The sequence below is a fragment of the Nilaparvata lugens genome, chromosome 11 (genome assembly GCF_014356525.2).
Source record: "Nilaparvata lugens isolate BPH chromosome 11, ASM1435652v1, whole genome shotgun sequence".
Lineage (NCBI taxonomy): Eukaryota > Metazoa > Arthropoda > Insecta > Hemiptera > Delphacidae > Nilaparvata > Nilaparvata lugens.
Genome location: NC_052514.1, coordinates 31,572,175 through 31,797,915, shown reverse-complemented (window position 1 = coordinate 31,797,915; position 225,741 = coordinate 31,572,175). Strand labels below are relative to the sequence as shown.

The following is a 225,741-nucleotide window of genomic DNA, read 5'->3' as shown; positions in this document are numbered from 1 at the left end:
TCACGGATTCTTTCTCCAGTTATGCCAAAAACTATTGTATATTTTAATGATTATTTTTATTTGTAAAAATATTTCTTGTATTTAGCAAGAAATTAATTAATTATTCATTTATTGGGATGATTTAAAATAACAGAGTAGGATTTAATTGAAGTTTAGCATTTAGGGCCTATTCATAAGAAAATTCTTATCCAAGCCTGTCTTAGATGCCTTGAAACCAATAAGAGTAACCAATCAGAAAAATTCTAGTAGTTTGTTCATAGAGAATCAAAAGTAGTTGGTTCTCCAAGCGGGTTATGGCTATAAACCATTATTTTAATGGTTATTTTTATTTGTAAAAATATTTCTTGTATTTGGCAATAAATTAATTCATTATTCATTTATTGAAATGATTGAAAATAACAGAGTAGGATTTAATTGAAGTTTAGCATTTAGGGCCTATTCATAAGAAAATTCTTTTCTAAGCCTGTCTTGGATGCCTTGAAACCAATAAGAGTAACCAATCAGAACAATTCTAATAGTTTGTTCAAAGAGAATCAAAAGTAGTTGGTTCTCCAAGCGAGTTATGGTTATAAACTAGCAACTAGATTCATTTGGATTGGTACCAATTTTATTGGTTGTTGATGAAAAACATCAAAGAGTACTTGACTAAGTTAGTTCCTGAAAATACAAGATCATAAATACGGTCCTTGCTCATTGTTTAAGTCATGATATTTAGTGATATAAGAAAAGACGAATTTCGAATTGTATCAAAAATGCTATTTTTATAAGGTCGAAGAAAGCTTAAAGTGAGAATAATACAAGCTTTTCTGGTGCCTTATCTTGTAATTCTATTAGGGGGATGAAATTACGTAAGTTTGATCAAGAGCATGTCAACTGGAGGTCAACTTAACACGATAAACCAGTATTTGTGTACATTAACCCCATAAGCTGAACAACCAACATTTCTTCGGTAACGATTATTCAAAAGAAGATAATAGAGGAGAACATTTCAGTTGAAATCGAAGAAGCATTATAATAAATTAATTGAGAATAGGTAGGCTGTTCTATACAGAGAGTAGGTGTACTCTCTGCAAGCCAGAAGAGAAATCTACTCCTATTCCGCTGACAAATTTGTTCAAAATTCACAAGAATAAATACGAGCTAGAAAAAAGTTTCAGTTGAAATCCGCTATAGAAGTTGAATAGTGAACGAGTTGTTTGATAAACTATGAAAATGATAAAAACACTTCACTTATATGGTCTACTTTCGTATAAATTAATAAAAACAATATAAAAACTTGTAGAAAAATTCAAAATACTTGTAGGTAGTTGAAATTTTAACTTGAAAATTACCTAAGGTCGAAACTAGTCGTTAAAATATTTTAAAGTTTTTAAGTTTTTCCTTTTATTGTCACTGCCGCCTGCCTCAACGATAAAAATGTACTATTACTTGTGTAAAACAATTTTTCCCTTTCCTTATTATTTCATTCCTTTCTAATAAATTTTCATATTTCCCTTTTTTTATTAATTCTGTATCAAAATCTGATGTATATTTCTTATTTTATTTTTTCATTTTGCATTAGTTTTCTTTCACTTTTTACTTAAAATCTTTGAAGTGTAATATTTATTTTGTCTAAGTTTTATTTATCTTTTGTAACTCATTTTTTTCCTGTAACTGGGCACCCGCCGAAAAACCTTTGGGTTTGGCAGGACCCTCAACTGTTTGTATTGTGAATAAAAATTTTTGATTTTTTTTATTAATAAAGGGTACTACAAGTTTTTATATTGTTTGTATTAATTTATGAAAATGATGTAGAGATTTCAATCGGAAGTCAAAATCAATCATCATAGAAAGAAAGAGGCATTTCTGGACCAAATTGTCTTGAAGTTTGATTATTTGCAGTTGAGTACCCTCATGCTTACACGACTCAAGTTGAGTGCATTAATCAAACAAGAATTACATAAAGTTTCAAAATTTCTGATCTTAAAAGTTGAGTGCAATATATTGAACTCATTGATCAAAGGAGATTGATGACAATTTCTCATAGAACTTCTCCCAGAGCCCTAAGGCTCCCAAAGGCTTCAATTCCTTATTGCCAAGGGCTCAACGGACCCTATCGCAAGGGAAGTGACGTACAAGTGAAGGTGAATTGAGATGAATCAATAGTTAATTATGAGCGCCATACACCAGAGAATACTATGGAGCCGCCGACCTTATAATAGACAGTGGGAGCTCGATCTCAATTATTATTCAGCAGGGCATGTTGTCAATGAATTTCCTAATAGTTGGATCTCCCACTCATCTATGAATATCTCCTTGGTCGTTGTAGTTCATTTAATTGAATTTTAATAATTAATTAATACTTAAATTCCACAAATAATAATGATTCTCATCACTCTTCATAGTTCACACTAGATATGATTTTTGAAATTTGGATTGCTTTTCGAACATTGTAATTTGAAGAAATGACGATGAATTATCATTGGTTCATCATAAAGTGGAGTCTCAATTAACCGACCTTTGGTTATACATCCCTCCTTTTTGTCCAACCTTAGATTCAGATGCATTTCGTTACCTAAGCAAAAGGATAATATACATTTTGAACGATACCGTACAGTGTACACGATACTGGGGAAAATAATGCCGTGAGTTCTGACTGTTCAATGTATTAGATTAAAACATTATAAAATAACAATACATGTTTAGTATTCAGAAGCAATGCAATGAGAAACTTCAATCTACAAAATAATGTTCAACGTTTTTTGTATTATTTTCAATTGTTTTCCAACTTTTATACAGCCGGTTTAGGTAGGATAATAGAGATGGAGAAGTTCAAGAGATTGAATTGTAGTATTGAGAAGTGCAACATATTTCTGAAGCAACTGTACATTTTCGAAGGTTTGTCTTAATAGCTATCCTAACAATCCAATAATTTTATATAGTCCATATTATCATTATGTTGGCAGAATGTTCATTGGGGTATCGAATGTAAATTGTAAACTGAATGATCAAATTAATAGGTGTGGTGATGTGGAAAATATTTAAAAGTACATAAAGGTGGATATTCGGTTCTAGTGTGTTCATTCCTATTTATGTTGCCTCAATAGGAAGCTATCAGTTTACTGGACAACTTAAAAAATATTCATAAGATATTATATATATTATGACAGTTTACTCACATCGATAACACATTCATCGTCTAGTCACACAGTAACAGACTTAAATGCATTATTCGATTGCAGACAAAAGCATTCTTCGATTATTATAATATGTCATATTTACTTGGAGACTGAAATATCTTCTATTGTAAGAGGACGATAACAAGTCTAGTGCATTATTCAAATAGATAATTTCAGTACCTATAGCAACAATTGGCCTACTTCATTTTCAAAAGCCATTAGATGTAGGTACAGTATCTACTCTCATTTTTTCGAATTACTCAATATCATCGTTCAATGCACTATAATTTTGGTTCATCGGAAGATCATTATTCAATTCTTACCTTAATGTACTTTTGTAATAAATGCCAGAGATATTACAGTTACTCAATCTATTATTATCTTATTATAAGTCTCAAACTAGTAAACCATTTTCTACTGTTGACAATAATCTAAGAAATCTTTATTTCTCACTAGAAGTTTCAGATTTGAAACTCTCACACGCAAAAACAATGAACAAAGAGATTGGAATATTTTCAATCTGATTCAAATTACTCTTATTCTCACCCACGTTCCAGTATTTAAGTGTTAACATTTCCATACTACCTTATCAAAGAATTCTTCAGAAAAACCTAAGTACAAATGAACAAAAATTTCAACAATAGAACTAATGAATTGATCATTCATGTAGCTAATTAATAATATACCAGAAGAATGATACCAGTAGAAATAACAGCTCAACATCAACAGATTCTTCATTAATTTCCTTGATTAGAATCTTAATATTAATATTTATTATATGAAGAAGATTAAGATTTAAACGAAAAACAGTGTTTGAAACCAACCAGCCTCAGTCAATTGAATGAAAAATAAATTTACCCCCTAGAGAGCACTCCTTAATGATCCATTAGCCTACCAATGGATTGATCATTAATGTAGCAAAGAAGATATCTATTGAAACCAAAAAATGATGATATCTAATTAGAAATATCTTCTCATCCACATTTATTCAGTAATAAAGTCTCCAACGACATTTACATCCCATTTCATATTGATTATTCTGAGGTATTTAAACAAGAAATTGGTCATTCAGTTGCAATGTTGCAAAGACGATGTTAAAGAAAACCAAAAGAACTTATCTTATGAGACCGATCATCTCATCAACATTTATTCAGTAATCGAGTCTCCAACTATATTCAAGTCCCATTTCACCTCAATTGCCGTTAGAAAAATAGAATTCATAGACAATGAAATGCCAATCAACCATTTTATTGGTCATCAGAGATCCCAGACTCTCTGACCCGTCTATAGGAGATACCAAAAGGTAGGACCCTCCTTATAAAGTGTATGTGTTCTAGTCTTCATTAGAGATCAATTCATCAAAAATGTTGATACCCTACTCTTGGAACAAAAGTCAATTTTATGTTGTCTTGATTTGTCTACTGATGGTATTTGATCATTGGGAGAAAATTGTTGAGGATGTATAGTGTGAGAGATTCGAGAGAAATGATGAAATAGTGTATGTGACACACTTACGTTTTGGGACTCATCTGTAGCAATGACAATAGCAGCATTGTTCGCTCATTTGGGACTGCTACAAATAAATCTACTAACAATCACGATAAATCAACAACTCCCGACGAGTTTCCCGGACTACACTCACTAAAATTTCCATAAAAATCGCCACCAAAATTCACACGAACTTGTTTCCTAGAACGAGACTCTACCGAGGAAAAATCACTATCTACCAATTTCCCACGAATCGGCCACATTCGGGAAAGTTCGGTGGCTGCTACGCTAGCGCTGCGCGGAGGAACGGTGAACTAATTATTGATTGGCGAACGGGGCGTTAGTCGGGAGCACCTTGACGTAGGCGGCTATGATGTCACCGCTTTTCCGACACCTCACTGATCGATAGGATTATATCGATACTTTATTGGAAAGGGAAGGTTCAAATGACGACAAGCAGTCCTTATTTGCCCACAATCAAATTGATGAGCGGCTGTTAAAAATAGCATCTAGGACGCTTTTTTCAACTAACAGCACACAAAAAGCTAGCAACTGATTCTGCGTCACAGACAAAACCTCGCCAATAATTTAGGAGTCTGGAGGCAGACAAACTACTTGTTGAGCGTGACTCACCCAGAGCATACCCAATTTACACGACATGAATGAAAATTCACAAACGTGTGTAAAATGAATAATTTATGGAATGATTCATAAAATAAATTTGCATCGCTGAGGATAGAGGGAGACTGTAGATACAATACTAAACTGAATCTCTGAAACCGTATTCAATTAACCAAACATGAATGAAAATGATAAACGTGTGTAAGTGAATTGACTTGTAATTGAATTGTGTAAGAATCGACCCATAAAATAAATTTTCATCGCTTAAAGAAGATAAGAGTATAGGTACAGCTTCATAGTACCGTATCCCTCTAGCAAGAATGGATTAGATTTACAAAACGTGTTTGAAATGAACAACTACAAGACTTAATCTATTTCAAACTATGTATAACCTTATTCAAATTTGGGAGGAGGATAGCACAAGGTTACCTTATTTTTTTCTCTCCCTATCATTTTGATGATGTACTTATTGTATGAATCAATGAATAAATAAAATATATATTTATGAGTATTCATTGATAAACATCGAATCATACAAAGCAGATCATAGAAATAATTACGAATTATAGAATCATATCAAATCATCGAATCATATGAATCATTGTAAGCAGAGGTTGTGAAAACAGTTCTGAGTTGAATCGATGTTGAAATTTCGATTAGAATCATGGAGCAAAATCTTGAACCAGAAAAATGAGATGGATGATGTCTGATGAAAAAATAAAAATAGTGATACAATGGAAAGGAAAGATGATACATACAAAGAATAAATAAGATAGATTAGTTCAAAAATAATACCATAGTAATAATAATAATAATAATAATAATAATAATATCGAGTGACCTGGCTGGCTCAGGTCTGGTGTCTGAGTTTTCAGGTCGCACTGATCAATTTCAGGGCCTCTGACATGACCTAACGACCATAGTAGGCCTACCTTTTTTAAATTTCAACTTTTTTAAACTTTTTAATATAAACGTTGTTTTTTTAAATATTGAACTATGGTATTATTTTTCAACTAACAAATCAAGTAGGCCTGAAGAAATACGTACGTTATTAGAAAATATCAGATGGAATATGAGCTATATTTAAGCTGAGAATGAATTCAAAATGACTCTTGGACCTGGTCGTGAATGATGGAGAGCCATATCTATTTCCAGGTTTATATTGAGAGCCAGATTAATTGGTCTAGAGTGAAGGAGATTGGCTCAGCTGTAGTTTCTCCTTTAATGAGTTCGATTCCCGATTGGTCTGACAATTGTATCGTTATTTATCTCATCGTCCACTTCACAAGCACAAATTATACGTCCTGTTCGTGGCACGTGTAAAGGAATAATGTGGGACCAATTACATAATAAAATGGTTATTGATTTATATGATTCTTCATTAAAACTTTTCAGGAGACAATTATAGAAGATGGATCACATTCTGTGAGGAAAGTAATCTTGCGTAAGATTAAAATTATTGTATGCCTATATTACAGGAAATGAGCCAGAACTTTCCATGAATGATTTGATTCTCAGGATTGTGTGGACCTACTAGCCCAGTCTTTGAAGACAAAAACCAGGCTTTTGCGTAACAAATTAGGGGAAAGCTGAATTTTTGCAGTGTGTTAGTATACATAGTACCACAGATCTAGCAGGATTTTTCCTTTCACTTGCATTGGATAAAATTAAGAATGAATAGTTTTGAAATTAGTTAGGTAAGTTTAAAGGAGACGAAGATTTCAATAAATGTATTCTTTCTCCAGAGTTTAAGCCACTAACTCAAGATTAATGCAAGAAAAAACCAAGTAATTGGTATAGGATTGTGAGGAATTTTATCCTCTATAAGCCATTTCAACTCTTAAATTTGTCTTCATCCACTCCGTTTGATTGAAAAATGGCTTGAACTCAGAAGAAAGGATACATTTCTTGAAATCCTCGGCTTCTTTAAACTTATATCCATCCAATTTCAAAACTATAAATTCTTAATTTTATCTAATTCACGTGAAAGGAAAAATCCAGATTCACAATTTGAAAACTATAAATTCTTAATTTCATCTAATTCACGTGAAAGGAAAAATCCAGATTCACAATTTGAGACCAAATTCAATTCTCTATCATCAAGGGCTTTCGAGGTGAATCACTACCTCCGTAAACAAAGCCATAGTGCATTCTGGTGACGTCAGTACAGGTAGGGCTACTACACCAATACAAATTTGTTGATTTCAGCTGATCTATATCAGCTAGTGTTTTTATAGTGTAGGAGCCCTACCTGTGCTGACGTTTCCATCAACCGCCTGTCTTGCACTATGGCTTTGTTTACGGAGGTAGTGGGTGAATAGCATTGAGAACAGAAAAAAACACATATTATTTTATAATAACAGTTTTCCCGAATCACCTTTTGGTAGTATTTCTCAAATGAGCATCTAGCGCGGAAAAAACGTGAATTGTGCAGATTAACTTTATTGATTGATTCATACAATAAGTACAACATAAAAATGATAGGGAGAGAAAAAATAAGTTAATCTTGTGCTTTTACTTTCCCAAATTCAGATAAGGTTAAGGTTATTTATTGTTAACTGGACAATAAACCCTATTATATTAAGCGAGCAATTTCTGTATTTATATATCTGGTTATTTATGTTTAACGGATCTCGAAAACGGCTCTAACGATTTTCACGAAATTTGGAGCATAGTAGGTTTATGATATAAAGATTCGATTGCACTAGGTCTCATCCTTGGGAAAACTTGCTAAACGACATTAGAAGGATAATACATCCTTGGCTGAAACAGCTGTGGATAGTAAAAAAGTGAGCGAGTGAGTATGTGAAAAATCGAAATATCGCATCCCCGAAATTCATAAGATGACGTATAGCCAGCTGTGAAATATAAACACGATCATTTTAGAGAATTATGTTCTGTTTATTAATAAATAAAAATAACGAGAGAAGCTCGGTGCCCCGATATTTAAGATTATAGAACATCAAAAAAGTTTGACTAATGATAAATCATTTTGAAGCTCTTAAAACGCGCTATAACTTTTCTTTTATACTCAACATATACTGTATCTCGAAATCGGAAGCGTAAACTTTTATTGGACAATACATGAACGAATTGAAAGGTAAAAGTTTCCTAATTTTCTGGCTTTGTATGGGAATAGCTTCCTGAACAATAGGAAGTACCTAAATGAAATAGGAATGAATCAAAGTCAGATTGACTATGTTTATTTGGAGCCGAGATATACTTTTTTCAAGAAACCATCGCAGTTTCAAACTTCGGTGTGGTCCTGGAATGGGGGGGGGGGGGTTAAGGAAAGGAGGTATGCAAGCGGTGTAACGATGGGGATTCTCCTGTTCCAGCTAACACACTGCAATAATTCAGCTTTCCCCTAATTTGTAAATATCTTTATTGACTGGGCTATTTCATTTACTACCTATTTCATTAGTTCAAATAATTTATTCAGAGCGGTAGTAGCCTCAAATGTTTGTCGACTGATTAATTAGCTCCAGTATAATTACAGTTATAGCAAATCTCTTTGAATTTACATTGATTTTCTCCATTATGATAAATTAGATTTAAAATATTTGCTAATTAGTAGATCTTATCATGATTTTCTATTGCAGATGTCAACATAATAATGCCTCAGGGCATCATTATAATATCATACTCAATTGAGAAATCCAATTATAGTATTTGAATCATTACATTATATTACATTAATTTATTACATTCATTAATCACATCATCAAATTAATGATTGGGAGAGAATCAACAGGATAAACCCAAAACTGTACCTCTCCCTAATTTTGATAAAAATAGTCCAAATGAGGTTATGAAAACACTTTTGCATAATTATCATGAGAAGAATGCATTAGATTTCTATCACATCAAAATAGGCCTACATGAAATCAAATCAGATTATAAGTAATCAGCGTCTTGAATGATGCTGAACATACAATAAGATATCATTTTATCTAGTATAGTGAGGAACCAAGGAACATTACAATGATTCACCTGAAATCCTACATTTTTTCCTACTAAAGCTTATACCTCACCGCCATACAGACTATAGTGAGGTCCACGTTATGACAGTATTTGATCAACTTTGGTTTTGCTATCCTTGACTATCATTCGACAAAGCCGGTAGCACTATCCATTTCTAGGTCCAAAACGATGCCAATTATGTTTTCAACAGTGTAGAAATATAATTAATTAATTCAGAGAATCGACATCGCCATTTTTCTATCTTTATCCACTGCCATTATAACGTGGACCTCACTATAGTGGCTGTGTAGAGCCATTGAAAGAATAAGATCCTTACCAAGCTATCTAGCGGTCAAGTCACAAACTATTTGAACATGGAAAAGCGAAGGAATATTATAGAGTACAGCTAATGCAAAATTACCATTTTTAGCATGAATATTTTTTTAGTTCTTAATTTTCAATTTCATATAAATAAAATAGAATTTTTTAAGAATGCAAAATTTTAGATAAATATTAGATGGATTTCAAGAAATTGTCTCCTTTTGGAGAAGTTGTTGAAGGGCCTGAATGACCCTTGAAATTTAGTGTTATGTAGATAAGTATTTTGGAGTGCCCTCAGAGAAACTTTTAATATCTATGTAAATATTATTTGAAATTTTGTTTAGATCTTCAGTATCAATAAAAGATCCAAGTATCCACAAACAACGGGAAACATACAAACTTTATTTATTTCTGATATCCTCCCAATCAGCTGATTCTTGCACATTTGAGACATCGCACAAATGAACTCTATACAAATACATTCCTCCAATCAGCAATCACCGAATACCCATCTCAGCTCTCAGGCATTGATCATGGTTGTTGGATATTATCAGTGATTCATTGTCTTTGATAACGACATCAGTTGCGTTTATTGAAACCATTAATTACTTTTTACGATGATTGATAATTCATTGCATGTGCAAATACTCATTAACCTTGAAAAAAACATCAAGTCGATCATTCCACCGATATGAAACAGCAGCGTCACTAACTTTGAGGTTATGTTGTAAACCACAAACAAATTTCTTGCTTGAGTATCAACAATAACTATTAATGTAATTTGGATTACAGTTTATGTTATAAATTCACACAAAAACTCATAGATCAGGTAGGGCTTACATTTATTTTTTACAGCTTTTTTATAAGGTATTTGAATAATAAGATTATTTAAGGTAGGGTACGATACATTCAATACTTATTGACATTTTCAATTTTAGAATGTATACGGTACAAATGCGGTACAAACCTATAATATTGAAGGTATGTAAATTACTGCAACCTACTCAATAATTTTTGTAATTTATAAACATGATTTAGAGCTTCAATCAATTGAATATGGCTAATTCAAAACTAACCTATATAATTTTACCGGCTATGCTATATGTTTTTTTCTGCAATTGATCCCTAAATAAACCATTGGCTTGTAGGAATGATTAAAAAAAGAAAACTAACCTTTAGTTTCAAGTTGTTTTTTTAAAATCTAAAAGAAAATGTTCAAGTCTTGGAAGCTGGCTTCAAATATTGTTAGGTACCGTATTGTTCCAACGGGCTTATACCAAGAGCTCGTCACTTATTATATCTGAGCAATTATATAAGAAACAAATTAACCAATAAAATAATTCAAGATTTCTTAATTGATTGGTAGACTCAGTTGTTAGTAGATCATATTATTCAATCACAACATTGAAACAAAGCTGAAAGCTTTTATTGAAGCTGAGTTTTAGTGTTTATAAGTTTGTGTTTTTTAAATGGTTCCAAATTTTCTTAAATAACTCAATATTATTCGTTGCAAGTGGTAATTGAGTGGAATATTTCTAATCAATTTATTAATTCAAGTCATCTTAATTCAAAATTTATAGTTTTCATGTTTATTTTGGACTAAAAATTGTACACGTGAAGTTCTAACCTTATCTTAAACTTTGTCACCTATACATTTGGAAGAAAAATAGCACAAGGACTATCTTATTATTTTATCTTCCAATGTTATTACATTAGTGTCATTTGCATTGTAAGTAAATAAATAAATAGACAAAAACAACTTATAATAATATTTTTGCCACAGTACTCCCAAAGGACATAACTTGTTTAATACATAATAAACTAATAAGAATGAAATTTTTCGAAAACTGATAAATAAAATACCGCAAAATCAATGCATTCTGAAGACTTGTACACAATTCGAGTCTACATTATTCAAACAATAAACATATATCTGAAGTGAATCGATTACGACTCAATATGATGAATACTAATGTCGTTCATAAACCTAGCCTAGCCTTTCAGTGATTGGTATCCAGTAGACAATAGAATGTAATCTCTCATTTTCTGCACATCTAAATTTGTATAGTGTATTATTTGAGTTAAAACCTATTATTAGTTAATTACAGATACTCATTGTAGAAAATTATATGATATTATAGATTGCTTTTTATAATGTATTTATTCACCATCAAGGCTAAATTTGACATTATGTGTTCATTGTATTTAATGGCAATAGACTTCTATTGTAACTTATGTTAACTTCGAGTTAAAACCTTTACGTTAATTACAAATACGTACTGTAGAAAATTATAATTTTAGATTGCTTTTTATAATGTATTTATTCACCAGCAAAACTAAATATGACGTGTTCATTGTATTTTTGATGACAATAGACTTCTATTAATTTTCAATAATCTATTATTTTTACAGGTTTAAAAGATGCGTTTCAGTGTTCCGAGGCTAATCTGCCTCTCATATAGACTGGTATCGGCTATCTGTCTCATCACAACGGTCGTCCTCATGTGGACAGTACTCAAATACAGCACCAAGCAGAATTTTACCCAAACTTGTCATCACTCTGAACAGTTCCAAGAGGGTCTGCATAATTTAGCTAATAGGTAAGCACAATAATACTGTAATATGAAATTATCGCTGCATTTCGAATCAAGATGAAAAACAAGCAATATCCAGGCATGACCCTACCAAAATAAGTGAGCTGGTATATCTAAGTTTTATAACTATTATAGATTTTAACTCGAACTATGAATGAATAAATGAATTTATTTCCTCCTCAAATTACAAATTACAAAAGTAGAAATTAAATAATATCTTGGAAATTATACTGATCACGTATCCAGTTGTATGATCAGATAATAGAAGTATAATTAACAAGGTAAAAACATTATCAACTTAAATAATAAAAATAAACTAGTTTGAAAAAAAAATAAAAAGCTGTGAGTCTAGTCTAGGTAATTAAGATTGCTAAAACATTACGGTACTGAAACTACTGCCTGTAGCGCATGAGAAAAACAAGACAAAAAAGAATAAATATGTAGGTAATTAAAGGATATACTACGCTCTACATTCCTTGCTTTCAAAGCCAGATACGGTGGCTTTAAACAACAATTAGTCAAGACTCGACACATTGTTTTTCTATTGAGAAAAGATCATTAATGATGAATGTTTTAATTTTCGTCCCACTTGTAGAACTGAAATTATAGGTGAATTACTCCCAGCTATTCATTTAAATTACAAAATACTTTAATAAGATTCATCCTACAAAAGGAAAAGCATAAGATTACGGTATCAATATCTTTAGAAATTGAAAATTTTCCACCTTATTTGATTAGAAATAATAATGGTTATCGACAATGATAATAATTCCAATTTGTTTATCATTATGAAACCTATTATAAATCAGATGAAGCATTCATGTCAGCTCAGTCACCCACTCAGATACAGTATTGATCTCTTGCTATTTGAAATCATAATTACCATGAAATGAATTATTTCCAAAATAAATATTTGAACATAAACAGTTTTCATGCAAGTAGATTGTCTAATGACGTTCTGGAAACACTCACCAAATGAATAAGCATTGGAAATCCGTATTGGTTGTACAGGTTATAACTTTATAATAGCTTGATGGTGTTGCTTTCGTTTAAGAAGATTGATGTAGCCTATGGTTGACTGCCAAGGCAATTTCAAATAGCACTTCCCATGTCGTTTGAGCGCTTGCCAGACAATATCAACTGCGCCACGCATTTGTCAATCATCTTAAGAAGTAATAGTTGTCGTTGTCACTGTAAAAACATGCACATCAGATCATTTTTTATCTCACCAAAATAATGACACTTCACAATAGTATAATATAAGGAATGAAACACTATGAAAGAGGAAGGAATATAGTTGAGAAAACTATAAACAATGTCATTATTTGAATCCCTACCTTAAAAAATAATTTTAATCTATTGTGAATTTTAAAATTTTTGTGTCTTTTCAGAGAAGAGGAAAAAGATTAAATTTGCCTAGAATGTCAAAATCTTCTATAATTTTCATAATAAAAAGCAGGGTTATTAAATAAATCAAATAAGATGTTAAAGTGTTAAGCATAACAATACCTTGGACAATTTCAATAAATCATATAAGATGTTAATGTGTTAAGCATAACAATGAATCTCAAATGATACTATGGACAATCTCATGAACTAAATATAGGAAGAGATGATGATTTGGCTAGAGCCTGTTTTCTCTTTCCAATATTGTAATGTTTTTGATCTAATAAATGAATACCGGTAATAATATCCATAAATTATTTTATGTAAATATTGATTGATTGAGTACTTTATGTATACAATATATACTGGCTTATACACTTTTTACAATAGCTTACAATACAGCAAAATTATAGATGAATTTACAAAATTAAGAAAACAATTATTGAGCTGTATATGATATGAAATAAAGCAATTTGTAGTAACTGTAGATAAAATAGATAATATTGTTATGCATCCACATAAATTGTCGGAACTTTGGACATATCAATGTCCATTCTTCGGAAAGAATATTCGAAGTATCCTTCCTACTAACTCTCTACCAAAATATGGGAGGTATATCAGGTTACCTTATTTTTTCTCTCCCTATCATTTTGATGATGTACTTATTGTATGAATCAATAAATAATAAAAAAAGAATATGTATAACTTATAAAATTTTTCCTGTTTTTGAAGCTCTTCCAGTTCAGAAGAACATATTTTCAAACCTCGAATATTTAAACATAAAATTTTTCCTGTTTTTGAAGCTCTTCCAGTTCAGAAGAACATATTTTCAAACCTCGAATATTTAAACTGTAATTTTCTTTATTTTTCAGAGTTCATCTTGTTCTAACTTCACTAGGACTCTCCAACTTCCTTTGCTATGGCTCCCTTTGGGGCCAGCTTAGACTTTCCAGGTCATTGCCCTGGGAGCCTGATGTAGAGCTATGTGTACTCAATGAGGAAGTGTCATTGAGAGACGAGGTAAGTTATGGATATTTTAAACTACAATGATTATTGTAATACCTTATGATATGATTGTAAATATTCAATTCCTAAGCGACGACTGTAACGATTCTAGCCGCGCTGTATTAACTGACTGACGACATATGAATATGGTCGACATAACTCTATATAGACTTTAAAAATACACAGTAATAGATTGCAGCCGTTGATACAACGCGGTTAGAGTTATATTCATGTTAGAGAATATTCATGTAATCCATAACACTGTTATATTTCGTAAATAGAATAGAATTTATTGTTTCTCATAAACAACAGTACACTATTACAAGAAAAAACAAAACAAAGATATTAAGTTATTATCCAAATTTAAAAAAGGCTATGGCTCAAAAATATAACAATGTGAGAATACAAAGAAATATTTCTCATTTCAACATTGCCATATGCAGTCATAATAATAATATAACCAATAGTCATTAGCCATAATATGTCATATTTTATGAATAAACTAATTTGAATTTAGAGTCGTTGCTCACGACTTAATTAAAAATAATCATATTTAAATAATAATAATATTTAATTTAAATAATTAATTTCAACTAATTTAAAATTATTGACTCACACAGTAAGGAAATATATCCAACTTATCATTATTACAACGGGAATGAACGTTGAATAATGAAATATTGGAACAATTCCTACTTCCTAAACGTTTGCGGTAATCCACGTAATACATTCTTATAAAATTCTCCACTTTGCATGAGCACTGATGATTTTTAAGTAAACGCACAAGTTCTACATGAACCATGGAATGGTTCCATGGAACCATTATATTATACTCATCACAACAGGAAGTCGTGACCGGCAGAAAGGATACAAAAAGAATTACTGGAAATTACTGAAACAACACTAATGATGTTGAGCATTGAATAGTCTCTAAAATTTACTGCCTTGCAATATAAGCAAAAACCTCAAGCAAAACTGCCTTACAATTCATTAAGCAAAAGGGCATTCCTTTGTTTGGTAGCTCTACCACTCTATATCATGTATATTTTATTCTTTTCATCATCATTTATTAAACTGTGTTTTTCTTTGCAGGTTTTCCTATCTCGTACATTCAAGAAGCACTCAATGCAGCTTGATTACGATTCGACTGAAGGAAAATACTCAATCACTGACCAGTCTCTTCCTGGTGCTACTGTACATCTTGTAGTATTCGAGCATGATCCCATGGTAGGTTGATTTATGGTCTTGTTTATAAATTTAGGATTATATATAACTAAAGGATTCAAAATCGAGGATTCATAAGCATAAAACTATGAAATAGAAATATTCTCTCTTCTTTATTTCAATGAAACTATGTAACTTTATGTCATAAAAAACTATACTAACTTTATTTCATAAAACTATGAAATAGAAATATTCTCTCTTCTTTATTTCAATGCTTTGTACATAAATAATTATATTATGTGAACAGAAATCGGTGACTTACCGGAAATATTCAAGATGAAACCATTATTTCAAGGAGGTTGACGTGTCTGTCTGCTATCCATTCGATCCTTGATTTAAATATCAGCTGATACTGTAAAGTCATCGTTCTGCTTTATCATGAAAGTGTGAGTTAGCTTCATCATGTTGGATCTGAAATTTCTGAAAAAAGATGGCTTTGAATGTCACTGATGCGAATGAATTGTGAAAACTGTGAAAAGCTCTCTTAGCTTATAAATGAATCCAAAATCGTAAATGTCTGGATCAGGGTTTTGTTCTGTAAAATAGATGATATAAAATACATTTGATCAATTTTGAATTTACTTCATCTACTTGAATTACTGATATAACTATTAATAATAGGCAATGCTCCAACTTAATCTGCTGACTCCCTATTATTGGTTAAACATTACCAACATTTTTGTTTTATTCCATTATTAGTTTTGAAATTTCATTCTTACTATTCATTTCATCTTAACCGATATAGTTGATTGTTAATTCAGTTGTTGTTTAACATTGATTCTTAAAGTATTGACAAATGAATCGTATCACAACTGATTTTTAGTATGAAAGTCTAGAGACTGGATTTATTTATTTTTCATTATAATGGAAATGACACTAATGTAATAACATTGGTAGATAAAATAATAAGGTACAGTAGTCCTTGTGCTATTTTTCTTCCAAATTTATAGGTGACAAAGTACAAGATAAGGTTAGAATTTCACGAGTACAATTTTTTATAAAATTTTAGTCGAAAATAAACATGAAAACTATAAATTTTGAATTAAGATGACTTGAATTAATAAATTGATTGGAAATATTCCACTCAATTACCACTTGTAACGAATAATATTGAGTTAAGAAAATTTGGAACCATTGAAGAAACACAAACTTGTAAACACTAAAGCTCAGCTCATAACACAACAGTAACAATGAAAAGTGAAAATATAATTTCTATAAGTTCTACTGGTATTATTAAATTTATACTCATTGAGTGAGAATAGTCTTAAGAACTTGAATTTTTTCCCTGTCACTGTTATCTCTCAAGTATTTCAAATTACATAACTATAGTTTTATTCTAAAACCATAAGTTCTACTGGTATTATTAAATTTATACTCATTGAGTGAGAATAGTCTTAAGAACTTGAATTTATTTTCCCTGTCACTGTTGTCTCTCAAGTATTTCAAATTACATAACTATAGTTTTATTCTAAAACCGACACCTTATCATATGTACAAGCCTTCTTATACTTATTGTTGATTCTTATTCTCCAAGTTTTGATCATGTTCTTGATATTTTCAGGTGAATATGCTGAGAAGGGTGGGCTGGAAACGACGAGTGCTACCTCCAGACTGTGAGTCCCTGCCATCCCTTAATTGCTTTCCCCCAAGACTCGTGAAGCCGCCCCTGCCAGTGAGAGAATTCGGGGGATTCGTGATGCCTGTGCCGAGAGAGGGCATCGAAATCCAGAAGTACCACTACCCTGACAACTGGTGGAAAGAAATATTGCCAAAAAACTGTTAATTTTCAACAACCTTCTCAATTCTCCCGACAACTCGTGGAAGGAAATATTGCCAAAGAACTGTTAATTTTCGACAACCTTCTTAATACTCCTGACAACTCCTGGAAGGAGAAATTTTCAATACTCCTGGACAAATCCTCCCGACAAATCGTGGAAGGAAATATTGCCAAAGAACTGTTAATTTTCGACAACCTTCTTAATACTCCTGACAACTCCTGGAAGGAGAAATTTTCAATACTCCTGACAACATTTCTAGTGAAAGGAAATAATGTTATTACCAACAATCTGTTAATAATTGGAATAACTTTTTCAATACCTCCTGACAACTTTCAGAGTGTGAAATATTGCCAAAGAACTGTTGATTTCTGTCAATTTTATCAATATTCAAAAACTCATCCATCCACTCGATTGAGGTGTTTTGTCACAAATTATTAACGTTTCAATTCTTCAACTGAAGAAACGTGTTAATATTCCACCATGGAAATATATTAGTTTCATAAATTGAATGTGCTTTGATTTTGCACTTCTATTATTTGTTTTATGTTTTAACAATTTTACCAAAGAATATCCTTCCAATCTAACATAGTGTATTGATGATTTAGTTTATTTTTGTTTTAGTTTAGGAATTTGTTTAATGTGGCCAATTTTTTTGTCCCTGTTATCTCAATATGGAGTAAGTTTGAAAGATATGTTTGAAAACCGCAGTAAGCTTACGAAACCTGCTAAGAATTATATTCTCATTTTGTCTTGTCTCAACTTGCTATCAGGTACAACATTTTCCTTGAAATGTTCAATTTTCAAAACTGCAACATAATAACAAAATTTGCGGTGATTTTTGCTACATCGGATTTTGAAAATTATGAGCTTACACATAATCAGCTACTTGGAAGTTTCAAGAACCACCGATTCAATCAAATTTAATTTGATTACTTTATTTGAGATTACTTTTGGTTCCTTGCACAATTTGAATGACTTTATCATCTTGAAAAAAATTATAATACCTGTATTGTAAATACTATTCTTATTGATAATGATCTGTGATTTGTAGGTAGGTTAGTACTTGTATTATATTTTGTAGTGCGTTCTCAAAAAACGTTTCTTTGTTTGTCTAATTACTCTTAGCATTAAAAGGACGATATAAGGGTTTACGATTATTGATACATGGCAGGATAAGAAAATTGACAACTGGTACATGAATTTAACTAACTACCTATAATATTTTCAAATTTTAAGATAATTATTTCCAATTTCAATCGGTCTGCCACTGTCCTTATGAAATTCAATTAGAGCAGCTCATTTATTTGTATAGTTGGAATTTATAAGATGTGAATAACTATTTTTGGCATAAAATTTAATTGAATTTGCTAGTATTACATCAGATAGCATTCCACACATAAAATAATTCTCCAGCAAGTTTTTCAAATAAGGCACTGCATATTTATATTTAATCCAAAAGTATTGATTCTATCTAGTCATTACATTGCTTCCAAGTTATTTTCGCAATTAATAATTTTTGTTATGTTTGATTTTGTGCTAAATAAATTTATATTCCTAGTTGAACAATTCTATATTTTAGAATAAAATATTCATCACTTTCCTATTCTTTCAGTTGATCACAGACATCGTTTTCACTTCCATCCTAAATTATTTCCAGTAATATCCAATATATTTTTTATCAGACTATTTGTTTTCTAGCCACCCATTAATTTAGTCAAGAAATATTAATTAATTTCTTATACATTTTTAACATTATGTGCTCAAATTAATAATTATCAATATTACAGCGATGCTCAAATTATATTAATGTGTAGTATTTAGTACGAGTTTCAGAAATTTCTCATTGGGTTTAAATACTGAGTCTACAATTCACAATATATCATTTTGTTTTGTTGAATTTTGTACAGAAAGCAAAAAATACAAGCTAAAATCAAGTGATGATAAAATAATCATCTCCAGGAATAATAAGAAACAATATTTCTCATTGTTACTGCGATCATAATTACCATTTATACTCAAGTTCACTAATAAATTTCTTTTTCTAAAAACAGCTATCATTTTCATATATTTTTTATTGGAGTTTAAATGGATTCTACTGTGGTCTGCTTATCTATATACATGATCTCATTGAGATTTAAAATGAATACTATTATATTCTTAAACTTGGCACTAAGTAAGATAATAATGACAATATTTAATATTATAATATGAGAGTTAATTTCAATTCATGTAAATAAATATAAATGTTTAGAATCCACTATTATACCGTATTTCAATAACCTTCTCAGTAAAATTTTATTTTTCAATATTTATTGATTATTACTGGAGTACCTATATATAGTATAGGTAATCTTAACATCCGAATTATAGTTACTTGAAAATCTAATTTTTTTATTTAAAAATTGCTTAATTGTTGTGATTCATGTTTCCATTACATTATTACCTTTATCATGTTTTTATTTTGAGTTGCGTTTGATATAGTATCTACACTTTCAAAAACTTACTATATATATATATATATATATATATATATATATATAATATATATATATATATATATATATATTATATATATATATAATATATATATATATATATATGAATTCAGGGCTAACCACTTATTTTTATTTATAAACTAGAATTATAGTACCCTTTTTCGAAATTAATAAAAAATAATAGATTAAGAATTAATTTCAAAATTTATTTTTTAAAATCTGTGTGGATAACTGAAATTAGTGGTTATGAATTGTATTTTTAATCTATTATTTTTTATTAATTTCAAAAAGAAGGTACTATAATATTCTCGTTCATGAATAAATATGTATATTCAAATGTTACTGTATTGTTTGAATATTAATCATTTTCGATTTGAATATCAACATTATTTTCAATTTTCACAATTTCTCTTGCTATATTATTTCTTATTTCTTCATTAGTTTCAAATTTTGGTACGGCTGTCCTAAACAACACAAGAGAATCTTTGTGGCATTCTAGAAGTTTTGATCATGAATCATACAATACACTGTTTTCCATTTTTCCCATTTCTATAATATGCAGTATTGTTCGTAATAAAGATAGCTAGATAAATTCAGAAGGTAAGTATGTATACACATCCCTTTACTTTTGAAACTACCGCTATCCGTTACTCTCTTCTGATGCAGTAGCAGATATTGGAGGCTTTTTCCATCAAGCATTTCATAGAGCTCTCCAATAGGTGCTTTTAAAAGTAACTGTTCCTCTCTCTAGACACGAAGTAAAATACTATACTTTCCTCATTTTGTGTTAACAGTGATCATATTTCGATTCATGTAGAATATTGTTACAATTGTTAATATAGTACCTAGTTTCTAAGTAGTATATCTGAAAATTGAATGATCTCATCTAGCTATTAAAATAATCTTTAAACTTCTAAGAAATTAGTTTTTTACTGTGTCCTTCAATGATGTCTTGTCACTAGTCACTGTAAAACCATATACGGTAGCCTAATACAGTTATTTTTCTTTAAAATTACAATCACTTATTTTTTTCTAGTAGCCTACGGTAAATATTAAGTATAACTTCATACATGAGTGCAACATTACTACTATACACTTAACATACTTTTCCAATTCTTTGACTCCTACTTATCTCCAGGTTCGGTAAGAGTAGTAAACATTATTTAATAACTCAGGTTTGAGGAAAGTTGTCTCTCAATTTCAAGAACTTTTTCTATTATTTTGAGAGCAGCTCACTAATATACAGTCCCAGTTCACATGATCTCAGAGTTACATTATTTCGCAAGTTAGGTACCTAAGTTACACTTCTTAGGTACAGTAAGATAAGATGTTTATAGACTTATAAACCCGTCAAGTTGTCACTTTCAAAGTGGAGTAACAGTTTGGCTCAACTCACACTAACGCGACTCAGGTCGAGACTAGACTCAGATCGACTCACTCGACTCTAGTGGAGAGCATGTGTTTTCAAATGGTGCATCGCGGAGACTAGAATCGACTGGTCTTAGTGTCACCATTTGGAAACACATGCCTCTTCTCGACCTGAGTCGCGTAAATGTGAGTTGACCCTTACTATAATACTCTGCTCTATCCCTACAATTTCCCAAAATACCCGTTACATTTTCCAGGTACGGTAACCGTTACCACAGGTTGTTGTCACAGTTACCTTCGGTTCCCGAATTTTGGGAGTATGAGTTGAGCTACAGGAGATGGTGAAAGTGGTCCGTAGGAGGGGGTAACGGAAAATCGATTACTCTCCCCCTCCCCGCCCCACCTTCACGGAAACCCGGTGGTGGGGGAAATGCATACATATATACATGGCGATATAGGGTGGAGTGAGAACAGTGAGTAGTGAGCCTCGAACGCGACGTGAAATCAGTCCATGCATTCATAGCTAATTCAAATCGAAACGCTGAAGGCAAACTAGGAAGGACTCCTTACAATGTAACAGCGTACCACACTGCACTTCCGGGTTTAACATCTGTGTACTTATCAGTGAGCCCTTATCAATTTTGTGATCAAATTCCCAAATTTCCACACACACTAGGTTCAGGTAGTCTTCTAACCAATAACAACATGCACTACATGTTCAATATGTTAATTAATCTGTTTCATCCAATCAGTTTCAAATATTGTTGATAAGTCATCTACATAAAACTAATCAACTCTTCACCGGCTTCAATAGTGTACAACAAACACCCTCAACAGGTAAAGTATATCTATATAAACAAATTACCTATGTGTGCATTGGAATGATTGTAATTAGAAGTCGATAGAGAGGTCATTGCTCGTTGGCACCTATCGTTTACACAAGGATTATCGTGATTTACACAAGAAATTTCGAGTGTTTTGGAGATGAATCAATTATAAGTTATGAGTTTCGAGATGATTTGAATGTGACTTAATAAAATTCAATTAGTAGTAACATGTTAAACGATGAAAGTTCTTAGATGATGATGATATTTTTGTTGATGATTCAATCAAGGTAGTTACCACATGCTTGGAAATTGAAGTTTTGAGATTATGATTTAATAATTATTTGTGTGTGATCTGATGATGAATCAATTAGTTGTAACACTCTTTTAGTAACGAACATTTTGAGAATGATAATGATGGTTTGTTGATGATAAGTAGTAACATGCTTGAGAATAAAAGTTTCGATATACATTAATGATGGTGGTGATGATTTGATAAAATTATTTTCATGTGGTTTTCTATTATTATGATTAAATACGAAGTGAAATACTTACGATAGAAGTTCTGAGATTATGATAATTTATGAGCGATTCGATAATAGATCATTAATAACATTATTTTTTAGTAGTATTTCTGATTATGAAATTTTCATTCATGAATTAACGAGGGCTGCAGTAAAACTATAAAGAAACGAAATAGTGTTGTTCATAGGATGAAAATGATAATAATATTCGTATGTTTTTTTATTGGTGGGAAGTTCCTGAAGCTCCACCTCGCCTGAACATATAATTTAAGCCATCAATGGGCCTTAAGACTATCATACTTCAGCCGGGACCGTCAATATAACGTGCCCATCCGATAACACGGGAGTGACCTGTTCAAAGACGTTTGTCTATGAGCGGGGTTCGAACCTGGGAAAATGAAAATCCTATACTATTAAACGAGCAACTTCTGTTTATATGTTTGGATGTTTAGATGTTTTTATGTTTGTATTTCACCGGATCTCGAAAACGGCTCTAACGATTCTCACGAAATTCAGAACATAGTAGGTTTATAATATGAAGATTCGATGGCACTAGGTCTCATCCCTGGAAAAACTCGCAAAAGGACATTGAAAGGATAATTATTATTTCGTCGTCTGTTGGTGATGGAAGTGAGTGAGCGAGTTCATGAGTGTGGGACTGTGTCAAAATTATGACTCAGCTGTTGAACTTTTGTAATCATTCAATCAGGTACTTAGTGCCGGTTGCAAAAAAGCCGGGTTATTTTCAATCCTGATTAATTCCAGTAGATCCATCTTTTTGAAATGGTCTTCTCTGATTTGGTTCACGTGAAGTTAATCAGGATTAAAATTTAACCGGCTTTTGTGCAACTGGGCCTTTGTGAGGGAAATTTTTGCATTCCTCTGGGAATTAATCTCAATTTAATGTGATTAGATAGAACATTTCTGTATGAATGTTATTATAATTTCTTCTTTCGTACAGTAATAAATTGTTTATGCTTTTGTACTCCAGAGCGAAGCTCGGTCCCCGATATTGATAATGAATGGAGAAAGTAAGAAATTATCTTTTGTAGAAGCAAATTTTCACATTTAAGATTGAGGAATATTTTAAAGAAATGTGGAAAGATGTTTAAAATAAGTTAGTTCAAATGGTGTGGCAAACAAATCAAAAATGATGAAAATGGAGTACCTAGGTACTTTACAATGAATGCCATTCAATTGTAGCCTTTTATGGGAATTTTTTATTCTCAATGTAGAATGGATGATCAGTGCAACAGAGTGGCTATATAAAGATATGGTTTTCTGAATTAATATGTTTTTATAATGAATTTCATCCATTTCAAAGAAAAAAAAACTACATAAGATATTTTAAAGTCTCCAATACAACAAGTTTTTTGACGATGGATTGAATGATACAAACTGAGACAATGGAAAAAAGATGACATTGACATTCATTCTTTATTGATTCATATACTAAGTACATCATCAAAATGATAGGGAGAGAAAAATAAGGCGAAAAACAATAATAATATCGAGTGACCTGGCTGGCTCAAGTCTGGTGTCAGAGTTTTCAGGTCGCAACTGATCAATTTAAGGGCCTCTGACATGCCCCAACAACAGCTTTTCAGTTCTTTGTTACAGTTAGTTAATAATACTGTAAATAATAATTCAACTTAACCATAGATGACTGAACAAGTAGTAGTTGTCAATGTTATATTAGAAAGCATCTTCAAAGTCTATAATGTAATATACAAACTAATCATAATAAAGAATCCAGGTTTTTGCTACACAACAAACGAACCAGACCTCCTGTATATATAAGAGGTCCTGAAACGAGAAACCAAAATCCATAACTAGATTATTGTTGTACAAGAAAAGGCGATCTAGATCAGGAATGAATAAGAATAGTAAAGAAAGCAAGAATCAAGGGAAGAGTCATTGTGAGTGCTTTCTGCGTCATTTGTCAAGAGGCAGAGAACTGAATCTTTCATTGGACATGGAAGCAAAAAGTGAATCATCTTGCGGAGAGAGAAATATTGGAAGATACCTTTCTTCATATCCAACAATAGTGGGAAAAGTTTGACTTGACATTATCATTATTCTGAAGAGATCAGGGGTATTCAAGGTTGTCCTATGATAAAACTTATTACTACAAACATTATTATTATTCTTTAGAGATCAGTGGTATTCAAGATTGATCTTGGGCGCTTCTAGATTCAGTTCGATGAAAAAAATTCATAAATTTAGTAGTGAAAGTAAGAGAAGAATTTTCTAAATTATAATCACAGTTCTTTGAGAAACATGTTGGGATAATAACTCACAGGAAGTTATTAGACTCCATGTTTGTGACTCGTAAAATGAAGATACCATACTTGACTTTTGAATGTAATTTTTGGGTAAGAGAGATTGTTGAAGTAGACATGAGTAGGATCAGAAAGTCATCATGAACATTCAATTTGGAACATTAGTGATTCTCGACCATCTCAAAAGTTATTTCACGTTAGAGCCGTGATATTATTGAGGTGCATCCTGAAAAATTTCGACTACCATCCCAACTATGTCACACTAAAAAATTCTCAAAGTATTTAATTTTTCAATAATTATAAAATATCTATTTGGAGCATGATGCTTCAATAAATGGAGTTTTCCAAGTATAGATAAATATTTTATTGTGAATTAATGTTTGAAAAATACCCTGCCTTTGAATATGAAAATATGACTATGAAAATAATGAGTTATAAATATATATTATTATATTGACTGTGGTCACGAAATATCTTCAATTAATAATGATTTTCATTTTCAGTGAACTAAGAGAGAGAGAGAGAGAGAGAGAGAGAGAGAGAGAGAGAGAGAGAGAGAGAGAGAGACGGACAATGACGACTTCCAGAGCTTCTAGTTTGAGAAAGACACATTTTTAGGGATATGACACCGTTGCTGTTAGTCACCAAAGAAATTGTTTCATCACATCATTCTTAGAATCAGAAAATATGGAGGATTGGACGTGAACTGGTAAGTTTTAATAAGAATGATAATTTATGAAAAGTCTAAGCATGTTATGAAAGAACAAATGTAATAAAATAACACCATAGTACCCTTTTTGAGATCTTTTTAATATGAGATAATAAATGAAAAACAACTACGAGCTTTGATGCTCGTAGCTTTGATGCTTACACAATTTTTAAATTTTGATGTTAGCATCGAAACTAGCATAGTTGTTTTCTATTTAAATTTATTTTTGACCGAGCGAAGTGAGGTCTAAGATTCAAGTCGACGGTTTGGCATATCTCTTGTTTGAATGTTTAAATGTTTATATGTTGCGCATTTACGGCGAAACGCGGTAATAGATTTTCATGAAATTTGACAGGTATGTTCCTTTTTTAATTGAGCGTCGACGTATATAAAAGGTTTTTGGAAATTTTGCATTTCAAGGATAATATAAAAGGAAAAAGGAGCCTCCTTCATACGCCAATATTAGAGTAAAAATCAGGCAATAGAATTATTCATCATAAATCAGCTGACAGGTGATTACACAGATGTGTGGAGAAGCCAGTCTATTGCTGTATTTCCATCAGGTCTATAGTTTCAATCAGGTACTTGTGGATGAGAATACTGCGTGAGGTCTACTGTTCACAGAGCTACTAGTCAATAGTTCAAAACGGATTATCAACTTGCAGTTCGTCATGGATAGTGAAATAGATGGTAATATGGTGTTATTTTGCAAATAAGAAATTAAAAAGCCCTGAATATAAGCGTTTACAGGAAATAAAATATATTATAAATAGACACCATAATTCCATCTTAGGAATTGTAGCATCAAATAATTCACCACACTGGAATAAACTTCTATTTTGCTGCTGAAAGTCAGGATGAGCTTAGCCTACCACCTGGCTTCTCCAATGATAATTCAAATATTAAATAATTATACCAAATATTACACAATGTTTCATATTTTATTATTTAAAGATCACAAATTATACTGTAATACTGAGCCCAAGCCTACTACATATGCATGGTACTTTTCGTTACAACACATATTAGAAATGAATGCTTGGAGACCATTACACTGAATGACTCTTTCATTCTGACCAGAGCTGTATCAAACAAATATTATCAACTACTAAATGCGTGGGGACAGAATTGAGCTTTTAGAAACGGCAATGCTATTATAGTGCACTGTTATGATACAATTGAGATCGATTTCATATACGGTAATCTTATTTCATTATAGAGATGAGTACTATATTGAACCAATTGAAGAATAAAATAGCAATGTCCAATACGAGTCCTAGTGTAAACGTTATATGATTATAGGCCATATTTGCACTAATCTACGTTTAACGTTAATCTACGATTACATTTAGGTCGCATTTATTATAACTGTGTTTCATTCGGGGTTTGAGCTAACAGGTAATCTATCTCTGTTTAATCCGAGATGGTGCAAACGGGCCAAAGTGCTCTTGATAAGGACCGATATGAGATTAATATTGATGTTATGGAGTTCAACTGGATTACCGTGAAATACAATTCTAAATTATTGTGACTGGTGATTTCAATAACAATATCAAAATTATATTGAAATGATCCATTACAATAACATAATTGTAATTTCTTGTATTTGGTAATAAATTCATTATTCGTTATTCATAATTTATACCAAAAACATAGATTTTTTAAAAGTATAACATTGAGATGATTGTTTTCATCACTGCTATTGAGTTCCTAACGGCTCTAGTGACACACGCCATGATACTATCAATTTATAACAATGAAAAATTATCTAATAATTTATAATTCATGTATAATAAGATATAATATATAATTTCATATTGAATTTGCATTTTTCAATTACTAGGCTATTTGAAATATAATTTTTACTACGTGGAAGTAGTAGCGACTCTGACACCAGACCTGAGCCAGCCAGGTCACTCAATTATTATTTTTTTACTACTTGGAAGCAGCATTTCTAAAAGATAAGACTCTTCTAATATAATCAAAATTTCAGTATTTAAGAGATTGAACTAAAAGGTAAACTAACTTGTAAAAGTTACTAACCCACTAACTATTACAGTTAAATTCATAATTATTAATTCAATTCATAAGTAAATAACATAAATCGAATTGAATTCTCGTTATTCAAGAAATTGAACAAAAAAGATTCAACATGTATTTATACCCACATTTAAAAAAGAAAAATATAAAAAGTTGAGGTTACGGGAGAATTGAATGAATTAAGATCTCTTCAGAAAAAAATATTCTTTATCCAAATATCATTCGGACTTCAAGCAGTTGAGAAAATTGCATTAGATATTCATTCACCAAGCTCCAGGTATCCAAAACTGCTGAACCTTGGTGAACGATGCCAGGGTTATATTCATATGATTCACATTTATTTGGTTGTGTTGCGTGAGATGTTGCAGTGCTATTGTGAGGTGAATAGATGTCATTACATTCACAGATAGGGATCATCACATTCGTTCACATGCTAAAAACGCCAAGCGAATGCTGCTTTTTATACGTATTACATATTGAAGACTCAACAGAGAATAATCTCAGACATCGAATTCAACAGTTGAAATGATAAAGATCTTTTGAATTTACATTCAGCTGCGAACAACTCCAATTTTCACTTAAAAACATCATTCTTGATCATTCAAAATACTAGTAGTTCTGTGAACAGTAGACCTCGCGCAATTAAAAACTACAGCCTCCATCAGAGTATTATGTCCTGTCCTGACGTGTCGGCGAGATATCGGTGTGTAAACAACTAATGGCTGTTTCAAATGTTGTATCGACAATAATTATTGATATTAATTATAATTATTATCATTAGAATGCTGATAATTTGATGTGAACAACTAATGGCTGTTTCAAATGTTGTATCGACAATAATTATTAATATTAATTATAATTATTATCATTAGAATGCTGATAATTTGTTGTAAACAACTATGCTACTATCATTAAAAGCTTACCGAGTTGAAAGCAGAGAAAAGTCGGGAGAAAAAAAGCTACTTTGAGTAAGGTAATCAATATTGCATGCCTCATCGCTTGCCATTAATAGTCCACACGACAGTTGATTTTTCACCAAATTACATTGGGATATTAATTGCATGCAATTAATAATCCACTCGACGGCTGATTTATGATGAATAATTCTATAGTCTGATTTTTATGGTAATATTGGCGTTCGAGAGAGACTACTTTTCCTTTTGTATTTATATCCTTGAAATGCAAAATTTCAAAAAACCTTCTGTATACGTCGACGCACAATTTCAAGAGGAACATACCTGTTAAATTTCATGGGAATCTATTGCCGCGTTTCGCCGTAAATGCGGAACATAAAAACATATAAACATGAAGAGAAATGCCAAACCGTCGACTTGAATCTTAGACCTCACTTCGCTCGAACTGAAATAATATGTTGCTCACAAGAACCAAACGCCAAACTTTCGATTGGCTGATGAAAGCTGATATGATGATGATTGTGATGATAATGATGTTCATGATAACGAAAGATGAATGGGCATACAGAGCCGATAGGTACCAAGTCTAAACCACTGAGAAGTGTATTTTATAGCATAGTTGATGGAGCTGGTATAATTGATATTTGTGGATGAATTGAATCGATTATTATCAGATTGATTGATATATATCCTATTGGAAGTAATTTTAGAAGATTTTTTAATAAATCTCCGACTGCTAAGCGACTGCTTCATTTAAAACTTTGCTTCCTTGCTCTTATCATACAAGCTTAACTTGACAACATTTGAAGTAGCAATATATTTGAACTTGACAACATTTCAACAGTTATTAATAAGTAGCAATATATTGTGTAGTTATCAATTCGAATTTCCATGAGCTTGCTACTATAGTTTATTATAGTTCAAGAGTATTATACTACACAAGCCGGCAGGCTCGCTTCGCTCGTCTTATCCGTCTAGCCAGGGGGCTCCTCCACTGGACCCACGGCTGAATCATTCAGAGATGAGAACAGAAAACTCGCTCCGCTTGCCTGCATTCTTCATCATCTGAGCACGCTTCCATGAAAAAACATTTTTTAGGACCGATTCAATCACACGTTGACTGAGACCAAGTAGGCAAACGATGAGAAACGTCGATTTCGATCGTATCTTTGGAAAAATTTTTAAGCACTTCATATAATTTCTAGAACCCAGCTGAAAATATGTACCGAATTTGAATATTTCCTGTTTCTCAGTAAAACCGTCTATCTTTGGCGTAATTTAGAAGTCCTCTTGAGACAACATTTCTAGACCCTTGCTGAACTTCTGTACCAAATTTGAACATTTTTTGCTAATTTGTTCTTGAAAAAGCTGGGAAAAAGCAGAGAAACTAAGATTTTGGGCGTATCATTGGAACATTTTTCAAATCCTTTCTTAGTGCGCCTCTAGAAGGCCAACTGACAACATACATGCCAAATTTGAACGTATTTGGTTCAGTAGATTTTTAGTTCTGTTGATTATGAATGAATGAATGAGTGAGTGAGTGAATCAGTGTCATTTCGCTTTAAAATAATAAAGAATATAGATTCAGACAAACCACCAATAAGGATTGTTTTAATCAATGTCCGAAGAACCTCAACCCAGGGATTGATGAGAGTCCGTGTAACCTCAGAGCATTGCCTCTATGAGTTCACCAAACCACTTAAGAAGGAGAGCTGCAATTTGTATTGGAGGTAACGGTGGGAGGCGGAGGACAAGAAGACAAAGATAAAGCCATCGCAATGAATAACGTAAAAGTGAGACAGAAAAGGGCCTCTGATAACAAATGTATCTGTGTCATTACTTCCCTACCTAATTAAAGTGACGCCTTGATTTATGTGTAATTCACATGAGCTTTTCAATGGCTAGGAGGTTTACTAGGAGATCTCATTTTCTACTAGAACCTCTGACGAGGTGGCTTTACTTCAAATTTATTGTTAATAAACTATTGATCAAAACATATCTTATTGGAGAAATTGTTTTTTAAGTAGTGATTTCTTAGTTTAAACTTACAGCTGATTGCGTTTGTATGTTCGATAATAACAACCAAAACTTTACAAGTTAGTGAACTTCAGGTTTTGATTGATTGATTGAGTACTTTATTTATGTAGATTACAATATATACTGGCTTATACACTTATATACAATAGCTTACAATACAGCAAAATTATAGATGAATTCACATAATATAGACTAAGAAAATAATTATTGAACTGTATATGATATGAAAAAGCAATTTGTAATATAATAACTATAGATAATTATATTGTTATGCATCTACATAAATTGGCGGAGCTTTGGACATATCAATGTCCATTCTTCAGAAAGAATATTGAAAATATCCTCCCCACTAACTCTCTACCAAAAGACAGGTTCGGACACATATAACGTTAAATTTTATGGGAATATTTATTATTCATATTAAAGAAGAAATAGACTAATAATAAGCAAAGAATATTACAAGTCTTGAAATATTTTATACTCATTTGACTTTAAAATATTTGAATTCAAGTTGGAGTTTTCGTTTCGATTAGCTATTGAATGGAGGCTGGGTACTTCATTCATTTCCTAACATAAACTATTAATATAGGGGCACCGAGCTTTGCTCGTCATTTTTATTTATTGATAAACAGAACACAATTCTTTAAAATGATCGTGTTTATATTTTACAGCTGGCTATACGTCAGTTTATGAATTTCGGGGATGAGATATTTTGATTTTTCACAGACGCACTCGCCCACTCACTCTTTTACTATCCACAGACGACGAAAGTCTCAGCTGTTTTTCCAAGGATGAATTATCCTTTTAATGTCGTTCAGCGAGTTTTCTCAGGGATGAGACCTAGTGCATTCGAATTTTTATATCATAAACATGAATTGGAAGTATGTTCCAAATTTCGTGAAAATCATTAGAGCCTTTTTCAAGATCCGTTGGACATAAATAACCAAATATAAATATAAAAATATATACAGAAATTGCTCGCTTGATATAATAGGATAGTCTGTTTAATTGGAATTCGGAGAATCAAGACGCAAATTCTAAACTAAAATTATTTACTCACGTGAAGTTCATCATGAATATGGCCGCTTCTAACAAGTATTGCACATACTCTTCCTGCCAGTTTGAATTGTTCTCCTCCATCCTCTTTCAAGTTGGTCTGGAAAGAAATTTTGCAAATTTCACTTATTAGGAGGCTGAAAACTCATAGTCAAATTCATAACAATACATTTTTTCATATCAGTGTTGCTTCTATAATCTATAATAGGCCTATGATAAGGAAAAATAATTATTGGATCATACACTTACGGGATAGGAAAAGAATTATTGGCTTGTACACTTACGGGATAGGAAATTCACGTATGACGCATCATCACGTCAAGTTACTCAACTGATTAACTTGATATTTTGCAAATTGATTCTATATTCACCGAGGATGGTTAAAGGCCTATTTTAAATTCTTCAAGATTTCAGTAGGTCAAGTTTTCAATCAGACACTTGCGAAGCACGGGTTACCTGCTAGTCTATAACAATTTAAAATGGGAAACAAAAAACTATGACATCATGGCTTCTGCCACAACAGGCATAGATAGTGGCAATATAAATGAAAATAGAAATCTAAGTACCCTTTTGAATTATTTTGACACTACATGTTTCGGCTACTGACGCCATTTCCAAGTTGACTTGAAGGGTACTCAGATTTATACAATTGTATAGCAATTTGTATTTTCATTTATACTAGTAGTTCTGTGAACAGTAGACCTCACACAGTATTCTCATCCACAAGTACCTGATTGAAACTATAGACCTTATGGAAATACAGCTATAGACTGGCTTCTCCACACATCTGTGTAATCACTTGTCAGCTGATTTATGATGAATAATTCTATAGTCTGATTTTTACTCTAAAGGCCATTCCACACAGCACGTGGCGTGCGTGGCTGGACGCACGCTAGCTACTTTTCAAAACATCGCTTCCCAGCTAATCAAATGAAGCAATTCACATAGCAGCCACGGCCACGCGGCAACGCTTGCTATACTAGCCACGCGTGGCTACCGTTCGCTCTCTGAGCGATCTTTTCAAACGTGTCCGGCCACGTTTTGGTCCGAGCATGCGCAGAACGTATACTAGACGTATACTATCGTATAGAACGTATACTATCATTGTCAGCCTCAAGGTCGCGCATTAAATGATGGAATTCGCCATAAGTCTTCCTTTTTTTATTGATTGGATGTACCCACTGGTCCCGTGCTGTCACCGAATACAATAAGACCAGCTCATTATCATTACTACTGCTGCTGCTGGAGTCATCAAACCAAGGTGAGCCACAAGAAAATCCAGATTCACACCACGGGGCCGTCGGAGTTGACATCTTCCTGCATACTGACGGGAAACGTGGCCGGTATAGCATCGCAACAGTCGTGGCGGTGTGAATTGGCATGTGGCTAGCGTGGCCGGCGTGGCGTGCGTCCAGCCACGCACGCCACGTGCTGTGTGGAATGGCCTTAATATTGGCGTATGAAGGAGGCTCCTTTTTCCTTTTATATTATTATCCTTGAAATGCAAAATTTTCAAAAACCTTGTATATACGTCGACGCGCAATTAAAAAAGGAACATACCTGTCAAATTTCATGAAAATCTATTACACATTTAACCATGATCTATACATTTAAACATGAAGAGAAATGCCAAACCGTCGACTTGAATCTTAGACCTCACTTCGCTCGGTCAATTGAAAGTAGCCCTAAAGAAAAAAGACAAGAGTGGCAATAGACATCTTTTGATACCCAAAGATTCATAGATTTTTCCAATTTTGGATATCTATTGATTCTTCTTCATATCTACCTTTTTTCCTTTCTGACAAATCTCAGCTTTGAACGTTCCAAAACGAACCCCAAGGGAAGTTTCACACCCATAAGTTGATCAATAGGCCGGCTATTTCCATAGCAAGCAATGTTACAGTCCTTTCCTCGAGTCATGACTAGACCCACTAAATTATTAGTTGATTTGCTGGCAATTTCTTACAATTTGTATCTGTATCTGCATTTGAGTTCTGGTTTGGATGTTTGCCTGCAGTATACTACATACTTTATTATTCACAAATACGTCTCTATCCAATTCCCTGAGGTACCATCAAATCTGTATGCACTGTTATAAACTTTCCGATCCAGCGTGTCTTATTGGAATCTTCTGTTTTATAGTCCTCCTTCTTTTCCTCCCCATACTTTGACTTATTAGTTTCTTTTCTTCTTCCTCTACTAGTTTATTTGGTTTTCTTGTTTTCCTCCTCTCTCATTCATCGCGTTAGTTTTTCTTTCTCTTCTACTAGGTATTTCCACCTTCAGTACTTGGTTAAGTTCTTGGAAAACTTACTTTCTCCACAAAAGGTATATTTGTTTCATGTTTGGTATTTTCTTCTCCTTGATTTTTCTTCTTCATCTCCAGGTACTTTTCTTCCTCATGACTATTCTTCTACTTTACTCACTTCTGCTAATCTATACTATCAAATCAAATCTTTATTTGTCCCAAAAAACATAATTACAATGACAAAAATAGTTATAAAAGAAAAAAGTAAAATACAATATAAAATGAATCTATAATAAACTAGTAGTTCTGTGAACAGTAGACATCACGCAGTATTCTCATCCACAAGTATCTGATTGAAACTATAGACCTTATGGAAATACAGCAATAGACTGACTTCTCCACACATCTGTGTAATCACTTGTCAGCTGATTTATGATGAATAATTCTATAGTCTGATTTTTACTCTAATATTGGCGTATGAAGGAGGCTCCTTTTTCCTTTTATATTATCCTTGAAATTCAAAATTTCCAAAAACCTTGTATATACGTCGACGCGCAATTAAAAAGGAACATACCTGTCAAATTTCATGAAAATCTATTACCGCGTTTCGCCGTAAATGTGCAACATATAAACATTTAAACATTAAGAGCAATGCAAAACCGTCGACTTGAATCTTAGACCTCACTTCGTTCGGTCAATAAAAGGAAAGAACTGGCTTATACACATACGGGATAAGAAATTATGTTTGACGCATTATCACGTCTGAACTACTAGACTGATTAACTTGAAATTTAGCAAATAGAATCTTGATAAACCGAGGATGGTTATAGGCCTATTTCCTCTTCAAGATTCCACTCGGTCAAGTTTTCAGTTTGTCAAGTTCTTAAATAGACCCTTACGGAGCACGGGTTACCTGCTAGTCCTGGATAATTTTATCTCCTACTCCTTCATCTTGATCTCATACTTATGATTATACCTAAGCAATTTATCTAATTCTCTTTACAATTTATTTTTCTATTTTTTCTTAATATACTAGATCGTCCAAGAATAAGATCAGCAGTTCATTTAAGCATATTTATCATATTTTAGGACGATCCAGTCGAGGGTCCAGACTAAACGTCTTGCTAAACGGATATGGCGCGCGAAGCGAGCCTGACGGCTAATAATATAATATTCCCAGGAATAGCTCTGATTGAAGTAGCAGTGCCCAATCAATTTTTCCGCGATAAATGCATTTCAATCTTCAACTTGGTGCCAACCTTACAAAGTCAACTCAACTTAATTCCAACCTGACAAAATTATTAATTTAGTTACCAGTTAACAACTGTTTCGAAGAGGTATTCTCTCTAGTCTAGATTATAGTTCTATATTAACATATGTTATGGACATTTTTCAATTATAATTAAGAGAATAAGAATATACATGCTAAAAGACGAACTTTAAACCCTTAAAAACCACCCTTAGAGTTAAAATATTGCCAAAAGATTTCTTAGTGCGCCTCTAAAGGGCCAAATGAACATACCTACCAAATTTGAACGTTTTTGGTCCGGTAGATTTTTAGTTCTGCGAGTGAGTGAGTCAGTCAGTGAGTGAGTGCCATTTCGCTTTTATATATATTTATGCTATTTTCCATCTTCTCCATTCTCCACCACCTCCACAAATTAATACCAATTCTCTGAATACCTTTTCTCGTTCCTCGTTTTTTACAATTACGTTTTTCTTTTCATTCATCCACTGTTTTATATTTCCACGACCAACAATTTCTGTCCCCTGTTCCATCTTCAACTTGTCCCCTATTCAACTCATGTTTTTACAATCACGTTTATCTTTTCATCTATCCATAGCCTTATATTTCAACGATCAACCATCTTTCCATTCTTCTTTTTCTTCTTCTCCTTCTTCTCTTCTTCTTCTTCTTCTTCTTCTCTTCTTCTTCTTCTTCTTCTTCTCTTCTTCTTCTTCTTCTTCTCTTCTTCTTCTTCTTCTTCTCCTCCTCCTCCTCTTGTATCCTTCTCGTCCCGTATCCTCCTTGCCTGTCTCTTCTTCCCTTCAACCATCTTTCCATTCTTCTTTTTCTTCTTCTTCTTCTCTTCTTCTTCTTCTTCTCTTCTTCTTCTTCTCTTCTTCTTCTTCTTCTTCTCCTTCTCACTTTCTTCTCCTACTCCTCCTCCTCCTCTTGTATCCTTCTCGTCCCGTATCCTCCTTGCCTGTCTCTTCTTCCCTTCAACCATCTTTCCATTCTTCTTTTTCTTCTTCTTCTTCTCTTCTTCTTCTTCTCTTCTTCTTCTTCTTCTTCTCTTCTTCTTCTTCTTCTTCTTCTCTTCTTCTTCTTCTCTTCTTCTTCTTCTCTTCTTCTTCTTCTTCTTCTTCTCTTCTTCTTCTTCTTCTTCTTCTTCTTCTTCTTCTTCTCTTCTTCTTCTTCTCTTCTTCTTCTTCTTCTTCTCCTCCTCCTTCTCCACCTTCTAAATTATCTTCTCTATTCCTTTTCCATTCTCATCTCTTCCTCCTTCTATCTTCTTCATCTTCATCCCTTCCTTCTCCTTCCTGATATCGTTTTCTCTTCCTCCTTCTCCTCCTGTCGTCGTCGTCTTCTTCTTCTTCTTCTTCTTCTTCTTCTCTTCTTCTTCTTCTCTTCTTCTTCTTCTCTTCTTCTTCTTCTTCTTCTTCTCTTCTTCTTCTTCTTCTTCTTCTTCTTCTTCTTCTTCTTCTCCTCCTCCTCCTCCTCCTGTATCCTTCTCGTCCCGTATCCTCCTTGCCTGTCTCTTCTTCCCTTCAACCATCTTTCCATTCTTCTTTTTCTTCTTCTCCTTCTCACTTTCTTCTCCTACTCCTCCTTCTCTTCTTTTCATCATTCTTCCGCATCCCCTTCGAATTCCTCTTTCTCAATATCCTTGTTTGGACTCCAACTCGAGCCTCCCCAACTGCCAACACAGCTGAGATATAGCGCTCATTCAGTGTTGTTTTGCGCTCGCCAGGATTTTGTTTACGATTGCCAATATTCTGTTTCCAGCTCTGCTCTCCGTTTCCAGAATAAACTATCTTTTCGCATGCCACTTCCCAATCAGGACAGCCACCCTTAACCACCCCCCCCTCGCAGCACACCCCACCCACCAATCATCTAACCAGGGTGTACCGTCTAATCTAAAGACAGAATTTTCTTTCCTATATTGTAAAGCCTTCAATCATTCGTCGCCATAGTTCAAACTTTCCTTGATTCTAGATATTGTTCCGGAATATTTGAATTGGGGAAATTTATATTGTTTCATTCAGGAGCGAATAAAATCTAATCTGAGACAAAATATATTTCCTCTCTTGGACACAGGACGGAAAAGAGGATACAGGAACAAGAAGAAGAAGAAGAAGAGATAGACAAGGAGGATACAGGACGAAAAGGAGGATATAGGAGAAGGAGAAGAAGAAGAAAAATACAGGAGAAGAATAAAAAGAGAGAAGAAGAAAAGACAGTAGAAGAAGAAGAAGAAGAAGAAGAAGAAGAAGAAGAAGAAGAAGAAAAGACAGTAGAAGAAGAAGAAGAAGAAGAAGAAGAAGAAGAAGAAGAAGAAGACGAAGAAGAAGAAGAAGAGAGAAGAAGAAGAAGAAGAAGAAGAAGAAGAAGAAGAAGAAGAAGAAGAAGAAGAAGAAGAAGAAGAAGAAGAAGAAGAGAAGAAGAAGAAGAAGAAGAAGAAGAAGAAGAAGACGAAGAAGAAGAAGAAGAAGAGATAGACAAGGAGGATACAGGATGAAAAGGAGAATATAGGAGAAGGAGAAGAAGAAGAAAAATACAGGAGAAGAAGAAAAGACAGTAGAAGAAGAAGATGAAGAAGAAGAAGAAGAAGAAGAAGATAGGAGGAGGAAGAAAAGACAGTAGAAGAAGAAGAAGGCCTTCTGAGCCTTCTATCATTATTATTTGTCATGATAGTTGAAGCTCTCATTGATTCCAGATGATTCTAGAATTTGTTTGAAGGGAAATTTATGTAATCCTTCTGCTGCAGACTTTAATGGTTTGTTTTCATAGTTCCTTGAAACTTCCGTTGATTCTTGATTGTTCAAGAATTTGAGACGGAGGAAAATTGATATTGCTTTATACCGAACGGTGAGCCACCAATTTTCTTTCCTCTTCCATCTTCAATTTACAGCCTTCAATAATTTGTTGTCATAGTTGAAACTTTTTTTGATTCTTAACTAGTATGTTGATTCTGCATATTTTTCCGTGCTGAACGGTGCACGATCTACAGTGATCTCAAGACAAGTTGGGCTTTTCAGTTACAAAAGTTATACGGTATTAATAAAAAAAAAATACAGTGATGATAAAAATAGAAATTATGAGAAATGGAAAAATACTAATGGTAAGCCAACAAAAAAAATATATATATAGGGCCCAGCTGCACAAAACCCTAATACATTATTACCGAATATATTTTTTCCTACAGTTAGCTTGAAAAGTGACGATTCCTGCACTGATTACAGAACGCAAAGATTCACTTTTCCGCTCTAGTGCGGGAATAGTATATTTCGCACCTAGAGCAGAAAATGGGATTTTTCCGGCTCGAAATCGGTTAGAAAAGATTGAGAGCCGGAAAAACATTTTTGCCCGTGGTGCGAACGCTATTTTTCGCCACACACAAAAATAAATAATATATACAGGGTGTCCCAGATAAGGTGTAAAACCCGGCTACCATAGATTCTACATGCAATTTGCAACAAAAAATGTTCCGTAAAATTTTCTCCTATCGACCTTCGTTTTCGAGATATATCGATTTTTCGATATTTTTCAAGTAGGCGTACTTCCAGTCATTAAATCGTCAATATCTCAAGAACCATTGGTCTCAAGTGGATTTTAAGGAAATTTCACATTGATTTGAGGTATAAAACATGCCAAAGTCGATTATTGAGTAGTATTTTTCAGCGGTCAAAGTTGAAAAAGAGTGATTTTTGAAGTTTTTTTGAAAACTTCAAACACATTTTTCTCGATTTTTTTTCCAGGGTACGAAATAATTGTCATAGCGCAAAAACTTTCTTTTTTGATTATCTTTCGAATGAGACCAAATACAGGTGTCTAGCTCAAATCCTCGAATCAGAATTTCAGTTTAAACTCGATTTTTTAATTAAAAACGAGACTTATCTTGTTTGAGTGTGAATAATTGTCTACAATTTGATAGCTTTGTGTCGAGTGATTGAGGGCGTAAAAATACTTTTTCTATAGGAAATTTGGCTGAGAAATTCAATGAAACTGGTTAGAAGTTCGTATCTGCAATTGTTATTGAGATACAAGTTGGAAAAAGTTCAAAGTCGAGCTAAAATCTAAACTTTTCAAACAGTTTTTTCTTGATTTTTTTCACGGTAACAATATTTTTCCAATAATGAAAAAACTTTGCCATTTTATAAACTATCGAATGAGTATAAATTTTCCAGGAAAATTTCAAAACTAGAGTAATGCTGATTTTGAAGCGAGAATAAGATTTTGTGAGTGGATCCTTGCTGAACGTACTACGGAAATTTTATGGTCGGATGAAAGCTCATTCACAAGAAGTGGTGCTGTGAATTTTCATAATATGCATACGTGGTCAGTTGAAAATCTGCATACACCACGACCACATCGTTTCCAGAAACAATTCTCAGTGAATGTTTGGGCTGGTATTGTTGGCGAGTATGTCATTGGACCTCATTTTTTCCAAGAAGGATAAATTCAGAAATTTTCCATAACTTTCTTATGAATGAGCTTCACGAGCTGCTCGAAGACGTGCCTCTTGATTTGAGGCAGAATATGTGGCTGCAACTGGATGGTTGCCCGTCCCATTTCGGAAGAAATGTACAGGGGTGGTTGGATAATAATTTCCCTGGGCGGTGGATTGGCAGAGGTGGACCAGTGAGTTGGCCACCGCGATCACCTGACCTCACACCTATGGATTACTAGAAATTTAGAAATAATAGAAATTTATTACTTTTGGGGAGTAATAAAGAACAAAGTCTATTGTGAACCTGTGAATAGTAGAGAGGAGTTGATACAAAGAATCCAATTAGCATTCGATGACGTCAGAACGAGGCCCAACGAAGTCAGAAGGGCAAGTGGGAGTATCTTGCAACGTAGTAGAAGGTGCAGAGGGAATAATGGAGGATATTTTGAATTTCGTTGAATACAGTATATCAATTTTATTTAATCAATGGACAATGATTATTCATATGGACTATATCCACAATACTTCCAATTGATGTTAATGATTCATGATAATTTTATAATAAAAATTTTAAAAAAATAACAAATTTATTTTTAACCTTCTAATATTCAATGTAGGCCTATGTAGGCTGGGACAGATAATGAGAGTTATTGAGAGCACAAAACAGGTAGGCCTATCATTAGGCCACAGAGAATACTACATGACATGATAATTATTATATTCAGGTATTTATAATGGAAAATAAATGGATTTAATTTTATGCATTATAGTGGATAGAAAATATTCATTAGAGGATGAACTTTGTCACAGACTTAACACATGTTTTACCTGGGAATCACCAAGAAAGCTGTTTCTGAGGTGCTCTTCTTGAAAATTTTCATTTTTTAACACTCTAGTTTTGAAATTTTCATGGAAAATTTATACTCATTCGATAGTTTATGAAATGCCAAAGTTTTATCATTGTTGGAAAAATATTGCTACCGTTAAAAAAAAAATCAAGGAAAAACTGTTTGAAAAGTTTAGATTTTAACTCGACTTGGAACTTTTTTCAACTTGTATCTCAATAACAATTGCAGATGCGAACTTCTAACCAGTCTCATTGAATTTCTCAGCCAAATTTCCTATAGAAAAAGTATTTTTACGCCCTCAATCACTCGACACAAAGCTATCAAATTGTAGACAATTATTCACACTCAAACAAGATAAGTCTCGTTTTTAATTAAAAAATTGAATTTAAACTGAAATTCTGATTCGAGGATTTGAGCTAGACACCTGCATTTGGTATCATTCGAAAGATAATCAAAAAAGGAAATTTTGCGCTATAAAAATTATTTCGTACCTTGGAAAAAAAATGTGTCTGAAGATTTCAAAAAAACTTCAAAAATCACTCTTTTTCAACTTTCACCGCTAAAAAATACTACTCAATAATCGACTTTGGCATGTTTTATACCTCAAATCAATGTGAAATTTTGTCCTCTTTTCAACGATGTCCTTAAAATTCACTTAAGACCAATGGTTCTTGAGATATTGACGAATTAATGACTGGAAGTACGCCTACTTGAAAAATATCGAAAAATCGATATATCTCGAAAACGAAGGTTGATAGGAGAAAATTTTACTGAACATTTTTTGTTGCAAATTGCATGTGAAATCTATGATAGCCGGGGTTTACACCTTATCTGGGACACCCTGTATATATACAGGGTGATTCATAATTATGGTAAAATATTTTAATACGTGATAGTAGAGGTAAAAATAAGAAAAAAAGTTCATATAAACATATATCAATAAACGCTTCATTAGCGAGTTATACAGGGTGAAAGATTTCGCCCGGAATTCAGTTCCTCTGGTGAAATACACCGATGCTGAATTGTTTGGGGACTAGTTTTTTAAAAACTTATGCTGGATTCATATGGAAAAATATCTGAAAAATAGAATAAAACTAGTCTGGAAGCTGTAGTGTGAGTAGATTTTGAGAAAAAATTCGATATATGCAAAAAATACAAGTAGAAAAACACAGACTTCTACGTTTGATGCCCAATAACTTTCTTTAGTAACCAGTGAACAAATAATTTTTCGCAATAAAAATTGTAGAGAATTTAATTCTGAAAAGAATTATGTAAGCTGTGTAAACTAAATTTAAATAAAAGTTGAATAAAATGTATTCTTATGTAGTACATTACACCACAAAAATTTGCTGTTTTATGAGGAGAGAACTCATAGGTTGTAGCTGATTGCAAATAAAACATGGATTTCAATAATAGCTGATCCAAAACAGCTGATTTATTATTTTTTAAATAAGAAAATATTTAAAATAAAATATTAGCTGAAAATTATTTTCAGAAACAGGTAATCTTAGACATTATTCATACTCCGAATAAGCTGACATGCATTTAATGTATGGAATGGGACACTACTGTAATAGTACTGAAGCAAGACGTTTGTATCAAGAGAACTTTCCCAACCGAGTATGTCCAAGTTCAAGGTTTTTTGCCACTATTCATCAACGTCTGTCTGAAACAGATTCTTTGATATCCAAAGAGCACATTTATGCAGGCAGACCCCGATCTACTATGACTGTTGAGTTAGAAGAACAAGTTCTTAATGAAATTTATGAACATCCAGAGAAGAGCACAAGAGAATTGTCAGTGCAGTTTAATGTCCATCAATCTATTATTTGGAGGAAACTAAAATAGCAACAATTACATCCATACCACCTCCAGAAAGTTCATACTCTATTGCCACGAGACTGTATTCCCTGTGCTGGCATTTGCCGATGGTTTTTAGTAAAACTTGTTTACCCAAACTTTTTAACAACCGTTTTATTTACCGACGAGGCACACTCTCCAAGAACAGCTATCGTTAACGTCAACAACCAACATATTTGGGCAGCTGAGAATCCTCATTCCATCAATCCTAATCTTCCACAACATCAGTTTTCAGTAAACATTTGGGCAGGAATCATAGGAGATCATCTACTTCTGTTCGAGCTTCCTCCCAGGCTTAATGGCATAATCTACTAGTCTTCTGGTATAAGTTTAATGTCATTTAGATATGCTACTTTCATATAAAAAAAACTTTTCATAAAAAAACCGAATATTCTATTTGCAATCAGCTACAACTTATGAGTTATTAGTTCTCTCCTCATAAAACAGCAAATTTTTGTGGTGTAATGTACTACATAAGAATACATTTTATTCAACTTTTATTTTGAATTTAGTTTACACAGCTCACATAATTCTTTTTAGAATTAAATTCTATACAATTTTTATTGCAAAAAATTATTTGTTTACTGGTCATTAAAGAAAGTTATTGGGCATCAAACGTAGAAGTCTGTGTTTTTCTACTTAGATTTTTTGCATATTTCAACTTTTTTCTCAAAAACTACTCACACTACAGCTTCCAGACTAGTTTTATTCTATTTTTCAGATATTTTTCCATATGAATCCAGCATAAGTTTTTAAAAAACTAGTCCCCAAACAATTCAGCATCGGTGTATTTCACCAGAGGAACTGAATTCCGGGCGAAATCTTTCACCCTGTATAGCTCGCTAATGAAGCGTTTATAGATATATGTTTATATGAACTTTTTTTTCTTATTTTTACCTCTACTATCACGTATTAAAATATTTTACCATAATTATGAATCACCCTGTATATGAGAATAGTTGTTTACTAAGCATTTCCGAAAGCAGAAGTGGAAGGTGATAGCTCTAGCAAATCTGAGGTAATCTGAATATCAGGAAATTGTCCAAGTATTTTTATTTTTTATTCTTATTTGTCTAAATAACACAAAAGATTATGTTCAATTATGTGGGAGGTTGAGTTTATACTTTTTATTCTTTCAAATGACAATAAGATGATATTATTATTATAAATGTTTCAATTGTTGAATAATGAACACAAATAATGAAAAGTTTTTTGATCAGCTGTTTTTTGATCACCTTTCTTAGTTCCATGTTAGCGGCTGGAAAGGGTACTCTTTCCGGCCTAGGCCGGAAAGAAACCTGTTCTGATGTCAGACGAGAGTCATCTGCAAACAATATTTTTCAGATCTACATAGGGACTGGAAAACAGCTGCTTTTTGTGCAGTGTGGCGAAAACATTTTTTCTGCACTCCAGATTTGCAACATGGCAACACAAAATAGTTGGTGGGTTATATGGAGGATTAGAGCACGAAAACAAAAATTAAGTTGGTTACAATGACTGTGGTTAAATTTAGATAAGAATCATTTCAATGGCTACCCTACATTTTATGATAAAATCTCAATCTAGAAATCCAAGACAAGAATAATGTTCATCTAAATAATAATTAAATAATCATCATTTACGAATTCTCATCATTTAATAATAGATAATAGTTCTTTTCTATTGATAATTATTATTTCAACTGCAAAAATGAGAAAATTTGCAATTAAACATTATAAAATTCGAAGTTTGAGGTTAAATGATTACCGTTCGATATTCATATAAATAAAAATAATAAAAAACATAACAATACTACAATAAATATTCTCTGTTGTCTATGTTATTTTTATAAATATTTTTCAGTTTACTTTGAGCATTTTTCTCGGTAATTTGAGCAAAAGTCTAAATTTCTGAATCGTGTTTCAGTAATATTTTTAGCTGGATGAAACAAACTTAGGTACGAATCTTCCCGCTAGGTCGCGCGCTTGTCGGTTCAGCCATCTTGTTGTGTTCAGCCATCTTGCAGCTCGGTTAAGCCAAGAAGCTGTTGGCGTGTATTTTGAATGTGAATTTTTTGTTCCATCTGTATTTTTTCTGATTCTTGAATGAATAAAAATTAGAACTTTGGCTGAGAATTTTCAACTTCAATTGGATTATTAATTTTAAAATGAATTAAGGTTGTTATTAATAACAGCATCACACAAACACACACACAAACAATTGATGGATTTCAGCCATCATTTTACCCATAATCACCCACTTTTCATATTTAATGGTAACTGTAGGATAAATTTAATGTGAAATACGTGCGCAAAGTTTCTCTGCTGCACTCAAGAAGCCATTCTGCCCTCGCCTACGGCTCGGGCGTAAACGTTTCTTTTGGTGCAGCAAACTGTCACTTTGCACACTAGTTGCACAAATAACTATTTCAAATCAAATCAAAATTTTTATTCACAATTCAAACAATTAAGGGTCCTGCCAAACCCGAAGGTTTTTCGGCGGGTGCCTAGTTACGAAAAACAAGTTACAAAAGTTAAATTAAAAGTTAAGTTAAGTTGAAGTGTTCAAGTTTAAGCAGACTTTTGATCATCTGTACAAAATACTGGCCATATTTTAAAAAGCCGTCCTAATAATATGAGAATGATACTTTAGAAACAGAGTTGCAGATGTTACGTGATTGTCTATGACCATAAGGTAAAGAATTTGATTAGATAAATAGTAAAGTAAAAAGATTATTTCTGTCATCTCTGCTATGACCAAGTGCATTTCCTATGCCACTTATGAAACATGCCTGCATACCTGCATAGAAGTAAAACAAACGCTTCATAAAGGCTCAAATGATCTTAACTGATGATTGTATGGCTTCCAAGTGATTTATACATCTACGGCTTCCCTTTTAATAACGTTTATCGGAATCGATTATAGCTCCTTTAAGAGTTTGACAAGAGCTTAAAGCCACTCACAATAAGCTTATTAATGCACTAAGCTTTTGAATGTGGTAATAATTCGGAGACTGATATCAGTCTGAAGGCAATGTAACTTAGAAGTTGAAAGTAACTGACTCATCGGTAAGCGTGATATATTGCTCAAATTATATGAGTGATTTGGTTTTCAATGTGCTCTCGGTACTTTCTTTGTAAGGGTGACTGCTTGAGGCTAGCTCCACTAACTGACACTTTGATAAATAAAAAAACCATTTGCCCGTGGTTCGGAATCCACCTAAAACTATGGGTCCATTCATTTATCAATTATTTCTTTGAAAACTAAAACTTCAATCAGCCGCCATTTTGGATACAAGTATCATAGAAAATTTTTGTTGATGTCAGCTTTCTTGTTTTAGAAATACCTTGAAAATGATGTACTACACAATGCGTATTAACATTCAAAATATTTGAGCTACAACCCCTCATTTCCTTAAAAACTAAAACTTCAATCAGACGTAATTTTGGATACAAGTATCATGGAGCATTTTAATTGATGTCATCTTTCTTGTTTTAAAAAGGCCTTTAAAATGATGTGCCACACAATGTGTGTTTACATTTTAAATATTCGAGTAAGGGGGTGACCTTATGAGGGGTTGGAATTCAGTTGTACGTCAAAAAATAACGTATTCGACCAATAACCTTTCCTGAATGTTACAGTATTACATCCACAATAGTCTCCAATTTATTGAAGGGTTCCCATACATATGACTCACTCTGTATATATGTAGTTGCCCTATAAAGAAAATGTCAACAATCATATTCTATAACGCACAATATACTTACAACGCACAATGAACAACAATGCTCTAACAATTGAGAATTCATAAATTGTTAATTCGCTAGGAGGTTTGGTATATTATCGTAGAGACCCACCCTATCTCCCATCATAGGGCTAGAGAAAAAGATGAATGGATCTTCTTATACAATCATTCATCTTAAAAATCATGTCAACGATGTTTCACGCACTACAACACAATAAAGAGTTCATAAATAGTTGATTAACTAGGAAGTGTGATAGATATAGGGCTGGAAAGGAAGATTGAATTTCCTATAACTCCTATACTATCATTCATCTCAAAAATCATGTCAACATGTCTCACGCACTTCAGCACAATAGAGAATCCATTAAATCACTGTAAGTTGTAAAAGATTTGGGGGATGTAATAGGTGTTTTGACCATAGAGAATTGATAAGAAGTGCAGTGATCAGTAGCTGTGAAGGCCTATCATGAAAATGTGATGAGGGGTTCATGATAATGTCCCGCCATTGCCTTACAAATGGGAAGCAAGGGACGAAACTTGTCACGTGAATTGAAAATGACATGGCGAGTGACATTGCGTGTCAAACAGCGAAAATAAGTCACTTCTCTTCTCCTTCTGCTCTTCATCTTCCTCCTCCTCCCCATCTTCCTTCTCCTCCACCACTTCTTCCTTCTCCACCTCCTTCTTCTCCTTCCTCCTCCTCGGCTGCAATCAGCTACTGTCACCGTTAATAGAGAGGGTGTCTCTCGTCAGTAGCTTATTTCGCTGCTAAATGAATATTTCCGTTCGAGCAATTTTTCTCGACTCTTTTTCTATTTTCTTCTTGGCTTTCCTCATTGAAACGAACGCTCAAAACATTCCGTCAGACACTATTTCCACGACACTGCCGATAATGGCTTGTGGAAACTGTTTTTACAGCTTCTAGGTGATGGAAATTTTAATAACTTGCATGAAACTTTCAACTTCTTGTTCAGTTGACTGGCTAGTCTAAGCGAGCATGAAATTGAATTTCATCGTCACTGCAAACAGGAGTGGATTCCCAGTTATTTCTGATCCTTGGTTGAATTTTATTTCAATTCATGAATTTTGTGAAATCTATTCAAATCCGAAGCTACTCTTTCATGCAAACTGATAAATTATTTTTAAACTCCTTATAAATAATCACATTTTTTTTGAAAAGATTTGAGGTTTCACATTGTCTCTTCTTTGAAAATTCATTGTGTCTTTAAATGATCTCCCAATTCTTCAATGCATAATTTCTATGACCTTTTGTGAAGAATGAAAACTTGAATAAGCGAAAGCTCACGATTGATTATACGAAAATCTAAACTCAATTCAAGACTGAATTATGTATATATTTTGTTAAAATTTGTAGAGTAAATATTGATGTTGTGAAACTTTTCCATAATTGAAGAGACTTGAGAAATTGTCAAAGTGGATTTTTTGAAAATTTCTCAAGTCTCTTATATTATATAGTTTGTATTGACTAAATTCTTTCGAGAGTTCTATTGCTGACTCTAAAGTAGCGTTTGCACAGAAGAAGCTTAAACTCTGGAATGCATAATATATATTGGTTTAATCACAAAATTAATCAAATTATCATAGCAAACGAAACTTAAGATGAAAACCAGTCCCTAGTAGCCTTCCAATCCCCTACAAATCATTTATTGTATATTTTTGATCTATTGTATTGTTTATGAAGGACTGATAATTAAACTCAGCACTACAAACAATAAAAATAATTGATCAAGAGAAAACATCCTCAAATTGGATAAGACTCCAATAAAAAAGTCCACTCTGGTTAGAAGGATTCACCGACATAATTATATAGCAGAGACTTTTATAGCCAAAAATGATCAGAATAAGATGTTTTACGTTAACTCGTAAATTCCCAACGACTTTTGCTACTCTCATCTCATAAAGTACAAAATATCGTGGCTTACTTCCAAGATAAGGATCTGTTCTATCTGACATAGTGTCGTAAAAAGGGCGTATTCTGGAGATTAATTGGAACCGGAGAAATTACCTGGAAATAATATCTTGATCCATTAGATAGGGAGAGGCATTAATTTTCGATGACATAATAAATCTGGAACTCAATCGATTTCATGGGAGGTCATTTTTTAGGGGGAATCAATTCATTTATCTATTATAGCTTATCTGAGATCTAGCCTTATTGAGAAATGTTTTTAATTCGAGTTGTTCTTGTGTAGCCTATTGAAAACGAATGACTAGGTGAAAGATATTAATTTGGTGAATAGAGAATAAATGACACATTTTATTCGTTTTCAAATAATACAAACAAGAGAAAAACATTTCAAATGCAATATAAAATTTACTACAGATATAGAAAAAACATTTTTTGGGGGAAACTGAACTTCTCAACTATGAGAAACCCAGGTACTAGAGTGTACAGGTTTACACATCGAATAACATTTCCAAAAATTCATTCAAATATTGACGAATGTTATGATATCCGAGCTATACAATTTATCAGGTAAAAAGAATTTGCAATGCAATTCATGTAATTTCAAATTATCAATCCAAAGATAATCTTGAAAACAAATTAGTTGAAATCAGTACTCCACAACTCCATTGCGAACTGTATAAAATGCAAATTTGCAGATAAGTGAGAAGTATGAATCAGCTACAAAATAAATAAGTTCTCTAGTATTTATTCATTATCACAATAAGTAGGATATAAATCATTAAATTGATAGAGAGAGGAAAGAAATTGACCTTATGATATTCCTCTCCCGAATTTAGTCCGAATGATTGAGTCTTGTAGTACATCATTTCACAAAATTTTCAGTCAAAAAAATATTTTCATTAAAACGGTTGAAATCAACACTTTACAACTCCCTTGGAAACCGTCAAAATTCATTCTTGGAAACCGTCAAAATTCATTCAAATTCGTCAATAAGTGAGAATTATGAGAAGGCTATAAAATAAATAATTGGAAGCACAGAATACAGCATAGAAGTTAGAAGTATAGGAGTTTTCTATGGTAGAAGTTTGATTTTGAAACTTCTTTACTGTCCCAAAAGTTTACAAACATGAAAAATTCACAAAATAATTATATTATCCTTCAGAAACAATAAAGCCCAAAGGTATATTGCCTGTAAGAGGTGGCTTTGAAGTATAATTGGGCAATGAGTAGCTAACAATGGATTCCAAACAATAGAGTATTGTTTGTATGTTCATCGGAGAGATTTGCTGCAGAAATGGTGAGCGATTGCGAAGTTAGTTGATTGTTGTTTGAAGTAAGAGTGGAGTGAAGTTGGTTGACTGTTGGCAGGAGGTAATCGATCATGATTTGTTGGTCGACGTCGACCTGTGAGCTGTGTGTGATGTACTTGGCGAAAACTTTACAAAGCAACTTGTAGTCTAGTGGAGAGAGTAACTGGAGATGCTTGCAATCATTGGTCGGGGAGGAGAGGAAGAAGAAGTACAAGGAAAGTGAGATGGAAGAGACGGAGGAAAGCAGGAAGGAGAAGGAATAGGAGAAGATGAAGGAGATATGATAGAGAGAGAAGGAAGAATTGCTCCATGCTTGCAATGATTGTTCGGGGAGGAGAGAGAGAAAAAAGAAGTGGAAGGAAGGTGATGTGGAGGAGAAGGAGAATAGCAGGAAGGAGAAGAAAGAAAAGGAGATGGAGAAGATAGACAGGAGGGAGAAGGTGAAAGAGATGAGATAGGAAAAGAAGTGAATGTGCAGGTAGAGGAGGAAAAGGAGGATGGGGAAAAGGAGAAGGAGGAAGAGCAGGAGGAGAAGGAGAACATCAGGGAGGAGAAGGGAGAGAAGATGGAGGAGATAGACAGGAAAGAGAAGGTGAAAAAGATGAAATAGATAAAGAACTGAATGTGGAGGTGGAGGAGGAGGGGTAGGAGAAGAAAAAGGAGAATAGCAGGAAGGGGAAGGAAGAGATGAAGACGGAGGAGGTAGGCAGGAGGGAGAAGGTGAAAAAGATGAAATAGGAAAAGAACTGAATGTGGAGGTGGAGGAGGAGGAGAATAGGAGGAAGGACGAGGAAGAGGAGAAGATGGAGGAGATAAACGTGAGGGAGAAAGTGGAAGAGATGAGATAGGAAAATAACTGAATGTGGAGGAGGAGGAGAAGGAGCAGGAGAAGAAGGAGCAGGAGAAAGAAGGAGGAGATAGACAGGAGAAGAAGGTGAAAGAGATGAGGTAGAGAAAGAACTGAATGTGGAGGTGGAGAAGGAGAAGGAGAGGAAGAAGAAGAAGAAAGAAGAAGAAGAAAAAAAGAAGAAAAGTGGTTGAAAAGAAGAAGAAAGAGGCAAGGATGATAAAAGTTGAGCTAACAGTATGAGTTGAAGAAAAGGATGTGAATGAAATGACACAAAATTGAGCAAAATTGGGCAAATTGAGCCGGAAGAGGAATAATGTGAAGAGAAATAATGGAGAAATTGAGAAATAACGACATAAGAAATGAACAAGAATGAAGTAGAAATGTAAGAATCATAGAGAATTTGGAAGAGATGCAGGTAAGGACAAGAATCTTAAGAGGTGAATCGCTCGCGATGAGAACAAAGAGAATTAGAATGAAGAAGGATTTTTGGAAACGAAAACAACAAAAGGAAGAATGGGGAATAGATGAAGAGGAGGATAGAAGAAGACGAATTGAAAGAAGAAAACCACCAACTAACTCCAACTTTTGTTTCTTGTTGGAAAACTGTACGTTGCCATCTTCCTATCAAGGCTGACATTTGCTATCTCTTCCATACAGCGTGGCGCACTAACTTATTTTTCAATTTCTATTTATGAAATTTTCGCTTGACGTCAGGTTGACATTGGGATGAGTTTTTATCAACTATGACACCGCCATTCTTTTCGTTTTCGATTAAAGCTTTTATTTCTCATGTGGGAACCTGTCCGGAAATTGGATTAGCAGCATCTCTTGCGAGCTTCATTTAATATCTGATCCAACTTCGAGCTGGTCTGACGCAAAAAGGGAGACTTTGAATGAGTTTTGTGCAACACAGAAATAAGTTTGACAGAAGTTTATCACGGATGAAGCTAGTATGAATCATTCTACCAAATGTATAAATGTATGTTATTCATCCAGTGATACATCACCAAAGCAGCGTTTACACCAAAGTTATTAAGAACATGTTAATAATTTAATCGTTATAGATTATATTACATTGAACGGAACTTGACAAACACATTTATGTTCATCATGGGTATGATAAGTTATGTTCAATCTAATAGAATCTATAAGGATTAAGTTATTAACATTTTGTTAATTGAAAAGTTATTAACATAGATTAAGTTATAACATTTTATTAATAACTTTAGTGTAAACGCAGCTTGAGATAAACTAGTTTAATGTCTCAACTTATTATTTTTGTTTTAATTCTAATGATCTAGTTCTCAAAAATTCGTTGTCAGATTATTCGTGCTCCACAAGGGTCAGCACAAATAGATTGAATTTAGACAAACTGAAGACTTGACGTACTGAAATCATGAAGAACTGAAAATAGGCCTATCTATAACCATCCTCGGTGAATTGAGAAATTTCTATATGCGAAATTTCAAGTTGATCACTTGAGTGGTTCAGACGTGATGATGAGTCCGTCATTCGTATATTTCCTGTCCCGTACATGTATAAGCCGATTCTTTCCTTTATTATATAATAGATAATTGAATGTGGGTACCGCTGAACCCATGGCCTACATTTTTAGGATGAATATTGGATATATGTTGAATAAATTATTTACCTTGGAAAGAGAACAAACCAGAATCGATGCGTACATAGAAATGACAACTTGCGATGAAAAATTGATGCTTCTGAAGACATTCACAATAATATTGGATTGTTGTAGTCTCTAACTGAATAGAAGACGGAATTGGAAAGATGGATTTCTAAAAAATACTGCTTCATTCGTTTTAGTAATTTCTGTCACATAATGGAGTAATGAAGATATATAATATGACGAGTGAATATGCATTCACTTCATAAGAGTGAGAAATTCTTCAATGTAGTTTTCCATCATGAACTGATTACTATTAAATCACTTTTATGTTATTAAATAGAACGACTAGCAGTCAAATTTCTTCAATAAATGAATTTATCCACTTACTGTGACAACGAGATCTTTCGAGTATGTAATTATAATCTATTTCAGAATGAATATTATTCTTATAAGTTCTATATTCTATATCCTACAGCATACTGTACTCTGAAAAATATCTTGGTAGCTATTTCCATGAATTTAATAAGTATGATGTATATGATATCCACCTCAGACCGGTGTAAAACGCATAAGGTATCACGAATTCATTTCGTAATTTATTTCAAATGATGAAATAAGAACTAAGAGAAAGTAGGTATCTCTCAAACTATTAACTACAATTGCAAATGCAGTTCAATGATAACGGAAGATTCATTTTAGAATATCAGTAGTCCTTATTAAAAGTAGTCCTTATAATGAATGCATCCCATTCAGCCAATGCTGCAGTTCAAGTGAAGCTTACTGTAGGAGAAAGCCGGCTATAATTCAATGAGAATGGAATAATATTTATAATTTAAAAGCTAATTTTGGAGAGTGCTCCCGGAAAAGACAGCTCCACAAGAAAATATGACTGAAAAAACTAACAATCCATCAACAATATGATTTTTCTGAGAGGACAGACTTCGTCCTTATTACGGATTCATGTGGAAAAGTTAGCATAAAAAACCCCTTCCGGAAACTTTAAGGAAATTTCAATGGATTAAGGACTAAAAGCAGAGGAAATTTAGGTCTCTTTCCTTGCCAGTTCCTAGAGGCTTATATCTTTTGTTTCGTTGCCAGCTTTTACCGATTTAAAAATTCATATCTACCATGTTTGCTCAGTAAACCAAGTGATATAAACCCTTCATTTTTAGAGCCTTGCTATCTGAAAATCGATTCCACCTCTGAAGTACGGCCATTATACCTTGTAAGATGTGTGCTATATCATACATGCAGCTCAATATATTCAAGAGAAAAGCTAAGAAAGTAAGAAATTTATGAGACAAGTTCATCTTCCAAGTGTGATCAGAGTTTGAAAACTACTACCGGTAGGTAAATCATAGTCATCATGGAAAAGCTACGGTACTTTGACGAATTTGAGTAGGTAATTTTATCCTCAAATGAAATCGAGTGACTATAGTTGATAGTGTTGACTATAGAAAGATATAGAAATCAGTTCTTAATTGTTTCTTAATACGTTGGCTAAAAGTCTACTAAATATACACTAGTAGTTCTGTGAACAGTAGACCTCACGCAGTATTCTCATCCACAAGTACCTGATTGGAGCCATATAGACCTTATGGGGATACAGCAATAGACTGGCTTCTCCACAAATCTGTGTAATCACTTGTTAGCTGATTTATGATGAATAATTCTATAGTCTGATTTTAAATCCAATATTTGCGTATGAAGGAGGCTTCTTTTTCCTTTTATATTATCCTTGAAATGCAAAATTTCCAAAAACCTTGTATATACGTCGACGCGCAATTAAAAAATGAACAAATTTCCTGTCAAATTTCATGAAAATATATTACCGCGTTTAGCCGAAAATGCGCAACATATAAACATTTAAACATTAAGAGAAATGCCAAACCGTCGACTTGAATCTTAGACCTCACATCGCTCGGTCAATCATTCAATACTAGTAGTTCTGTGAACAGTAGACCTCGCGCAGTTATAACGACGTCCCAAACCATAAGCACATCCACACTGATACACTAACTATTTATTTGATCAGATCATGCTTACACAAGATTTAATTATCATATAATGCTTTCCGGAATTTAGCGCGAGAAAACCAGAAGACATCTAGGCGCCCAGACGAGCTGTTATAAGTTCTTTGCAACCTATTTAATAGTGCATAAAAATTGCATTCAATGAGGCATGCAATTCATAGTCTACACAGCTGCTAATTTTTTACCAAGTTACATTGAGATATTGAATCGCAATGCGTCATGGCACGCAATTTATAGTCAACTCGACAGCTGATTTATGATGAATAATTCTATAGTCTGATTTTCACTCTAATATTGACGTATGAAGGAGGCTCCTTTTTCCTTTTATATTATCCTTGAAATGCAAAATTTCCAAAAACCTTGTATATACGTCGACGCGCAATTTAAAAAGGAACATACCTGTAAAATTTCATGAAAATCTATTACTGCGTTTCGCCGTAAATGCGCAACATATAAACATATAAACATCTAAACATTAAGAGATATGCCAAACCATCGACTTGAATCTTAGACCTCACTTCGCTCGGTCAACTAGAAGGTAGCCCGTGCTCCACAAGGTCTAATTAAAAACTTGACAAACTGAAAACTTGAGGTAATGAAATCTTGAAGAATTCAAAGTAGGCCTATAACCTTCCTCCGTAAATTAAGAATCTATATGCAAAATTTCAAGTTAATTAGTTTAGTAGTACAGACGATTCTCGTGAGACTCCTATCCCGTACGTGTACCGTCAATACCTACTATTACTTAGATGTAGTAGTACGTATTGGTACCGTTGTATAAGCCAATTCTTTCCTTCATTATAATTATAGATTACAATTGGTACTGAAGTCCAATACATTCAATCTACTTACTACATTACAATTACATTCTTACTACTTCATATATACATGATTTATAGGTTCACTAGGGAAAATTACCAACTCATATTCTTCGCCTGGAAGAATCTATCAGTCAATATTTCCTATTTTCTTCTTTCATTTTACCATATCGATCTGTAGCATTACCTAACATAAAATAATATGATGAATGGTATAATTACAATACTTGTCAATCCAAAAATATTTTCATCGTTCATCGATTCTTGAAACAGAACTGTTCAGCTTTTATGAAACAAGGGAGACTACACTGTCAAAATATGAATGACCATGTTTTAGAGGCAGCGATAATGACATGTCTGTGTACAATGCTCTTCAAAACTGGAGAGAGCCCTATGTAGTCGAATGAACAGCGCTCCTGTCATATCTTTTGTGAACCAAGAAAACTTGTAGGATGGCTGTCAAATGAATTGACACTATTCAAAAACAAACCCTCTGAATTATATCCAACAATAACAAAATACTGAATAAAATTTAAGGTAAGTAGCATAACCTTTAGACTGTGTATTCCAAATTAAGGTTTGAAGCAGTTTTGGGCAAATGCCTGTTGTTTTTACCTGAATTGTATTTTGCATATGAATACATAAATAAATAAATAAATTTATATTCACATTGGAATATGTTCAACGCTCCTTAGTACCTACATCAGGAACAATGTTTTGCGTAGAGATCTACGCATTCCATTAACTCAATTAAATTTCTATTCACTAGGAATATGGAATATGGTCTATCTTAATGGAATGCGTAGATCTCTATGCAAGTTGTTTTTTATGATGTACTAAGGAGCGTTGACCATATTCCATATTCCTATGTGAATGGAAATTTAATTGAGTATTTTGTTATTGTTGGATATAATTCAGAGGTTTTTTTTTTGTGGCCAGTGAGATGAATCAATTTGAATTGATAAAAATAATAAAAAAACTTGTTTATAAATTTGAATATAACCAATGGTCGAAACTAGTCATTAAAATATTTTAAAGTTTTTAATAAAAGGGTATTACAAGTTTTTATATTGTTTTTATTAATTTGAATAAAGCGGCCCATATAAGTGAAGTGATTTTAAGTCGATTTGCCATGCGGCAAGCGGCAAATAAAAGAATTTTTTTCATGAGTCAAGACTCCATCATCATGTCAACCCTGAGGCAATCCAACTACTACAGAATGAACGAAGATCTTACCAGGAGGCCGAAGAGAAAGAAGCCTTTTGAACTAGTTTGAAATCAATTTGTGATAGTGTACGCAGACTATATAATTTTTAATGCTCTCATAATCTCAGAACTACTTGGGTCATCAATGGATGGACTGAAGTTTTATAGTTTTTCATTGTGTAAGATTTATACCGAAATGAAAATTAATGGTTAGTCTCTGAGACTAGTTTTAATGACAATCAACATGAAAATTCTATTCATATAGAAATCAGATTCAATTACCGGATTTAAGAATAGATGAGAAGATTGATCAATTTCTAATGAACGTTCAATATTTATTTCTACATTGATAGATTCAATATAATATTCTCAACTATGAATGATTGGGAAAGGAGGCTTAAAGCCCAAGACTGTTCCTTTCCCAAATTAAGATAGAAATTGTCCAAAAATAGGTTATGTTTACACTTCATCATTTTTGACCAATATAAGTAATTTATTGTGATATTTCAATTTAATTCAATATTGAGTATGGATAACCAAACAAGTTCAAATATATAAAACGATGATTTACTTGATTTGATGGGCACAAAGTTACTGAGTTTGAAAGAAGACAAAACTCCAAATAAGTTGTTCAGTTCACACACTAGAAGTATACACAAATAGTTCAAAACAAGGTGCAAATAATTAGTTTAAAACTTTGAACAGAGAGATTAGAAAAGAAGTTGAACAAGGGATATTAGAAGAAAGTTGAAACAAACTTTAACGATGAAGAGTGGAGTAGTAGTCGAATAGTTTTCAAGTACTTATCGTTGAAGGTGTGGAGTCGCAAATTTAGATTTTAGCAACGAATTTAACCATCAAATCGATACTTCACCCTAAACTTAAGGAATTGGAGGGCTTTTTCCCTTGTCCCCTCGCCCCCAGCGCTCCTCGCCCCATCCCCTCCTGGACTTCCTCAGTTCCCCACCCATTTAACTGGCGCATATCACTGCATATTTAGGAACCAACTATATTTATAGAACATTCTGGAATACTATAGAGCCAGTCTCTGAATGTTTTGTAAGGGAAGGGCTATTGTTTTTAGTACCTTTCCACTTGAAAATCATAACACAAACCATCCACAATGATAATAACAACAACAACAATACAACAGACACTCATTACTAACAAGATAATCATAATATATTCTATTTACTCTTAAATTCTATATGAAAAATTATAGAAGATCTGTAACCAGTCTCAAAGTGTTCTGGAAGGTAAAAGTTTTCAGTAGCCTACTTTTCAAATTTTTCCACATTCTTCATATGTCTAAACACTAAATAACAATAATTAAATAAAACTATATAAATCTCAGTACCCTTTTAAATTATTTTTCACAACATGTTTCGGAATGTCACAACATTCGGTCATACTGGTTGAAATGAATCTGGTCATTTAAACTTTTTTTTTGACAATTTCTTAGTCTTTTTCATTCAATATGAATAATTACCACAATATCAACTTCTCAACTACACAAAAAGTAAACTTGTTTCATTTGACAATTGAAAGATTTTTTAGTATTCACACCACAATGGGATAATTGTCTTCAATGAATGATTTTAACTTCATTGTTAGTTTAGAGATTTATATATTTTTATTTATATTAAAAGTAGCCCTAAAGAAAAAAGACAACAATAATTAATTATGACACATTTTTTAATGAGATAAGTTTATCTTATTTTTATACAAAAACATTGTGGAAGACTAGATATCATCAAAATAATTACAACTTTGTTTGAACATAAAATATAAATGTAAATATAAATATACCTAACATATCAGGTTATTCTGAAACTAACAATGAAGTTAAATTCATTCATTGAAGACAATTATTATCCCATTGTGATGTGAATACTAAAACTAAGAATCTTCCAATTGTCAAATGAAGCAGGTTTAATAGAGCTAACAATGGTGTATCAACTGAAACTAGTAAGGCCTACTCATTATTTCCATAGATTAGTAGTGATTGAGAAAGTTTTCAAAATCCTTAAAATCTTGTATTTGATCATGATCATTATAATCAATTATAATGAGATTCAAGGCTTTATTATTATAAATATATTGTAAAATATATAAAATGTATATTGTAATATAAATATATATTTATTATTATTGAATATATTTCGAATTATTCTATTATTAATAGATGAAAATTGCTCGAGAATCAACAGTGGTTACATAACAGAATCAATTTCTGTATTCGGTTAATGTATTGAGAGTTTGATTAAACCTACGTCAATATAATCTTCATCAATGTAATTAAACTTGATCAATCCTTGTATCTCAAACCATAAATCCAATCAGAAGCTCATTCCTTCATCCGATATTTCCCTTTTCCAATCTAAATTATCCCCTCAAACAGGGATATATCCTTTCCTCTTTCCCCTAGTTGGCAAATTGAGCAGCGCATGCTAACAAAACTTATCCATAATCCAACTCACAGCCACGTGGCATCCAGTTGGTTTTCTTTGGAGAAAGTGAGTTAGAATCACCGAGGGAATCCAGGGATTTGGGTCAGTAATGTTGGGCGTATCCTAGACAACTTCAACGCACTTCCATGACTTAGAAAGAGACTTCCACGACTAGAAAAGGACTTCCATCATCACATAGTGGGATTTACGTTGAATGGGGAGCATTGATGTGATTCCCATCATAGAATTCTGACAGTTTAGAGTGAATCTCTATAGCGTAACTACCCTCACTCACACCTTTTATTACAACAGAATCGTGTCTACAGTCATAACTATCAAATGGCCCAGCGTGTTCAGCCATACGAGGAGTTCACCAAGGTTCTCCACTTGATACCGTACGTCAAGTTTGGTTGAAATAGTTGACTGGTAATACACATACTTGAGCAGATTCTCCGCTTGAGGTATGCGTTGAGCTGGATTTGAGGCATGCGATTGATCCCACAAACATCCCAGACATTACGCATGTCTTCAACGATTTGGACATTCTATAACTGTTCATAGTACACCGGTAACATTCTGATTGAATATATATATATATAGGAACATGAATAGGATTCCAATAGATATTACATTTTATATTAGGCTACAATATATACAGTCATACTCGTACATGGGTAACTTCACTTCCAAGTTCTGGTCGAAGCATTCCATGAATAGATTTGGAGCATGTGATTAATGTCCATATTATTTATCTATTTTCTACTTTGAAAAATCTAGTTTGGCGCACTCACACCTTGCCGTTATGAAAATTGATCACCTGACGCTAGTGTTCCCGCGCATCTCAAGTCTACTATTCAAAAGATTTGAGTCAGCTGGTGACAGGGCGATAACGCTGGAGACACACGAGGTCTGCTATCTCTTCATAGTGAATCTTTTAATAGAATCAACAGTTGCCAACAGTATGCTATTGGATAATCAAATTTTCTCGAATTTCGAGCTTATTTTTAATTTTAGGTGATAATGTTACTGAACATTAATTGTAGAGATTCTCATGCTTAATCTTTTCCACTCGAAAGCCTGATAATTGATAATCTAAAATCAAACTTTGCATAGATGGGGCGGTGCTCCTAAAATTTTTACAGATATGGGACTTGTGGCAGTTGATGGCAGCTTATCGATGACTATTGTAGGTATAACTTTAATCAAAATCGTTGGAGCCGTTTTCGAGAAAATCGCAAAAAAACCATGTTTTTGACAACATTTTTGCCATTTTAGCAGCCATCTTGAATCACATTTGATCGAAATTGTTCGTGTCGGATACTTATATCGTAAGGACCTTAAGTTCCAAATTTCAAGTCATTCCTTTAATTGGGAGATGAGATATCGTGTACACAGACGCACATACACTCATATATATATATATATATATATATATATATATATATATATATATATATATATATTATTAATTATTAAGATACTATTAATTTCTACTTTTGTCATTGAGGAGGAAATAAATTCATTTATTCATATATACACACACACATACAGACCAATACCCAAAAACCACTTTTTTGGACTCAGGGGACCTTGAAACGTATAGAAATTCAGAAATTGGGGTACCTTAATTTTTTTCGGAAAGCAATACTTTCCTTACCTATGGTAATAGGGCAAGGAAAGTAAAAATGTGAACTTGACATGATCATGTGTAACTTTAATGAAACATTTATAGTCAAATTCACTTCAAATATTCAGAATTCCTTGAAAATAGCATTATAGCTCCCCATTCGACAAATGCTGACAGTTTAAAGTGAATCTCACTATAATGATGATGTCATAGTTTGGAACGCAATAAGATAAATGACATGTCATGATAATAAATGATAGCATAGAATATCACAACTCATCTAACTATTCAATATTCAGTGATAGTGTTACATATTCAACTAACTAATTACCTGCCCAGTGATAAATTAACCTATAGTCAACATAAACAAAAAGACATTCAAGAAGAATAGGGGAATTTTTGTTATTCTCCTCACTTTAACCTATTCAGTTCTGTAACTCCCTTTTGAGTAAAACGTTTTTTAAAAAATAACTCACCTTAACAGTATTCTTATATTAAGAATGTATTATATTAGTATAATCAGTGCTCAATTTTTCATTTTTGCATATACGATAATCAGCAAGCTATAATATTGAAATCAAAATGAAGGTTTTTATTTGTCTTCTCATAATCTCTCCAATCTCTCCAGTTAGTTATCATATTACAAATTGCTTTTTCATATCATATACAGTTCAATAATTATTTTCTTAGTCTATATTATGTAAATTCATCTATAATTTTGCTGTATTGTAAGCTATTGTATATAAGTGTATAAGCCAGTATATATTGTAATCTACATAAATAAACTAGGTACTCAATCAATCAATCAATCAATCAATTTACAGGAGAGCATTTTAATTTACTTCAAAAGTCAGATTTAAGATTATTTTTTTATAGAGCATGCACTTCGACTTGCAAAAATAAAAGATTTGTACTGTAAATGACAGTTCAAGTTTACACTTTGTAAATTTTAGTAAATTTTGCTAAAATTCAATGCAATAAGAGTTGATACACTCATTCCGAAAACACGCCATTCTATTAAAATTCCAATAAGACTTCTGAAATTTGGAGTAATAAATATTCTGATCGGTAAATATTGTGATTACTGCGCAAATAATGTTACCAGTTTTAATTATCTCAAATGCCTATTATATTCAAAATAGCGTATTATATATTTATGACTAAAATTATGCGGTAATAAAGGATTTGTGATAATCACGAAATCAAGTAGGGTCAATATATACGTTGAATTAGTGGATAGACCACTGTCAAACTTCAAAAATAAATCTACGTTTGTAGATTTATTGTTCCTTACAAACACACAAAAAGAGTAGCCTGAATAGACGAAAACACCAACCAAAAACAATGTTCATATTACAAAAAATCTATCATCATTACAAACACAAGAACAAAAACATCGACAAAACAGAACAAAATTCTTATTACACACAGCAGCAGTAAACTAGTGTTAGTTTAGTACCTACCAAAAAAACACATAACACCAGGATTTCATCTACAGCAACGTATTGTTGAACAGGATAAGATAGCTTACAACATTACAAAGGGTATGTACAAGGTGGTATGGGTCATAATGAAACCCCGATGCTGTGGTTTGTAAACCTGGCTTTCTTGGAGTTATTGACCAGTTGGAGAGGGTCCAAAGGGACCGACCGAATCCTTGTTCCTGCCCCAAAAGACATATTATGCTACAAGAGCAGCAACGTCTTTGTCTTTGTTCCCTTATTAATCACCAGCATGCTGAGATTTCTTCATTCACTAATAAATTTGGAACTAAATGATCCATAGTGTTATGATCGCAATGTTGACATTCCCAATAATATTTCTAATCTAGTTTCAATGAGAAATTATGATATTAATTCAATATTTAATCACCATGCTAGAATTTCGTCAAAACCCCATCAATAAAATTGAGGTTTAAGGTGTCATTGGATTTCATTCAGGTTCACATCCATACTGCAAGATGACAACACATTGACAGAGAATTGAGAATAAAACTAGAGTCCAATAAAAAGTGATTGTCTTCGTATTGATTGATAAACCTTCTGTAAACCTCCTCTCTTGTGAGTGACTCCATCTGAAGTCCATCTACCTTTCTTATTTCCTCCTCATGTTAGCCAAATGCATGCATAACGTCATTATGCTACTTATATTTGAAGGCATTAAAAAACACATCATTGCAAATTAACATTAGTTCACAACCGTATATGATATAGGTAGCCCTGTTAATAATTATCATGTACTCATCACAATTTCCACGCATATTTGAATTAAGACACTATAATCATCATAAAAAAATTGAAATTTTCATTGCAACAATAGTTTTCAAAAACTATAATTATTTAACTATATAGCAGTTTTTTTGAACAACTATAATTATTTTACTATATAGCAGTTTTTTTTAAATCTAGTTTACAATATAAGTTTACTTGAAAATCAAATTTCACTATTTTACATCTCATCGAATTTCATTTCAATAATAACAGTTTTCAGCAATAATTATAATTATTTTACTATCTAGAAATATTTTATTTTATTTTGCAGTTTGTCTTCACCTAGTTTACATGATCATTTTGCTTGAAAATCAAAGTTTACTATTCCAGATCTCCTTAAACTCATCATCCTAATTTCTTCACTTCATCCACAAAAACGAAAACAAGATATAGGGAGAATAGAGCCCTGCTCTTCGTCTAAACAGGCCACATAGCTCTGAATTGAAATGGAAAGCTCAAGTCGAAGAAAGCAGGAGAAGAAGAAACAGAAGGGGAGAAAGAAGAAGTTTAATCGTAGACCTCACGCGAGCTCGAGCTGGCCTAACCCAAACGTCTGTCGATATTATTAAAATCAAGTCCTCGAATGCCATGAAAAAACGGTCAGGATGGATGACGATATTCAAAACGTCAGGGTGGATCTAGGACTGGGTTTTCCCTCTCACTCTGCTGCCGGGGTTCGAGTCATATATTCATACGGCTCTCCCCTGTGTCTCTCAATAATTCCGATGTGATCGTTAATACAAGCCACGTGTTTGGTTTGGGTTCACTGATACTCATCAGCGAATAACTGGTTCCAGGTTGAAATCATTGATGTCCACAGTACATCCAGGGATCCAAATTATTATCATGATAATTTTAACAATAAGGTGATCTTTACCGACACTCAATTATATGATAAAAACACGAAAATATAGTCGAATTTTACGAATTTCATTACTGTATGAATAAAATGTCAACACATTGTGTTGTCAGGACTCATATTTTTCACTAAATATCAGAACCGACCTAAAACTGTAGGTTCATTGATTTATTTATCTATCATAATCTTCAAATCGCTTCCATTTTAACATGAAAACAATAAAATTGAGTTTTAGTAAACTGACGAATGAGTGTACTCTAAAGAGTATTAGACCTAATCATGAATTTTCTGAACAGTTTATTTAAATCAAATATAAAATTGGATCCTACTAAACAGACCAACAAGAGGATACAGACTCCTCCATACTCCTAGATTCTTACTGCACAATTTTTATACAATATGTGTAAGGTACTGTTATGTGTAATCTAGCATTTGAAACTGAAATTTTCAATTCGTGTTACAAAAATAGAATGAAATAGAGAATACATCATACTATTGAGGCACAACACAGAGTATCGTTGAATGAATTAACTTTATTAAATAAATTAGAAAGGATGGCCCAACACAAACCACATACTAAATAAATCACAGAAGACCCAAGTTACACGTAAATTAATCACGAATGTTCAATATTCTCTCCATTGTTTTCACATACAACATTTAGCAGCTTTGACATTCATTCCAAACTGTTTGTAAGGTGTCTTCTGTCACAGAAACTACAGTACCTAGCTGATGCTACTGATTACACAGTTGCATCAGTAGCTGATGCTACATCTATCATAGAAATTACAATAGCTGATACCATGTGCATTGCAATGCCAAGAGATGAGGGAGGAACATGGAAACGGCGGAGGAACATAAAACCACCAGATTATGTTTATGTTCCTCCTTAACCAAGTGATATTGGAAAACAGGAGATCAGTTGCTGTTGACTCAGGGACAAAGGAAAGTTTGTAATGATTTTCCGAGTTTTAATAACTTCTAGAAAATTGAGGCCCGGTTGCACAAGAGGTGGTTAAATTTTACCCGTGATTGGTTCTCGTGGAATTAATCACGGATAAAATTTATCCGGCTTTTGTGCAACCGGCACTCAGTTATTTAGGAGTAATTATGTACATGATTTGTTATCATTAAGCCTTTCATTCTAATAAATAAAATCTATCCAAACCTATTTAAGATCTACTAATTCATTCAGTACACTCTGTACTATGCTATGGAACACAGCAGAGAAATAAAAAACGGAATGATAAAGGGAAAATGCAAGTGGATCGGTAGGATAGCAAACAATGCAAGTGAAAAGCTAAGAATACCGTTTTCCAAATCTGGGTGAAGACCATCGTTTTGAGTTGGAAATTCGGCGCTTGAACAGTATTAATGACAGACACCCTGACACGCAAGGGTCCGCCTGAACAGACTAGGCGGCAAAGGGTGTAGGGCTCAGGGTGTAGGTGTTGCATGATTATAAATCAACCAAATTAAAACACTGATATTATCAATCCAATTAAACTGCAGGGCTTATCTTGCCTGCTTCTCTTTCATGCAGAGCTCATTTTTCACAAACAGAATACAGATGACAAGAAATTAATAATGAGCCATTATTATCGAATTATTTGATTGATAAATTAAAAAAACTGGAGAGAAAACAAACCTACTATTATCTATTCTTGTTCTATTATTGAAGTACATTCATCATCATCATCAGTGTTCTGCCCTAGGGCAGGTACATACATGATTCCTCCTTCTCCATTCCCCCTGGCCTGTACGATTCTCTCCAGTATGAAGTATTTTCCCTCCTCCCTGACATCATCCACCATCTTCACTCTCCTCCGCCCCGCCCCACCACCCTCCCTCCCTCCACAGCCCCTTCCATTGCCGTCACTAGGAGGCGGTCATGCCTCACCATGCCTTGAAGTACATTGGTGGGTTATGATTTTGTAGTTTAAGTATTAAACGAACTATAATAGTATAATTGTAGTTCACGTTATTTCCATATAGATGTACCATCAATGATTTCCATCCCTCTCATTCATTCATCTATAATTATATAGATACCATCAATAAGATATCACACCCAGTAGAGCTATCTATTTTGTAAATCATAGGGTTATCTATAGTAATGTATAGCGTAAAATATTGATTTGAGAATATATGGATTCATCAGATGTAAAATCGCTTCCCAGTGGTTCGGAACCCACCTGAAACTGTAGATCCATTAATCTCTCACTATCATCCGCCTCATCACCCACGCACAAGCCTAGAGCTCATGTGGGCATCATCCGCAACACAAAAAAAGGAAACAGGGTGGGTTACATTTTAAAAATGAAGATGACCATAATGAAAACTAATAGAATTTCGCTGGAAGGGGGAAACCCGAACTAAGTGGCTTAGAATGATTACAGCAGAGGACATGGAGGAACTAATAATATAGGGCCTAAATAGAAAGGAAAGATTTGGGAGAGAAATCCAGAAACTAAGATTCAAAAAAAAGAAGAAACAAAGCAACATTCAAAAGAACAGAAACTAACAAAAAAATGTTATGTTCAAAACTGACAAGAGAAATAGGTCTGCTGACCACATGGAGGACTATTACTTGGAATTAAATCGAAAAACAGACAAATAAGTGATCAAGTTGTCCTTTCTCAATTTTAAAAAATGTGTTTTCAGAATAAATATTATTTTTATTAAAAACTTGCATCTATACCATGAATTCGACGAATTAGTCGATGAATTCGACTGTTACAAATTGGAAATACTACCATCCAACCCTCCAAGCTCTCCTTGATACTTTCTAAATTTGAAAAAGTTTTGTTTTGAGGAAAATATTATACATTTTCATCAAAAACTAGCATCTATAAATACCATTCTATCATCCAACCAAACAATTTATCATGTATATGTGTAACAGACCACAGAATTCAACCTCTTTGAACCCATGCACTGTAAACTGAGACAACATGAACGACAAACAACTCCTTTGACCCATAGTCTACTGGCTACACTTTACCTGAGCAGAGCAGTAATTGTGGACAGAAATGTCTGCTTCAGTTGCTTCTGTTCATACAAGATTCACTTCAAACTCTCAGCATTATTTGAATGGGACTCGTTGGTGTCATGAATAAGGAATACTGACAGTTGAGATTGAATCTTACCATATAGAAGACGCAAGCAAAGCAGTTGCCTTTGAACGACAATTTTATTGTATCTTGCAACCATTTTGTCAGTACAGAGTCAGTCAGGCGGAATCAATTTTGGCCCATCTGCAAATTGTTGTAAGAGAATTAATGACAAACTCTATCTTTCTTTGGAAATAGTTTGTAATTGAAATTAAATTGACAAGTATTATTGAACTGGAGTGATAGTGACAGAGTTGGTTAAAGGAAGACAAAGACGTACGTTTATTGGTTTGAATGGTACCATTCATAGCAGGAAGCCTACAATAGTTACCATTGTTTCATCCAGGATACATTCAGTATTTCCAATTTGTAACAGTCAAATTCATCTACAAAATTAACTGTTAATTTATTAATCCATGTATTAATAATCATTGTTTTGCTGCATTTGATTCATACACATATGTTATAGTTGAATAATAGAATATTTTTAATAAGAAATGAAATAAAAATTAATCTGTACTTGTTTATAGTTTCTAAAAATGCATAATAAATATAAGAGGGTACTGGATGATTCCTATACATACGTTCGAGTGAGTTAAAGACTAGAATAGTTCAAAAAAGAAATTAAATAAAGATCATGCAGTAAACTTTTATATTTTCAAAAAAAGAATTAATAAAAAATGAAAGGGTACTGGATGATTTTTAATCTATTTAAATTCAGTAGTAAATAACCCTATAAAGAAAAAGTAAATGATTCTAATAAGGTATCGGATGTTAATATATATTACTAGCCGTCAGGCTCGCTTCGCTCGCCATATCCGTCTAGCCAGGGGGCTCCGCCCCCTGGACCCCCGACTGGATCGTCCAAGAATGAAATCAGCAGGCTCGCTTCGCTCACCTGCATTTTTCATTTGAGCATTTTTATCATATGTTAGGACAATCCAGTCGGGGGTCCAGACTAAACGGATATGGCGGGCGAATCGAGCCTGACTGCTAGTAATATAATATTCCCAGGATTGAAGTAGCAGTGCCCAATCAATTTTTCCGCGATAAATGCATTTAAATCTTCAACTTGGTGCCAACCTAACGAAGACAACTCAACTTAATGCCAACCTGACAAAATTATTAATTTAGTTGCCAGTTAACAACTGTTTCGAAGAGGTACTCTATCTAGATTATAGTTCTATAGTAACATATGATATGGAAATTTCAATTATAATTGAGAGATTGGGAGAAGAAGAATATACATGCTAAAAGACGAACTTTAAACCCTTAAAAACAACCCTTAGAGTTAAAATATTGCCAAAAGATTTCTTAGTGCGCCTCTAAAGGGCCAACTGAACATACCTACCAAATTTGAACGTTTTTGGTCCGGTAGATTTCTAGTTATGCGAGTGAGTGAGTGAGTGAGTGAGTGAATCAGTCAGTCAGTCAGTGAGTGAGTGCCATTTCGCTTTTATATATATATAGATTCGGGATTCAAGATTCAAAAGAAAAGCAGTACGTTCAAAAAAAAAAAAAATACTTTCAATTGATTGGATGATTGATACCTAAATCAATACCTCAGTTGCCTATGCCTCTAGTCTTCTCCCAATCATATTCAAATTCAAATTCAAATTTATTTATTTCCTCAAAAAAGTACATTCACAGAAACAGAAATATTACATAGGTCTATGAAGAAATATCTCCCTGCAAAGGTAAAAACCTGAGCGCAGGAAGGAGTCTATATAAATTCTGATCACAACAAAGCAGCAAGAAGGCGAACTATTCTAAGCAAAAACAATGCATAGACTATTTTGATTATTTTTCTTATGTGAAATATATTTCAACATTTATATATTCCTTATATTATATATATATATATATATATATATATTGTAAAGCTCTTCCTGGGGGAGTCACTCTCACCTCCGAGGATAGGACAATACACATATGGTGATGTAATGCTGTATTTAAAAGCCTCACGTATGTATGGTGAATCTTGTACTGAGTCAATGGTGTAGCGGCTATAAAATTTTGTAATTGCGTGCGTGGACGCTGAATGTACACCAGACTGATTGATTCACTACAAGATTCAATACAATTGTCGGAATCGCGGGAGGCCTAAACGCTCGCTCACCCTTGATTCTTCTAATGACAAATTGTATAGTGATGAAATTTTTATAAGCAGTGTAGCGATCGCTAAACACTGAAGACGGATACCTTAAAATTATTACCTGTGAAGAATGAGCATACAAAATCATACAGGTCGAGCAAAAATCCCGATGTAGATAATTTACGGGACTGCGTCTCTAATAAGTTCTGAAGGATTAAAAATACGGTATTTGGACCAATATCGTTCAGAATATACTTCGAGAACAGAGTCTTGTCGGGTTTTAAGCTCTATTGTAGGAATTTATATGATCTATGGCTGCCACTGCTGTACAATTGATGTGTTCGCTCCTAAGTCGAGGTAGGTAACAGATAAAAGCTGATATATGAGCAGGTAAGGACAAAGAATAAATATCTCGATCTGACCCCACTCGCTACATCCACTTAGACCTGTTCCAATATCCAGCTTAATTCAATTATTCTAATGATCGTATTCGATCGGTTCTTGATGATATAGAACGTATCAGACACAATAATTGACAGGCTTAAGAAATAATCGAACTCAGAAAGCGAATTAACAAAACTGAAATATATTATAATAAAATATGTAATCATACAGTGCAGGTTCGGAATTTGATTTACAGGTTGATAATAATTTAGCATTAACAGAATAGTTAAAAATTTTCTTGTGCTTGCATGATACCATGCGTGATTCAACAGAATTTTACAATTGATAAAATTGAACAGTTTTGAAAAAATAATGAAAAAATGAATTTATAAAATATTTTTTAAAATGCTCGGGGTCGTGGTTCAGGCAGCGGAGGATAGCTAATCAACTACAAGTTCTTATAAATTCAATATGAATAAATTCTAGGCTCTTAAATGCTAAAGCGCTTGTCGGCGTGGCCAATAGTTTAACGAAGAAAAAATTTATGTTTCTGCACTGAAATATTTTTCGAAGCGTAGATTGGGGCCCCTTTTAAAACTTATAACTCACGTGAATTTCCTTGGCGGTCGTGGTTTTCTTCTTTAGATCAAAAATCGTTTGATCGGCGGCAATCCAGGCTTCAATTTCAGCACGTGGGGAATTTTAGTTTAATACTTCCTTCACCAAATTAATTAAGGGATAATTTACTTTAAGCTTTTAAATTTATCGATTGATGAAAACAGAAATTTACAAATAACAAATAGATTGGCCTAAAATATCGGCTCACAAATAGAACATTTAAAATCGAACAAGAAATTTTCACAAATAGGTCTTGGTAACTATAAAAAGAGATCTGCACGGTGAGGATTTCAAAAGGGAAGTGATGTCCTTTCTCTAAGCTTCTTGGCTAGACCTTGCTTCTCAGAACCTCGATGTAATAATTTGCATAAAAATTTGCCATTGGTAGGACGCTTGTGACGTAGATGTGACGTCAATGGCAGGCAGTAGAATATAATTCTCTAATTACAATAATAATTCAATTTACGTAATTCTTAAAACTGCTTAATCTTATAGACATAGTTCCTCTCATACGATGTACATATGCTAGCGTAAATGATAAGGCAGGGTTGTTGTCTGATAATAGATTAACATGTGTTGCTTTCAAATGATCACCTTCTTGGTGCTATTTCTATGCACTATGATTGGCTTAGGCCTGCCAAAGAGATTTAATTACCATGTGGTTCAGTTGAATTAAATCGTTAATGAATTAATATTCTTGTACAATTTTTATTAGGTTTGAGACTGTTATAATTTATTTCTGTCGTTTTATCAATAATATAATTTCATGCTATGACCTAGTTAGTTACAATAAGACCTGACATATAATATAATTTCTTAAATAATAAATAATTTCAACGATAATACATACATTTTATTTTTTTTTTTATTTGAAATTCTTGGTCCTTTATTAATAGTTTTATAATTTTTAGAGATGGTATTATATCTTACGTGAAGCCAGCATGACATTTGACAATACTTTGAATCAGTCAGCTGCGTTCGAACTGTTTTAAAAACATCTGATCGATAGTAAATAAAGTGTAACCTCAAAATCAGTGAGCGATTCATAAACAATTTGTGCTTTATTTGCAAAATAATTATAATTTTATTGAATAATTTTCCTAGAAAATATTCGGTACAGAACGGTACTCTTATCTGATATACAGTTATTGATAAGTAGGTTTTATCGCTCGGTCGCTAACTATTCCTTTAGCAAGTTCTTTCATTTTAAAAGGTAATCACAATTTTCTCTCTTTTCATGAGATCCATTTGAAAGATTCATCACAATATATATATATTATATATATATATATATATATATATATATATATATATATATATATATATATATTACTTATATTTTTCTACATTATTAAGTATTCCTACAAATAGAATAAGACATAGTTATGAGAACCTTCAGACAGGCAGAAATACACAAACTACAAAATGAAATATTGAGTTTTGAAAATTAAGTAAGTTCAATACAGAAACACAACGGAAATCCTCCACAACTCTTAAAAAATCGGTAGACAAGAAATAGGTACCTGACAAACTCAGATCACCATACAATAAGATCATTTGTTTTTATCCAATTATCCACTTCCTTAGAGTTATGTTTCTTACAGCTTATTTTAATAATTCTACTAGGCACAACATTTATTAATCTATTAACTCTGTAATTGAATTGATATCGACAAACATTCAGGTCAACTCTGTTTTGGACCACTGTCAAATTTCTTAGGTTGTACGGGGTTTCACGGATATCATGTTGAATTTTATTTTAATCCGCATACTGAATTAGACTTTTAATATATAGCTGTCTTAGAGTCAGAACATCAAATTCTCTAAATAACTCTGAGCTTGGGTAGAGTCTGGGTTTACCCAACGCTGCTCTCATAATATGCTTTTGCACCACAAACAACCTACCTATGTGACAACCCGCCGCACCACCCCACGCCAGTAAACCATACTGCAAGATGGATTGAACGTAAGCAGTGTATAAAGCAACTTTGAAATACTTTTATCATTAATCAAACTAATTCTGTGAAATCTATATATTAAATATTTTAGCTTTTTACATTTATCATCAATTTGACAGTTCCATCTAAGATGTGAATCAATAATAATCCCAAGGTACTTGGCAGAGTCTGTTTTATCCAGTACTGCACACTGGCAAGGGGTTGATGCAGGCAGACTGCAGGAAGGGGAATGCAACTTCAAGGTCAGATTTATAGGCTGAGTCCTAGCATTTGGTGAAAAAGTTATATATGTACTCTTTTTATGATTGAGTGTGAGTGTATTTTCATTCAACCAAGACTCAACGATGCTCAATCCCTCCGCTGCAAGAGCATATACATCCTCCCATGATGTACCTGTAATGTTACCGTGGTATCATCGGCAAACGAGATAAGCGTTCTTTTATCAGTACTCAAATTTAGTAGGTCATTTATATAAATGAGGAATAGTATCGGAGAAAGCACCGTACCCTGTGGTACACCATATCCTGATAAATTTGTTTGATCTGTCTTGTCACCAATAGTTATTATTTGTGTTCTATCCTTTAAATAATTTTCAAACAATTTTAGAGCTATACCCCTAATCCTAGGTTTTCCAACTTTGTTAACAGTTTTTTGTGAGGTATTGTATCGAAGGCTTTCGCCAGATCCAAAAAAACTGTAAGAGTCTTCCTACTACTTGTAAAATTCTCAGTAACAATGTTTAAGAGATGTGATATGGCATCTTGTGTACTCTTCCCAGCCTGAAACCCATATGATTTTTATTTATAATGTTATGGTTATCTAGATAGTTTATAAGTCTTATTTTTATTACCTTCTCCATAACCTTTGTTAAACTGCAAAGTAAGCTTATTGGTCTGTAGTTTGATGGATCATTTACATTCCCCGCCTTATATAGTGGAACAACCCTTGCAACTTTAAACTCCTGAGGAAAGTGTCCATGTTTGAAACACTCGTTTATAATAAAAGCTAAAGGTTTTGCTATATAATTGGATATATTTCTTAAACATTTATTGCTGATTTTGTCAATACCCGGTGAAGAATTATCTTTTAGAGTCCTTACTGTGTTTATTATTTCATGTTCATTCGTTGGATAAAAGAAAAAGGAGTTAGGAGAATTTATATGGGTTTCAGGAAAATTTACTTGGTTGATATTTCTAGGGATAGAATTTAATTGCAATCTCTCAGCATAGGTCTTACCCACTTCAGAAAAATGCTTGTTGAGTATGGTGGGCTCAATTTTAATATTAGTGTTCCTAGTTTTTTTGTCAAGTAATTCATTAATACAACTCCATAATTTTTTACAGTTTGTTTTATTTTGTGCTATTTTATTTTTGAAATAATCCTGTTTAGCTTTCTTTATTAGATTCCTCAGTATGTTTCTATATCTAGTGTATTTGTTCCTTAGTTCAAGGTTTAGGGGTTGTTTTGCCATATTTTTATACATTTTGTCTCGTCTTCTTATGCAGTTGATCAAATTCACGCTCATCCAATTCTTTAATGGCTGTAGTTTATGCCGCAGATTAACTTTAGTTTTAGCAGTATTTATATGTTCATTTAGTCTATTAATAAAAATTTCTGTTAGATTTTCCAAGTCACACCCCTTCATTATACAATCCCAAGATTCTTTTTTTAGAACATCAATTATTAGCTGTGGATAATTTATTTTTTCAGTGAATTTCACTTGCTCTTTAGGTTCGAGTGTGAGGTCCAAGAACCCCACAACAAGGCCTATTCCGAAGTGGTCCGTGATGCTTGTTTTAAAAATAACACCTAGAATCTCTTCAGATTTAGGTTTCCTACTCTTATAGAAAATATGATCAAGACAGGATACTGAATTACCTTGAATTCTAGTTGATTTATTGATATAAGATTGGAAACCGTTTAAATGCAGTAAGCTACAGTATTCATTTACAAGATTTGTATTTAGATTTTTATTAATATTTATGTCGCCGACCAAAATAATGTTATCTCTATCTTTCAATTATTCTAAGCACTGGCCTAGGTCTTCAATAAACTCATCAACCCGTAATGATGGGGATCTGTAAACTGCAATAATATATTGTATTGTGATTATGATTTTTGATTGTAAATAAATAAATTGAAAATTCAACCATCACTTTGACTGGTGAATTTGTCTACATTCAATGCCCTGAACGATATTTTTCAAATTAGAATTTCATGCACAGCTCAAAACAAGATTAAAACAAATTATATTTTTAACAACAGAACCAATAAGCACATATTTTTTTACAACAAGCATTGCTATTCTTTCAAATCAATCTGTAGAATTTCACAAATACATCCACTAATATAGATGGTCTACACTCTACAGTGTTTCATTAGTATATTTTAGTGCTTTAGATTTGGAAAACTGAAGACGGAAAGGAGTTGTGTACACCATCTCACAGAGGTGCATGACCTTTTTGATCAAAGAGTGTCATTGCAAAAGACATTTTAATAATCACAAACATTCACTTCAAGTGATGCCAACCTTACAGCCAACAGCAAGCAACGACTTAATGAACTACCCTACTTTCTCTCGCCCTCTCTCACTTACACTTTCACTCCTTCTAACTTACTGCCTTTCCACACTTTCTCTCTCATTAACACTCTTTCTAACTTACTCCTTTTTTCGCTCTTTATCTCTCACTAACAATTTTACTCTTTCTTACTTATTTCCTTTCTCACACTCTTACTTATTTCCTTTCTCATACTCTCACTCATTCTTTCTCACTAACAATTCCACTTTGTCCAACTCACTCCCTTCCTCACTCTCTCTCATTCCCTCTCACTCTTTCTAACTTACTACCTTTCTCGCTCTTCATCTCTCTCTAACAATTTCACTCTTTCTTTCTCTTCCTTTACCATACTCTCACTCATTCTTTCTCACTAACAATTCCACTATATCTAACTTACTCCCTTCCTCACTCTTTCTAACTTACTTTCTTTCTCGATCTTTCTCTCTCTCTAACAATTTCACTCTTTCTTTCTTCTTCCTTTACCATACTCTCACTCATTCTTTCTCACTAACAATTCCACTCTATCCAACTTACTCCCTTTCTCGCTCTCTCTCTCTCTCACTAACAATTCCACTCTATCCAACTTACTCCCCTTCTCATTCTTTCTTTCTCTCTCACTAACAATTTCACTCTTTCTTACTTCCTTTATCATACTCTCACTCTTTCTTTCTCACTAATAATTCCACTCTATCCAACTTACTCCCTCTCTCACTCTTTCTCTCTCACTAACAATTCCACTCTATCCAACTTACTCCCGTTCTCACTCTTTCTTTCTTATTTCCTTTATCATACTCTCACTCTTTCTTTCTCACTAACAATTCCACTCTATCCAACTTACTCCCTTCTCGCTCTCTCTCTCTCTCACTAACAATTCCACTCTATCCAACTTACTCCCCTTCTCATTCTTTCTTTCTCTCTCACTAACAATTTCACTCTTTCTTACTTCCTTTATCATACTCTCACTCTTTCTTTCTCACTAATAATTCCACTCTATCCAACTTACTCCCTCTCTCACTCTTTCTCTCTCACTAACAATTCCACTCTATCCAACTTACTCCCGTTCTCACTCTTTCTTTCTTATTTCCTTTATCATACTCTCACTCTTTCTTTCTCACTAACAATTCCACTCTATCCAACTTACTCCCTTTCTCGCTCTATCTCTCTCACTAACAATTCCACTCTATCCAACTTACTCCCTTTCTCACACTCTAGCTCTTTCTCTTCTTCTCACACTCTTTTTTACTTACCCCCTTTTAACACTCTCGCTCTTTCTCTTTCACTTACACTCTATCCAACTTACTCCCTTCCTCACACACACTCTCTCTTTCCCTCTCACACTATTTCTAACTTATTCCCTTTTTCACACCCTTGCTGATTCTCTCCCTTTCATTTACACTCTTTCCAACTTACTCCCTTTCTCACTATGTTCCACCAACTTGGCTCCAACTATCCTCCTCTCTTTCTATCGTTTCTATCTTAAACCCGTCTTTCTCTCCGAGCAAAACTCAAATTTATGCATGGATAAACACAAACGCAATATACACTGATGACAACCGACTCTGCTATGTGGTAGTGATAGTTGTAATAAGCGAATAGGGCTGCTTCAATTGGTGGAGACACCCTTACGCGGAATTCCAAATCCATGTTATAAGATGGGATGTGAGCAGAAGGCTGACTGCTGCAATTGACGCAAGCAATTCACTCACTTCCATTAACACATGTCACTGAACTCGATGCTAGATTATCAACATCGTCGTCAACATCATTATCTACAACAGTTGGATTGTTATCTTCATTATCATGATAAACACAACACTACAATCGATATAGCAAACATCATTCACATCACATACAGTATGCAAACTGCAATGGACTTTATTGACATTTTTGAATGGTACCATCAAGTTTTTGGAGTTGTACAAGGGCCGTAAGCCTATGCACCATCTCGATTTAAACACAGATTAAAATACAGATACCATGGATACAATGTGTACAAAAGCCGGTTAAATTTCAAACGTGATTAATCCCACGAGAACCAATCAGAGAAGCTGTCTTGCCAAAAAGACTATCTCTGATTGGTTCTCATGAAATTAATCACGGTTAGAATTTAACCGGCTTTTGTGCAACCGGGCCTATGAATGCCAAATCTAAACCTGGAATGTAACCCTGGTCAGATGTTGGTTTAAAGCAGGCAGAAACACATTAAAATACAAATACCATGAATAAGATACAATGAATGTCATATCTCCATGTAAACCTAGATCACCGTTTAATATGAAATCTGAAAATCTAGATTAGTACCGTGTATGACCACAAGAGACTGCACAACTATTATAGGAGGACCAATACATAGTGATATTCGGCCAGATGAACATCTATTGATAAGATATTTTTAAGATAATTATATTTAGCAGTATAATTGTGTAACAAAGAAATGTTAGGTATATTATATTGTATTGTTTCGTTTTTTTTTTAAAGAAATATGAATTTATTCATTTTTTTATGAGCATAAGTAGTTGGAAAATGTGGCTAATGACTTTTGGTTTTATTATTATTATGACTGCATATGGCGATGCTTAAATGAGAAATATTTCTTTGTATTCTTACATTGTTATATTTTTGAGCCATATCATTTTATAAATATGGATAATAACTTAAAAAAAAATTCGTTGACGAAGCTGCTACAATAATGCATTACTTCTATAAAATCGACATTCGATCATATCGGTCATTAAAGGACAAATTCAATTAAAATGAGTGAGGAACATAATAATAATAATATAATAATAATAATAATAATAATAATATAATAATAATAATAATAATAATAATAATATAATAATAATAATAATAATAATATAATAATAATAATAATAATAATAATAATAATAACTGACATTAACCAGGTGACACATTGGATCTATTGTGGGGCATTGACTGTGCTACAGGAGCTGAGAATTAAACTGGTACCAAGGGTTAAGAAAAGTAGCTCTTCTGAACAACAGTGCAAGTCAAAGTGGAAAATACGACTTGAAAAGAAGATAAGTGACTTGAGAAAACGTATTGGGATAGTCACAAGCTATTTGCAAAACCCTAGTAGAGCTTCAAACAAACAGAAGACTCAAATAGATGGAATCATTGTGCAGTATGTTGGATTTATTCAGAAAAGCAAGTTGCATGAGACACTGAAGTTGCATATGGACCTGTGGAAACAGAAGCTGGCAGCGTTAGCAAACCGATGTCGCAGGTACACACAAGCTGAGGATAGAAGGCACCAAGCAGCCTCATTCGCAAATAATGAGAGTAAATTCTAAAAGAGACTGAATGGAGGTGTTGGAAAAGTAAAGCATCCAAGTGCAGAGGCATTGGAAGACTTCTGGAAGTCTGTTTGGGAAAGGCCAGCTGTGCATGAGGAAGATGCGTACTGGATGAGGCAGGTGGAGAATGAAGCGAGGGAGATACCTGTCATGGCAGAATGTATAATCAGGCCAGAAGATGTTGCTTTGGCAGCAAAGAAAGCACACAACTGGAAGGCACCTGGACCTGATGGAATTCAAAACTATTGGCTCAAAAATTTTTCAAGCCTCCATCCTGTTGTTGCAAAGTGCTTCGATGACCTTCTAAATTCCGAGTCAGAGATTCCAGCAGGATTTGCATCAGGCTTGACCTATATGGTACCTAAGAAAGACGGTGAACTCGGTCCCAAAGATTACAGGCCCATCACCTGCTTTGAATAGTGTATACAAGCTTTTGACCTCCATTATCACCATAAAAATTGAGAAGCATATTACAGATAACTGTATAATTTCCCCAGAACAACTTGGGTGCAAGAAGGGAGCAAAAGGATGTAAGGAGTTGTTAGTTGTTGACTCCTTCATTGCTGGTCAGGCGAGTGCTAAGCAGAGGAATCTATCCATTGCCTGGATAGATTATGCAAAAGCCTTTGACTCCGTCCCACACAGTTGGCTGGTGCATGTTCTCCAACTTTATAAAGTCAGTTCAGGTATTGTCAACTTTTTGAAGCTAGCCATGACTGAGTGGAGTGTCAGGCTGTGTATTGGGGATGGAGTGGATCAATTTCAAACAGGTGCTATCAAGGTTGTCAGAGGAATTTACCAGGGTGACAGTCTGAGCCCTCTCTGGTTCTGCCTGGCCTTAAATCCTCTTAGTTTGTTGCTAAGAAATTCCCCATATGGATATAAGCTCAATGTTTCAAGAGAGTTTACAGTATCACACAGTTTCTATATGGATGACCTGAAACTTTATGCCAAGTCACCAGAGCAGCTTGAGAATTTGCTTCAGCTAGTCACTACTTTCAGCCTGTGATGATATTGAATCATCATATGACTAGTGTTTTCTTCTTATGTTTCTGTTATCAGATGTTGAACTATTTATTCTAATTTTGAATCTGTTATGAATTCATTACTGATCAATAAAGCCTAGAATGCAGAGGTTTTTCATTACAATTTATTGATCAGTAATGCAAAATCATCAAATCAATTCATCTTATCAAATACGAGTCAATCAATTTCTATTCTCTATTTCACAATTCTATTCAACAACAAATGTATAATCTTCAAATCTTTTCTGGAAACGAAAACTGAAAATTCGCGTTACGATGGACAAATTTTTGAAACCAGACAAGTTTGATGGTGATCCGAGTTCTCCAACAGCTCTACAAGAATGGAACTTCTGGCTAAAGACTTTTGAGAATTTCATCGCATCTTTTGACGAAGAAGACATCGATGATGAAAGTAAGTTGCGGTTGCTTACCAACTTTCTATCTCATTCTGTTTATCAAACAATTGCCGACAAAAATTCATATACTTCGGCTATTGACGCACTAAAATCTGCATATGTAAAACCAATAAATGAAATATTCGCTAGACATAAATTGGCAACTAGAAAACAGTCTTCAGATGAGACATTTGACCAATATAACCAAGCTTTACAACAACTGAATAAGAATTGTGGGTTTGCAGATGTTGATTCTGAAACTCATAGGAAAACATACATTCGTGATTCATTTATCCGGGGCCTCAGCTCTCATCAGATAAGACTGAGACTTTTGGAGTTTGACAAGCTAACTCTTGATGAAGCTATTGAAAAAGCATGTGCCTTGGAATCTGCCAGAAATCAATCAGCTTCTTACTCTTCTGAAATAACTCTTAATGCCACTTCAAATAATTCTTCAGAAAATTCATGTTAAGAAACAAATTTGTCAGCTGTAAAAACTGGAAGCTCAAGTTTTCAAAAATGTTATTTTTGTGGTCGTCAGCGACATAAAACACGTCAGCAGTGCCCTGCACTAAATGACTCATGCGAAAAATGCCAGAAAATAGGTCATTGGAAAAATGTCTGCAAATCTACTAAAACTTCTTCATCTTCGGCGGTTATTGCAGCCTCTACTGTTCTTAAAAATGCTACAGTACAAGCTCAGGTAAACAACATTCCTACTTCTCCTTTAATAGATACAGGAAGCTCTGAGACATTTATTTCACACTGTTTTGCTAAAAAATGTGGACTTGAAATGTACCCTACAACTGGTGCAGTGTCCATGGCTTCAACATCACTAAGAAAGAACATTTCCTTTTATTGTGTAGCTCATTTAGAATTTTCAGGTCAACATTACCCCAAAACAAAATTCAGTGTATTGCCTGATTTGTGTGCTAATGTTATTGTAGGACATGACTTACTTAATCAACACTCTGAACTTAGAGTTTCATTTGGAGGAACTAAATCCCCATTGACTATCAATTATCTGGCTCCAGCAAAGATAGAACCTCCACCACTTTTTGTGTTTTTAACTAAAGACATTAAACCTATAATTACTAAATCCCGAAAGCATTCTCTTGAAGACACTAGTTTCATGGAGAAAGAAATTGAGAAACTGCTAGCTGATGGAATTATTGAAGAAAGCAGGTCTCCCTGGAGAGCTCAAGCATTTGTAGTGAAGAACGAAAATCACAAAAAGCGAATGGTAATAGACTATTCTCAAACTATTAACCGATACACACATCTTGACGCATATCCCCTCCCTAGTCTTGAAGATATTGTTTCTAAGGTCTCAAGAAACTCTGTATTCACCACTATTGACTTGAAAAGCGCTTACCACCAGGTACCCCTACGAGAAAAAGATCGACCTTTCACTGCATTTGAGGCATGTGGCCGTTTGTATCAATTTCGAAGGCTTGCTTTTGGTCTGACAGATGGTGTACGGTACCCACTTTTCAGCGAGTCATTGATAATGTTATTAATAATGAAAAAATTGAAAAAACGTATGCATACCTGGATGATGTGACAATATGTGCTAAGAATCAGAAGGAACATGATTTGAATCTCAAAAAATTCTTAGATGCAGTACAAAAATATAATTTTACAATCAATACAGAAAAAAGCAAATATTCACTTACTTCAATAAGCTTGCTTGGCTATAAAATTGAAAATGGGACAATTTCTCCTGACCCTGAACGTCTGAAACCATTGCTCAATCTTCCACCCCCGGATAATAGAAAGGCTCTTGAGCGAACAATTGGAATGTTTGCACACTATTCCAAATGGTTATCCAATTATTCAGATAAAGCTAAACGGCTTCTTATAGCAAAGACCTTTCCTTTGACTTCTGAAGCTATAGCTGACTTCAATCAACTCAAAACTGAGATTTCTAAGGCAGTAGTTAGTACAATTGACGACTTTGAACCTTTTGTGGTTGAAACAGATGCATCTGATTTTTCAATTTCAGCTGTCCTATCACAGTGTGGACGTGATAGTAGCATTCTTCTCTCAGAAGCTGAATGATAGTGGGCGTAAACATTCATCCATTGGAAAAGAGGCTTTTGCTATTGTGTGTGCTCTTAAAAAGTGGAGACATTTCTTACTTGGGAGATTCTTCAAAATTATCACTGACCAGCGCTCTGTATCATTCATGTTTGATATGACTCATCAAAATAAAATAAAAAATGAAAAAATACAACGATGGCGATTGGAGATGTCATGCTACAATTACGAAATAATTTACAGACCAGGAAAGGACAACCAAGTAGCAGATGCACTCTCCAGAGTGTGTAATGCAACTCAAACCGATAAATTACACTCCCTACACTGTGACTTGTGTCACCCTGGAGTGACCAGAATGATTCATTGGGTAAGAACTCATAATTTTCCCTATTCAGTTGAGGATGTCAGAAAAATGACTTCTTCATGTCAAACATGTAATGCCATAAAACCTCAATTTTTCAAGAAATTGAAATCTACTCTCATAAAGGCGACACATCCATTTGAAAGATTAAGCGTGGACTTCAAGGGTCCTCTTCCATCAAAAACTGAAAACAAATATTTGTTGACAATAATATTGATGAGTACTCTAGGTTTCCGTTTGCATACCCTTGTCCGAATATGAATTCATCAACTGTAATTCAGTGCCTTGTGAACTTGTTTACCACATTTGGTTTACCTTCTTATGTACATACTGACAATGGAACCTCTTTCAAATCCAGAGAGCTGCAGGAATTCCTTCATAATCGAGGAGTAGCCACTTCCATGTCATCACCTTATAACGCACCAGGAAATGGCCAAATCGAACGAGAAAATGGTACAATTTGGCGCACAGTGTCTCTTACATTGAAGCATAGAAATTTGGATGTATCTGATTGGGAATCTGTGCTCCCAGATTCTCTACATTCTATTCGATCCCTATTGTGCACGGCTACTAATGAGACGCCACATGATAGGATGTTCCGACACTATAGACAATCATCTAATGGTATAGCACTTCCAACCTGGCTTGCCCCTTCAAACAAAGTCCTAATGAAAGTACCTATACGAAGAAGTAAATTCGATCCATTAGTCGAGGAGGTGGATATTCTTCAAATCAACCCACAATATGCCAAGGTAATGCATCACCCAAGATCATCGATGAGTCGTCTATATATGCCAAGGAAGCTGGGTGGCAGGGGCTTGTCCAGGGTTTCAGATCTGTGTGCAAAACAAGAGAAAAGACTAAGAGAGTATTTCATTTCTGCTAACACAAATCTCCTCAGGGAAGTGTGCCGACTGGATGAAAATTATACTGCACTTAACCTGAGGAATCCTAATGGTCGAGAGCCCTTGACAGTGCATGATTACAAGGCAGAATGGCAACAGAGGGAACTGCATGGGCGCTACTGTAAGCATCTGAACTCTGATCATAATAATCATAATAATCATGACCTTTCAAGCAGGTGGCTGACAGATGGAAGTCTTTTCCCAGAAACAGAAGGCTTTATAATTGCTATGCAGGATCAGGTTGTCGCTACCAATGCCTATAGAAGACATATTATCAGAGGTCTGAGCATAAGTGATAAATGCAGGCTTTGTAACGCTGCAGTGGAAAGTATTCAGCACATAGTTTCAGGCTGCTCAATATTGGCACCTAAAGAGTATTTGAGGCGACATAATAATGTTGCAAAAATAGTGCACCTGAAATTGCAGCAGGAATTTGACTTCTTTGAAGAAATGCCCCCATACTATTCTTACTCTCCTCCTGCATTTATTGAGAGAAACCAGATTAAGATCTATTGGGATGTTCAAATGATCACTGACAGGCAAGTCATTCATAACAAGCCTGACATCCTAATGTTGAACATGAATCAAAAAGAAGCCTTGATAATGATGTAGCCATACCAGCAGATGAAAATTGTCAAAGAACAAGAGGTGAGAAATTGAGGAAGTATCAAGAGCTAGCATTTGAGCTCAAATATATGTATGGGCTCAATAATGTTAGAATAATCCCAATCGTAATATCTGTGAATGGTCTGGTTCTTAATTCAACAGTGGAGAGCTGTAAGGCTATTGATGTCTCAGAAACTCTGGTAGGGAAAATGCAGAAGTCTGTTCTGCTTGATACAGCTCGCATAGTACGCCAAACGCTCCAACATATTTGGTAAAATACTCCATCAATAATAGAAAATAATGCCAAGAGGTTGCATAAATTTTGCCCCTCTTCGCATAAGCTATCCGCAACTGCGTGAAAAAGAGAATAATAATAATAATAATACTGAGTGTGAAGCCCACATAAGCTCTTAGGCTTGTGCGAGGGTAATGAGTGAGAGGGATGATGATGATGAGAGATGACGACTACTTTTTAGGTAGTCGGGACCGACGGCTTATAGTTTCCTCCGAAAGACGGAAACATAATAACTAGAGGAACGGTTTAGTTTTGAATTCTTGAATATTCTTGAAATAGATTCGGCTCTACAGTTTCACGAGCTAAAAACGATTAGAGCTAAAAATTCTTCCAGAAGAGAGATATGCAGATGAGATACAGAATAAAAATATTACAAAATATACCGTTCTACGTCAGAACGATTCTGATTTAGAAATTCCTATTTGGGGAAGGTATCATTTTCAAATAAACTCGAGTTTATATAAGCTTCACTGACTAAATAAATATAATAGTTTAAAACTTTTATTATGTTGTATAAAGATATGGAACAAGCTATTTTTGAGTCCATGACTTGATAGATATTTAAGGCTTCCACGTCATCATCAGCCCATACTTAACAGACTGCTGACTTTTAGGATGCCATGACCTTTCTACAACCGCTAGAAGTAGAACAAATGTTTCACACCTCATCCTAGGCTGGCATTTCCAATTCTAGGTCTTTTCACAAGATTTCCTTCAGAATCAATGATTCTTCATGATACCTTCAACTTATCAAATTCTATATTACAATTAGAGGTTTTTATTCAATTTTATAACGTTGATTAAGAAATGGAATATTAGAGTTCAGGTGCATTCTAGTTTTTTGTTGGAGTACATTTTTCTATACATGTTCTTCTCGGCTTCATACTTTGTTCCTACAATGTAAAATAAATGAAAAGTCTCAATTATTCTTCACCCCTATTGCATGATGTTTTACATATTTTTATAACTGGTCCAACGCCCAAAATATTTTTAAAAACTTGAAAACGTTGGAAAGATTATGCTTTCTTTCATAGTAACAGCACGCTAACTTTTTGTCAAAACTTGAAAAGAATTTCCTACAATAAAACTACCTACCTATTTAACAACGTGTTTAGAATATTTAAAATATTCTATAATAGTTAATAATATAACTTACCGTAATGTATTGCCTTCATCTGACGTTAACGTTGTTGAAAAAATCTAATTAATCAATTAATTTATTACACAGCTACAAATCATAATAGACAATAATATGATTGGGAGAGGACAATGTTGATGGTTGAAAAACTAGATGAAAAAAAAATTACTCCATTCAATCGCCATTAATTAGAAAATGTTTGAGTAATTTCACAAATTCAATGCAAGAAAAACACAAATCACTTCAGGAGATAACTCTGATTGAAGATCAGACATGGGAGAAGATCTATAAAAATCTTGGATTTTTAATCTCTATCGAAAGTTTGTTTCTATTCAATCGGGATGAATATAAATAATATAGACTATTTTAAAAGACAGACTAAGAATGCTCTCGATCTAATCGAGATGGCAGAAAAACTAGCTAAAAAAAAATATTAGCTCTTGGAGTTTCTACGTTTGATAGGATTTGAATTCTAAGCTATTCAATAACTTGGAATGGAATCAAATATTTCTTTTATATAGCAGTTTTGTATCTTGCATAAACACTTGATGAGTCATTCTCCCTTTAGATCGAGTAAACTAACCCACCAAACTCAGAAAAAGGTCAAGGATTTACAACAATTTTGAGCCGTTTCAAGTCAAGCACTTGTCATGCATACAATAAATTTCCAAACACGTTGCATTACATCCAGTTTATCGCATGCCTAGTACAAGTAAGAAAATATTTGTGTTTTGAGAGGTAATATAGCTGTAGTGGAACTCCTTCATTAAGGCTCGCCATTAATCACTAGAAACGACGTTCCTTATTTGAATTTCTACCAGGCCTTCTTCTACTCAACTAAAATATTGACGAATTGCAGAGCACTACACAAATAAACAATTCACCTGACTACAAAGGAGGTCGTATCAAGAACTTTACTTGTTTAGACAGTATTTTAAGTTCTTGACATCTTGTAACTCAATGTTAGTTTCCATCATCGTTTGTGTTTGTATGAACATACCATAATAATGGACCTCTTTCTTGTATAGGGCTACTTGTAATATAAATATAAAGAAAATAAAAATCTCAGTACCCTTTTTATGAAATATTTTATCACAACATGTTTCGGTCATTTATGCTGAGATTTTTATTTTCTTTATATTCATAATAATGGATCATTTACAGCACTTCATAGATTGTTTTCCAATGGAGTAGTGGGAAATTTTCCACAATAAAATAATATTTCTATTTCCAATATAATAAATATCTATTGAAGCTAATTTAATTCTATAATAAAATTTCAGTTTCAGACTCCCATCTTCCTAAATATTCCAGAATAATCGAAGCAAATTGCAACAATTTAAAAACCAAAGTAGGCTAAACATGTAACATGAGTAGGTAACTAATGTCGTATGCTATAGTGAGGTCCACGTTATAATGGCAGTTAATATAGTGACTATAATTCATCCAGAAGACTTTCTGCCATAGATAGATGACTACTACTGTTTGTATGAAAAATGTCAAGTGAATCTTGTCATTAAAATTATTATATTGATTGAAATCGGTTTGACTTGAGGTCTCTGAACAACTATTAACGTTTTTTATGACAATCAATAGCTTGAAAATTGACTGACCATAAGACAATAATTATTATTGAACGAAAATCCAAATCAAATTCTGTAAATCACCCCGAAGACTTCTGCTGCTGCAAATATTGACAACAGGGAATTTCTATATGAATATTGAATTTCCATTTAGCTGTTTACACTGTTGTCAATATTTGCAGTAGCAGAAGTCTTCGAGGTGATTTACAGCATTTAATTTGGATTTTCGTTCAATAATAATATTTTTAATTCATTAGAATTTGAATAATTGCAATATCTCAGTAATTTAGGATCATAAGAATCTAATCCAAGTAAATCCAAGCCAAAACTTGACTAGTCAGCTTGACTACAATAATAATCCAATATCGAGTACACATTGAGCCAAATCTCATTTTCCACTTAAGATTTCCAGTGGAGGCTACAAGAGATTTCCACTCCATATTTCCCCCTCAGGAAAACTACACGTGTGGGTCGAGAGAAAATTGCAGATAATATGGGTTAATACTGGACAGTATCCAAATAGACCTTTAGTGATATTCACTCACTTCAGTCAGCTTTAGTTATAAATAACATCAAGACTTCCCATTCATCCAACGCTGACAGTTTTCACGTGAAACACACTGTAGCACGGAATAGACGAAGCTTCACTTGGACTACCAAGGGGTTGAAAACTACTTAGGCTCACTTCCAAACGATAGGCATGCACATGAGGAGCTTTGCAGACTGCTTTTATTATCACTATGAAACTAGATTTCAACGTTCAACGGTTGAGTATGATCATTTCCCACTGTTTAACAATGATAATTTCAGAAAAAAGGGCGGACCACTCTTGAATGAGGTCAACTGTAATGATTTTATCACTCACTCAGCTTCTAGGCCTACACTCGAGTTAGCACTAGATATGAAGATAAAACTTGATGAGATACATTAATGTTTTCCCTTGCAGACTGTACAAATCTCGATGATCTGAGCAAAAATGAGACACAAAACCATGAAAATGAGACATAAAAGCGTTCCCACCTCTTCACCTTATAATACATGATACTAGAAACGCGTAATCGGTAAGATTATCCAACTTAAATAGTCATTCGATGATCATATCAGATATGATACTGAGCTTAAACAATGATAGTAGAACATTCAAAATGACAATAAAACTTTATCTATCCTTGAAGATCCTAATCAGCAGTTTTGCAGCAATACCACGTTCAGCAACTTGATGAGATGATCACATAGGACTGGTCATGGATGCTCAGTGCCACTCATTTTCGAATATAGTAATCTATTTTGATATGATGCTTATTACATTGTAGAATCATATTGCTGTACAAGAGGTTATAGAATGAGTCTCGGATGTTTAGAGAATCACCATTCTTGAAGTCAATGACAATACAGTCCTTCGAAACGGCTGTTAGAGAAAGGATGTAAGGTTGGAGAATGTATCTGGGCACATACCCTATAGGTCTTGTCACCGACACAATTTTACAAATTATTTTTATTAATTTGTGATGAAGAATACTCAATTTTATAAAATAATTTTCGTCTCAAGAAGGGTAGTCTATGGTTATTTATAGAAAAGATCAACATTATGACCAATTAACACAAATAATTATTGAATTACTATAGACTAGCAGGTAACCCATGCTCCGCAAGGGTCGATTTTAAATCTTGACGAACTGAATACCTGACGTAATAAAATCTTGAAGAATTGAAAATGGGCCTATAACTATCCTCGGTTAATTAAGAATCTATATATGCAAAAACTGTAAGTGCTAGGTTGATTTAGAGACATAGTACCGTAATAAGTTCATTTATTTTCAATTCTGATGTGTCATATATTGTAAAGTGTGGAGGAGGCGAAATGGGTTTTTTACCTGTTGTCTCCATGAATAAATAAATAAATATTGTAATAAAGAAAATAAAAGTACTTCTATGGTTTTATTGATTTACATTCTTCACACTTTACAATTACTCACACTTTAATATAGGAAGCCTATATCATACTTTCTCATCCAATTGAATGTTTCTTATGAATCTTAAGCGGCCCATAGACGAACAACTTGGTTGGCAACATAGTTGCCAACTTGCTGTGTTGGAGTGGATGTTCTACGTCTGAGGGGAGGTTGGTGGTTGTAGCAACCGGTTGGTCCAACGGTTGGTGTGAGATCAAATAGTTTTGATTTTCTGTGGGCGGAGCTTCATGTTGGCAACCATGTTGGAGCATGTGTGGGGAAGTTGACAACACAGTTCACAACCTCAGTACCTATTTGAATAGTGTCATAGTACTCATGGGCGTACTTTAATATGATTGAAAGCATTTTTAGGATTCATTTCACAATAAACGAAAACTAGGTTTGAAAGGCAGTTGGGTTATTTTAAAATGGTTCTGTAGTATAATTCTTTAATGGTTTAGAATCTACTGTTGCTCAAATCCAGGTTATTTCATGAAATCAGGCCTTTTCACTTATCACAGTAATAGTAGACCAGGGAGCAGAATCTCAAAACACAATGCAATTTGTTTGTATGCTGAGTAACAATTATTATTAAGTCTTGACTAAAATAAAATGAGAACTTGCTTTTTATTGAGCTTATACAATTTATTCGAGGAATTTTTTATTTGAAGTACCTATTTCTTCAACTTCTTAAGTGAAGGCGGTTAATCATTCTTGTTCTATTAAATGTTGTTCTCCTATAAAAACATTAAAATTTTGTGTAAACAGTAAATCTGTACTGTAACACTTTTTCATAAGCCATTTCTTAAGCCTGTTATTGTTATAAAGCATAGACCTGTTAAAAAAATGGAATATATATGCCAATATGCCCCAAAATTAAATGTTAGATTATACATAAGACTTCTTTATTCATAACCAGGTCATATTATATAAAAGCCTTATTTATTCACAACCAGGTTCGTCACATAGTTAGTATAGTTCAATAAAAGATAATAGATCGCTCATTTTCAGTAAATGTCAAGTGTAAACGCTACAGCAGCAGAGCTGATTGGGAAATGAAGTTGGCAAAAGCAGGTTGACCGTCTGTGGGAAACAGTGGGCAACCAAGTTGTTCGTCTATGGGCCGCTTTAAAGAGTGTCCTAGCTGACATTCCAGTTGGGAAACCAAGCACATCATACTGTAAAAAATCACTTACCGAACACTTCGAATAAGCTTATAAATATATTACACACAATTTAATATACAAAGCCTGAGTCATACTTTACATAACCTCTAGACTGTGTATTCCAAATTAAGGTTTAGAGCAGTTTTGGGCGAATTCCTGTTGTTTTTATCTGGATTGTATTTGTATATGAATAAATAGATCAGTTAATTGAGTTTATCTTATGAATGTTGCAGAATGCCCTAGCTGACATCCCAGTCAGAGATGTTTGGGAAGCCAAGCAGAGCAGCCAGGTAGAAGCGAGACAGGGACAGAGACAGACCACAGCATCCGTAAGGGCAGACTACTTTAATCGGGCGGCGATCGTAACTATGGTGATGGAGAGTTCTTCCTGTACAAGCAACCAAGATAAGAAGCATTGTTGTTGTAGTAGTACAAGGCTGTATGTGATAGCCTGCGTTGAAATGGACAATCAGACGGCTCTGCTCTATTTGAACTCTTCTCTTGGCGAAATCTATCTGTTTATTGGCGACAACGACACGATATTGGCCGACAATGCGACCAGCAACTACACGACAGACGGCGAGGACGACGTCAATGTTATCAATGGCGAGGGTAGTTCGTGTGGCGAGTGGGAACCGGCTCAACACAACCTCTACCAGTTGTCCAATATCTGCTTTGCGGCCGCCTTCATTCTCCCGCGCAGTTTCAAACCAAGTGTACTGTTGGTTCGGTGAGTCAAATTCTTTTCAAATTTAATGATTTGTAAATAATCATATTAGACTAAAGGCTGATTTACACGGTGCCAGTGGCTGGCATGCCAGTTTGGATATTGACTGGAAGGTCACTGGCAAGCGGCGACTGGCATGCCAGCTTTAAGCGGTGCCCTGTTTACACGTTGCCAGCTACTATGGAACAAGTCAGATGTGTTGGTGTAGTTCCAAAGCGAGCGTGGTTCATGTAAAAGTAGTGCAGATCTTGGTTTTTTAAACATATGGCAGAAACGCCACACAGAGTTGCCGTTCAAAAGTGTGTGCGTGGAATATTTATGGTTTTGTGTGAAGAATTTTTGGAAATATGTACCCACGAGTTACAGCGGAAAGAACGAGATACGAGAGTAGATGGACAACAAGACTTTGGGGGCATCAGAGATAATTATAGGAGAGCTTCATGCTAATGACCCGCAAGAATATAAAGCTGTGATGAGGCTGACATGAAGCTGGCGCGCCAGTAAAGCAAGAATATTATTTGTTGCTTGCGCGTGCTTGGCTTGCTGGCTTCTCCAGTTACTGGCGTGAGCCGTTTACACAGTGCCAGTCGTTGGCATCCAGAGACTGGCTACCTCAACTGGCAAGCCGACTGGCACCGTGTAGATCAGCCTTTAGAACTGTAATAATTATACTCGACTTGATATTAGATTTGAACTGTTGGTTAGGGGAATGCTTCTTCATTCAATAGTCCGCATGCCTACTTGGTAAATATACCTATACTACCTACCTAAACTTGATAAATATACCTATACTACCTACCTAAACTACCTATACTGTACTGTGCAGCACTTGTGCGAAATGCCACTTAATCCATACTAGCGACTGTTGTTAAGTTTTCATATGTCCGATACGACTGTCAGACGAACTGTCTTCCCAGTAAGCAGAATTTCAAGTTTTAAGTTAGGTTAGGTAAGAGCACACAAACTGTACAGTGGTTTTTCGTCTGCAGACCTAAGTCGAAGCCACAGTCACAATCGTTCAGATTTTCGACTGTACAGACGTATCAGACATGTAAACCGTTACTTTAGTGGCCAGCCTTAGGGATTTTAAGCCTGATGAACTAGTTAGAAGGGTGAACTTTTTCCAGCAATTCATATTGGATAGAATCATATCGATAAAAAAGAAACATCAATAATGATATTTTTATAAACGATTTAGAAGAACATACTGAGCAAAGTACGCTTTGAATGCCTAACAGCTTATAGTCTGTAAGAACTGAGGGAAATCCTGATAATTATAATCACCCCGACACATTCCATTATAAGTTAGTGGGATATCATAATTAGGATTATTAATTTTTTAACACTTCTTGAATTTGATGTAGTTGTATTATATGAATCTGTATTTGTAAATAAAGCAAATCATTGGCATTCAGAAAAAATATGATTATACACGCTTTTCACAGGTTTTGAAGTCCACTGTAGGACTGAAACTTCTAAATTTTTCTGTGATAAGTCTGTAGACTTGAATATGATAGTTAGTCTGTTAGGAGAAATAACTGAACATATCTCAATAATTTTTAAGAAAAAGAGTTCCTATGCATAAGCAATAGTAGAAACTTAAATATAGTCGAGAAAGTGTATAGAATAGGTACGATACCTTGTATATTGGTGAAAATCGCATTGTTCTCTTAAAATTTTCATTTTCAGCTGACGTTGTCAAAATCCTCTAATCGTCTGAGAAAATTGATGGCTAAGTAGTCCCAAATTATTATCCTTGTTAAATTGTTATCCTGGTTGGAGCCACGTCCTTTCTTTTTTTTCTAGAAAATTGAAAAATTTTGATTAAATTAAAGATGAAAATCAACAAAAAAACGACAGAAGATACATGGAATGACAATCAAGAAGATACTATATTAACAATAAGAACCAATTTAATGGGTTCCTTAAATTTGATCCACCTGGAATTCAGTTCAAACATGCAAGTGTCTACCGTCTTCTTCTATGCAACCTACTTCAAACTGCAGAAAAAACGTAGTTGGAATAGAAAAATAGAAATAGAAATAGAAATTTCTTTATTGACATAAGACATTTAACAAAATGTATGGAATGCTTCTTCAGTACCTTGACTTTTTCAATTTTTGAGATGATTGAAATGATTTTTTGAAAAACAAAACAACCCTGCATATGAGCCCATATAGGACTGCTAACATCCTTGCATCTTTAGCACACAGAGGATTATTTCAGATGATAGTATTGCAACTAATAATTAGGGTTAAAGAAACGAGACGGGGCCGCCAAAAACAATGGATAGACAAGTAGAAGTTCTTGTGACCCTTCAGTGGTCGCCTATTGTTATTGAATTTCGACATTTTCGTGGTCTATTGTTAAGGTTTCCACTATGAGGAATATTTTGGTGGACCAATCTGGTTACTTGAAGGCAATTTCAGCTGTAAACCAGTGGAAGCATATAGTGATTGGATAAACACACACATTACAATCGATGATGAGTACAAAATTAGTCTAACGTACTTAGTGTGTAAATTTGGGCGTACATTTGTTTGACGTCCTAATAAATTCTACGAGATTGAATGGAACTTGACAAACACGACATGGTACAAATCATTAGTTTGTCAATTTGTGTTCAATCTAATAGAATTTAAAAGGACGCCAAAAATCGTACATTCAATAAGTATCGAATTGTATGTAACTCAAGTTGGTCTGTATACAGCTTATTGTGAGCAAGTTGAGTTTCATCAAATTAATCATTGGGAATAATACAATTACAAGTATAAGATCACTGACTTAGATTCAATAATAATTGTAGAAAATACAAGTACAGATGTAAGGTGCAAAGTAGTAGATAAGTTGGTGCTACCAGTTAGAGAAATGCCTTCAACCACACGGGGCCACTAATGAGGGTAATGAAGCAGAATCAGAGGACAATAAAGTATGCTAGATAGTTAGAGGATGAACCTTGTTGGAACAATAGCCCAGTGTACAGGTAGCGCGGTTCCGTCTTGTTTCTTTTGCCCAATAATGATTGTGTTTTTGATTTGTGCAGGGCATGGCATTGCTGAGTGCGGGCTTCTTAGTATTGGTGATATGGCTTCACCACTTGAAAAGTACTGTTTTTAAACAAACTGTGAATAAAATATTGTTGCATGAGTCAAGTTTGATACTTTGATTTTCAACTATTATATATTTTCCCAGGGCACTTCTGAGTTAAAAATAGAAAAATCAAATTTCTACATAAATACGAGTAAAAAAGTTGATACAATAATTGACAAAATACTGTTGTATGAGTGAAATTTGATACTTATTGCAACTAAATCTTGACTTTATTATTGCTCAGAGCACTGCTGAGCGTGGGCTTCCTAGTCTCGGCGATGTGGGCAGGCGTACACATCTGTAGCCCGGACATGTTCGCGTGGAACGTGCTGCTATCTGTAGCCAACCTGGTGCACTTGGTCATCCTCACCTGCCGCTTCCTACCACCAGCGCTCTCTGTCGAGCTAACAGAGCTCTACATCCGGCTGTTCAAGCCGCTCAAGGTCACCAAGAAGCACTTCAAGGAGCTGACAAGGGAGGCCAGTCTCTGCCACCTGGCCAAGGGTGAGAGCTACGCCGTGGAGGACGCTACGCCCGCCGACGAACGTCTTTCAATACTGTTAAGGGGAAAGTAAGTCAGCTATGGACTACAGTTCAGACTAGGAGAATCTAAGGGAGAGACTAAGGTTGATACCTAGTCCACATGTTGGGCCAATAAGCTGGCCCAGCCTGGGCCAACCTCGTAACGCCGAGGTGATGCCTAGTCCACATCTAGGCTAACGCTGGCAAACCAACCATCCACACACTCGTCATTGGCCTTCATTGGACCAACACGTAGATGCGGCATGAGATTTGTGCATCTAGGAACTAGCTAGTGTAACTTCATTCTCTGGTTCAGAATATCAAAGTACAACTCTTTTTGGCTGAAAAAACTGTATTTCAAGCCCGATGGCATAGCAGAGGTTGAGGCAACCTCATTCCTGAGGGAGGAAAAGTACTATAATTCCAGGATGCGCACATTATTTCTCCACCTATATTTATAACTATATATTATTTGACTTACCTGAAAATTCCTTCATCATGATTCTTTGTTTCATATAGCAACCAACACAACCTTTAACTAGGGTTCACATCAACAATGGTTGGTGCAAATACATATGATATACCACCCGTGTTATGAAATGGGTTTACTTTCAGTTCCTAATGAGTAAAGATACTACTTAATTTCCTAGATAGAAAATTTAGTGTCTAAGTAGTATTCCGTTTCAAAGAGCAATGGTTACCATTACATACTTCAAATTAGATTTCAGTAAGGACTCACCTGATACAAAAGATCTAACCATTTCCTCATAATCTTCATCAGACATTAGTTCAGCTCATACTGGTTTCACTCATTTGGTTGATCTGCAAAAACAAATCAAATTCATATTGTTATAATTTTTCAATTACTAATTGCTTGTGGATTTATACAGTGTATAACTCTAATTTGTGATGAAATATCTATTTTTGTTTCAATCAAGTAATATTATTTCAACTGTTTCAGATTACGAGTGACTTGTGATAATATGCATTTGCATTACATTAACTGCCACCAGTTCATAGACTCTCCTGAATGGGAGGCTAGTCATGAGACTAGTGACGAACTCTTCCAGGTTAGTAAACTAAAATAGAAAAACATGAAAATAAATGAGAAATTGCATTTTTTCCATGCTAATTACTATGAAATAATTCAGGCTGAAATCCAAATTGAATGCTGTCAACCACCCCAAAGACTTCTGCTACTGCAGATATTTAAATGGGTGCACAGCTAGAAGGAAATTCTGACAGCTACTATCCAAAAATTATTGGTCAGCTCGTGAATCGAGCCTACTTCCTCCTAATTGCCAGTTAGGCATGTTTCAACCAAACACACATAAACTGGCAATCTCTGGATAGCAGCGCTCATTTTGTACTAAGCCAAAGCAACCAGTCAGTCTACACATGGAAATAAATGAGAAATTGCATTTGTTCAAATGGTAACGAATATGACACAATTAATAAAGATTATCGTGTAAGCCAATATTCAACAGATATAAATTTGACTGAGGATGGAAAGATTGATGATTAATAAACAAAATCCAAAAACAAATTATAACATATCAACCTGGTGTGTGGCATTTCAATCTGCTCAGACTAGCAATTTGAAAATAAATACTAGAGCAATATTAACAATTAAACAATTTTAGCAGGGTGATCTAATCATATTATATCCAACCAAGTATTGAGAACATTATTTACACCATTATCTTTGTTCATAAACATAAACGTAAGCCACTGTATTTAACAGATAAAAATTCAACTGAGGATGGATATATTAATTTCTGTTCACTGTATTAAATTCGTTGTCGATCGATGAAATTCTTTCACAAGCAATATGAGATTACTTATACTTTATACAGTGTTCTGAAGCAAAATGCCCCTAAGTCAAAGCGTGATTACTCAAATCAAAAAAGAAAAAAAAATCTAATCAACATAGATCCGAAAGTCACAAGTTATACATAGTGAAAGATTTCGTCTGAATTTCAGTTCCCCTGCTGAAACGCCCTATGGGTATTTGTTGGCTGTTAATTAGGATGTACTATTTATCGTACTTTATGTAAAATGCACCCTGTGGGTTGGGGGAGCTTTGAGTCGATCATATTAGGCCTACTCAAGAATGTGTTTAAAACTAGAATTCACCCTCAGTATCCATGCTTTTCGTAGGAGGCGACTAAAATGGACCTCAAGGCAACTCCAGAAGTTGCCTTGCCTTCAAACCCACGGGATCTCCCCCATCAGGGCAGTTTCGGAGGGGCAAAAAGAAAAACCCAAGAGACCAGAAATGGGCGAAACTCCAGGCACGAATGTGGGTCAAGAGGCTGAGTCGAGGGTGGCCGAGCGCCGGGCGCCCTAGAGGCAGTTTGGCGTCCCCTCTCTCAGCGGAAGGACCTACAAAAAGACCAGGAGTGGAACTCACGTAGGTCACGAGTTGTGGGTGGAGAGACCAAACCTCACCACTGATCAAAGAAGGGCGGCCATTTAGGCAAAAACTTCTTGGGAGAGGTGAGGCCTTTGACCCAAAGAGAAAAAATCCAAGAGACCAGAAATGAGTGAAACTCTAGGCACACATGTGGGTCAAGAGGCTGAGTCAAGGGTGGCCGGGCGCCCTAGAGGCAACTTGGCCGCCCCTTTCTCAGCTGAAGGACCTACAAAGAAGGCCAGGAGTGGAACTCATGTAGGTATCGAGGACTAATCAGTCTGAAGAGACTGCCAAGCATATCACACTGGATTGCGACAAGGATTGCAACCAGGTGATGAATGGAATGTTATTATAGGGAAAAACTCGTGGTTCTTGTAAAGGACATAGGTATTGGTTTGCCTAACTAACATACTACTTGGGAACACAATAAGCTTCGGTTGATATGTGAAGTTCTTTGAACCTTTGGATTCTTGAATCCGTCCCTTCAAAAACAATTAACAATTATGTAAAATGTACTGGAAAATTAAATAAACATTTTTCAGACCTGTAGCTACAGTAATTTTTAAGATATGTGACGAAATAAGCGAAACTTGGTCCCGAAAAACAAGTTCCTTGAAGGTTTGAAGCAGTTTTACTATGTTAAATACAAATATTGTACTATGTACAATAAACACAAAATATTTTTTTACTGAATGTGTAGAAAATTTAATTTCAAAGAGAAATAAGTCTATAAAAGACAAACGGAAGCTTCAAAAAAATAATCCTTAATTACAGTACACACAAAACGCATGAAAAGAGAGCTTAAAAGAATTTTCATGCGTTTTGTGTGTAATTGAGGATTATTTTTTGAAGGTTGCGTTTGTCTATTGTAGACTTATTTTACATCTCTCTCGTCAAAATTAAATTTTCTGCAAATTCTATAAAAAATATTTTGTTCTTATTGTACATCGTTCTTATTGTACATTTAATATAGTAAATCTGCTCCAAACCTTAAAGGAATTTGTTTTCCGGGACCAAGTTTCGCTTATTTCGTCACAAATTACTGTAGATACAGATCTGGAAACGGCTTTATTTAATTTTTCAGTTCATTTTACATAAATTACGCTGAATAGTACATCTTAACAGCCAACCCGTGGGGCTTCGTTTCAGCAGGGGAACAGAAATTCAAATTCAAATTTATTCACACTCATAAATACATATACAGAAACCAAATAGAGTCTAGCTTGACAAATACAACAATAATCCATCTAAAATTTAATAATAGATTGCAAGTAATAGTATATAATATAATAATATATAATATAATATTAATGTGAACAATAACTGCTCACAAAGTGCTTCATGAAGCACTTGTCCGTGAGCAGGAGTTGAGGTTTAATCGGATATAGGAGGAGAAAAAAACCTACACACACACACACACAAACACACACACATTCAATCACCATCATCAAGTAATTTTATTGATTGATTGTAGCATTTCCTCTCTTTAAATATACTTATATTATGAAATGTAGTTAAACTGCGAAAAAAAATGGGAGGAAGAATCACCAGTATAATTTTTTTCAACATAATTCATGACAAGAGAGGGGAAAAAATGAAAAATAAAAGATGAGACATAACAGCGATAAATAAAACAATGTTTGCAGATCAAAGCTCAAAGCAAAGGTTAAACTTTAAAGGATACATAAGTAACTACAGTAAAAAGACCATACTACACTGAAATTCATATTCAATAATGGATTAGATATTAGCACTATGTGTTTCTCAGCTTACTACTTTGAATAAGTCTTCTACTTCTAATGGTGAATGAAGCCATAGCCAACTCTTCGTTTGTTTTAGGAATTTCTTGAGATTCTGTAGCTTTCTAATCTCATCTGGGAGAATATTGAAGAATTTAGGTCCAAGGAATAAAAAGCATCTCTGGAAGGTAGTGCTGTTTGGTTTGGGGAGTCTGATTAGCATCCTTGTAGTTTGTCTAGTTATCTGCTGATTTTGTTCAAGATTCCCCATTTGATTCCTATCCCCACTCATTTTATAAAACAAAGATAAAACTTTCAGTACATACATGTATCTGAAAGGTAGAATTCCAAAAAACCTGAATATTGGGAAAGTATGCGTTCGTCTATTAGCTCCAACATTATTCTAACAATTGATTTTTGTAGGACTATAAGATTTTTAAAATGAGACATGAAGGTAGATGCATAACATGAGATTCCGTATTCCAGCCTACTATTGAAGAAAGAGAAATACATTACACGAAGAATATTTACAGGGAAGAATTGACGCAGTTGATAGAAAGTCCTAACCAAGTATAAGAGGTACCCTTTTACTTTATTCACATGCAAATCCCAATTTAGACTTTGATCCAATATTAGCCCAAGATATTTAATAGAGTCAGATTGTTGAATTACCTCACAGTCACAACTCACAGATCTGCAACCGACCTGATGATACCTGACAGGATCAGTGAAACTAAATGGTGATGATAATGAAAAGTTTATATAGGAAGTCTTGCTCGCATTTAGTGCTAGTTTGTTACAGTTGAACCAGCATCGCAAATCAAACAAATCCAGCTGCATCATTTCATGCAGTTCTTCTTCATTTTTAGCAGAATACGCTAGGGCTGTGTCATCGGCAAAAGATGTAATTGATCCAAAAAATGTGTGGGAAAACAAATCATTTATGTAGACTAAAAACAATATAGGGCCCAAAACGGATCCTTGTGGAACGCCGTATTTAACTGTTGTCAGCTCACTATCACAACCCGAAATAGACACATACTGCTTTCTATCCATCAAGTATGATTTTAACCACATGTTGGTAACACCACGGACACCAGCAGCATGAAGCTTATTCAACAAGGTGCTGTGTTCAACTGTGTCGAAAGCCTTTCGGATGTCCAAGAATAGACCAGATGTTCTATTTTTATGTGGTGTGTTGATGCTGTGATAAATATCTGACATGAACTTATATAATGCCTGTTCTGTGTTCAAGCCCTCCTGAAATCCAAATTGGTTTCTATTAAAATAGTTCACTTTATTGAAAAAGCTCATTAATCTTTTCTTAAAAAGTTTCTCTAGAATTTTTGAGAACACTGAAAGCAGTGAGATGGGTCTATAATTTGAAATTTCTCTACTCGATCCACTCTTAAAAATAGGTATTACCTTAGCTGTTTTTAGATTTGATGGGAAATGGCCATTCAAAAAGCTGGCATTAAAAATGTGACAAAGAACAGGAACAATAGCATAAGCTATAGATTTTATTAAACTGGAGGAAATATTATCAGGACCTGGAGATTTTCCATTTTTCAATTTATTATTTCAGTTAGTAGTTCTTGATAGCTAATAGGATTTAAGAAAAAAGAATTTTGGATAAAATCACTTTTAAATTTTCTATCATGATTTTCTCTCATGGATTCATCTGGGTCATGTATTGAAGAAACTATTTCATCAGATATATTTATGAAGTATTCATTGAATTTGTTAGCCAGAACGTTTCCATCTGTTATTAGATTATCTCCACAATGCAGATGGATCGACTTTCGTTTGGAAACTGATTTACTGCAATGATTATTTATAATTTCCCATTGTTTTTTTACAGGAAAGGTATTCAAGTTGGAATAAAATTTAATCTTTTGATTTTTTATTAATTTATTTATGTTATTTTTGCAGCCAAGTACTTAGCTTTCAATCTCTCATTTTGGGGAGATTTTCTATGCGCTTTATAGAGTTTATCTCTATGCTTAATTGCTAGGCAGAGCCCATCTGTCATCCACGGTTTTAGACGCTTAACATTTTTGACAAGCCTCTGGCTTGAACGAGTGCACTGCTTTATATACGCCAGCAGTCCATCCATGAACACAGAAAACTTATCATCAACACTGTCGCAAGCATATAAGTCACACCAATTATGCTCCATCAACAAGTCCGTCAATTTTTTGACGTCGATGATATCTTTAACTATGGGAGTAGCATGACCGGTCCGGTCTCCAGACACAGACAATGAAGCCGATATAGCTCTATGATCAGTAATCAGCGATTCAATGACTGAACTCTGAATTATTTTCCTGTTAAACTTGGATTTATAAAAGATGTGATCAATGCAGCTTGAGCTAAGGTTTGTTACACGAGTATCTAGATCTATCAGTGATTGGTAGCCATTGAAATGCATGATTTCCATGTAATCAAAAGCCCCAGCACTACTCAAGTCATTTATATTAATGTTAATGTCTCCAAGAATCATTGAGTCACCTTCACATCCTAGATTCTCCAGAAAATGGCTCAAACTATTCAGGAAAACATCTAATCCAACAGAGTGCCATCTGTACAAACTCAATAATCTAAATTTGAAGTTGGATTTTTTCAGAGTGAGTAAAATAGAATCGGCTCCATCAATCCGTGATTCATCTCGCGAACAAACAAAACCTCTGCTAGACGAAACAAATATCATGATACCTGATGCTCTACTTATATCACTGCCAGTGGAGTAATTATCATATCCATCAATAATATATTTAATTATATAATTATATAATTATATAATTATTTATATAATTCAAACGAAATCTTCCACCCTGTATAACTTGGTAATCAAGCATTTTCGGGCCTATGTTAATTCGAACCTTTTTCTTCTTTTGATGTGAGGAATCACGCCCTGACTTATGCGCACCTTTTTTCAGAACACCCTATATATATTTGTAGTAACTACCTATACTGTACTGTGCACTTGTGCGAAATGACACTTCATTGAATAGCCCATACTTGGGCTGGCCACTAATGTAAATTTTTCATATGTCCGATTTTTACTTACTTATTACTTACTAATACCATAGAGAAACAATAGCATAGATATCCCATGGTATAGGGCGTTTATGTCGCAACTTTTACTGTTATCTCAAGCCGATTACTGTTGATTATTGTCGATTTTTACTGTTTTGTTGGGGTGAGAGTGTATGAACGGCACAATATGAGAGACTACCAGCGTCACACAGCTTCACGGGGAAGAATTACATGGACTATTGGCTTGAGATAACAGTAAAAGTTGCGACATAAACGCCCTATACCATGGGATATCTATTTTATGCTATTGTTTCTCTATGCTAATACTTTAAAATAATATGAGATTATAGGCTATTTGTAAAAAGTGTTGTATTTTGCAGGTGACAATAACAGCCGAGGAAGACTGCATGTATTTGTGTTGGCCTAAGCTCAGGTTGGACAGGGTGCTCAGACATCGGCCTATGCTTCAAACTGTTCTTTCAAATTTGATAGGTCAGGCAGTAAGCTATAGCCTACTATATTGTTATAGCCTAACTAGTTTTATACTGTATAATTATTCTGAGGGAGAGGAACTCTGGATATGCGAAAAATATAAATAAAATAAAACAAAAACACTTCATTAACATGGGCTCCTTTTTAATTAATAAAACAATATGAAAAATCTTAAAGCACCCTTTTATATTTTAGATTTTTATATTGTTTTATTAAAATAAAACAAATATTCTTCTTTCATTTATATTTAAAGAAGCCATAAGAAAAAAAAATAAAATGCGAAATATATCATACTATCCAAAATACAATAAGTTTATTAATCTAGATTGTAATAGATGATATTGATTCAAACAAGATTGAGAGAAATTTTTCTAAGAAATTTGCATGATAGCTTCATGAACCTACCTCATCTGAGTAGTCCAACCAATTCACCACGTAGAAGGTATCTTCTTCAGAGTCTCTTTTTCAGAGAGAGTTCACTTTTCTTTCTCAGAGAAATTATGTGTTTTTCAAACTGAAACACACTTTGTTTCTTCCCTTCCTCTTTTCTGTTCTCCATATATTTCATAGAATTCTTGTGGTAATCTTGGACAAACAATGTTCTCCTCCTCTTTCCATGCACTTTTTCCTGCAATACAGTGGTTAGATCAGAAGATCAGTATGTTTAATTGATTCATGTATTCAACCAGGCTACCTTCATTTAAATCACAGTAATAAAAGGATTTTCCTTTAAAAATTTTGAAATTTTCAATCGAAAATTTGTCATCTAAATTGAATTACTTAAAGTTTGTTTTGATATAACTTTTTAATTGAATACCTTGACTTGACTTACTTTTAGAACCTATTTCAGACTGTGACCATTTTATTATGTATTATATTTTTTTGGACTCAATAGTGAAATTCAGGTTTGAAAGTTGGTACTATATCTAATTAAAATTAGTTAGATAGTTTTTCTCTCAGTAGACAAAGCTAGTTATTGTCTCTCAGTATCATTGTCAGTAGACAAAGCAAATACGAGTAGCTCTATCCATTTCCAACTATTTTGCCAAACCGATGAAGTACCAAAATATTTTATCTTAATTATGAGATATTTGATAAGATGAATTGTAGCGTATGCTCTCTATCATGTTCCAAAGCTGATTCACAAGTAATTAATTTATTTATCTAGCCTTGACAAATACTTTATAGATTGTTCATATGTTCAATTTTTTCATAAGAACCAATGGTATTCTCTTTCTTTCCAACAGATCAGAACTTAATTGGAAACCAAGACTTACATCTATTAAGCTAATATTCAGCTATTGAGAGCTGTAAAGGTATTGGCTAGAAAAATCCTTTAGGGTCACTTTCTCCAAAAAAGTTAAACTCAAATTCTAGTTTAAACGATCAGGTGACTCACTTGAAGCAAATTATAATAATTGCGACCGTACCTTGATCAAACTAGTTCAATACTTGAACTAACTTTGGAGGAAGCCACCCTAGTGTGAGATCTACTATCAATTTAAGTTGAAATTGATTAACTAACCTTTGGCCAATGCTAGATTTCAATCAAAGCTCTTCACACAATGATATAGCAAATCTCTACACGATTGGCCATTGATTAATAAAGCCGTGAATGTGCGTGTTTTAATACTATATTGTATTGTGTGAACTTGGATGATAAAGCATTATTTTCTAGTTATTCTATTTCTTCTAGTCTAGTAATTCTTTACTGTAAGCTATTTGGGTTTAGTATTTAAGGGGATTATTGATTTTCCATTTGAGTATTTTGATAGCACTTCTTAAAAGTTTAATTTCAAAAAATACAAGCCACTTTTACTTTTAGGGCTACTTATATAAGTAGCCCTAAAAGTAAAAGTGGCTTGTTTTGTTTTTTTAATTAACTTTTAAGAAGTGCTATCAAAATACTCAAATGGATAATCAATAATCCCCTTGAAAACTAAACCCAAATAGCCTACAGTAGAGAATTACTAGACTACAATAGAAATTAATGCTTTATCATCCTAGTTCACACAATACAATATAATATTAAAACACGCACATTCACGGCTTCATTAAACAATGGCCAGTCGTGTAGAGATTTGCTATATCATTGTGTGAAGAGCTTTGATTGAAATCTAGCATTGGCCAATGGTTAGTTAATCAATTTCAACTTAAATTGATAGTAGATCTCACACTAGGGTGGCTTCCTCCAAAGTTAGTTCAAGTATTGAACTAGTTTGATCAAGGTACGGTCGCAATTATTATAATTTGCTTCAAGTGAGTCACCTGATCGTTTAAACTAGAATTTGAGTTTAACTTTTTTGGAGAAAGTGACCCTAAAGGATTTTTCTAGCCAATACCTTTACAGCTCTCAATAGCTGAATATTAGCTTAATAGATGTAAGTCTTGGTTTCCAATTAAGTTCTGATCTGTTGGAAAGAAAGAGAATACCATTGGTTCTTATGAAAAAATTGAACATATGAACAATCTATAAAGTATTTGTCAAGGCTAGATAAATAAATTAATTACTTGTGAATCAGCTTTGGAACATGATAGAGAGCATAGGCTACAATTCATCTTATCAAATATCTCATAATTAAGATAAAATATTTTGGTACTTCATCGGTTTGGCAAAATAGTTGGAAATGGAAAGAGCTAATCGTATTTGCTTTGTCTACTGACAATGATACTGATAGACAATAACTAGCTCTGTCTACTAAGAGAAAAACTATCAAACTAATTTTAATTAGATACAGTACCAACTTTCAAACCTGAATTTCACTATTGAGTCCAAAAAATATAATACATAATAAAATAGTGACAGTCTGAAATAGCTTCTAAAAGAAAGGCAAGTCAAGGTATTTAATTAAAAAGTTATATTAAAACAAACTTCAAGTAATTCTATTTAGATGACAAATTTTTGATTGAAAATTTTAAAATTTTTCAAGGGAAATCCTTTTATTACTGTGATTTAAATGAAGGTAGCCTGGTTGAATAAATGAATCAATTAAAACCCTTAAACGCCCGAGTTTTTTTCAATTTTTTTTATCACTTTTTCCTATGTTAGACGATAAAACTACTCTTGAAAACAACCTGAAAATTAAAAAAAAAAAAATGTTCACTTATTTCATAAAATATTTGAAAAAATGTCATGTTGCCATATGGTAACACGGGGCGAATACCATATCAAATGATAAAAATTAGTAATAATTCATTATGCTCTTTATTTCGATCAATGTACATCAAAATATGTTTGTAAATGATATTATATGTTTATTGATATGTATAAATATGTGAAAAGTTCAATTTTTTCATATGAATACTGTAGAAGAAATGTCATTTTTTTGTGTGATATTCCATAAAACATGGAATGCAAAGTCCTACATTGCACTTCTGACATCCAGTACGAACACTTCCAGTGCAATTGGGTCCCGCACATCTTCTTCTTTTATTACCCTCATTCTGGATGATGAAATGATCCAGTCTATCATACCGAAGATCCTCGAATGCAGGTGCTGCTTGTGGACGCATGCTTCTTCTTCCACCAACTTGAGGTTGAATTCCAAATGTTTTCAAATAAAACACTGCCACATTTCTTTTGAATTTCAGCTGAGACATTTTTTGCGGATGGGACATATTATGGAGATGCCAAGCATTCTGATAGCATACATCAAAACACCAGGAAAATATTGACCACCACCATTTCTTGCTGCGGACACTGACCCTGTAGCGATTGATATTTTCATCCATGAGATCAGTGCCACCCATAAACTTATTATACTCACTTATTAGATATGGGCGCTTGACTAAAACAGTTTTCTTTTCTCTTTTCGAATACCTGTTCACATTGACAATAGGATTGATTCCATGTATAGTAGATGCAACAGTTACTGGTGCATTATCCTGCCAACGAGCAATGAGTATATTATCATTACTAACACTATATTCATAAAATCCTCTCTCCTTTGATTTGATGTCTTTCATGGAAATTATGCTGCAATTTTTGGGTACACGGTTCATTCGAATTGTACCAGCTCCTTGATAATGATTTTCTCTCAAATGAACCAATAGGTCAACACCAGTAAATAAATTATCAAAGTATAAATGGTAAGGAAGGTCTTTTTTAGGGCCCAACTCATTTAGCATCCTCACCATCGGCGCAGCAGCTTTTCCAAAGTCCTTATCATATGAGTCATCATCTGAATGAACAGACTTGCCTTGATAAACTTCAAAGTCCACTAGATAGCCATTAAAAGTATTCAAGCACCACACTTTGTATCCAAACCGTATCGGTTTTCCTCTAATAAATTGTTTGCAGGAATTCCGGCCAAAATATGCTATCATAGATTCATCATAAGCTAGTTGTTGCACAGGAACAAAATTGTCTCTAAAGACTCTATGCAGCTTTTCAATGAAGGGTCTCAGCTTCCATAGTTTGTCAGATGGGTTGATGTTATTGTTATCTGCAAAATGGAGGAGATTCAATATTTGAATTTGAATAAATCGGTTTCGTCTCATAGAATTGTAAATAAGCTGGTTCCTTGTATCCTCTGCTGACTCCCAATAATATCTCACACCTGGTAAGGAGTTGTAACCCGAAATTGTGAGTATCCCCAGAAAACACTTTTGTTCATCAATGGTGATATTTGGGTCTGCAATATTCTTGAATGCAGCATATTTTTTTATTTCCTCAAACATAATATGAAAAAGTTCTGCATCAAAAAAAAGTTCAAAAATCTCTACAGGAGAAAAATCAGAGTATTTTGAGAAATCACTTTCCGGAAAAGTTTGATCAAAAGGAACAGAGAAAACAGAGTTTTTAGTCCACACCCGAGATGGAAGAGAATTAGGTTATCTTCTACTATGTGTTTTTTTTTGTTTACTAGTAGATGATGATGGTGAGTCATCCTTGGCAGGATCAGAAGTCATGCGAGATGAGTCCACATCATATCCATCCCTCTCATCATTTGTGAATACAATCTCAGCATTAGCTGCCAGCTGTCTGCTGCTAAGATTGTCGATAAGCCCGCCTTCATCCTCATTTGCAGAGTCCTCATCTGATAATCCAGCAGCATCTGGTGGCTCAATGAAGATGCTGCTGACTGCGTCTCCTTGATATTCATCTGACTCCAGCTCATCGATGATTTCTGCCAGTGTCAGTGGCCTGAAACATAACCAGAAAAACAAAGATCACTTTTCATGGTATTAGTAACCCATTTATAAAATAAAAAGAAATTCGACAATTTTCTATTTGGAATTCATTCATTGAGGTACTCAGCTATGATAGGAAATGCCCACTTATTACCCATATATGGGATATATTTTGTAAGAACCATTTCATAAAATGTCCATAATAATATACAACTTGAATCACAAAGCATATATTTTGATTACATAATCCAAAATGTGTGATACAAATAATATTGTAACAGTTGTAAGTGATTTTGCTTTGTTATTGAATTGATATGGTAAACGCCCCGTGTTACCATATGGTAACATCCAAATATAAATGCTTATAATATTGATAGAATTGGAGCAATCAAGCCAGGATTTTTTTTCTACCTTCTTTGATCCTTTATTTGCAATAATCAATCACATAAGAACAATAATATTGATTACAATGAAGGATATAAATGAACTTACCTGTGCATGTCAGACATAACCTCAATGAAGATTTTCAAACGTCCATAGGTCAACACTGAACAAAGAAAATGGCCGCCTAGTGACTGGAACTCGTTTCTACAATCTCCCCCTTCCATTACGAATGATCACAGTGTTACCACAGCAATTCTACAAAATTAGAAAAATATCCCAATGTGTGCATGTTGCCTGTTACCATATGGTAACACAGGGCGTTTAAGGGTTTTAACATGATATAGGTTATAAATATTCATAAATAAAATAATTCAAGGAATTGCTATCCTTGTCTATCATTCAACATGCGGATAGTGCTATCTCTTTCTCGCTTTGCTCTGTTGCCAGATCGTCTTTTAACAATGTAGAATTAATAATTAATTAACAAAATATTTCATCTTAATTATGAAAATTCATCATGAAATTATTGAAAAATATAAATTATTGCATAATAAAATATAATTGATTATTTTAAACAAGAATGAACAGTTAATATTACATCAATAAACCTTTATCAGCTACCCTCCATAGAAGGCATTGGCAAGACATAGGATCGGCAACGTTGCTCTCCTAACTTTCTCCACTGCCATTATAACGTGGACCTCACTATAGTCATTCTTTTTAATAACAAAAAAGTGACTCAATATTCACTTCGTTCGTGATGGAAAACAACATTGAAGAATAATGTATTATTATTGATTTGGCAGGTAAAGACATCACGCAAAAGCTGTACTCACTGAACGAGCAGCTGGGCACATCATTCTTCACGAGTGACCTGAACAAGGCGGCCAGCTCGGATCACTGGAGACATGTGATGGAGCGCAGTCTCAGTGTGGACGCCGTAGACACGGGGACGAGGGGCCACGTCAGATCTGTGTCCTGGAAGAACGCCGACAAGGATCGCAGGAACTCACTCGGCTTTTCTGAAAGTAAGGGGATCTGTTGAAATTCACATCTCAAAAGACACTCAAACATATGATAAACATACAAAAGAGCCTATAATAATTCAGGAGTATGTAGTTATTTACGGTATTAATCAACCTTGACATCCATGAAGGTGACATCATACGGAGACGAGAAGTCAGGTCAGATTCGTGTCCTGGAGTCCTGGAAGAACACCGACAAGGATCTCAGGAGCTTGCTAGAATTCTCTTTAAGTAAGGGGGCTTCTTGAAATTTGAGTTTATTGGCACCCAAATACATATTAATAATATAAAATTTACACTATGAACAGAAATATAGTGGAATCCCTCCATATTAAGGTGAAGTAGAAGCGATATTGTCAATTCCACATAATTTGGTTAAGCCAAACTAAAGTTTCAAGCACTTACTCAGGCATCATCATCATTGGTCTTTTCGGTTGGACTTTCTTCTAGTCTAAAGCTGGGTTTACACCAAAGTTATTAACAAAATGTTAATAACATAATCATTATAGATTCTATTAGATTGAACGGAACTTCACAAACACATTTGTTCATCATGTGTATGATAAGTTATGTTCAATCTAATAGAATCTATAAGGATGATGTTATTAACTTTGGTGGAAAGCTTAAGTTTATTCAACTTTTGAAACTTGTTTCATGTAAACCCAGATTTACTCTTCAGTGATGATAGATGCCTTGAATGCATTGAAACATTAGTTTGGCTCGAATAAACCATGTGGAAGTGACAATATCGCTTTTATTTTATAATAATAATAATTATCATACAAAAGGTCCATAACAATTTAGTTACATAGGGTTTTAATTTACTTTTATGAAAGGGACATCATAGCATCAGGAATAAAGTGTACCAAGAAGAATGATTGGGTTTTAAATGGTTTGAATCAGCTTCAGACATTGTTCGCAGCTCTTCAAAGTGCCATTCCTTTATGTTACTCAAGACTTTTACTTAGATTCTACAATTTAATTAATTAAATTAACAACGAATTAACTCTAATTTTTTAGTATATATATATATATATATATATATATATATATATATTACGTTTTTGTGCCTGTTGTGGGTCCAGTAAAATTTCAAACTCTTATGTAGTTCCCCGGGACCCCCCATTTTAAATTTGATCAGATAGTCACAAAATAAAACTATTATGTTATACCTGAAGAACTTGACTTGCTGAATGGTTATATTCCACTCAATTATGATATATTCATCCATAATTAATCTAGATCCTTGTGAAGTTATTCACCTCATGATGGTCCTTTCTAACCTCCAAAGTGCTTATATAATTCTGCTATATAAAATCTACTCCTATGTTGGGTCTTGAGTGATTTGGCGCCAACATTGGAGTTGCATCCAAATTTTACTCCTCAAGAAGGTCCTTCAATATTATAATTGCTGCGTGAAATGTGCTCCTATGTTTGGTCCGCTGAGCTATGTTGCCAATTCTCATATATAGTAAATAAATTCCACTCCTCATGAAGGTCCATCAAACGTTGCCATACTTCGTCTTTGTAATAATGATTCGAGATTTGTTTGAATCAACCAGCAACCGGCTCCATGAACTTGTATTGCACATAACTCAAAACATTCTGTAGAGCATTGTCAATAGACTAAGATTTTCATGTTGTCAGAATATGTAAAGGAAAAAAATTGTACAAGCACCGTTTTTTTATGCATTTAAAGTTGATTAATAAAGTTGATTTATTTATTTATTTGAGGTTGCATAATAAGTCAAGCATGCTCAATAAATGTAGAAATCTAGGAGATTACCCTGAAAACCCCAATGAGCTGTATCAGTTGAAGGGAATTACCGAATTAAGAGCCATTTGCACAGTCAAAGCTTAAACTGAATTTAATCAGCTGGTGGCTTAAACTCAAAATGTAACACATTATAACAAACAAGACTTGATATGGATTTAATCCAGTTTAAGATGGAATTTTCGTTTAAACTGTCACTGTGCAAATGGCCCTTCTATCAATTATTGGAAATTAAAAAAAATGTTTTTGACTTTCTCATCAGAAATTAACCACACTAATCTTAAGGTATGAACATCTGAATAAAATTGGGGAATGGCCATGAAATTCAAACTTATTTGCTGGAATAATATCAAGGTTTCGATTGTTAAAACTGAATGAAGACTTTTGGGCAGCATGCCAGGTCTTTGAATGAATTTTAATCACAATACCATCTTTACCGAACACTGCCTATTGTTATATTGATTTTAGAATTATTTCGTGTATCAATAAATTCAGTTTATTGCAGTGACATACACAAGAAAGTACAATAATGAAGGACTACTGGAATCATTAAAACATCGAATGCTACAAACTGTTACTACATTTACATTATAATGAGCAATGTTCTCCAACATCTTCCAAGTATGACAATTATTCCTTATAGAATATTAGTGAGTCTAACTTCAATCTCTAGAATATTATCAAATTATCTGATATTAATTGATTTGTATACGAAGTATTCATCCATAGAAGTGTAGGTTCATTCCTTAACACAAGGTGGGTCTTTTGTTTAAATCTCTACAATTCGTGTTGGTCTGTTCAATGGTAAGAATATACTCAAGTATGTAATTATATAATGTATATATTTATTAATTATATATGTAATGTATGTATTTATGTAATAGAAATCTTAATTACTGCATCACTGTATATTATATAAATTGTACCTGATTGGATAAAGATATGAAGAAACATTTGAAAAATATGATTCCAAGCTCAGAAATGCTAAAAATGCATTCATTTTTATATATATGTTAGGATTTTACGGTGAATCACCGCCTTCCTTCTTTTAGTCGGATTTTCCATGTTTGTCGGTCATTCCACTCCCCATCTGTGAGATTTCTAGCCTCCATGGCGTCGTCCACCTCGTCTCGCCAAGATCGCCTTGGCCTCCCTCGCTTCCGTCTACCCAATGGGCTCCAGTCCGTCACAATTCCGATCCACTTACTTGCACTAGCCCTTCTCACGTGCCCATACCATACCAGTCTCTTGTCCTCAATGAACTTCATTATATCCGATTGAACTTTCATTCTGTTCCTAATCTCTTCATTCCTTACTCTATCCAACCTGGTGACCCCGCAACACCTTCTCCAATACTCCATTTCCACAGCCAGAATCTTACCCCTATTTCGCTTGTTCGTCACCCATACTTCTGCACCATATGTCATTATGCTTCTGACTATTGTATGGAATATCATCTGTTTGGTCTTTCTGTGGATACTCTTACTCCAGATTATGGGATGCAGTTGTCTTATACAACTTCTAGTTTGCCCTAGCCTTCTCTTTATTTCTTCATCTGTACCCCCCGTTTTGCGTAATAGTATAACCCAAGTATTTAAATTTATCTGTGCCTTTAATTTCAACGTCATCGTCTACTTTGAGATTCTGCGTGACTTCACTATTTGTTTGCAAGTACTCCGTCTTGTCTAGGTTTATTTCGAGCCCCGCCTCCTTGTATTCTTCCTTCAGCCTACGCATCATGTAACTGCATTCATTTTTCCATAGAATAAAATGAGAACTCAAAGTTCAGCTGAATGTCTGGTAGGGAATACGGATATTTACTCTATTTTTATTCTTAACCAGCATCACATTTGAAAATGCTTATAACTTTGTTAAATTTGGACAGATTGATTTAAAATTTAGAAGAATCTCAAATATATGAAAAAAACGTTCACGACTTTTTGTAGAATTTTCCCATGACTCCTTCACCTTCCTAAGCCGAAAAAACATAATTATTATGAGAGTTGTGACGCTAGGCAAAATTTTCAAAAGTCGCGCTTCGTTCAGCTGTCGCCCGCCAAGGAACTGAATTGGATAACTTTTCCGCGTAACAACGCTACAACGCTATTAGGTAGTTGAACTTGAACCGGCAAGTTCAAACGATATGCATTCATTTTATCTCTCTATAAAAGTGGAAGCTGTAGATAACACCAAGTTACTTGGAATACAAGGTACTGGCCACGTGCATCTCGATCTTTTAATGATCAGAGTCGGATGATCAGTGTGACATCATTGGTACTCTAAATATCTATTCTTCCTATATTTCCAATGTTAAATTTAGCAGCTTTGTAAGTCTTTTTCTCAAAAAGTAAATAACTTTCAAGTCCCATCGACATCTCCTACGACTCATACAATATTTATCTTTAATTTTTTTTAGAAATTCAATACTTTTGGACGACTGGATCTTTCAGAATGATTGATTTTGTAAGAGCCTACATCGAATACCTGTTGCTCTCTTATTGAAAATTAACATGCTTTTCCTGGCTCTTTTGTAATTCAATTACTCAATGCTAATGAATTCGATAAATCGATCATTGAATAAGGTATTAAGAACATGAAACATTGATTGTACTATTATTTCTTTCACAATCCTTTATCTTGTCTGTGTACTGTATATCATATGTAGAATCAATAGAACTTCTTGCCTAATCCCTTAGGAGGAACTCTTTTTTCAGGAAAATTATGGCTTTCACATACTTGATGAGGAAATAGTTTTCTGGTTGAATCTTTCTAATTGAAAACTATAACAAAAAATATAAGGGCGAATATTATATTAAAGCATGGATTGCGCGTGAGGAATTCTCAATAATTGTATTGAATACTTGATCTCGTATTCTGAAACACATATTTCTAATTTAATTATTTGTAAGAGGAATTCTCAATTGGTACTTATTGTAGAACTCTCATTCTTTATTTATTTGTGAAAGGGAAAATCAACTCTTCATGATTCAATAATAATGAATTTAATGAAAATGAATCATACATTGAAAAGTATGCGTATGAATATGAATTCATACTATAAGTATCCTACAATATATTCCTTCTAATAAACTTGATAATTCTATAAGGCAAGTGATCGGTTGAATTCCTGTTTGAAAGAATAGAAAGGATGACAATCTCTTTAATCAACTCGGAGGGCATTTCAATTCTAGAAATTGAACTCTCATAAACTTAAAACAGGATAATGTGCGTGGTAAATTCCAATTATTTTCAATCTCCACATTATTTTCCTATACCGGAAAGATAATATAGTTGGGCATATTTTAAGATATTTTTTCAAATAGCAAATTATTCAGTTTATAATGCATTTATGAATGTGAGTGTTATACTATCACCCCATACTTTCTTTTGTTCCATATATTGGGGCTTTCTACCACATAGAGTGTGAGTGATGTATATGTGATAAAAATTATGTTACTAGATTGTGCCTTGGTCACTGAGTGTAAATAATTTTGAAACCAATAAAGTTCTTTATCGAAAATAAAATTGGAATTTAATTGTTGATCAATCCAATTGATTGGTAATAACAAACGAAATCATCAAATATCATAATATAATATCATAAGGGAGGAAAGTGGTGCGCTTATCATCTTCATCCGTTGATCATCCACATTCTCCTTTCAAATCACTGATGGAATGCCCTGCACTAACAACCTTTATTCTCTGCAACCGCTCTTGATTTTACTTTTATCTAATTAATATTAGCTTTTCCTTTATATGTCTTCTGCATTGAGATTGGTATTAGAATCAATTTTGAAAGGATAGATATTGGTTGAGTTTGCAGAAGAATATCACAATGAACAAAGGAAACAGCTCGAATGTGTACAACGTAATAAATAACGAGAAAGCTCGAAATAACTATAAAGTATTCAAGCCAAGCCTAATTATTATGCTGATAAAAACAGTGATTGAAGAAGTATAGGTCTATATTATCACTCAAAGTATTACTAGGAGAAATAGGCTACATTCAGTACCTTTTTTCAACTTTATAATTGTTGGGGTATTAAAACTTTGAATAGAAAACCTCCAGTAGAAAACCTTTGAAGCCATTCATCTTTTCAAATGTTGACAAATAAAATCTATTCATTCATTCTACGAGTATCCCTTCTCGTAGTAACAAATGAGAGTTCTCTATCTCCAAACCGGTATGCCCTTACATTATCGAGAATTCTGGAAGATCTAGGAGTTCAAAGGTGATGAATTTCTAAAAAAAATTGAAGATAAATATTGTATAAATCGTAGGAGATGTCGATGGGACTTGAAAGTTATATACTTTTTAGAAAAAGACTTACAAAGCTGCTCAAGAAAAAAGATAAATATTGTATGTGACCGTAACACACAACTATCACCTGGTTAAAGTATGTGTATATCATTTTTTTCCTGAATTAAGAGTGCACTCCTAAAGGATTAAAGATGTTGAACCGGCAAGATGTTCTACTGATTCTATGTAATATACAGACAAGATATGAAGGATGTTGAGAGAAATAATATTATACTCTAATTAATGTTTCCACGTTTTTAATTCCTTATTCAATGATCGCTTTATCAAATTGATCAGCATTGAGTAATTGAATTACAAAAGAGCCAGGGAAAGCATGTTAATTTTCAATAAGAGAGCAACAGTTATTCGATGAGCAGGCTCTTACAAAATCGATCATTCTGAAAGATCCAGCCGTCCAAAAGTATTGAATTTCTAAAAAAATTAAGATAAATTCTTGTATTAATCGTAGGGGATGTCGATGGTACTGGAAAGTTATGTACTTTTTGAGAAAAAGACTTACAAAGTTGCTCAATTTAACATTGAAAAGATAGGAAGAATATACTTTTAGAGCACCAATGACGTTACACCGACCAGCTGGTTTGGATTTGTCAACGCGCATCTTTTCGTGGCCAGTACCTTGTATTCTGTATACCTTGTATTTTGTATACCAGTACCTTGTAGGTACATTGGATAACACCTACTTTTTTCCCAACTTTTCTTTTTCTTCTGCTTCTCCTTCTTTGTCATCTTGTTCTTCTTTTTCTCCAAATTAGAGAATTCTTAATATTTGTCCTTTCATATTGAGTGATAGCTCATTTTACTCAGCTCTTCAAGGCGGTTTCAATGCATATTTCGGTTGCCTGACAAAACCTCACTAGTACCTCTAACCTCACCAGATAGGCTATGTATATTTTAATGAATTGCACTGTTGACTTATTTATTACACTGTTGAAGTATTTTTGGAGCAATCCCATTCCAAAAAGTTGAGTTTATAATCATTTCATTAAAATACACATGTCTGGTGAGGTTGGTCGTGGCGAAGGCATGCGTTAGGGTTAGGTAAGGTTCAATCAGGTAACCGATATGCATTGAACCCACCTTGAAGAGCTGAGTAAAATGAACAAATAATTAAATGAATGTTTATTTCCCCCCAAAAAAAACTACAAGATCAATTACGCAACATATTAGATAAATTACAATAAATTACATACAAAACCTAGTTAGTTACAAAAAAATTTTATAATGTGTCCTCTATTCTACTTGTTTAGTTTTTTCTGTGTGGAAATTGACCTACTCCACTATGGCATACCATGTTCTAGAGTAAAATGAGCTATCACTCGAATTGATAAGATAAATGATATTGAAAATTATTATAAAATAAATGAAATAATAAACAAGAATAAATTGTAGAAATAAAAAAAATACTGAATTCAAAAACCATTTTTAATTTCAAATTATTATGGGGGTTATTCATCCACTCATCCATGTGTAATAAGTTAATTTATTATAGGTAATAAATTTAATTAATGCAGAAAGTATTTGTTCAATTCTCTCATTACTCACAAAGATGTAGGAAACTAGAATACAAACAAAAAATAAATATGAAATCCACTTTCAAAAATGAGCAAGCCTTTTTTTGTTCACATTCTTGAAAGAATAAGAATAAGAATCTATATTATCATAGACATTGTTAACAATGCATTGATAAATGTCAAAAATAGGTACTAGATATTACATAATACAATTAATATATACAAATAATATTAGCCTACAAATATTTGGTCCAGTCAATTACATGAAATTCTTGGATGTTATATAACTTTCAGCTTTCAGTACAGTTTTCAATTTCCTTTTGAAGAATGTAAGAGGCAGTGCCTTAATTTCTAGTGGTAATGAATTGTACAGTTTAACAGATGTGTACAGAAGATTTTTTTGTGAAGTTGTGAACCTGAACTATTGAACTCTGATATTATTCCTATTTCTGGTTTCATATCCATGACAGTCACTATTTAATTTAAAAAAATCCAGATTACTTAACTAACACTAAATAATACATACAAAGAATAGACAGTTAATATTCCCAATTTTGTGAAAAAAGGTTTACAGTGGGTCCTCATATCAACATTACAAATCAATCTAATTGCTTTCTTTTGGAGTATAAATATTTTTGAGACATGAGTACTAGAGCCCCATAATAGTATACCATAGGACAGTAAACTTTGTATTTGAGAGAAATACACATTTAATAATATATTAATATCTACAGTTAACTTTAACCTTCTCAGCAAGTACAGTACCTTTGCTATTTTTTCACTAATTAATTCTGCATATGTGGTTGCCAATTAAGTTTGGGATCAAGAACAATACCTAGAAATTTTAAAGGTTCAGTCCCTACTTCATTGTTTGAATTTCTATTATAGGTGAACATAATAATTACTAGCACAACAATCATTAAGGAGTAGAGAGCTATCAACTAGACAATTTTGTACACCTGCTTCGGATTTACAACTAACTTTGAGACCAAAATCATCAGCAAAGAGAAATCCTGCTTTATCAGTGCCTTCTATATTACAATTATGTTGTTAATATATATATATTAGGGAGTATTGATCCAAGTATGGGCCCCATAATGAACCTTTCTGCCCTTAGAGAATTGACAATCTTTGTAAACAAACTGGTTGCGGTCCTTTAAATAGATTGATTTTGAATTGCAGCCATAATAAGAAAATTTTTCAAAAAGTATGTTATGCTTAACAGTATCGAAAGCTTTAGACAATATGTCATATGACCTAAAACTAACAGATAGACCCTTCTCCAAATCATCAACAACACTATTAATTTACTAAACTTGTTACTGCATTGCTAGTATTTCTACATGGCCTGAAACCAAATTGTTTTTTAGTAAAAATACCAAAGTTTTCAAAATTATTTGAGATCTGGTCTTGCATTATGGCCTCAAATACTTTGGATATCACAGGTACAATTGTTATTGGCCTGAAATAAGGCCTGATTATATTGGCCTGAAATATTGGCCTGAAGTTTTTCTTATCACCTTTTTTATGTAGCCTACAGGTATTACCTTAACGTTTTTCAATACACTTGGATAAATGCCCTTGTATACTAAACAATAATTTATAAGGTAACTCAAAACTTCACTTATATAAGGGGCAGATATTTTTAAGACCTTAGAATTAATACCATATATATCTAAAAAAACTTGAATTACTAAGACTACTTATTTTCTGGTACACATAATCTGCAGTAACAGGTTGGAAAAAAATGGTACATTGGGCCTATTGCACTTATTGATGTAGTGAGAGCTGAGATGTTCACTAACTGGCACATTTTCACTAATTTCCTCAACTTTTTCAATGAAAAAGTTGTTAAATGAATCAGCGTTGTTATCATCATGTGAATCAATAGCTTCATTGTTGACATTTGTAAGAATTTTAACTACCTTCCATGCAGCTTGAGTTTTATTTTTTGAGTGCTCTATTTTGTTGTTGAAATAATTTATTTTTGCATTCTTAATAGCAATTCTATACTCTTTCTTACAGCTTTTATATTTATCTCTGAACTGATTAGTCTTAAAAAATTTCAGTAAGCTATAATATTCATCACAACTATGTTTGAGCTTTATTAATCAGCAGTATACCATCCATCATCCAGCTTAGGCTTACTAACTTTGAAACCTCTAAGAGGATAAGCAGCATTAACAGCTGACATATACAAATCAAAAAACTTCTTAAACTTATCATTCGCATCATTAGGCTAAGCAAATACACCACACTCCAGTGTATGATACTAATTAATTAACCTAACAAATAAATAAGTGTTCTGATCATTAATTAACTAACCTATCTAGCTTTTTGTTTACACTAGAAAAACTTTGAGAGTCATTTTTCACATTTATTAAATATTTAAATAGTAGGGCATGATGATCTGACAGTAGATGTGTATTGATAACTCGGGTCACATGTCTGCTATCATGAATATCACAGTCACAACATTATCAATACAGTGACCTTCATTCAGTGTGCCTGGTCTAGTGATTTCATTTTTGTAGAAATATGGATACCAAAACATTCAAACAAATTGCAAAGATCTCTATTAAAATTATCATTTACATTAAAGTTGACATTGAAATCAGCACATAATATTAAATTATAGTTACATTTATAATGGCACATAATATATCATTAAGACAGGATAGAGAGTTGTTAAAAAAACTAACATCATTATTATAGGGTCTGTACAATGACAAAACAATTATTTTTCATTTGGAAGTTTAATTGCAACAGCTTCACAAATCATTTCTATAGAAAGTTCCTTTACTATGCTTAATTCTTCTAATTTCAATCCATTAATTAAAAAAATTGCTTCTCCACTATGTGTGGAATTTTTCCTTCCATAGAAGGACCCAAGTTCATAGTCAGGTATTGTGAGACAGCTACAGTCATCGTTTGTTAACCAGTGTTCAGCAACAGTAATTATCCTAGCATTAGGCTATAGTTTTATAACATAATAAGAGGGAAATATATTCTTATTTGTTTGATATACCCTGGACATTCAAAGATATGGTGTTTAGAAAAGTTTCATTAGCTGTTTATTCATCTTAGTCCTAGGCCCAGGATTGGTATTGTTTGCATATCACTATCACATAACCTAGCTACATTTGGACTGTTGTATAAATTAGAATTGGAACCGTTTTGGGCGTATAAGCCTGTGGTACTTTTCTGTAAGTTGAGTAATTCTCATTGATTGAATAAATAAATAAATATCCATTCCTATCTTTAGACCTATTAAAAGAGTTATTTATGAAAAATTGCATGGCTGAAGAGGAATGATTTTAGGACTAACTTGACTTTTATGATCTAAATATTTATTTATACAATTGAGAATTTCATTGCCAATGAGCTTCTTACCAATTCTATCCAGGTATATATTCATTGTATATATCCTAATAGAATAAGATTCTTGTGCAGAATTAGTTGAGCTTGTAAGTAGTGATAGAAATGAAGGAATTACATTTACGATTTTATTTTTTGTTACATTTATTTATTTCCAATCACTCAATTATATACACTCTGTGAGTAGTGATGCGGTTTACTTTTAATTTCTACTTTTGATGTGTTTTATTCTTGATTTCGTTTCAAAATGTTAATAACCTTAAAGCATTACTAAATCTCATAAGGAAATAATTGTAAAAGAAGCAAGCTAAATAGTACAAGTAATTATAATAATTCAAGTACAAGTTATAATTCTATAACTGACTTACCTTTCAAAGTTGAATTCGAAAATTTATCACTGCTTGAATAATCTTTTTGGACATTTTGACACAATCACAACAACACAAAACACAATATCACTTTCACTCTGCACTGTCTGCAGACAACAGACAGCTGACAGACAAGGACTAGACAAGCATATTCCATTCACAACAGAAACGGCGCCAACTTCAATACATAACCTCAAATCAAGTTCAGTCTGAATAAATGGCGCGAACGCACAGACCCACGGGAGTGAACTATAATACTCCATTACGCAAACGCCATCACATGATAGGTCTGTGGAGCTACTAAAGATGCTTGGACCATCTTACGCGAACGTACCAACATGAGTTGTAAAGATTTATGCAAAAGACCAACTTTGTGTTAAGGAATGAACCTATATATATATATATATATATATATATATATAATATATATATATATATATATATGCATATATGCATATGCACTCATAGGCCAAGGTTAATAGTTATTTGTGCAACTAGTGCGCAAAGTGACAGTTTGCTGCATCGAAAGAAACGTTTACGCACGAGCCGTAGGCGAAAGCGGAATGGTTTCTTGAGTGCAGCAGAGGAACTTTGCGCACGTACTTCACATTACATTTTTCCTACAGTTACCATTGAATATGAGAAGTGGTTGATTATAGGTAAAATGATGGCTGAAATCCATCAAATGTTTGTCTGTATAATTTTGTTATTAATAACAACTTTAATTTATTTTGAAATCTTGATAATCCAATTGAAAATTAATAATCGATAAACTAATTTATTCAAATCAAAAATTAAATTAATCCAATTAATTTGAATAATTTTGAGTAAATCTTAATTTCTAAATAATTTTTCAACCAATCAATTTATTTTCAACCATTTTTATTTATTTGAAAATCAGAGAAAATATAGATAGAACAAATTCGCATTCAAAATACATGACAATAATGTCAACAATGTCAACAGCTGATTGGGATGGCTGCAAGATAATATGCAAAGTATTAAGAGTACGCAAAGTAATACTTTGCGCACTAGAGCGGAAAAGTGATTCTTTGCGTTTTGTTATCAGTGCAGGAATGGTCACTTTTCAAGGTAACTGTACGAAAAAATAATTTTACACTAAATATGTTAAAAACTAATGGACTCAAGTAAGTTCTGGAGCCACTGATATGCCTCTTCTGCAGCAGCATGAACTTCTGTCAGCCCTCCATGATAGGAGTGTTATTTTTTAGTTTCTTAGGGTGTGATAACATTGAATGTGTATATGTGCAAGTTCACGTCAAATCATGCATGAGCCGAAATCAAAATCTGGAAAGTGCCATTGAAACACTTTGTCACTTGCAGGCAGCTGCTCACACTGAAAGCAACTAGCAAGTGCACACTTTCAGTGTGAGTCTTCCTATATTGTTCTTTCCGGATTTTGTTTCTCATCTGCATGCTTGGTCATGCATTTAACCAATCGTGCACCTGCTCATATATACATCCACTGTGATCACACCCTAAGAAACTGAAAAATAAGATTTCATTAATCTATTTATTTAATCAAGCAAATACAATATCCAGAAACGAGAACCAGGTTAGGATTGCCTAAATTTTCTTAGCTATGTCTAATGATTCTGCTCAAATAGTCAAAATGTTACTTCATTCTTCAATTCTTCGTTGACTATGAAAACCTGTGTCAGTGGGGTATCAGGATACCTCCCCTTAGGCGGGATCCTACTTTTAAGTATCAGAGCCAGTGACCGGTACAGTGGAAATATAAGTCTCATAAGTTCTAATGGAACAACTCACACTCAGCCCGGCTGAGCGAGTATGGATAGTCCCATTTGAACTCACGGTAATAATATTCTCACTACATCGAACTGCACGTAGGCCTACACTAATACTGATATGTGGGAATAGGCATTTAGACTCTGGGATGACAGTAGATCTTCCTTGAAAATAAAGACTCATCCTTCAGTTCTGCCAGTGAGTAGATGATCAGTTCCTTCACCATGTGTTTACTTTCTGGTCTCAGCATCTTTCACGTACTTTAGGAGTTGATTGAATAGTTTAAGCGATTCAATGTGAAAGCTCTTCTAAGTCTGTCATTCTGCTTAGTAGTATATGAATAACTGAAATCAATATACTAGAATTAACTTACTTAGTTATTTGAAAACTGGCTACTTTTTTGGGACACCTATATGATAATGCAGAGGTTTGTGGTTTTGTTACAAAATTAATTCACTTACACATTCATAGACAGAATAAATATGTAATAATATAGATGGTAAGATCATTGGTTTTGGGCAATAAGTAGCTAAGTTCAATGTACCTACAATACAGGTATTCTAGGCACCTTGGGCTAGGCTAATTGAATTGATGTTCAGTAAAGCCTAGTCAGATTTTACAAATTCACTTCTCTATATCCATATAAAAAATATAACTGTTGCAATCTACCAACAGTTAATGAAAACAACTGAAAATAAAAAGCCAAAAGTAAAAATAATAGCCAAGGTTGTTATCACCTTTGATTTTCCCCACAAAATAACACAACTTGAACCATGTGTCCCTGAAGACTGCGAGTATGGGTTGCAGGAATGCACTAAGAATTTCTGGACTAAGGATTCCGTCATAGTTTTGATTAAATGACGATAACATTCAGTGGTATCTGAAAAGAGAGCATAATAAAGAATGTATTTGGTTTGGATTTGATTACAGCAATTATCACTATAGCCTATACTGCATTTTGTCTAAATTATAGTATACTATTTCCTGAAAGTAGGGAAGCAAAGTATCAATCATTTTGATTCAGCCCAGTATTCACACTCAATCCTAGATGATGTACTAGTGAGTACAATAGGCGAGTAGGTATTACGGTAGCTATTCAGAGCACTAACTCAATTAATAAGTACGATCCAAAGGAACTATAATATTTATTCCAAATTCAATTCTGAAACATAATTGTTCTGTTATTTCTCATCCAATTATTTTTTTTCCATTTTGTACTTATGTAAATAAATAGAATTGTTCAGTTAAGGACTTGCGGCCTGCAAATTAATGTATTAGAAGACATACTATCAAATTATAACACATAACATAATAATACAGTAGGCTACCAATATGGTACAATGAATATTGAAGCCTGATAGTATAAAAAGCAGAAGGTATTAAAGGTATTTGTTACCGTCAACCGGGGTGACTTTGTCCCACCTCGCGGAAAAATATTCAAATCAGTTTATCTCCGATTTCTGTAATCCGAAATCGATGTTGAACACTGATAGCCGTAGCCCTGATCATTATCGAGGTTCTACAATCGATATATTGGTTGAATTAACGACATAAAACCAAACTGCTTGCTTCATCTTGTGATTTCATTGTCAGAAAACTTCGTGTTAAAAAACGTATTTCTAAAAAACTTATGATATTGGTGAGTACATATTATTTTGGCCTTTTTATTACTGTATATGTTAATTGGTATTTGTATAATATCCATAGTTGAACTGGGTAGGGTTATGTTACTAGTTAAACACAACGAGGTCACTTTTAGGTTAAACTTGATATTATGCAAATACAATTCAAAATATGATAAATATCAAAAACTCTACCTAATAAAACAAAATAATTACCTTGCTTGAGTTTAATATTCATTTTTAGCTGATTCTACAGCTGAAGCCAATATGCCTCGACGCTAAAAAAAATCTTTAGGCAGCAGAAACTGAAATATAAAAAAGTTGTGATTTTTTGAAGTGGATTTCATTTGTTTTCAATGTCATTATTCATTATTGACTGTTGGTTTACCTTAGCCTAACTCTTGAAAAAGAACTTTTTCAAAGTGAGACAGGCAAAGTCACCCCAACCCCTGGTTGACATTGCCTCTTAATTTCAAAGAATATAATATCTTTGTTGAAGTGGAGAAAAATATCAACATTTGTAATGAAAAATACTCATTAAACATTGCAGAATACAATAAAAAATATTGCAAGAGATTTGTTGCAACTCAAGTATTGATTGCAAGCGGTTTAAAATCTCAGCTCCCCGAAATTGGGACAGTCACCCCAGTTAACCGGTAACAGAATAATACAGTACCGATTCGGTAAAATGAATATTGCAGGCTGATTGGTCTAGAGATATCATCTATGAATATTGATAGATTACACCCGAAGAAAAATAGTCATTCCTGAATTTGAAGGAAGGTGTTTCATCTTGAAAGAAGACTTGAAGAAGTACAACTATATCGCGTTTATTGATATGACCGTTGAAATATAATTTTTAAAGTTTTAAAACCAAGTAGAAAGTAAGGAACCTAATATTGAAACTTTTCTGAACTCATCTTTCAATTTACTATAAATAATTTAATGCACAAATTATGATTTATTCAATGGACAACACTAGCAAATTAAAGATACCTATAGCTTTAACTCTTTAATTCACGAAGAAAATTAAAATACGGTAGGCTATAGTCCTAGTGTTGTAACCTGCAACCAAGAGTTGTAGGCTACGTTAAACTAGGTACGCTTTGCAATATTTATATTTCATACCTACCTCATTAATGTATGCAGCACTTAAATTTGAAGAAATCGCAGATAAATATAATAAAATAGCACTAAATTTTAGAAAATATTTATTTTTATCTTTATCAAAAGCACTCCGGCGTCTTACATGTTCAGCCTGTTGATTCTTGCAGCAGAAGCAGAACTTCAGCTGTACCAACCTAAACAATGCTGATAAAAAGCAGCAGCTGATCAACAAAAATTGGCAAGGCAGTAGTACCAACACAGTATTCTTGTAGCGGGAGTTTCAAATGTGCGGACATCATTGATTGGTTTCATCACAGATTCAAGATATCACAGATTCTTGTTTATACTATTGAATAAATCAATGATTGCTATTTTGTCAAGTACCGTCTCTATCAAAGGTATTTTATTTGTTTTCGTATGTTTGGAATTATGTGTTGATTTTAATTTTAAATGCAAATCAAATTATTTTCCCTATTTCATCTCATACAACTGAGGTCTGTACATGGGTGTAATAACAGTGGGCTGGTTTGAATCAGTTGCATCTATTTTCTCTATTTCTTCTCTTACAACTGAAGTCTGCAACGCAACTGCAACCGCAGGCAAAAATTAGCTGCATCGTTTACGCCTCCTTACTCAAATACTTTGTAGAGTTTGCAAAACAGTTTTGCTCACAACTTGTTTGCAACTGAAGCAGTTGCAAAGCAGTCATTCTATATGTTCGCTGGGCCTTAGAATATAAAACAATTTGATATGCTGAGATGTACATTGAACCTGGACATTATATGCGCTAGAATACTAATCATCATAAAAACAAATTATTTGCTGGAAATAAACTGATGAAATTCTCATTGATTCTTGGAAATTTGTGAATGGACTTTTAAAAATCTCCTCTGCATTTTCTTTAAAAATCTCTGTAAAAATTATAAATTGTAATTCAGGAGAAATAATAGCAAAGTTAAATTTCCCTTGGAGCGGACAATAATAGAGAGAAAAGACAGTAAAGGTTGAATCTGCATATGAAATATCTGTAATCTATTTCCTTTTCAGTTTTATTCCGAAATAATCATAAAATTGAATACGTAGCAGCATTGGTCCTAAGGTTGCAATTCCCAAGCAAAACAATCTATAGAACTCTAGTCCTACAGCTGCTTTGTGTTAATGGTTGTAGCAGACATATTATATATACACTACAATATAAGACAGCAATATTCAATAGCGTGGCTGGTAAGAGTCATTGCTTCGTGATTGGACCTTAAAAGCAAGACTTTCTTTCTCCAACTTAATTTCTCTCACCTCAAAATTGTAATTTGCATGTAGGGGAAGTTCAGGGGCCATAGAAATTCTCAAGGTCTCTCTCTCTCTCTATTCATACCATTGTTGGATATTTAGTACTTGATTCATTTGTGACCGATAACAACTGAACTGTTTTTTTTTCAAGAAACATAATACTGGTCTATGAATCAAAATTTGGGGATGGAACAGTTTTGGGATGTGTCTGTTGGTCCTTCCCCAATCATTTTAATGAAATGTTTTGTGTATAATTGAATATTTGTTATATACAATACCGTTGGATATTAAGTACTCAATGTTTTGTTGAAACAATAAACTTTTGCATTTGTTTGAACAGATGAATCCCCAGTCCACGGTGGTCAACAGTGCTGGATCCCAGTGGTGGCCAACCACTTCCCAGCCACGTCACCGTTCGCCGCAGCCCAGCCCCCCCACCACACCATCCATGCACCACCACCACCCCCCTGTCTGCCCGGACCGGCGACCTCAGCGGCCCAAATGGCCACTGCTCAGCAGCCGCCAGTCGCTCTCATTCCAGTCATTGTGCCTGTGATAGCTCCATCCTCCTCCAATCCCATCAGCCCCTCCTACCACCGGTCAACAGCCATCAATCCCATCACCCCCTCCTACCAGTCACCAGCCATCAATCCCATCAGTCCTTCCTACCGGGCGCCAGCCATCAATCCCATCAGCCCCTCGTTCCGACAGCCTGCACGAGTGCGTACTCGCGAGGTCAAGTTTGACGAGAGCCGTGTCTGACATCAGCTGTCTGTGCGGAGGAAGCGCGGAGCTTCCTTCCGCGATCGCGATCACCGCGAGACAGCTGTCAACGATCAGGAAACGATACCGCTATTTCAGTACCCGCCTGTATAATAGACTGTTGACAAACTTTGTAGACAAATGTGTTATGTTGACATTCCACTCACAATCCTTTAGGATTCCTAATGTGTACCTTTTTATTGTCTGATATTGTTTTGTCTTACCTGCATGTTATGACAAAATCTATTATGTTGACACTCCATTCACAATATTGCTTAGAATTCCTGATGTGTACCCAATGTGTACCTTTTCATTGTCTGATATTGTTTTGATTGTCGTACCTGTGTGTTATGGCGATATGATATGTTGACATTCCACCCACAATTGCTTAGGATTCCTAATGTGTAGACTAACATTTGAATGTCTGATATTGTTTTTCCTACCTGCATTGCGAATTGATTCCTTGATAATAATATAATACCAATATACCATATTATTGTGTAACAACCATTAGTTTAAATTTTTCTGAAATTCAATTGTTCTAATCCATATGCATGAAATGCATATTGTCAAGGAATTGTATGACTATTTCAATTATCATTACACTTGAATCTTACAATATATGGATCGATTTTTGCTAGTTTCATGAAAGTGCTTCCTTTTGTTATAAAAGTGGGACTTATTATATTTAGTTAAACCTGATTATTAGCCTAGAATTAGTATTTTTTGTATGCTCAATTAAAGAACATTATAAAATCAATATCATTGCAATGAAAAAGGCCTATTATAATAAGTAACATTAACATTTTATATTTGCAACATGGTTCGCTATTTTGTCTAGTTTTAATTCAAATTAATAGTTCCATCAATTAGATTATTTTGATAAAATTTTATTGTATACCTAAGAAAGTTCCTTTGACTTGTTTGATCGTAATCAAAGAGCTTCTAAAGACTTTTTTCAATTAAAATCACGTTCTTAACAGTGTATGCAAAGATGTTAACTGATAATGTTTATTATGAGTGGAATGTCAAATGAAGATAACTAAAGTGATAATTTTTATACAACGATGAAGTTTTGAAAAGACTTGAAACGAAATCATCAGTTTATGTGACTTCCAACATGAAAGATGAAGATAAAAATAGAAAATGACAAACAAAAACAAAAATGTGATTATTATGACTTTTCTAAAACGAAAACTAGCATTAATGACAAATGCATATTGTAATATATGGTAAAGAAACATTGTTCTTCGCATTTAGTAGTGATTGTACTAAACTCACACCCATATTTGGCTACCGTACTGTAAATCAATTAATGTGACTGTAAATCACGGTTTTTTCACCGCTATTGTAATAACCAATTTATTGTCAAAGAATGCCTTCACATACCTTAAAAAATGACGAAATATAATACAAATAATATTTATAAGATATACAAATATTAGTACCTGGAAACGTTAAAGAGTGTAAAGAGTTTTTGAAATTTTACATTGCTTACAATTATTAAAAGTACTGTGGAGGAATATTATGATTGTATAATTTGTCTTATCTTTTTGATTTCTAGATAAAATGTTATTATTATCATTATTTGCTGTAATACGATTATAATATTATTTCAGAGTTCACCCCAGCTTAGCTTATCAATTAATTGGAAATAAATGGGATAATAAAAAGAAGCTTTAAGAGAGGATTGTTTAATTTCATTTTTAAATACCACTAAGTTCATTTTCTCATTTGTTACCTTCAAGTTAGGCTTATCTAAACCCTTGACTTCAGAGTAACTGTACATTATTGAAAAAAATTTACACTATAAAACCCTTTTATAAGAAGCTCTTTTCATTTTGACTTTTAAAATAGACTTGGAAGTATGTGATCAGACATTTGCCTGTAGTTTGATGAAGTTAGACAAGTAAATCAAATTTTTAGAGATCAAATCTCTGAATAAAATTATCATAGAATAAAATATCAGGTTAGAATTTGAATGATAAGCAATGAAGGATTATTTGGTAATGAGATAAGTATTGTAAGTAATGCTCAATACGTTTTTGATAAAATCCACAATTAACTAAATATCATTTAGAACATTTCAATTCTAGTCAAAATGTCTTCAACAAAATAATTTGTCCAATGTGTGTCGGTTAAGTTTTTTAGAACTTCAATAGAATATAAATGTGTTGATATCTCGATGTAGTCAGTTATCTAAGTGTTGAACAGCTATGTTCTTGTAGTGTTGTGTAAATTGTTTAAACATAAATATTATAATTGTACTGTTGATATTGTTGTTGTTATAATAGCTTCCCTGGATGTTTTTTATTTTTAATGTTATGAATATCAAGATGTTATAATACCCTGGATAACTGTGTAGCTCTCAAATAAATGTGTCTTAATGTGTTTCTAATAATTGAATGTGTACTGTATTTGTTGTGAATATATAATATAGTTTGAGATACGTGTAGTTTGACCTATCAGATACAAGGATACATTCCTATCTTCACTTTGAAAAGATTTCAACAATTCTTAAGTATTGTTCTATCAATGTTTATCTGGATACTTTTGTAATGAAAAAACTTTTGTCTGATACTTTTGTTATGTAGGAATAGGTACTCGATTTCATAGTGGATACAGGTTTATCATTTTTCATTACTTTCCAGTATTTTAATTATTGGTGATTGGTTGTTTTTACATAATTTATTATTATTGTATTTACCAGTCTACTGATATGTCTTAAAACCAATCCCATCATTCTTTATCCATAAATAAAAAGAATACAATACATTTAAACGTTGAATATCACTCAATTTATTCAAATTCACATACAGAGGTAGAAGCTCTGTCAATAATAATTTATCATGAAATAAATTCTTAAAGTTGTCGTTAATTTAATACCTACTGTACCGTAGGTACTCAATTATGTTGGCTTCTCAAGATTTTAAGAACGTACTCGTATAACAGAATTACCAATTGGGATAATTTTTTATTTATCTGAATTTTCAATATTTGAGTTGAAAAGATAATTCACAAACAACTTTACAAAAAAATCTCTAATATTACATCTCTAAAATCAACAGGACTTTAAACTAGAAAATTAAATGTGAGAGTCTCAATGGTGCCTTTTTTGTGTGTAATCCAAACCTATATAATCAGAATAATCATGCATTGAAAACTTCCATTAAATCTTCCAATCTTGTTTAATCTTTGATATTGTACTCTATTATCAACTCTCCTTACATTTTCAATTTGAATTTGAATTTAAATCTTCAGAATTTTATTTGTGTTTTAGAGAATGAAGGGTGCTTGAAACTAAACTGGCTATTCGCCTCTAATTACATTTTCCTGATTCTTGTTCTATCATCAAATCAAATAAATTGAAATTACAAATAATTCACACTTTTGAAGAATGAAATAAAAACTTACAAAGTACGTCAGATGGTATTAAATAAATTCATCATTACCGTATATAATTTTTAACATTGTGGTATTGCCATTGTTTTACACTATAAGTGAATACTTTAACAGTTCCGTAATATACATTTTAAAATTGTTTCATGATATTATTGATTGTTGAAGCTGTTGTTGACTGTTAATATTTAAGAAAGATTACAGAAAATCTCTATCATATAAATATCTGTGGCCTGAAATTGATAAATATTGTGAATATTGTTGTAAAGATGATCGTTTCATGGTATGTAAAGTTCGCTAATAATTGTAATTTTTATGGTTTTGTAAACTGATCATTTGAATGTACTGTATCATAACAAGGTTTGAACATGAAGCTTGATTACTATTTTGAGTTTTTATTGTATTTTTCCATTTTTCAATTGTATTCTTGTAGTTTCAAGCTCCACCATTGATCAGGAGCAGTGGAATTAAATTTTTGAAGATATTCATTCATGAGGAAAATGAATGAATATTACAATATATGATTCAAGGATCATTTGATATTGTGAAGAATTTCCAGTATAGTTCTAGTTTTATTGAAATAGGAAGATATGACAGAGAGGCATGAAGAGTTGCTGCCAACCAGCCCAACAGCTGTTAACAAAAGAGATTGATTGATTGAGTGAGTGGGGTGAGTGCTTTATTTATGCAGATTACAATATATAAACTGGCTTTTACACTTATATAATAGCTAACAATACACTTTTAGATGAATATACATAATACTAGCCGTCAGGCTCGCTTCGCTCGCCATATCCGTCTAGCCAGGGGGCTCCGCCCCCTGGACCCCTGACTGGATCGTCCAAGAATGAGATCAGCAGGCTCGCTTCGCTCGCCTGCATTTTTCATTTGGGCATTCCATCATATTTATCATTTTTATATTTTTATCACAATCCAGTCGGGGGTCCAGACTAAACGGCTGGCTAAACGGATATGGCGAGCGAAGCGAGCCTGACTGCTAGTAATATAATATTCCCAGGATTGAAGTAGCAGTGCCCAATCAATTTTTCCGCGATAAATGCATTTAAATCTTCAACTTGGTGCCAACCTAACAAAGTCAACTCAACTTAATGCCAACTTGACAAAATTATTAATTTAGTTGCCAGTTAACAACTGTTTTGAAGAGGTACTCTCTCTAGATTATAGTTCTATAGTAACATATGACATGGAAATTTCAATTATAATTAAGAGATTGGGAGAAGAAGAATATACATGCTAAAAGACGAACTTTAAACCCTTAAAAACAACCCTTAGAGTTAAAGTATTGCCAAAAGATTTCTTAGTGCGCCTCTAAAGGGCCAACTGAACATACCTACCAAATTTGAACGTTTTTGGTCCGGTAGATTTTTAGTTCTGCGAGTGAGTGAGTGAGTGAGTGAGTGAGTGAGTGAGTCAGTCAGTCAGTCAGTCAGTGAGTGAGTGCCATTTCGCTTTTATATATATAGATAGATGAACTGAAATAATAATTATTGTACTGTTCATAATAGGAAAAAAACAAGTTAAAAACTCCTTCAAGATAATATTGTTTTGTATCTACATAAATTGGCGGAGCTTTGAACAATCATATCAATGTCCATTTTTTAGGAAGAATATTCAAAAATCCTCCTCAGTAACCCTCTACCAAAACGTTAATTTGATTTATTCAACTGAGGATTTATTCAAAAATGAAAAATGTTGCCGAATTTCAAATACATATGAAAACTTAAGAACAAAACTAAATTATAAAACTAAATAAATTGGAAGGTCATCTGCGTAAGCATGGAAACTGGAAAGTTTGATGATGAAAGAGATTGATTGATTGATTGATTGATTGAGTACTTTATTTATGTAGATTACAATATTTATTTATGTAGAAATATGTAGAAATATGGCGAAAGAGAGGAGAGAAGACATTGAACTATCCCGAAAATGAAAAATGTTGACGAATTTCAAATACCTACATATAAAAACTTAAGAATAAAACTAAATAAATTTGAAGGTCATCTGCATAAGCATGGAAACTGGAAAGTTTGATAATGGAAGAGAAAGAGAGGGGAAGAAGATATTGAACTATCCCGACATGTGTAGGCTACTGGGTTTATAATAAGTACTGAATTCCTCTGTTTCCAAAGACTGTGAAACTCTAGAATATAGGGGGAAAATTGCTAATTAAAGACACCTTGTTTACTGGATCCATGAAAAACAAAATAACCCCAAACTTTGGATTAGGCTGTCATTCACAATTATATCTATATTATATAAACTGACAAGAAATTTTCAAGTTGACGCATAAGTGTTAACGAAGATTTTCTTTCACAATGAGAGATATGATGTTCTCTTCAGACAAAAAATGAGGAGAAAGTAAACAATATTGATGATTTAATGTTTTTGATACGGTCCTCAATTTCACAGAGGACATACTATGTCAATCACTCTTTATAATAATGAATGTGTCATGGAGGAGACACTTATTTCAATATTATTGACAAAATATTCCTATGTTCACATATTGGACGAAGCGATAGCCATTCATTGACTTCAATTATGGAAATTGGATGGATGGTCAAAAAATAATAAAAGTATACATTTACCAGTTTTTATTCATTTAGGTGAAGAGTTTCTTTACCACAAATTTATCATTCTTTCATGATTGGGAAAATGAAATATCTCAAAAATGCGTGCCATTTCAATTCTCTTTCTATCAGTGTTTAAGAGTGAAAATTGAAAATCGTTTATCAAATGATAATTTGAAATCGGGGAATGTGAAATAAGTGTTTCGATAGCATTAATTTATTCTTTGAGATCCATTCAACTAACAACAATAATTTAATTCAATTGAGCCACAGTTAATCAGATAATAGTAATTATAACAACTGTAAATAATGATACATTCAAAACTTTCATCTCACTTTTCACTGAAAAAATGTCAAATCGTTTAAACCTCAAACAATAAACCGAGAAATATCGAATTTTGTTACCGGTAATTGGGAATATATAGGCTATAAACTATTAAAAGTAACTCTGATCACCTAGAGATATACCGTATTCCATTCTGAGGGATAAACAATTTATATGTGATACGAAATGGCAATGATGTATGATCTCAAGTGAAAACAAGAACGTGTCGTTTGAAAGACGTTGAGAAACATAATATAAGGGAAAGAGTTTGTCAAATTGATTAAAAATGTCCAAAAATTTTATTTGGAGTTACATGCCAATATTAATTTTATCCAAGTGCATTTGTATCATTTGCATAGATCTCGACAATCTAATTTTGGATCGAAAATGTATAGGTTTAGCTTGTATAGTTTGGTGTTCGGCTAGCATAAAACTATCATCTATGATGCTTGATACAGCATTTATACCACCATACACATTTCACGAATTTGTTACAGCTTCATTGCAACTAGCTTGCTTGACTCAATGCTCCATTCTTGTCCTTCATATATTCGAGTTCAGAAATTTTATCCGCATAATTGAGGAGATCAACGTCCTCAACCAGCTTTGTCAAAAAATAGGAATAGATTTGCCACACAAGAGAAACCGATTAATTTTTACTCTACAAATGACCTTGATTATCACAGGCAATTCGTTACCAACTGCTTGGCAAGCTTATGCAGCATTCGATATGTATTTGAAACAATGGTCTCTGATTATGATTCATTTATTCTCATTTTTACATTCAACTGCTATTACAATGACTACCTTGCATCTGATTAATTTTTTGAATGCCTTAAATCAGGTGATGAAACTTCTAAATAAATTTTTGGATGATCTGCCCAAAAGGGTTTCAGGAAAAATTGTAAAATCTAGGAGTCTTGACAGTGTGGACTCTGGAATAATTTTGGTGAATTCTTGTGACAATGAACCTTCAAGTTTGTTAGTAGAGTTTACGACACTGAAAAGAGCTTTCAATACAATCTTTGATGCTTATCGGCACATAAATGCCTTCTATGCAGATCATATTTTCATAGGGTGTTTTTTCATACTTTTTCTCTTAATTCATATAATTGTGGAAGGAACCATTGCTCTGGAAACGAATGCTTTCTCTGAAGGAGTCACTAACATTTTTTTACAAGGATTCTTCACACTAGTGGTGAACACAATGTTCATTATTTTTGTCATCTTTGAAGTGAGGAGTTACGAAAATGAGGTAAGGAAGCTTAAATAAGGTGAGGATTTATTATATAATATTCCAATATTATCAATAGTGATTCAATTTATTTTTATAGCTACTCATCATCAATGAAATATGAAATAAAATATAAACTCTAAATTGAAAACACCTTTGAAGTGGAAACAGCTCTTCACTTTTTAACAGTGACATCTTAGTTTTCTCTGTTTGAAGATGACCAAAAACAGGTCGAAACGTTGTCACTGTTGAATAGTAAGTTGTGTTTCCACATCAAAAGTGGTTTCAAAGTCAAATCAATAGTGGGAAAGAATAATGGAGTTAAAACACAGTAAATAAAATGATACAATTTTTATACCGAAATCGGGACTATTATGATGAGTTGAATTTGATCACGACCTCCTATACACGAGTACTATATAGGAAGTTATGATTTTTTTCATTGTATATAACTGTTACTAGTACTAGGACTAACGATCAGTTTTTTTCTATCCTGAATTAATACTATATTAATTTTTCCACTTTCACTAAGCACTCCTGGAGGTGTATACCAGATCTGTTGGCTTCTTCCTTTTCAATCTCCTCGTCAATGTTGAGTTGTCCAAAAGCTGGACTGCCTCAAAATTTTGGTGGTCATGTAGAGCCTCTTATAGGTCCTTGCTGTTTCTACAATCATCTCCTTGACTGTCTCCACCTGAAGGTCTTTATGAAGGTCGGCGTTCCTGATGAAATATGGAGCATTGACATCATTTCGCAGAAAAAAAGTTCTGATTTGATTCTAAAATTGGTGCAGCCCAAACTCAGGGATTGTGGAAAATAATAATATTTATTGTCAGTCACTTTGTAACAATCACTTGCAAACTTTCCTGTTTTGTGGAATTGATAGCAAATGTTGGTTGGCTTAGTTCATGAAAGAAGCTAGAAGAGAATTAATATTTATATCAAATCAAAGAATAAATTCACATTAGAATATTTGAATGTATTAATCTTGAATAGTTCAGTAATCAATATTCTAGTTATTCAATTATAATAATTCAGACTAACTTAGGATTTATCAATATAATTCAATTATTCAATGAATTTTTAAATTTTGAATACTATTGATAAGCATAAAGCTTGATACCTTTGACATTTCAACCCGTTCAAAAAATAATATAAAAAATACTGACACACAAAGAAATAAGATATTTATGGACATAATATATTACATCTAATTCAATAATTCAATGAATTTTCAAATTTTGAATATTATTGATAAGCATAAAGCGAGATTCAAATCAAATCAAATCAAAATCGTTTATTTATCCTTAATATCTTCTTCTCCTTCTTTGGCTGTGCCTTATCCCATTTAAATGGGATAATTAATTAATCCTTAATAATCATAATAACAAAAGATAAAACTTAGAAATTAGAATCAAATTAGAATAATAGTAGCCTACACAGTATTAATAAACTAAATAATACAATAAAATTATTTAAAAATAATATAAAAAAATATTGATTCATTTGACATTTATCCAGTTCAAAAAATAATATAAAAAATACTGACACACAAATAATAAATAAAATATTTATGGACATAATTTATTACTCCAGCTCATAATTTTTCCATTATAGGTAATTGAAAAACTTCAATTTATTAAATAGTCCTGAAAAACAAAAACCCAAAAAATAATAATAGCCACTAGAACAAGCAAGATTTGAGGTACCGTACCGTATTTTTTATTGTAATAAAAAATATTATTTGTTGTTCTCTTTGTTGGTACAATATACAATAAATAATAATTTTTTTTCTCCTCCAAGATTTCCATTGTTACTGAATAAAGAGATCAGATATATTTATTTAAACCATAGATAAATTGGATTAACCATAATTAAACCATAAAAAAATATGGATAAATAGATCTGTGGTTTGACATCTAGTTTTTCTATTAACTACCACAATATCACCTTCTCAACTCTCAACTACTCGAGAAATTTCCATTCTTCATAAAATATAAGAAGACTAAGTTACATAATATTATGACTTGTTGTATCCCCATTTCCATTCTAACTTCAAAGAATGAATTCATTTTCACAATAAATTGAATATTTGTGCTTCAAACTATTTATTTTAATCGTGCAATACACGGCATATTTGACTGGAAATAGTTATTATAAATAATTTATTTAATAATTCAGAATTACAAAACTTTCAGAAGAGTACTACAGGCTTACGAACAAACTAATCCATTCTAATTTATAATGTATTATCATTTTATTTTTTTGCGGACTGTATATAGCCTATTTCTCCATTCAACATTCTGTATTTTCCAATTCATCGCTTTGTTCGACAGTATTGACACTTCATGACACTTATCAAACAGTCACTTGACGTGTACATGAGCATGAACCAAAATGCTCTTCAGCAAAAATAATTTATTCATTAAAAACTTCAAAGTTCTCAAAAACTTTTTGTGTCGTCATGTGACAAAACCTGGTGATAAAGTGGGCGAAACATCATTGTGTCAATGACAGAACAAATAATTCGATTGATGTATGACTTGGATTGGAATGAAATGGAAGGGTTTTAGTTATTTCTGGAACAACTCGAATAGGATGTCACGAATCTTAAAAAAAAACCTTTAGAACTCTCATTGATCTAGTCATGTTTCATCTTTAAATAGCCTATTATTCTCAATCAAAATTAATTTCAAAACATTATAATATTCATTATACAGTATTGTTTTAAATTAATGAAACATATTCCCAAGTGATGAGTACGGTAACACACCACCAGCGAAATTCTTCTCAGATTAGTTATAAATATTTAATCTTAATTGAATATAGCCTATTCCTCCACACATAAGTAATGCTCAATCCGTCAATGGAATGAATGATAGGGAATCATAACCAATTAATTGAACTACATCATCAATCTTATAATTATCCAGTTTGAATTTTCGAGATTTAATTAATAATATAACTTGGATTCATAACTAAAAGGAGTTATAACCAAGTTTTTAAGTGTATAAAAATATTAATAAATAAAAGCAGATTTTATTGGAATAATATAATGGCAAATAATTTCATTCAAAGCTTCGTGCCAATATTAATTGGATCCAAAATTGTAGGTATACTTTGCATTGATACTGAAAAGCTGGTCCTTGATAGAAAAGTGGCAGCATTTGCTTTCACATTTTGGTTTATAGCTGGTATGTCATTATTGGCATTGGTCTACAATACAGCTACATCTGTTTCCTTTACATTCCGTGATTGCATACTTATATTTTTCTTAATATCTTTCGTCTTACAAACTGTAATAATCATTCGTCATCTTTATGAAATCAAAAGTTTCATTCAAATAATTGAAGAAATAAGAATAATCGATGTCCTCTGTCAGAAAATTGGTATCAGTGTGCGACATAACAGAAGTAGAAATATCCATTGTTTTCAAATGATAACCCTAATCATATTTAACCTATCCAACTATGCGTTACGATCTTATAAACATGCAGATATCTACTTGATTGACTGGCAAACAACAATGTACTATTTTTTCGCATTTGTACATGCAATGGCAGTTACTGTGATTTCTTTTCAACTGGTCAACTTTCTAAGTGCTATAAACCAGAGGATCAAAATTTTAAACAATTTCTTGGATTCACTTTGCAGTGGCCATGACATCAGAAAAATTGAGGAAGCCATTATCAAGAGGAAAATTATTTTCGTAAAATCTTACAATAACAATTTGCTACTGGAATTTTCAAATATGAAAAAAGCTTACAACACTGTCCTCGATGCATACAAACATATAACTCAATTCTACTCAGGTCATATTTTAATGGGCAGCTTCCATATTCTCTGTTTATCACTGCATATCAGCGTAGAAAGTATAGCTATTTTGAATGAGAATAGTGTAGACGCATTTTCATACGCATACAGATTCACAAATGAGATTGCCATTTTATTGGAAAATACACTGCTATTAATTTTTACAATAAATAGTGTGGAAAACTACAACTTTGAGGTGAGTAATTGGAAAAAAATCTAAGATTATATGTAAAGAATATACAGAACAGAAAATTACTGGTTGATCTTATTATATTCACTCTCTTCGAATTGATTTTACAATTCACTTTCAAAAAACGTCTCTACATTACCAGTGGAAATTCAATCACTTACAACACAGAAATGCCTAATAGCTTAATAATCCATAAAGTTGATGAATAAAAATAGTATACTGTACTACTGTTAATAATATACTGTACTACAATGAGCTCATCAGTAACGTAACTGAAATATTGGAAATTGATGTAGCCTATATTCTATATTATAATTTATATTCTTCAGATTGACAGGCTCAAGTCGCTTTCTTCTCTACAAATGGGTGAAATTAATAATCCTTGATGTGTTGATATGTGCGAGCCCGCATTCAATTACCAGTATCTTCTTTACATCATGCTAAATTTCCTTACTCCTCATTCTTCTTACTAGCTCCTTCTTCTACTACATCTACCTGTATAGAAAAATGATAATTCAAATACACATATAACAATTCCTGTCTGACCCATAACACATTGTAACCGACTTCTAATCGCGAACAAAGTCCAGTAACTTACTGTACTTTTGATGAGTAGTAGCCTACCTTGTTCATTTTGTAAACTTTTATTTCTATATTTTTCTGAATATTTTGAGTGAATAAATTTAAATATTTTATGATTCATATTATTTTGGGATTCAGGCTATGGTAAATGAAAAATAAATCTATATAAAAAGTTGTTGACAATTCAAATTTGTGTTTTCATAAATCTATATACTGTGCAGAGATTTTTTTCTATCCACACTCGTAGTTGGTTCAATTTTTAATGATCAAGGAAGTTAACGCTCCGTTATAATACCGTACTATGCTATTATTATGATGCTTTTTGAATCAATATTTGCATTGTTTTATTACACGATGACTGTAATCTTGAATTAAATGCTGATGATTTCACTTATTATAATCATGTTCAATACAGTGGCGGCGCTAAGGATTTGAGGTCCCCCCCCCCGCGAGAATTTTTGTGGGGCCCCCATATACAGTATTTTTTTAAACCTTTTACACATTTCTACCAATCGTACACCTATACGAAAACCAACATTTGGAGTATGGTTTTTTATTAAAAAAGTGTAGTCTAGTTTACGGCATCACGTTACTGTAAAAGTCCCTAGTTTGTATGCTATGTTTTGTTTGTTTGCATTTTCTTATCTTCTCTCGGCCGTTGGATGACTCATTTCACCGGAAACAATAACAATAGGAAAGGAGCCAACTACTGACAATTTGTATTTTATTAACTATTTTTAGATGGAGACTGATCCATTCATATAATATAATAGTGATAGTAGCTATGTAAATAGATAGAATATTTAGAACTTATTTAATAATTTTACTTTTGCTACACTCTATGGTTCTTGATTTACATGAAAAAATTTATATTAAAACTCTTCATTATTTTTCCTCACTCGTAAAGGGCTCCTTCGCCCCCCCCCGCGGGGGCCGCCACTGATTCAATAATTATATTCTATTGGAGGGATGATGTATATTTTCATTTTTGGTAACATATGGAGTTGTATATTTATTGTTGATAATTGTATAAGTTTGTTCTTTCTCAAGTTGCATTGTAATAATTGGAACACATTCAGGAACATAAAAAGTTATCCAATGTCTGTTCTATTACTCAATTATTCTAATGCTTTGGATTCTATATAAATGATAGACCGGTATTCATCACACTCCATTTTCTGTTAAATTCCATAAAACACTCGTGTATATCTCAAGTACGTAAGGTATTCAGTGAACATGTCACAGCTTATTCTGTACTCATGCTCTAACTCTTAGTAGAAAGCAATAAACTTGTCAAACAAATTAATTTCTGGAGCTGTATAAAGTATGTAGTTTATTATGATGTCATCAATAGGTGATACACAACAAATATAGAATAGACAAATAGGATATCACTTGAAAATAAACAGTTTAGGTTGACGAATTCTCATCACTTGATGTCTTCTTTGAAGAGTATATTCAACAGTCGTCCATTATCCATTAGAAAATTAACATTGGAACAAGATAATAAACCGTATTATTATCATGATGTCAAGGATAGAGCTGTTGACGAAGAGTTTTAGAGAAAATTATTAGAATTCTATGGAACCTTATAAAGTTTTGTAAACCCCGTCTATATCTACCTATGTATCAATAACTACAGTAGGCTAATTGAGAAGTAGGCCTACAGATGGACCTATTTGTTTATTTTGAATCCCATTCAAAGTGATAAAAAAATGTCTTATGAAGAATATGTCCTCTTTCCACATTATAGCACAAAATTAGGATCACCAATAGCCTTGATTAAAACGTGTTAATGATTCAATTGAAGTGTGGGAAAAGCCAATAACTTGGATAATTAGATAATAGGGCTCGAGAATTGATGAGTGTGTAATGAGAGGAGAAATCTGTAATATTCAAAAATTTGAGAAAGCTACGAAAAATTTTGAGAAGTGATTTAATCACTTTTGGTAAAGTCGAAAATGACCAAAGATTTTATTTGGAGCTTCATGCCAATTTTGATAGCATCCAATCTAATTTGCATTAGTTGCATTGATTTCAAGAACTTGATACGGGATAACAGAATTGCAATCTTCCATTCGATTGTATGGATTTTTGGTTGTATCTTTATGCTTCTTATAATGTTTGACACATTCATGACTGGGCCTTATAATTTCAAAGTATGCATTCGATCACTTCTACAGTTTGCAGCACTATACCAATTTGCTTCTATCCTCTACAATTTGAATCAATTCAAAAATTTTATTAGAATAATTGAAGAATTGAAAATGATTGATGTTCTATGCTATAAACTTGGGATTGTTGTGAAATACACCCGGAATAAAATTATTAATTGTTTGCAAGTAGCTATGTTAACCACATATGTTTTATTTGCTCTTGGAACTTGTATTCACAGAGATTTCAGTTTCCACCTTGATAAATATTCTTATATATTCTTCGATGTTTACTCAATTCTTCATACATCAGCAATAACTATGACATCATTACAGTTGATTAACTTTTTGGGGGCTCTTTGTCAAAGGCTAAATTTATTGAATGTGGTTTTAGGCAAACTTGGCAAAAAACAAGCATTTGAACAAGTTGAGTTTCCAGAAAAAGTTACTATCTTCAAACGAGAAGGGATCATGGCCAGAGCATGTGCTAAAAACGTTTACAATAATATTTCTTCAGATTTCACTTCTCTGAAGAGAGCATACAATACAATATTTGAAGCTTACAAGCATATAAACTCTTTTTACGCTCATCATGTTTTAACAATGCTCTTCCTGGTACTTTGTTTCTCATTGCACATGGTGAATAATTCTCTTGACAATGAAAGATCCGACTTCTTCATAATTTTCATTATCATACTGAATATTGTATTAATGACATTTGCCATACATTGTGTAACAAAATATAAGTTTGAGGTAAGACCTTCTCCTGTATTTTAGAAATAGAAAGTAACTTTCATATTAATTCATTCATGCATTAAAAATACGAATAGCACATCATTCTATACAAATGAGAATATTCACATGAATCAAGCGCTTATCAATGAGATAGATTTGAAATTAGTTCTACTCTATTGTAATTAGCTCTGTATTGAAAACCTACATAACTATTCCAGTTCTACAAATATGAATAGATCAACCAAAGGCTAATCAATAGAAATGGAATTTTTATTTTTATGAAAATCATGATTTACTGTATCGATTATTAACATAGATATTAAATATCTATGAACATATATCTATTAATAAGAATGAACCGTATAATATAGTTAACATATTTTGTGTTCTACAGATAATAATATGACACTGACCAGGTTTTTTCAACAGGTGAGATCAACAGAGGTTTTACTCTTGAAAGCAGCTAGCAAAGAAGAACTGAGTCCAATTACAGACAAAGTATGTATTATAATATGAATGGAATGTATGATTCAGTTGATAAGTAACTAGTTGTAAATTTGAAAATTATAATACCATAATATTGAAAAACGGTAGCCTTCCATAGATTTGAAAAAGGGTAGAACTTTTATTCCATTTTTATAAGTGGAGTAACCATATAAAGAAAGTTCGGTACCGTGAAACATTTTCATAACATTCACAAGCATATCATATTTATTAATTTTTAATAGGGTTCCTATCATTGCTGCTTGTATATTCTGGAATAAATACAAACATGAATAACTGTAACCTTAATAATGAATTTTCATGTTCTCATCACTTCTATTAATATTGCCATTTAAGACCTTACGTAACGTTTTCGCTTAAGAATATGTGTATATTTTGATGGTAGCCTATTATTCCAGTAAAATTCAATTTATTTTAATGCTCTATCACCGGAAAAAATGAACAATAGCAACACTGCACATAAAAATATTCACAAGCCTATAATATTTCCACTTCACTAGATATTTTAATAGAAATAAATGGAAAGACCATAATATTTGATCACTTTTAATACATTTAAACATTTAAAAAATATAAAAAAATTAACAATTGTGACATTAATTTTACTCTGTTAAAGCTAAAGCGGATGAGGATGGAATTGGCTCACTTGGATACTCATTTTGATGTCTTGAGACTTTTCAATCTCAATGCAAATATACTCATAAAGGTATGGTAAAGCCTATCATGTTTCGGCTATCACAACAATAAATGGAATTGAAAACAATTTACAATTATTCTCTCATGCGTGGCGTATAATTTAGATGGCATGCATTAAGATAGATATTATTTAATGTAGAGGTACAGCATCTTGAAATTATTCTATTGGGCCTAGAAATAGACTATTGAATTGAAATTACACTTGAGGATTGATGTTTATAGGATTATTCAATTCATAGAAGTTATGAAGAAAATCATACCAAAAACTCGAAATTGACAATTTTGAGGTTTTATCATGTCAGCAACTTTACGGTATACGATTTACCACAATGAACAGTTTAACAATTTAGCAGCACTCTATGTCAAACTTTGAATCAAGAAATATATGGCTAAACGAGAATACAAAAGTTTTGACTGATTGAAAACTCAAGAAACTTTATTATTTATTTGTTCATGAAACGACGAGTAATTTCTTTTAAAAAATAGCGACAAAATACACTATACACTGTACACTGTACACTGAGAAATAATGAAATAGATCAACTCTATTCTCAACTTGCTGTCATATTTGTAAAATAAATAAATATCATTCAAATAGGCAATAATCTCGAACCTGAATATTGATGAACAAAAAAAAGAGAATTTTTCAATATTTTATTGATTTTGCTTTACAATATTGTTGATGCCTTTCAAGTCTAGAAAAATTGAAGGATGATTTTGTGATTGAGACAGTGTTGTTAATAAATTGAGAAATGCTTGAGATAGTGTTGATTTAAATTTAATATTGTTGATATTTCTTCAAGAAATGATTGTGTTAGTTTCTGTTTCAATCATTTATAATTTATTATACATAGAATCATTCTTATTAATCTTCAAACCAAATGGATTTGAGTTCCTTACTCTTCTACAAATGGGGAAAAAATTGGAAGTTACATTTGTTCAAATGCTAATTAATAAATAGTTATTATTAAACGAAATCTTAATTAAATCTTCTATTTACGTTATTTACTAGTTTCTTAGTATTATTTATCTATAGTTTAGTATCGTTATTTAATATATTCATTGTTCTATAAAAACTCTTGTTCTCTTTTCAACAGTTATTCAATTTTGGAATTCTCATTTTGATCACTGGTTTGGATATACGGAAAGTTTTGAAAAGTCTTTCTCCAACAGCATCTTCAAATTCTACCACAGTGTAATGGTGTAATATTTAAGAGCTTTGAATAGCCTGCTTTTATTGTATTAATCATTGATAATTATTACTAAAAGAAAAAATCTAAGTTTTATATTGATAGTAATTTCTTAATCAATTATTGATTATTTGAATATGGAAAGAAATAGTTACTATAAAAAATTTATCAATTCATGTTAGAAATCAATGTGCTTAAATACGGTACTTGGTACCTGATTCAAAAATATGGTAAGGCTATAAGCTAATAAAATTGAAACACAATGGATTGAATAGACCTACATTATTGTGATGTCTATGGAAATGATCTATCATGTTAAATTTACAATGCTGCACTAATTCTATAAACCATAAGGTTTAATTTTCTTTTTTAATTCACTCACATAATCTCAGTAATATATGACAGATTATACATTGAAATTGAAGTAGAATGAGGATGTATTCTTGGAAAAATGTTCTCTTCCAACAAACGTTCAAATGAGTTTAAATTGAAAAGAAGGATTGATTTTTTTCTATAGAAACTATGCTATTATAACTACTAGTAGGTAGCAGGAAGCTTGCTATTTAGTGCTGTTGTGGTTTTAATATTTATTCATTCTTTCTTATGAATAAACCAGTTTCTCCCGATTCTCCTGTTTTCTAATGCAATCTGCTCATTTTGTCTGCACCTTGACCTCATGCATTACAGATTTTAATCGCACTAAAAGCTTTGTATCCTACATGCTAGACAAGTAGCTTATGGAATAAATGAGATTCAGCAAGATTAATTGTTTTTCATTATTTTTAGCTCAGTTCAGGTAAGCTATTTCTGGATCTTCTCTCTCATTCCGGAACAAAAGTATAATAGAATTATTATTGGAGAAAAAACCATTGGTTCTAGGAACAGTCACCAATCGAATGAAATAAAATTGTATGAAACTATACTATTGGTTCAAAATTTTTACTTGAAATTTATCTACTGGGGCTGAGTTGGATTCTTGTATAATACTTTGAAATGTATCTCTTACAAATTTATAAGGAAAGAGCCAAGCTATTGGAGATTCACAAGCATGAGAGCTTCTCCGCCACTGAGAATTTTATTCCTCGGGTTAATTTTAGTTTACCTGAGAATAGTTTTAGTTTTTTAGCTTAAAGGTTTTTCAACTATAACCAGAGACAGTAGCTCACATAATTTCAATATTTATTTGCCTTGAATCTTTATATTCAAAAAATGTGACGTGCTCGTCCAAGGTAGAACTTAAAACTTGCATGTTTCTTTATGTAGGAGCTCACATATAGAGAAACAGAGAAATAATTTGGACTTGATGAATATAGAGAAATAGAGAAATAATTTGGACTTAATGGATTTTGGAACTGTAATATATGGACATAACGAGTTTAGGAATGGTGTATTATGTCTATGGTTTTTATGTTGGAATATTAAAGACTGAAGACAAATAAAATATTGAAAATAATATTTTCATATTATTTGAAATAATTGTATACATATATTTCCACATTTTTATTTGTCTTCAATCTTTCATATTCCAACATGAAAACCATAGACATAATAAACCATTCCTAAACTCGTTATGTCCATATATTACAGTTCCAAAATCCATCAAGTCCAAATTATTTCTCTATTTCTATTCAGCAAGTTCAAATTATTATGGCGTCGGGGTTGGGGATCCCATCGCCCAGTCGCTTCATGGTGGCTGCAGATACCCGCTGGTCCTCCTGGTAGGGGGTTGGGCGCAAGGCCAACAACCTTGCCCCGGAAGGTGGTGTAAAGCAGGGTGATGGGCTCTCAGCAGTACTGTTCGACATTGCTCTCCAGAAAGCTATTGAAAGGGTGGATCAGAGAGGTACCATATTCAACAAGATGCATCAAGTATGTGCATATGCGGATGACGTGGTAATAATGGCTAGAAGTGTGGCATGCTTGAAAGAAGTTTATAAAATCCTGGAAATTGAAGCACGAAAAGTCGGACTGGTTGTAAATGAGAACAAGAGTAAATATCTGTGTGTGTCAGCAATCAAGTCCAGAGTACCAAGAAATATCTACGTGAATAACAAAAAGTTTGCAGGTGTAGAGAACTTCAAGTATCTAGGATGCCCAATAAATGCCACAGGTAATAATGCTTTTATAAAAGAAAGGATTCAAGCAGCTAATAGGGCCTACTATGCCAATGTTAGATTATTAAAAGTAAGTGGTCGGCAGGAGCACAAGATAACAATATATAGAACATTGGTGCGTCCAGTGGCAACATATGCGGCAGAAACTTGGGTGATGAATATGGCTGACGAAAATGCATTAAAAATCTTTGAAAGATCCATACTAAGAAGAATTTACGGTCCCGTTCAGATTAATGAGCAGCAATGGCGAATAAGAAAAAATGAGGAAATAGAAGCATTAATAAAAGGAGAAAATATAGTACGCTTCATTAAAGCCCAAAGAATAAGGTGGTTGGGGCATGTGATGAGGATGAGTGAGGCTAGAATGCCGAAAATAGTTTTTAATAGCAAGTTGCACAGCAGAAGAAAGAAAGGTAGGCCAAGGAACAGGTGGGTGGACCAAGTGATGGATGACCTGAGAAAGATGGGAGTAAGAGGATGGAAGGAAAGAGCCATGAACAGGGAAGAATGGAGGTGTGTTGTGAAGGAGGCCAGAGCTCACCTAGGGCTGTAGCGCCGGATAAAGAAAGAAAGAAGTTCAAATTATTTCTCTATTTCTCTATATTTTATCAAGTCCAAATTAAAAAAAAAAATAATGCCACTTGATTTTCTATTATGTTATGGTGTGGAAAAATAATATGAATTTTCACAATTTTAAGCAACTTTTTTGAACTGACTATCTTTTTCAGGGAATGATTGATGATTATTCATTTTTTTTTGTTCTTGAAAAACTTGAATTTTTGGACATGGTGACTTTTAGGACTGTAAGATTTTTTCTTATTTCTGAAAATTAAAAAACAGTGGAGAATATGAGTTTTGCATCTATGGGTGTCATTTATCTACACTGATGAATTATTCTCAGAAAGAAAGAAATATGTCGAGGTGTAGCCATGCCTAGAGGGAGGATACTAGACTACTGTAATAATGAACAAGGTTAATATGATTTATGTGATTATAAGTTATTATCAAGGTTATTATTATGTGATAATACAGTTATGATTTTAGAGTAAATTATTCACTCGTTTTCACATTTTAAACTTGAAAAACGATTTTTTTAAACTTGAAAATCGATTTTTTTCTTATTCCTGGAAATTTGAAAAAAGTGGAGAATATGAATTTTGCATCTATGGGCCTCATTTATTTACACTGATGAATTGTTCTCAGAAAGAAATAAAAATGTAGAGGTGTAGCCATGCCTAGAGGGAGGATGCTACTGTAATAATGAACAAGATAGATAAACCGTTATGATTTTACATTTTTATAATAGGTTATTCACACTGATGAATGATTGTTTCTAGAAAGAATAAAAATGTCGAGGGGCAGCCATGCCTGGATGGGGGGGGGTTAAGTACACAGACTTGGGTTCCCCTCGCAAAAGATAACATGATAGACTGGTGGGCGCGTTTCTTATGAGAGTGGGTGGGGGGGGGGGAGATGGCACAAGGAATTATGTGGAGTGGAATGAGTCTTATGCACTGATAAGCCGAACGGACGACATGAAAGGGTTGCCACTGAGTTATTTCAGAAAAGCGGCCCGTCGCATGTCCCGTGTCTTTTCGAGGGGCATTTTCATCCCCCATTGTCATTCCGACTCACCTTGTGCGTTCTGCCTCCTCATCACCGCCATTACCACTACTAGTTTCAAGTTCAAACGTCAACGGAACGAAACTGTTTTTGAGATTCAACTGTTTTTGATAACGCAGTGGAGTCATTAACGTGTTAATCTAAAACTTCAGAAACATTACAGTTATTTTTCTTACAATAAAATCACGATATTATTATTATTATCACTACATATAATATTCATTTCTATAAATCAAATCAAAATCAAACAAAATCTTTATTTTGCCAAAATACAAAAATACAAAATACAAAATCACATGAAATACTTCAAATCATTAATACAATAATAACTGAAATAATCAGTAGATACATAGTAATCAGAATGAATAATACATTTTGATTGAATAAATAGAATTGGCACAGCTAGCAAAGCGAACTTGTGCGCTAGCTGTGAGTTCATTTTCGATATATATATTTTTTAAACTTTCTTACAAAATAATAAATCTACAAACAATAAGATTAGTAAAAAGAAAATAAAAATATAAAGGCAAAAACAAAAATAAGATATCCCATCCGGCTACAAACCAAAACAACAAAATGAACTATCAATATTCTGACGAACAATCATTGCTCAATACCACGTGATATTATCAATGCCATAACTGATTGACAACAGTATCGTAGGCTACATCTATGAGAATAATTGTTCCATATCTTTACATTATAAATTATTAGAATTTGGGAAGTGTTGAATAAATATTTTTCTCAGCCCATTCAGATATTTTTTTTGAGAAGATTTTTAGTTAATTTACTATTGATGAAATATATCGGAATTTTGTTAGAAAATATGTTACAAAAATAAAAAAACTGATGTCTACATAATTCCAGTCTTACTAAATCTATATTAAACATATTTGAAACTGATGGGCGCGTCGGGTAGGGTGTATTTCTGGTTTCCAAATCACTCACATTTTTATTCAGATGCACAATAATCTTCATTACATAAATTTGTCTGAGGGTGGGTACATCTAATTCTTCAAAAAGGGTCCGACTTGGGTATCTTCTTGGTCTACCCAACGCTGCCCTTGGAAGATGTTTTTGCAATGTGAACACTTTATTAAAATGACAGTCAAATGCACCGCCCCATGCTTCAATTGCATACTGAAATAAAGAATGGGCATATGCAAAGTAAATTGTTCTTATTATATTAAGGTCTTTGAGTTGATTAATTCTGTAAAAATTGTAAATTAGAAATTTAAGTTTAGAGGACAGATAATTAATATGAGACTCCCACTTCAAATGTCTGTCCAACATTATTCCCAAATATTTTACCTTCTCAATCTGTTGACACAAACAATTATCAATATCATTTGATATACAGTCGGTGTGCTTCTTCAATTGTAATGCATCATCCGGTTGATCTTCTGTTGTTGGGGAAAAAGTGATATATTTTGTTTTAGTCAAGTTGACAGTTAAAACATGATCATTCATCCAATTTTCAATAATTCTTAAACCCTGATCAGCACTCTGATACACTTCCATCCAGGATTTACCCCAAAATACTAGCGCTAATAAATAGATTTATTAATAATACATTTGATCGAATAGGCACAAATCGTCGTAATCATGATTAGAAAAGGACCAACAGGCTCAGCCCAAAACTGTTCCTTTTTCGAATTTTGATAGGAGTTGGTTCAAAAGTAAGTTAAGTCAAGTTCCTTCACTTTATCAATTCGAGTCAAATTTTAAGTCCAAAAAACAACCCCCAATTTAGAACTTACGTGGATTAAAAGTTTTTATTGTTCAATCTAATGCTATACCGTGGTCGGCAGGAGCACCAAGATAACAATATATAAAACATTGGTGCGTCCAGTGGCAACATATGCGGCAGAAACTTGGGTGATGAATATGGCTGACGAAAATGCGTTAAAAATCTTTGAAAGATCCATACTAAGAAGAATTTACGGTCCCGTTCAGGTTAATGAGCAGCAATGGCGAATAAGAAAAAATGAGGAAATGAAAGCATTAATAAAAGGAGAAAATATAGTACGTTTCATTAAAGCCCAAAGAATAAGGTGGTTGGGGCATGTGATGAGGATGAGTGAGGCTAGAATGCCGAAAATAGTCTTTAATAGCAAGTTGCACAGCAGAAGAAAGAAAGGTAGGCCAAGGAACAGGTGGGTGGACCAAGTGATGGATGACCTGAGAAAGATGGGGGTAAGAGGATGGAAGGAAAGAGCCATGAACAGGGAAGAATGGAGGTGTGTTGTGAAGGAGGCCAGAGCTCACCTAGGGCTGTAGCGCCGGATAAAGAAAGAAAGAATGCTATACCGTAGTTATTTGTTGATTATTGTACTTTACAAAAACATCTTATCGATGGTATTGTTGCTGAACAAGGCTATTTTTCGGGTTGAAATATAGTGATATTCAGAATTGTGATCTGATAAATTATAGAGTTTCTCTCATTTTGAGTTAGTTACGTTCTGTTATTCATATCATTGAGTGTTAAAATAAAAAAAACTGTAGTTAGAACAAATAGTTGAATCACAAGTTGATTTTTGAAATAAAAAATAATTTTACCAAAATATTATTCATTGTAGTACTAATCAAATCAATTTTATTCTCTTATTCCTAATAGAATAAGATTCACCATTGATCATTCTTTTGGGAAACTGTTCCTTCTCTAATCACTATTAGTTCTACTGGTATTGTGGGACTTATTAAATTCAACTACTTTGATATAATTCACATACTTTCACCCGATTGTCAAGAGGAAGATGCTGGGTTTGATCCCCGCTCAGTGCTATATTTTTTATAGAAGTGTCCATGAATTTTCATCCAGCTATTTTCTCCCGTCTTGTCAGTACTTGAAGTTGTAGAGTCTTCAAAATATTTGGTAGTCCCTCCTCATATTTTTGAAGATTAATTCAGTTGTCCATGCTGGATACATTTGATTCAGTTTTTTGACTACTCTTTTTGTAGAAGACATGGTTATAGCGTCTACTGTGTAACAATGTGTTTTGATACATCCTTGAAAGATTGAAATAATAATTTTATGGTCTCAGTGAACAAAAGATAAAATCTATATTTCCAGTCGCACCGTTATCAGGTCGACAACTGTAGATAATGACTATCTGTATAAACTAGATAAAGTTTGTATCAAGTACAGCAGTTCTTAAAAATATTATAAAACTACGCCAAAACTTTAATGGCTTATTTATATTGTATGAGAGAATACCTAAAATATTGAGATTAGGTTCATTGGTAACATCGCATATCGGCTACATCAATAACGGCCAAGTGAGATACGTATAATTCTACTGGCAATACTGACCCATTTTGTCAGATGGTAACGAGTCAGTCCGGAACTGATATGGTTTCATATTGGAAACCCTTATATTTTTCTATCTCTTCAGCATCTATAACCATTGGAGTGGTCAGTTTCAAGGTAAGATTTAACCAGTGCTTAATTTGTAAATTTTGAGGTGCCGGAACTCTGGCTGGCCCGACTACAGGGGGTTTGGAATACCCCCCAGGGGAAGGGGGTCCGTGGGACTATCCCCGGAAAAATTCTCTAAATTTAGCCTTAAAACCCAGTTTCAAACGTGAAACAAATACAGATTTGATCAAAAAAATCAAATGGTAAAGGATAATACTTTAAATTGCCAGAACTTTGAAGGGAGAGGAATGAGAATGAAAACTAGCTTAAAAGTTGAACTGTAATATTTTTAAATTGTCTACAATACTATTACAAAACTTGTTGTTGACAAAACTGTTAAAATTCAAGACAGAAAATGGAAGTAGTAGAATTAGGCCTAGTTTGTTTTTGGAAGTGACAGTTTTAAGAAAATATTTTCCACAGCACAATACTTCTTCATTGTAAGTTTGCTCACTTCGACTTTTTGAATTTGTATCGAGAGCAGAGTGGTGTCCTCTTGCTAGCCAAGACCTGACGTGACGTTCAGATTTCTATCTTGCCACAGGAGGTCCCAGGAGGCGGATTCGCAGAAGATCACAGACCGTGTTTATGTAAAGATGTAAAGGGAAGATCGAAGGGGCGTCATAATCAAGTTCATTGCTGAGAAGCCTCGTTCACACTCAGAACTAGACACTGCAATACTGTTTATCACAGAAAGTAGCTTTCTGAACATGGGAGGTTCCTCAAGAATGGACGGTTTCTCCCCGGACGGTCATATTTACTCATTCACATGCGTGTGGACGCGAGTTTTGATATTTTTAGTTGCAACTATGTTACGTTCCGGTACGTTCCGGTCGCCCTGGGAGGTACCGGAACGCCGTTCCGGTGCGTTCCGGCACAAAATAAGCTCTGGATTTAACTGACACTGCCGCAGCAGATTGCAGCATATTGGAGAGGAAATTTGTATAGACTCCATAGTGAGCGGGTAAGAACATTGTGGTACTATTATTTCATCAAGGGCAAATATATTAATTTCAACTGCTATCTACTAAAGCTAGCTGGGCAGGTACAAGTCAAAATACGACTTTACAATAGTTTACAACTGATTGGCTGCAATGACAAAACGTTGCCACCAAAAAACTCGTCAACTAGTTCGTTAATTTAACGTCATTGTCCATCATCAACATACTCTTCCGATAGGCATTCTTATTTTTGTTGTGATAAGGGAGTCGTCCGCCCCCTTTGCGTGACACTCAACTCTTTGTCATCGGATTTGAGGGGAACACGAACCCCGGACCCGAAAGATGACGAGCCACCGCGTATCACATCACGTCACGCGTTTAGCAGCAATAATTCACTCGATTGAGTTATCACCGAGCTTCAACAGTTTCTTTTGACCCCCCTCCTTTGTTCCCCCCGTTTCCATGCACCCCTGTCACGTGTTCCCCCATTAAGAGGGGCGTGGAATTACCTTTATAATCGGATCCATTATTTTGGCCCCGCTCTGCCATGAATTATTCCAAGTCACATAATATTTCAGCCGAATATGAGCGAGGCTGCACTAAGAAATATCATTTGTACTCCCCTACCTACTAAAACAAGCTATTGTATACCTCTGCGATTTCACTCATATTGTTGCTGCTCCTCACCCTTTCACGATCATTATAAAACCTTTTTTCCAACCAGAATTTGAACAGTTTTTCAAAGTTTAGTAGGGGAAGCGTTTTGTGCTAAAAGTATTCAGGGTTGGATTTGTAAATATTCAATGAATAATTTTATTGCCTCATGATAAATATTATTATCATGATAAGGGAAGTAGTGTGAGTGTGCCACACCACATTTTTCTTTGGAGCTATTACATTCTGCATTCTCTGTCTCTGTACTGAAAATTGCAATTACATCAGCATTCAAAAACCTAGCAGCATTTTATCCATATAATACCTGTAAGTTCTCTATTCATTCTCAATGGCTATATTATTTAAATACAACTATAGATTTATAATATTTTGTCTTGAATTAATTGAATTCTTCAATTGAGAAATAGTTTTTGGATGAGATTGATTATTATCAATCATCAATTTATCCATTTGAATGAACTGAACTTAGATTCATACTATTATTACTCTAAGAGGATGAGTCAGATATGTTCAACTCTTATTAATTTTGAGGATAATCTACTTGGAATAGAACCATTTTTTGAATAAATAACTACCGTATACTATAGTTTTGATACAATATGAATTCTATTCAGAGATATTGATTATCTATGATTGATGATGAGTAATTCAGTAACATTAGTTGGACAGATTTGCATCCTATTGGACATTCGAGTAGACTCTAGTTTTCAGTCTGATGCTTGAAAAATTCAATCATTTGTCTTCACTTATCAAACTTTGAATGGTGGATCATATTCAGATCGTGGATCCTGATTGGTGGGCCACTCAGCTACTCTTATCTCTACCCAAAATGGATATATAAAAGTTCCGTATTCTCCTTACTTTAACTACTATATTCCTTGTAGAGTAGACTACGGAAGTTTATAGCTATTCATATTCAGAAGAAAACAGTAAATGGAAATGGGCTTTCCAGCGTTTCATAGACGAATATAATATTCTTATAGAGATAAGCATTAATCTTCTAAACTTATTTTATTATTATTAGTTCAACTAATAGCAAAATTTATTCAGAGATCAAAAACTTCTGTTGTGAGCTTAATTCTAACTGTAGAATTATAAGTTAAAACATCTCAACGTTATGAATAAAGTAAGGATCATGACTTTAAGAATGTGTAGGTTTCATCAACTTCAAGCTTTAAGAATGTAGAAGCAAATCAACGAACTGACAGGGTGGTATTTTCCAGTATTCTAACACTTGGAAGTTGAAAACAATACAAAACAAATGTACAGGAAAATAAATCATGAGGGTAATCCAATGTTTATAGACCTGATCACAATTTTGAGTGAATGATTTGAACGATAAAAGTGATTTTGAGGGAAGATACTTATGATGGCTATACGTTTGGGGAAAACTATAGTTTTTTTAAAATAAAACTAATATTTTTTTTGACCAATGGAAAAACTATGATAGTTTTCTACAGGGACTACTGTATATTCTCAATGGAACCAATAATAGTTTCCTCTAAGTTATTTTCTTCATAACTACAGGCATACTCTCATAAATTCACTTAGTATGTTCACTTCTTTCACTCAAAATAATAGTGGAGTCCTGTAAGTGGAGGTAATTTTCGGTTGGATTACAAATAAAGTGGTATTACTGTACTCGTACATAATCAAGGAAGATTGAAGTTCATTTCTCATTTACTATGTTGATTTCAGTCATTATTCTGGAATTAACTGAAACCAAGAAAGAATTCAACCCTTCACCAGGAATTCAAAAAACAAATTCTCTCTACTCTTTTTAGATATCTCTCTACATTTTTTTAAAAGTAAAGCTCTATTAATTCCCCATCAACAGTCACCACACGTGAACTTAATTCAAGCATAACATCTTCCCCGCACAATTAACAGCCTACAACACACTTGCCCAATTTGAATTCACCCTTTCTTCAATTTGGTCTCCGTAAAGTGTCCGGCCCTGAAAACGGCTTCAGGGCTAATAAGAAAGGGGAAATTTCGAGTAAAAACTCCTCAGACCAACCCATTTCCCCCAGGCGAGGTGATAATCAGACAAGCGCCCTTACACAATCCCTCCCTCTTAATTTTCGAATCCTCTTCTGAAAATTATGTCTGTCTTCCTCTCATTCTCTCTCACTCCCTCTCTCTCTCTCTCTGCCCCCCTCCTATCGCTCTCACACACACTTCCTCTTCCAATCTTTCTCTTTCTCTCCGACTCAAAGTTTGAGACACGGAGGGTGATAACGACTAAGAAAATACGGGGGTTGAACTCTCATAATGAGTGTATTTAATAAGCAGGAATGAGTTTGGCTAAAGTTGCTTTCCATTGATGGCCCGAAGGGAGTATTAGGAACAATGGCAACTGCATGTTATAAGCGCCGTCTATAGTTGGCTGATACCCTGATGAACAATGCAGTTAACTTCTTATGAGCTTCGGGCTAAGAGATAATTCAAGATGGCGGATGCTTACTAAAGATTGGTGTGTGCAGTGTATAGTTGGCTTGAAATGAACTTCTGTGCGTGGGAGATTTGTCCTTTGTACTTGAGGGTTGTTAGAATGGGGTGTGCTTCCAATTGTAATTTGAAAGTGCTCAGTCAAGTACAAATTATACACGATGAATTTCACAAGTGAACAGTAATTTAATGTCAGGTACACATTCGAGTACAAAAGATATACAAGGAAGATATGATTGAAAAATTATTATACAGGTAGATTACAATAAAAAATATATTTTGATAATAATACAAATTTCAAAAATAGCTTTTAGTTTTCAGATTTTTCAATAACTGATAAGCTGTGACAACTCGAAGCTATTTCATTTATAATTGCAATATCGTTCAGTCCAACTAAACACGCAGGCGCGGATCCAGGACTCTGTTTGGGGGGGGGGGAGATTGGAACGGTCGTCCGACGAACCCCCTTCCCGTTTGATCTTCCCACCCTAATATTGTTAAATTTTTAATCGAATGCAGTACCTATTTTTGAGTTTTATTTCTCAATTTGAATTAGTTTTTGGATTTGTTCATTCAAATGTCAGTGATGATACTTATTTCTGTACCCTCAACATTTTTTTGAACACCACATATGGAAAAGTGGGAGCATGATCGCTCCCCCCCTGGATCCGCGCCTGCTATTCAGAGAGTATACTTTTTGGTACAAAAAATAATATGTTCATGTATTGTGTGATTTAGTACTCGGATTTGTTTCTGAAAAAATTTTGATTAAGTCAAGAGAAGAAATTGTTTTAGTATTGCGATAAGAACATACAATTAACATACTGTAGTTGGATTTGGTACCTGTATTCTGTATCTGAGTTTTTATTTTAAATTGGAATACTGAGATGAATTTGAATGGTTCACCTCAAGTTTCCCTTGAAACACATTATTCTTGTAAGTAGTAAAAAATGCGAAGAGTTCAAGCTCTTTCGTATTGTTTCACTCTTTATTTTAGATACCTTCACAATACAGCAATCATATTAGGCCTATTGCTACGACGAGGAATTTCTAAAATCAACGAACACGAGTAGAGACAAGATACAACGAAATTTAGAAAAATGACAATAATGTCGGCGGAAGAAAGAAAGAAAAATGATGGCCTCCAGCATTACATGATGTCACGTAGGACTCTTCCTCTCCCACTCTTATCATATCTATCCTTTTCTCTCAGCCTATAGGCTAACCAGTCACCCACCCCATCACCATACGTCTGCTCACATCTTAACTGGAGCTACAAATCTTGAATACAAAATATTAAATAATGACTTTCTACTTCCTATCTACTATTTCTTTTCCCTCTTTTAACTCTCTCTCTTTTCCCCTCCATCTCTTCTTCCTTCACCAGCCACTCTATTATCACAATTCTTCAATCTCCACTTTTTTTTCAGAAATAGTTCTCATTTTCTCCTTCTTCAATATACATTCCTCTTTTTACTTCTTCATCATTTCTTCCTACCATTCTCGTCTCCTCTCCCACTACCTCTCTTTCACCTCTTTTTCTCCAAATTTCAGCACCTAGTTCTCCTCCAATTTGCTCCTTCTATATTTTTCCTATTTCCATCTTGATTCTTGGTATATTGTTCTTTCAATTCCTTTTATGTCATCTTCGTCTCATCGAGCTTTCTCGCCATTTCCCCTTTATCTATTATTCTATTTTTCATTATTTACGCATTTATTCTCACACTTTTCATTTTTTTCTGTTCCTTCTTGTTCTCCACATCTTCTTGATTTCATTTAATTATTCAATCTTCATCCTCATGGAATTATTCCTTTCCAAGTCTCAATCTATACCGTATATCACTCACTTTTTCTTCCCCCTACTCCTTTTTACTACTCTCACTCATCTCCTTTTTTTCTCCATCCAACAATCATCAAATTCTTTATCATCCTTGATTCAAACAGAAGAATAAATACATAAAAAAGCAATTACAATATTGTGCCATCATTCTTGATTTTGCATGCATCCTATCTATGTTCTCTGTTTCTCTGCTTCCATCAATTCTATCCAATTGCTCTTAAAATAGTATTTTTTCCTTATCTTTGGTTTTATCAATTGGGCAATTATTTTTCATTCTCCTCTTGCACAATTTGTGGTATTCTTGGTGTGATAGACGTCTCTTGTTTGTTGGACAAATTTTTCTGACAAACGCTATGAAACAAGAACCAAAAGAAGAATGTAACGAAGAGAAAGAGAGGAGAAAGAGAGAGGAAGAATAGAAACGGAAAAACAGTCCTTCCTTCCAGGGTTCAGCCAACAAATAAGTGACCATTAGGATTCTTCTGATGAAATGAATATTGTAAGGAGATCTGGTCCTTTTTTAAATTAGACAATGACAGTCAGGTGTCGGATGAGAAATGGGTGATGGTCGAGCTTGAATATCGATTTCTCATGTGGAAGATTTTGGGTGTCTCGTAGTAGTAGGCTACGTGAAAGGTACTCCAAATCACTTAGGAATTCGGAAGACTTCATTTTCAAATCACTTAGAAGTCTGGGTGCAGTGAACTCAATACACTTATCCCACTCATTTTGAATAACTATTATCGATCATGCTTTTTCAATTCTGTCATAATCTCAAGTTAATTAGATTGAAACAGTTCACAGTAGAAGTTATACGTAATTCTAATCATACCTGAAAAATTCTGAAGCGAGTGATAATCATAAATATTACAACATCATATGTTGACATATCAACGTCATGGGGACTCATTATTTACGAGATAGATAATTATGAGAATATTAAAACATTAAAAGCCTGAGAGCATAAAATACACTTCCATCAATGTATTTGTTATTAATTCGATTGATACGTGTCAACAAAATGTCCAAGTATTCTCAGAAGTGAATATTGAATTTGAAAATTATTAAGCTGTATTAACACCAAAGTTCTTCTTCTTCTTGTAGTTCCTAACCGTTTCGTATGTTGGCAACCAGCATGGCAAGCCTAATTTTGTCCACAGCCATGCGGAAGAGTTCAGCTGATGTTTTTCCCGTCCATTTTCTAAGGTTATGCAGCCAAGATATTCTTCTCCTTCCAGGACCTCTTTTTCCATCGATTTTTCCTTGGATGATTGTCTGTAGTAAAAAGTACCTGGAGTCGTTCCTCATGATGTGGCCCAGATATTGCAGTTTCCGGATCTTGATAATGTTCATAGTTTCCCTTTGTTTATTCATTCTTCTAAGTACCTCTTCATTAGTGACATGTTCAGTCCATGATATCCTTAGCATTCTTCGATAACACCAAAGTTATTAACAAAATATTAATAACTTAGTCCTTATAGATTCTATTAGACTGAACATAACTTATCATACGCGTTAACATGTGTTTGTCAAGTTCCGTTCAATGTAATAGGATTATGCTATGAGGATTAAGTTATTAACATTTTCCTAATAGCTTTGGTGTAAACCCAGCTTCAGATCAAAAGTTTTTAAGAAACAATAATGGAATAGATTAGGCAAGATGGTGTTTATAAGTTCATAGTGGACAGAGGCTCCTCAATACATTTTTGATGTTGAAGTTGAATTTGTCTTGAAATCGACACATTACTTGACATTGTAATTAGGCATTGTACTTGGGAACATGTTATACAGAGGATAATTGGTGATGTCCATCCCATATTTTCAAAGAAAATTTTCTTATATATTGTGTGACAAGTACAGCTGCTCAATTTGTTTTACATTATGTATGAAACACAATCAGACATTTCCTCTTATTATCTCCTACACGTTAATGAGGAGGAAGCAAGTTAGTTTCTCTACCCGTATTCTTGATTGAAAAATGACAATCTACATCACCTGGTCCTTGCATGATGTGATAGAACTTGTGCTGTCAAAAGTCCACATGAAAAAATCTGAAGAACAAAAGTTGAAAAGTTGTAAATGTCGAGAATGGATGCATGAGAGACATTAGATGCAATGCTTTTGGATAATGTATGGATCCCAATTGTATCTTTCCTCTTTATTTAACGGCATCTTCCCTCTACGGTAGAAATGTCTAATCTAATCTGATTTCACATACTGTCCTTCCTAAAGAGATTTGAACTGATCAATTTTTCCTATGATCAAATTAAAAGTTATGGATAAACTTCCCATCACTGAAATCGATTTTAGGTAGCCTTATCAGCCAATCACAGAGCTCTATAACAACGACGCTCCGCCAATCAGAGCCAAAGGTAGCCATTATGTTACCTGAATGTCGTCCATTTTGTTCTCTATAGGGATCGTCAATATTCTGATAGATGAATTCATAGAGATTGTCGAAGATTCTCACTGTCAAGCAATTTGATCGTATTCTCATATATGAATCAGAATGGTATTGATCTAATCAACTCTTATTCTTTAAATTTATTCTCAAAACAAATATTACAGTGAACGTTCATAACATTTTCATCATCAAGTTTGTTTCTAATCTGAATGGAAGAATGCCATTTTCTGGCAAATTTTGGAAACTTTTTGGAACCTTTCTCTTCTCTTCTCTCTTCTTTGAATTCCATTGAGCTGTATCTAAGGGCCGGTTTCCGAGCTCGGGTTAAGTTCTAGACTTACAGCTAGAGTCAGAAAACTGGCTTTCCGAAACGGGGCGTAGTCGCAGTTTTTGTGATAAACTTTATTTTCTCATTTCCATAATTGGAAACGCTTTTTTCTTGTCGAAATGAAGCTTTCCTAAATAATTGAAAATAGCTGAAACTTTACACTATTTTCTCTTCATTTTATTTTGTGTTCAATTTTCTACTTTCTCGACAATTAAATTGAACGTGGACTGCGACTACGCAGAAAGTCAATTTTCTGACTCCAGCTGTTTAAAGTCTAGAACCATAGAGAAACAATAGCGTAAGTAGATATCCCATGGTATAGGGCGTTTATGTCGCAACTTTTACTGTTATCTCAAGCTGATAGTCCATGTAGTTCTTTCCTGTGAAGCTTTATGACACTGATATAGTATCTCATATTGTGCCGTTCTTACACTCTTACCCGGTCAAAACAGTAAAAATCGACAATAATCGACAGTAATCGGCTTGAGATAACAGCAAAAGTTGCGACATAAACGCCCTATACCATGGGATATCTACTTACGTTATTGTTTCTCTAAATAGCTAAATCCCGAGCTCGGAAACCGGCCTTTAATCAATGTATTTGCCCTACTTGTATATCAACTTTTCCTCATAGAATATATTAAGCTGAACTACTCTAGTCTTATCACTCTTCATTTATAAAGTCCAATTTTCTAATTTTGGAACACCAAACCCACATTCTAATCTCATTGTTGATAGCCACCACTTTAGGTAGGTTACCAGCTACCAGTTTGCAGGACATTCCACGATTGTACAAAAATTATTTCACCAGTCGACAAGGTAGACGACAGACAGAATCTGTAGCGATCGTCCAAAATAAATACGGATGGGAGCCATGTCTTAAACTACAAATGTGCCTTGGTGCAAGAGAAGACAAATAATGGAAAGAAAGAACCCCCCTGTGTTAGTGAGGAGTAGGGGAGGGGGGTTCAGGAAAGGTACAATAAGTATGGTTAGGGGGAGGGGAGGAGAGTTTTGTCCCGGATTTATTGAGACGTGTCCGGAAAGTTTATTTAGAAGCAAACAAGGACCAGGATGCTGCTTCACTATACTAGCCAGCCATATGGCAGAGATACGAGATAAAGGCACCGGTGCTTGCTTGCTCTAAAGAACTACGTATTTTTTGTTTTATTTGGGAGTAGAAATAAAGAAAGCACAGCACCCTAACTGAATATCCACACAGTATAAAAGAATGATGGTGGAATAATAATGAGAATCATTCGTCAGGATGGTCATAGTCAGCAAGAGTAACAATATTAGAGTAATTATTATAGAGTAGTTATTAGAGTAACAATAATTGTGTCCCACACAATTTTTGGACAAAAGATGAACGCGAACAAGTTATTATATAATTAAAACAGTATTATACATTATTATGAGAGATCGAAGAATAACAAGGGTTTCATTTAAAGAGTTTCAAGTTGAGTCGCTCTATTGTTATTGTATGCTCGACAAATGATATGATGACCAGCTGTCGGGATTCATTATTGAATAAGAGAAAGAGAACATGAATTACAGGTTTCCAGTTTTTCATATAACCTTCTCCGTCTACTTCTATTAGTTATTAGTTATTAGGAGGAGGATGCTTGAGTTACTATTCATCTCAAGTTTATAAACACTTCAAAGACTTCGTATAGAATTAATATATATGGTTTAGTTTATAATACAGGTTTGTGTTAAAATTGGTGTCGTGTGAACAGAGGTTTGAGCAAACTTGGCTCAAAGCCAGATTTGCGTAAACCTGGCTTTTGAGCCAAGTTTGCGCAAATATCGTTGTCGTGTAGACCCGGCATAGTCGACGGAGTAACCAATAACTTAAGTAGACGGAGTAACTAATAATTAAGTAACTTATAATTGAGTAACTAATAGAAGTTGACGGAGGAGGTTATATGGAAAACTGGAAACCTTTCTCCTCCATTACAATAATAACGAGTAATAATACCAACCATATTCCAATTATATTGAAAAAGAAAAATAGAACATCAATTAAAAATGAAGGAGGAAGGTGGGAATAGAGAAAGAAGATGATGAATTAGAATAGAAGATGAGTTGGAAGGAAACTACAGATATGAGTCTAGTAAGTCTTATGAGTCATAAATATGAGTCATATTTAAAACGTAAATAAATAAATAAATAAATATGAGTCATCTTAAAACGTTTTAATGTTTGATTTGTAGTAAAAACTACAGATATGAGTCTAGTAAGTCTTATGAGTCATATTTAAAACGTAAATAAATAAATAAATGGATGAATATGAGTCATCTTTAAAACGTTTTAATGTTTGATTTGTAGTAAAAACTACAGATACGAGTCCAGCAAATACAGAATAGGATAGAAGAGATCGAATAAACTTACAACATACCAGTAGATTTGTGTAGATTATGAACTCTATAGAAAGAGGTTATTTAAACGGTTGAAAAAATCTAGAAGCCTTTCTACCTCATGGAATGATAACAACGAGAAATGATACCAACCATTTTTCAATAATGATACCTACTATTATTATTATTGATGATCGTAATAACAATACCTATCCCTTTTTGAGGTGTGTTTACACATAAACTTCAGGAATAACATTTGAAGGAATAATACACACAATAATTAATGTTAGAATACGATATCATAGTGTAAAATTAACTGAGGAAGGATGGTAACAGTCCTATGCACGCGTAAAATCGTTCCGTTTACTAACGGTAATGTTTGATTTGTAGTAAAAGCAGGAATTACCTTTAGTGAGCTACCGTAATTACATGTAATAATGCATTTGCACATGCAATAGGATAGAAAAAATGCATTAGCAGGAGTACATGTCTATGAATATGCACTGTATTACGAGGAATATATATGTAGGCGAGGTATTATATGTATGTAACAAACATATCGTGACAGGCCTGCATATTACATATATTACATATTCCTCTCCTCCATTCGAGCGATAATGGCATCAGTGTTTATACAGTGCATTCCTGATACACATTAGTTCAATTTTACATGCTAGCCTGAGTATATCGAATCTATCCAAGATGGCTGACTGATATTGCCGCAATGCTTTATGGCCGTTATTGCAAATAGCATTGTCGAATGATATGAATTACACTGGAAGAAAGAACCTGGCAATTACATGGATATTGTAGAGATCTAGATTGTGGCGGAACATGGCACAAGGTATAGCAGCCAACTTCCAGCTATTTGCCGAGTAAATGTTTTCTGATTTACATATAATTATGATTGTTGGAGAAACAATATCTTGTTCTAGTTTATTTTAGATTAGATAGTCTGATTAGTTATGAAATGATCAATTTTATTTATTATTTTGTGGGAAGCCAGAGTAGGGATCTACACAAAAGTGAGCTTCTAAGTACCTACTATCGGAGACAAACGGATATCCTTTCCAAGTATTCTTTTCTTTATGTACTATCATAGAGTAGAGATACCTAGACTATTTGTCTCCAGTTCTATATCATGAAATCTGACGTGAAAAATGCAAAGTCCAGAACAAGGACATAGAACATCAACAAAACATATAATGACATTAGTGAAAATTATTTTTTGTGATACCGGTACTGGCTGATTACGAAAATACTTTGATAATTGGAAATACATATTGATATTCATTTAAATTACTCAACATTATTGGAAAAAGCATAAAATTGTTTCAAAAAATACTGCTATACGCTTTACATAGCTTACACACTTCAAATTTACTGCAAGTTCTTCTGTAATCACCTGTTATACTCTTCTCTGTATAAGGAAATAATCTATAATTACGTGTATAGCATTATATAGTGGAAATGTTAAGATTATAAAGACGTGTATACCATAATATAGTGGAAATGTTAAGATTTTCCTTTGTTTAATTCCCTTATATGTATGTTTTTTCTTATTCTGTTGATTTTTCAAAATATTTTATTTTGAGTTGGATATCCTATCTTAACGTAGCTAATGCTAGACCCGCCAAAGTATTCCAAATTCGGTTCTCATGACCATATTTGGAATACTTGGGTGTGCTTAGCCTCAGCCAATGGCAGTGGAGCTCAACCTTCATTGGTCAACAGCTAATTGCCAATCTTGGGGCTTTATCTTCATCATTTTTCTGCTGCTCAATGTAAAAGCTGAATGTAAAAACTAGAGATTGATACTGGTGTAACAACCAAAACTAGTTGAAACAACCGAATCTCAAATTGTTTGGACCAGTTGTTTTGACAATATAAAGTCGTTTCCATTCGGAAGGCTTCATCTACACTATATGAATGAAGAAGGTGATTGAAGCAAGGTGCTCAATGAATGAAGGTGTAACAACCGAATCTCACATTATTTGAATCAGTTGTCGTTTTCATTAGAATGTCATGAAATATGTACCTATTTATAAAAGTGATGATGTCACTGAGAATATTTAAAAGTATCTTGTTGTTTGAGAGAAAATGAGAATTGTAAAATTCTTCTCTTGCTGCTTTCACTTTTTCTTCTTTTATTTCTCCTTAAATGAAAAAAAAACCTAGTAAACATCTTCCACGTTTCCAAAGTCCATGTGGACTGCCAAAGTAACTTCACTTCCCCAGCCCCTTTTCCGTTGTACTCGGTACTTTGACAACAACTTGAAGCCGAGGGAATCTGAAAAAATTATTATCCTCTTACAGAGAAAGTACTTGCGATAAGCCAGTAAATAGATTAAATATTTACTGCGTCGCCTCTTTAGAGGGTGGCCTTCGAAATGGAGGATGTCGATTCAATAGGCCCTCCCTCTCCTACCATAGAAAGGGATGGGATAGGGAGAAATTATGCATCTGTCGCTATTTTCCTTGAGGGAAAACAGGGTGAGTTACACACAGGGTGTTCGCTCACTCTTGAAGGGGAATGCCGAATTCCCTAAAGGGACGGAGGATCCATCCCTAGATATAGCAGCGGCTTATTCGAAGAATGATTGGGGGGATCTTTGCGTTCAGAAAGACCCCGGGCAAGAAAGCTCTACCAAGTCATCCAGCAACTTCAAGGCTTGTATCTTCCATGTCGTGTTGTATAAATCAAACGGAAATGTACTTCTGTAAGTGATAAGCGGGATTGTTTGGATTGCTCGGCTTTTTGAGATGGAAAAATAATAACTTGGGGTTCAAGTTCAATTATGGAACGTCAATATGCATTCGATTACATTATCGTTAAACATAAACAAATCTGTACAGTATCATCCCAAATGTGGGGATTCTAAATTGGATACAGCATTATGTTTTTAAAAATTATACTGTATTATAAAATAGTCGCTGAATTAATAATGTGATCGATTACATATCGTTAAACATAAACAAATCTATATAGATTATAAATTTGATACAATATGATGTTTATAAAAAGTACATTCTGGAATAGTTGATAAGTGGGAATCCTCGATGCATTTGAAGGGATGCTGCTTCCACTCAGTAAGGCCAGCTACACACACATCGATTTTTGTTCGTACGATATTTTACCGACCTTATAATAATTAGATTAAACAGATGATGTTATTCAAGTTCCGTTAAATCTGATAGAATTCATAAAGACGGCAAAAATCCTGAGAACAAAAATCGATGTAGAAGATGCTGTAACTGGGAAAGTACTTAACACATAAGTGGAGAATTCATCTTCAGCTCACCATTGAAAAATCTGGTGTGGCGCACTCACACAACTTTCCTTGCCGTTATGAAAATTGATCACCTGACGCTAGTGTAAACGCGAATCTCAAATTGTTTGGACCAGTTGTTTTGACAATATAAAGTCGTTTCCATTCGGAAGGCTTCATCTACACTATATGAATGAAGAAGGTGATTGAAGCAAGGTGCTCAATGAATGAAGGTGTAACAACCGAATCTCACATTATTTGAATCAGTTGTCGTTTTCATTAGAATGTCATGAAATATGTACCTATTTATAAAAGTGATGATGTCACTGAGAATATTTAAAAGTATCTTGTTGTTTGAGAGAAAATGAGAATTGTAAAATTCTTCTCTTGCTGCTTTCACTTTTTCTTCTTTTATTTCTCCTTAAATGAAAAAAAAAACTAGTAAACATCTTCCACGTTTCCAAAGTCCATGTGGACTGCCAAAGTAACTTCACTTCCCCAGCCCCTTTTCCGTTGTACTCGGTACTTTGACAACAACTTGAAGCCGAGGGAATCTGAAAAAATTATTATCCTCTTACAGAGAAAGTACTTGCGATAAGCCAGTAAATAGATTAAATATTTACTGCGTCGCCTCTTTAGAGGGTGGCCTTCGAAATGGAGAATGTCGATTCAATAGGCCCTCCCTCTCCTACCATAGAAAGGGATGGGATAGGGAGAAATTATGCATCTGTCGCTATTTTCCTTGAGGGAAAACAGGGTGAGTTACACACAGGGTGTTCGCTCACTCTTGAAGGGGAATGCCGAATTCCCTAAAGGGACGGAGGATCCATCCCTAGATATAGCAGCGGCTTATTCGAAGAATGATTGGGGGGATCTTTGCGTTCAGAAAGACCTCGGGCAAGAAAGCTCTACCAAGTCATCCAGCAACTTCAAGGCTTGTATCTTCCATGTCGTGTTGTATAAATCAAACGGAAATGTACTTCTGTAAGTGATAAGCGTGATTGTTTGGATTGGTCGGCTTTTTGAGATGGAAAAATAATAAGTTGGGGTTCAAGTTCAATATTATGGAACGTCAATATGCATTCGATTACATTATCGTTAAACATAAACAAATCTGTACAGTATCATCCCAAATTTAATGTGGGGATTCTAAATTGGATACAGCATCATGCTTTTTAGAAATTATACTGTATTATAAAATAGTTGCTGGATTAATAATGTGGTCGATTACATATCGTTAAACATAAACAACTCTATATAAATTCTAAATTTGATACAATATGATGTTTATAAAAAGTACATTCTGGAATAGTTGATAAATAAAAATTGGGTTGGGAATCCTCAATGCATTTGAAGGGATACTGCTTCCCCTCAATAAGGCCAGCTACACACACATCGATTTTTGTTCGTACGATATTTTGCCGACCTTATAAATTAGAATAAACAGATGATGTTTAAGTTCCGTTCAATCTGATAGAATTCATAAAGACAGCAAAAAATCGTAAGAACAAAAATCGATATAGAAGATGCTGTAACTGGGAAAATACTTCCCAGTATTTTAGTCCAGTATTTTAGTCGCCTCTTTAGAGGGTGACCTTCGAAATGGAGAATGTCGATTCAATAGGCCCTCCCTCTCCTACCATAGAAAGGGATGGGAAGACTTAAGTGGAAAATTCATCTCCAGTTCACCATTTAAGAAGATTTGATCAAAAAACAGAAAAGTGGTTGACTACAGCTTTTCTTAGAGGAATTTGAAGACAGTAGTATTTGACGCACCTCCTAAATTTTATTTTCGAACTTATAAATTTGATACTCGAGTATACGAATAGACATCATATTATACAGTAGGAATTCTCTGTAGCTCTCTAAATTTACTTTTAAATTCTCACTTTTCTGTCTATCTATCTAATAAATAAATAACAATAATATATTTATTCTCCGAGTGAGTGTATGACGACATCAGTATGAGATCGATAATTAGAGCTTTTAATACTATATTTTCAAATGAATAGATATGGTAGGGTACTTTTGTGTAATATAAGACTACCATAATATAAAAGTTGAATACATTCTTTATTCTTTTCATTTTATTTATTCATCGACAATAGAATACAATCCAGGTGTAAACAACAGACATTCGCCCAAAACTTCTTTCAACCTTTATTTTTTCAAATCAAAATAAACATTTTGACGTATAATTGAAGGAATATAGTAGTCATAAAGTCATTCTAGCGTACGGCTCTTTATTCAACAAAAAGCATGCTCCTGAATACATAGATACAGTTTATGGATTATTCAAGCATGAATTCAGTGACTGTAGGAGAACGAAAGATCCAACATAAATTCAAATCAACATGAACTTATCTTACAATGCGTAATAATTTGAAGAAGCTCTTCTATTCTCGGATGAGGACGAATTGATTTTGTAAAATATGATATTTTTAAGTAACATCACGGCATTGAAATGTATAGATTGACAATGAAGAAAAGATCCAACTTAAGATTATAATCAACGTTCTTAGAGTTATAAAACTGAAATTACGACAAGAGGACACAAATTTGAATAAGAATGGACTATTACGTGCAGCGAGGAGGCGATTAACAGTCAAAATATGATACTATATACCTGTTTGACTCGTTATTCGTATATTCAACTCATATACATGTGTTCGTAGCTACATATATACCGTCTATACTGATAATATGTAATCCTTAATTTATCTTTTTTCTAGTCACTTGGCTGAACGATTTAATTCGATTAGACAACTATCAAACATTCAAGACCAAAGTATACGAGAGTAATGTAGAGTATTTAACGATCTATTATCTATTCTTCTTTGGAGTGTCAACTCAACACTGGAGCATCATGAACGAAGTAAATTTTTATAAGAGATATATGATGACCATTATAAAACCTGTGGCATCTAACGATGTATTGTACTAAAATGCATGCGGAAAGCCACACCTACTTCAGTAAATGAGATGGTGTCAGTGACACAGAACTTGAGGTAAGCTAGGGTAAGATGAGACATTAACTTTAACTGGTTGAGAAAATTTACAGAAGAAAAATTCGAATGATTACAGCCGAGTAATAGAAAATGAATGAAATACTAGTTTTGATTGTTACGCCATTATCAATCCTTTACTAGGATTGAACTTTATCAAAATTTCTTTAAAAACTAAATCTTCAATCTGCCGCCATTTTGGATAAAATTATCATAGAACATTTCTTATGATGTCATATTTCTCGTTTTGAAAATGCCTTAAAAATGATGTATCACACAATGGGTGTTTAAATTCAAAATATTTGAGTTATAACCTCTCATTTCCTTAAAAACTAAAACTTCAATCAGCCGCCATTTTGGATACAAGTATCATGGAACATATTCATCGATGCCATCTGTCTTGTTTTAAAGATATCCTTATGAGGGGTTGAAATAAATTCAGTTGTACGTCAAAAGGTAGAGTATTTGACCAATAACTTATCCTGAGAGTTACAGTATTATATCTACAGCAGTCTCCAACTTACTAAGGTGTTCCCATACATATGACACACTCTGTATATTCCTTTTTTGGCTACAATTAAAATATTAAAATAATAAACCTTGCAAAATAGATTCCCTGACCTTTGTTTCGGTGAAAACCGAATCAAAATTACCCTGATACAGTGTTTGTCATAAGTCTTACAAAAATACACTCTTACAAAATAGCCTATCTTATAAAAGTATTTCAAGATATTCTGTATAAGGATTGTTGGTTTGGAAAGATGTGAAAGTTCAGAGGTCAGGTCGATTACAGCAGTTGAATGAGATGTGAAAAGCATTGTGTGCTAACATGGGTTGCTGCGGATCCCAGGAGTCATCTAACTCCTTATAAACAGAAATGGATCTAGATCTTCGTTTAGTGAAAAGCACATCTTACACATTTCGTCAGTTATGTTCTCTTATCTCCTACCGAGTGAAACAACAAAGAATTTCCATTACTCCATAGTATTTTCATGTTCCATGAATATGCCTTTTACTGAAAAGAGCTTGATTACAAAAGCTCTGTGATATTATTTGCTCAATATTATTGCTATCTGCTTGATATTGTATAGATTCTATTTCGATTCTAGTTACTTTTTCGCAATCGTTTTGAACATAGCCTTGTTTTGGAGGTGATGTTACTTATTCAACTCAGTAAAATCCAAAAACGAAAATGTTTACGTCTTTTATCTTTCCATCTTGTGATTCAAATAATTAAGTAATAAGCATTGACTGATGTTATAGCTGATGACTGATCTATAAATTATGAATCAAGAGAAATGAGTAATATTATTGAATAATGAGTAATGAGTTCAATAAATTACATACAATTTCCCTCCGAAATCAATCATCAATATCATTAATTGCTTATGAACTAACTCTCTGGAGAGCTTCTCATTAAAACTCTCTGAAAATGCTTTTTTAGTAGATTTTGAACTGATCTAAACTTGCACTGTGAAATTCTGTACCTCGGAGTGAGTATTAAACCGCTGATTTTACAGGAGAGCCCAAAAAGTATTACACTCCCAGCCGGGGTTAAAAGAACGTAAGTCGAATCAGCATAACACTCACTCTTGTGAATTATTGGACTCAAGTTGTTTCACTGCTTACTGGACTTTTCGCTCTTTCAGCTCTGGCTATCTTCAAAACAATTGACTACAGAGGACTTATCTCGAATCTATGGAGTTCGAAAAACTGAACAAGGCCTACTAAAAACATCATTTTGTCAAAAAATGGACTCAAGCTCCTGTAGCTCTGAGGTACAGAATTTAGGTTTCATCTCTAATATTTTCTATCCTTTTTCTTGACAATTGATTTGAAACTCTGTAATCATTCATATTTATGATAGTATAAAGTTTCAATTTTCGCTAGATGAGAATAGTGATTCTGGATATATTTCTGCTAATCAATGATGAATAATATAGAAGTACGTCAGTATTTCTCAAATCCGGTGAACTGAATGAAGATAACTGGCTGTTATCTAGATATTGTATATTTCTTGCTGTTAGAGAAGAGAATCCTTACATTGTATTAAAGAAAGACTGCAAGAATGAAAATCTGAGGTCAATTTTGATCAGCATCTCTGAAATTTTCAAGTGAGCTAATTTCAACAGAGCGGTAAAGATCAGAATTAGAATCATTGTTGACTCCGTCCTATAACAGTAATTTCAGCTTTTCTTTTGTAACAAAAAAAAATACTGAGAACGAACAGAATTGGAGGTAGAAGAAAGCGCTGATCAAAACTCGACTATTCCATGCTTCCAGTATCAAATAATAAAAGTTGCGCTGAGATTTCTTCCATTGTTCTCGTATAATTTTCAATTTGTTTCACATTTTTTTCCATTCGCCGTGATTGGATAAATGTAAATTTGGAAGTTCCTTTAGTAATTGGTACAGATCTTCAACTTTTCGCTCTAATTTTCAGATTAGAACATTCAGTTCTTAGCCCAATCCAAGCAAAATGTTTATTCATTATTTTCCGAGTCTGAGATATCTTTCCCATCTAACCTCCGTAATGCTTATTAGACCGAGAAAATGGAAAATCCAGATAAGCTCTTCCTTCTTTGTTTGCCGTCAGTTCAAAGTTCCAAACCAAGTCAGGAAGGAGATTATATATCTATCTATTTTTGTCCCTTGATAGTTCAATATTAATAATCACAACTCAAAACTCATAGACCCACATGAAATTATTGCAAAATCATTCCTGTTTTCAAAATTATCATTGCAATATATCGTCCTACTTCTATGAACCGTGCCATACTGTCTGTTGAAAACGAGTGGGGTCTAACTCTCGCTCTCTCTTTTTAGTGAAAATACATGAAAAACTTCATGCAGAGAACAGGAACTTGCAGAAAGATGTAAATATGAAAGAATACCATCAATTTTGCATGAAAGAAATTGGAACAATAGTTTTCTCGATTACGAATAAATGTCGTCAATAAATTAAATCCATAACAGAATACTACCGCATAACTTATATGGATTTTATCGGTTTGTTCATGTTATATTTTCCCCTTCATAATTCATATAGTTTCCAATGTTGTCCCCTGTGAACCAGTATAAGTTTTGGAAAGGTTACCTGCCTTTCTAATCTTTGAGATGAGGAATCTTTGAGATGTATTGATGATTAGAAAGGCAAATTTATTGCTCGTAACCAATACATTTGCATGTATGTATTACTTCCTCTGTTTATCAATCATTTTTCGTTTTTGAAACAATAACAATACTGATATTACACAACAGCAGAGCTGCTTCCGAGGAAATAATTCACCCCCTACTTTCCAGCCACAAACTATATTCCATCAACAAGAAATGATCTATCAATAGCTGCTATAGATACTTGTAGTTCTGTGAACAGTAGACCTCGCGCTCAGTAAGTTACATTGACCTGTTCTTATGTTTTCTCAAAAATTTGTAAATAATTTACCAATTTAAAATGTCTAGAAATAATCCTAAAAAGGACGTGTCGTCCTGGAATGTAAGTGTGAGCACTGTTATCAGGTCTGGCTGCAACTGTCTACAATGTTGATGGAAAGATACATTTTCAATATGTTCTACGTTTTTTAACGGGTAGTATTATAGTCAACTGTCTACTAACGTTGATAGAAAGATACATTTTCAAGATGTTCGATGTTTTTAAACGGGTAGTATTATAGTCAACTGTTTTCTAACGTTGATGGAAAGATACATACATTTTCAAGATGTTCGATGTTTTTGAACGGGTAGTATTATAGTCCACTAGACAGCTGATTTATGATGAATAATTCTAAAGTCTGATTTTTACTTTCCTTGCCCTATTACCATAGGTAAGGAAAGTATTGCTTTCCGAAAAAAATTAAGGTAACCCAATTTCTAAATTTCTATACGTTTCAAGGTCCCCTGAGTCCAAAAAAGTGGTTTTTAGGTATTGGTCTGTATGTATGTATGTGTGTGTGTGTGTGTGTGTGTGTGTGGTGTGTGTGTGTGTGTGTGTGTGTGTGTGTGTGTGTGTGTGTGTGTGTGTGTGTGTGTGTGTGTGCGTGCGTGTGTGTGTGTGTGTGTGTTGTGTGTGTGTGTGTGTGGTGTGTGTGTGTGTGTGTGTGTGTGTGTGTGTGTGTGTGTGTGTGTGTGTGTGTGTGTGTGGTGTGTGTGTGTGTGGTGTGGTGTGTGTGTGTGTGTGTGTGTGTGTGTGTGTGTGGTGTGTGTGTGTGTGTGTGTGTGTGTGTGTGTGTGTGGTGGTGTGTGTGTGTGTGTGTGTGTGTGTGTGTGTTGTGTGTGTGTGTGTGTGGTGTGTGGTGTGTGTGTGTGTGTGTGTGTGTGTGTGTGTGTGTGTGTGTGTGTGTGAGTGTATGTGCGTCTGTGTACACGATATCTCATCTCCCAATTCCGTTGACTTGAAATTTGGAACGTAGGGTCCTTACAATATAAGGATCCGACACGAACAATTTCGATCAAATGCGATTCAAGATGGCGGCTAAAATGGCGAAAATGTTATCAAAAACAGGGGTTTTAGCGATTTTCTCGAAAACGGCTCCAACGATTCCGATTAAAGTTATATCTGAAATAGTCATCGATAATCTCCATCAACTGCCACAAGTCCCATATCTGTAAAAATTTCAGGAGCTCCGCCCCATCTATGCAAAGTTTGATTTTAGATTCTCAATTATCGGGCTTCAGATACAATTTAAACGAAAAATTTCGAGTGGAAAAGATTGAGCATGAGAATCTCTGCAATTAATGTTCAGTAACATTTTCACCTAAAATTCAAAATAAGCTCGAAATTCGAGAAAATGTGATTATCCAATTGCAAACTGTTGATTCTATGAAATGATTTACTATGAAGAGAAATAGCAGACCTTGTGTGTCTCCAGCGTTATTCCCCTGTCACCAGCTGACTCAAATCTTTGAACAGTAGACTTGAGATGCGCGGGAACACTAGCGTCAGGTGATCAATTTTCATAACGGCAACTCGGCAAGGAAAGTTGTGTGAGTGCGCCACACTAGATTTTTACGGTAATATTGGCGTTCAAAGGAGACTCCTTTTCCTATTGTATTAAAAAACCGTATGTATACGTCGACGCGAAATTCAAAAAGGAACATACCTGTCAAATTTCATGAAAATCTATTGCTGCGTTTCGCTGTGAATGCGGGACATAAATATAAACATATAAACATAAAGAGAAAAGCAAAACCGTCGACTTGAATCTTAGACCTCACTTCGCTCCGTCAATTATGTGATTTAGAGTGAAATCATAATCATCTCTTCATTGGGACAAGACTGCGGAAATTGGCTGTGCATACTTTCTATATGGTAGATGGACAGGGACAAAGAATGATGTGACTTGAAAAAGGGGAGAATCATAATGTTATTCCCTGTTCATGAAAGATGCCTTCATGTGGCAGATAATCCCACTATCACCCCACTACATACACTCATTATGATAAGATAACATGAGAATTTAAGCGAAATTTTTATTTTTTTATTTTTTTTTCTATAGCTCTACATCCCATTGTGGGCTTTGGCCTCCTCCACAACATTCCCCCAAACGTTTCTATCCATTATAAATCCTCTCCATCCTCTATAACCCATCCTTATCAAATCATCCCTTATCTCATCTTCCCATCGTGAAGCGAAATTTTTATACTACAAAAAATAGACAAGAAAAAAGTTCGATATTCACTAAATTTTCTCATCAAATATGTAAATTTGTGTGTGAACTGGAAGAGGGGGCTCTTGTAGCTTCAACTTCGCCCAAAACACATGTAAAAAGTGTGAAAATAAACCCACTTTTCTATCTATCTTCATCATAGTTGACGTGTTAAGCTTGCAAACTTAACGACTCAAGTAGTTTCAATATTCAGAGTTACAAAGATATTCACTTCAATATTCACACATTTACTTATAGTCTAGTCGCGATAAAGTCATGTTAATAATTCAAACTATAGTGTAGCAGACGAGCGAAGATCCCAAAGCAGGTCCCGTAGTAAGGCACTTTATCTTCTCTGAGATTTCTTCCTGTTTCCACCCCTTGTCCCAGGGGTGCTGTATGATTACTTCTTGCACACCCCCTAGAAGTCACCCTCAACATCTTACAAGTCCTGACCCAAGATTGAGGTGAGGATGAAGCTAGTATACCTGTATACACGTGTTTACATCATCAGACAACCTGACTATATATATGCATCATCCACCGCCTAATCTTACATCACCCTCTCACAATCTCGCTGATGAGAAATTGATTTATAATAAATAAATTATATGACCCTTCACCTCCTTCACGCCTCAAGAGAGTATCTTATCATCTTCTGTACAGTTCCCTGGTTAATGTTATGAGCTTTTATCAGCAAGTGAGCGAATATGAGCAGATCTTTCATGGAAAAGTAATGTATGGTGAGACTGAATATTCAATATTTAGGAAAAAATACTAGGTCAATAGAAGAACCAATGTGAAAGGAAAAGCTACAGATAAGTTTTCATTTGTTTCATTCATAGATAAATTTGATCACAATTTGATGAACTCAAAATTCCAGTTGATACATTTTTTTGAACTTAAAATTGTGTGTAAATCAAATCATGAACTGTACATAACCAGATGGAAATTACTGAGATATTCCAATTATTCAAATGCAAATGAATTAATTATTACTATTAAACGAAAATCCTTCGTTTCCATCTAGCTGTTTACCCTGTTGTCAATATTTGTAGTAGCAGAAGTCTTCGGGGTGAATTACAGCATTTAATTTGGATTTTCGCTTAATAATAATAATCTGTGCATAACCTTTGGATTGTTTATTTTCAACTAGCAGGTAACCCGTGCTCCCAAAGGGTCTATTTTTAAACTTCACAAACTGAACACTTGGCGTAATGAAATCTTGGAAAATTGAAAATAGGAAAATTGAAAATTAAATATTCGATAACCATCATCAGTTTATTAAGAAAAATTATTTCTATGAAGAGTAGAATCATGAATATTACCAATTACTGTTTGATAGCAATTTACAATAAAATATATGGTAGCATTAACAAAGGTCCAAGAGAATTAGATTATAGATCATACTAGCAGGAACCCGTGCTCCGCAATGATCCATTTTAAAACTTTACAAACTGAAAACTTGACGTAAGGAAATATTGGAAAATTGAAAATAGGCATATAACCATCGTCTGTTAATGAGGAATCTTAATGCATAATTTCAAGTTAATCAGTCCAGTAGTTCAGACGTGATGATGTATCAAACATAATTTTCCTATCCCGTACGTGTATAAGCCAGTTCTTTCCTTTATTATATTAATTCTTTATTTATTCATACAAGTACATCATAAAAATAATAGGAAGAGAAAAAAATAAGGTAACCTTGTGCCATTCCTCTCCAAAATTTACATAAGGTTACACATTATTATTATTATTATTATAGAATAAATTAAGGCTGAAATCAGTTTTGGGCGAATGCCTGTTGTTCACACCTTTAATGTATCTATTGTCTATGAATAATTAAGTTAATATTCACATTTTTCAGGTAATTTTGATATCAGTTTGATAATAATCACAGCAAGCTCGATTCAACGTGTATTGAAATCAAATTGAACACACCTTCAAATCTCCACCTCATTAATTCTGCGTTTGTAAATTATTACTTAAAGTGTGACGACTACAGATGGCGTGAAACCAAACCTTCAAATTAGTGCCAAAAGATTCTCAAAGATATCATTAATTGGACCACCAGAGCATACAGAAACTCTGACACTCAATTCTTTTTATCCTTCACCACTTTAAAACATACAATGATATACGAGACGTATGATATATAAATGTAACCTACTCTCATATTATTTTTATATGGATGAGAGAACGATGTGCATGTGAGATCAACCCAAATCATCCATGTGTAAGATATGTGAAAGACTTACCGCCCACATATATGATAGGAGGTTCTCAGAGATATGCATCATATAGGTATTTAGTAGGATATAATCCTTCCATGTCACACACTAAAACCAATGAACCTTTCACCTGTATAATCCCCAATATCCTTTCAAAAGTCATCCGCCTTTCATGTACTTCAAGTCAAGCTTACACAAATCCTAACGACCTTATAAAAGTTTCAAATTACTTTCCGGTTGTGTCGTCGCTTTAACTCTTGTCTCCTAATTCACGCGATGGTCTCTGACTTGACAGATTGGTTCTCCTTCAAGGTAGAGAGAATAGAAATGGAGACATTATATGAGTTTAACGAAGAGTGTCGAATGTGTGAGAGATTCTAAGCTATCTGATCTATGTTAGGAAAAGAGAATTGCAATCATGTTACGACTTCGATAGTGTGGGAGAGTGATGTTGAATTAATTTATTTCATTTTTGAGATTCTGTAATTATCGCATTGTGTGCAAATACTTGACATGAGGGAAGGAACAACAGGCTCATGCCCAGAGCTATCTCATTTCCAATGCATACTATCCTATTATAAGCGAGCAATTTCTGTATTTTTATATCTGGTTAGCCTATTTATATTTATATCTGGTTATTTATATTTATATCTGGTTATTTATGTTCAACGGATCTCGAAAACGGCTCAAACGATTTTCGCGAATCTTGTAACATAGTAAGTAGGTTTATGATATAAAAAATCGATTGCACTAGATCTCATGCTTGCGAAAACTCTCTGAACGACATGAAAAGGATAATTTCATCCTTGGCTGAAACAGCTGAAACTTTCGTCGTCTGTGGATAGTAAAAAGTGAGTGAGCAAGTGAGTATTTGAAAAATCAAAATATCGCATCCCCGAAATTCATAAGATGACATATAGCCAGCTGTGAATTATAAACACGATCATTTTAGAGAATTGTGTTCTGTTTATCAATAAATAAAAATAACGAGCAAAGCTCGGTGCCCCGATATTCCAATATTGATACTGTGAAAGTATGAAACATCAATATATATGATAATGATGGTATTATGAATAAGCATAGTTTATTGTATTCAGTCTCACTCTTATAATCTAATGCTCTAATCATCAAAGATTTTAGTAACTTATAATAAAATTGTGGGTATATGTTGACCAGTAGATTTATCTTATTATTAATCGAGTATACAGTAACACATCTTTATTTAGAGTTATAAGTGAGAGAGAATAAGACTCAATCAGCTAGCTCATATTGCAATTTGAATTATTAATAAGATTTATTCAGTTCAATTTATTTCGTTTGAATCATGACTAATAGATTATTGTCTATGGATATCATCTGATAATATTATTAAATATATTTTGTCATTTTAGCCGCCATCTTGAATTGCATTTGATCGAAATTGTTCGTGTCGGATCCTTATAGTGAAAGGACCTTAAGTTTCAAATTTCAAGTCATTCCGTCAATTGGGAGATGAGATATCGTGTACACAGACGCACATACACTCATACACACACACACACACACACACACACACACACACACACACACACACATACAGATCAATACCCAAAAACCAGTTTTTGGACTCAGGGGACCTTGAAACGTATAGAAATTTAGAAATTGGGGTACCTTAATTTTTTTCGGAAAGCAATACTTTCCTTACCTATGGTAATAGGGCAAGGAAAGTAAAAAATAGCCTGATATAAGACTCATCACAGTATCAAATACTTTTGGGTAAATAGACCTTATGGTTACCTATTTCAGATGTATTCCGAGCTTCTAAGAGCTACTTGTCACCTGTCGAAGTCAGGTAGCCTTCTAAAAATTCGTGACTCAATCTGATTGGGAAAATACAAAATACAAAGCAGCGAGAAATTGAGATGTATTTGAAGACTTGCCAGTTGTCATTTTTTGCTTCACGAAGGTATTCCGCACTTATTCTTACAAACATAGAATACCAGTCGACCTTTTGGCATGGAGCTGTCACTAAATGTCTGAAATATCATAATACCTCTTCTTACAGTTACATTATGCACTTATTATTTGAAATTAATGATGCATACGATATTGGCAATAAATGACAGGCGCTGCTCATTATTTCGAATTTATCGAAACGTTTCTTTCAGCGAAAAGGTTGCAAACCGTGTAAGTATGAGATCACTTAAGAACTGGTCTGTAATTTATTCAATCACTGGTCGTGTGATGTTTCATTTAAAAGGGCTTTGAAGCTTAATTATGTTTGTGTGAGTGAATATTAGTGAGAGAGAAGTAAAGACAGTGTGAGAGGTAGTGAGGGAGGGAGAAAGAGAGGAAGGTTGAGTAAAGAGTTGATACGAGAAATTTGTAACGTAGAATAATTAACTTCTTGATGTATTTTACATGACGTGCAGTCAATTATGTTATTTCAAGTAAATAAACAAATTTTTTCACTTATTACACTATTTGTTACTCTATTTGTACACTACTGACTAGAGTAATTTCGAACGGAAGGCGTTCATTTTCAACATTGACGATCGGAAATGTAGAATAATCATTACAAACAAATGCAATAATAGAATATAAGGTGTGGAGCGTTTTTTAACGGCTTCACATATGTAGAGTGAATCTTGTACTAATTCAACGGTGTTGAGGTTATAAATTTTGTAACTGCGTGCGTGGACGCTGAGTGCACACCAGACTGATTGACTCACTACAAGATTCAATACAATTGTCGGAATCGCGGGAGGCCTAAACACTCGCTCACCCTTGATTCTTCTTATTACAGATTGTATGGTGATGAAATTCTTATAAGTAGTGTAGCGGACGCTAAACACTGAATACGGATACCTTAAAATTATTACCTGTGAAGAATGAGCATACAAAATCATACAGGTCGAGCAAAAATCCCGATGTAGATAATTTACGGGACTGCGTCTCTAATAAGTTCTGAAGGATTAAGATACGGTATTTGGACCAAATATCGTTCAGAATATATTTCGAGAACAGAGTCTTGTCGGGTTTTAAGCTCTATTGTAGGAAATTATATGATCTCTGGCTGCATCTGCTGTACTGTTGATGTATTCGCTCCTAAGTCGAGGTTGGTAACAGATAAAAGCTGATATATGAGCAGGTAAGGACAAAGAACAAATATCTCGATCTGACCCCACTCACTACATCCACTTAGACCTGTTCCAATATCCAGCTTAATTCAATTATTTCAATGATCGTATTCGATCGGTTCTTGATGAGATAGAACGTATCAGACACAATAATTGACAGGCTTAAGAAATAATCGAACTCAGAAAACGAATTAACAAAGTTGAAATATATTATAATAAAATATATGATCTCACAGTGCAGATTCAGAATATAATTTACAGAGTGAAAGTGTTTCAACATTGACAAAAATGATTAGCAGTTTTCTTGTACTTGCATGATACCATGCGTGATTCGACAGAATTTTACAATTGATAAAATTTAACAGTTTGTGAAAAAATGGTGAAAATAAATTATAAAATATTTTAAAAAGTTTGCTCAGGGTCGTGGTTCTGGCAGCGGAGGATAGTTAATCAACTACAAGTTCTTATAAATTGTATATGAATAGATTCTAGGCTCTTAATAACTAAAAGCGCTTGTCGGCGTGGCCAATAATTTAACGAAGAAAATTTTATATTTTTCTGCACTGTAATATTTTCGAAGCGTAGATTGGGGCCCCTTTAAACTTATAACTCACGTGAAATTCCTTGGCGGTCGTGGTTTTCTTCTTTAGATCAAAATCGTTTGGTCGGCAGCAATCCAGGCTTCGGTCTCGGCATGTGGGGAATTTTAATTTAAATATCTCCTTCACCAAATTAATTAAGGGATAATTTAACTTTAGACTTTTAATTTATCGATTGCTGAACATAGATTTACGAATAACAAATAGAATAGCCCAAAATATTGGCTCACAAATAAAACATATAAAATCGAACGAGAATTTTTTACGAATAGGTCTTGGTAACTATAAAGAGATCTGAACGGTGAGGATTTCAAAAGGGAAGTGCTGTCTTTTCTCTAAGCTTCTTGGCTAGAACCTTTCTTCTGAGAATCTCGGTGTAATAAATTTGCATAAAAATTTGCCATTGGTAGAACGATTATGACGTAGATGTGACGTCAGTGGCAGGCAGTAGAATATAATTCCTTTAATTACAATAATAACTCAGTTTATATAATTCTTAAAACTGCTTAATCTTCTAGACATAGTTCCTCTCATACAATGTACATGTGCTAGCATAATTATATGATAGGGCAGGTTTGTTATCTGATAACAGATTAACGTATGTTGTTTTCAAACGATCACCTTTTTGGTGCTATTTCTATGCACTATGATTGGCTTAGGCTTGCCAAAGAGATTCGATCACCATGTGGTTCAGTTGAAATAATAATTAATAATTTAATATTCTTATACAATTCTTATTATGTTTGAGACTGTTATAATTAATTTCTGCTGTTTTTATCAATAATATACTGTTCATGCTATGACCTAGTTAGTTACAATAAGACCTGACATTATAATATAATTTCTTAAGTAATAAATAATTTCAACAATAATATAACATTTTATTTTTTTATTCGAAATTCTTGGTCCTTTATTGATAGTTTTTTAATTTTTAGAAATGATATTATACCTTGCATGAAACCGGCATGACATTTGACAATACTTTGAATCAGTCAGCTGTGTTCGAGCTGCTTTAAACATCTGATCGGTAGTAAACAAAGTGTAACCTCAAAATTCAATGAGCAATTCATAAATAATTCGTGCTTTATTTGCAGAACAATTATAATTTTATTAAATAATTTTTCTAGAAAATATTCAGTACAGAACGGTACTCTTATCTAATATACAGTTACTGATAAGTAAGTTTTATCGCTCGGTCGCTAACCGTTCCTTTAGCAAATTCTTTCATTTTAAAAGGTAATCACAATTTTCTTCTCTTCTCATGAGGTCTATTTAAAAAATTCATCACAAAGGTTACATTTTTTTATTAATTTTTGAGCAAATCTTTGGAAGAGAATGAGGAGGAAGTGAAAGAGAGACAGATTAAGTATAGAGTTGTTGTGGGAAATTTTTCTTCTTCTGCTAGTGCCTATTCGTTCCGAATATTGGCGATCAGCCTGACTATGGATTTCTTATTTACAGCCATCCTAAAAAGTTCAGTTGTAGTCTTGGAAAACCAGGTACGTAGGTTTTTCAGCCATGATATTCTCCTTCTTCCTGGTCCTCTTCTGCCATAGATCTTTCCAAAAATTTTTTAATGTAGAATTATTGTAAACAAGTGCAATATTTTTTTTTGCAATTGTGAAGGAAGGGTTTTGTTTGGATTCGTATTTTGGAAATTGATCAATCTAATAGATTCAAAATTGTAGTAGATACATTTTTTGGACTCAAAATTGTGTACAAAATCATTTAAGTTACGTAAGTAGCATAACCTTTAGACTGTGTATTCCAAATTAAGGTTTGAAGAAGTTTTGGGCAAATGCCTGTTGTTTTTACCTGAATTGTATTTGCATATGAATAAATAAATAAATAACAGATCTATAACAAGATGTAAGACCAGCCATATTTCATTCCAAAAGAGAAAAGAAATATAATATGAAAGGGAATGAGTCTATAAAATTGTAGAAACAAAAATCTCCTACTGAAGATCACTTTTATTTGAACTACTGAGATGTACTTAAAAAATATTGATGATAATAGTAAGTGATGAATGTTCATTCCCAAGATGATCTTCGTTAATAGTTTTAGGCTAGCAGGTAATCCGTGCTCTGCAAGGGTCTATTTGAAAAATAGACCTACTGAAATCTTGAAGAATTGAAAATAGGCCTATAACCAATGTCGGTAGATTAAGAATCTTTATGCAAAATATAAGGTTAATCAGTCCAGCAGTTCAGACGTGATGATGCGTCATTCGTTAATTTCCTATCCCTTACATTTATAAGTTGATTCTTTCCTCTATAATATTAGAGATTTTCCTTTTTGATATTGATGTCATGAATGAAACCATAGACATAGTCCACTCTTGCATGCTTATTCTATGTTGATAGTAGCACGATCATCTCTCAGATGTTGGGAAGAAAATAGAAGTTTAGATGTTGGGAAGATCGGTATCCCCGCTAGTACCAAGAATGGATGATATTTTCGAAAATATCTACAGTCCGTTAATCATGGTGTTCAAGATTCAGTTGCCTTCAGTTGGGAAATTGTAGTGCTATTTCACAATACTATTATGAGCTTCAACCTGAGAAAACTGCTTCTCAACGCAAAAATTATTAGCTATTATAATATTGACATATTATAATAATATATAAGTCTCTCACATACAAGAACCTAACCCCTTTCTGAAGTAAACAATGGGATGATCAGATGTGAAATTCCCAAACAAGGGATGCATTCGAGAAGTTTACCTGTATGTTAAATTCCATGACATCAATCATCTCACATACGGTTGCCAAGCACAGGTTAAGTTTGACCGTCCTTGTGTTCCAAGTTCCGTGCTTCCAAACTTGGCTAAGCATATCCGAAGCAGTACGCATTACTTATTGTTGAGTTAAGTTGAACTCGAGTTGAGCAGTTCCAGTGATATTATCAGAGTTGAACAATGTTAAGTTGAGAACTGTTCTGGCGGGAACGACAAGCAAACACACACACTCACACACTTCTGCGGTTTACAAATAGTTGGCCACAAGTATATACGTGTGAACATATTTTACATAGATATCATACCACTACATGGTGGAACATGCCGGATTCTAGTTGGGAATAGTTAAAATGTGTGAGTTGGGCTGAGATGCTTGTCTTTATTGCTGTTGGAAACTATTACAATTATTGTGACAAATAGTTTGAGGGCTTAAATTAATTGCGGCCATTGTTTCGGGTCTCCAGCGAAATTTCTAGTTTGAATCAGAATACTTGTGAAGGCACTCTTCATCATGTTGCGCATACATTAAATTTATATATTCACCTTTACATGTCTTGTTTTGAATCTTTAGGAGAATTGATGCCTGACAAATTGTTGCTTGAATGATAAGAGCTCTTAATGAAGAGAGGAGATGTGAGTGTTCTACTTGAATCTTATTAGAATATATTTAAAAAAAATGGTTAAGGCCTTTAATTGTATCTAAAAGTTTGTTTCATATTCATTTTCAAACTGAGATGGACATTGTCAACGATCAATGCACTGATAAGTAAAAAAGGGTTAAGTCACAAAATGTCGATTTTGACTTTTCCACATGTTCTTATTCAGAAATATTCCCAAAGGGTTTAAGTCGTACACTTTTTTGTTTACACCTGTATTAAAAATTTCAATATTTGAGAAACCATTTTTGGACACAGTAAACATGTGAAGAAATATGTAGAGCGTTCGTATTAGCGTTCGTTTTAAATTAGCGTTTGTAGATTAACGATTAACGTTGATCTAATACTTTGTCACGTTATTCTTTATATTTAAATAACGATTAGCCTCCTGCTTGGCATCAGTCGGTAGAGCATGAATATTTGATATAATTATATAATTAGGTCGTGGTTTTTTAATAGGATTCAGTCTCATAAAATCTTTCTAGGCCTAGGTATGGGCTTCCCCTATAACTCTTGTAATTCATTAAAAATAATATATATATATAATATGATACTTATACTATAGTGTTGAGGAATAAAAAATAAATTGCACACCATAAACATTTTGATACATATATTAAACAATAATGCAAAAAATAGATCGAGGCAAAAAATATATAAAGAGCGATAAAAAATATAATATAAATATAGAACAATAATTGAAATCAGTAAAATATCACAGGCTAAACTTTATATTCTAGATTTATGGCACGAATCATTACCATGTGCCTTTATCTTAAAATCATATGCATCCTTTTGCATGTAGCTGCGATATGCGCTTGCTAATACTTGTCGACTTGGACAATTCAATTAAAAATAGGTTCTTTAAGATCAACTTGATAAATTAGCCACTAATAATCCAAATATATATATATAATTCTCTAGTACTTAGTAGATTTCTTTGTATTGAATATATATTTTTATCTCAGGGTGCAAGATTCGGCACCTGACGGAATAGGTAGAGCCATTCATCTAGTGAATTAGAGCTATAACAAACTATCGCAAATTATATTGCAAAAATTAAAGACCATATGAATGTGTTTCAATAGCCTAGATTTTATACTTCTTTGATCCAAATGGAATTTTCTGAAATGTATTGATCTATATTTTTTCTTCAATAAAATACCTTTAATACTAATTTTACTTGCGCAAGTATTTTTCTTATTAAATTCTTAATTTATAATAAAAACCCTTTCGACGAGCTAGCTTTGATCATTAGATAGATTCGAAGCACTAGGGCGCCCATCACTAATTCAATATTTATCACTCACGTGTCGAAAATCTTCTTATAAGCCGCCGATGTTGATCCAACTCCTGGTGGTCCTGGAATACGGTAGCCGGAATCATCTCTTCCAAGGGGTTATAAATTATTTGAAATTGAAAATGACTTCTGCTTTACAAGAGCATCACAAAGTCCTTTAAGAAAATTTAATAATTTGATCTAACTTTAACTTTTACAATTTATAGCAAGGTATTACGCTCTAAAATATTTAGGGTCCTCTCATGGTGGCATTTGGCTGGCGAGTGCTGGTTCTCCTTTCTCAATTTTACAAATCCTACTTCCGACTTTCAAATTAACATAAAATTTGAATATCTTAGTCCTCCGCCATTTAGGTTCAAATAGATCGTACAAAAAAAATATCAAATTATTACTTAGGTTGTGTGTTTTATAATTTATTTGCCTTCGAGCCATATTGATAACATAGACTATACAATATTTTAACATAAATCCAGAACATTTATATAAATATATAGAAATATTTTTGAATTGGCCTACAGTTGCCGCCTATTAACTGCCGTTGTGCTATTGGTGCATGCAAATTTGATTCAGTATTCATGCGCCTGGTACCTCCTATTTCCTGAATACACTTAATTATTTTTATTAGGTTTTTTACTTATGCTCTCTACATGCTAGCTAATATTCTATATACTAATATTTGTTTCATGCTACCTAATAGTTAGCCACGTGATCATGTGTTCTTTCACATTGCATACTGTTTTGTTGCAATAGAGCTCTGCCAAGGGGTTTTGGTCAGATTCTACGTTGCTCAATTTGATCGATCTCTAGGTCGCCGATCCCTGAATGCATATACCTAACCTCAATCTTCAAAATATTTTATATAATAATATATTGTCACGTTATTCTTTATATTTAAATAACGATTAGCCTCCTGCTTGGCATCAGTCGGTAAAGCATGAGATTTAATATAATTAGGGCGTGGTTTTCTAATAGTATTCAGTCTTAAAAAAATATCTTGTTAGGCCTAGATATGGGCTTCTCTAATAACTCTTGTAATTCAATAAATAATAAATATATATATATAAATGATACTTATACTATAGTGTTGAGGAATAAAAATAAATTGCACACCGTGAAAGTTTCATACATATATTACATCAATAATGCAAAGATCAATCAAGGCAAAAAATATATATAGAGCGATAAAAATATAATATAAAAATAGAACAATATTTGAAATCAATAAAAATATCACAGGCTAAACTTTATATTCTAGATTTGTGGCACGAATCATTACCATGTGCCTTTATCTTGAAATCATATGCATTCTTTTGCATGTAGCTGTGACATGTACTTGCTAATACTTGTCGGCTTGGATAATTCAATCAAAAATATGTGCTCTAAGATCAGCTTGATAAATTAGCCACTAATAATCCAAATATATATATATATTAAAATCTCTAGTATTTAGTAGATTTATTTGTATCTCATATACATTTTTATCTCAGGGTGCAAGATTCGGCACCTGACGGAATAGGTAGAGCCATTCATCTAGTGAATTAGAACTATAATAAATTATCGCAAATTGTATTGCAAAAAATTAAATATTGTATGCATACGTTTGATAGCCTAGATTTCGTACTTCTTTGATTAATAGAAATTTCTAAAATATTGATCTATATTTTTCTTTCAATAAATACCTTTAATACTAATTTTTTACTTGCGCAAGTATTACTCTTATTAATTTCTCAATTTATAATAATAACCCTTTCGGCGAGCTAGCTTTGATCATCAGATTAATTCGAAGCACTAGGGCGCCCATCACTAATTCAAATTTAATCACTCACGTGTCGAAAATCTTCTTGTAAGCCGCCGATGTCGATCCAACTCCATGTGGTCCGGGAATATGGTAGCCGGAATCGTCTCCTCCAAGGGGTTATAAATTTAATTCAAAATGAAAATGACTTCTGCTTCACAATAGCATCACGAAGTCTTTTAAGAAATTTAATAATTTACTTTAACTTTAATTTTTACAAAATTATTAATAAGGTACTTCGCTCTAAAATATTTGGGGTCCTCTTATGGTGGCATCTGGCTGGCGAGTGCTGGTTCTTCCTTCTCAAGTTTTACAGATCCTCTTTCCGACTTTCAAATTAGCATAAAATTTAAATATCCCAATCCTCCGCCATTAAATTCAAATAGATCTTACAAAAAATGCCAAAATATTGCTTAGATTATATGATTAATAATTTCTTTGCATTCGAGCCATATTGATAACATAGATTACACAAATTTTTACACAAAATCTAGTACATTTATATAAATATATATAAATATTTTTGAATTGGCCTACAGTTGCCGCCTATTAACTGCCGTTTTACTATTGGTGCATGCAAATTTTATTCGGTATTCATGCGCCTGGTAACTCTTATTTCCTGAATACATTAAATTATTTTTATTTGGTTTTTTATTTATGCTCTTTGCATGCTAGTTAATATTCTATACATTAATATTAATTCCATGCTACCTAATAATTAGCCACGTGGACGGGTGTTTTTTCACATTGCACACCATCCGAATGCAATAAAGCTCTGCCAAGGGTTTTTGGTCAGATTCTACGTTCTTCGGTTTGATCGATCTCTAGGTCACCGATCCGTGAATACATCTACATAACCTCAATCTTCAAATATTATATAATAATCTATTTATGAGCAATAAACTTCCTTCAAATCCTTTTTAGGTTCTTGTACCATTTAGCCAGAACAAGCTGATGCTATCTAATCTTGGTTATTATCTGCTTGGCGATATTAGCCAATTACTTTATTTTTAGACCTATTACTATTTCTGTTAGGGCTTTTTATCTACCCAGATTTAATATGTTACACGCGCCCCTGGGTTTGAATTCAAAATATTTGAGAATCACAATGTTTTTAATGAAAACCCACCCTTCATTACATCGATATACACTATACTTTATTTATAAATTATACTCTCATACTTCTATCACAGTTCGCAGACATATTTGCTGCATCTCCTTTATACCTTTATCAAATACAATAACAAATTCTCCTCCTCAACACACATAAAATATCATAAATATAAGCTTCTAAACGTACTCTTCCTGACAGCACTTAAAACATATAGTAATTTTTAAATTCGCCGCTTGCAGGGCCACCAACCTAACTACACACATTTCATAATTCTCACAATGATTCCTTTTAGACAATAATTTCGATTCACAAACTTCTGGGCTTATGTCTTATAGTATTTCTTAGGTCTTAATATAAATAATTTTCTATACATCAGGTACAATACTTTTCTTTTGCTAATGGCTTTTTGGTTTTTTGGTAGCTTGTATTCACTTTAACTCTTTTCAGGTAACAAACGTGGCATAATTAAAAGTAATAAATATAAAACATATAAATAATATATCGACATTAATAAATATAATAAATAACAATAATAAATAACTTTTTGGGTACAGTATTTCTTTTTATAAACATATGTTCAACAGACATTACATTCGTTTGATTTGGGTGGCTTTGGCCAGCTGGTCATTGGTTCTACAGAATTTGCTGTCGAGTTTCATAACTATTAACCTAACTGCTCAATTTTTTCTCTTAAAAAGGTAATTAACAAATTTTAATTTTATTATCCCCGCTTGTGTCCTTTTTTATCTGATGTATATAATTTAATTACATATTTAAAAATTGTTCTTTTCCTTATTACAGGCTTCTAACGGTTGGAAGGAATTAAAATACTGGATTGTTGCCATGCGGTCCTATGCCAAGATTAAATTTATTAAGGAAGGTTAGTAATCGGTTTGATAATAATGTTTTCCTTGATTTCTTATCATATTATTTTAAATTCGATGATATTTCATGTAGAATTGTTGTGGTTTTCCCGTATCTTGGCTTTTTGCTTGTAGCTAGGCTATACTGCTGTAGGCCGTTCGGTTATCTGCTGTCTGGTTGTTTGTTGAGGCTGTCCTAATTGATAATTTATCTTCATGAATTTAAAGCCCTTGTATCTGGTGTACTCTTTCTTCAAATAACTCCTTGTTCCTTTAATAATTGTTTCTTTTAATTGATCCAAAGTCTTCCATTTATTTTCTTTCAATACTACCCACTTAAATTCATTATTAGGCTTCATCATCATAATAAACAATTCAATAATATAACACTTCCAATCAACACTAATAAATTCTTTCAACAATAACATGGTCTTAATTATAGCATCACTTTTCAATATTATCACAGCCATCATAACAAATATTAAACACCATATCCAAACATTTATCATCTTTTAACAATATAATCACTCAACATATAGCCAGGTACTTCCATTTTATTATATTATTTCTTATTTCTTTCACTCTTCTAGACACCGTTTATCCTTCATCAATCTCCATGAGTACTTCATTCCATTATTATCCGCGCATGAATCATCATAGTATTCCTATCAGTTCCGTTTCTGTCATATTCCTTTGGCCTATTTTTCCGGTCACATCGCTGATTGGCTCTCTTAAAACGTATGTGCCGCGGATGCACGCCGTCGGTCCGCTCCTGTCCTCCTCGGTGTCGGTCCGGTGTCCTCTTCGGGCGTTTGTACCGTGCATGCGGCCTCCATCGGTGCGCGCGGTTCCTCCGTTTCTTCCGCCTCCGGGCCTTATGATGCATGCCTCTTTTCTCCTGCATGTTATCCTCCTCGTCCTGATACCGGTCGGGTGTCCTCGGGCGCCTCCGTCTCCGGGCCTTGCGGTGGTCGCTCCTCTTATCCGGTAGTCCGTCCTCCCTGGTGTCATCCTCTTGGTCCTCTATCCTGGGTTCCTTGGGGTGCCTTGGTGGGGTCGAATGATGCGCGGGTGCGGTGGCGGTCTCCTCCTGGCGATTGTTTATTTTTGGCAGTGGTGGGATTTCAGCATTATTATAGTGTATCGGTTCTTGTTGTAGGGTTGTGGACGGTAGTGATTCTTCGGTGGCGGGTGCTCTTCGGCGGGAACAGGATACTTAAAATTGGTTGTTGCTTGCGGCTGGTTTTAATTGCATGTTTGGCGGCGATTTTTTGTGGTTGGCTGTCTTGTATGGATCCTGTGTGTCTGGTGGTGGGTTATCTTGTGTTTCTTGTAACAAAGTCTCCGGTAAATCATTCTGAATGTGGTGTATGACGTTGAAATATCTGATTTTCTTGGTTTGTTTCATTGAGCTTGTGCTTGTTATATCGGGGGTATCATATAGTCCTGGTTTATTAGCTGTAGTTTTCTGTATATCTGGTGGCGGGTCGTTGGGTGCTGGGTCCGGGTTTTTTGTTGATTCAATCCTATTGCATGTGCTAATGTATAATTTGTACTTACTTGTTGAGGTGGCGGTTTGTAATTTTTGTCGTAATTATTCTGAGTGTTATCATTATTTGTGTTTAATCGATCACGGCCATCATAGTGATTCTTACGATTGCTCTGCTGGGCATAGTGGTTGGTTGTGCGATTCTGAAAACTTCTATTATTCCAGTTACCATTTTGCCTGTGCTCATAGCGGCGTTCAAATTGAGGAGCAGATCGGTAGCGATCATATGATACGGTTCATAATTTTGGCTGTTATACTGATTAATTTTGAGTTATGTTGATTTTGTGTATATCTCTGGTCTGAACGGTGGTTTGATATTGCCATTGCAGACTGTATGCCATATAAATGATTTATCAGCTGCTTACAATCAGTAATGGGTTGTGTGGCGAGTGCCATTCTAACTTGATACGGTAGCTTCTTTAAAATAATACTTGCTAATGCCGATTCATTAATGGGCTCGCTCAATTGAGAATTTTTAAACTGTAGGGCAGTGACGAAAGTGGTACATGCACCGTCTAAGTTAGGGTTGAAATCGCATGATATGATGTCCGCTAGCACGTCCAACTGTTTACTTCTGCTCCAATACTGTTCCAGGAAGACAGCTACAAACTCATCCAATGATGTAAATTCATGGGCTCTACTCCGAAAGAACATCAGGGGTTCGCCAATCAATAAATTAGTCAAACGGAGACGCCAAAAATTCCAAGAGGTAGGTGCAAGAGTTTGTACTAATTTTATCTGATCAATGAATGGTTGAGGTTGCAAATGGCGATCAGTATTATCAAATTTTCCTAGTCCTTGTAATATACTATGTACGTTGAGGTTGTCTGTTTGAATTCCTTGAGGTTGTTGTTGAATATGATTTTCCAATGCTATTATTTTTTCCTGTGTTATCTGCCATTGACTATTATGTGTAATTTTATTTGCGTTTATTTCTTGATTTAATTGAGTCAGAGTGGATTTTTGAATTAGTAGAGTTCCATTTAAAGCTTTACAGGTTTCAGTGTTTTGATTGATGCTACCTTGCAGTTGGTTCATTTTTGTGGACATATTAATCTGTTTGTTTTGTATTTCTTTAATATTGTTAATATTTTTGTCAACTGTAGTTGTTAAGTTTTGATTGGCAACGGTAATTTGTTTGTGGATTTCTTGGTGGCAATCGGCCTTAATGTTATTTGTTATATCCTGAATAGGTGTAGTGATTTGTGTAGTTAGGTTATCTATCCTTTCATTGAGTTCACATGTAACCGTATCCAACCTTTCCGATAATCCTGCCGTAACTTTATCCTGACTTTCTTTTTGTAGGGTTATCATTGCTTTTAATTCTTCCCTATGACTCTCTACTTTAGTTTCAATATTATCCAACCGTTGTTCTACTGATTTTATAGCGCCTGTGGTCTCTTTCATACCCTGTTCCACTGTTGTTTATTTTCCTCTTTTACTGTAGCAATCTCTTTTTTAATCTCCTGCATCATACTATCCATTGTTTTTTGTAACATAATGTTGAAAGTGCTACTAGTTTGTTCCATTATTACCTTTTGAAGCGGATCTAATTCTGTGATTGAAAATATACTTTGTTTGCCAGGTGTGACTCGGCCTCCGGCGATGCGGGTTCTGCAGGTTGCTCCTCGCCCCCTTCAAAGTTGATCTCTACTATCCGTTGATTCAATGGTGTGTCAGCGGCGTCGATTCGAGTGGAGGATAGAGGTTGCAGACCTGGTGGATCGAAAACTATCGACCCGACGCTTCCTGGTTCCCTTTCTCGTGGCGTATTGGCATCTACCGTGGTGGGGTTTGATGTGCTCGGAGTCGACAAAGTGGGATCTGTGCAACCGCCGTACATATATGAAACTTCAGAGTTTGCGGGAGTGTGATTCATTATGTCAAATGTGATAAATGCTAATTAAACAGTGATAAAAATGATAAGCGAAAATGCTTAAAAAAGAGACACAACCGGGACTTACAGTGAACAGTGATGTGTAAAGTGTTTGGATACTCTTACAACAGGTATTTATACTTAAGTTTTTTACAATGCTCTAGCGCCCCCAATGTTTTGTTGATTTATTCTTGGCTAGTTTACAGGCTGCGACTTATTTTCCAACCGGCTTAAACACCTAATATATTTTTGACTAGAAAGTAATAGCAGTTTAGGCTTATAAAATATAATCTCTCTCTATAAACATGTAATTTTTCACAGTACTAATAATATAAAATTTTCTTTAAAACATATAATTTCTCTCTATTTAAAGCTCTTGTTTCCCCAAAAAGTAATACAAATTTTCCTTCGCCAGTTTTCCTCACAACTCGTATAAGTTATCTATAATTTTCAATATGGTTATTGACCTAATTTCAAATAATTATTCAATGAGCTTGGCTCTCATCATCAGTCCCACGTTGGTACGACATGTCTTTGTGTCGTATCCGTGGCCTATCACGTTGGGCGACATGTCTTTGTGTCACGTTATTCTTTATATTTAAATAACGATTAGCCTCCTGCTTGGCATCAGTCGGTAAAGCATGAGATTTAATATAATTAGGTCGTGGTTTTCTAATAGTATTCAGTCTTAAAAAATCTTGATAGGCCTAGATATGGGCTTCTCCAATAACTCTTGTAATTCAATAAATAATAAATATATATATAAATGATACTTATACTATAGTGTTGAGGAATAAAAATAAATTGCACACCATGAAAGTTTCATACATATATTACACAATAATGCAAAGATCAATCGAGGCAAAAAATATATAGAGCGATAAAAAATATAATATAAAAATAGAACAATATTTGAAATCAATAAAAATATCACAGGCTAACTTTATATTCTAGATTTATGGCACGAATCATTACCATGTGCCTTTATCTTAAAATCATATGCATTCTTTTGCATGTAGCTGCGATATGCACTTGCTAATACTTGTCGACTTGGATAATTCAATCAAAAATATGTGCTCTAAGATCAGCTTGATAAATTAGCCACTAATAATCCAAATATATATATATATTAAAATCTCTAGTATTTAGTAGATTTATTTGTATCGAATATATATTTTTTATCTCAGGGTGCAAGATTCGGCACCTGACGGAATAGGTAGAGCCATTCATCTAGTGAATTAGAACTATAATAAATTATCGCAAATTGTATTGCAAAAAATTAAATATTATATGCATATGTTTTAATAGCCTAGATTTCGTACTTCTTTGATTAAATAGAAATTTCTAAAATATTGATCTATATTTTTCTTTCAATTAAATACCTTTAATACTAATTTTACTTGCGCAAGTATTACTCTTATTAATTTCTCAATTTATAATAATAACCCTTTCGGCGAGCTAGCTTTGATCATCAGATTAATTCGAAGCACTAGGGCGCCCATCACTAATTCAAATTTAATCACTCACGTGTCGAAAATCTTCTTGTAAGCCGCCGATGTCGATCCAACTCCATGTGGTCCGGAATATGGTAGCCGGAATCGTCTCCTCCAAGGGATTATAAATTTAATTCAAAATGAAAATGACTTCTGCTTCACAATAGCATCACGAAGTCTTTTAAGAAATTTAATAATTTACTTTAACTTTAATTTTTACAAAATTATTAATAAGGTACTTCGCTCTAAAATATTTGGGGTCCTCTTATGGTGGCATCTGGCTGGCGAGTGCTGGTTCTTCCTTCTCAAGTTTTACAGATCCTCTTTCCGACTTTCAAATTAGCATAAAATTTAAATATCTCAATCCTCCGCCATTAAATTCAAATAGATCTTACAAAAAATGCCAAAATATTGCTTAGATTATATGATTAATAATTTCTTTGCATTCGAGCCATATTGATAACATAGATTACACAAATTTTTACACAAAATCTAGTACATTTATATAAATATATATAAATATTTTTGAATTGGCCTACAGTTGCCGCCTATTAACTGCCGTTTTACTATTGGTGCATGCAAATTTTATTCGGTATTCATGCGCCTGGTAACTCTTATTTCCTGAATACATTAAATTATTTTTATTTGGTTTTTTATTTATGCTCTTTGCATGCTAGTTAATATTCTATACATTAATATTAATTCCATGCTACCTAATAATTAGCCACGTGGACGGGTGTTTTTTCACATTGCACACCATCCGAATGCAATAAAGCTCTGCCAAGGGTTTTTGGTCAGATTCTACGTTCTTCGGTTTGATCGATCTCTAGGTCACCGATCCGTGAATACATCTACATAACCTCAATCTTCAAATATTATATAATAATCTATTTATGAGCAATAAACTTCCTTCAAATCCTTTTTAGGTTCTTGTACCATTTAGCCAGAACAAGCTGATGCTATCTAATCTTGGTTATTATCTGCTTGGCGATATTAGCCAATTACTTTATTTTTAGACCTATTACTATTTCTGTTAGGGCTTTTTATCTACCCAGATTTAAATATGTTACAATATTTATTAGCAACAAATTCCTTCAAATCCTTTTTAGGTTTTTTGTACCGTTTAGCCAAAACAAGCTGATGCTATCTAATCTTAATTGTTATCTATTTGGCGATATTAGCCAGTTACTTTATTTCAGACCTATTACTATTTCGGTTAGGGATTTTTATCTACCCAAATTCGATATTTTACACGCGCCCCTGGATTTGAATTCAAAATATTTGAGAATCACAATGTTTTTAATGAAAATCCACCCTTCAATACATCGATATATACCATACTTTATTTATAATTATACTCTCAGACTTTTATCACAGTTCGCAGACCTATCTGCTGCATCTCCTTTAGACCTCTATCAAATACAATAACAAATTCTCCTCCTCAACACACATAAAATATCATAAACATAATCTTCTAAGCGCATTCCTCCTTACAACACTTAAAACATAATATTTTTAAATTCGCCGCTCGCAGGGCCACCAACCTAACTACACACATTTCTTGATTCTCACAATTGATTCTTTTCAGACAATAATTTCGATGTACAAAACTTCTGGGCTTATATTTTATAGTACTTCTTAGGTCTTAATATAAATAATTTTCTATACATCAGGTACAATCTTCTCTTTTGCTAATGGCTCTTTGGTTTTTGGTAGCTAGCATTCACTTCAGGTTTTTTCAGGGTACAAACATGGCATAACTAAAGGTAATAAATATAAAACATATAAATAAATGTACTAACATTGATAAATATAATAAATAACAATAATAAATAACATTTTTGGGTTACAATACTTTTTATAATCATATGTTGAGCGCTACATTCGATTCGGGTGGCTTTGGCCAGCTGACTGCTTGTTCTACGTTTCACATTGCTTACGTCAGAACTGGTTGTCGAACTTGTAATTAACCCAACTGCTATATTTTTTCCTTTTAAAGGTAATTAACAAATTTTAATTATTCTATCCCCGCTTGTGTCCTTTTTTATTTGATGTAACTAATTTAATTACATATTCAAAAATTACTCCCTTGCTTGTTGCAGGTTTTGATAGTTGGAAGGAAACGAAAAATCTGATTTGTTGACACGAGGTGGCCTCATCAATATTAAATTTATTAAGAAAGGTTAGTAATTGGCTTGATAGTGGTGTTTTCTTTGATTACTTATCGTATTTATTTCAAATTCTGTGATATGGTTTAATATTGGCTACATTTTCCCACCAAACAATGTGCGTATTCTCATTCTCTTGTAACTGGACTGTGTTATGCTGCGATATGGCTACGATAGTGAATGGCCCTGAATAAATTAAAAAGAATTTGCGAGTTACTTTCTCCAAAGCATTTGATAACCTGTGGCTCTTTACTAAAACTTCATCTCCAACGTTATATGAAAATATTTTATATGCTCGGTCGTGAAATCTCTTTCTGCTATTTGCCTTCTGCTCTAGCTTTAACCTTACTAGATGATGGATATTAGGGTTTGTTAATTTGTTCACTTCTGAGCTTGGAAAATCAATTAATTTTTCGATAAATGTATTGTTCCTTTTACCGAATATGATTTCGTAAGGCGTACGACCGGTGCTTTCATTTAGGCTATTATTATAACATTCTTCTAAAAATGGTATATATCTAACCCATTGTTGGTGTTTTTCATTACAGTACGTCCGCATAAAACGAGAGATCTCTGCCATACGTCGCTCTACCGGATTAGCGCTGGGGCTGTAAAGAGATGTCCTCGACCATTTAATATTAGCCAGGTGAAGTATTTCTTTCCACTGCTTGCTACAAAAATAGGTTGCGTTGTCGGATAGGATTCGTTTGGGCTTTCCTACTTCACTTGTCCATCTTTCCGTTATGCATCGGGCCAAAACTTCTCCGGTCAATTTACCTATGGGAAATAGCATGGTATATTTTGAAAAAACACATGTAAGCACGAATATGTATTTTTTTCCGTATTGTGCCATGGGCAATGGACCATATATATCCGCTGATATCAATTCCAATGGTGCACTGGGGAGAATGGGATTCATTTCACCCCTGATATGGTATCGCGGGTATTTGGCTTTCTGGCATATATCGCAAGCTTTTACTATTTTGGCCACTTTTTTATGCATGCTTTTAAAATAACAGCTTTCTTTTAGTAGGTGGAGGGTCTTCGTAGTTCCAAAATGTCCAATGCGTTCGTGAGCTTCTTTTATCAAATCTGTTTCCATATTAGCGGGGATGATTAGGCGCCAGTCGTAAGTATTTTTAGCCGGTCGGTGGAACATAAATCCTTTGTAGCGGGTATACTGTCGCAGGTAATCGGGCGGTTCGGCAGCTCCTTCTTCCATCAATTCGCGGATCCGGGACAGTCTTGGGTCTTCATATTGGGCGATACGGATTCTTTCAGGGGTTAACATGGCAGTATGAATTCGTGGTTGGATGTTGGGAGGATATGGTATGCTTTCTCCACTCTTTACGGCGAAACATCTCAGGTTGGTATCTTGACAATATGTAGCGTCTATTTCCCTGGATAGAAAGTCGGCGGTCTGATTTTTCTTTCCTGGCAGATGGGTCAATTCGATATCGTATTCTTGAAGCGCAAGAAACCATCTAGATAAGCGGTTGTGATTCAATTTGGCTGTTTTGAAAAATGTTAAGGCTTTGTGGTCGGTATTGATAAATATCTTATTGCCGAGCAACAATGTCCGGTATTTAATACATACTTCCACAATACTCAACAACTCTTTTTCGGTCACAGAATAACGACGCTGGGCTGGGTTGAGTGTCTTACTAAAAAATGCTAGCACTCCTTTCTCTCCTTGATCATCTTCTTGGAAAATCTCTGCGCCTATCGCGTAATCTGAGGCATCGACATTCAAGAAAAAAGGTTTCTTCAGGTTAGGGTGTTTCAACACGACGGAATTTAGGAAGGCTTCTTTTAGTTGCTGGAATATGATCTCTTCTTTGTTAGTCCAAATCCAAGGCTTGGTACTAGACAATATATGACTGAGTTGAGCAGTGTAGTGTGACATTTGTTTATTGAAACGGCGGTAGAATTGTAAAAATCCAATAAACTTTTGTAATTGTTTACGGTTGGTTGGTGATGGAAATTGTCTGATGGCTAATAATTTGTCCGGGTCCTGTGATATGCCAGTAGGTGTGATTATGTGTCCTAGATATTTCACTTCTCTCGCAAAAAATTCACACTTCGATAGTTTGAGTTTCAATCCGCAATTATCAATCTATCAAATACTATATCTAAATGCTGGCAATGTTCACGTATATTCTGTGAGGCTATTAATCCATCGTCCACGTATAATGTACAGTAGTCTCTGATATCGTCTCCTAGCGCCTGTCTCAAACATCGTATGAATATAGCCATAGCATTTCTTAATCCAAACGCTAAACGAGTGAACCTATAATTGCGTCCATTAAACAGGAAGGATAAATAATCGCGCGATTCCGGTGCTACTTGGACTTGCCAATATCCTGCGCTCAAATCTACCGTTGAATATATGGTCTTGCCATGGAAAGTTTGCATAACTTGTTCAATTTGGTCTGGTCCTTCTCGGTCATCATCCAATATGCGGTTCAAGGCGCGAGCATCCAGACATAGTCTTACTGTTCCATCCTTTTTTGCTACACACACAATCGGCAAACTATAGGGTGCTGTGGATTCTTCTATAATTCCTAGTTGTTCCATGCGAGATATTTCTGCTATGGCGGCGGATCGATAGGTGAAAGGTATGGGGTATGATTTGCGGTAATACGTGTCGTGTGGCTTAACATTGAGTGAACATTCGAAGTGAGTAGCTAGACCAGGTTGTTCGGAAAAAACGTCTGCATTTTTACGGAATACTTGAATTATTTCCTGTCTGATGTCAGGGTGCCAATCGGTACGTTGATGGATTCTGTTTATCAGTATCTCTAACAATTCTTCGGTACTAGAATCGGCTCTTGACGGTGTTCGGTCCTTCGTTGTTAGGCTTAATACCTCCATATACTCCATAGCATTTTCCATTCCGTGGATACCCCACTTCCTCGGCGCGCCTTCCATGTAGTGAGCGAAATGTACCTCAGCAATTCCTTCAGTGCGTTTCTTCAGATCAAGGGGTACTATAACTTCGTATGCTTCGGTTTCGGTAAATGCATGAAATTTCGAGGTTTGGAAATTTAAACAGGCCTGGAAGTGTTGTAGAAAATCTGTACCTATTATTATGTGCGGACCGGAAACAGGTAATACAAGAAATGTATATGCGAATCGTTGTTGTTGAAGATTTATTTCCAGTAAGCATTGAGTAGTTATATGTATTCGCCGTCCTGGACTGATACCTGATACATATACGTTGGTTAACGGTAGAGTAGCTAATTCTGTTTTTTCTTTCAGACGTTGAAATATGTCTGTTTGTATGAGGCTACATTGTGAACCACTATCTACTAATGCTTGAACCCTCATTCCATATATTTCGATATCGATATACGCTTGCATTTGGATATCTGGTAGCCTGCTTTCCTTTTCCGTTTCTTCTAACAAAGTCTCCGGTAAATCATTTCTGAATGTGGTGTATGATGTTGAAATACCCTGCTTTTCTTGGTTTGTTTCATTTGCGCTTGTGCTTGCTATATCGGGGGTATCATATAGTCATGGTTTATTAACTGTAGTTTTCTGTATATCTGGTGGCGGGTCGTTGGGTGCTGGGTTCCGGGTTTTTTGTTGATTCAATCCTATTGCATGCGCTAATGTATAATTTGTGCTTACTTGTTGAGGTGGCGGTTTATAATTTCTGTTGTAATTGTTCTGAGTGTGATTATTATTTGAGTTTAATCGATCACCCATCATAGTGATTCCTACGGTTGCTCTGCTGGGTATAGTGGTTGGTTGTGCGATTTTGAAATTTTTCATTATTCCAGTTACCATTTTGCTTGTGCTCAAATTGAGGGGCAGATCGGTAGCGATCATATGATACCGGTTCATAATTTTGGCTGTTATACTGATTAATTTTTGAGTTATGTTGATTTTGTGTGTATCTCTGGTCTGAACGGTGGTTTGATATTGCCATCACAGACTGTATGCCATATAAATGATTTATCAGCTGTTTGCAATCAGTAATGGGTTGTGTGGCGAGTGCCATTCTAACTTGATACGGTAGCTTCTTTAAAATAATACTTGCTAATGCCGATTCATTAATGGGCTCGCTCAATTGAGAATTTTTAAACTGTAGGGCAGTGACGAAAGTGGTACATGCACCGTCTAAGTTAGGGTTGAAATCGCATGATATAATGTCCGCTAGCACGTCCAACTGTTTACTTCTGCTCCAATACTGTTCCAGGAAGACAGCTACAAACTCATCCAATGATGTAAATTCATGGGCTCTACTCCGAAAGAACATCAGGGGTTCGCCAATCAATAAACTAGTCAAACGAAGACGCCACATGCTCCAAGAGGTAGGTGCAAGAGTTTGTACTAATTTTATCTGATCAATGAATGGTTGAGGTTGCAAATGGCGATCAGTATTATCAAATTTGCCCAGTCCTTGTAATATACTATGTGAGTTGAGGTTATCTGTTTGAATCCCTTGAGGTCGTTGTTGAATATGATTTTCTAATGCTGTTATTTTTTCCTGTGTCATCTGCCATTGACTATTATGTGTAATTTTATTAGCGTTTATTTCTTGATTTAATTGAGTCAGAGTGGATTTTTGAATTAGTAGAGTTCCGTTTAAAGCTTTACAGGTTTCTGTATTTTGATTGATGCTACCTTGCAGTTGGTTCATTTTTGTGGACATATTAATCTGTTTATTTTGTATTTCTTTAATACTGTTAATATTTTTGTCAACTGTAGTTGTTAAATTTTGATTGGCAACGGTAATTTGTTTGTGGATTTCTTGATGGCAATCGGTCTTAATGTTATTTGTTATATCCTGAATGGGTGTAGTGATTTGTGTGGTTAGGTTATCTATCCTTTCGTTGAGTTCACAGGTAACCGTATCCAACCTTTCCGATAATCCTGCCGTAACTTTATCCTGACTTTCTTTCTGTAGAGTTATCATTGCTTTCAGTTCTTCCCTATGATTCTCTACTTTAGTCTCAATCTTATCCAACCGTCGTTCTACTGATTTTATAGCGCCTGCTGTCTCTTTCATGCCCTGTTCCACTGTTTGTTTATTTGCCTCTTTTATTGCAGCATTCTCTTTTTTAATCTCCTGCATCATATTATCCATTGTGTTTTGTAACATAATATTGAACATACTGCTAGTTTGTTCCATTATTACCTTTTGAAACGGATCTAGCTCTGTGACTGAAAATATACTTTGTTTGCCCAGGTGTGACTCGGCCTCTGGCGATGCGGGTTCTGCAGGCTGCTCCTCGCCCCCTTCAAAGTTGATCTCTGCTATCCGTTGATTCAATGGTGTGTCAGCGGCGTCGATTCGAGTGGATGATAGAGGTTGCAGACCTTGTGGATCGAAGACTATCGACCCGACACTTCCTGGTTCCCTTTCTCGTGGCGTATTGGCATCTACCATGGTGGGGTTTGATGTGCTTGGAGTCGACAAAGTGGGATCTGTGCAACCGCCGTACATATATGAAACTTCAGAGTTTGCGGGAGTGTGATTCATAGTGTCAAATATGATAAATGCTAATTAAAAAGTGATAAAATAATAAGCGAAAATGCTTAAAAAAGAGACACAAACCGGGACTTACAGTGAAACAGTGATGTGCAAAGTGTTTGGATACTCAAAGACAAGGTATTTATACTTAAGTTTTTTATAATGCACTAGCGCCCCCAATGTTTAGTATTAGTTCTTGACTAGTTTACAGACTGTGACTTATTTTCCAACCGGCTTAAATACATAATATATTCTTGACTAGAAAGTAATAGCAGTTTAGGCTTATAAAATATAATCTCTCTCTATAAACATATATTTTTTACAGTAATAATAATATAAAATTTTCTTTAAAACATATAATTTCTCTTTATTTAAAGCTATTGATTCCCCAAAAGTAATACAAATTTTACTTCGCCTGTTTTCCTCAATACTCGTATAAGTTATCTATAATTTTCAATATGATTATTGACTTAATTTCAAATAATTATTCAATGAGCTCGGCTCTCATCATCAGTCCCACGTTGGTACGGCATGTTTTATGTCACGTTATTCTTTATATTCAAATAACGATTAGCCTCCTGCTTGGCATCAGTCGGTAGAGCATGAATATTTGATATAATTATATAATTAGGTCGTGGTTTTTTAATAGGATTCAGTCTCATAAAATCTTTCTAGGCCTAGGTATGGGCTTCCCCTATAACTCTTGTAATTCATTAAAAATAAATATATATATATATATATAAATATGATACTTATACTATAGTGTTGAGGAATAAAAAATAAATTGCACACCATAAACATTTTGATACATATATTAAACAATAATGCAAAAAATAGATCGAGGCAAAAATATATAAGAGCGATAAAAAATATAATATAAAAATAGAACAATAATTGAAATCAGTAAAATATCACAGGCTAAACTTTATATTCTAGATTTATGGCACAAATCATTACCATGTGCCTTTATCTTAAAATCATATGCATCCTTTTGCATGTAGCTGCGATATGCGCTTGCTAATACTTGTCGACTTGGACAATTCAATTAAAAATAGGTTCTTTAAGATCAACTTGATAAATTAGCCACTAATAATCCAAATATATATATATATATAATTCTCTAGTACTTAGTAGATTTCTTTGTATTGAATATATATTTTATCTCAGGGTGCAAGATTCGGCACCTGACGGAATAGGTAGAGCCATTCATCTAGTGAATTAGAGCTATAACAAACTATCGCAAATTATATTGCAAAAATTAAAGATCATATGAATGTGTTTTAATAGCCTAGATTTTATACTTCTTTGATCCAAATGGAATTTTCTGAAATGTATTGATCTATATTTTTTCTTCAATAAAATACCTTTAATACTAATTTTACTTGCGCAAGTATTTTTCTTATTAAATTCTTAATTTATAATAAAAACCCTTTCGACGAGCTAGCTTTGATCATTAGATAGATTCGAAGCACTAGGGCGCCCATCACTAATTCAATATTTATCACTCACGTGTCGAAAATCTTCTTATAAGCCGCCGATGTCGATCCAACTCCTGGTGGTCCTGGAATATGGTAGCCGGAATCGTCTCTTCCAAGGGGTTATAAATTATTTGAAATTGAAAATGACTTCTGCTTTACAAGAGCATCACAAAGTCCTTTAAGAAATTTAATAATTTGATCTAACTTTAACTTTTACAATTTATAGCAAGGTATTACGCTCTAAAATATTTAGGGTCCTCTCATGGTGGCATTTGGCTGGCGAGTGCTGGTTCTCCTTTCTCAATTTTACAAATCTTATTTCCGACTTTCAAATTAACATAAAATTTGAATATCTTAGTCCTCCGCCATTTAGGTTCAAATAGATCGTACAAAAAATATCAAATTATTACTTAGGTTGTGCGTTTAATAATTTCTTTGCCTTCGAGCCATATCGATAACATAGACTATACAATATTTTAACATAAATCCAGAACATTTATATAAATATATAGAAATATTTTTGAATTGGCCTACAGTTGCCGCCTATTAACTGCCGTTGTGCTATTGGTGCATGCAAATTTGATTCAGTATTCATGCGCCTGGTACCTCCTATTTCCTGAATACACTTAATTATTTTTATTAGGTTTTTTACTTATGCTCTCTACATGCTAGCTAATATTCTATATACTAATATTTGTTTCATGCTACCTAATAGTTAGCCACGTGATCATGTGTTCTTTCACATTGCATACTGTTTTGTTGCAATAGAGCTCTGCCAAGGGGTTTTGGTCAGATTCTACGTTGCTCGATTTGATCGATCTCTAGGTCGCCGATCCCTGAATGCATATACCTAACCTCAATCTTCAAAATATTTTATATAATAATATATTTATTAGCAACAAATTCCTTCAAATCCTTTTTAGGTTTTTTTGTACCGTTTAGCCAAAACAAGCTGATGCTATCTAATCTTAATTGTTATCTATTTGGCGATATTAGCCAGTTACTTTATTTCAGACCTATTACTATTTCGGTTAGGGATTTTTATCTACCCAAATTCGATATTTTACAACTTTCAATAATGATTCATAAATTTCATACAGGTATCTTTGAACTCTTTTTTTGCTCTCCTGAGAAATCATGAAAACTGACATAACACCTTTATACTTATCAGTACAGTATTTATCTCCAATCTAAATAATTATTGATTCACGATTATGTAAAGGTATCACACCTATCCACACCTAGCGTATCGTAGCTAGAAATATGTTTTTGGAAGACATAGCCGTCCTATCTAACAATGATGAATCAACACTACGCTGATCTGGAAAGGACAGATTGATTTTAGCTGCACTGAATTGCAACGCTGGTTTTGGAAGGACCATGAATTGGATTATTCAATTCGCCAATGTATCCTCATTCACAAGTGAGATCACCAGGTTTCATTCACAAATTGAAGACGATATGGAATAAATCACTGAGATGAAAAAAATAGGAGTTAGAAAGGTTTTCTCTAAAATGTAACACCTTCAAGAGCAAACTGTCTAGAAATCTAGAAGTAGCAATCTAGAAAACTATCAGAAATATGGAAAATGCTACAGATAAAACTTGTAGGCTAATTTGTAAGCTTAAATTTTCTTTTGATAAGAATCTACGAAAGACGCATATTGTTCGAGATGTATGCAAGAAATCAAAGTATGGTACTTTCAAACCACCTACTGGCTTTGTAACCTGATAATGGTACTTGTAACCTTAGCAGAGGGGATGGCGGTAATGATTTTTGAAATGTTTACCTCCTAACAAACCCTCTTTCCAGTCTGGTTTGGTTGGTTTCTACATATTTTACAGAATCGACGTCTAGAGGAATCGGGCTCTCAACTTTCATTCATTCAATCTAGGAAATAAAAACGACGTTTTCGAAGTGGAGAGTGAAATTGTGAAAAATCCCAGGAATAGCAATGATAACATAGTTATCCAGTATTGATAAGGAGAACGTGATTTACCAAAACCACTAAGCTAAACGCTCACTTGTAAAGACATCTCTTCACAAGCAGCAAATAATACAAAGCACGGCTTGAGAGCGGCTCTAATGGAGAGAAGCTCCTTCAATTAAGCAAACACTTGGCTTGCCGGCTTCCCAACAGGTTCGGGTAGAGTAGGGAATTGAGGGAGCCTACGTCAATAATCTCATCATCAGACAATTGTCAGGAGTGCAGTGGAAATAATAGGGAATCCAGACACTAAATTGGGATTCAATGGATTACTTAAAGTATGGAATAGAATAAATTTAAGGTGAAAGTGAATAAGATAACATTTTTCAAACAAAGTCGGAATTTTTGAAATGGGCCTATGTGCAGAAGTTGTAGAATAGAATAGGCTTTTAGTTTAAATACCCTTTTTGCTATAATAAGTTGTGTTAAGCTTCTAGATAGAATAGGGTGGAAAGATATTTCTGAATGAGTTGGAATTTATTTACCCAATGATGGACAAAACAAAATTCATTAAAATGAATGAGGAAGGACCAAAAATCCAAAAAGAAATGATTTCTGAATAATTTTTGTGATTTGTTGTGTTATGCTTCTAGATAGAATAGGATTAAAAGATTTCTGAGTGAGTTGGAATTTATTTATTCATTCACCCAATAATGCACAAAACAAAATTTATTGAAATGAATGGGGAAGGACCAAAAATTCAAATAATTATAAATTTCAAAGAGTAAAACATAGAATCAAATAGGTATTTTATTGTTAAATAATTTGTGTACTCCATGACTCAAAAGCTTCATTTTCAATATTTATCAACAATGTTGGTTCTTTCCAGTCTCTTCTTTGCCGTTTCCTAATACCAGAATATATCCAAAGGTTTTAGTAATCAACAGTACAATAAATCAATGTTGGATACAAAATCATCTGAGTCTCAAATTATTAGTTATTCAATTGTAGATTGTTAATAATTGGGCTTCGATTTATTTAAGAATTGAAAACATCATCAATTCGATTGTGGAAAAAATAGAATATTGAAAGCCGGTGGAGAAGCAGTTTTAGGTTAAGCCAGCTATTTTCTCTGGATCTTTGTATTCTATCGGTTTTCTGTTCGATTTGAAAAATATAAGTATTTCACAACACTGAGAATGGAAATCAAACATAACCATCATGATAATTTCATCTACGATTTTTCAATTCGGTTTGCCAATTGAACTCTCTCATCTACTATTATTATCTCATGGATCAATCTTCAATTACTCTAGAAGACCGATATCTTTGATTGTAATCTACGATGATACTGCTTTTAACTTGTATTTATTTATTCATTTATTATCCATTGTATTTATTATCCTTGTATTATCCATTTATTCATTAGAATTTAACAGTAGTTATTGTTATAAGTAGTAGGCAGCCTCCTCTGTCCATACTGTCCATCACAGAAAATGGAGTGATCCGTGGAGTGATCTAAATGGAGTGATCCATGGTCTAGTGGATAGAGTGCTTGCGTAGCAGCATAGAGATCCCGGGTTCGAACCCTCTCATTACCAAAAGTTTTTTAACCAGATCACTCCCGTGTTCTTGGATGGGCACGTTTAACTGTCGGTCCCGGCTGAAGTATGACAGTCGTGAGGCCCATTGATGGCTTAAATTATATATTCAGGCGGTGGGACCTTCCCGCAAGGGACTCCCCACCAACAAAAGCCATACGAATTTACTTTTATCACAGTAAATTCTGCCCTGTCCTGTCGTGTCGGTGAGATATCGGTGTGAAAAAGACTAATGGTTGATGGGGTTGGTGTATCAAAAATGCTGACAACAGAAGCTCATCCCCTTCAAGAAATACTAAATTTGAAATTTCCACCAATAACCATGGAATGTTTTGGTTGCAACGGATTTCGTTGGATACTCATTACTATCAGAATCCATTTACCTTAAGAATCCCATGTATGTTACGAGTAACGAGACCTTGAATGTTGAGTTGCCGTGAAAATATTACACTTTTATACTTTCATACAAGATTCTTCTTTATGTGTGTTTGAAGAAATAATAGCCACAAGTAAACAAATACAACCAAATATGAAGTTGTTCTCCCTTTCCCAACAACTGAACCCACCGTGTTGGTAATAAGAGTATACGCATATTCAAAATGCATTTTGCTGGTAAAGCCCTCCCCATAACCCGACCGCAATGCCTGATAATGAAACAATATAACACACTTTCAGATCATATCGTGAACAAAGACTAGAATAAAACATGCGAACTTTGTAGGGTTGGTGAGAGAGGGGAGGGGGTTGAAACATAACAGGTAAGCGAACAGAGACTGCTAAAAGGGGGGAAGATTTAAGGATACATAAGGGAGCAGTTGAGAGCGTTACTTTTGCAGAGAGTTATATTATTCGTGCAAGGGGAATGCGGAAATGGGAATACGGGGGTGGGAGAAGATATAGGAGTAGAAAAAGAGTAGATAGGTGGAACGTGAACTGGAGGATTGTGAAGGAGAGAAAGAAAATAGAATGGAAAGAGTGAACGAAGGGATGTTTAGAGGATAATTCTTCGGAGGAGGAATAAGTTGGGAGTAGGAAACGCCACCAGAAGAAAGAAGAGGGGAGAAGAGAGCAGAAGAGAGCAGAAGAGAGAAGAAAAGGGGAGAAAAGAAGAGGGAAGAATAGATTTAGATAAAAGGAGTAGTGAAAATTGGGAAAGAAGAAAAGAATAGGACAAAATGAGAGAAGGAGATGAGACATTACAAAAATATAAGAAAAGAACAAGACAGGAAGAGGAGAGGAGAAAAGAGAAGAAGAGAGAAAAAGATGGGAAAAAGAAAAAAGAATGGCGAAGAGAAGAGAGGAGAATAGATGTAGAGGAATGGAGTACTGAAGATGAGGAAAGAAGTGAAGAAGAGTAGAAATGGAGAGAAGGAGAAAAGACATTGCGAAAATACCAGAAAAGGAGAAGACAGGATGAAGTGAACAGATAATTGAGAAACAGAGGATAGAGATAGAATTGAAATTATGTACTTGTATGAAGGAGGTAGAAAAAAATGGTAAATGAATGGAATTAGAAGAGATTTTTGACAAGTAGAGAAAATTATATCTGGGGGATGAGAGATGGGAAAACCTAGTGGAAGAGAAAGAGAAAAAAATTGGAAAGAAGAGCAGAAGAGACGATGAAATATAGAAGAGAGAGAAAAATATAAGAAGAAACTGGAGAACATAATGTAGTAGTATTGATAGAAGGGAGTAGAAGATGAGGAAAGAGGAGAAAATAGGAGAAGAGAGGAGAAGAGAGGAGAATAGATGTAGAGGAATGGAGTAGTGAAGATGAGGAAAGAGGAGAAAATAGAAGATGAAGAGAAGAAACAAAGGTGGCGAGTAAGATGTATAAGTGAGATGGAATTAAAGAGATGAAGAAGGAACAACAAGAGGAAGAAGAGATGGAGATGGATAAGAAGGAAAAGAGGAAGAATAAAAAAAGAAGAGAAAGAAGGGATGAACAAGAAGAATGAGAAGAATAAAGTTAGTAGTGAGATGGTGAAATGAAGAGAGAAGAAGTAAGGTAAGAAATCAAAGAAATAATAAATGCAAAGTAGTAGTGCAAGAAGGATTAGAGGAAGAGAGAGAAGAAAGAAATGGAAAGAATGTAAGTGCTGCAAGAACGAGGAAGATAGAAGCAGGGAAACCTTTTAGAGGAATATAATACATTCTCTCATATTTCATAAGAGAGTAAAAATGAAAGGAAACCCAAGAAAAACTGGCAGAGTAAGAGCACAAAGGAGGAATTTAAGACAGTAGAATTCAAGGGTTGGAATGGAAAACTAGACTTGCCAAAGCCCAAACCAAACCGAGAACTGCAATACAGGGTTGCAGAATGAATCGCGGTCGTAATTCCCTGTTTATGTGCGTCTCTTACAAGGGAATACCATTTATTTATGCAAGGAATTTAAGCCGTGCAGCGCAAATAGAAGCGAGGCGAAATCCCGTTCACTCAAGCGGAGGAAAAATGTGGCCGAAGCCGTGAAAATTATTGTGGGAAGATGCAACTGCTCACTTGGAAAACTGCATACAATTCTCAAGAATTCTATTCTGTTATCTTGGGCACCTCACGAAGACAGGCTTCCATGTGTAACACAAAAGGAAGGGTCTCAGTTCATCAAGATCACAGTTTATCAAGTACCGTACCTATTTCGACCATCTCTTGTGATGCCATCTCCTGAAACAAGCGGGAAGTTTAGCATTCAGTTTGTTGCGGCATCAAGATTTTGTTGCAGGCTGATCAGGGAGTGTATCAGTTCATCAAGTCAGCTACACTGTTGCACACTAGTTAGGGATTAGAGACTAGTTTAGGGATTAGTCAGAATGAGTTAGGGATATTGGTAAGGTTAATAAGTAAGTTTGGAGTTTGGTTTTTGCTTCCAAATAGCTATATGCTGGTATTATTTTTTGATGATTTTGAAATTAAACCACTCGACCCTACACAGTCATAAAAGGCAATTGGGCGGGCGAAGCCCGCCTCCCAGCTGGAGCGCGAAGCGCGGAGGCTTTTAACCTACCCTACTGGGGGCGCGAAGCGCGAATTTTGAAATTAGAAATATATATATGTACTGTACCCACTGAATTACCTGAGCAACAATACCTTATACGTACTGAAGTTGCCTATCTACTGGAAGTGATTTCAGTGAGTATGAACTCAGTGTTTCATAATTTAAGAAATTTGACGAAAACTAATAGCTTTGGAGAATACGCATATTGATTTTCTCAGGTTTAAGAACAATCTTGCGCTTATCTTTAAGGGCCGGTTCCCGAGCTCAGAATTTAGCCAAGTTCTAGACTTTAAACAGCTAGAGTCAGAAAATTGGCTTTCAGAAACTTGTAGTCATAGTTTTTATGATAATCTTTATTCTCTCATTTCCTTAATTGGAAACATTTTTCCTTGATTGAAAGAATAAGACTTTGATATTGTCAATACCACTTTTATTTATTCGAAAATTAATTTATAATTGAGAACCAGGTTTCAATTATGGAATTTTTCCTTGACCAAATGTAACATTCCTAAATGAATTCAAAATAGCTGAAACTTTACACTATTTTGTGTTCAATTTTCTATTTTTTTGAAATTTGATTTAAACGTGGACTATGATTACGCCCCGTTTCGGAGAGCCAATTTTCTGACTCCATCTGTTTAAAATGTAGAACATAGCTAAATCCCGATTTTGGAAACCGTCCCTAAGTTGTTGCTCATTTTCTCAGTTTCTCTCCACAGTTTTCTCATTTTTAACTTCCAAAAGAAGCTTTTTCTTAGCATGAATCAGTTTGCTTGTGAAAAATCATCGCATATACTATTGTCATAAAGTGAAATTCAATGATACATGAATCATGTCAATAGTTTTGAAAGGAAATTCAAATTCTCATTGAGGAAATAACATCATACAATTCCGGGAGATCCATTCATATCAGTCAATCTATCTCTAAGACATGTTATTGAATATCAAGTAGGTTAAATCCAGACACTAAGAAGCTCCCAGATTACATTTAAACTCACGCTTGAAAATGCAACTTGAAACCGCTGGTATGGATACAACCCCAAGTTTTAATGGCGACGAAAGCACGGGACTTATCTTGATGAAGCCACTTGAAACTAGTTGAAGTGTGCTCTTCACGTGAAGCTTATCTTTTCAAACAGTAGCTGGCAAAAATAAGACATTAAAGTGGATGACTATTGTTATAGAATAGCCTTGCGTGATGCCGAATTCTCACGCCTCTGTTGAAGCATTACATCTGTTTTTATTATGCCACTGTCGATCAAGATAGCGGTGGAGTGGCCTAGAAACTTGGCAGCCCGGGTTGCGAATTGAAATAATCGGTCTCAAGTAAACTCAAACTCTGAGTTCACAACAGTTCTAGAGGTTTCAGGTTTTGGACGGGAATTGATTGAGGATCGAGGTTCGGGTAGGAAAGAAAAAGAAGGAGAAAGATGATTGGTTGATGAATGTATTATGTAATTTCTACACTTGAACGTTTATTAGTTATTGTTTTCACTATTTGTGTATCTGGAAATTAAAAATTATAGTTACGGTAGGCAATATTGTTTTCATGTTTATCTACAATTTTGATAATATTAAAGTTTTTCTCTTAGTTGAAAACGATAACTATCCATTGCCGATCGAAGTAGGCTTGAATAAACTCGTACTTTTTCCAGAATTCAAAATGCAGTGGTTGTGTAGAGGAGATGTCTGACTGAGATGACTGAGAAGTCAGAGCCGCATCTTATCATTTTATCATATAAAACAACAAATTAGAATTTAGCAGCTCAGATAAGCCAAGCTCAGAAGAAAATTTACCAGCTTCTGATTCTATTCTAAAATACATAGTTTGAAAACTGATCATTTGACTTTGAATTCAAACGAGTTAAAACACGTTTACTCCACACAAATTAATCTTAATATTTGTAGTAGGTATATTCTTCAATGAGTCACTTTTTTATGAATGCCTCAATTAATATTTCTTTTAACAGATTAAGGTAGGTATCCTTTATTCAATTGATAGTGTGATCAAAGCATCGTTACTATTAATAATCAAAAATGATAATTAGTGGAATAATTTCAAATGAGAAAAGTTTCTCAAATGAAATGATTAGTGGAATTATTTTGAATGTTTAATTAGTATGAATACACCATTATTCCTTTATTCCGCAACTATAAAACCAATCCACTAACAATGCAATCTACTTTTATGATTAACACATTAACACTGAACGAATGTCCAGTACTGCAATTGAAGCAGTATCTCACTTTCAGTCAATAAATTTCCAACTCAATTCAAGTGCTGCATTTCCCCGTAGACAACTCTAAACAAACAATGCAGGCGGAAATGCTTTTATGCTAGCCGAAAATTTATCTACTGACCAATGATTAGAGAGGGATCCCGGGGGGGGGGAGTTGAAAGGGGGATGAGAGAGGGGAAAGGATCGTAAATAGCCCCCCTCGTGAGGTCCAAGTCACGTGATATTCGGAAACAGGACACTGAACAAGAATGGACAGCAATAAAACTTGCGAGCGGGCTGGGAATCGAACCGGGGTCCACTAGACCCCCGGTTTGTAGGACCAGTGGTCTGTGAGACCCCACTTATCTGGCCCCCGTTGGTGGTTGGTGTAGCAATAAGCTTTACATAAATTTGCGAAACAGCGATAGTGGAAATGATGTTGTATTCCTGTGAATGAACTAACTTTTAGAGCACCAATGACTGAATTCAGTATACTGTTCACTATAATCAAATACATAGAGTTTTGTTTTGTTTTGGAATGAGTTCATCGTTCTTTGTTACTCTTGAACTAATCATTATATTTGACAGCACATTCTGCTCAATCAGAAATAATAGTGTACGCTAATTTATCGCTCGTAATTGGTTTCAAGCTGTCCTTTAAAATCGACCACACTAATAAAAATATTCCGCACATTCAATTAAATTATTTCAAGTATATTCTGCACTTTTACACAGTTTGGAGTATATAACATCAAATCTAATCTATTGCTGGCTTGAAATATCAATTAAGAACTATGACAAATCCTCTTGCTCGTATAAAATAGAAGTTCTGTGAACAGTATACCACGCGCAGTTATAAACTACATCCTGTCCTGTAAATTATCTCGTGTCGGCGAGATATCGGTGAGAAAACGGCTAATGGCTGTTGGGGATGGTTTATCAAAAAATGCTAACATCAAAAGCTAATCTCCTTCAAGACATACTGGCAACAGGTCAGCCTGAATTGAAATCAGAGAGAGGTCGAGAGAAAATACTATGTTTACTTTCAGTTATTAAGATTGCATGATGATTGATTTGCGTCATTGCATGCAATGAATATTCCACAAGACAGCTGATTTTTTAAATAAGTTACAGCGAGATATTAATTGCACACGTCATCAATAATCCACTCGACAGCTGATTTATGATGAATAATAATTCTATAGTCTGATTTTTACGGTAATATTGGCGTTCGAAGGAGACTCTCTCTTCTTTTATATTATCCTCAAAATTCAATATTTCAAAAAACCTTGTATATACGTCGACATGCAATTCGAAAAGGAACATACCTGTCAAATTTCATGGAAATCTATTGTTGCGTTTCGCCGTAAATGCGGAACATATAAACACAAAGAGAAATGCAAAACCATCGACTTGAATCTTAGACCTCACTTCGCTCGGTCAATTATGAAATGATGAATGATATTGCTGTAAAAATGAGATTTTTTGGCTCTTCGACTGAACTGAGAGTATAATTCCGGATTTGAAACATGAACCCACAGCTTAGCTTTATCAAGGTGATTGAGCTCAATAATTCACGTAGACAACGCGGAATAATTCTGTTACATCAATAATACAATATTTTCTTCATTCACACAAGTGGATAAAGATTCACAAAATGCAAAGATACATTTCAAAACATCTCTCATTATGATAATCATGCAAATAAGTGGTTTGACTTCCAATTACAATACAGAGAGAATAAAAGATCCTTGCAATATAATTGTAACTGGAGTAATGAATCACAAAGTCTTGAACATTACCTACCTTGAACTGTAGTAACAGAAGCAATTTAATTTGACAATTTCTTAGTATTTTTCATTTAATCTCTCTTTCATTTATTGAAATGAAATATCTTATATTGTGTTTATATCCATAGTTGCATTGACTTTTGAAGCAGTGTATGAAATATGGCTGGCTATAGACATACAGGTTGCAAATCTAGGCTTAATCAAGAGCCGCTGAATGAATTTCTTTCAAGATGTTCGGCTCCCTTTGAGAAAATCACTCTAAACGATAAATAATCATAAAATTTGAATTTGATGTCTTTTGTTGACATTTGTCCATGTTGTATTTAAAATCCACTTTCCATAATGACACAAGTAGAATTTTCCGTGTTATGGTCACTTTTATTTCCACAACAACAACCAAACTTCAGCAGAGTGTTGGACGAAACACGTAACGTTTTGGAGAAGTAATGAAAGGGAAATTTGTTTCACGTGGGCAGAATTGAGATATTATACTGTTACCTAGCTGTCAAAACTTGTGATTGTCATCAGAGAAATTAGAGACCAGAAAATGGGGGTAAGTGGACACGCGAGAAGTTTTGAATCTACTACTTCTTGACTTCTTCTTCTCAACTACTTTTACTTCTCTCTCACTTTGCCTCTACGTTTAACCTGAGAAAAAAGTTCTGAGTCCTCTCTCTTCTCTCTTCCTGATATCAACATACCCACCCTCATGTTGAACTGTGGAAAATTACATATTATGCCAGTTTGAGTTTTCATCGTAGGAGAAAATGGCTTTCAAATGTTCTAGAAAGGAAGTTTAATAAGTGGTTGTTCTTGTTTTCTGATAAAAAATTACAGTGCTTGAACCAGAATAATGGCACTTCTATTCTTAGTAAAGTTCGTTTTAACATGATCGGAATTTTTCTTACAGTGACACGTGGTTGAACTACTGGAAGGTGCTTCATAAATTGAGATAAAGGGCTGCATGAAATTATTATTCGATAAAAATAAATTCGTGTAGATTATTAGGATACGTGTTTCAATCTCATGAATTCAGGAGCTCAACAGATGGGCGAAGACATACAAGAGCATTTTGGAATCATAGAATATTTTTTACAACACTTGAACATTAATAGATTTATGTCTTTATTGATTATTCTTACAGTAGTTGTCATGTTTCATTTAAAGTTTTCTCTTCAATTAGTAGAATACTACATTTGTACACTATTCATACTCGATTCTGCTTCGCCCATAACACTTGATATATTTTAAAGTGTGTTAAATAGAGGCAATTATCTATCTATCTACTTCATTATTCTAGAATTCTTGGCTATGATTTGAAAGGCTATCATCTGGATTGAACTATCACGAAAAAGAATAGAATGGTAAACGTGAGAGAAATTATAACAGAAAATATAATGATGAAGAAATCTAATTACAATAGGTGTTGAGGAGAAATAAGAATAAGGAAGAGGAAGTGTCAGATAGGACGATAAAGGAGAAAAAAGGATTAAAATTGGAAGAGTAAGAAGAAGGAGAAGAAGAAGAAGAAGAAGAAGAGAAAAAAGAAGAAGTCGAAGGTGGAGAGAAATGAGGAAAAGGAGAAACAGGAAAAGATAAGAAAGAACAACAACAAAATGAATTGTTGAAAAGGAATGATCAAAGATGTGGAAAACTGAAAGCAGATAGGAGAAATGCAAATAAAGCAGAAGATTTCGAGTCGATCCGCCACTATTGACAAGATCAGATGCAGTTCATGTCACCCAAAGCAAACACCTTGTTAACACCTCGAAGTCGAGACAATCTTTTATCAACGACTTCCATCATTCAGAGCCACACCCTCTGCTGAAATACAGCCACAACATTTTCAGACAAAACAGCAAAACGTCTGACATGAGCTTTATTCGTTAACAGATCTCCCAATTAAAATCAGCCAGTTATTTATAGGCTTATCGTGATTTGTTTTTTTCAGGGCCAAACAAACAGGACTGAGGAAAGACGAACAAGAGTGGTTGTGTTTCTCTCAGTTAACGCCTTCGAGTTTCTTCGGATTTGGACTGCAAGGATTTGGAGAGAAACAAGGGTTCAAGCACAGATTCAAACTGTTTAATTAGTTAAGATTCAAGATACTTGATTGAGATTGATAATAGTAACCAAGGTACATAGGATACATGTATTCTAGGTACATTGATAGTAACAGATTGGCGAGTTATTATATATTTATTTATTTATTCGTGGATACAATTACAAATCATAGAGAATAATATGATTATTATTATATTACTTGCGAACAACGCAATTTTTGTAGATATGAGATTTGTCAAAGAAGCAGGATGTGTGAAAAGGTGAGGTTGAGTGGGTTTTATTATTTGAAAATTACATCCCATACGAAAAATATGTACCACAAAAATCACCATAATGGGCGAAATTAATACAAAGAATACAATGATGAAGAAATTGAATCACGTGCAGCTGTTGAGGAGAAATAAAGATCAAAGATAAAAAGGAAGAGCAAAGAGGTCTTTTCTCTAAGCTACCTTCCTCTATGGCAATATGATCCTATTGGACATTGGTAATTGGACATTCTCCGTTCATTACAGCTGAGAATTTTCGGTGGCATATTGTTGACGTCACACTGGACACACTAGTCGCAGAATTACTGCTAGTTTGCAACAAGCAATATCGTTGGTTATTGAAGCTGAGTACTGAGACCCTAGTCAATCTCACCCCCCTAGTCGAATAATTGGGTTCCGGATCTGAATGTAAATGAACATTGATTTGGTCTCACAGTTATCAGCAGGCCTCTTATGTGTGGACAAACTCTCTCACACTCCCACTCTCTCTCTCATCTCTCCCTATCTCTCTCACGCGATATTACCCCAACATGGCGGAAGGGTCTCATATCCTAAGGTACACATGAGCCGACATGTTGGCTTGTATAGGGTGTCGTAGGCCCTACTCAATCATAATATTGCAGAGTCTCAATCATGGGCATGGGCCTGATACATGTAGATTATATTCGCATTCTAATTATTGGCTTTCTGAGTGTGTTGCATATGTGATAGGCTGCTTTGTCTGACAGCAGAACAAATAATATACATATCGATATTTTCCCTGGATTAGCGACCGATCACATTTTATCTATACAACACTTGTTGGATTATATATAATGTAATCTAAGAAACTAGAATGAGTTTGGAAATAGATTTTTTCTGATGTGATAGATTTTTATATTAAGTGTCATTTGCACAGTGAAAGCTCAAAATGAAATGGATAAGCAGTGGGTTTAATACCGGAAACAATATATAATATAAAAATAGAACAATAATCGAAATCAGTAAACTATCACAGGCTAAATACTATTCTCTAAATTTATAGCACGAAACGTTACTATGTGCTTTTATCTTTTAATCATATGCATCCTTTTGTATGTAGCTGCGATATAAGCTTGCTAATACTTGTCGACTTGGACAATTCTATTAAAAATAGGTTCCTTAAAATCAACTTGATAAATTGGCAACCAATAATCCAAATATATCTATTAAATTCTCTAGTATCTAATAGATTTCTTTGTAATGAATATATATTTTATCTCAGGGTGCAAGATTCGGCACCTGATGGAATAAGTAGAGCAATTCATCTAGTGAATCAGAGCTACAACAAACTATCGCAAATTATTGCAAAAATTAAAGATCATATGAATATGTATTAACAGCCTAGATTTTATACTTCTTTGATTTATTAGAATTTCTGAAATGTACTGACTCATTACTCCTCTAATAAAATACCTTTAATACTATATTTACTTGCGCAAGTATTTTTTATTAAATTCTTAATTTATAAGAAAACCCTTTCGACGAGCTAGCTTTGATTATTATGTAATTTCGAAGCACTGAGGGCGCCCGTCACTTATTCAATATTTCTCACTAACGTGTCGAAATCTTCTTATGAGCCGCTGATGTCGATCCAACTCCTGGTGGTCCTGGACTATGGTAGCCGGAGTCGTCTCTTCCAAGGGGTTAAAAAATTATTTAAAAATGAAAATGACTTCTGCTTTATAAGAGCATCACAAAGTCTTATAAGAAATTTAATAATTCAATCTAACTTTAGCTTTTACAAGTTATAGCAAGGTATTACGCTCTATAATATTTAGGGACCTCTCATGGTGGCATTTGGCAGGCGAGTGTTGGTTCTCCTTTCTCAATTTTACAATTCTCATTTCCGACTTCCAAATTTACATAAAATTTGAATATCCTAGTCCTCCGCCATTTTAGGTTCAAATAGACCGTACTAAAATATTAAATTATTACTTATGTTGTATGTTTAATAATTTCTTTGCCTTCGGGCCATATCCATAACATAGACTATATAACAATTTATATAAATCCCAATCGTTTGTATAAATATATATAAATATTTTTGAATCGGCATACTATTGCCGCCTATCAACTGCCATTATGTGATTGGTGCATGCAAATTGTTTCAGTATTCATGCGCTTTGTAACCTCCTATTTCCTGGATACATTTAATTATTTTATTAGGTTTTTTAAATATGCCCTCTACATGCTAGTTAATTTTCTATATATTACTATTTGTTTCATGCATCATAATAGTTAGCCACGTGACCTTTTGTTCTTCCAAATTGCATACCGTTTTGCCGCAATAGATCTCTGCCAAGGGGTTTGGTCAGATTCTACGTTGCATGGCTCGGTCGATCGTTAGGTCGCCGATCACTAAATGTTTATGCCTAACCTCAATCTTCAATATTTTATATAATATTATATATTAGAAAAAAATTATTTCAATTCATTTTAGGCTATTGTACCGTTTAGCCAGGACAAGCTGATGTTATCTAATCTTTATGTTATCTCTTTGGCGATATTAGCCAGTTACTTTACTCAGACCTATTAATAATTCAGCTAGGGATTTTTATATCTACCCAAATTTCAATATGTTACAATGTATAAATAATTAATTATTCAACTAACAACTGTATCGAGCAACTGCACAAATATTGTACTTTAAACATTGTGTAACGAGTATCACATGGTCAAGTTATAGGCTACCAGAACTGGGGCCTATCTATCCAATAACCGGAAGTTTGAAATTATCTCCACATTGTTTACAACACTAGGAAACCAGAAGAAGAAGAAGAAAGAAGAAGAAGAAGAAGAAGAAGAAGAAGAAGAAGAAGAAGAAGAGAAGAAGAAGAAGAAGAAGAAGAAGAAGAAGAAGAAGAAGAAGAAGAAGAAGAAGAAGAAGAAGAAGAAGAAGAAGAAGAAGAAGAAGAGAAGAAGAAGAAGAAGAAGAAGAAGAAGAAGAAGAAGAAGAAGAAGAAGAGAAGAAGAAGAAGAAGAGAAGAAGAAGAAGAGAAGAAGAAGAAGAGAAGAAGAAGAAGAAGAAGAGAAGAAGAAGAAGAAGAGAAGAAGAAGAAGAAGAAGAAGAAGAAGAAGAAGAAGAGAAGAAGAAGAAGAAGAAGAAGAAGAAGAAGAAGAAGAAGAAGAAGGAGAAAAAGAAGAAGTCGAAGGTGGAAAGTAACGAGGAAAAGGAGAAGCAGGAAAAGATAAGAAAGAACAACAACAAAATGAATTGTCGAAAAGGAATGATCAAAGATGTGGAGAACTGAAAGCAGATAGGAGAAATGCAAATAAAGCAGAAGATTTCGAGTCGATCCGCAACTATTGACAAGATCAGATGCAGTTTATGTCAACCAAAGCAAACACCTTGTTAACACCTCCAAGTCGAGACAATCTTTTATCAACGACTTCCATCATTCAGAGCCACACCCTCTGCTGAAATACAGCCACAACGTTTTCAGACAAAACAGCAAAACGTCTGACATGAGCTTTATTCGTTAACAGATCTCCCAATTAAAATCAGCCAGTTATTTATAGGCTTATCGTGATTTGTTTTTTTCAGGGCCAAACAAACAGGACTGAGGAAAGACGAACAAGAGTGGTTGTGTTTCTTAGTTAACGCCTTCGAGTTTCTTCGGATTTGGACTGTAAGGATTTGGAGAGAAACAAGGGTTCAAGCACAGATTCAAACTGTTTAATTAGTTAAGATTCAAGATACTTGATTTAGATTGATCATAGTAACCAAGGAATACAATGTATATTCTAAGTGCATTGATAGTAACAGATTGGCGAGTTATTATTTATTTATTTATTTATTCGTGGATACAATTACAAATCATAGAGAATAATATGATTATTATTATATTACTGCCCGGGCAAGATATTTATCTCAGGCCACTCCCGTGTTTCGGATGGACACGTTAAGTCGTCGGTCCCGGCTGCCTAAAAAGCAGTCGTTAGTTCATGTCAGAGGCCCTGACATTGATCAGTTGCGACCTGAAAACTCTGACACCAGACCTGAGCCAGCCAGGTCACTCGAATATTGTTATTATTATTATATTACTTGCGAACAACGCAATTTTTGTAGATATGAGATTTGTCAAAGAAGCAGGATGTGTGAAAAGGTGAGGTTGAGTGGATTTTATTATTTGAAAATCACATCCCATACGAAAAATATGTACCACAACAATCACCATAATGGGCGAAATTAATACAGAGAATACAATGATGAAGAAATTGAATCACGCGCAGCTAGCTATTGAGGAGAAATAAAGATCAAAGATAAAAAGGAAGAGCAAAGAGGTCTTTTCTCTAAGCTACCTTCCTCTATGGCAATATGAACCTATTGGACATTGGTAATTGGACATTCTCCGTTCATTACAGCTGAGAATTTTCGGTGGCATATTGTTGACTTCACACTGGACACACTAGTCGCAGAATCACTGCTAGTTTGCAACAAGCAATATCATTGGTTATTGGAGCTGAGTACTGAGACCCTAGTCAATCTCACCCCCCTAGTCGAATAATTGGGTTCCGGATCTGAATGTAAATGAACATTGATTTGGACTCACAGTTATCAGCAGGCCTCTTATGTGTGGACAATCTCTCTCTCTCACTCCCACTCTCTCACTCTCTCTTCTCTCCCTATCTCTCTCACGTGATATTACCCCAACATAGCGGAAGGGTCTCATATCCTAAGGTACACATGATCCGACATGTTGGCTTGTATAGGGTGTCGTAGGCCCTACTCAATCATAATATTGCAGAGTCTCAATCATGGGCATGGGCCTGATACATGTAGATTATATTCGCATTCTAATTATTGGCTTTCTGAGTGTGTTGCATATGTGACAGGCTGCTTTTTCTGACAGCAGAACAAATAATATACATATCGATATTTTCCCTGGATTAGCGACCGATCAAATTTTATCTACACAACACTTGTTGGATTATATATAATGTAATCTAAGAAACTAGAATGAGCTCGCAAATAGAATTATTCTAATGTGATAGATTTTTATAATAAGTGTCATTTGCACAGTGAAAGCTCAAATTGAATTGGATCAGTAGGGGGTTTGATACCGGAAACAATACATAACATTGATTCAATCAAGTTTAAGCTGGCACTGTACAAACGATAAGCTGGCTTGTACTGTATTGTGCAAACGACCTCTAATGTGTACGGAAGCTGTACAGTCGCTGAATTCATGTATTCCTGTGTGAGTGAATGTTGCTTTTTCCTGATTGAATCCTAATTCAATTTGAGAAAGCAAGGAGCTCGTTAATGATAAATGTAGCGTTTATTGTAAAAAATGTCTAAATAATTAATTATTCAACTAGCAACTGTATCGAGCAACTGCACAAATATTGTACTTTAAACATTGTGTAACGAGTATCACATGGTCAAGTTATAGGCTACCAGAACTGGGGCCTATCTATCCAATAACCGGAAGTTTGAAATTATCTCCACATTGTTTACAACACTAGGAAACCCAATAAGATCATTTCATTAGTCCATTCAATTCAATTGAGTAATTCTTATCTCAAATCTGCTCATAATCGTACTATAATAGAATAAACGCTCTAACGTACTGTTTTACTGATTTTTATTGTTACTCCACTTTTCCACTAGAATACTATAACACTAGACCACTTTCAAAATAACTTGACTACAAGACCAGTAGACCACGTTTCCCATGTAGTCTAGTGGCTAGAATATGTGGCTTTCACCCAGAAGGCCTGGGTTCGATTCCCGGCGTGGAGAATGTTTTTGAAACAGTTTGGGGCTTGAGCTTATTAATCCTTTCCGCAAGTGATTGTAGTTGTAATATTACAGTATTAATCACCCAGCAGAAGCTTAGGGCCCATGTTTACATTACTTTCAGCAGAGATTGAAAATATAATATATTTCGCATCTAGAGCAGAAAATGAGATTTTTCCGGCTCGAAATCGGTTTTCAAGTCTGAGGCCGTAGGCCGAGGACTAGAAAAGATTGAGAGCCGGAAAAACATTTTTGCCCATGGTACGAATGAGATTTTTCGCCACACTACAGGTATTGCTGACAAAATAAATAAAGAATACTCGTTATTATACCTATCTCTTGATTTTAGTGGTAGAAGATTTGCAGTCAGGATTTCAGATTCTTTTAGAATTTCACTTGGAATATCACGGGCGTCGTCATCTTCAAGCATTTTTGAAAATTCTGAATGCGCTAATCAACAATAAATCATTGAATAAAAATGGTTGCGAAGCGAATGCTGAATTAGTTTGATTCGAAATTCGAACTGAAATAATGGTGACTTCAGATGAAGAAAGTTGACACTCGCCCGATCTAGCGGATGACTTATTAACTACGGACTTCCATGTTAGCGGCTGTAAAGAGTACTCTTTCTGGCTTAGGCCGGAAAGAAACCTGTTTCTCACGTCAGACGAGAGTCGTCTGCAAACAAGGTCTTTCAGATCTACGTAGGGAATGGAAAACAGCTGCTTTCTGTGCAGTGTGGCGAAAATGATATATTGCTGTAGTCTATTATGTAATTTTCCTGATCCTTGTTTGTCACCCTTTTCTGTACTCGATTTCTGCATTGTAGGCCCAACCAATGGCAAGACATCACCAATCCACTAATCAATTTTTAGTGGGCGGTCTTCAGTAATTTGACTCTTCAACACCTCTTTTGAGGCTTCATTAACCCTATTAGTGCCCGTCATCCATTTTGTCCGCTCTGCGATATTTGTTTGCATACATTGCAATATCTTATGACTCGAAAATCTTGTTAGGTTTTTGGAGGATTCAATTATTCTAAATAGTAAGGCTTCACCGTATCCATAGAAATGTTTAAAATATTCTGCTATAGAAGCTGAGAAATTGCATAATGTTTTCTAGAACGCATTGGAGTCATAAGTTGGATTATGGCATAGAATAAACAATCAAGAAGTTTTCTCATTCATTTATTTATATTTTTTTACATTGAAGCACTGAATGGGAGAGAAAAACTAAGGATACTCCTTGTACTATTCCTTTCCCAAATTTAGATAACACTTTAAAAGTCCAAAATAGGGTTATGATTTCACTTTACTAAAATTTAGTCCATTTTCACTTAAAACAAAGATTTTTAATTTCAACGGTTGGAAACAGAATAAAAAACAAAAATATCACCCACGAATCACCATTAATTGAAAAATTGTGGAGTAATTTTACAAAATTTAGAGCCAGAAAAAACACAACTCACTATTCAGCACAGCTGATTATGTTTTGTTATACTATTTATGTTTATACTAGATTAACTTCTAGTATAGAAGTTCTCTTTGATTATGCTTTCTAGAAAGTAATTAAATAAGGAGTTATTCCGTCTTATAGGGGAGTTATTTCTAGATAATCTATTCATTTCACTGAAAATTGTGAATTCACACGTTGTTTCAAGAAAACTGATTCTGTCAAGCTGATTTTAATCGGGTGAAGAGCATTACAAGTTTCATACATTATTATGTAATAGAGAATGGAAAAACAGACTTTAGAGATATATTTTCATTAGAAAATTGCTGCTAATGATAGAATTATATTATTGAAACTTTAGCAACATGTCTGATGTTTCTACTTGATATTTACACGTTGTTTCAAGAAAACAGAATCTGTAAAGCTGATGTTAGCAGAGTAAAGAACATTTTTATAAGATCATGCATTATTATGCAATAAAAAATGGAGAAAGAGACTTCACTGAGAGACTTGAGAAATATTCTTATTAGAAAATTGATGCTAATGATAGAATTATATTATTGAAACTTTGGCAACCTGTCTGTTGTTTTTACTTGATATTTCAGTAATCGATATTGTTAATTTGGTTATCAATCCAAGGGAATATTTTTGATGAAATTTAGGAAAAAAAAATGTTTGAACACTGAATCTACTGGTACTGCAAATTTGACAAACGCCATTGATTGGTTTTTTAGTTTTGTTTTCGGAAAATAGAATTGGAAAATATTTTTTTCGTTGTGAGTAGTCTCCATATTTCATCTAGGTGTTCGGAAAATGTGAATTGATCGTCATCGTCATTGATTTGATTTGTCGGCATATTCTGCTTCGGAAAATGAGAAGAAAATACTCATATTTTCCTGGTTGTGAATATTTCTTATATGATCTCATCTAAGCATGTGCATGAATGAAAGTAGATACAGCATGATAATCAGAGATTCTGTACTCTCATAGTACTTGGTGGATTTGAGACTATCGAGAGATAATTTGGAAGTTCATAAGGGTTGGTAAAGCTAGCTTCTTACAGCGATCACCAATTCAACAAAACTACCGAGTATAAATTATGTCTGTAAATAATTCGCTGAGATATCGTACCACTGTCTTGGTCAAGCACTTTCACTACAAGCAAACAAATTCACACCTTTTAGAAATTACTATCAAAGTAGAAGATCGCTGCTTAAATGAACCACCCATTGAATTAAACTCGCATTATTAAAATCCAATGATAGCCATAGAACGATTAGTAGGTGCTTTTACAAATAGTGCATACAAGAAGTTAATTTTAACTTTAGCCGAATATAACACTACATTCGAATACTAGTCTATTAAACTGTATTCTATCTATCTGTAGCTATCGATGCAAGAGATATACATGCACGGAACACTTGACCTAGGCACTAAATCACGTGATTTCAGTCAAGTTCGAGATGAACTTCACGTACGTTAAGCACCGTTCGTGAGTTAAGTCCAAGCGTGATGGCTTAGGGCCACTGAATTCAACTTACAGGATATTAGGATTCAGTTATGAGGATATTAGAGCGTATTGTCGATCGCTCTGCAGTAAATCACAGCTCCAACGATTACCTTGAACAGCTGCGAGCGAAATTTGGTTGTGTGTATTTCGTTCACAAGTGTATGTCTGCTCCATAGATCGCATGTGTATTTCGTTCACAAGTGTATGCCTGCTCCATAGATCGCATGTGGATATGTGGAGCATTCCGTGTGGTTCAGGCAAACTTCTTCAATATTGGTCAATACTGCAATGCTACTATACGTATTTGAACTTCATCAGAATTTATTGTTGTAGTGAAGAGAAATTCAGTATAGAACTGACAGAAATCTTACTTCAGCTAATTACTATTTCCAATTGGAAGGGCATGAGCCAACTCCGATGAATATGATTCATGAGTTGTAAAATCACTTCCCGGTGGTTCGTAACCCACCTAAAAGTGTAGGTCCATTCATCTCTCATTTTCTCCGCCTCGTGCACATGCCATGCACAAGCCTAGACCTCATGTGGGCATCAACTTCAGTAGAAAAAAATTATATAATGAATAGTTATGAATAGCTGAAGTTGATATAGTCTCATTTCAATAAAAATTTTCATCTAAATAGATAATTGAGAATAAATTACTTGAAAATAGATAATTCAAGTTGTTCAACCTTTCCCTACAACTGATTGCTCATATCACAGCCACAGTCATGTATTTTCGCTGATCTGATAATACTGCAATGTTCAGCGGAACTTACTTGGACTTTTTAAAAACACAAAGCTCTTATTTTTGTAGATATATCATGCTAACTTTGGAAATCATTATCAAGCATGCTTGAGTTTTGAAGAGTATGAATCCATTCTTTGAGTGCATTTTTTTTTCGAATAACACAAGTAAATCAAACTCGATATCAAGTTGTTAATCTGTATCTATTAAACCCTGGGAAGATGCCTCCAGGGAGATTCATTGGAGAAAGTGTTTGAAGAAATCGAAATCTCCGGGAATAGATTCGCAGAAACTTATAAATTAATTAATTCAAGTTTCTTAAAAGCTGTTACAACATTAAGATACCAAGACGAATCAAACCTGCAATATAACTTTTCAAAGTTAAATCACATATTATCTAACAGCAGTATAGAGCTCCTCAATATACGTGAGTAAATATTGATCCTCAAAGCGGCATGTAACATACATAGGCCAGCCAGCACACATACTCCATTCATACGTTAATAAATAATCTTGGGGTAATGAATTTCTGCCTGAAACGCGCTGCGCTGCGTCGTAAACAGATTTGACGATCACAACTATTTGCGGCGAATTTCAATTTATCGGTGTTTGTGAACATCAAAGAGCCTTGAAATTAGTTTGATATTAACATAGACACAGAAGTTCCTGATGTAGAAACCCCGGAGCCCATCGGTACAGCATGGAATGTATATCTATATTTTTGCTACACAGATTCGATTTGAGTATATATAGCTCTGCAAACATCGGATTGCACTTTCTGCATCCAACACAAGCATGATACATAGATATATACTGTATACAGAAATAAGAGTATATAGATAACTAATATGTACAGAAATTTATCGAAACGTATAATATATATACGGTTCCAGGGAAACGAGAGAATGATTCTATATGTGGTATCACTATTACGCAGGTTCTACTCGAATATGCAAATGTAGAGTTTCTTTGATAATACAACATACGATGTTTGTAGCCGATTGTGGCTCACTATTTCAATTATTAATTTGGCGAGATTGCTCAATTTCAGGGCATGACATATTAATTAAATGTCAGAGGGTTATAATGAGTGGAGCGTGCAGTATACAATATTTAGAGCAATAGGGGTGACTGAAAATTTGGGCCACTGAGTTTTAGTGCTGTTGAGTTATGTTCCATTTAAATAAGTTGCAATTCAATTCTATCATATTTTATTATTGAAGGAGGTGATTTAGTTTGAAAGTAAGAAGTATCAACTGATGCACTAATGGAGAAATTAAGAATTTCGAAGATGTTTCAATTCAGGACGCTTATTCGAACTCAAAAATGTCATTAGAAGCCATTTCACCGTAGCGCAGATGAAAAGTTTATAATAGAGAAAAAATATTTTTGTAAATAATTATTTCAATGAACAGAAGTTCTATAGATGTTTCCTATCGCATTGTATTCATAATACATCTTTAAAAATCTTCAAATCATATAAAATTCACTATTATCCTTTCCATCAGTTGAAACATTTAAATTCGCATTTGAAAAGCTTCAAAATCCAGTTTACCCTGGACATAATATATTGGATCAGTGATGCACACGTGTTGAAAGTAGCACCATAAATAATGGTGAAAACTTTCCATAGTAAACAATTTGAATGCATGTGCTCACACCTAGTGTAGAGAGAGATAGGAAGAGGAAGAGAGTAGAATAGGTCGTGTGTATGTGTGTCGTGTGTGATGAAGAGTGAAAAGAGTTTGAAGAAGAAAGTGGAGAGATAGAAAAGTGAGAGTCGTAAAGGAACAGCGGAAAAAAAGGAAATAAGTGGAGAGAAAAGGAGGGAGGAGTCATGGTTGAATACAAGGAGAAAAGAGTCGATGGAAATGAGAGGGATGGGATTAGATTAGATTTCTTCATTTATGTATGTTACAATATTTATGTATGGGAGAGGGATAAGCACTGAGAAAAGTGAGAAAACTAGAAGGAAAGAAGGTGAAATGGAACGAAATGAGAGGATTAATGAAGGAGGAGGAAGAAGAATAAAGAGCGAGGAGAATCATGGATGAAAAAGGACAGACAGAAAACCTTTGATGAAGAGATCGGAAAAACGTAAATGGGGTAGAAGAATGAAGACTTGAATCTTGAGGTTCTAGATTCTATTATGATATTAATCAATGTGAATTGGAAAGACAATTTGAAGGTTTCAGTGTGTGGGGATGGAAGAAATTTGGAGGCTAGAGGCTCTGGAGAAAACAGAACGAGTGAATGAGAAAAAACGCATTGGTGGAGACAGAGATATGAAATCTAACCGTTCACAAAAGCTATTAAGGCGCTATATAAAAACAAAGGAAATTTCACGTGGTAGAGAACCC

The 225,741-nt window shown here is 33.9% G+C and overlaps 3 protein-coding genes and 1 long non-coding RNA gene across 5 annotated transcripts; 3 read left to right on the top strand and 1 right to left on the bottom strand.

Moving 5' to 3' along the window:
* Window positions 1–10,075: 10,075 nt before the first annotated feature.
* LOC111054936 lies at window positions 10,076–19,801 on the top strand. Its single transcript, XM_039438233.1, has 6 exons — window positions 10,076–10,380; window positions 11,964–12,151; window positions 14,404–14,551; window positions 15,629–15,763; window positions 17,322–17,564; window positions 17,679–19,801. Exons 2-5 carry the CDS (start codon window positions 11,973–11,975, stop codon window positions 17,541–17,543), a joined length of 684 nt encoding a protein of 227 aa, XP_039294167.1. The 5' UTR covers window positions 10,076–10,380; window positions 11,964–11,972; the 3' UTR covers window positions 17,544–17,564; window positions 17,679–19,801.
* A 2,045-nt stretch (window positions 19,802–21,846) lies between these two features.
* Window positions 21,847–128,882, top strand: LOC111054934 (blood vessel epicardial substance). The gene is made up of 8 exons (XM_039437390.1): window positions 21,847–22,238; window positions 25,535–25,740; window positions 88,865–89,361; window positions 92,693–93,019; window positions 93,932–94,040; window positions 100,545–100,656; window positions 106,980–107,201; window positions 124,677–128,882. The coding sequence occupies exons 3-8, from the start codon at window positions 89,000–89,002 to the stop codon at window positions 125,096–125,098; spliced, it is 1,554 nt and encodes a 517-aa protein (XP_039293324.1). The 5' UTR covers window positions 21,847–22,238; window positions 25,535–25,740; window positions 88,865–88,999; the 3' UTR covers window positions 125,099–128,882.
* Window positions 101,039–123,220, bottom strand: LOC120353515. 2 transcript variants are annotated; one of them, XR_005572428.1, is made up of 5 exons: window positions 123,075–123,212; window positions 122,159–122,247; window positions 121,058–121,200; window positions 107,010–107,195; window positions 101,039–101,284 (listed from the first exon to the last, which is right to left on the bottom strand). It is a non-coding gene; the product is annotated as an uncharacterized LOC120353515 (long non-coding RNA). The 2 variants fall into 2 exon arrangements; XR_005572429.1 differs by lacking the exon at window positions 122,159–122,247 and having other exon boundaries at window positions 123,075–123,220.
* A 3,425-nt stretch (window positions 128,883–132,307) lies between the features above and the next one.
* On the top strand, window positions 132,308–143,270 carry LOC120353619. The gene is made up of 4 exons (XM_039438155.1): window positions 132,308–132,668; window positions 140,550–140,618; window positions 141,241–141,330; window positions 142,418–143,270. The coding sequence occupies exons 1-4, from the start codon at window positions 132,621–132,623 to the stop codon at window positions 142,517–142,519; spliced, it is 309 nt and encodes a 102-aa protein (XP_039294089.1). The 5' UTR covers window positions 132,308–132,620; the 3' UTR covers window positions 142,520–143,270.
* Window positions 143,271–225,741: the final 82,471 nt, after the last annotated feature.

Bases quoted from the DNA above. Each gene is read 5' to 3' on its own strand.
- LOC111054936 (XM_039438233.1), top strand. From the start codon at position 11,973: ATGCGTTTCAGTGTTCCGAGGCTAATCTGCCTCTCATATAGACTGGTA. The intron at 12,152-14,403 runs GTAAGCACAATA...TTTATTTTTCAG, and splicing joins CTGCATAATTTAGCTAATAG to AGTTCATCTTGTTCTAACTT. The intron at 14,552-15,628 runs GTAAGTTATGGA...TTTTCTTTGCAG, and splicing joins AAGTGTCATTGAGAGACGAG to GTTTTCCTATCTCGTACATT.
- LOC111054934 (XM_039437390.1), top strand. From the start codon at position 89,000: ATGGTGATGGAGAGTTCTTCCTGTACAAGCAACCAAGATAAGAAGCAT. The intron at 89,362-92,692 runs GTGAGTCAAATT...ATTATTGCTCAG, and splicing joins CCAAGTGTACTGTTGGTTCG to AGCACTGCTGAGCGTGGGCT. The intron at 107,202-124,676 runs GTAAGGGGATCT...TTGTTTGAACAG, and splicing joins CTCACTCGGCTTTTCTGAAA to ATGAATCCCCAGTCCACGGT.
- LOC120353619 (XM_039438155.1), top strand. From the start codon at position 132,621: ATGTTCATTATTTTTGTCATCTTTGAAGTGAGGAGTTACGAAAATGAG. The intron at 140,619-141,240 runs GTATGTATTATA...ACTCTGTTAAAG, and splicing joins TGAGTCCAATTACAGACAAA to CTAAAGCGGATGAGGATGGA. The intron at 141,331-142,417 runs GTATGGTAAAGC...TCTTTTCAACAG, and splicing joins ATGCAAATATACTCATAAAG to TTATTCAATTTTGGAATTCT.